The sequence below is a fragment of the Drosophila persimilis genome, unplaced genomic scaffold, assembly GCF_003286085.1.
Source record: "Drosophila persimilis strain 14011-0111.01,24,50 unplaced genomic scaffold, DperRS2 tig00000124-arrow-pilon, whole genome shotgun sequence".
NCBI lineage: Eukaryota > Metazoa > Arthropoda > Insecta > Diptera > Drosophilidae > Drosophila > Drosophila persimilis.
Genome location: NW_020825294.1, coordinates 9,146,543 through 9,372,918, shown reverse-complemented (window position 1 = coordinate 9,372,918; position 226,376 = coordinate 9,146,543). Strand labels below are relative to the sequence as shown.

At 43.6% G+C, this 226,376-nt stretch overlaps 29 protein-coding genes, 1 long non-coding RNA gene and 1 pseudogene across 40 annotated transcripts; 17 read left to right on the top strand and 14 right to left on the bottom strand.

The window, feature by feature from the left end:
• Positions 1 to 6,390: 6,390 nt before the first annotated feature.
• Positions 6,391 to 7,012, top strand: LOC6596548. Its single transcript, XM_026987823.1, has 2 exons — positions 6,391 to 6,491; positions 6,561 to 7,012. Exons 1-2 carry the CDS (start codon positions 6,464 to 6,466, stop codon positions 6,923 to 6,925), a joined length of 393 nt encoding a protein of 130 aa, XP_026843624.1. The 5' UTR covers positions 6,391 to 6,463; the 3' UTR covers positions 6,926 to 7,012.
• A 3,295-nt stretch (positions 7,013 to 10,307) lies between these two features.
• Positions 10,308 to 10,860, top strand: LOC6596547. The gene is made up of 2 exons (XM_002021648.2): positions 10,308 to 10,335; positions 10,408 to 10,860. Exons 1-2 carry the CDS (start codon positions 10,308 to 10,310, stop codon positions 10,767 to 10,769), a joined length of 390 nt encoding a protein of 129 aa, XP_002021684.2. The 3' UTR covers positions 10,770 to 10,860.
• Positions 10,861 to 37,143: 26,283 nt separating this feature from the next.
• On the top strand, positions 37,144 to 39,489 carry LOC6596546. 2 transcript variants are annotated; one of them, XM_026987807.1, is made up of 4 exons: positions 37,144 to 37,832; positions 38,816 to 39,128; positions 39,196 to 39,231; positions 39,291 to 39,489. In XM_026987807.1, the coding sequence occupies exons 1-4, from the start codon at positions 37,222 to 37,224 to the stop codon at positions 39,426 to 39,428; spliced, it is 1,098 nt and encodes a 365-aa protein (XP_026843608.1). In that variant the 5' UTR covers positions 37,144 to 37,221; the 3' UTR covers positions 39,429 to 39,489. The 2 variants fall into 2 exon arrangements, with proteins under 2 accessions (XP_026843608.1, XP_002021683.2); XM_002021647.2 differs by having other exon boundaries at positions 39,196 to 39,489.
• Positions 39,490 to 56,241: 16,752 nt separating this feature from the next.
• On the top strand, positions 56,242 to 68,076 carry LOC6596545 (cyclin-dependent kinase-like 1). 5 transcript variants are annotated; one of them, XM_026987581.1, is made up of 5 exons: positions 65,397 to 65,414; positions 65,494 to 65,531; positions 66,685 to 66,871; positions 66,927 to 67,799; positions 67,858 to 68,076. In XM_026987581.1, exons 1-5 carry the CDS (start codon positions 65,412 to 65,414, stop codon positions 67,993 to 67,995), a joined length of 1,239 nt encoding a protein of 412 aa, XP_026843382.1. In that variant the 5' UTR covers positions 65,397 to 65,411; the 3' UTR covers positions 67,996 to 68,076. The 5 variants fall into 5 exon arrangements, with proteins under 5 accessions (XP_026843380.1, XP_002021682.2, XP_026843381.1 ...); XM_026987579.1 differs by lacking the exons at positions 65,397 to 65,414; positions 65,494 to 65,531 and adding an exon at positions 56,242 to 56,309; XM_002021646.2 differs by lacking the exons at positions 65,397 to 65,414; positions 65,494 to 65,531 and adding an exon at positions 59,518 to 59,630.
• Positions 68,077 to 71,192: 3,116 nt separating this feature from the next.
• On the bottom strand, positions 71,193 to 72,361 carry LOC6596544. Its single transcript, XM_002021645.2, has 5 exons — positions 72,287 to 72,361; positions 72,095 to 72,233; positions 71,937 to 72,022; positions 71,718 to 71,871; positions 71,193 to 71,659 (listed from the first exon to the last, which is right to left on the bottom strand). Exons 1-5 carry the CDS (start codon positions 72,359 to 72,361, stop codon positions 71,193 to 71,195), a joined length of 921 nt encoding a protein of 306 aa, XP_002021681.2.
• Positions 72,362 to 72,665: 304 nt separating this feature from the next.
• LOC6596543 lies at positions 72,666 to 75,942 on the top strand. The gene is made up of 10 exons (XM_026987415.1): positions 72,666 to 72,740; positions 72,807 to 72,945; positions 73,001 to 73,086; positions 73,143 to 73,296; positions 73,361 to 73,759; positions 74,465 to 74,693; positions 74,744 to 75,187; positions 75,248 to 75,539; positions 75,619 to 75,794; positions 75,855 to 75,942. Exons 1-10 carry the CDS (start codon positions 72,666 to 72,668, stop codon positions 75,940 to 75,942), a joined length of 2,082 nt encoding a protein of 693 aa, XP_026843216.1.
• Positions 75,943 to 75,954: 12 nt separating this feature from the next.
• On the bottom strand, positions 75,955 to 78,297 carry LOC6596542 (beta-1,4-glucuronyltransferase 1). Its single transcript, XM_002021643.2, has 3 exons — positions 77,820 to 78,297; positions 76,561 to 77,335; positions 75,955 to 76,278 (listed from the first exon to the last, which is right to left on the bottom strand). Exons 1-3 carry the CDS (start codon positions 78,257 to 78,259, stop codon positions 76,078 to 76,080), a joined length of 1,416 nt encoding a protein of 471 aa, XP_002021679.1. The 5' UTR covers positions 78,260 to 78,297; the 3' UTR covers positions 75,955 to 76,077.
• Positions 78,298 to 78,299: 2 nt separating this feature from the next.
• Positions 78,300 to 80,317, bottom strand: LOC113565568. Its single transcript, XR_003408680.1, has 3 exons — positions 80,116 to 80,317; positions 78,415 to 78,581; positions 78,300 to 78,327 (listed from the first exon to the last, which is right to left on the bottom strand). It is a non-coding gene; the product is annotated as an uncharacterized LOC113565568 (long non-coding RNA).
• A 645-nt stretch (positions 80,318 to 80,962) lies between these two features.
• LOC6596541 (septin-interacting protein 1) lies at positions 80,963 to 170,934 on the bottom strand. Of its 2 annotated transcripts, XM_002021642.2 has the most exons (7): positions 170,890 to 170,934; positions 163,748 to 163,821; positions 151,084 to 151,113; positions 83,711 to 83,839; positions 81,387 to 83,653; positions 81,173 to 81,325; positions 80,963 to 81,110 (listed from the first exon to the last, which is right to left on the bottom strand). In XM_002021642.2, the coding sequence occupies exons 4-6, from the start codon at positions 83,817 to 83,819 to the stop codon at positions 81,194 to 81,196; spliced, it is 2,508 nt and encodes an 835-aa protein (XP_002021678.1). In that variant the 5' UTR covers positions 83,820 to 83,839; positions 151,084 to 151,113; positions 163,748 to 163,821; positions 170,890 to 170,934; the 3' UTR covers positions 80,963 to 81,110; positions 81,173 to 81,193. The 2 variants fall into 2 exon arrangements, with proteins under 2 accessions (XP_002021678.1, XP_026843730.1); XM_026987929.1 differs by having other exon boundaries at positions 80,963 to 81,325.
• LOC6596540 (voltage-dependent anion-selective channel) lies at positions 88,159 to 91,672 on the top strand. The gene is made up of 4 exons (XM_002021641.2): positions 88,159 to 88,231; positions 90,203 to 90,522; positions 90,588 to 90,815; positions 90,891 to 91,672. Exons 2-4 carry the CDS (start codon positions 90,203 to 90,205, stop codon positions 91,189 to 91,191), a joined length of 849 nt encoding a protein of 282 aa, XP_002021677.1. The 5' UTR covers positions 88,159 to 88,231; the 3' UTR covers positions 91,192 to 91,672.
• On the top strand, positions 92,127 to 93,295 carry LOC6596539 (voltage-dependent anion-selective channel). Its single transcript, XM_002021640.2, has 3 exons — positions 92,127 to 92,506; positions 92,562 to 92,786; positions 92,857 to 93,295. Exons 1-3 carry the CDS (start codon positions 92,187 to 92,189, stop codon positions 93,203 to 93,205), a joined length of 894 nt encoding a protein of 297 aa, XP_002021676.1. The 5' UTR covers positions 92,127 to 92,186; the 3' UTR covers positions 93,206 to 93,295.
• On the top strand, positions 93,397 to 94,687 carry LOC6596588 (voltage-dependent anion-selective channel). Its single transcript, XM_002021639.2, has 3 exons — positions 93,397 to 93,919; positions 93,981 to 94,220; positions 94,292 to 94,687. Exons 1-3 carry the CDS (start codon positions 93,414 to 93,416, stop codon positions 94,590 to 94,592), a joined length of 1,047 nt encoding a protein of 348 aa, XP_002021675.1. The 5' UTR covers positions 93,397 to 93,413; the 3' UTR covers positions 94,593 to 94,687.
• Positions 95,516 to 100,337, top strand: LOC6596587 (leukocyte receptor cluster member 8 homolog). Its single transcript, XM_002021638.2, has 6 exons — positions 95,516 to 95,597; positions 95,733 to 97,198; positions 97,268 to 98,009; positions 98,077 to 98,281; positions 98,354 to 98,561; positions 98,619 to 100,337. The coding sequence occupies exons 2-6, from the start codon at positions 95,877 to 95,879 to the stop codon at positions 98,770 to 98,772; spliced, it is 2,631 nt and encodes an 876-aa protein (XP_002021674.1). The 5' UTR covers positions 95,516 to 95,597; positions 95,733 to 95,876; the 3' UTR covers positions 98,773 to 100,337.
• LOC6596585 (nitric oxide synthase) lies at positions 100,592 to 134,318 on the top strand. Of its 2 annotated transcripts, XM_002021636.2 has the most exons (19): positions 100,601 to 100,814; positions 107,055 to 107,818; positions 108,430 to 108,544; positions 113,141 to 113,277; positions 113,351 to 113,513; positions 115,667 to 115,758; positions 116,538 to 116,679; positions 117,355 to 117,494; positions 119,733 to 119,907; positions 121,258 to 121,439; positions 122,820 to 123,029; positions 125,525 to 125,669; positions 126,326 to 126,430; positions 126,532 to 126,599; positions 131,355 to 131,694; positions 131,819 to 132,961; positions 133,088 to 133,212; positions 133,810 to 133,876; positions 133,993 to 134,318. In XM_002021636.2, the coding sequence occupies exons 2-19, from the start codon at positions 107,223 to 107,225 to the stop codon at positions 134,098 to 134,100; spliced, it is 4,053 nt and encodes a 1,350-aa protein (XP_002021672.2). In that variant the 5' UTR covers positions 100,601 to 100,814; positions 107,055 to 107,222; the 3' UTR covers positions 134,101 to 134,318. The 2 variants fall into 2 exon arrangements, 1 of the variants encoding a protein (XP_002021672.2); XR_003408679.1 differs by lacking the exons at positions 131,355 to 131,694; positions 131,819 to 132,961; positions 133,088 to 133,212; positions 133,810 to 133,876; positions 133,993 to 134,318 and having other exon boundaries at positions 100,592 to 100,814; positions 126,363 to 126,430.
• On the bottom strand, positions 117,773 to 118,936 carry LOC6596586 (lysosomal aspartic protease). The gene has a single exon (XM_002021637.1). It carries the CDS (start codon positions 118,934 to 118,936, stop codon positions 117,773 to 117,775), a length of 1,164 nt encoding a protein of 387 aa, XP_002021673.1.
• LOC6596582 (flocculation protein FLO11) lies at positions 137,645 to 166,813 on the top strand. The gene is made up of 7 exons (XM_026987930.1): positions 137,645 to 138,004; positions 148,867 to 149,103; positions 162,330 to 162,521; positions 162,643 to 162,756; positions 162,865 to 162,948; positions 164,176 to 164,277; positions 164,345 to 166,813. The coding sequence occupies exons 2-7, from the start codon at positions 148,875 to 148,877 to the stop codon at positions 166,051 to 166,053; spliced, it is 2,430 nt and encodes an 809-aa protein (XP_026843731.1). The 5' UTR covers positions 137,645 to 138,004; positions 148,867 to 148,874; the 3' UTR covers positions 166,054 to 166,813.
• Positions 147,146 to 147,576, bottom strand: LOC6596583 (outer dense fiber protein 3-like protein 2). The gene is made up of 2 exons (XM_002021634.2): positions 147,494 to 147,576; positions 147,146 to 147,429 (listed from the first exon to the last, which is right to left on the bottom strand). The coding sequence occupies exons 1-2, from the start codon at positions 147,507 to 147,509 to the stop codon at positions 147,194 to 147,196; spliced, it is 252 nt and encodes an 83-aa protein (XP_002021670.2). The 5' UTR covers positions 147,510 to 147,576; the 3' UTR covers positions 147,146 to 147,193.
• LOC6596581 lies at positions 167,940 to 168,463 on the bottom strand. Its single transcript, XM_002021632.2, has one exon. The coding sequence runs from the start codon at positions 168,331 to 168,333 to the stop codon at positions 168,037 to 168,039; it is 297 nt and encodes a 98-aa protein (XP_002021668.1). The 5' UTR covers positions 168,334 to 168,463; the 3' UTR covers positions 167,940 to 168,036.
• Positions 169,590 to 171,256, top strand: LOC6596580 (ribosome biogenesis protein WDR12 homolog). Its single transcript, XM_002021631.2, has 4 exons — positions 169,590 to 169,782; positions 169,835 to 170,498; positions 170,559 to 170,805; positions 170,864 to 171,256. The coding sequence occupies exons 1-4, from the start codon at positions 169,724 to 169,726 to the stop codon at positions 171,151 to 171,153; spliced, it is 1,260 nt and encodes a 419-aa protein (XP_002021667.1). The 5' UTR covers positions 169,590 to 169,723; the 3' UTR covers positions 171,154 to 171,256.
• Positions 171,257 to 171,813: 557 nt separating this feature from the next.
• On the top strand, positions 171,814 to 174,292 carry LOC6596579 (ubiquitin-conjugating enzyme E2-24 kDa). Of its 3 annotated transcripts, none has more exons than XM_026987285.1 (4): positions 171,814 to 171,924; positions 172,554 to 173,165; positions 173,245 to 173,329; positions 173,394 to 174,292. In XM_026987285.1, the coding sequence occupies exons 2-4, from the start codon at positions 172,577 to 172,579 to the stop codon at positions 173,404 to 173,406; spliced, it is 687 nt and encodes a 228-aa protein (XP_026843086.1). In that variant the 5' UTR covers positions 171,814 to 171,924; positions 172,554 to 172,576; the 3' UTR covers positions 173,407 to 174,292. The 3 variants fall into 3 exon arrangements, with proteins under 3 accessions (XP_026843086.1, XP_026843085.1, XP_002021666.1); XM_026987284.1 differs by having other exon boundaries at positions 171,814 to 171,957; XM_002021630.2 differs by having other exon boundaries at positions 171,814 to 172,058.
• Positions 174,293 to 174,588: 296 nt separating this feature from the next.
• LOC6596578 (low-density lipoprotein receptor-related protein 11) lies at positions 174,589 to 178,287 on the bottom strand. The gene is made up of 6 exons (XM_002021629.2): positions 177,678 to 178,287; positions 177,134 to 177,619; positions 176,949 to 177,067; positions 176,511 to 176,874; positions 175,192 to 175,652; positions 174,589 to 175,129 (listed from the first exon to the last, which is right to left on the bottom strand). Exons 1-6 carry the CDS (start codon positions 177,823 to 177,825, stop codon positions 174,767 to 174,769), a joined length of 1,941 nt encoding a protein of 646 aa, XP_002021665.1. The 5' UTR covers positions 177,826 to 178,287; the 3' UTR covers positions 174,589 to 174,766.
• Positions 178,288 to 183,651: 5,364 nt separating this feature from the next.
• LOC6596577 (protein phosphatase 1 regulatory subunit 14B) lies at positions 183,652 to 193,805 on the top strand. Of its 2 annotated transcripts, none has more exons than XM_026987343.1 (4): positions 183,652 to 183,916; positions 192,709 to 192,980; positions 193,046 to 193,120; positions 193,195 to 193,805. In XM_026987343.1, the coding sequence occupies exons 2-4, from the start codon at positions 192,768 to 192,770 to the stop codon at positions 193,276 to 193,278; spliced, it is 372 nt and encodes a 123-aa protein (XP_026843144.1). In that variant the 5' UTR covers positions 183,652 to 183,916; positions 192,709 to 192,767; the 3' UTR covers positions 193,279 to 193,805. The 2 variants fall into 2 exon arrangements, with proteins under 2 accessions (XP_026843144.1, XP_002021664.1); XM_002021628.2 differs by having other exon boundaries at positions 183,652 to 184,025.
• Positions 193,806 to 195,227: 1,422 nt separating this feature from the next.
• Positions 195,228 to 198,421, bottom strand: LOC6596576 (zinc finger protein 34). The gene is made up of 2 exons (XM_026987453.1): positions 198,072 to 198,421; positions 195,228 to 197,966 (listed from the first exon to the last, which is right to left on the bottom strand). Exon 2 carries the CDS (start codon positions 197,938 to 197,940, stop codon positions 195,826 to 195,828), a length of 2,115 nt encoding a protein of 704 aa, XP_026843254.1. The 5' UTR covers positions 197,941 to 197,966; positions 198,072 to 198,421; the 3' UTR covers positions 195,228 to 195,825.
• A 763-nt stretch (positions 198,422 to 199,184) lies between these two features.
• LOC6596575 (nuclear pore complex protein Nup107) lies at positions 199,185 to 201,869 on the top strand. Its single transcript, XM_002021626.2, has 2 exons — positions 199,185 to 201,391; positions 201,456 to 201,869. Exons 1-2 carry the CDS (start codon positions 199,237 to 199,239, stop codon positions 201,818 to 201,820), a joined length of 2,520 nt encoding a protein of 839 aa, XP_002021662.1. The 5' UTR covers positions 199,185 to 199,236; the 3' UTR covers positions 201,821 to 201,869.
• LOC6596574 (protein dpy-30 homolog) lies at positions 201,854 to 202,369 on the bottom strand. Its single transcript, XM_002021625.2, has one exon. The coding sequence runs from the start codon at positions 202,313 to 202,315 to the stop codon at positions 201,944 to 201,946; it is 372 nt and encodes a 123-aa protein (XP_002021661.1). The 5' UTR covers positions 202,316 to 202,369; the 3' UTR covers positions 201,854 to 201,943.
• A 526-nt stretch (positions 202,370 to 202,895) lies between these two features.
• On the top strand, positions 202,896 to 203,824 carry LOC6596652 (ER membrane protein complex subunit 3). The gene is made up of 2 exons (XM_002021624.2): positions 202,896 to 203,075; positions 203,139 to 203,824. Exons 1-2 carry the CDS (start codon positions 202,927 to 202,929, stop codon positions 203,731 to 203,733), a joined length of 744 nt encoding a protein of 247 aa, XP_002021660.1. The 5' UTR covers positions 202,896 to 202,926; the 3' UTR covers positions 203,734 to 203,824.
• A 59-nt stretch (positions 203,825 to 203,883) lies between these two features.
• On the bottom strand, positions 203,884 to 204,885 carry LOC6596651 (cilia- and flagella-associated protein 20). Its single transcript, XM_002021623.2, has 3 exons — positions 204,784 to 204,885; positions 204,533 to 204,724; positions 203,884 to 204,474 (listed from the first exon to the last, which is right to left on the bottom strand). Exons 1-3 carry the CDS (start codon positions 204,865 to 204,867, stop codon positions 203,926 to 203,928), a joined length of 825 nt encoding a protein of 274 aa, XP_002021659.1. The 5' UTR covers positions 204,868 to 204,885; the 3' UTR covers positions 203,884 to 203,925.
• LOC6596650 (protein RTF2 homolog) lies at positions 204,876 to 206,043 on the bottom strand. Its single transcript, XM_002021622.2, has 2 exons — positions 205,859 to 206,043; positions 204,876 to 205,791 (listed from the first exon to the last, which is right to left on the bottom strand). Exons 1-2 carry the CDS (start codon positions 205,925 to 205,927, stop codon positions 204,973 to 204,975), a joined length of 888 nt encoding a protein of 295 aa, XP_002021658.1. The 5' UTR covers positions 205,928 to 206,043; the 3' UTR covers positions 204,876 to 204,972.
• Positions 206,044 to 206,654: 611 nt separating this feature from the next.
• Positions 206,655 to 209,286, bottom strand: LOC6596649 (lipase member H-A). The gene is made up of 6 exons (XM_002021621.2): positions 209,241 to 209,286; positions 209,005 to 209,146; positions 207,602 to 207,750; positions 207,099 to 207,533; positions 206,825 to 207,029; positions 206,655 to 206,768 (listed from the first exon to the last, which is right to left on the bottom strand). Exons 1-6 carry the CDS (start codon positions 209,284 to 209,286, stop codon positions 206,705 to 206,707), a joined length of 1,041 nt encoding a protein of 346 aa, XP_002021657.2. The 3' UTR covers positions 206,655 to 206,704.
• An 8,069-nt stretch (positions 209,287 to 217,355) lies between these two features.
• On the top strand, positions 217,356 to 218,646 carry LOC6596648 (annotated as a pseudogene).
• A 4,022-nt stretch (positions 218,647 to 222,668) lies between these two features.
• Positions 222,669 to 223,270, bottom strand: LOC6596647 (perlucin-like protein). Its single transcript, XM_002021619.1, has 2 exons — positions 223,139 to 223,270; positions 222,669 to 223,079 (listed from the first exon to the last, which is right to left on the bottom strand). Exons 1-2 carry the CDS (start codon positions 223,268 to 223,270, stop codon positions 222,669 to 222,671), a joined length of 543 nt encoding a protein of 180 aa, XP_002021655.1.
• Positions 223,271 to 226,376: the final 3,106 nt, after the last annotated feature.

Here is a 226,376-nt window from a genome sequence, read left to right as displayed (position 1 = left end):
AGAGTCAGGGACAATGGACCCCAATGGACTGACTTTTGGGCGCTTCTAATTGTCCTGAAGAGCCACCGCCACTTGACTTTCATGCATTTTCTGCTTAACATTTTGACATTTATAATGGGATTCTGGCGTCTGCTAAGAAAGAGATCCATTTGGGAGGATAGCCTTGCGACTAAGCGTATGCAAAAAAAGGAAAAACACTTGAGCCATGGGGCTGAATGCTGCACCTCATCGTCATCCACCCAAAAAACGACGGAGGCGAAGCAAAATCTTCTGGTGCCCCGTGGGCCCTCATGCAAAGTGGGTAACAGAGCGTGCTTAGCAATCTCATTCCTTCAGGCTCTGCACCACGTCCCCCTCGCCCGTTCAAGCTCTACATAAGGCATGTCGTGCATTATACCCGCGGCTCATCCTTGATGCTGCCTTCCACTCGAGTTGCAACATCCTGCCTCGGCCTCAGCATCAGCCTCAGCCTCAGCCTTATTCTTGGCTCTTCTGCACCTCTGGCTGTTTATGTTGTCAACGCAAATTGCACTTTCAGCTTTCCGTGTGATGTTCAAGTGTCTGTTAAGCAGCAGATGATGATCCCACACCCACACACCCACGTGTCTTAATGATGCTACAAGAGATGTTGCATCCTGCAAGGCGACGAGCGAGCGAGCCCAAGGGTCCACTCGCATTGGCCTGAACAATACGCCACTTAATTATGAAAAAGGCCGCGTCGAGTGTCGGCCAGCGTCCGTCCAGAGTCCTGTGTTCTGCGTCCTGTGTCTTGTGTCGTGACACCATAACGCCCCATCTAACGGCAGATTTACGACACTGGCTAATCCTCGCTCGCTTAGCGCATTAAATCAGCTCCGAAATGGCCATAAAATTGGCCTCCAGCTTGCCCCCGACCTCCTGCCTACACATGGCAAACATTTCAAAAAATTGACAATTTATTGCAACTGTCGGGGTCGCAGGGTAGGGGAAACGCAGGGAAAATAAAAATATTTCCACGCCACGGAAAGGGAAATTAAAGTAAGTAAAGTTTTCTTTTGTTTGCGCCACGAATTTTTGATACTCTGGGGGCTAAAATGGTAGAGGGTTATAAGACCTAAATATATCTAGGCGTAAATAATGATGAATAATGCTTATTTAGAAATTAGAAACATATAACTGATTCAAATATCGTTGTCGGTGTCACAAAGCCTTTCAAAAACATTTTTTTCTTATCTATAACTATCGAATTTAAACGATAAACACAAAAACATATTTCAATCATTTTGCAAATAATGGAAATATCATAAATAAATATTACATTTCATAGAAAACTTTAGAAATACCAAATACCAAATACCAAAAAAATAAAACAAAAATATATCGATAACATTTTTTGAAATTTACTAAAAGTTCCATGAAAATTAAAATGTATTGAAATATAAAGCTAATACCTTATTTTAAACTATTTCCTTTCTTTCTAATTCCTTAATTTGTTTCTAAAATATAATTGCATTATTTCTCTTCTACTCAAATTCCGTTAGTTACATTTTTCGATCTGCTAAAAACTCTTAAACTTCACATACAAATGTAGAGGAATTTAACTTTATTCTTCTGTACATTTGAACCACAGTTTTGTACCAAATATAAATTATTTCCCTTTAATTATATTTTCATAATTAGTGAAAATTCCATGAAACAGTTTTGTTCAACTATTAGTATTGAAGTATAAAATTAATAATTTTTGTATATATATGCCTTTATTTATTTTTATAAACGTTTTACAGTATTTCCCTTTTAATCGAAATCCTTTAGTTATTTCCTTAGATCTGCTAAAAACCCTCTCATACCTCTAAAGCTTTTAAAACACTTTTATTCGCTCTACAACTATTAAAACACCACAACATGTCTTCAAAGAGCTGAAACTTAACAAAGGACCCCCACCAAAATCTCTGGTCACTGTCATTCCCCTGGGGACATAGTTCATACCAAAGTTGTCCCTGTCCCGAAGCATCTGGCTACCGTTTTCTGTGTTAGATTTATATTGCATTTGATTTTGATTTTGATTTTTGTTTGCCAGTACTCGTAGCACTCGTTTGTGGTGTGTATGCATGCAACATGCCGTTCCGTTGCATTTGCCCCTGCCCTGGTACTCGCGTACGAGTATGCAAAATACATCTACAATATGGCCATTGTTATGATTTATGTGGCAGAAATATTTCAGGCGCGTTTCCTGCCAATGTTTGCCCTTTTACAAACGAGAGACCATGTGAGAGTCGCGTCGTGTCGTGGGGCGGAAAAAGAGTAATGGAGGGAGGAGTGGGGGAGGGCCACCGCGACTACAAAATATTTTGTTTAAGCCTGGCCAAATTCAATTTCAATTTGCACCCCATCAAAAGACAAACAAAAGTCTTTGAACTCTAGCCGTAAACATATATATTTGGGGGATATATTTTGGGATATTTTTTTCTTGGCAGTCCCCCAGTCTGGAAACCGGGGGACAGCATGTGGCGAGAGCAACTGTGACTTCGACTTTTCGTGTCAGTTGCAGCGGCAGAAACAGCAGCTTTTAGGGGCGTCCTGTCTGGGGGCCCTGTCGAAAGTGTTGTCGCCTTTCGCTGGGGTTTTCCCCATAAACAAATCTATGGGGAGGGTGGGTGCTGAAACTGTGAATCGTAATTGAATTTCATGTTTCTGCGCCTTCAACTCTTTGATGTTTAAAGGATCTGTTCAGTGCGGGTATCCCAATGGATATACAAGAAGAAAGCTGCTAAACTAAAGGCCAAGATTGTTGTACAAAAGTAGCCCTGGCGGCCGTGCAATTTATAAGCGGAAATGGCAATCGCCCACACACCGACACCGACACACGGCGTTCCCATGGCTGGACCCATTTGCCCGCCGCCCACTCAGGAAATGCAACTGTTGCCCGCCCTCACGTTTGAGTTTTGGATTGCATTGTACTCGTCTCTCCCCGCCCTCGCTGCAGGGGGAGGGGTTTTTTGTGTCCTGGTCACCAAGTGGCATGCGTTTCTAATTTCCTGACTGGCCCTCCCCTGTCATCCCCGGGCCACCGTTTGTCCTGGCATTTCGAAATTGCAACTCAGTCAAAATTATAAAACGAGATTTTTGGGGCTTACCCGGTTTTTAATGCGTGTTGCTGTGTGTGCCCTGCCAAATGAGACTTGCCTCAAGGGACTGCCCCTTTGCCCTTGTATTACGATTAATTGAATTTGCGATGGCATTGCGAGCCAACTGACTGACTGACAGACAGCCTGCCTGACGGACAGATACTCGTTTGAGAGGACAATGACTGCTGATGATGATGCATGAGGCTCTAGAATAGCAGATGGATATATACATGGTTTATTAAAGAAAACTACTGCTCCCACAGTTTAAATAGTATTTGCATATATGGAATAGGATCGTATACGTTATAGTGGTTGCTGATTTTGTATTTTTTAATTAAATATTTGCACAGTCATTCTGTTAGTCATTTCACCAATTTCAATCCAATATTTACCGAGTGATAAGGAAGTGAATTAAAGATCAAAATGTTGCCCCAATTGTTGTGCCTTTTTACTCTTTTGATCTGAACATTGCAGAAATCGTATGGGGATGGCTTTTGCGTATAGATTGTATATCTAAATCTATGTTAATCTTAATTAAAAAATAATAAAGAAGAAAAACCCTGACCCCCGACTAGGTGCACTTCAATTTAAATATGTGTTTATGAAAATAGTGGAAATATTAAAATGGTGTTTTCACCTATATTTTCACATTATTATGATAATATTTAATCTAAATATATTTCAAAAATAAAGTAAATATATTTAATATTAAAATAAAATATTTTTATATTTCAATTTAATAAATTTTCTGCAAGTGCACTATAATATTTTTATTCTAGCGTGTTTTTTATTTAGATTAAATATGAGCCCAACTAAAAATAATTTTTCATAGATTTAAATTTAAAAAAAAAAATTGAATTGTATTAAATCTTAAAATTAAATCATACAAATAATAATTAATGCAGCTCCTTTAAAAGAATTTTTCATATTTACACTTTCATTTTAAATAAATAAATAAACAAAATTCTCAAAATTAGGAAGTTAGGAAGTTTTCCATATACATTTTTTCCTTGATTTAAAAAATATAATTTGGTATTGCAAATCCATGACGCATGTCATTGATCGTCAGTTTAAAGACGATGGAAATGGAAAGAAATCTTCTGCAAAATGTAGTTTTCTTTTAGAATCCCATACCGATCTTAACTCAGCAAAGAACCCCTTTCACAGCATTAATCCTGGCGACTCAGCCGCTCACGATATGCTGCTGATCCCAAGAATTCAAGAGCCTGAAAATCCGTATAAAACGTAAGAGGGGGAAAGGCGTGGCGCACAATCAAGTTCATTGATTGCAATGGACAGCAATTACCGCAGAGGATTCGCCACTTTTTTTCGAATTAATTGACGCCTGCCGGCGGCCCGGACTTCTGTGGACTTTCAGTGCCGACCAAAAAATGTCAGCCAACAGACAATTAATCAATTTGCTGCTTAATTATGATGTTGAAGCCTGTAAAATCACGGAAAAAACAAACAACCAACAGAGCAATGAAGTAGTAACAGAAGTCAAAGGTTAATTACATTAAAAACGAGTGCTGAAAAGTGCCGAAAGTTTTCTTAAATTTCCCTCCTTAAAGGAGACCAGATTAAAATCCCATCAATTTGGAAATGGATACTAGGTTGGAAAAGTGTTTTTCATCTTGGTATCAGCCAGAGCCCGATGTCAGCTGCTGGAAGCAAAAGGCGACATGACAACTTAGGCGGGCTTCATGTTGCATTCAGCCAGCGGGGGCGTCAGCTGGCGCCACATATCACGATACTACAGGCGCCCCACCCCCAAGCCCCGACCAGTTATGCCCCCCTAACCCTCCAACGAAAACCCGTCTCTGAGCTCTGGCATTTTGCCTCATTCTGTATGCACTCAACGCATTAAGTGGCGACATGTGTTACACTGAAGACAGGCGACACTCATGGAGGCAGCCACATCAAGGCAAAACACATTCGTGCAGCAGCAGCACCAAAAAGAAAGCCCCATGTAGGCAGAAACGGGTGCAGGAGGCGTGTCCCTGGGGCTATGTTAGTGGGGTGTTAATAGAATCCATTTCGGTACTGGGCTGCATTCTAATGCATTCAGTGGACCATTCGGCTCCAAGGCAGGACATTAATCAACAGAAAATGAAACCAAAAACGCAAAAATTGAATGCCAATGAAATCAATTTCTTCTCGTTTCGTCCAGGAAAATTGTTTCAAATTTTGCTGCTGAATTTCTTGCTAATTAAGTGGCGTCATCGTCATGCCAACTGCAGGCCACAGCAGGACGGCAAATCATCAAATGAGAAATTAACTTCGAAATTGGAAACCGCACCAGCAGCAGCAGCAACAGTAGATGCCACAGAGATGGATCTCATGTCGAGTCTCATTGAGCCAGGGCTATAGGAAAATTTTAACTCCCCTTAGAGACAGCATTTCATCGCAATTCATTTATTAAACAGGAAAAACAGAAAAACAATTTGCTTTTGGCAGCAAAAGTCACGTAGGAAATGCATAAAAATTCCCTAAAAGAAAGTAAAGACCGGCCATGCATTTATGCAAAATGTAGGAGACATACGGGTACCATTGTATGGTACCTTCTTCCACTGTGCGTGTGCCACTAATTTAGAAGCGAAAGGAAAATGTTTTCCCTTTTTTCTTTTTTTGCGTCTTCCAGCACGCACCTCGTATAAAAGTTTTTCCCGTAGATGGCATTGCATGTCCAAAATAGTTGCCCAAGTTTGCTGCTTTGCATAATTTACAGGGCATGTACCTCGGAGCGATAAAAGGGAGACCCCAAGACCCGAAGACCCTGGTCTCCATCTTATCTCCATTTTATCAGCATTTTCATTTGAAACCATTTTCCAGGGCACCGCAAACAGGTGGGTGTGCTGAGGCGTATCCAATGACTAATTAAAAGGAAATTTCTATAGCACTTACAAATTTTGTCGATGCGGCTGCAGCTGTGGTCTGGCCATCCCCTGGATTGCATCATCCATCATCATCCACACAATTCTGCACTGTTAAATCATTAATTTTCCTGAGTCTCCACAACTATTTGGTTAACGAGAACGGTCTCATGTTTCCGCATGTTAGCATAATTTTGCTGTCGGTTTGAACCTTATGTCAAGGAATTGAAGCAGTTTTAGGGCCCTGAGTGGAGTGGAAAGGCCATGGCTGGAGGGTTATAAAAATTGCACAGAAAAGACCTCAGCAGAGGAGTCTGACAGGCACAGAAAATCTCAGAGAACAGAGCCGTTTCATGAAAATATGAGAGAACCTATTGCCTTGAGTTTTCTTTCAGGGCAAACCTATTCCAAAATCCAATTCATATTCCATTCGAAACCAGGCAGCCAGTTGAAGAAAAACGCCAACAAGCAACAGCATCCGAGAAAATGTCACACAATTTTGGGTCAAAAGGAGGTTCGTAAACGAAATTTTAAATCAAAATCGATGGAATGTCCATCAGTAAGTAATTCCATCTGATTCCAGCTTTTGATGGCTTTGGCAAGCAATCACCATATTGCCAGATTGGGATTGGTGCGGGAACTGGTCTGGTCATCGGATACGTTTTCTTCAAGGCCAGTAAGTCCGTGGCCATTGCAGCAGGAGCATCGATACTGATTGTGCAGCTGGCAATGGAATCTGGATTGGTGAATTTCGAAGTCGAAACGATCGTGATGCACGGGCACCAACTCAATCCAAATAATATCCATGTGATGCCAAGCATTGCCTCTTCACATTCTTGGGAGGCGATAAAAGAGCAGCTGACAAAGGCCCGTGATTTTTTGGCTGGAAGTCAACGCTTGTGCGTTGCCATGCTCGGGGGCTTCTTGGTGGGGTTTGGACTGGCCTAAGCATAATTTAATATTGTATTTTTTTTTTTTAATTGTTTAAATTGAAGTATAAACCAGGGAAATGTAGGCAAAATCCTCGAAAATATTATGGAGTATTCTTTAAAGCATTCTTTTGGTTTTGGTTCTCAGATATCTGTCAGTTATATGGCTTCCATCTGCATCTAAATTAATGCTCCGAAACAGACAAACCATTTAACTCGACACGGACCACCCTGTGGCGCGCCCTGTGGCAGCCACAAAGCTGCGTTCCTCACTTGCAACTAACAACGTGGTTCTCCCTCTTCAACTCTCGCCCTGTCTCCTATGGCTCACCGCAGTTAATTTGTTGTACTGGTCCGCACAAACAAATACTCGTACTCGTGTCCGTTCTCGCAAAACAGCAAATGGGAGTGCATCTCGTTTGCTTTGAGCCAACTCTGAGCTAAACTCTTTATCCACTGACGGACACTGGGGCCCTGGTCACTGACTGTTTTCAAATTTACAACATGTCAACAGGCATCAGGCATCCAGCATCGGGTTCCACAGATTCTCCATGTGCTGTTTCCATTGCGCTCTCAGCACATTAAACATATGGTCGAAAGGGGTCGGGATGGTGGCGTTTAGAATTGTTTGAATAAGTATTACGCATACGCACACGTTGACTTTCTTTGCTGTGTGTATTTTTGTAGGGAAAAGTACATACGAAAACCCTAAAACTCAATTTGCCAGCATGCAATCATGTAAAACTTAACGCACAATTGACTCCACCAAAGGAAGTGGAAGCATTTTGCAGTTGTGGAAAGTACAGTTGTGCTTGCTCTGGAAATGATGTTGCAATATAAATTATTCACGAATAATGTTGTGGTCGAAGATGTATTGTGCTTTGAGCAAAGATTGAAACTATTCTGGGTTTCGAAAAAGGCATTAAATCTTTTGACTGAAAATTTATAAGAAATCTACAGTTTTTGGAAAATTTCTAGTTTTAAGGGCTATTTTAATTCTGTCCGAGTCTCCAAGTAACTATTCTTTTTTTGTATTTTTAAATTTTGTTCTCTTCTTTTGTTTTATTTATTATGTTTTATATATCCCTATTCATTAAGTTGTTTGGCTTGGATTTTTTATTCTTTTAAGCTTTAATTTAAGTTTTTCAAACCTTTAATAAATATATTTTATTTTCTACTTTTTTTTATTTTATTTGATTTAATAGGTCTTAGTCTAATTTTAGTTTTTAAATTTTTTATTTATTCATTAGAACTTAATATTAATATTATTAAGTTTTTAAAACTACAGTTTTGTGGCACTTTTTATTATTTCTTATCGCTTGGTATTTTTAAATTCTTAATTTTTATAATTTTTTACATTTTTTTATATCATCTTTAATTTTTAAATATGTCTAATTTATATTTTTTATTTACTTATTTACTATGTGTACAATTTTGCTTAGTATAGAATATAGAATTTGCAGTTATTCTAAGAGAGTTTTTATACCTACATTTTGGCATAACTTCTTCCTACATTCAGAATTCCTTTAAATATATTTTAAAAATCTCTATCTAAAGCCTTACATCCACTGAAAATATGAATATTAAATCCCTCATAGCAAAGTACAGTTGTGTGCAATAACTTGTCGATAGCAGGGAAGTTTCACCTTTTTTCATGGCCACATAATCGTAATGCCTTCAAGAATAACCCATCATTTGGGCTGATCTGAAAAACTCTTCAACTTTTGCATACAAAATGGAAATCCTCCACAGAACTCACGTATTGTAAGTATACAGAAAAACACCTACATTAAACTATAGCCATAAAAAATCAAAGTAAAAAAAGAATAAAACGGGTAAAAGAATTGTGGGGAAAGTAAAGTAAAGGAAATTTCCTCGGGCAAAAGATTTTACCGCATGGCAAACACGTTTCGCATTGAAACGTTACGTTACTTCGAGGATTCGTCGTGTGTGTGGGTGTGTCTGAGGGGGTTGTGAGGGGGAATGTGGGGTGTTCTTGAGCTCTACGTTTTATGGTCAAGTTGCAAGTTACTGTTTCATTTATATTTCATGTGTGGGTGTGTGGTCTTTGTTTTCCAGCAGAACGAGTATCAGACAGTTTTCACATTTTACTTTTCCTATTAATGTCAATTTAAATGTTGAAACACTTTAGTTTTCCTTTTTGCTTTGTTTTTTCTTTTGTGCCAAAGAATCTCCAATGGGGCCCGGGTCTGAGGTTGAGATATTGTTCTGGACAAAAGCACTTAAAGCACTGCATTACTCGCCCGGCTAGATTATCGGTAGGAAAAATAGTTGAATGCCCCATGCTACCCGTTACCTCTGCATTTCCCGCAGTCATTTGTGGCAATTTGCGTGCTCATTGTTAATTTGATTTTCAGTTTGCGATAAGCGTCGGGGGAAAACACCTCGAAAACGAGAGGGAGATAGGGAGAGAGCGAGAGAGAGAGCTCTACTCTGAAGTCCTTTGCTATTTGGAGAGGCTAGGGCGTGGCCTGGCCGCATAATTGAACGATAAATTAAATAAAAGCCCGTGGAAAAAAGCCCCAAAAATCGAAATGCATTCAAGCGTAGTTTTTCCAATTGAACTGTTCAAATGGAACTAGAACTGCAGAAGTGCACTTTTTGAGTGTTTGAAACACTCCGAAAACCTCCTTTGAATCGAGTCTTTCCTTCATGAAAATTCTTTTGAAAACCTTCATATTGTACAGATTAATTAGGAACCATTCAAATAAAATATTTATGCAACAAATTCCAAGAAAGTCAATATTTCAATTATGCATTCGCAATTATTATTTTGATATTTCACATAAAATAACTCTGGAAGCTGGCTAGTTTCGAAATGCGTTAGAAATCAATTTTACTGTGGAATTCGTTCATCAATAATTGAATATTTGTCTACCTGAGGCATTCGAAAATTAATTAAAACAAAAGCAAATAGCAATCCCTCTGAAAATGCCACCAAAAATATTGTTGGTTAATTGTTAGGCGGGAAAATTCACATGACTTTTTCAGACAATTTAAAATCGTTTAATGGTTTTTCATTAATTTAAGCCTCGTCAAATATTTAAGTCTGGCAATTTGACAAAAAAAACACACACACACAGTGCTAACTCTTGCATGGGCCAAGGCCTGGGCATGGGCATGGGCCTTTGATGTTCTGTCGGCACGGTCTGGCGGTCATTTTCACAGTTGAGCGGAAGCTGAGAGTGTGAGAAGTGCATAGAGGAAGAGAGGAGTATGAAAAGTGCATAGAAGAGACTCCCACCAGGACACACCGCTTTCGGGCAAATATCAAAAGGTAATGCTTTGAATTTCCCTTCACGGGAAATCCATTTCATATTTTATTCGTCATAAGTTAACCCAATCGAAAAAAAAAACAAAAAGCATTAAATTCCGAGAAAATGTCTAACAGTATTCTGACAAAAGATGGTTCGTAAACAAAATTCAAAATCAAAATCAATAGAATGCCCATCAGTAACTGTCTGAATTCTGCTCTTGAAGGCTTCAGCAGGCTGTCACCGTACACCCAGATTGCCATAGGCGCTGGCACGGGTTTCGTCACGGGATATGTGCTGCTCAAGGCCAGCCAGACCGTGGCCGTTGTGGCAGGAGCATCGATCCTGGTTGCTCAGCTGGCCATCCAGGCGGGAGTGATAAAAACAAGCTCCGTGGAAACGATCGTGCCGCAAAGGAACCAATCCAACCAAGGACGTGCCGTCCGTGTGCTGCCAACCGTCCCCAATCCTCAGTCCTCGGAGGCGAGAATGGAACAGTTGACAAAGGTCTATGAAATAGTGGCTGGGAGTAGCCGGCTGTTCGTGGCCATGTTCGGCGGCTTCTTGGTGGGTTTTGGCCTGGCCTAGATCCAAATTTATAATATATTCACACATATAAACCCCTCTGTAAATACATTATACTATTTTACAGTGTTTAAATTAAAGTATGTTAATTTTATTCCGCCTTTTGATTATAATCCCTCTGAAATGCAGTGAAACTTTCCATAACAAAGGCCTTGAACATTTATAGAAATGCTCTTAACAAATAGGCGGCTCACACACACACGCAGATTAAAAAGTTTTTTTCATTCTCGCAAAAACTTGAAAGTTGTAACAACATTTTCATGCGCTTTTAAGCATTTCAATTTTTACCCAGTCACCGCAGAGAGAGAGAGAAAGAGAGAGAGAGAGGGTGAAAATTTATGCATAAGCAAAAGTTTTTTGTAAAACCAAGGCAATACCTTACAAGCAGGATCACATTTCCATGAATAAGAACCCACGAGAGAAGTACCTCCCTCCATTCCTCCATGCTCTTCTGTTAGCACTAATTTCTCATTTTATTGCTAATATCGATCAAATTCATTTGATAAATATTCATTTATTGCATTAGCTTCTCGGCCAGAATAGGAATGCCTGACCGTCACGTTTGGACAACTATTTGACATGTGGCCGGTGGTAGTCGCATTTTTATCTGTTTTCTTGCATCCTGCATCCTGCATCCTATGCGGAACATGTGTGCAGAACCAGAAATAACGCAAAACCAATTTAAATCGAAACCGAAACTCTGAAAAATTCTGAACCCACACACACATCCGCAATCGGGCACGTACCGTATGCGGGGGAACACATGTCGTATGAGCAATAAAATTTGCATTTCCAAAAAGCCACACACAATTTTTGTGATATTTTTTCCTTTTTTCGCATTGGAAATCGAATTTAAAAGTCTGAAATGGAAAATTACCACTGGAAAAGCTAGTTTAATTTGACATTTTGATTATGCAAATAATAGATAATCCCAATTGCGGACGGGGTCTTGAATTAATTGAAAGAGCTACTCCTCTGGTGGTCCGGCCAGTCGGAAGATAAATGAAGTCGAAAGTTTGCCTTGTGATTAGCATTTGATTTCGATTGCAGGAGCGTGGCGGAATAGGGGAGTGGGGCAGTGGCAAGTGAAGGAGTGCAGCAGTGGCAAGTTTTTCGAATGAGGTCGAAAGTAGGAGCTGCTAATGGAAAGAGTTTGGGAGTCAATTAATTCCAGCTGCTAATTGGTTTGCTAATTGGCAGAGGTTTTATTTTCCCTCTAAAAATAAGGACCAATATACGGCTAAATATTTCGTAAATCGCCTTTTTTGATGTGAAAATGATGCACCGCAAATCAATTTCCAACAAAGGACCTTCCATAATTGTTTATGCAACAAAGTAAACCAAAACCAAAAACCGAAATGCAACCAAACTCCACACGGAATATGATTACTCGTATTGTAAGCACTTTGAATACAATTTGTGTAATATGTCTAACAATGTGAGCCGACAACTAAAACCGCAAATAGCGTTTTGAAGGGCTGGAAATTATTTAATTAAATTGTTTGCCTCAAAAGTCAGCAGGCCAGGGCATTTAATTGCTGATACTCGTATCCTGGGCAATAACTCGATTAAATCATGTAGAGCTCAAAAGTTTTCCCAGCTCCAACTCCGAACACCCGTATCCGAACTGAAACTTCAAAGGTTTTTGCAAATGCTGCCTGCCTGCCTGCCTGCCTGCCTGCCTGCCTGCCTGCTCTGTTGCTGCTCATTAAATTTTCATGCTTGCCTGCAGTCCAAGGTAAAATACGAGCATCGGCATTGCAATGGCACCTCGTCTCGCATCGCACAATGCCCTCTCCACTCTCCATCGTTTCCCATTTCCACGCTTTTCTTTTATTCTCCGCTCAGCCTCTTCATTTGCTGACTGCCTGCCGCCGCTTTTGTTGTATTTGTTTGTTAACACGGTGGGGGGGGGAGAAACGTGGCCAGAAAAAGAAAACACAAAAAGCGGAACTTCAGGCCAAAGCCATTCTCTATCTTACAGGATTTGACCCATGGCGGAGACAGAAAACAACACAACGAAACTATTAAAGTGGAAAAGCACTTAAATTTAAATAATAAATAATAAAATGGGATTCTTTTTAAGGTGGAAATTTAATGAAAACAGTGGACAGCGAAATGAAAATAGATGGCTTTGTGGGGAGTTGTATTTAATTTGGGGGGATTTTAATGTCTAGCAGATCTGCATAAACAATTTACGTTTTTTAGCTCGTAGGAAAGGAAGGACAGTGGGACTCTATTTCTTCCAAATTATTGCCATATGAATGTTTTGGAAGGCCAGAACAAAGAAAAAATTATGAAATTGGGAAAAGGCTGTAATGAGAATTATTAGAATTAGAGTTACATAGATTTATGTAGATCTTCGATTCCATTCTCCGCTGCATTGGTTGCCTCGAATATAACATTTGTATACTGTTTGTTGTTCATATGTGTATACGAAGTATTCAGTGTATCAAGTTATTATATCTAAAATCCGCTATTTTTTTTGTTATAAGTCCGCGGAGGTATTTTAAAAATTTTGTTTAGATAGTTCAATTAGCTGGAGAGTTTTTGAGGATCAACTTTTATCACGAATGAAATCTCTTATAGAAGATAATAGTTAACCAAAGAAAAAACTATAACAATAATAATAAATAGCGTATAAGTGAACATTTGCTAAATTTTAAATAACTACTTAGGTTTTTTTTTAATTTAATAAATAAAGAAAATAATATCGAGACAAAAGGATATGGAAATCTGTTTTTATTGAGTCTTAATTTTTTTTTATCGTAGTTGAAATTTTGGCGGAATGCACATATATCAATAAGGATAATGACAAGAAAGATCCGCTGTTGAGTAAAGTCCAGTTTTTCCATATGATTAAAGCGTGCATTTCGAGAGAGAAACGAGAATAAAAGAGGGTAGGAATGGCAAGAAATTATACAAGGTTATCCGCTAACTCTCTTTAGAGTGTTACTTTACGCTCAGCACTACTGAGAGCGCTTTGACGGCATATTTGATGAGAGAGAGAAGAACGAAGTTTGCTGTTGTGCTGAGCAAAATAATACCCGTAAAGGGAGCACATCGGGAAGCGGACCACCTTATATAATTTCATCATCTGCAATTGCGCTCGAGTATCGAAAATTGTGCATGCATATGCATATGCGTTCATTTGAATTTGACCTTCAATCAACCTCCAAGCTTTATTCTCTTCGGCTAGCCGGGCGCGCTTTCGCAGACGTTTTCTTTTCGTTGTGTTCTCGCACACTTTTCTATACATATACATATGTACGTTCGAGTCAACAGCATCCACATGACAATAGCAACTAGCGATTCAGAGAACAGTAAAATGAAACAATAAAAAATGACGGTACCTACTCAAGTGCATGGCAGTGTACCACAAATGCCAAAGTCGGAGCAAGTCTGCGGTCTCTCCGTCACTCCATACACCCATATATGTACATACATATGAATGTATATGTATGCATGGTTTAAGCTTATCTAAACAACTGCCGAACCCAAAATCAACTGCCGGCTTAGGCATGCCATCAGACACCAACATCATCAGTCATATCAATATCGAATCGGTAACCACACATAATTTAATTTATATTTACACCAAACTGAACTTGAATGGAAGCCCATTTACCGTGAGAGTGAGACAAACTGAACAAAAACAACCACAGGTTCCCTGACGAGAGGGGAAAATTCTGGAAAATTGATTGATAGTTTTGATGGCGGTGAGCAGAGAGCAGAAATCAGAATGCGGAAAGCGGTAGCTACAGCTGGGAGCGGAGCTGTTGCTGCCGCTGCTATGACAACCCATCGTTTCATCGTTGCCTCATTGTTGCCACACACTCTCGTTGATTGTGCGCTCGGTTGGATTAATTTAATGAAGTTATTAAAACCATACCCATCGCTCGGAAAAGGTTTTACCCAATCGCTCCGTATTTCGGGCAACATTTTCCCCACAATTAAAGGAGCCCCTAAGCTGGGGGCGGTGTATATCCTTCGAGTGTAATTTTCTGGCCTGGTCACTTACTGGCGGATGTAATTTCCCACTCAAATTGGCTCTGACTCATGGCCCTTTCCTATAAATCTAAACCCAAAGCGGGCGTGGCAGAACTTACTATCAGGAATACCCCATCTGTCTGATTGTCTACTCTCTCTCTCTCTCTCTCTGTCTCTGTCTCTGTCTCTGCGTGTCTGCCTGTCTGTTTGTCTGTCTGTCCGCCTCCGTCTGAGGAGGGCATTACGTGCAAATAGTTACGTGAAATTATTTCCGGAATCGGTAACAAATATCACTTTGTTTGAGTTTCTGCTCGCAATGAAGTTGCACTAAAGTTAGTTTCAAGTTAGCTCCACACACATGCAATTTTTTGCTGCTTTTGTGGCCAAAAAAAAGACTTTAAAGTAAGTTGTTACGACTTTGAGGTATGGCAGGGCCAAAACTGTTAAAGTTTTCTCCGCCCCAGGCCTCAAAGGGATGTCGTAGGTTGCATTTGAAACCCCCCCCAAAAACCCCTTTTCTGAATGCCTTCTACCAGTATTTCTACGGTAGCTGACTCTCAAACTGTCGCCATAAATGTTAATTAAATTAAAACGCTAATAGGCGTGAAATATGATAACACACAGAGACACCAGTTCTATCACAGAAACGAGAGCCCAAGAGACCCCCAAAGCGAGGGAGACAGTGAGAAGGAGGGAATCAGGAAGGTAAAGACCATGACAGGTGGCAAAAACAAGGAAGTACCATTATGATGAAAAGCTCGACTAAGAACATACCATACTTTCTGGAGAAGAGCCCTTTTCTTTATTAAACAATTATACAAAAAAAATAAAAAAAACACAGTAAAAATAATAATTATATACATATGTAGGTACTATAATATAGTATGTTATAATTAAATACAAATTGCATAATAAATTAAATAAATTACTGGTATAATAAAATAAAAAAAAACAAGTTCTTATAAAAATAATAATAATAAATATTACAAAATTTAATATTATAAAATTTCGTATATAAAATAATATTAAATTACACTTACAATAACGAAAGCTCTGTAATATTATATGGAACAAAATTGAAATAATAGTGGTAATGTTTAAGTATTCGAATTTTAAATTCAATGTGACTAGCACAATAATAATATGTTTCAACTTGTAGCGCTGGGAAATATTTTATATGAAAAAAATATATCGAAATTAACATTCTAGCTTTCTTTATCCTGCTTTTAATATTTGTCCTATGAAATACAAATCTGTAAATTAATTAAATAATATTTGTATCTACAATGAAAGCAAAGCACAGTTCTGTTTCTTTAAAATTGTACGTACCACAAGCTATTTATTTGTGTGAGATAGCAAAATTTGTTTAGCTCAATTGTTATTATAAAGTCTGAAGTCTTTTCAAGCTCAAACACTCTTCGTGTTTCCTACATTTCTGGGAAAACATCATACTATTCTTTACCAAAAATATACAGGGTATCACAAGGCAGAAGGTGGCAAAAAATGGCAACAGCTGCCACACCAGAGAGTCGTCTCCAGGGCTTTTTCGATGGAAATGAAGAGATACGGAAAAAGGGAGTATGGGAATTGCCAAAGTTTTGCCGCTCGCTTGATTTTCCAGAATAATACTCGTAATAATTAAAATGAAAATTAGAAATGGGCACAGTCGAAGCATCTGCCAAAAAGGGAAAGCAAACAGAAAGATAGGAGCGAGTGGCAGAGAGAGAGAGAGGGACAGAGACAGCAGGAAAAGGACCTCCTTGGTAAAATTTGCCTTTTGGTGTGGCGTCTAATTAAAAGGGATAAGTGCCTGGGCAGGTGTGAATCTGTCTAGGGGGGGCTAAGAGGCAGAAGGAGGAGGTAGAGAGCCGAGTAATTGCTAATTGCTGTGATTATGGGGGTCGAAAGGTGGAGCTGAAAATCGGTGGGGGTGCTCGATAAATTTTCGGTAGTCCAGAATATGTTTTATGGTAGAAAATGGAATAGTTTCAAAGGGAGTTTTTCTTAGCACGGAAATTATATTTCCATTTGGTATATGCAAGGGGTTTTTATTTTATTTTGCCGAAGGAAATCTATCAAAATTTGGGTTATTATTTGGTTAAATATTTTTTACTTCCAATGCATGCCAAAAATGTATTTCCTCAGCGAAGTACATATCCTAGAAGTCAGAAAATCGACACTGGCTTTCCCTAAAACATTTCCCTTTCTTTTGAAACTCTTCAATCAGCCCCCTCCGGTCAGTACACTCCGCAATAAACTGTTGCTTAGCCGCACTCTCGAATCACACTATCCAACAAATGCACACTGCATACACACACACGCACAGAAGGCTCTACAGGGACTCTATATAGATGGAGCTATATCAAAAGCCAAACCACCTGCGGGCAGCCTCTTGCTCATCATTTGATGCTCCTTCCAAGGCCCTGCACCCTGCACCCTCTCTCGCAGACCGCTTGTGTCCTTCCAATATGTGTGTGCTCCTGCTTAAGTGCCATTGACAGGCCACACCGCAAATGACAGGTGGCAAAGAGGGTGAGGGTGAGGGAGAGGGAGAGGGCGGAGGTGGGCAGGCCGCTTAAGCCGAAGGACACCCCCCCACATCTCGAGGGCTTTCTAATTTGAGTGTCGCGCGTGCATTGTCACAGATTCGTTGTCCGCTAGGGTCCGTCCCCCCCCATTAAGATGATGAAATGTCCCTGAAGGTCACTAGGCAACACCCACCCCCACTTCCACCCCGCAGGCCACACTTGTTGCCTCCTTAATTGTTATTAATATTTCACAATGTCCTTTTATTTGATTGCGGTCGAGTGGAGTACACTTTTGGGACAAGTTTTTCCACAGTGTAGAAAGGAGGGCGAGGAGGCCTGTGTGTCCTTGTGTGTGGTAGTCCTGATAATGCTTAATTTGCTGTTTAATTATGCAGAGAACGAACATTCATTGTCTCTTCTAATTACAGTTGTTTGTTATCTGCCAGGGAACACTGTACACTCGTACTCTCGTGCCTTTAAAGCGGCTTACGATGGATGCTATACATAATTTTCCACTTCTTTTGCCACATTTGGGGCCCAACAACTTAATTTGGGTTACATTCCTGTCCGACCCCCTCCCCTGCATGCCTCTCATGTAAGTTTCTGGGGGTGGGGGAATGTCTGAGTGGGGGATGGGGGATTACAAATGGCCAAGCTGCGTGTAAATGTAACTGTCCTGACAGCCGAAACACGTTCGAAACACATAAACAGCTTTGGGTCCTATTTGTTTTTTTCCTCGGTATTTCTCTGCTTTTGCTGGATGTCCTGTTTTGCTCCTTTTACCAGTTAGAAGGAGAGAGAGAGAGAGCAGGCTCATAAATTGCAAATTTACTTTGGCCTTAAGGGACACAACACACAACAAAAAGAGGCTTTCAATGTGTTTGAATATGTATCGGAGAAACGTATGAGGTGAGGTCCTGCGAAACCATAAAAGATGGGGCATGTCCGATAGATGGGATGATCACTTAATGAACTAGAATTTGTTAGGATGCTGCGATATGACATGAAAAGGAATTGGATTGGTTAGAAGCCATTGACAATCGGATGTTCTGTAGGGAAAATATTAAAAATATCCCGTAACTTTACAGAAAATATTAAAATTAAATGCTAAATAAATATATTAAAAATAAGAAGTTACAAAAAATTGTGCAAATATTGTATAACATTACAGATATTCTTGTACGGCATTATCTTTATTAGATCTTATATATAACAAAAATAATTTCTTAATTGGTCTTTTATCAACCAATGTGCTAATATCAAATACTCTTTCCAATTTCTTAAAGAAAAATTTAAATGAAAATTTCTCGGAAATATATCTTTCTATATCTCATGTAATTTCTATATACATATAATACATGTATTATTAAATTAATTATTGCTGTAGATATTGCTATTCAAATATACTTGGTACAGAACATATTTTTTTTTAATTCTCCTAGATAAAAGACACACTTCCATAGTCTCTATTAATAATTAATAATAATAATATTTGAAATTATTTTACACACAGTCTACTAATTTTCATCTCCGGAATCCTCGTAAAACTACTTTAATTCTGATGCATCCCTTCCCTTAGCACTCCCCATAATTTCCTGCCTTATTTACGAGTATATTGATCAGATCTGGACAAAATGCCGCATCATTTGGCGACAAAACAGCCGCAAAATGCAACTTATTTTAGACCGCACATAAATCTAAACCATCTATAGAAAATATTTCCACTCTCCAAGGATAATAGGGATGTATCCGCAAAGCTGGCGCTTAAAAGCCGTTTAATAAGTCTGGCCACACACGACACACAACGCAGCACATGAGAAATGTATCCTGCCACTGCAGGATACGATTGGGGCTGGCCTGCATTGACCATAAATTTCAATGGGGGCCGGGTCGCCTATTGAAACGTTGACATGGTACAGATACTACTCGTACTCGTATTTTGTCGCATAAATTTTGATAAGTTGTTGAAAGTACTTAAAGCAATGAACGGATGCGAATAAAAGAGGTATAAGACTTAGCGAAAAGAGTGTATATGGGTTCCATATCTAAAAGAAAGAAAAGAGAGAGTCTAAGACTAAAAAACTGGATGAAATCCGGAGAAATCAGGAGTTTATCCTATTTATATTTCCAATTTTATCCACTAATTTGAAAATACCAGCAGTTCTTAAGTGTAGAATAATAAAGAATCATATTATCTACTAGATTGCAGAGTATGGTTGCAATCGGCTCAGTATTATAGACGGAATAAATAAAACAATCTGTCGTTTGGCTGTTTGAACACCTGGCTTTCGAACAATATTAATGCTAGAGCAGCGAGCTTTTGTATGCAGACACGTTTCAACTAGTTTTATCTATATATAAACCACTAAACACTCATCAATCTATCCGTCTATCTATCAAGCAATAATTAAATCCCACTCGGACTATCATCACCACTGATTAATCCGAAAAGCGAAAACTCAATCAAACACTTGAAGAATAACATCTCATAGATAAATAGCTAAACGTTGGCCCGCCGCAAATCCATTGAGCTCATTCACCTTTCAACTGTGCCACAGAGCCACATGCCACACTGCCACTGCTCTACTGCTCCACTGCTCCACAGCTCCATGGAGTCGTCCCTCTTCGGGTGGGCTACAAGTTTATTTGCTCATTCAGCTCAATCACAGATCAAATAGCTGGGAAAAAGTGGTGCAATGAAAATACCTGGCAAACAATTTGAACTACGCTCAACCTTTAAACTGCACAAAGAAGGCGAGGAGCCAGGAGATTGCCTTCCTTTCCTCCTTCCACCCACCCCCGCCAGGAGAGGGGGAATGTTCGAGTCAGACAATTGGCCCAGGGGGAGGGAGGGCAGGGGGCAGACAGGCAGCATAAATTGCTTCGACACGAAAGGAAGTTGGAAGGATTGTTGAGGGCTAAATCTAAGGCTAAGGCTAAGCAGCCTCCTCCTCAGCGTCTGCTCGGCTCTGCTCCTCTGTAGGTGTCCTCTCTCCTTTGTTTTCCCAGCAAACAATTTGCCAAATCCGGTCGAGAGAGATTGAACAAAAGAAATGCATATGCATAACTTTTAGCCCTCCACCTCCACCAAGTGTATTCCGCATTCTAGAGATGGTAGCGTGTCGGTGTGGAGGATGTCCTATGTGTCTGGCAGGTACCACAGGTCTCACTGGTAACAAACCTCCAAAAAATGGTTTTATTCCCAGTAAACCTTCCATCACGCTACCATCTCCATCTCTATCCCCTAGCCATTGTCTAAAGCCCCCAATGGTAATGCAATTTTATGGAGGGCCTTTGATTTCCCAATTGGATTTTCACATATAACTCACATGCTTTCAACGGAGAGGCAGCAAAATGGTCGAGTGGGGGGAAAATGGAAGTGCATTTAGATAATTTTAGGAACGACATCGGATGGAGGGGATATTAACCCTCGAACTGCCATCAATAGTAGAGTAAACTCCCAATAAAAGAGTGGGCGAAGAAATGATTAAAACAACTGTCAAAGTGATTGACAGAAGACCCAAAATGGGTGCCCTGTTACATGCATAAATTACCAAATAAATAACATAAATTGTATTTATTTTTGCGCCCATCGTTGCCTGGCACAGCCTTCCACCAGCTCCGTGGAAAATTATGCAGCGATAACTTGTCGAGGTGTCGCCTTGACAGTCCCCCCACCCAAACAGCCACCACAAATAACAATAACTAAAGGAGCCGCCAGTTTCCTCTAGTTTGAAGCCCTAAATTCGTTTAGTATCTAGGAGATGCTCTGTAACTTTTACTTATAGGAATTTATCTTACTTTGGCACCCAAAAACCAGGGGGTTCTTTCAATGGAGGGCACACATTTTAAAATCTTAGTGTTAATATTAAATTTCCAGACAACAAAGTGAACACTTTTAAATGTACTTTGCATGGGTCAAATATTATGTTGTAGCCCTGCTTCCTCATACTTGGATTTAGAAATATTATGCCAACAAATTTTTTTTTTTAATTCAATAACCCCGATTGGGGGCTTGGGCGCACTTTCAGTATTTTTATTTGGCATTTGCACAAAAAATATTGAATTAAACTTTAAAATTTTACGATCTTTCACAGGATTTTCGATTCGTGTCCATGGAATGGATATACAGTCGAACTTCCATATAGCGAATCTCAGGGGGAATTCGTTATACCGAAAATTCGTAGTATAGAATTCATAGAAAGAAATTCTTTTAAGAAAACTTCTTTGTATGGAAGGCCGTAATAGAGAAGTTCGACTGTTCGATATTTTTAAATACTTATATTTTGAACTTCTCTAGCTCTTTAGTGTTATTAATGCTCAACAAAATTAGCTACTAATCATTAAAATTGTCCAAAAAATGTCAAAAGTACGAATTATTTAGTAAATCAGCACCGTTTCGTAACACACTAAGAATGGTGTCGATTCAAGTCTCTACTATAACAGAAGAACTCTCCACCACTGAAGTGCCCACCTAATGAACCCTGTTCGGTCACACAGCACTAACAGATATTCTCAACAGCAAACAAAAACTAATTGGTCTATAAATTTGGTGACTTCTACCATAATTATTGTATACCATACCTCTTCCTGTGTATCAAATCTTCAAGCAAATAAACCATAATAAAGCCATTAAGCCAAACAAACTATCAAAGACAACAACTGTATCTTGTAGCTGTAGCCTATCCTTTAGATAAACACACACACAAAAATAAACAATATATCAAGCAAACAATAAACACACCTGCAGAGAGACGGACAGAGGAAAGTTAAACCCAATAAAAACATTTTGCTTAGTGAATTTATTCAGTAAACGACCTTGTCAACAATCCTGTTGATGAACACGTTTTACAAATATTTGTGTGGTAGACACGAGTAACTGTGTTTCTGTGTATCTGTGTATCTGTGTGTGGGCTGAAGATACATTGTTTATTCTGGTCTGTAGGTCAGAGATACACAAAAACACACACAAAAAAGGGTTCAACATGATACAAATTTAATTCAATTAAAGGATTCTTTTTAACGGTCACAAACATATATATATATATATACATATCTGCGGGGATCTTCCCCATGCTGTGTGGAAAACTTGTTACTAATTGCATTTATGGCAGCAACAGCAACAGCACAAACCTCAAAGCAGTGAAAATCAGCAACCAAAAAAACACTCAAGAACAAAATGCAATTAGCACTCGAAAAAGACAAGAGACGGCAACAGAAGAGGGAGAGGGCATAGCCTAAGAAAAGTCCCACCCACACAGCCAAAGCCACAGCCACAGCCACACGACAATGAAAATGCCATGAAAATGTACAGCAGCTAATTAAAAAACAAGAAAAACTTGACGGAAAGTAAATTATTTTATAGCGAACGGTCCTGGCCGCCTGCCGAAGGCAATTCTTCAAGGTGACAATGGAAAACTGTTATCCACGGGAGGGTGGAAACTGTTGTGTTGTGAATTTTGTAATGCAATAATTTGCAAGGCCGCAGCAAAAGCAGCCCCTGAAGAATGCCGCGAACTATGCCACAAAAAGCCCTCAAACTTTTGCCGAGTTTCGCCAGCAGCAAATTTATGTTTCCATGGGAATGTTTTGCGCGTGAAATCAATATCCATATATCTCTATAGTACTATAGTATAGTAATCTCTACCGAAAAGTGTTTATTTATCCTAGTTCAAAAGTACTTTTGATTATGTATATATTGGAATGAATCTAAGATCTTAAATCAGACCTATAATATCCTTGAAGATTGATAATTTCTTTGACAGAATACAATTTGTATGAATTATGTGGAAAACTTTTATTCTGAAAAAGAACGATTTGTCATACAGTGACGCTCCTCGGTCTGTTGGGAGATTTTTGCTTGAAATCCGCTCATTCGAAAGTTCGGAGTGATATAGCTTGATTCAATCGATTATAATGGCACAAAGATAAGTAAACAGAGGATCTTTAAAAACTCCTAAGAGTTTCCTTTGATTCTAGTATTAATCAATATTCCCAAATTTTAAAGATATAACCCATTTAAAAACAAGGACTTTCCGTTGAAGAAACCCACCATGAAATCCGCTCATTAGAAAGTTTGGAGAGGGTCTAGAGAAACTCCAAAGAGTCTTCTTTGATTCTAATATTAATCAATATTCCGAAATTTAAAAAATATAACCCATTTAAAAACGAGGACTTTCCATTGAAAAACCCCACCTACAATAAGTGCCACACTCTTCTCTGACAGCACGCCGCACCGAGCTGTTGTTGTCACATGGCAAACAATAAAATGTATCCATACAACATGTAAATTAAGCATATTAATTGCATGCCTCCTGCCTCGTGCTGCATGCCTACACGGCTCTGTTGTGGCCGCTCTGTTTGTAGTACCAATGATGATGAATAAATATGAAAAATGGGAAATTAAACCCTAGCAAACATCCACGAGCAGGGAATGGATTGGGGCCACAGATACAGATACCGTACTATTTGTCGGAGTTTATTGTAAATATATTTGTCGCATTTAATTAGTTCGACAGCCGCCAAAGGGTGAAAATTGACCAGAAAGCGTTGACACAGTCGATTATGTTGACAAAAGACAGGGAAAGGGGAAACGGCAGCGTGACAGGAGCCACAAACTCCCGTTTGCATTGCTTTCACATTTTAATTGTTCATTGGATGTTTATTGTAGCGTGTTAATTTTGCCAAGCTCATTGGGCTGCTGCTTTTCCGCCTTTCCGCTTTCCTTTGGCCCCCGCGCCTCCCCCTCTCTTTGTCTGCTCTTTCATCTTTCAGCTGTCAAGCGGCTTTATGCCATTGATATGTGCATTTTCCTCTTCATTTTCCATGCCTTATTGCCCCGCTCTCACTCGCTCTCTCTCTCTCTCTCTCTCTCTCTCTCTCTCTCTCTCTCTCTGTGGTGTGTGCTTTTCATTGGTTTAAGTGCATTTATTTAATTGCACAACATTTTCTGGTGCTGCTGTGTTTAATTCGCATTAATGGGACATGACATTTTAATTGGATTAATTGCGTGTATTAAGTGCTGAACAGCAGCTCCTTTGCCTCTCTCTCTCTCTCTATTCTCTTCTTTTTACTCAGGGGGAAAGTGAAAAGCTGATTGAGTTCCATTGCATCATTCGGTCAAGCGGTAATCGATTATGGAATCGAAATTAACTAATGACAAAGGAGGGTGCGAGGGGGGGCTTAGGTGGATGAGCACTCTAAAGTAATGATAAGCGCGATGATAATTCCACTAAGCTATCGGTATTCTGAGTGTGGGGTATAAAGAATATTAAAATTAAATGTTGCAAAAGGTAAAACTGTACAACAATGTGCAAATAACGAGGAAAAGGATATTAATTAGGGAGAGTATTTGGTGGTAGGAGGTGAATATTAAGGAGTTATATCTACTCACAGAAAAAAAACCCCTTACGTACAAATATTTACACTCAGATTTGAATATTTATAACAATAGAAAGTGTTTTAACTGAAATTTTCCAATTAATATGCAAATATATGGCCTAAAAATATTTGATATTTAAAATCATTATTTTCATTTTATAATTGAATATATTTTGTAAAAATTTCATATTTGTTTTAAATTTATGAATATGGAGATTCTATTTAATTCTATTAATTCTAATTCTATTAATTCTATTTAATTTCACTTTTTGAATAATTCATTCGATCATATATAACCAGCAATCGATGATTATATCGATTATTCATTATTAATTTGATTAGTGAAAACTATTTAATTTCAATTTTTTGTCGTTGAAAAATGAAAAAATTCATTTAGATATGGGTATGTTGGTTTATCGATCATATATATAGCTATAGATTTTTATTTTCGATTATTTATCGACAGTTAGTATAAATCATTTATTGGCATAATTAAGGAATTGAAATACAGGCGTCTTAACAATATATAGAGTATTTATCGAAAGGTATCGATTTTAAATCTATGGACGTAGAATATTTATCGATTATTCACGATTTTTTGTATGAAAGTGTACTTTTTGTAAACAACTAATCAGGAAATCACTCGAAATCTCGTTCTTGTCAGATACCTATGGACTCTGTGCTAAATTTCGTTGTAACCCATAGATACAGACATTCTCTATCTGCCTACCCATAACTAGCATCCCTAGTACTAGTACACACACATTAGTCCCATTCCCTGGACCCTTGTTCTGGTCATAATTCAAACAAAAAAACCACTTGCTCCACCATTCGCTGGCACTCTCCACCACATCACCATTTCCATCTCTTGGCCAAGTTAATAAAATATAAATAAGCATAAATCACGCACGAACAGAGGCCAACAACACAGAAACGGAACATGATTAACAAGGTCATTTAATGGCACTTGTTTTTCCCATGACCAGCCCCCCATCAGCCCTCCTAAAAGTAGGCGTGTTCCCAGCCAAATAACATTAGGCCGTGGCCCAAAGGCTTAACCACAAAGGCAGCCATTTGGATGTATGGGAAATTCGATTATTGTGTTAAGCGTTAAAGCAGCAACCCCCTGACCCCCACTGACCTACCGCCAAATAGAATAGAATCGAGGGGGGAAAAGAGAAAAGAGATTAGATATATATATTATGCTCTAGGGAGACATTTGATAATAACTTGCGGCCCGAGGCGGATGTTTGTCTATAATCAGCATAAGTTAGACAACTTTCGGATTGTTTTCCGTACAGAAGCCACACATGCAGTGGGGGAGGGGCATGGTGTTTAGGGGGCAGAACCATCTATCTCTGAGAGCTGCAGACAGGCAACATATACAGGCATTTCTTTTGGTAGAAAGAGGCCTGAGGCCTGACACAGCAAAACATTAATCATTCGCATTCGGTTGGTCTTTTTTGTCTGAGGGTTAAAACAAGTCAATTTCTGGGCTGGCATATTGGAACAGAACAGAACAGAACAGATTTTGGTTTAAGCAAATTATTGTCCACAAAAAACGGCTCTCTTAAAGAAAACTAAATTTTCTTTCCACAATGATGACTTCTGTCTTTTGGAATGTCTCTGTCTCTGTCTTTTGTCGCCTGTTCATTGAAAGAACAATAGACGACTCAAAGGAGCTCCAGAAATAAAGTAAGAAATGATTGTAAGGAGCATAAGATGATGGCTTAGTCATCCGTTTGGCCATTTCACAGGCGGCAAAGTCAATTGTTCATGGATTTTGTGCTGCCACATGCCAATCTCGGTCTTGCATTCGTTTTTGTGGCATGAAAGCTGCATTGACAAGTGCATTTCCCAGCTCAGAGATTCTTTTTGTAACGCCTCAAAATGTTTGTTGGCAGCTCAAAGTTTTTGTTTGTTCGGAGGAATGGCAGAAGTGTTTTTTTTGTTTTTTTTTTTTTGGCCACCAGCTGAGTGGTGGCATAGCCTGCTGTTTGGGTGGCAAATAAAAAATTATGTTGCATGCCACATGGCGCGTCTAATGTGTTGGCATATACTGCAGGAGAGAGATACTTGCTCGTAAATTTAATTTGGGAAAAATCATAAACCAAAAGGAAAACTGAAGGGAGGGGAAAAATACAACGAATCTGGGATGATCTAACGGGGAATGGGGTTCTGAGAGCTCTAAAAAATATTTACCAATGTTCTAAAATACCTCGAAAATATCATATAATCTCAAAGAATTTATTTTAAATTTTTAAACTATCGAAATCTTATGGAAATCATCGAATTTTCTACCAGAAACCCACCAAATCGCTCGACAAATCTACATAGCCACATACAAAATTCTTGAATCTTCTCTTGTAGATATTTCTCAAAGAAACCCCCAACTAATCCCATCCCATAGCTCATAGTACCCTTCGCATTTCTGTAAAAACAAAAGGCCTACAATTTACGACCTGTTTCTGTCTGCTGGGCCACATGCCTCTCACCTGATCTGTATATCCTCTCCTGCCACACATGCCCCCAAATCCCCCTACATTGTGCCACGCGATTAGATGCCTACCAAGAACAAATTTAATACATCAAGAAAAATATAAAATTTATTAAGCATAAGGTATAAAAGAACGTGTGTGGTGTGTGTGAAAAAAGACGTTTATTAAGTTGTGCGCCGAAATGTAGGCAATGGAAATTTGTTAAAGGGAAAAGCGAAGGGAAACAGGGGGAGTTGGGGTGGGAGTGGGTTATGGGAGGGCAGTGGGAATGGCAGTCGAAGCCTCTGCCTTTAGCTGAGAAAATAAACATCGTTTTGCCATTTTTCATTTCAAGTGCCGCAGCACACACTCACACACACAGGGAGAAAAATCCACACACGCACACCCACTTTCAAAGGTAAATGGCGAAAAGTGAAAGCAGTTAAAACAAACAAAAATCAAACATGGGATAAGCGACGGCAAATACAGCCTGTGTGTGTGTGTGTGTGTCTGTGTGTTTGCTCTGGCAAGTGCATGTGTGGGAGAGCACTATCCATGTGGCTGTGAGCCAGTAGTGTGCATCCATGTGTGGCAGGTCGGACGTCGGCTTGTTGCACTTGTTGCAAAGCGCCTTCCTTCCCACAAAACGTTGGGCGTAAAAATGTTTCCAGCAAATAAAATTCACAGTTAGAAGAGAAACAGAGATAGACAGCGAGAGAGGGAGTATAGATAGAGAGGGGAGAGTGGGAGTGGTAGTGCCTCTATCCTGGCCGGGAGCCGCTGGCCCTCTTCAGGCAGCAGCCAGCAAATGAATTAACAAATTAAAAGCGTTACAAATTGGCTAAAGGCATAAAATGGTGAGGGGAGGGGGCGGTTGCACCATGTAGCACGTTCTATGTTGCCGCACGTGGAAGGAGTAAGTGGTAGCACTGTGTAGTGCTTTAAGTTGATTTTAATTAAATTAGAAACGAGCGCAGCGGCAGCGACAGGCAACACATGACAGTGATATGCAGAGGAGATGTGAATGGCAGCAAATTGAAGGGTTCTCTCGCTGGAAGAGTGCGAACGAGAGAGCACAGGTGTTGCGCTCCAACTGATGGAGGACCCTGGGTAGAAGCAGCCACCTGGGATTTATAATTTCCTATCAAACAACACCCCAGAATCGGTAATCATTTCTGTCATCATAGATGACTGCCTTTGTTCTGGACTTTGGTGGTTCCTTCGATTATATTTCTGCTCTTTTAAACTATTTTCTGAGCAGAAAAGGAAAGGACAACTTTTGAGAGATTTCGAGGAAGGAAAACCACCCCATCTAGAGTCATTATTCCCTAAAAAACAGTATCAAAAATCATATATCTCCCAGGTTTTTCCCATCTTCAATCCAAAATCTTGCTGTTTTTCGATATTCCTATGGTATCTTTCCCATCTCTAATGATTTCCCTGTTTTGTTAACCCTTTTTTTACAGTGTATCCTCCCTAGAGAGGTTTTACTCTCTACAGAGGAACAACCCATCTAGAGTTAGTATTACCCACAAAAGAGGTCTGAAATCAAATATCACCCAAGTTTTTATCATCTTCAATCCCTAATCAGTCTGTTTTGCCTAGGTTTCTTTTCTCGTATGCCTATAGTATTTTTCCCTTCTCTAAAGATTTATCCTCCTTTTTTTACAGTGTAACCCCCTTAGAGAGGCTGTACTCCCTAAGATTCTTAAGTAAAACCCTTGTACGTGTGCCCTGTTTCTGTGGCTTCGCAGCTGGTTTTCCACTTTCCCCACAGTTAATGGTTTGCCCTAATTTCAAGCCTGAAAAACAAACAAAAACCCGCACACACAAAAGTCGATTCCCAGTGGCCAAGTGCTGGACAAATTTGACTTTAGTTGACTGCAACACTTGCTTTTGCACTCAACACCTCATCAGAGAGACATCAATGATCCCGATGCCCCCAATACCCATGCCTCCTCTCTCTGTCAATGTGCCCCAGTGCCGTAAAATTGCAGGCCGCCAAAAATTGCCGACACCAAGAAGGGGCATTCAACGATGTCCGTCCGTGAGGCCATATCGACGGGGCCATGCAAGAGGTTTGGCCCAAAGCGCTTAACGAATTGCCTGAATTGTCGGTTATCCTTTCGCCTCTGGCTGCCTGACATCCTGACAGAGGGACTACCTCACTGCGTCCACATCCGGCATCCGGCCGATGTGCAAATCAAATAACAAATGATTGTCTCTGCCAAACTGAAGAGGCGACTCCAGAGGCGACTCCAGAGGCGACTCCAGTTACCGCGAGAGGCATCGAAGCGACGCTCCTGTGACTGGGGCAGGGGCAGGGGCTCCTGTGACTGTGATTAAGGCTTGGTGGCTTGACAGCTGCCTGGACCATGGATTCATCATCCCCTTGGCCGAAATGAATATTCTATATTTTCCCTGCCTGTATTTTCCTTTCTTTTCGAGGCAATCAAAACAGTTTGTATTCCTGCTTTTGTCAAGCGCAAATTCAATCAAAAGCTAAGCTTAAATATGGTTTTTCAGGTGTGCTAGTGTGTGTGCCTGAGAGATAAGCATGGATTTTCTTTTCTAATTGTTCAAACTTTTAAGCTTTAGGGAAATCCTTCGAATGGAAATTTCTACTCAAAAATACACAGCATTCTCTGTGGCTCTGGGATGTGGATCATAAAAATTCACCAACCAAACAAAAGAGCTCTAAGCCACAAAAAAAAAACAATCCCTCACACACATAAATACATATGTATCTCTATGTGGATGTATATATAAAAACCGACAGATAAAAATGCAATAAAATGCCGACGGCGTCTGGGCCAAGTTACAAATGTTCCCGTTGTGTATTGTAATCACTCAGTTGACTTCCCTTCTCCCCTTCTCTGCAATTCCCCCCGAATGGTGGCTGCATTTATCTAGAGTGTTCTCTTCGTTCTGTGTCCTGTGGGTGTGGGGAGGGAAGGAAGGGTTCCGCTTCCCGCCGCCGCCAAACACTGCGGCTGGGCCCCAGACATTCGCGCAAGACAACAAATTCCAGGGAGGTGCTGCCTGACCATGAAACTGGTTTTGACAAGGGTGGGGGTGTTCCTTTTTTTGGTTATAAAACAGACAGAACGGTCTTTAAAATGTTCTACCTACTGTTATGCAATTTAAAAGAACTTCGCTCTGGAAAAACCTTTAAATATAAAGATAGCATTAAAATATACATTGATTAAGAAACAAAATATGCACTCAATTCTATGCCAAAATTTGAATACCCTCTAATATACTTAAGCATCCGTAATGTCTCTGTTTTTTCCTTACCTGCATTTTTAATAATTGAATTCCTTTTACCAGATAGTTGTTAATTAAATAAATAAATAATAATATAATAATAATAAAACGTTGAAGCCCAAAAATACAAACATAATACAATTCATTAAAATTCACTTTGATTTCAAAATAAATAAATAAAAGTCTTCTTAATACGACTAATATTTATAGAACACTTAACAATAAATATAATTATGAAAATACATAATTGAGAATGAAACCCATTTTTTTTAATAAGAAATATATTTTAATTTTAAATTATTTTTATCATTCTTTTTACATATTACAGTCTCGAAGAAAATCTATAGGAAAGAAATCTATTTGGAAATCTTAATATAAATATAAAAATTTTTCCTCTGGTTAATCAAATGTAGAAGTGTTAAATAACTGACTTTGAAAAGAAGACAGAATCGAGTATCAAATCCCACTCTACAGCTGTAGAAGGCAAGCGAATATTTGATTTTCATTTGTCAAAGAACCTGTTTTAAATTCCAAGGTCACAGGATTAGATATTGTCGACCCAATTATGTATAAAATCCACAAAAGTACATGAATACCATTGTATAAACATTTGTAACTACAATTTTTCACCACATCCTATTAAATAAAAATCATCATTAAATTGTAAGTTTTATCTCCACAATTTCCGTTCTTTTTCCATTTCCATTTTCTTTCTCTCATTTCTATTTGTTTGCGAAAGTTTAAAATTTAATATTTCAATTTGCATCCCCATTTATCTCTATTCCCTGTCCCTCCCTCAGATGGCTTTCTCTTTCAATTTTCAGACTGTTGCAATCTATGCAAAATGCTGTCCTTCTTCGCTGAAACATTGTCCAAGGCTTAGATTTGTTTTCGCTTTCGCTTTCTGTAACGCTTTCCCCACTTTCACAATCGTCCATTCATTCAGCTTTCTGTTACGCCAAAAACTTTTGTTTTATTTTAATTTTTCTAGCTTTATTTTTTTGTTTCTTCGCCTGCAACCAAAAAATCGCAAGTAAAGTCTTACACAAGTTGGAATTTAAGTTGAAAACTTTTCTAATTAAAATTAAATAGAAACTTCGTTTCGGTCGCCCAGTGAAGTTTTTGATTATTATTTGGAATTTGTTTTTTTTTTTCATTTATTTCATTCATAGCATATACTTATTCCGCTGCATTCTTTTACATTTTTTACCACCCCCACTTAATACTGTCATTGAGATCGTGCATCGGTTGCGGGTGAGGGGCTGAAAGCAGAGAAAGTTGACCAAAAAAAAGAGAGAAAAGAAAGTTGTGTTGACGTTGACGTTGAGGTCTGTGAAGGTCAGAAGGTTCTTTGGGGATAAACTGAAAACGTTGAAAAGTTTTGTTGATAGAACTGCATTTCTTGGGCGAAAGTTGCGAGAGAAAGTCTCACCGCTTCAGGGGGGGAAAGTGTCCCAAGAGTCAAAGTGAAACTCTCATTAGTAGGAATGCTTTCGCAACCTTCTGTTTGTGGGTATTGGTCGCAGCAAGTGCCAGTGTTGATGAGCTTTAGAAGAAAGTGTATTCAGAGATTAGAAAGTAAATAAAAGGACATTTCATGTACGAATGAATTATAAGTATTTGTTTTTATACCCGATACTCAAAATGAGTATTGGGGTATATTAGATTTGTGGTAAAAGTGGATGTGTGTAACGTCCAGAAGGAATCGTTTCCGACCCTATAAAGTATATATATTCTTGATCAGCATCAATAGCCGAGTCGATTGAGCCCTGTCTGTCTGTCCGTCCGTCCGTCTGTCCGTCTGTCCGTCTGTCCGTCCCCTTCAGCGCCTAATGCTCAAAGACTATAAGAGCTAGAGCAACGATGTTTTGGATCCAGACTTCTGTGATATGTCACTGCTCCAAAAATATTTCAAAACTTTGCCCCGCCCACTTCCGCCCCCACAAAGGGCGAAAATCTGTGGCATCCACAATTTCGACGATACGAGAAAACTAAAAACGCAGAATCGTAGAAGATGACTATATCTTCTAGAGTGCCAAATCTGAACCAGATCGTATAATTATTACAGCCAGAATCACGAAAACAATTTCACTCTTTCTCGCTCTGTCTCACTCTAACACACAGGTTTCATGGTCGGTTTTGCCAATTGCAAAATATGAGTTCAAGGATCTCAGAACCTATAAAAGCCAGAGCAACCAAATTTGGTATCCACACTCCTGTGATATCGGACCTTGACCGTTTCCTGTCCAAATTTCGCCACACCCCCTTCCGCCCCCGCAAAGGACGAAAATCTGAGGCAACCACAAATCTCAGAGACTATTAAGGCTAGAGTAACCAAATTTGGTGCACACACTCCTTTAAGATGTCACTATAAAACGTATATCTCAGAATTTCGCCTTACCCCCATCCGCCCCCACAAAGGACGAAAATCTGTTGCATCCACAATATTGCAGATTTGAGAAAACTAAAAACGCAGAATCATAGATAATGACCATATCTATTAGATTGCTGAATCTGGATCAGATCAGATCATTTTTATAGCCAAAAGGAACAAATCAATTTGCAGTGGCTACGCAGCGCCCGACGTCACGCTCAGACTGATTTTCTGTCTCTCTCGCACGCACTCTTTGTCGTGTCGTTAAATATTAGCGGCGTCTGCCGGAGGAGAGCCATACTGACTTAGTATCGGGTATAACCGTAGAGTTGCGGTGTCCGCAGCAACTCACAACGTTCCCCCTCGTTTTCTGTGGAAATTAGGGGACTAGCTCTTTGACAGTGTTGTAAAGTAGCTCAGGACTATTTACAGTGTTGGAAAGCATCAAATTTCTAGTGCAATTCTTGCAACACATCTTTTGGATGTAACGAAAATGAAGCCTTTTCTTTGTTTTATTTCAGTGTTATAAGACAGCTTAAAAATCAAGGACAGTGTTGGTAAAGATCCGATTCTTCAATGAAGGGACTAATCTACACATTTAAAGAAATCTTTCATATTTGAATGATATAAAATCTAACATTTCAGGCCTCTAATGCGTTTCTGAATGATTTCTAGTATTGCTAAGCGTCAGATAAAGCCTAGTGTTGTATAGCGGCCTTGCATACAACGAAAAACAGGGCACCTATCTATTTAGAGCCTCATTACATTCATTAACAATGCTAATTTGCATTTAATTTAATAAAAATCCATGCTCTCTCTCACAGCTGACTTCCGCTGGGGCCCAAGACACACACCCACCCCCGGGCCGACTCTTTAATGAAGGTCCTCGAATAAATTTCCATTTTCCACACAGAGATTTTTGTGCGCCTACAATTTACATAATTTATTAACGAGAGTTTGAGCGTCAACTTCCGCTGAGGGAAAACTCAGAGATGGGCAGGGTGGGGTCGGGGGCCCTGTCTGAGGGCGAGGCGTGAGAGATCCCATGCATAATTAAACACGTAATTAACCATTATTATCAACGTCTGATTCGAGTTCTGGAATCCTGGGCCCATTGGCCAGGCCGCCGCCGGACCTAATGAGTTTCGCAAAAGAATACTTGGGGAAAAGTTTTCCCACAGAGTCGGAGAGGCAGTGAAGATTTTCTGCTGCTGCCGCTATTGTTGTTGTGGCAATCAGACAAAAGCCGCACGCATTTTGATTTGTATCTGAAAGTGTAACTCAGACCAAGGACTGAGCAAAAGTTACGGTTGCTAATGAACATTAATTAATTAAGGAGCGTCTCGAGTGGGTTCCGGCAGACGGTACGTGGCAGGTAGCAGTCCACCCCTCCCCCACCCAGCTTCTCGGACTCTCCGGCCAACAGGTCAATTACGAAGATACTAAAAGAGAAGCTCTCGCTCTCACTCTTCTGACGTCTTAGTGTCACGTCAAAAAGGGGGTATCCAAGTAATTGTTTTGGGATTTGGCAATAGATACTCGAATTTGAAAAGTAGCATTTAATTGTCCGAAAATAGACTTCAATTAAATGAAAATCTGGGAGATAATTGTGTATAATTTGGTAAACAAATGATTGAGCGGCTACTTAATTCATATTAAAGTTATGAATAGAGGGTATTATAGTTTAAAGAAGATATTTTTTTTTTTTAAATAAATAATGACGTAATTAAATAAAATATATGTGTACAATCGATACCTGTCGATAAATAATCAATATATCGATCACCGTATTTTTTCCTATAATAATAAAGTATTATTCAGCGGACATTTTGATATTTAGTAAATATATTTCTTGTAAAATAAAGAATAATAGATATAATAAATTTTAAAATAATATAAATATGTAAATAATAGAAATTTTTCGATAAATAATAAATATGTCTCTAATTTTATTTCGTATAATATATGACAGTTATTCAGGGGTGATTTTTAGTGGATATTTCTCTTGAAGAATAAATAATAATATAATAATACCAATAATAAAATATCGATTTATACCCGATCGATTTATCGATATCGATTTATATCGATTATTGCGTTTTCTATAATGTATAAATATTTCCCATACACATTCATCTACTTAATTTCCAACAGACTTTAAAGATTTATGGAAATTTATTGAAAGATATCAGTAATGTAAAGTTTTATTTTTTGCAATACATCGAAACTTTATCGAAAATAATATCGATGAATGTATATTATTTTAGGATAACATATTGCGTTTACCCATGATTCAACGAATATTTCACATTTCGAATTAATATACTTTATAATATACTTTAATATATACATTATATTAAAGGTTTATCAAAAACCCTCACCAAACGAAATTTGCCATCATTTCTGGTTATATTTCCATTCATAATACAAAATTAATTCGCATTCGCTTATTCCCTAGTTTTGTGCGTTTAATAAATATATCGTTTTGTTTTATAGGAAAATGACATTTTGTTTAGTTCATTATAGAGGCTTAATGGCCGTACCGTACGACTTTGCATATGACAAAAGCCCATTTGGCGGGCCATTAACTATGGCACAGATCTAAGCCAATTTGAAACTCTGGCCAACACAAAGTCCCAGGCCACAAAAGTATGCCAATAAATGGGACATTGCCACGGTTAGTGGAGTAATTAAATGGGGATTCCGAAATGTTTATATTATTTTCATTTATTAAATGCACTCATAATTTACAAATTGCACACAAAAATACTCGTTTTAAATTTATGCAACGTTTTCCCTCAATTTCCATCCTTCCCAACATTTTTATTAATTTTCTCTCACATTCTTTGCCGCATTTTTCACAGCTTCTGTGCCCGCGCGGCCTCCCATGGCGCACATCAAAGCAAATGCCAAGGCGTCGTCGTCGCCGTGCCGCACCTTTCCTTCCTTCTTCCCATCCTTCCTTCCGGCTCCGGTTACCCCCTGTTCCTGCCATGAACTCATAATTTCCACAATTAGCAGGCGACAAGCGCTGCCTAGGAATTTACTTTTGAAAAAATGTTAATTTAAAGCAATTTGTAAGCAAATAAATCACTCTAGCGAGAGGCTACGTGCGAGAGAAAGGTGTCGTGGGGGAAGGTAAATGTATCTCTTGCCAGTACATTTCAAAGTATTGATGAAAACTTGCATGCTTTTAAAGGTACAATGATTTTTCATACTCTTAGAGAGCAAAGTTCAAGTCAAAATCATTGAAAACCTAGAAAATTATGTTAAAGCAGTTCTCCTGCTTTGCCAAAAATTTGAATCTGGTCCAAATCAAGTTCAAAAATATAGAAAAAATCAACTAAAATTTTCTTTAAAATTCAAATATATTTGACCACATTCCTCAGGTAATTACATCGCACACCTCGCATGTAATTGAAACTAAATGTCGCTTTTCTTTTCACTGAACAAATTTAATGAAATTTTTTCCTGGAGGGGGGGCCTGGAGGTTGCATGGTTGCATGCCTTGCCTCTTTGTCATCATTGGGGGTCATAAATCATGCCTCTCACTGGCTTTGCAACGCCTGAATGCCTGCCACAATTTATTTTAAATGCGTTTGTGCCCGGTAATTGCAATATCACGGTGATTTTCATCCATTCTGTAGGGGTTTCTCTGCTGAAGATCAATGCGCGAGTGTCAACATAAATCCTTGGGAATTTTCTACCCCGCAAAAAGGAATTTTTCGTTGCATAACCTATTAGGCAATTTCTTAGGCCCCCTGTCTCCCCCTCCTTCTGGAGAGAACTCTTTTTGGCCATATTATGATTAACACTGGGCAAACATGCAAAGCTCGTTGTAACGTTTCTGCTGTCATTAGGGAGGGAGGCCTCAGGCCTTTTGCTCCTCCAGGAAATCCTGTCAGGAGGAGCTCTCTTACAGGCTTTCCCGGTCTGCCTGTCTAACGAACATTTGTCATTTTCTGCCACTGACAAGCCGACCCCCCGACCACCAGACCCCACTGAACATTGGCAAATAGTTGGGCCCAGAGACCCCCGCCACTCCTTTTGGCACTCTCGTTATGGCTCTCATTCCGCTGTAGGTGTGAAATTATAAATTGTAGAGAATTTATGAGCCTATTCCGTTGTGTTACCACTATCGCAGGTGGTTATTGCTTCTGGCCGCTGCCTCTGGCTCTTCCTCTGGCTCTCTTTAAGGTAAGATTAATGGCAGGTTTCGTTAGCGGTATGCTTTAGAGAATATTTGGATTGGTAGCACTTTTTTCACAAGTCAAAATAGTTCTAAAATATTTGTTTGATAGTTCCATTCTACAAAAATCCATTCCAAAATGTTTTCCTTTTACTGGCGACGAATTTTCATAGGAAAACTGATCATTCTGGCGACCCTCTTGTTGCTAGGCTTCTATTTAGTGCTTTTGCGGCTTACCCAACTTCCGTTTATGAGACGCACCTTTCAAGATGCCAGAATCTTCGAGAGGCCACGCATTCGTTTGCAACAGAATGGAGACTATTGGATCTATCACGACTATATAGTGGCTTGGGGCTCGGAGTTCCAGGGAAATCAAAGTGTGACCCTGACCACCCATGGCAGGTACGACGACCTCAAGGATCTGGAATGGTTGATGGTCCGCTGGCGAGCACCCATTAGTGTGGCTGTCTTTGTGGGCCCGGAGGACTTTGAACCCACCTTGTATACTTTCTACCATCTGAAGTATTGCTCGATCTTTGGCGGCAGCTTTACAAACTGGGTGTCCGTGCAATTGGTCCTTGACAATGAACATCTAACCGATGAAGTGCGCAGAATGCAGCCGAACCGCGAACGGGGCTTTAAATGTCTTTCACCCGAGGAAATGGATGCCAAATTCGTGCCCTCCACTGAGTATAGTGAAAAATGGAAGTATCCCATGAATTTGCTCAAGAATGTGGCCCGTCAGAATGCCAGGACACATTTTGTATTTCCCCTGGAACTCAATTTGCTGCCGACACGAAATTTTGCTAAAACTTTTCTTCAATTTGCACAGGAGGTGCAGCTGCCGAACCCCTTCCGAAGGTGAGTTTTGTTGATGAGTGCGAAGCGATGCGATAAGAGCTTCGGTAAGCTGTGTAATACGCTGACTTAAAGGTAATCGCTTCAAGGGTGGCAGAGTGAGAGCAAAGATAAGCGAAGAGAGCAGCGCGGCTAGTTTGAGCGAAGAGTGCAAAACGATTTACAGTGAAGAGCGGGAAACAAGTTATAGCGAAGAGAGCAACGAGTGCAAGCAATAAATCGAAAGCGAAGCAAGAGAGTAGCATTGCAAATGTCTTATCGCTTGATCTCGTGGACGCTCATGCTTTTGCTGTCCCACTCCGACTTATTTTGCATTCCCTATAATTTTTAGAGTTTGAGAGTGAAGAGACATGCGAAGTGTTCTAACAATGGCAAAGCGACTGAGTAAATGCTTTAAGGCATGATCAAATTACACAAGGTGGTCCGCTAACTCTCTCGTAGGGTCTTATATTCCGCTCAGCACACTGAGAGCTCTTTGACGCCATGTTTGATGAGAGAGAGAAGAACATAGTTTACTGCTGTAGTGAGAAAAATAGAACCCGAAAAGAGAGCACGTTTGTGGAGCGGACCACCGTGTATAATTTCATCATGCCATAAAGCTTGACTCGCTGAGCGTACCTTTGTTGTTTATAACCTTTTTTCATTCCCTTTTTATTCTGTTTTATTTTCGTTGAGTGGTGGAATCTTGTTATACCCGGTAGCGGAAGACTGGAAACTAATTTATAATTATTATCAAATAGGTCGTTAGCTGGAAAGGAGGGGATAAACGAAGTGCATGAATTATCATCAAAACATCTCTTGCCGCTCGTTTGTGAACACAAAATTTAAAGGTTCCGTTTAAAAAATTTATCTCTGTATCAGAAAATTTTTCCCTCAAGTTTTCACTCAAACTACTCTCAAAATCGCTTCAATCTTTATTCAAAGTTTTCGCTCTAAAGGGGCTTTTCTCTTTCCAATTTTAATTATTAATATTCCTTCCCAAACAGCGTCTTTTGTGTGCCCATATTACCCTATAACAGTTATACCCGAAACTCAATGTATCCTCCCAAATACAAATCAGATCTACCCAGATTTATTCAGCCATATCTCAATGGTTCCGAATCTCTGACAGCCATAGAGTACAAAAAATTGAAAGGTCTTGAAAGGTGGCTTAACACTACCGTCCCGGATGGCGAAATGACCGTTTATCGAGTGGGAAAATCCCCAGAAAATTGTGCCGCCTATGTAAGCACTAATTTCTATGAGCCGCTCTACGATCAGAGGTATTTGGATAATCCCTACACAACGGACAGCGCAAGGGTAAGTCTTAATGACAGACGAACCCTAGACAGAAGTCACTCTAGCTCTTCGAAAACTCTCTCTACAGCTGCAAGTCCTCTTCGGTCTGGACTTTGATTTTGTGGTAATGGATGGTACCTTCTTAATGCATCGCCTGAACTTTAATATATCGTCGGTCTATAGGAGCAAACACGAATATATGCCACCAAACGAGACACAAATTCGAGAAATGATCATGTTGAACGAACTTTTACCAAAAACAATTCCCGAAGGTCCCTCTCGTTCCATATCCTCTCCATAAGTAAGCTTATAATAATGTAAAATCATAAGCACACAAAATATATAAATAAATGGCACAATTTATTGTTACAATGACAGTTAAGAGAGACAATTTTGTATTATTCTTATTATTTTAATTTACCAAAAAAACGTTTAATCGGCACAAAAATATGAAAAAGGTCATCTAACCGTCGAGCCACCTTCATCGTTTGATAATACCATTAATTCAACTGAATTTTAGTTTTCATTTTGTGTGTAATTTTTCATTTTCACTCGCTTTTCGCCCACTTTTCTACTGCTCTTTCGCTTCTCCACCGTCTTTTGCGGCGTGCCAAAGACTTTTCTTAGATAAGCAGGCGGTGTCGGTTTTCCTCGTGGCCGCACGTTTGTGGCATGACCCTTTTCCTTTTTCCAATCAATAAGGAACTCCCTTTAACGACTCGCCCGGCACAGAGTTAATTGGCAAATGGACAGAGAGGATGTGGCAGTGATTGCTGTAAAATAATTCCGATTGAGGGATGTTGCCACCCACGGCAGCCACAGAGTAACAATCTAATTACCAGTGATACCCGGGTATTATGTACACAGACACACACCATAAATTCAATCATTGAATGGCACTGATGGAACAACAACATGGAAAAACCAATTTCAATTAGCGGCCCAACCAAATTGTCATAATTTTGACACTGAAGTAAACAAAAAAATAATCAGCTTAAATTATTTTCTGTTCTGGCTTTTAAATTGTAACCAAAAATTGCGGAAAATTGTGGGGAAAAACTGAATGTGAAACAGTGCAGAATTGTGAGTAAAAAGAGCTACGGAAGAGCGTCTGAAATTGTGGTGCAAAACTCCATCCATACTCGTATTTCCCTGCTTACTTTTGTTACACTTCATAACTAATAATTTAATATTTTATGCATGACTGGAAAAATAAACAGGAATTTTGTGTGTTGCCGGGGCGCCTCTCTTCCGAAAACTTTGTAAAAGAAAAAACAAGAAAAAGGGCAAGAAACTGAGCAGAAAAGTTACAAATATTAACGAAAGACGAAACGCGACGGACGCATTTGGACTTAATTTTTTATACCCGATACTCAAAATGAGTATTGGGGTATATTAGATTTGTGGTAAAAGTGGATGTGTGTAACGTCCAGAAGGAATCGTTTCCGACCCTATAAAGTATATATATTCTTGATCAGCATCAATAGCCGAGTCGATTGAGCCCTGTCTGTCTGTCCGTCTGTCCGTCTGTCCGTCTGTCCGTCCGTCCGTCTGTCCGTCCCCTTCAGCGCCTAATGCTCAAAGACTATAAGAGCTAGAGCAACGATGTTTTGGATCCAGACTTCTGTGATATGTCACTGCTCCAAAAATATTTCAAAACTTTGCCCCGCCCACTTCCGCCCCCACAAAGGGCGAAAATCTGTGGCATCCACAATTTCGACTATACGAGAAAACTAAAAACGCAGAATCGTAGAAGATGACTATATCTTCTAGAGTGCAAAATCTGAACCAGATCGTATAATTATTACAGCCAGAATCACGAAAACAATTTCACTCTTTCTCGCTCTGTCTCACTCTAACACACAGGTTTCATGGTCGGTTTTGCCAATTGCAAAATATGAGTTCAAGGATCTCAGAACCTATAAAAGCCAGAGCAACCAAATTTGGTATCCACACTCCTGTGATGTCGGACCTTGACCGTTTCCTGTCCAAATTTCGCCACACCCCCTTCCGCCCCCGCAAAGGACGAAAATCTGAGGCAACCACAAATCTCAGAGACTATTAAGGCTAGAGTAACCAAATTTGGTGCACACACTCCTTTAAGATGTCACTATAAAACGTATATCTCAGAATTTCGCCCCACCCCCATCCGCCCCCACAAAGGACGAAAATCTGTTGCATCCACAATATTGCAGATTTGAGAAAACTAAAAACGCAGAATCATAGATAATGACCATATCTATTAGATTGCTGAATCTGGATCAGATCAGATCATTTTTATAGCCAAAAGGAACAAATCAATTTGCAGTGGCTACGCAGCGCCCGACGTCACGCTCAGACTGATTTTCTGTCTCTCTCGCACGCACTCTTTGTCGTGTCGTTAAATATTAGCGGCGTCTGCCGGAGGAGAGCCATACTGACTTAGTATCGGGTATAACCGTAGAGTTGCGGTGTCCGCAGCAACTCACAACGTTCCCCCTCGTTTTCTTTAGCTTTTCCCTTCCTGGGCCATTTTGACGCCAAACACGTAGACAGCTTTTCCACTTTTTCCCCACTTTTGCCATGGTTTTCGCTCTCCTTTCTTTTGACTGTGCTGAAAATCTTGTTAGGGGTACTTTCTGCTTTATTTGCATGAATCGTTTATCTCTTAAGTATATTTTGTTGTGTAAATTTTCACTGTGGCCTCTGTGGCATACAAAACATGCCCCCCGCGCGAATGTGCCACAAAGGAATACGAATACAAAGTGGAGTACGAGTATCGGGGCAATTAGAAGGCCATTGTTGGGTGGTTACTGAATATGGGAAACCTACTATTTTTTGGGTAAACAACATATCCCGAGAAATGGGTGGGTATTGAATTTTTAATATGAGCAGCAAATATCACAAAAAGTTCTCTTTCCCTTCCTTTGGAGTCCATAACTAACAGAACCTTTAAAGTGGCTATTATTTAATTATATTTAAAATATTGCATCGATTGGATCATTTTTATTGCCAGAATGGGAACATATTTGGAAGTAAATCAAGAGAGATAAATAAGAATGGGTCCCTCCCAAAAACAGGGTATCTCTTGGTCCTATCACACTTCCTTAACTTTCTCTTTAATTTTCCCAGAATTCCATAGCCATTCTCATAGAAAAAACATTATTTTCATGCCGAAATTTGTGTATTTATAGCCCATTCCTTTGGGTCTCCTTCTAAGAAATTACCCTGAATTGTATTACCTTTAATTTTTTTCCTTGAAGAATTCTGCCGAAAATTGCGAGTTTCATTTAATCTGCTTTCGGCCAACTTCTTGGCCCACTCATTAAGATGGGAGGGGTGAGCGGCACGCGGTTGCAGTGCGGCTTAATGAGAAATGCAAATGACGGGAGTAATGGGGAAAAAAGAAAACACCTGCGGGAGCTGAAAGAAAATACATTGTTGGGGTGATATTCTGCACTCGTAAACAAAGTGCAGCTCAAGGATATGTGAACGCCGTGTGTCTTCAAGGCTCTCGGCTCTGTCTGTCTCTTGGAGAATATTTAATTATTCATACGCCCCGTCTGCCCGCAAAGCCAGAGACAGAGCGTCGAGTCGAGTCAGAAACAGAGTTCAAGTCGAAGACGACAGCCAAAGGGAAAACTTTTAGCCCCGGTCTGCGGGCTTAAAGTTGTTGTAAACAATATAAGTGGGCGTGGCCGGATGGGGGATGGGAAACTGGCTGCAGCAAAAGTTAGCTGGAAGCAAAATTGAAAAGTGCATGGCAGTGCAACAAATATGAAATTTCAACTTGTAATAAAATTAACTTTTGTTTTTGTGTTTTGTTTGTGCAACAAAAAAGTGTCAACAAATAATTGAAAATCTTGTATCTTGGACGATTCTGGCATTCAAAAACAAAGCGAAAGCCTGTTTTATTAATTAAATTAATGGCAAATAGTTGAGAGAGAATCAGGAAAGATAAGGCGTAGTATATATGTGTATATCGTTCCGTAAGCATTTCCTCTAAAAAATAAACACTATCTATATATTTTTTCACTTTCAGTCCCCTAAGCTTTTCCACAAACTATTCATTCATACTTTACACACTTTTTTCGTCACTTTTCGCCAACTATATTGCACTTTTTCATCACTAATCCCCGCATGATCCCCACACACCACCCCCTGGAGAGGGCTTTAAATTGTCAACACCAATCGACGCGCGTCGTCGCTCTTCGTTATCATCCGTTGCCTTTGTATTATCAGCTATCAGCACGTTCATCAAGCAGAGTATTTGCTGCCCCCAGTTGTCTACTTTGTACACCCACACATACACACATACATATACTATATACATATATATATTTAACACTCCTCCCGCACGCTCCACTCGTTGGCTGCATTTTTATGTCCTTCACACATCATTCAGCAACAAATTGCTGCAGGCGAGCGAATGCTCACATAGCTGATGCTTGAAATCTATTTGAAAGACAAAAAAAAGACAAACAGGAGAGCGCATTAACGTTGGGAGTGACGACAATGGGTATACCCTTTGCAAAGGTGCGGGGAGTGCACAGTACAACAATTAAGAGTGCGGTGCGGAGTGGAACTCCCTGTGATCTTTATATAATTCTTTTTGTCCTCACCTTCCATTAAGGGACTGGCAATTACAAGAACAATATGTACATGGCATTCATTGCTGGTCAGACAAAAGAAAAAGCAAAAAAGGAAAACTCAAAACAGCCAATTTCTATGCACCCTTTTATCTCTTAATCTTCACATTCGACTCTCTTTATACTCGGCGCTTTGCTCTCATAAGAGCAGGTCAACAATCTGGAAATAGTGCGAGCGAACGGGACAGAGCTACAATCTTTTTTGCGATCTTGAACTCGTGAGTGAAGTTAGCAAAAAAAAGGTTGATGTATGTAGCGCTAAAGAGAGATGGCAGTTGTTATACGCATACTGCGGACGGAAGAGAGCAGATATGGTGAAGAAGCGTGTGTCTGATCTCGCTCTCAGCTCTAGCTGATTGTTTTCTCTCTTTCTCATTCTATGCGCTTCTGCAAGAAGAGTATAGTCACCTATGCGTTGGCGCTAAGAGTACAACGCATAGAGCTTCGAATTGCTAATTCCTTTGAAGCAATTAGTTGTCATATTTCTACAACAAAATGTGTGTAAAAATAACACAATTCTTTAATTATAATTATTTTTAATTTTTTTAACAGGTTCTGCTGGCAGAATTTATTTAGATTGATGCATGAGTGTAAGAAAGTATGCAATTATTTTTATATATTAAATATGGGCGATTAATGTCCTTCTTTTTGGTTTAGCCAAGTCCTCTCTTCTTGATTTCCTTGCTGATCAAGAATGGCATTGCAATTCTTTGCACGATATACCCTACCACTTCTGCAGCGCACCATGGGTATACACAAATGGCAGAAAGGAGTGTGGAATGTCAACAGGCAACAGCAAAAAAAAAAAAATGTTTCGCAGAGACCCTGGTATCCGTGACCAGGCGCTGCGTGTCCAATGGAGTCAGCACGTGCCACGAGCTTTTTATTATCATGAGCTGCAAGCCCTGGCAACTTTTTATTATCTTTTTTTTTAGCTCCTTCTCTGCGCGTTTCCTTTCCGGATAACTTTAACACTTTCTAGCCAAGAGACTGCGACGACGCGACGGAAGACATCCCTATCCTCTCGAGCACTGCTCTGCCGTAAATATGACCTAATGGGGGAGTTTAAAGTTGTCCAAAAGGGCATGGCCTGTTCTGGCCTGTCCGGTTTTAACGATCCGACTCCGACCCACCGGGCAGGCAAGTTCTTCATCTACATTATCGTAAAAATCAACTTTCGATATGTTCGAAACAGAGTGTTGGATGTGGCCTGAACCATAAAAGGCAACTGCTTTTAACACAAATTGCCAACACGTTTGTTGCAAGTGCTGCCTGCCGCACAGGCTGCGTTGCATGGCTAAAGAGAGCATTAAAACAGGAGAGCGTGAGTGGGATTGAGTACTAAAATTAACGTTTATCTATAGTCTATAACTAAAACCATTAAAACAAACCAAAGTTGGACGGAATTTATTCTTAAAAACATCTTTTAATAGAAGGAAAAGTATCTTTATCTTAACAGAACGATTAACTGCACTTCCAATCAAAAGAAAATTATCTTTAGGGCATTTAATCGGGTATTTACCTACCAGAATGCCTTCAACTAAAGTTTGTCCATATTTCTATTGTTATTTTTACTTATAACAACAATATTTTAAGTTGTTTTTGGCATGGGCATAGCCACAAATAAATTGCAAAACAAAATTCAATTACTAAATGCAAATCCAAGGCGTCTGCCTACCTCTCCTCCTCCTCCTCTTCCTCCCCCTCTATTCCGGTCGCCCTCTTTGTGAACTCTGAACTCCAGCAGGACTCCAAGAACCCTTCATATGTGTGTCAGAAACCAAGAGAGCCAAAAGCCTTATCCCCATTTATTTAGCATATTTTTTTGTATTTTGTTTCACATTTTCTCGCATTCGAGGGCCAAGTGTTGGGCGTGTCGTCATCTTATTTATATGTTTATACAATACATATTTCGTACGGGTACATGTACGACACATACGAGTACTCCTTCAGATTATTGAAAAGAGTTCAAGCGGCTTTTGTAAGGAACTTGGCAACGCCCGGCGGAAATTTGTTCTTTGACTGCGTTTTCTCTTATTTTTCTTTCTTTTTTTTTGGGACAGGAAAACCCCACTATCGGGCGCACAGAAGTTTGGCATTGCCTTTTTGTAATAAATAAAAATATTCATTCAATTGTATTTATACTTAATTGCACAAACATTTCCTGTGTGTGGCTCCATTTAGCTCTTGGAATAAATCATAATTTTAATGGATATTTGGTACTTAAATGATACTAAAAACTTCACATAAAATATCTAGAAATGGCAGCAAATATTTAGAAAAATCAGAGAGAGGAAAGCAATCGCTTTACCATAATCCCAATCAACTCTTCGTTTTTTCCTCCAAACTTTTCTTTGGCCTTCCCGCATTTCCCACCCAATTTTAGCCTTCTTTTGTATGTGTGTGTGTGTGTTAACTTTCGTTAACTCGAGACCAAACATTGGCCAGAAAGCCCTCGATCCCTTCGTGCCTCAAAACGCCGGGGATGCCACTCCCTTGGTTTGTTGACCGCATATAAACAACACCCACAACAAAACTACCAACAAACAACAGGCCAACAAACACCAATGCTGTTTAAAAACTTTATCCAGAGCTCGAAAAAAAAGAGAATTAAATGAATGAGGGGAAATTTTGCAGCTTGGAGTTTGAGTTTTTCCGACAGCCACTGGCCTCAATGCGCATTTCAATTGCTTTTTGGTCTGCCCCTCAATGTCTCTCTCTCTTCCGCACTCTTTTGGACCCTCGTTTAAAAAGTTAATCAAGTGCTAAATTAACTAAATTGCACTTAGAGCTAAACGGCAGTCGTACAAATTGTTTGCTGCTTCTCTGTTCGCTGTTCATTGTTCATTGAGATGCGGTGGCGTATGTGCAATGTGTGCAGGGCATATATTAAGTATACGTCCGAGTTGTGCAAATGAACGAGACAGGAAAAGAAGGGCTCTGACTTCTAAGGGAAAAAAGCAAATCCTCCCAAAGAGAATAAAAAGAAACCCCCTGATCGTAGATTTATGTACCGTGAAGATCTGTACAAATATCCTTAGAATACCCAAATTTCCCTTAAATTTCAATACCAAATGCACCATTTCGCCACTCCAATATTAAGTATACGTCAGGCACAACAATAAAATAATGAAATCAACCGCCCAAAATGCCAAAGAGTCCGAATATGAGGCCGGTCCCCCATCCAATATCCTTAATGCATGAACGAGTTTCCGCCCCCGTTAACACCTCAGAGATCAACAGAGCGTGTCGTTCAAAGGACAATTGCGATAATTACTCGCTTGACCGAAGCTCTCCAGTCTTCGCCTCCGAATAAGGAGCAGCCATAACAACAGGGGAACAGAGTGGCTGCAAAAAGAATAAACACCACCCCCCAGAAAACTCAGGCCGTTTTTCCTCGATTTTCCACTGGCCTACCCCCCACGCAGGAAAAGTTGTTTGCATTATAAGCTTGTCGAGACTCACCCCGGCATTTCCCTGCCCGGAAAAGCAGGAGAAGCAGCTTACAAGTTACGGACTATCTAACACAGAGAAAGACATTGCGGAAGATTACGAGCACCCACCATTCCAGCATCCAGCCAGCCAATGGCTTAGTGCGTGCTAATTATTACATAATGATTATGTTTCATTAGCCCTCCACCAGTGCCTCCCCCCTCCCTGGCAGTGCCTCACAGTCAGGGGGAAAATGGGAAAACTTTTCCCATATATATTTCATGGCGGTTTTCCTGGCTAAAAAGAGACACGGAGAGAGAGGGACCAACTTTAAACCAACATTCTATACCGCTCTCCGTGAGAAAAGTGCAAGTAATAGTTGGCCAAGTGGAGGCGCCACCTTCTGGTGCAGCAGCAGGTCTCCCTGTGACACATTTTAATAAAAAACCTGTACAATTTTATGGAAACCTCACAACAATCGCGTAAAAAATCACGAGACGGAGGCAGAGAACGAGAACGACAGCCCCAGCAGTGAGAGTAATAAGAGAATATGCGATGAAGATGAAGCAAAGTGCAAAAGGCTCAATGCATGCGAGGCACTGAGAGAAGTTTCAGGAAGAAGAAATGCTTCACAGAAGTGTCAGAAGAGTCACAGATGGTCGAGTCCCGTTGGTTCATGCAGTGTTTTGTATTTGCCGAGAGAGCGCGGCCTTCAAGCGAGACCTGGTAGAGCAAGAGAGCCGCCTCAGCCGACTGCAATGCATTGCTGTTGCTGATGAGAGAGCAATTAGCATCAGGGAGAGTAAGACATGCCATGCGTGAGAGGATCAAAGATCATACGAGCTGCAGAAAAGACAGAGACGGGGCGACGAACCAACAGACGAAATAGCTGTGACTCGGGTTTGGGCAGGTAGCGACCGTCGCTGCATGTTGGTGCGTGTCGCTGCGCGCCTTTTCTTCTCCTTCTTTCGAAGGCATCGCTTTAGTCGGTCGTGTGACGAATTGTTGTTGTTGCTGGGAGAGCAACGATTGAATGAAGAACGAAGGATAAAGTGGCACAGTGGTACAGTGAAGTCAGACTAAAGTGAACAGAACTAGTTTTTTTCCCCCAATGAAAGCCACTTCCCATGTTTCTTTCTTCAAAAGTACTCCACTCCGCTTTCTTTCAGTGCCTCAACATTGCATACATCCCAACGACAATCTCCTTCCCGCCGGCGCAACAGCAGCAGCAAGAAGCGCAACCTCATGGTGCAGCAATTCGTAAGCAATTTTCTGAGCTGTGCATTGAGCTGCAAATAAAATGCCGAGCACTGCACATAAATGTCACTAAATGCACACTCGCACATGGACACACAAACACATACATATGTGCGAGGGGGGGAGACCGCGAAGCCATGACAAAATGGCGGACAAAAACAGGTGTCACATTGTTGTCGCGGGCTGACTGTTGCGCTGCTGTGTCCTGGTTTTTTATGCCATTTTAACGTTTCCTAATGTATGGTGGCATATTATGGGGCCACAAAAATAACATCAGCGAAAGAGCACTGAAAAAACTATTCTGAAGACAAAACTTGGCTAAGAGAAACAGGGCGCACAAAAAATACTAAGGCCACAGTTATGACAGCATTACAAAGCACTTGCAACACACACACACGACGGGTACTCGTACTCAAACTCGTACTCGTATGAGAGATCTTAACTAAGTTCATCTTTGCCATTTTTATGGCTCGAGAGTGGATGAGGATATTATTGAGCCGTTTTGAAGATGACAAAGCGCAAAGGAAGGGCAAAGAAACTAGAGAGGAGTCCATTATGGTGGTGTGTCTTGGCAATGGGATACCCTGTATATGTAAGGAGACCACAAGAGAGTTGGAAACTACAGTTTCTAGGGTGATTCCGTCATTATTTGGGGTTCTGGGACATCGGGAAACTTGTTTACCGATTTAGAAAGGTGATGAGAGTGGAGAGGCTTTTCATCTACATTTTAAGAGAGCCTATAATCCTACTTTCAAATCCTCATTGAAAAAATCGTGTACCAATGAAATTTGTTCTTTGCCGTTCCGCGAACATGGAAAACATGTCTCATTCCGTCTCCACTATTCATACAACTCCTAGGCTTTTACATATCTCTAAATAGATACATAATAAAGTTAGCCATCCTACATACAACATTCCTCCTCCTCCTTCCTTCCTACAACACCCTCCTAAAAACTAAAATTCAACCTCCAATTGGTTATATAAAAATAACTTCAAGGCAGCCCCATAAATATCTATGAGAAGAATACTCGTACTTCGACAACTGCAACAATATCCAGGGATATCAATGGAAAGTACTCGATAAACTTTGGACCCGAGTGCCCCAAAAGCCACTCAATTAAACCAATAAATATTCAGTGCCTCTCACAGATTCAGTTTTCACATTCTGCTTGAAAAGTCAACAAGTGGCTAGAAAGTCGTGAAAGGGGGGGCAAGAAAGGAATCCAATTTTGAGACAATAAGAATGGCACACACAAGCGATGGCCTAAAACGATGCCACACTCCACAGAGCACACACACACACACACACATATTCTTACGAGTACCGTAATGCAATTTAAGTCAAATTTAATCAATGCGCAACATAAGCATTTCCAGCTAAAGGACTCTCGACTCTATGCCTTTCTCTGGGCGAAAGTTTTGCTTCCATGTTTCCGAAACTCATATCGAGGGCTAGGAGATGGCTTGAGGGATGGATTGGTGGATTGAATGGATTGGGGGGGTCCTTCAATGGAGTCAAAAGTTATGCTTGACTGCCTCTGCTGGAAGCGCAATGAGTGGTGCCGGTGCCGGTGCCAGTGCGGTGCAGTGCGGCTTCATTGTACTTGCAGCAGTAATCAAAAGTAGTTTTTGGGGCCGCAGTTCAAAATGCAGGAAACTACCACTACCGCCCCGCCTCTTGAAACTTTTCCAGCAGCAAGTGTGTGTGTGTGTGTGTGCGTTCTGTAGGCCCCCTAAAATGTAATTTCTAGATTGGAGTGCAACAAAGGAAAGTACGTTCAGGAAATGTGCGTTTCAAAGGGGATTACTGCACGCAGCTCAATCAAAAATTGTAAACTGTGTGACTCCTAATGAGTGAGTGCTTTTTTGAGGGTTTTGGGGGGAGTTCTCAAAGCTCTGGCGGTTGGTGGAAAAGCCTTTTAACAGCGAAAATGTTACCAAAAGTTGTAGGAGCTTTTGTAAACATTTAAGCTCTGCACTCAAGTAAAAGAAAGAGCTTTTATTCCCAAAATTGGTAGCAGAAGGGCTTTGGTTTTTCCTGTTGCTAATAGGAAAAAGCTCTCTATAGACCAAACACGCTATGATGATCCTTTTAGAGTCCTACTTCATAAGTACAAAAGCCGCACCATTCCGCATCCCCTGAAATATTCTTTAAATTATATTTGTTTATATTATATTATAATACAATTTGTATCTAATTAAACCGCCAAGGAAAAGAAGACTCAAAAGGTGTCTTTCACTGGATCTCCCTACTAGATCCCTCCAATAACATTCCATTAACTTTTTATAAATACTGTAAATAATGTATGTACCTTATTAATTTTATGAATGTATCTACTGTGATCAATTGTTTTTCCACTTAAATGTAAAACTAGCTTTTCTTTTCTTTCCTTTTCTATATTTTCTATTAATACTTTAATCCTTAGTTAGCAGTTTCGTTAATTAATTAAATAAAAGAGCAGGGTCGCTGCACGGTCCGACACTCTACTTTGCACCCGGTACTCAATCAGTTTTATTTTAGTTTTTTATATATGTAGATGTAAGAAAAAACACCGCTGATTTCACATTATTTTCCCCCCCTCTTTATTGTTTCAAAAACCAAAACTCAAGAGGAATCCCTACACACGGCCCCCAAAAAACTTTCACTGCCTGGAAAAACCTTTGCTGGTAAAAAGTTCCATAACACAATTTATGCGCGTAACTGGGCGTAGTGAAAGGAAAACTGTTGAAAAAGGAATTCTAGGGAGGGAGGGGGGCACCCCTGCTCTTAGGGTACTTTTAAATAAATTTCTAAATACTCGTGTGGCGCCCCCCGAGGAGCCGGCGATCGCGCAGGTAGTACGTGGCACAAGTTTAAATGGCTGGAAAGCTGAAATGCTCTACATTTTGGCCCGAAAGATGATGATGATGAGGTGGTAAGACCTTCGTTTGTGGGTACCGGAGAGAGCGGGGGGCGGCCAACACTTTTGACTTTTGCGGTGGTAAAGTTTTCTGCATTTTTACTTTCTTTCCTTTCTGCCGGCCAAGAGTTTTCCGAGTCAAAGTTCGAGTTTCGGTTTTCGCCTTCGCCTTGGTCGTTGTTTGTACAAGAATTTATGTTAATAACTTTTCGTTCAAGTGTTGTGCTGCTGTTTGGCTGTTGTTGCTGTTGCCAAAGTTATGCTGCCCTGATAATGGCATTGATAGCGTTGTAAATATTTGTACCGCACACCTCTGCGATATACAGGTGTTTTGACTTTTATTCGATGCCACAGAGAACTTTTCGGCAGCGTGGGATGTCTGGGTATTTTTGCTCTTAATAAAGAAGTTATTGCAGGTGAAAGGCCGAGCTTTATTGGTAAAAAAGGCGATCAAATTTAGGAAAAAGTGGTGGAATATTGTTCCCCACAATATACTCTGTTTCCTGCATGGCAATATATGCCCCCTTTAACCCATTAAACAATCAATTCGGCTTAAACGGAGACCCCCGGAGAGTCCCCAGAGCTTCATTATACACAATTTGCACTTGAGCCATGAATGCCTGCCAACTGAATCTCCGTCGGAATCAGAATCGGAATTTGGTCTGGGTGCTGACTGCCACGCCTTCTACATCCTCGCTCCTGGCCCTGGCGGTACTCCGTTTAGCACATGGGTCTTGTTTATGGGCGGAAATTACATGGCTATCAAAACATAAGCGCCAGTTGACTCCTGTTTAGAGGCTGTCCTTCCCTATGCCTATGCAAATGTCTGCGGTCAATGGGCAATACCCCCGAAACACACAGCGCAAGGGAGACGAGACGGCCCAGATCCAAGGGCTGTTGGAGATGGTTACGTGATTGTTTATGAAAGTATTAAAGAATTTAGAGGATAGTTCAGATAGTTTGAGTAATTTCCAATGGTGATCGAGAAGGCTGGAAGAGAGGGGTTCGATCGTGGGCAATAACAATTCATTAAAAATATATTTATCATTAGTACAGCTTAACTGTCGCTCCGAGGCTCTTCTTATCTGAATAATAGTGTATATATATTTTTATATATTAGCGCTCTGCAGGAACAACCAACCAAATCGATTCAAATCCCATGCAGATACGAAAATTTCGGTTATTCTTTCTCGCTCACTCTCTATGGGATCTGGTAAAGCCCTAAAATAATTTGATCCCTCATTTCACATGAAATCTCGACCCTTTCACGCTCATTCACTCCCATCTCTAGGCAATGCCCAAACCTAAGGGCAGTGCAGTCTGGGGAGAGGAGCAGTTTGAACTGAATTCTCCATCCTAGAGCGTGTGGGCAGCGTTTTGCATTAATTGCTTCGCCGTGTGGACAGGGGGGGGCGGCGGCAGGGGTTGCCAGGGCAACCAAGTGCTATGCTGCTATGACGTTATGGTTTATGTATCCCAATCGATGTTATTACCATGCCAGAGGCCAACAGAGAGGGAGAGGGACTGTGCTGATGGCCTAGTGTGAAATGTGAAGAGCGTAGGTGTGGCATGAGTGCAGCTTATGCGAAAGGCAACACTCAGCTGCAGATACAGATACAATTTTGAAATGGTGTTCGTTTATTTTCCATTTCGACAATCAATTTAAGGCTTAAAATCGTAAGATAAAATGTGTCTATTGAGGCAGGGTTAAAGGGTTTTGATACGTTCTTTTAAAGATGAAATCTTCCACCTGAAAAGCAAAAGTTTTGCCAAAGCTTCCAGGGAGACCTCTCTCTCGAAATAAATCCACTTGGCTGGGGCAATCCCCAGGAATTGTTCATCTTCATATAAGCTGGGGGCACAATCCCCCAGATGTCTTTAACTTTCCGTTTTTGTTGTGCTGCAGTGGCACTGTTTTAATGCAAATGCGAATTGTGTGGCACTTTCCATTTCATATTATCTGTGGCAGAAGCATAATTTTCCGTTAAGTCGCCGCTGGCCGCTCTGCCATAACTTGGAAACAAAATGCATTACAGGACGAAAAATTTGCGCACGCAAAAAGCTTGTAAACAAACACAATAAATTCGAGGCTTGGCTGCCACGCTGCCACTGCCACACGGCCACTGTGCTGCACACAAAACAGGTGTTAATCCTGCTCTACTGAAGCTTTTCTTCTACTGCCACTTCTGCCACTTCCACTGCCATTGCCAGCAGTTGTGCTGCGGTACTTCTGATGCTCTTTTCTGCTGATTTTCCAAATGCGACTGCTACTTGCCGCTTTTCCAAATGCCGCAAAGTACCCGAGCATCGTATATGCAGCAGACCAAAAACGTAAAGAACTTTAAGCTGCAGGCAAAGTGTGCGGTGGCAGAGCCAAAAACAGCAAGAAATTAGACACAAGATGTGCTGCAAAGGTCGACACTTGTGATACCCTATAAATGCGGCTTTATTTCAGAGATCTGCAGTACATTTGATTCCTTTTTGATGCTCACTTGTATACAAAAAGTCAGAGGAATCATCATACCCCTGTTTATAGGAGGTACCGCATAGGGGGGACGGGGGGTGGGGGGTGGGGGGGCGGATAATCATAAAAAATTTGTTGCACACGGAAAACAATTGCGCTCATTTGTAACACGTGAGTAAAAGAGACAGTCCTCGAGAGGATACAGGGGAAAGAAAGGTACAAGAGACTCTGAGAGAGGCACTCAGAGAAAAGAAGAGAAGAGAGAACGAAGCCCACACAATTTGCATTTGTTTTTGGGGTTTTTGCAAGTTGTTGGCGAGGGGGGGGGTTCCAAGTGCCGTTTGTCGTTGTCCAGGGCAACGGTACTTTCCAGAGAGTGTAAGCCCCCGGCTAGAGACGTCCAAGAGAGAGCGAGACGGCTGCTGGAATTACCTTTACACATACGAGTACACACACACACATGCATGAGAGAGAGTGCACTCGAACTCAAAGTTGCAGTTGGGTCGGGGATTGGGTCGTGTATTGCATCCCTGGGCTGCACATTCGGCTCCTAATGCCGTTATTTAGTTTTAGCATACGGGCAGGCAGCCGCTTTAAAGGTTATCTCGTTGTGGCCCTTCTTTTGTGTTGTGTTTCGTGTAAAATCGCATACAAATAAAACAAAAACAAAAACAAACAAAACTCAAGCATAAAAAAGGAGCAAAAGCTTAAAATCTAAAGCGCATTCGACAAATAAAATAAAAGAAAGCCAACACAGACATAAATGTGTACGAGCTGGTGTAACACTTTGGCTTTTTCACCGACAGTTTTTCATCGGGGAAATAGAGACTCGTACATTGTTTCAGTAATTTTTCTTATACCAAAAGGCAGTGTTCCATGAAGACACCCAGGGAAAGTAAAGGAGCCTTCTATTAAAACAAAAAAACCTACAGAATTTATTAAAGAATATTAAATAAATAAATATATAACATGTAAATAGTGCAATGGATCTAAATATAATTTTAATATTTTTCTAGTGTAAGAAAAACCGTTCGTGTTCCGAGAAACAGTATCTGCGTAAGAGTTTTTTTGTTGCCATATGCTGACCGGCTTTTGGTTTCCCTGTCCCCCACGTATACCCCCATTTGTTGCTCCCTTTGCCTCCCTTTGCCGGTGTAGCAGTTGCCACACTGTTGCCACTTAGCCATTTGCCGTTACTTTGACAACCGAAAAATGCTTCGGGGGGGCATTGCCAGGCTTAACAAATGTGCGGCTATTGGCAGTGCTTTAGTCTCCTGGTGTGTTTCGGTGAAAGCTTTCTCTGATTGAGCGCCACAGACCAGACCCGTCTTGTGGTGGCTTCGCAGATAAGCTTTGATTGTGGGATTCGGAACGGACACGGCGGGGCATGCATTTTGAATGCGGGGATTGCGGAACAAAAAACAGTGAAACAGAGGACAAATGGAGATTGGGAATGTCACTTTGGATGAGCAAGGAACTATTATTTCTGTATTTTTCAGCCTTTCCTATGGCTTCAATAGATCTTCTCACACCAGGAGGTGGCTATAAAAAGATTCAAGTTTGACTTTAATTACATTAAAGCCTTAATTTATATTAGATAAACCCAAAAAAATGCATAATAATTCCAGATAATTCTTTCATAAATGCTATATTACTATACTATCTTTTTCTTTATCCGTAACGAGATAATCTTCCATTGACCTTCACTTTGACACGCTTAAGAATGGCCCAAATCGTGATTACACCTCCATTGAACATTAACTACAAAAAAGCGATTCCAGCTATCAATTCTAACTATAGACTCCTCCACACGTGTATGCCCCGCCCAATTTAATCACTTACCCAAACTCTGAACTCACGCAATTTTTCCGACACCCATTCCTAAACCCAAACCCAAATCGAAATCAAAGCGTAAACTTTTCTACAAATTTTGTTGTTTGTTTTTAATGACAACAGGATTGACAACGGAACGAGCAACAAGAACAACAACAAAAACAAAGAATATAACAACACTATTAATAAACTTAAATACAAGAAGAAATCAAACCGTTCCCGCCGTGTGGGGGCTACCGGCTACCCTGCAACGCCGGCGACCTGCCGTTGCCAATGTCAACCGTCGCCAACACCCCAACAAACCCCCAGTGCCCCCGTTGCCCCCGAAAACCCCGCCATTGTCTTCTTCTCGTGACTGTTGTCGGCTTTTTTCAATGCCGGCGCATGTAAAAAAAATATACGGGCTACAATTACGGGGCTACGGCTACGGCTCTCTGGCATATAAACAAAGTTTGTTAATATTTCTTGGCCAACGGACGCGTAATTTTCGCGTCTCGCATTACGCGTGTGAAAAATTAATTCAAACTTGTATGAAATGCTGGAAAATTGGCTCAAAATTCCAACAAAAACTCCTAACAATTTGAACAAATTTTAAAGAACAATTAGTGGATCGCTTGTCTATGGACAAATGGTTTGGAGAGAAACGTCTCTGGCTGTTTGGTAATCATCTTCCACTTCTGCCCAGAAGGTAAGTTTTCTTGTCAGAATTCGGTTAAAAAAACTATTAAAATAACGTTTGAGGTGCTGTTATACGATACGTTTTCTGCCGACGGTGTTTTTTTGGCGGCATATTTTGGTATTTTGATTCCAATATCATTCGAAATGTTTTTGAATATTTTTTTGGAATACTAGACAAATACTAATACAAATACTAACATAATGCCACTTGATTAAATCCTCATAATACTACAGGGTTTTTTAAAACTACTATAAAAAATCAAAAAGTTTACAAAACCTAAAAATACTTCAAAATACTAAATAAAAATGCTAAAATTACTTGGAAAATTTATCAGGCAAATACAAAAAATATTTTTAAACAAAATGCTAAAAATAAAAAAAATATAATATTAATAAAATAATAATAATAAATAAAAATAATAAATTATAGAAAACACTGCAAAAACTAAAAAATATCGAAAATACTATTATTACTTCCAACTACTAAAACAACTAAAAGTACCTCAAGTACTAAAAATAATACACTTTACTAAAATACTGAAAACAATATTAAAAAAGTAATGCAAATACGAATAATACTGCCAAATACCAAGAAAAATATTCAAATGACTAAAAAGTACAAAATACTAAAGTTAATACAATTCATGCAAATGCTACAAATAATTTAAAAAAAATACTAAAAATAACTAAAATACAAAAATAATGCTAATACTTAAAAAATATTAAGAAAAATTACTAAAAAGTTTTGCAAATATTACAAAAATTACAATACTACAGTTTTAGATACTAAACTATGCATCAAATAACTAAAATATACCTAAAAGCTTTATACTCATAAAAGAATGGAACAATGTATTTGAACACGTTTGGTTCGTAATTTTTCGGAAATCCCGTCGGTAATGTTCATTGCTGAAAAGGAACCACAGACACAATACATAAGAAAATACATACGTCAATGAAATCCCGCATCGTGTAACAGCAACTCGTAGGTTTTGTACGTTTCGCATTGCCTTGCCTTGATGGAAATATTCATCAAGTCCTTCGAGAAAACCCTCGAATATGCATTTGTTTTCCATCGAACTTGAACTTGAAGATTGGTGGGACTGATAGCTCATAAGTTTTTGGCCCTGATATTGTTTTATTGCAAAAAAGAGACCTTGTTTTGTGTTTTGTGTTGGCATTCAAGCGAATAGGGTCCCGTTGAAGTTGTGTGCAAAATGAGTGTTTAAATTAACCTTAAGGCTAATTATTTAATAGATGAAAGTCCTTCCCCTCGAGCCGCCCACAATTGACAGCAAAATGAGCTGCATTCAAACAAAGATAACTTGGAGGGAAAAGCCCCCGAAGCCCGACAACTATTCAACAAACACAGAAAACTCCATCATCGGAATAGAGGAAGGGGAGAGGAAAAGAACAGGCGAAAAACTCCAATCAAATTGAAATTCAATCAAAAGGAAAATGTGCAGGGGGAAAAAGGGAAAGGGAATGGGAAAATGGAAGTAAAGCAAAGAGAAATGCAAGAAAAAGAAAGGAAAGAGCTAGTACACAGACATCAAAATGCATTGATATGCGCTTCGTCGCTTTGTTTGACTTTTTTGTTTGGGTTTCCCCGTCCTCCAGCAGCAGGATACAGGATCCATACAGGACCCCGACAAGCAGCTCGAAATGGGAATATTGCATACTTATTGGCAGCGGTAGTGGCAGTAGCGGATGATTTAGCGGTTTTTAATGCTTCTCCGGGCGGACAGACATTCGACAGACACGACAGACAGACGGAGTGGGATTGGGAGTGGGGTGGCAGTACCCCTTTGGGCACATGTCAACGCCATTTGCACTGCAGCTGCACGAGAAAAATATGGAAAAATATCTACAAAGTTGTACACGTATTTGTGCTCGACAATATTTGTGTTTGATTGAAATCATTTTAAGCAGTCCGTCGCCCTGCTTACAAGGGGGGGAAATGGATTGTGGTTTGGGGCGTGGCATGTGCTTCGGGGTGGGAGAGAAATGTGGTTTGGATGGGAGAAAGTATTTGTCAAACAGAACGAAAAGCAAATAGATCTAAAAAGATACTGTACTGGAACATAGATTAGTGGGTAGAGAGGCAGATGAAGGATAGATACATCGATCTATTTTATAGGAAAGAAGGAATATAGGATGCAGAGGAAGATAAATAATCAATTCTTCATAAATTTTGTGGGTAAAAAAGAAAAAAATACTAGAAAAGTACCAGAAAGCTGCCAAAAAATATTATAAAAATACCAGAAAATTTTAGAAATGGTAACCATATACTATAAAATATTGTGCAATGCCAGGAAATCTAGACAATTGCCGATTCATAATACATCTGGAAAATACCAGAAATTAAAAAAAAATACCGCAAAATTGTATATAATGATATAAAACCATGAACTCTAAGAATACCTGAGAATATTAAAATAATACCAAAATATTCATATCATTTGACGGTAAAAAATACCAAAATACTAGTCAAAATTCGTTTATTTTAGCAAAGCTATTCCGAGCTATTTTTATACGTCTTTCACTTCAGATTATTTTCATAATACCTTCTTTTGGCTATCGTCCTGGCTCTCTCTCTCTCTCCCCCTCTCTTCTCAACTCTGTTTAAGAAATCTCTCCATAAGTAGCTCTTGCTTTTGCCAGACTTTTCTTTCTGTATGGTGCTTTCCATGCCCAAATTTTGACAGTCGTTCGCATTCGCAGAGAAAGCCTTTCCATGGAACCTTTTTCCTTTCCTTTCAGCTGTAAGGCTCATATTTGCATGTGGCGAATGTCGTTTTTTTTTTCCTAGAATCTGTTTCGTTTTCCCTTCATTCCTTCCTTTCCAACTCTCAGTCTTCTCGCATAATGGGGGGTCGGGACCTGGATTCATTTGCATGTGTCGGGCCTCAGACACCTTTTGCTCCGCCAGCGTTGCCGCTTGTTTGCTGACCCAAAAAGAAAGAAAAAGAAATGAAAGGAAAGACGAGCTGCCATCACGACAGACACGTCAGAATCAAAGCTACTGGTGCTGCTTGCTGCACCTGTCTCTGGTGGCAGGAATACAGCAATTCAGGCATCAAATATTCAGTATGTTCCGATGCATTTTAAATCATTTAATTCGTGTATCGATAAAATAAAAGAACAGACTGCCGCAGGGGAGAGCCTTAGTCAACCGGAAACCCTGCAGCCGAGCGTACCTCTGGCCGCCCCGTGAAATGTTTCAGAATTATTACTTCCAGCAGACATTCCAAAAATCGTTTCTATACCGCCTCATACAGAAGCTTCAAGTGTGCAATGAGGAGGATCTAAATGCGGCCCGGCAGTACAGGTGGGTCTGAAAATGAAACCGAAGCTACAAATTTTATGGGCCCTAATTAGCCTTGCCCCAAACTTTATGCGGCGGCCAACAGTGCTGCCAAATGAAAGTGAAAAATTGTGCAAAAACAGAAATAACAGAAACTGAATACGGAATGGAAGTCAAGGGTTTTAATACCCTTCTTTAAGTTTTATTTCTGGTGGAGCTATATGATAAAGGATAAGTAATTTCATGGTAAAGAGAGGGTTAGTGAGAGACGTTCTAGCCGGTTCCACTTCAAACCGTCCGTTGAAAAGTATTTGGAAAACAGGATACAAGAAAAAATAAATTTTAGATAAATACTACAAAAAACAGAAAAAATAATATAAAAATACTGAATTTTGGATTTAAAATACTTTTAAATACCAAAAAATACCAGTATATGGTAATGAGAAAATACTCGAAAAATAAATACTAAAGAAAGCACAGAAAATACTCAAAAAATACCATGAAATACCTTAAAATGGTAGAAAACATCTGTAATATACTAGAAAAGTACCAGAATAATACTAAAATTAGCGCTGCAAGAGCTATTTACCTTCGAAAATAGTAAAATGAAAATAGTGGTGGAAGAAAACTAAGGTGCTGTGAATTGTTTCATCCCAAAAGTCAAGGAAGAGACCGAAGTAGAAAAGGATCGACTCGATGTCGGCAAATCACCAGGTGCCCCTTTTGAAAGGGTATCTTACAAAAAAAGAGAGAGGATAAAGTTTTATCCAATGACATTTAAGTCGTGGTCGTGTTGCAGCGGCCTTGGCCTTTGTTTGCACACGCATATGCCTCTTGCCACATACACACGCTGCTGTCTGCCACTGCCCCTGCCTCTCCTGGGCCCTTTGGCTCCTTTCGGGCCATGTATTCTCTCTAAGTAGGCAATGCTTTTCGCACACCCATGCTACCTCAGCGCCAAGGGTCGCTTAGTGCGTGTGCAAACATTTGGCATTAATAGCTTGTTATTTATTGCATTTTACGCTTGTTTTGCCACAAGGCCACGTCAGCACAACGCCGCTAACCAATACCCATGCCCCATGCCATCCCCTGCATCCTCAACACCTCTGCGTTCCCCTCTCGTATCTGTTTTTGTGCCTGGAAAATGCCAGCGTTTTGCCATTTTTCTCGTACTCGTAAAACTTTTCATTGCCTGGCATTTATTTATTTCTATTTTTTGCCCCAGCAGGGAAAAGTTTCTCATTGCACTGCTTGTATTTCGGAGCCATGCTTGCGAGCTGTTTTTAGACCAGTTTATGAAATGCGAGCGCATGGCTTTTTCTCTGCTATTCAAAAGGGCAGTTTTCAGGCCAAGAGTTCAGGTAATTGATACGGTTAGAAGGTACTTGGTTTTCAGGAATGTGTATCATTCAAAATGGTGTAGAAAAAAATTGGTTTTAATGATTTACAATCAAATTTAATGACTTTTGATAGAAGTACACAAAGGAAATGGAATTTATACGATTTCTGTAAGCAAAAACCAATTGTAAAACATGCAAAAAAAATGGAAAAAACAGAGCGCGTGGCCTGAGAGCTAGCCAGAGAGTCGTCTCTGCCTGGTGTAACGCAGTGTTGTTGCTGCTGGGAGAGCAATGAAGAGAGTAACGAAGCTCGAAATAACCTACGACGCGTCGCGACGCCCGAGGCTCTGCTCACGGGACGAACGATCACGATTGCAGCGCTCGTTGCTGCAGAGCTTTCTTGTCTCCTTATCTACATTTTCGTGGTCTCCGTTTTCACATCACATCCTCCAGAGCGCAAAAGTCAGATCGAAGGAGGGACGGAATTTCGACGCGCCTTCTCTTCAAGCATTGCGGCAATTGCGATTCATTCCAATTTAACATTCAATCAACCTCCGAGGTCTATTCTCTTCTTGCGGTTCCTTTTTTGCAGTTTGCGCAGGTAGTGATCGTGTTCTCTCGTCTGCGTTGTGTTCGCTGACACATTTTATCTTCGTTCTATCCATGATGTAATTAATTAACGCCCAGAACTACTGAGAGCGCTTGAACAGCATATTTTGTGAGAGAGAGAGAAGAACGAAAATTGCTGTTGTACTGAGCGAAATCAGACCCGAGAAGAGAGCGTGTTGCGGGAGCGCAACGTATGGTTTTATCATGGTTCTCCCTAATGCTTAATGCACTCCCGGCAGCAGCAACTACAGCAGCCAGCGATTAAGAGTAAAATAATATAATATTTATAATATAATAATATAATATATTCCAAAATAAACTAACAAATACTCAATCAACGAAAGTGTTTCGTTCGCATATTATTTCCCATCTAAACTTTAATTTAAGCACACAAAAACCCTTCCAAAATCCAACCCAAAACCAAATAAAACAGGGAGCTTTGTTTTAAAATCCTTAAAACAAACATCAAAGTCCATTGCTTCATAATTTATTTGATTTTCCCAGACATCGGCACCAACACTTGAGAAACTTTTATATATTTTGCACTCTGCCAAGTGCCGTTACCTGCCCCAAACAATTACTACGGGGGGCAATCAATAGTACTACAAAAAGGAGGCGCCACCAAACAACAATAGTTCCGTTCCGCCTACAATCCAAAAGTCAGAAAGTTGAACAGCCGTTGACCCCAAAAAAATCGAAATGCAAATATCACGCTTAATAGAACAATAAATACAACAATCAACAAAAATACAACAAATATCAAGAGAGAGAGGGAGAGAGAGAGAAGAATAACAGTACGATAATTAAAAGCAAAAAGAGCGCCGGCGGCGGCGTTGGAGAGAAATGTAAAAGTATTTACACGGAGGAACAAAAGCTGTCAAATATATGTATAAATAGCCAGAACAAAAGGCAAAACGAGAGACGAGAGAAGGAGTGCGAGAGAAAAGTAGAGAAGGACTGGAGTATAATGGACGGGGGCGTTGTCGATGGAGACTTCACTGTAATTATGCAAATTAAATGGCAGAAACCCACTCGAATGGTGTGGCTTTTGATTGGATAAGGAGGGGTCTCTTGATAGGTCACTCCGTCAGGCCATCCAGAAAGGTCAAAAGATGAAGACAAAAGCCGCTACTTTTGATACCCTGGAAGCAGAAACTATAGACCCTTCTGATACACATCCAAGGGTATCAAGCGAATCATCCCTCAAAGATAGCCCTTCTTGTTTTATATCTGACATGTTCTCCACTTCGTATGCGTGATATTCCTCCATATATCATATTGCATTTTTTAATGCATTTATAATGCAACACGCGACACATGTACAGAACAAACAAAAGAAATGTGGAAATCAACTTGAAATCAGAGTCGCCATCGTCCATATGCAATGTCCATCCGTTGCATGCGCCGCCCAGGCCGTGTCACTCCCACTGCCACTGCTACACTTCCATTTCCCTTTTCCAAACTCCATTTCGAAGCGGATTCTAGCCAAAAAACACCGACTGGCCTCTGCCTTCAGTTGTTTGCCGGCTCTTGACGTTTCCACATCGTGTGTCCTCGTCATTGCAACAGAGAAACTCGCTTTTCGCGCAGGTCTACGCTTCGCTTCCTCCTTCGAGAAGGTCTTCTTCACCGAAGGCTCCAAGGAAGACATACTAAATACTCGTATCTATACCTAGAAAAGTGCTTGAAGGATACTCGTATTTCTCGTTAGCAATGAAAATGTTTGAGATATCCAAACTGTTTTCTCTGAGGAGGTAAGAAATGGAATCTTTTTCAAGGGGAAATGTGAATGGGAGTTATTTTAAAGAGTAAAATAAAGCTCGTAAATGTTGCATGAAATGTTTTTTAAATGGTTAAAGCTCTTCTTGTGGCATAGACATTAAGTTTGTATGTGTGATGAGACTCCGTAGCTAGTATTTGCAAGAACTTTAGAAGAAGCTAAGAAAACCTCTTGCTTCAAATAAACTTTCAATGAAAATCCTTTTTGTGGAATAAAGCATGAACGATTTATATGAAAAAGATCATTGGAACCAGTTCTATTCTTTGGGAAAGAATTAGTTAATGATAAATTCCAAAAGGAAGATATATCACACAATCACTTGAAGCTTTTCTCTTTAGAATGAAGAATTAATTGCATAGAATTTGTATAACAAACAAGAACCAAAAATCTTTCAAAGGAAGTACCATTTTTAGTTTCAGTATTCAGTTCACCTTCCAATGAAATTCCACTAAAAAAAAAACCTTGAAACCAGGGACCGCAAATGTGTGTTAATGTGTTAATAAAAATATGTTAAGGCAACATTGAGTACACCAAAATCATATTTAGCGAAATCAGAAAAACAACTATGTATTTCCCAATTTTTTATGAAAGAATCCAAAATAACGCATTTTTTTTTAATAAAAATCAGACACAGCACTGTTTTTATTATATCAATAAAAATAAAAAGTAAGAATTGCATTTGATTTTTATTTTAAAAGATACAAATCAATGTTTAATTTAAAAAAATAAAAAAAAAACTTAAATTGAATATCCGTTTTACAAAGCCCTTACTAAATGAAAAAAAAGATATATATCTGTTTTTGAAACAAGTGGTGTATTACCAAACATATACAAATATTCCTGATCTATGATTTAAAACGTTTCATATGACATATCGCATGTCCTTCAAGGACGAATATTAAAGATAAGCATTTTCTTAATAAAAATTAATAATAAAAATTGGGAAATAAATTTTAGACTTCAATTTCTATTTAAAATCGTAGAACAGTTGCAGTCCCTGCATAAAACCCTTTTATGATCCCCAATCATTAATCTAGTTCCCACTTTCACTCCTTAAAAACAATACTACAACAATTCCTCAACAACAATCAAAAGTGAACAACAATTTGCATAATTAATGAAGCAATTGAAGAATTATCAAAAGTACTCCAGAATCATATAGTCAAATGGAGCTTTCCGGCAATCATCAATCAGCAAATGCACTTTACACAATAATCGCCATTAATTTCCAGTAGTAAGTGCAACAAATCATCCTTCATTTTCAGTAATAAGTGCAACAAATCATCCCTAATATGTCTGTAATAACAGACCAACAAAGTCACTGTCCATTCGGTCGTAGAATCCCTTGTTACAGTAGAAGCATTCCTCATAGATCCCCTCCCTCTGAGAGAAGAACCACTCCACGTTGCACCCTCTAAAAGTAGAATCACTCTGAAAGTAGAACCCAAGAAAGTATTACCCAAGAAAAAAGGTAACCTTAATTATGGTATAATTTGCTTGAACATTTATACATTAATAAATAATGAATGAAACCACACCCTACAGACAGACACCCCAGTGCACTGCTGCACTAGTTCTTCCTTTACAAGAAAACCGGCCGAGAAAAACCCAGTTTTTCCTTAGAGAAAACTTCGTTCCTCCCGAAGGTAAAATAACAAGGGGGGGGAAAGAAATGCAAAAGAAAGGCAAAGAACTACGCCTCAAATTCCTTCCGCTTGTCGTTAACAAACAAAAAAAAAACACCCAACAAATGGGGGATGGGTGTAGTAGGGTGTTGTGGGGGCTGCCACCCCTCCCGTCCTTGCTGAAGGGTGAAAACTTCTTGTGGAACTTTTGTGCGCATGGTTTTGGCTTTTGTTGTGGTTTTTTGTGCTTGTATTAACTTTGGTCGCATTGCTATGACATTGGCCAGCGGCAAAGGAAAGGGCCAGGACCCAGGACCCACAACCAGGAACCGATAGACAGTCGTTGGCTGTCACTCATAAAAAACAAACGTCCAACTATCGCAGATAGAAAAAAATTCCCCATATTGATTGAAGCGCCCGAAAGGATACTTTGAAGTTTATTTGTGGGCGCATGGTGTGTATCGTAGAGTTTTTTTTGCTTCGAAAATTTAACCAAAATTTAATTCAATTCATTTGCAAACCTGTAAATTTAGTGGCAAATTCGTCAGATATTAGCCAGATGGGTTCCTAGGTAAGTCACCTGCTTGCCACATTCTCTCCTTCTGCTCTCCGCCCTATTTGGTGTTTCGTTGTAACTGTTTGTTCTGCACCTGCACGGTTCAATATTTAATTGCATGTTATGTTCTGTACTCTGTTTATGACCTACACACATGTTAGGAAAACTCTCTGTGTGGAAAAGCCTCGAACAAAGTTCACTTACCTCCCGCTCTACGGATTGGCATTGAACTGCCACACCACCGGAGGACTTATCACTCGGGAAAAGCTCCTCGAAAAAGCCATGTAATAGTGAGTTTTTGAAAGGAAAATTCTCTGTTGAAAATCGATTTTGGTTTCGTGTTAATGCGGAATGGGAGGGGTTGGAGGGGAGCTAATTGGCTATGTATCTATTCGAAGTTTGGATAGTAAATATATTGATTTTATGCACGGATAATAGAGTTTAGAAAATAGAGGAATAGAGTTATAGCAAAATTGGGAAATATAGCGGCTTGAGCCCCAAATAAGTTCAAAAAGAATTTCTTATATCAGAAATCATTTAAAATAAACAGAGATTTACGTTCAAGATCATTCCGTTGAAAAGAAATACCTCTAAAATAAATACATAAATCCACAAAAAACTACCCCTAAAAATATATAAATCCCCAAGAAGTACAAAAATTAAACTCCCACTTTTCATGGACCAAAAATCAAGCACTTTTCCTACCAAAAATATTCTATAAAATTACACTTAAAGTGCAACAAACAAATTAAAACATTCTAAAACTTTTTCTCATTTGTTATTTTTGTTCATTTCATCCAAAAACTAAAAATCATGCAATAATTCTGGAACAAAAAACTTGTAAATAGCCACAACAACAACAACAAATACAACAGCAACAAAAATTCATCGTGTAATCCATAAAAATCCATTCCATATATCCTCTCGTGTACGTATCTCTGTGTGTTCCATGTGTTCGTGTCTGAGATATCAAACAGCAAAATTTCTAGACATTTTATGTGCCCAATGCAAAGCAATGCGACGTGCAAACATCAAACGTGGTCAATGTTTGAGTCTAAGGTAAACGTAAAACCCGCTCAAGCCTCAAAATCTGAATGTTAGAACGATGGAAATCCCCGAAATCGGAAATAATCTTTTGGTTTTCAATTTATCCCCCTCTCCATTGTAGACCACAAGGTAGCAGCAAGATGGATCGCTATGAGAAGTTGAGTCGACTGGGCGAGGGATCCTATGGTATTGTCTACAAGTGTCGGGATCGAGAGACGGGCGCCCTAGTGGCGGTCAAGCGATTCGTGGAGTCCGAAGACGATCCGGCAATTCGAAAAATTGCATTGAGAGAGATAAGGCTATTGAAGGTAGGCGATTCCCACAGATCTTTACAGGCGTCTGTACATATCTTTTATCTGGCAGAACCTTAAGCATCCGAATCTGGTTTCCCTACTGGAAGTCTTTCGTCGTAAGCGTCGCCTGCACTTGGTCTTTGAGTTCTGTGAACTGACGGTCCTCCACGAGCTCGAACGCCATCCGCAGGGCTGCCCCGAGCATCTAACCAAACAGATCTGTTACCAGACCCTGCTGGGCGTGGCCTATTGCCACAAGCAGGGCTGTCTTCACAGGGACATCAAGCCGGAGAACATTCTGCTGACGGCCCAGGGACAGGTGAAGCTGTGCGACTTTGGCTTCGCCAGAATGTTGAGTCCTGGGGAGAACTACACAGACTATGTGGCCACCCGATGGTATCGAGCGCCCGAGCTCCTCGTGGGCGACATACAGTATGGCACACCCGTGGACGTGTGGGCCATTGGATGCCTCTTTGCGGAACTGGTGCGAGGGGAGGCTCTGTGGCCGGGGCGCAGCGATGTGGATCAGCTGTATCTGATACGGAAAACCCTGGGGGATCTCCTGCCGCGACACATACAGATCTTCGGGCAGAACGAGTACTTCAAGGGGATAACGCTGCCGGTGCCGCCAACGCTGGAGCCGCTGGAGGATAAAATGCCGCCCAAATCATTGCAGAATCCCCTGACCATTGACTTTCTAAAGAAATGCCTGGACAAGGATCCGGTGAAGCGTTGGTCCTGCGAAAAGTTGATCAAACATTCCTACTTCGACGACTACATAGCCAAGCAGCGAGAACAGGAGCACATCAATAGCCTGGAGGCGGCCACGGTGCGGCAACAGCAGCTCGCCTCACAGCAGTTTATGCTTGCCACAGCCGCACAGCAGCTACAAACGGGTGCGGGCCAGGCGGCAGCCATTGCAGCGGCTCGTGATAAATCAAAGGTGAGATATGGATGGCATCTTAAAGATATAATTAATACGCAATCCTTTCTCTTTGCAGACTTCAAACACCTCATTGCCGCTGTTGACCGGCACCCAGCATCATCATCATCCGCATCAGGATTACGGGAAGCTGCAGCCCTTGAACAAGAATGGAAATCTCCTCCATCGCACAGAGCATCATCTGCCCACCATATAAACGGGATGGGGGGAGGGAGCGGGTCTAATAATTTCTCCTTTTATTTGGTATTTTTATGCTTTATGTCTGGTAATAAATGTGTAAAATGTGTAAAAGAAACCCAGAGATCAATCAATTAGAGGACCTTCAGAGTATCATTCGATGGAAATCCTAGAAATGAAAGCTGGAAAATCCTTTCTCATTGAAATTCCAACTCCTTTCGTAGATATTTCCTTATCGTTCTCACAAAATATTGCAACTTAGTCGCAAGTGGATATCTAAATCACTTTGGCATCTACGCTTTGGGCCCCAAAAATCCTTTTCAGCCGTGCACATACACGCACATTGAATTAAAAGTCCTTGCAGCTATTTTGCGAGTGGGTGTAAATGGAATATTATGGGTTGTCTACTAGCCAAACAGCCCCCTGGAGCACATCCACTTGTTGGCTCTCACTCCTCCCACTCTTAAGGTAAATGTCACACATCGTCTGGCCCAGGAGCGGACTTGAAGGTGTCCCGAGGGCCGACAAAACGGCAGTAAAAAGGAACACATTTACCAAAGAAAAGGAGCAAGAAGGGGAAATAACAGATTTACACTGAGAATAAAAATATGTATACCCAATAAAGAAACACAAAAGCACTTAATTCTTTCTCTTACCTTTAAATTTATTTTTTTACCTGATTTTGGATCATTTTTCTTTGTAATTTAATTTTTTGTGTACTAGTTAGGTGAAAGAATTATTTGCCCTCCGTGTCTTTAACGGGCTAACGATTCTATTGTTGTTATTTTCCTGTTTTTTGTTTCCTGTTATTTTCACACATTTCACCCATATACACATACATAAGTAAATAACACACAGCCATATGTATGTAGCTCTAATGCACTACATATTCACACACTTTTCAAATTTCTTTCTACGATCTGCTTCATAACCGTTTGATTTTCATAATTTTTCCCCGCACCGGGACAGTACATAACTTCGGAACACTTTGTTCCATTTGATTTTCCGAATGTTCCTGGCTTTTATCGGCCTGAAAACGCGCAGCTGACTTGGCGCGTGCATTTTATTGATTATGGAGCGTGGGAAATAAGCGCGAGAGCGGTACAGATGCGTGGGCGGCTTTATACTCGTACTCTGTCTAACTGCTCTCATTAATTTGCATGCTCTCCGTCTTCCACTCTCTCTCTCATCAAATGTAAAAGATGAGCGAACATTTCGTGTTCAGAGGCCACTTGTGGGCATGCGGAGAGCGAAGTGTTAATGTTAGTGCTAATCGTAATGTTAATCCACCTGCGTTGGCGGCTTTATACTCGTACTCTGTCTAACTGCTCTTTCATTGATTTGCATGCATTCCGTCTTCAACTCTCTCTCTCCAAATGTAAACGGTGAGCGAATATTTCCTGTGCAGAGGCCGCTTGTGGGTATAGTGGAGAGTGAAGTGTTAATGTTAATGTTAGTGCTTATGTTAATGCTAATGATAATCCACCTGCGTTGGCGGCTTAGTGGGTCTCTTTATATTTTGTCTCTGTAAAACAAGAGGAATTCTGAGAGAGCGCAGCTGCAGAGCTTTCGTGCACGCATTCTCATTCCAAGTGTCACAATTAAAGGTGAGGCGTTCCATAACTTTGATTAGTAGGTGCCTCTCCCGCTCTCTCTTTTCTTCAGTAAGTGCAAAAATAACCGACTTTTGTGGAAGTGTTCCCTCCCATGCCTCACCTTACATTTATACTCCAAATATTTGCGCTCTTCTTGGAATCGAGTTTTTGTTGTTTATTGCCAGTGAAATCCCTTCTGATTTGTGGAGCATGTGGAAATTCTTTGTATCCTCTATTTACCACCGGTTTCCCAAAGTCCGCTCCTGGTAAATACTAATCCAACGCCCTCTAGTGCTTTCCTATTCTGTCTGTCTCTCTCTCTCTGTCTCTGTCACTTTTGGCACGTTTTTTTTCTTCTCTTTGGCAACTTAATCCCGTGCTAAGCACACGACAGATAATCAGCGACACGTAGCGGCTTACGTGTGTCCGTGTGTCCCCTTCCATGGTCTGAAAAGTCCTGAAGTGTGCTGAAAAATTAAGAAACGTTTAAAAAATGTTTGCCTTGATTATGCCCTGATTATGCCATTAAATGATTAGGAAAACGAATAGCAGAGAATATTTAAATGCGCAAAGGGGAGAATGAAAGAAACGTTCATTTTAAAATTATATTTTTCTATTTACTATATTTGTTTTAAATTATTTTTGGGATAATTCCATTCTCCATAGAAAAGGGAAGCAATTATTTTGTGGCACAATTTTGAAGTCTCAGTAGACCATAAATCTGATTGACTTGGGCTTGTCATATATTTTTTGGCCCTTGTTGTTGCTTTTTTTTTAAGTGAAAACTTTTAATTAAATTAGAGCAAAAGTTGTGCCCAGCAACAGGGCCAACAACAACAGCAACCAGCAGTCAACAAAACTGTCAGCACACAGCACAGCTACGAAATCTCCTGAGGACAAGTCGTGTCCATGTGGCAGAGAGTTTGTTGTTGCCGAACACACAGAGAGATAAAAAGAGAGAGAGAGAGAGAGAAACAGAGAAATTGAGTGTATCGCTGGTATCCCCCCATGGCTTTATCCGAAAGAAGGCTCATGGTCCATTGCATCCGTCGCCAATTGTTAGACACTTTGATTTTTTGTTTGTCGTTTTTTTGTTGCATCAAACACAATGGTCCAACGGCCATTTCTTATGGCATTCCCTCTCTACTTCACTCTCTCTTTCCTGCTCGTTCGCCTTCTTCTTCCTTGATGCTATCTCTCTCTGTTTCTCTGCTGCTTTCTCTTTCTTCTTTCCATGGCTGCTGTGCATTTTGTTGGTTGAATGTAAAATGGCAAAAAGCATTTGTAAGTCGAATCCCAACCATTGAAGCATCCTCCACACCCCACACCCCCCACCCCCCACCTGCCCACTTCCTGGTCGTCGCAGGATATGCAAAGTGTCCTTCCCAGACAGTTGCATAATCTGTAGTGTCGTTTATGCTAAAAAAAAAAGTCCGACGAAACCAGAAATCGTAAAAGTTTTGGGAGTGGAAAGCCAAGGATAATGTAGAGGAGCTCGTCCCACGATTGTTAAGTGCACAAAAGAGCAATCGATGGTTTTATTAAATAAGTTGATAAAGGATTCACCAATCTTTTAAAGGGACCACAACAAGAGTGTGTCCTATTAAAGATCCACCGTTTCCTAGTACCATCGATGCATTTGACTTTCGGCATAGCGACGATTCAGCGCATTCTTTCGCTGCACCTCGCCGCCCACGCCGTTCAGGAGCTCCCCCTGCTGCCAGTTGCGATAGACGGCCGACGAGTCCAGCTGCAGCTTATCCTGTCCGGTGTCCATGGCCTGGAGTTGCCACCATTTGAGCGCGGGATATGGCGCCTGCACAGGAATTACGGATACCACCTGTGGATACCGACGCGGCCACAGGCCCAGCTTGGACAAACGCTTCTGCTCATCAATGTCCATGTCGTTGTCGTTGTCCATTTTGAGCACCCTGAGCTGTTGCACCGACGAGTCCTTGTGGGGATGGGACTTCGTGGCAAGCGGATGAAAGGGGTCATCGCCATAGAGCTCTCGATAGCGGGGGCTTCGCACCAGAGAAATGACTTGGAACATGGCCACACAGGTGATGGCGTTGTAGCCCACAAAAACTGGCAATAAAAGATGGGTTTTAGTGGATGGTTTTCGTCCTCAAACGAGGCTACTTACGTATATAGAAACTACCTATAAGGGTAAGTATAATCAGCAAACCCAAATTGATTTGTTTTTTCAGCATTATCATTAGAATAATGTGCTGAATGGTAAACTGAAGAAAGTACATTAGCTCAAAAAAGGCCAAGGGAAGCACCAGCCATTTTTGTAACTAAGGAAAGGAAGAGATAATTTTCTCTTGAAGAAGGAACTTTTTTGGATATGTAAGTGTAATACCTTTAAGGAACCCCAAATACTCAAAATGGCAGCCGCAGTATGTGCATAAAGCAACACCTGCAATGAAACTAGGCAATTTTCAGGAGCTAAAGAAGGAAAATACATGGAATATATTGAAAAGTGGATGCCCAAAAAAATCCTGAAAAATAAATACTTGCAATTTTCTATCCAATTGATTAATTTTCGAATTGACTTTCGATCCTTGTAATCCGAATCGTGTTCAAATAAATCGATTAAAGGGTCAAAACATTTCACACCCATCAGAAACAATACAATGCTCAAGGCCATGCAGCGGATCTGAAAGGAAATTAATTATTAAACCAAAGAAAGACCCCTTCTAGAGGACTTACAATCGTTAGAATAGCCACAATGATGACACCCAATCGCACTGAGCAATAGCACATATAGGATTCCATAAATAACATATTGAATCAACTATTATTCTGTAATGTTCGAACATAAATCAAGCGGAAAATTAACCAATTTCCACAACAGCAAAGCAAATACTGCGCCAGTCCTGTCCTTCCCCCAAAAGCCAGAACAAAAGGTGAAGCAATTACCTCAACAAATGACAAAACCATGTTCAAGAGATCCCAATCTGGAATGCCATATGGTAAATGGAGTTTATGGCTTATAAAATACAGCCAGCATTTATCATTCGTTGGCTGGAGCTCATGGCGAATAGAGGCCCCAATATGTCGGAGAAAATAAAGATAGTTTTGAGCCAACATGGTCCTCATGACGACCTATTTCTTTTGCGCTTCAGTGCGTTTGGGTATCCTCGTTATATGCTTTTTTGCCATGGTAAATTTGAGACTTAAAGGAGTTTTAAATATGTAAAATTTCTATATATTTCTGCTCTATTTTTAGTGCAAAAGCATCATCATTATGTATGTGATCTTTGACAATGGCACAGCTTTCATGTTTTCGGTGATCCGTATATTTGAAAATGATGTAAATTATCGAACGAGTTTTATTGTTAAAGAATCCATCAACTGGGTGGAGAAATGTAAGTGGAAATCAAATGAAAATACCTCCTTAAGCTCTTCCCATTTCTTCTGCAGATCCCAGGGAAATAATGATGGTTACCCAACTCTACAGCTTTTGTCATATTCTATCTTGTATTCTTGGAGCCTTTGGTGCTTATAGGGTAATGTTGTTCCATCATTCCTCAACTTATTCATAATTTTTCCTTTCCTTCCCTAGCTCAAGAAATACCATGTTATGCCTTTGTGTATCTTTGAGTTCCTGTACACCGTTCAAATAGTTGGGATATCGGTGATTTCCCTTCGAATTGCACGACATGTAGTGCCCTTAGGGACCCTGATATTGCTAACACTGACTCTCACATTCTATGCAAGTATGTCCCATATATATAGGACATATACTTACCATATTCTGATATATATACATTAATTTTTCAGTGCTTGTGGCCTATGATAACTTGGCATTGATTGCTTTTATACAGATTATGGTTCTGGTGAATAGCGAAAAATATCAACGTCTTTATGGCACGGATCCCCTTAATCCCATTCTATATAGAGAGGAAATACCTCAAAAATCCAGAGTTGAAAATCCCCTGCAGCAGCCACCAATTATAATCTATGTAATGCCCAAAGTTGGTCAAAAATTGTGGCACTTGCAACCACAGAAATGGTGGCAGGATATGGAAGGTTCTTCAATGGATACGAATATAGATTCTTCGGAGAATTTTCAAAGGCAGGAGCTCGTGTCGAATGTTTTGCTGCGAAATGCTGTCAATGGTGAACGATTTTTGTACAAAGATAAAGAACTAGTGACTTCCAGCATTTTTCATCGGCTTGGTAGACATATTTAACAGGGCTTGTCGTCTGTAATGCCCCAAGGAGAAGGATATGTACTTTGAAATCATTTTATCGATTTTTCGATTTAAGAGCGATTTCCGATCGATTATTTTAAGATCTTTTGGTGTTAGGGGTTAAGAAAGAGTAGAAAATATTTAGGTGTGGAACAGCTTGTTTCAATTTATTGGTTATTTTTAAATTTAATGCCGATCAATTGGTTCCATTTCAATTATAAATAGATTAATTTACTTATCCCTTTCTTATAGACTCCATATCGATCATATATCGAGTTTTTTTACTATTGGTACAGGAAAGTCACTTGAAATAAGGTTATAGAAAACAGTAGCCTTTTGGTGCCCTGTATAAATATCTCCTTTTAGCCAAAATTCTCTAGATACTGACTAGCTGTTTTTCCACTCATGCCGCTCATGTGGACCTGAAGCTGCTGCCAACGTTGCTGAGAGGGTCCAAGAATTCGAATGACATCAGTGACGTGCATCCTCTTCCTGGAAGGACTTCTTCTGTTATCCATGCTGTCCGTTCAGGGCTGCCCATTTTGTATACAATTAATCCAACAATTACTGAAATAAATGTATTAAAAATAGTAGCCTTTTGATAACCTGTATTAATGTGTATTTCTTGTCAAAAAGATCCAAAGACAAATGTCTCCGTTTTTTGCCAAAATCCTTTTGATACTCACTTTAGGCCTCATTGGCTACTTCCTGAAGCTGTTGTTCCAAAGTATTCAAACCGATTTCGAGCAAGGCAGCTCTTCCACGAGGCCCAATCCCGGGTATGTGCGACAGCATGGGGACTACTGGGTGTGGCATAATTATATACTGGCGGGCGAAAATTTGGTTGCCAATGAAAGTGTTACTCTAGCCACTCATGCCACCTATGTGGACCTGCAGCTGTTGCCAACGTTGCTGATCAGGTGAGAGAGTCCTGAGAACATTCCCCCACTCAAAAGTATCTTCTGTTCAGGTGGAAGGCGCCCATTAGCCTCACGATCTATGCCAACGGCGACGATCTGGATAAGACCATCAAGGGCTTGGCCTACATCAATACCTGCCTGCACTTGAGTGTCCTGATGCGTCGCTTTGTCAGCATACATCTGGTGTGGCACCAGGATCACATGCCTCTGAATTTTCGGCGTGGCAGCATGGGGGTCACAGCGGAACCTCTTATGTGTAATAAGCCACCGATTTATCTAAATGCGACTCAGGAGCTTACTTATTGGCATCGAAAGAAGCTCCAATATCCCATGAATCTTATGCGGAATGTGGCCCGTCTCAATGTCCTAACGTATTATGTTTTATCAATGGATATTCAACTGCTGCCGACATATGATTTTCCTGAAAAGTTTTTGAAATTCATCTTAATTCATGATGTCTGGCGCTATGCAGACATATCACAGCCCTACACCACGTAGGTTTGATTCCCCTTAAAGTCATCCCCTGTCCTTCCTCAAATAGTTTTCCTTTTTAGGGTCTTCTGTTTGCTGACATTCCCTCATGTGTTGGAGGCGCCATTGGCGCAGAATAAGTTTCAATTGATAATGATTTTAAGGGATTTCAATATTATCAGTCCCGTGTACGATAATATCGATGTGCAGATGAAATGGTTGAGCACTCAGACTGCCGGAGAAGAGCTCTACATCTTTAGTCGTTCGAAAAAAATGGACGCGTGCGTGGCCTATGTGAGCATCAATGAATTGGAACCCTTGTACGATGAGGGCAATAAAATGGAATCCATTTATGAACATGGCGCTAATTTAAAGGTAAAAGTACATTCGCTAAATTTCCCCCTAGTCGAAAGAATACATTTCTTCTATCTCCCTATCCCCTATCTTTCCCCAGGGCCAGGTAATGATTGACTTGGATTACACTTTCATTATCCTGGATGGTGCCTTTCTCATACGGCGCACTTTTGACAGCTGGCAGAACTTGAAGCCCAAGGATCATATAAGTGTAAGCCAAACCAGATTCTCGAGAATGTGGCATATCTGGCATTTGTTCTACAGCCGAGTGATAAAGTATGTAAAAGAGCATTACCTTTAAGCCCTCCTTAAAGCATATCGACCTTTTAATTACAGTTTAGTGCCCAAGGATTTTGCACAGGTCTGGTACACTCGATCGCGTACCTCGCGCTATTTTCGGATATTCAAATATCGAATGGATTAATGCCTAAATATATTATAGTTGTAAATAACAAAAGATCTTATGTTCTCTATATTTACATATGACAAATTTTAATATAAAACACTTAGCAAGTAAATGGAGAATATCACTTTCTGAAACGAAATTCTGGTGTTTGTGTCACGTGACGCAGGCATTTTTTCTGCCATACAACACTTGGTACTCTGGCTCGACCTTTTTCTTAATGAATCTTGTCATTTCTCTGGCGAATGTCCTGCGAGATGATTTCGAGCTTGCGTTCTTCTTGATGCCAGGGCTATGGACGAGGTAGGCGGGATGTAGGACATGGTATTCGTAGCCCAAGAGGCACATGGCATAGTTCTATAAGAGATAACGAGAGCGGGAGAGATGTTAAATATTTTTATCAATATTTTTAAATAGTGTTGGACTATTTATGAATCAATTTTTGGTACTCTATCGACTTGCTTTCGACTATTTATTCGACTATTTATATTAAAATCGAATTCAAGGACTATTTATCGATACTACTTATGAATGAATTATGGATTCCTTAACTATTCGCTTTAGATATTCATCGATAAATGGCCATTGATTATCGAAAGGTTATCGAATATTTTTAATTATCCATATTTAATTAATTACCTGTATACGTTTGTTCGATTGTCCCTCCCACGTCACTCGCTCATCGAACATTGGCTCCTGGTTGTCGCTCACATAGAAGGGCTCCCAGTACTTAAAATCCTTCTCCCGCAATGATATGCTCCACACCCGGAGCTCATCCGTGACACTGGGCGCCCGATTTAACCAATCCTGCTGTCCGGGCACTGTGTGACAAGAAAAACACATCTTCATGTGGAAAGGTTGAGCCCTACCATCGCGGTAGAGAGCCAACAGCTCCGCCTTGTCATTGGGAATAGGGGCACCCGACTCGATCTCAAAAACGGGCAAAGGATAGACCCTTCGTGGCTGCTGGGGGTCCAGTGCCAGAATGCTATGATTGGCAGCAACCATGTCGAGAAACTGCTCCACAAATCCCAAACTCGGATACAGTTCGATGTCGCAGGCGAAGATGAAGTACGTTGTGGCCGCCTGTCGTGCTATATTCCTACCGACATTAATCGGATATGTTAGATTTGCTGACATCTTGTACATGGCCTCCCGCGGTATCAAAGTCCATGGCGGCGGCGCTTTGGTACCATTCTTCAGCTCACAAAAGTAGGGCCTCTCCAGCACAGCTGCCTCGTCGTACGGCACATATTCGGGCATATGCAAATTGGAGAAATACACATGAAATGTCACATAGTCATTGATGTATTCGCTGCCCGGTAGACAGTTTTTCACATATTGAATCGAGTCCAGTGTGGTGTTTAGATCATAGCCAGGGGCGTGGATGGCAAAGCTAATGGGGGCGCGCCAACTATGGACGAAAGTAAAGGTTGTTTTTAGATATAAGTGTTGGGTATTCAAATGGAAATAGAATAGCAGTAGTCCGACGGATTTTCACTTGATTTTAGTACCATTTAAAACGGTTTTTTCGAGGCACAAATGTCTTTTTTCTTCATTCTGTCTATAATAATAATCCGATTGAAATATTTTTTGAGAACCTACTAGTTTGTATCATAATTTATGAATTTGCATATAGAATGTAATGGTAGCTTTAAAATTTTCTATTTTTAACGGTTTTCTTCTACTATCCGCTACTCTTCCGAGAAAAAGCAGCTATAAGAACTATCATATCACTGTCATGGGAATTGAACCTCCCCCAAAACACATCAAATATATGGTATATATTCATATCAGAAAACATTACCATCGTAAATTTGGTATATATCTCCATACAGATATCAGAAAATTTCATGGGCTCTACTGATAATGAAATTTTAAAATGCCTCAACACTTACCGTTCGGCCACCATTTCCAGATTATCAAAGAATTTATAATCCCCATTCGTGGTGTAGGTTATCGACTCCGTACATCGCATCAGACGACTCTTGCGGCCAATAATCAGATTCTGCAAGAGCCAGTATTCCCCATGTTGCAACCTCGCGAATGTCAGATTGCGTGAGCGGCATTTCAATAATTGCTGCAGGATTTGCCCGCGCGGTGTCAGAGGAGGGATGGGAGGATGTTCTATTTGCGGATAATCCTCGTAGTATCGCTCTGTGGTGTACAAAGATTCGTTGGGTTGATTATATATGGAAAGGGACGATCTGCTGCTGCTGCTCCTGCTGGAGATCTGTGGCTGTGCCAGACGCTGAGCCTGTTGCAAGTTCCGCCAAACGAGCACCAGGGCCACAGTGAGAAGAAGGAGAATGGACCACACGCGGTGGAATTTGGCCATTGCGCTGCGCTTTCGTTCCGAGTTTGCGGCGGGGCCCTCAGGCGTTCCTTAATTTATGGCGCTTCGAGCTATAAACAAAATTGAGAAAAAGTATACAAATAAACTGACATACTCCGCGTTTGATAAGGCCACAAAGCGCGGCGGGCTCTCATTACCCACACAATACACAACCCTTTGATGGAAAAAGTACTCCCAATACGTGCGGGCCGACGAAATCGAAGCCAAAGGTCGTGCTCGTTCGGTTCCTAATTTATGCCTTTATGTGCCATTATTATGCTATCGATGGTGCTAATTATTATGGATTCGGCTCTGTTCTCGTACCCTTACAAAAGATTAAAAGGGAACATGATATAAGCACGTTTTCATAGATAGAACGACTGTATTTATATTATATTATATTTAGCTTTTTTGATTGGAAATGATGCCAGTCTTGATCAAGCCGGTTGATGGTTGCTCCACAAATACTGGGTACTACAAAAAGTTATAAAAATACTTTAAAAACTATCTTGAACATTGTCTTCAAGGGCGCTCTATGAATAATATTACACAAAATGCTATAAATCTTCTTAAAATACTATAAAAAAATAAGTATGGGTGTAATGTAATTATACGATAAACTGTTCCTAGGAACAAACAGACTTTGGAATAATTATAATAAAAAGAATCCCCATTTTGCGGCTTCTTCTAAGATCTTTTCGAAAAACTAGATACTATAAATCAAATAATGCCACATAAATTGTACAATTCCCACACCTTTAACCTCTATATAGTCTACAAGAGTGGATAAGATTGTCTGGACCATTGTAATAAGGGGTGTGATATCTACAGTATAAATAATATGTCCCCGCCCAAAACGGTTTGCCGCGAATATACATAAAATATACAAGTGATTTATGCCGATTCTATTTACCGAACCATCCCTCTGGATGGAATATAATAGATATCTAAAAACATACAATACTCTCTGAGGTTGACGCTCCATCAAACATTCCCTTTATGACTGCAGTATGGCTTGTCATCGCACTTTATCTTCTGGAATAGTCGTAAGATCATGGACTTACCAGCATCATGCCAACAGTAAAACATTTATGTATAAAAATGTATAAATTATGAAACTCTAAGTGCTTACATGACACCGACATGAAAATAAGGTAGAATGGACGGATATTTCATTGCATATTTGATTTCCAAGCAGAATATACTTATTAGTATTTCTCCGAGTTGTAGGAAACTTAGTATTTCTCATATACCTAGCAGGCACCTCAGTCCCAGTCTTCTGATACCTGTTCCTATTTCCTTCCATACCATATCTTTACAATCTCAAGTTCCCGTATGAAATAGCAATAAGAAAAAGTCGTAAATGTTAACCAGCCATCTAAGTATTAGCCATAATCGAATGGGTTTGAAGAGTCATTTCCTAACGGAATGACTTGAAGTGACTTCTGTATTGATAAAGCAATCAAAAATCGTAGTTCCACTGCATTCAACTTGTGCGTTTGATATTTTTTATGACTACTTCAAAAGCGTATCCATGAAGTCTATAATAAGCCACTTGTTGATAGATTTCCACAACCTTTAATTTATTCCATATTTGTTGTTCTTTATGGATCTCTTTTCTGAAAATATTTATCGTACTTTAAGACACAATTCACAATTCAAAAACGAGGCTTGCCGGGGCCATAAAAAAATAAATATCACTAAATGATCTATAAATTGTATTCTTTGCGACAACTTCCACTTTAATCTTATCGCTTTTTCTTAGAAATCATTGAACAAATTAACCCAAGACGTAGGCTCTTCTGTTTCAAACACTCGAAAGCGAAACCGATAAGTGAATTTTAAATATTTGGAATTACCAGAGAGCAATCGTTTGATGACTCAACGTATGAGCGATTCTATGACCGCTGTATATCACTAGATTGTGTTGAAAGACAAGGCCCATATGGTCCACCACCGACCGAAAAACGAGAAACGAGCCTCCACCACCCTTTGATGAGGAGCTATGGAATGAAACTGAAACTCAAATCGAAAGAAACGACACCCAAACGAAGGTGAAAGAACTACCCGATCGAATCTATATGCACCAATAATCAGCGTACACTTGTTCGGCTCTAATCGTACGGTAAGAGAACCATCTAATCGGCGGAAGATGTGTGCCATATGGCAGTGTGGCATATAATTTTATATGTTTCAATTTACTTTTATCAAGAGTAATCAATAGATAACATTCCAAAATACTTTCACAACATATCGCTTGTCAGGAATTAATAACTGAACACTGCAAATGATTCGCTGTCCTTTTTTTTGGGGTTATTTGTATGGCCTATGGCTACTGCCTTTGGTGATGCATACCTGATGGTGCTATCACTGCAGCTCCCAATAAATATAGACTGATACCTAAGATATGGTATTAACCATCCATGATCAATCTCAAAGAATAGAAAGTGGCTTAGATTGTTCCGCTTCTTCAAAATTGATTATTTTTAAAGCAAATTTATAATTTCCCTTTTGTTTTGTGGGTTTTTCCTTAAACATAGTCTTAAATGGGGACTAAGAATAGTGTACAACTAAGAAAATATCCAATCCTTTGAGCATCTGCAATCATCGGCATATCTAAGAAAGTTTTCTTTGTTTGGTGTGTGCTTTATTGGCTCAAAGAACAGGCCACAGAACACTGCCAAAAAATCATACAGGGGAACATCCTTCAGGAACAATGTTATCTTCGAATTTTATTCTCTATATTTCCACTTTTTCTTAAGCTGCTATCTGCCATTATCATTCCTGAATTCAAAACACTATCATCCTTTCTTCCATCGTCCAACACCCATCGATCTCTGGTATTATTTCCAACCACGGCTCCTGCCCCTCGTCTCTCTCCCTCAACACCCATCGATCTCTGGTATTATTTCCAACCACGGCTCCTGTCCCTCGTCTCTAGAACATTCCCGTTTGTGTGCGTTCCAGCAGATGATTGAGGGCCACCGGCTGCCAATTGCTAAATGAGCTATCGCTCAGCATGCACACATTTCGATCGATGTAGCAAAAGAGTTTGCCCACTCGATAGATCTACAAAAAGCAGAAGATTAGCAAGGAAAATAGTTGAGATTCCAATCGCCTTCAGACTCACCTGCTTTCCCATTTCCCTTCTGCCTGGTATGGGAGCAAAGATAATCCCCAATTCAGCGCATTTCTGAGAGACCAACTCCTTGAACTCCAGCTGCGTGGGCGGTGCCACATCCATCATCATGAGTGGCGGCAGGAGACCCGCAACAGTGGGCGGTGCGGGCGGTGTAGGAGGTGGCGGCGCTGCCGTGGGCTGCAGCAGAGCATCGCTCGCTCTGTGCATCATCTCGAGGGCACGGCGTAGATGCTCCTTGACACTGGGCTCTCGGAGCAGTGGCTCATTCAGCATGCTCTTCCATCCCGTATACCAGCGTGAGATTTCCGCATAGTCGGGCGACTGGTTCAGCCACATGACGAGCACCTGCATCCATCGCGGGAAGAAGTGCTTGTCCAGCAGCTTGGCCATGTGCATCGGCGGAATGAGCTCGTGCCACTCCCACACCTGGTTCCATGGCTCTAGGTCCTGATGCAGCGGATTGATGATGAACTCCGAGAGCACTCCCTGCAGCTTGGGTGTGATGTGGTGCTGCAGAAAGTCCACCATTTCCTCCTCCGGAAAGGCCTTCGCCCATGGGGTGAGCATGGCCCTCGCGGAGCGATCTTGCGGCGACCAGGCCTGCAGGGCCACGCCCAATTTGCTGCGAATCTGTGGGTACACAGACTCCTCCAGTTTGCTGCCAAGGATCCCGTGCCACGGAAGAACCCAGCTGTGGATGGGCACCGTGTCGGTGAGGGGATCCCAATCGTAGACGCCGGAGGCAAGCCGCGGCAGCACCAGTTGCTCGAGAACCGAATCCAGCACCCACGTGGGCAGAAGCGGTGCCCAGGCATCCAGCAAGGCAGCCATTGGCGGGTGCTCCTTGGGCTGCCAGACGGCGGCACAGGCGCGGAACGAGGGCATCACACCCGCCCAAATGAGCGAGGAATACGGATCAAACACATTGCGGGGCTGCTGGCCAGCGGGCTCCTCGCGTTGCAGCATTCCTCGCCACTTTTTGATCAGCTGCAGCGGCTGCGTGGGCTCCTCCAGAGGCTGCCAGGCCACCAGCTCTCGCTTCACAAGCGGCGCAATGACGCCTGCAGCCAGATCCGCCAGACCGAATTCCTTGAACTCGGCGGCATAGTCCTCCAGAAGCTGCAGGAATAGCTTCTCCGCTGCATGGAGTGTGATGTCGGGATCCTCACTCAGCCGCTCCACACGATCGAGCACCTCTTCGAGCGTGCTGATGTGATTCTGCTCCAGTTGGACGATTTCCTCGAGCTTCTTGTACTCGCTCTGGAGGGCCGCTTGCTGGCTCTCGGACTCGCGCTCCGACTTGTCTATGGCAATGATCTGCTGCTCGCACTGGCTCACCAGCAGCTGGAGATTGTGAGTCAGTTCGGGCATTGCGAACACCGTAACAGGGGCGCCACCAGCCTCCGCATCGTAGAGGGTTTCCTCGGGGGTGATTTTCGTTTGCCCAAGGGCATGGTAGCCACTAAGCACACGTTTCTCTGGGCCCGTCATGTCAATAACGGGGACGTTACCCAATTGCTTGCTTAGCTTCTCGGAGAGCAGGTGCGTGGACTTCTTCCCCTTGGCTATCACCTCCTCCACAGATTTGTAGTAGTACCGCTTGCCGGCCTTCTCCTGGGGCTCTGCCACGCCTCCCTTGCGCCACTTGTTCATCTGCTCCTTGAACTCCTTAGCCTCGCGCACATCCTCGTCCACTTTGATGGCCTGCGCTTTGCCTCCGATGCTTGCGGCTGTCTCAGGACCATAAGCTCCAATGGCACCGCGTCCCTTGCGGACGTGCGCTTGAACCGGCTGCGAAATGCCTTGGAGATCCTTGCCCAGACCCTTGCCGGGCTCGTATCCCATCTGCAGAAGGAGTTTGGCACCAATACCCCGAGTGTGCTGCTCCCAGGCGCCCACATTCCGGGTGCCAGCGATGTGCGAGTGATGCTTGAACGAGGGTTTCGCTTGGGTGCTCCTCATTGAAGGTCTCTCCTCCTCCTCGGAGCTATTGGAACTTGGATCGCTCTGCCCAAAGGCTGGACGCCCACTGTCTCTAGAATCATCGCTCTTTTCGGCTTCTTCTGTGTCGCCTGCGTCTTCTTTTCCGGCCTTTTCCTCACCCTTTAGTGGCTTTTTCTTCTTTTTGCCCGCTTGTTGGATGCCGCCTGCCACAAAATTCACGGGCATTGTGTAGTCCTTCGCCTGGTGGCCATGACGCTTCTGGCCGCCACCATCACCGGGGCCCTCCTCGTCACTGTCGTCCGCCCAAATGCCTAGAAAGAGGTTTTTTCTTGAGGATTTTTTGAAACCAAAAGAAAGAATATCTTTACCATAAATCTGTTGATGTTTGCTGTGGCGCCCCCGTGGTCTGTTTGTGTTGAACTCATTGTCCAAATCGTAGTCGGTGATCTCAAAGCGCTCGTACTCGTTGTCCGACATTGTTTAGGCGCTTGAATATTCTAATAAATTAATTGCGAAAATATGTAAACAAGAAATTGGGCTCGGGAAATATTAGTGATGCGCGAGGAGAGAATTTCATCATGTCTTGAGGGTATCGATAGTTGTAATTAACTAATATTGGTAACTTAGGTTATCGTTATCGACTAGACTTTTATTGGCGCAAGATTTAAAATATATCTATTAAAATAATTGGAATTGGACATAAAAAAATCTTAAAATCGACAATTTAATTTAAGTATCGACAAAATAATTATCTTTAATAAACCAATAAATAATTTTAATTTTGTACGTCAGTGCTGTTTTGTAATACCAAAGTTCATTATTCTTCCTGGTAGGAATTAAAATATCACACATAGCCAATGATGCGTGAAGAAAGAAATTATATTTGACCATCTTCAAAGGTATAAAAGTCGTAAGAATTTATCATTCATCAACCGCCAAAACATGAAGCTGGTACTGTTGGCCTTCGTCGCATTCCTGTCTATTGTCTACGGAAGACAGGTGGATTCGTCACCAGGAAAGTGTGGTCCATTTAGTCGGCGCGAGTGCACTATTAAATAGCTTATATCTGCTGTTTAGCATATGTTAAAAATATATTTAGCTTGTTTTAGCTTTATATGTAACTAAAAATTTGCTGAATTAATGGTAGCGGAACTAGTGCTTGTTCTGTCCATTTCATGTCCATTTTCCATAGATCCAAAAAATTGTCGATGATATTGTGGAAATGTTTGAATATTATTCTAGCAAATCCACCAATGCTAGCTTTCTAATTTAACTATGTACATTTTTTAATCCAATCCCAGAACGTCAAAACAAGTGGCTATGCTAATACATACAGGGGTGGTCAGAAGTATTTACACAACGAGTTTTTTTTTGCATGTTCAAGTTTAGGAGTTGTTGAAATCAAAATACAAAAAAAAAAATTTACGGGCAAAAATCTTGATCTACTAGGAATTGGTTGAAAGAAGAATTGGAAAAATAACTGTTAATGGACTAAAAATAGAAGCATGTGACCTGTTGTCAAAAGTATTTACACAAATTTGCATTATTTCAGAAGTATTTACACAATGCAAATTAGAGCTTATTCTTAGACTTGGTTTGACTTGTAAAATGGTGAAGACAAAGGAGTTGTCCGTTGAAACTCGATCCGAGATCGTTACAAAATTTAAAAGCGGGATTTCAACGTCGGAACTGGCCAAAACTTACAAAATTTGTAGAAAAACCGTTTATAATCTGGAAAAGAAAAAGGACACGAATGGAAATTTACAGAATTTAAAAAGAAGTGGAAGGAAACAAGCGATGGATGAACGGGAATGGAGACGTTTAATTGGCATAGTCGATAAAAATCCGTCGATAAGCCCAGTTAAATTGTCTGCAGATTCGCAACAATTGATGGGCAAAAAAGCCTGTGATGCTACAATACGGCGGGGATTGAAGGAGATCGACATACGAACGTATACAGTGCGAAAAATAAAGGCATATAAAGCAAAACACCTCTCATTCGCATTGGAATACGTTAACAAACCAAAGGAGTTTTGGTAAAATGTTTTATGGACAGATGAAGTAGCTTTCCAGTTCCAAGGCTCATTCTGTAAAAGATTTATGCATCTACGACAAGCAAAAAAACAAAGTGCAGTGCAACCATTAAACAGATTTGGTGGAGGCACAGTGATGTTCTGGTGGTGCATGTCTTACTACGGATTTGGAGACTTTGTTCCAATAGAAGGCACTCTGAATCAGACCCGGTATCTCGATATACTGAATGAACATGCTTTTGTGTCTGGTGACAGGCTATTTCCCATCTCCGACTGGATTTTACAGCAAGTCAATGCTCCATGCCACAAGGGATCGGCACGTACAAAATTTTTACGAGATCTCAATGTGGCTGTTCTTCCCTGGCCTGCGCAGAGCCCTGATCTCAATATCATAGAAAATGTTTGGTCGCTTATTAAAGGACAAAGAACAATTGATAAAAACCGAAAACGCGACGCTACCATCGAGGAAGTAAAGGAAATTTGGTCGAAATTGGAACTTGGATATGCTCGCCACTTAGTGGAATCAGTACCAGCCCGGTTGCAAGCAGTTATTGATGTCAAAGGTGGAATTACAAAATATTAATCATTATTATTATTATTCATCCAACAAATTTAAAAAAAAATCATTAAATCATAATAAAAAATTAACTTAAAGTTTTGTGTAAATACTTCTGCAGCATTAAAAATGTGTGTAAATAATTTTGACAACTGATAAACGTCACTTAATTTGATTCTCCTTATTCGTACAAACAGTTATCTTTTCCAATTCTTCTCTCATTCAATTGCTAGTAGATCAAACTTTTTGGCCTAAAAGTTTTTTTTTATACCCGATACTCAAAATGAGTATTGGGGTATATTAGATTTGTGGTAAAAGTGGATGTGTGTAACGTCCAGAAGGAATCGTTTCCGACCCTATAAAGTATATATATTCTTGATCAGCATCAATAGCCGAGTCGATTGAGCCATGTCTGTCTGTCCGTCCGTCCGTCTGTCCGTCCGTCCGTCTGTCCGTCCCCTTCAGCGCCTAGTGCTCAAAGACTATAAGAGCTAGAGCAACGATGTTTTGGATCCAGACTTCTGTGATATGTCACTGCTCCAAAAATATTTCAAAACTTTGCCCCGCCCACTTCCGCCCCCACAAAGGGCGAAAATCTGTGGCATCCACAATTTCGACGATACGAGAAAACTAAAAACGCAGAATCGTAGAAGATGACTATATCTTCTAGAGTGCAAAATCTGAACCAGATCGTATAATTATTACAGCCAGAATCACGAAAACAATTTCACTCTTTCTCGCTCTGTCTCACTCTAACACACAGGTTTCATGGTCGGTTTTGCCAATTGCAAAATATGAGTTCAAGGATCTCAGAACCTATAAAAGCCAGAGCAACCAAATTTGGTATCCACACTCCTGTGATATCGGACCTTGACCGTTTCCTGTCCAAATTTCGCCACACCCCCTTCCGCCCCCGCAAAGAACGAAAATCTGAGGCAACCACAAATCTCAGAGACTATTAAGGCTAGAGTAAACAAATTTGGTATCCGCACTTCTGTTAGATCTCACTATAAAACGTATATCTCAGAATTTCGCCCCCACAAAGGACGAAAATCTGTTGCATCCACAATATTGCAGATTTGAGAGAACTAATCAGAATCATAGATAATGACCATATCTATTAGATTGCTGAATCTGGATCAGATCAGATCATTTTTATAGCCAAAAGGAACAAATCAATTTGCAGTGGCTACGCAGCGCCCGACGTCACGCTCAAACTGATTTTCTGTCTCTCTCGCACACACTGTTTGTCGTGTCGCTTAATATTAGCGGCGTCTGCCGGAGGAGAGCCATACTGACTTAGTATCGGGTATAACCGTAGAGTTGCGGTGTCCGCAGCAACTCACAACGTTCCCCCTCGTTTATTTAGCTTTCAACAATACCCGTATGTATAAAATGGGATTCACCTACAAAAATAATAATACCGTAATCGCACGTGGGGTCGTTCGAGCTGGCCGACATTGTTCGGGCTCTTAAATAATTAATTTGATTGCGCAGGGAGAGAATTCATCAGGTCTTAAGGTGTGCCACCAGACTAAATAGGCTATTCACACTGACGACCATCCACCATCCATTTCGGGGATGGTCCGTAAGGTTTTGCCGTTCTGAAAATTTCCCAGTTAGTCCACCATCCATTTTGGATGTTCCTAAGCCGCATGTTTCTATGCGAAAAATGGTACAAAATAAACAAAAAACAACAACAATCATGCCCAATGGCTCGGATGCATTCAAGGCATGTTAAAAAGTGGATAACGTAGGTTTTTCACACCGACGCTTCCATAGGGCTTATACATATGAAAAAATGGTTTAAACGTACACATTTTCTCGCTTTCGCATTGTAGCCAACGTTTAGTTAAAGTCATGTTAAAGTCATCACCATGTCGTGACATGAATTTAGTGGAAATTGTTGTGGACCATTTTTGCTTAAACCTTATTTTATAAGCAATGCAATATATATGAAAACCTTAATTTAACCAGTCTTGTAGGAAATTGATTTAATAATCGTATAATATTATGAGCTCAGATCCTCAGGCCTTAGCTGGGTAGTAATATTCGACAGAAGATCAAAAACGAGGAATATGTATAATAGCACCAGAATGCGACAGTATATTTACGTTATATTTTGGTATATTTCTGAGAGTCGGACGGTATATTTGAACGATAAATCCGCGGTCACACTGGTCTATTAATAAATCCGCTGGTCACACTGTTCGCAGAACTAATTTTTGTGGTCGTCGTTTAAAAGTCTCGTCGTGTTTCTGTTCCTCTTGAATTACCAACTAAACTAAAACTTATCCAAAGTAAGTACAACTAGCTTAAGACGCTTTAAAGTACAATGCCAACCAGTAGGAAAACTCCACAAACAGCCGAGTGCAGATCGCCAGTGAAAGTGATTTCATAACCTCGAAAGGAAAAAAATTTGCAAGTACACACGCGCATTAGCCGCAAAGGGTTGTAGTTGTATTTGAATGGCTAGCTCGATGGGTGAAAAAAGTATTTATCAGCTAATGAAAAATGCATCGAAGTATAGCTAGCTGATAAAAACTCATGGGCCAAACTAAATTGACGCCGGCCCACACACTCGCAAACGGGCTCATACGCACGAAGAGTTCATTGGCAGCAGCCGGCAAAGAGTGCTGGGAAAATGTAGTTACGTAACATGTTCGCCACCAATGAATGAGTGCTCTCGTTTAAATTGTTTTGATCAATTTTGTTCGTTATCGCAATGTCACATCGCTCTTCGCTCGTTTTTATCAACATACATATTCTTGCTTTTCCTTATCGTTTTTTCCATTTGCTTGTGTGTGTGGGCAGGCTGTCATGTGAGGTGGAGGGGGCGTGTGATGCGGCAGTTTTAGTCCAGGTTCTGTTCTAAAAGTGACGTCACTAAAAATCAATAGTTTTCCGTGACACCTTTTCGAGCGAAATTCTGTGTGATTGTAAGAAAATTAATTCTTTTCTGGTTATGCAATGAAGAGATGTAAGAGCCCTCTCTCCCCTTACCCCCCCATGTATAAGTTATTCGAAGGTCTAGCCCCTGAATCAAGGTCACATTTGAGATGCTGCTGTCCCGGGACCTCTTTTCTATGTGATTTTTGTTTCCATTGTTACATCACACGGCACCTGAATAGATCAGTTAGCATTTCCATATCTGTCCCATTTTCGGGAGGGCGCGTCTGCTCTTTCGTTGCTGGTCATTTCCCGTTTGGCTCTTGGCCATAAAAACTCGCCGTCGCTGTGCTTTTCATAATTCACGTTCTCGATTGCTCGCAGGTCCCAGTAGCAGGTCCGGTCCGCTCTCCGAAAGCCGTGCCCAATATTCGCACCATGACTGTGAACTGTTTGCTTGTTTCGCATTCTTGACGTCACACGGAAATAGAAACGAAGGAGAGACCAAAGCAGAGACTGCAATTGTGCAGTTAGCTTCTGTGTCAATGATCGCTCGGCTGCTGCAGCGCTGCTCTGCCGGCTGACCAGCAATCGGTGCCAAAAAGGCAGGGGCATGGGGTAGAGCAGACCGCATATGGGAGTCTAACTGTAGTTCCAGTTACTACATCTCTCCTCTCGCCATTGGATATCCATTGGGTATTTAACCGTCGCTTTCATGATACAATTTCTGTTAGCTGGAAGAAACGAATGAAGCTTCTCGATGCCTCATAACTAGACCAGTTTTTGTGTGGTGAAATTTCCACAAATCACTTCGCTTAGCTTTGTTACTGTGTGCGTCACAGCGATCAGACGCGACCCAAGTCTCGCTGGCTCTCTCTTACATTTTTGCGGCACTCTACAGCAGACGTGCGTTGACCTCTCCACTCATACATCAGCACATGCCGCTGAGGCTTTTCTTCGACTGATCTCTGGCAGCCATGCCATGGTAGAATGCTGCCTTGAAAACGAATCTAAATTGAAATCAAACTTTTTGTTTATTTTCGCTGCACTAAATTGACATTTAGCCAAGTACAACGGGGAAATGTCTTGATATCTTTTCACTTGTCTATGCGCTGCCTCTGGGCATTCCGAATTCAGCTTTTCACTTTCCAATCGCAGCCGGCTATACATATAGAAGGATTTAATTCCACAAAAAGTAATTTTCATCATGTAGCTGATAAGATTAGAATGGCCCGCTCCGTCCCGTTTCCATGAACACGGCAGCTTATCTAGCTTTCCGAGCAATAATTGTGCGGGAAAGTGAAATAATTTGCAATAAATGGCCCAGGCCCTTTTATCGATCTTTCACAAGCTAATTCGAGTTCTCTTTGAAATCACTTCAGATGGCTCCTCCATCATACAGCGATTTGGGCAAGCAGGCTCGCGACATCTTCAGCAAAGGCTACAACTTTGGTCTGTGGAAATTGGACCTGAAGACCAAGACGCCCTCGGGCATTGAATTCAACACAGCTGGCCACTCCAACCAGGAGTCGGGCAAGGTCTTCGGCTCCCTGGAGACCAAGTACAAGGTGAAGGACTATGGCCTCACTCTCACGGAGAAGTGGAACACAGACAACACCCTGTTCACCGAGGTGGCTGTCCAGGACCAGCTGCTCGAGGGTCTGAAGCTCTCGCTGGAGGGAAACTTTGCTCCCCAGTCTGGGTATGCGACGCACGTGTTCTAGATGACCCCCAGACCCGGATTATTGACACTTTCTTTCCGAACAGAAACAAGAACGGCAAGTTCAAGGTTGGCTTCGGCCACGAATACGTGAAAGCCGATTCGGACGTCAACATTGATCTGAAGGGTCCCTTGATCAACGCCTCTGCCGTGCTGGGCTACAACGGATGGTTGGCCGGCTACCAGGCCGCATTTGATACGCAACAGACCAAGTTGACCACCAACAACTTTGCCCTTGGCTACACCACCAAGGACTTTGTCTTGCACACATCTGTGTAAGTAAACAGTAGCACCCACTGCCGCACGACTGGATGTATAATCGACCTACTCTACTTTGCTTCTGATTCCAGGAACGATGGCCAGGAGTTCAGCGGCTCCATCTTCCAACGCACTTCGGACAAGCTGGATGTGGGTGTGCAGCTGTCGTGGGCCAGCGGCAACAGCAACACCAAGTTCGCCATCGGCGCCAAATACCAATTGGGCGACGATGCCAGCGTACGCGCCAAGGTGAACAATGCCAGCCAGGTGGGCTTGGGCTATCAGCAGAAGTTGCGTGATGGCATCACCTTGACCCTGTCCACGTTGGTCGATGGCAAGAACTTCAACGACGGCGGCCACAAGATCGGAGTTGGTCTGGAGCTGGAGGCTTAGGTCGACGATTTTCCCAATCGAGGAATATAGTTATCTAACATCCCCACACTCCCAACAACAACAACAGTAACAGAAAGAAAAGTAAAAGTAAAAGTGCAGAAACAACACCAAGCAAAGCAGAACAACAAATAAGCAAATAAAACTGTAAAAGATATTTTACGAAAACACCACAAAAGATACAAGAATCTTCACATTTAGCAAACGGTTTAGATCAGTTGCCAGAACTCCTCCGCCTCCACCTGCGCCACCGCCACCGCCTCCCGCCTCCATTTCCAACAATCCGTGCTCCACCAGAATCTGCAGAAGAGACACTGCCAACCAACAAAGCGAGCAAGGGTCGGGACGGTCGGACGGTCAGTCGGTCAGTCAACCGTCGCTGGATGTAGTTTTGTTTAGTATGTACCATGAAAACTAGCTTATGTGTTGTTGGCAAAGAACAGAGAAAAATACATTTACCTATTAAACAAAACTAAAGTTAAAACGAACACTGTTGCTCGGAGCTTGACTTATTTGCAGTGGAGAGGGCTGCCACTGCCAGATCCCTGCTCCTATCCCTCAGAGGGGGAACCAGGACACACCCTACACAATTCTTAAACAATCTACATTTTGTTGTGCATTTACCTGAAAAGAAATAAAGCGAAAAGTAAGAAAACTATACGGATTCGAGGTGTGTGAACGTGATGGATGGCAAGGGATAAGTACCTCTGCAACCAGGTCGAATGTACTATAAGAAAGAGGAAGTAGGACCCCTAAAGCATATGGACCACTAGACCGCACAAGTACTACGCCTATGTCTGTAAAGTATTCACATGGCTACCTGTTGTCGTGGGCTCTTTGCTCTATCATAGAGAGCCTTGAATAGCAGCTCGTAATCATACAATCATCCTAATCTGGCACATCACAAATTTTTCAATAATTAATAGAATAGTTCGGTAAAAATTCGAAAACGCTTTCACTCCGTTAAACCTCATCCATTGCAACTCAGTGCGTCTAAAATGGCACCGCCACCGTATCCTGACTTGGGAAAGCTGGCACGGGATCTGTTCAGGCGCGGCTACCATCCTGGTGTCTGGCAGCTGGACTGCAAGAGCATGAGCAGCCCGGGCATTGAGTTTTTCACCACAGGATTCGCCAGCCAGGATCACAGCAAGGTGGCCGGCTCCCTGCAGAGCAAGTACAAGATCGAGGACTCTGGTCTGACGCTGACGGAACGTTGGAATACAGATAGTTGGTTCTTTGGCGAGATCGTGCAGAAGGATAAGCTGGCCCAGGGCCTGATGTTGGGCCTGGAGGGCAAGTTCCAGCCAAGTTCTGAGTACGTATGGCTTTCGGACATTGGCTATTCCGCTCTCTAATTCATTCCCCTACAGCTCCAAGGACGGCAAGTTCAAGCTGGGCTATGTCGAGGACCATTTCAACTTCCTCACTGACATGGGCATCAGCTCGAGCCCCATCATGAACTGCTCCCTGGTCTTGGGCCACAAGGAGTTCTTAGGCGGGCTTGGCTGCACGTTTGATTTGGGAGACACATCACTCAGCAGCTGGAAAGTTGCCCTGGGCTGGTCCAATGATAAGGCCACACTCCATGGCGAGCTGTAAGTTGGATCACTGTTCTGTCCAGCACTCGACAGTTGATACATGAATCTCCGACCTTGCTCTTTGCAGAAAGGATGGCGACTCCTGGTTGGCATCGCTCTTCTACAAGCTCAATGACCAGATCGATGCCGCTGTAGAGCTGACCAAAACAGGCGGCGGCGGTGGCGGACCGGAGCCTGCAGAGGGTGAAGCAGAGCAGGCCGGCGGCAGCGACGTGACCGTCGGGGTGGGCATGATATATCGTCTTGAGGGCGATGCCCTCATCCGGGCCAAGATCAACAGCAAGGCGGAGCTGGGCCTGGGCTATGAACAGAAGGTGCGTGAGGGCATCACTGCCTCCATCTCGGCGGTCCTAGACGGGCGGAATATCAGCGATGGCAACCACAAGTTTGGCGTGGGCTTGGCCCTGGAGTGCTAGAAGTGGTTGAAGTGGTTGAACTGGGATAAGGGTTATACAGTGGATCAAAATATAATATTTAGCAGATTGCGAGCATTTTACATTCCGATACATCAAACGGAGTAGTTTTGAACTGAATTTCAGGTTTTCCCGAAAGCATTTCAATTGCCAATCTTAAATTCACAAAATTTTAGTTTAATTAATTTGTTCGTTTTTAGCGTTAGACAAAATGAGTAAAAAAAGGCTCAGTAGCATATTCCGGCGCAATAGAGAGTCCGAAATAGAAAACGACGAAGAAGACGAGCCAGTACCCGAGGCCAAAACCGAACCGAGCTCTCAGGATAACAGCTCAAAAGCCCAAGATAAGCCAAAAGTGAAGGATGACGTAGAGATACTGCCGGTGCCGGTGCCCGAGGGCGAGATGCCCACATATTTCCACGTGGGTGGTGCGGCCAAGGAGTGTCTCATCAGGGGCTACAAGTTTGGCGTCTGGCACTTGCGGTGCTCCTCTAAGATGGATAACGGCGTCGTCTTGAGCAGCTTCGGAGAGGGCAATCCCCTCTTGACTTCCGTGTTTGGAGGGCTCGAGGTTTTCAAAGAGTTCGAAAACTCTCACACGTCCCTCACCTGGGTAACCAGCAGCAACGAGTTTAGAGGGGAGCTCGGAGTTCGAGGTTTGGTGGCTGGCGGCATAGCCCACTCCATTCTGAGGTCAGCACTTTCCATGACGGATGAGTGAGTCTGCAATGCAAAATTGGCTGTCCGTGTCGACGCTTTTACATTGATTTTCCTTCAGACACCAGTTAAGTATAGGTTCAAGCTTGCTAAAAGCTGGCTTTATGCGCAGTCCTTTCAATATCGAGATAGTGGTGCCAATTGTGAAGGAGCCCACGCTAATGGGATACGTCCTTGCGGCTCCTGCTGAGAACTGGCTTCTGGGCTACCGCACGGTATACAGCGTCGCCGAGAAAGCATTCGACAAGCACGCCTTCTGCTTGGGATACAACAACGGGTCCACCGAAATGGGCCTCAAGGCGTAAGTTCTATTTTTGGAAAGGTCTCGACGTAATTTTCTGCTGACTGGTGTTTTTCCTCCCACACTCACAGGGAGAACTTCAAGGATCTGCGGGGCTCTCTCTTTCAGCGCATTGGCGAGAGCTGGGCCGTGGCTCTGAAAATGAACTTTTATGGCGAGGAGCAGCTAAAGAAGTTTGCCATTGGATGTCAGTACCAGCTGGAGGACGGATCGCTGCTGAAGGCCAAGGTTCGAGACGATGGAAACGCGGGAGTGGTCTTCCAGACGAAAATTGGCGAAAACGTTGATGTGACGTATCATGTGGGCTGCGATGGCAAAGCCCCGATTAGTGGTGAACATAAGATCGGTGCTTCATGGATTTTCAACTGTTAAGTGTAGAAGTTATAATGTTTAAGATATCAAGAATGCAATAGTCAATTTTACGGCATAAACATGTGTGCATATATATAAATTACAAAAATAATTAGACTGCTTAGAATTAGAACTGCTGTTAGGATGTTATTTTCTAGTCGTCCAAATACTAGCTGCAACCATATAATTTTTAATGGTATATTAAAAAACATGGCGTACAATTTTGGCTCTCTCAAACCGTGCTTCCCAGCATAATTTCTTGCAATGGATTGCGTCTATTTATATCGTTCTCAATTATTCACATTTAAACATTTTCGCTTTCGCGCGCACCACTCGTATTCAGTCGATAGTATCGCTCTCCGACTGCTGTCTTTGAAACAGCTATTGGCTCTTTTTGAATCGGGTATTGAATCAACCATATTATTAGTATTCTTTTCGTAATCTAACTCAAGTTTTATCCTGTTTAAATAAAATGGGCTTCGTTTTCTCATTCGTATATTTACGAAATATATCTGAGGGTTAGACGGTCACACTGCTGCTCTCTTCTGCAACGAAAATATGAGTCGTTGTTTTGAATGGGCTATAAATAAGGGTATGGACGAGAGGAAAGAACAGCCAAGGCAAATTGCTGGGTTCGTACGAACCTCACCTCGGCAAAAGGCCAGTTTCGTTTTCAAGGTATATTAAGCAAACAGGGTGGATTTTACCTGTATGCCTTGCATTTTCTGGGCCGTTTTGCCTGTTGTCCATACCCTCTTTCTCCTGACATTATGTAGCAAGTGTGTAGATACCGTGTAGTTGGCTTGTAATAAACTGGGTATAATTTTAGAAACTGAACGAAAGTGTCAACGAAAAAAAAGTGTAGAACAACAACTATTTCGTGTTCCTACAAAAATTAGATTCTTTCTTTGAAAACGAATAAAAGTTCAGTGCAAGCGAGCAACCATACTTATTATTATTATTATTAGAGTCGCGTCTACAATTCGCGTAATCCCAGGCGAGAATCGAACATTCTCCAAGACCTAGGTAAGCTGTTGAAAAAAATGGAAAAGAAAATGGCGTCACATGCCTCCACACACATATACATATGTACATAGGCAAAGACACGGGCGCTAACCTAACGAGCACATTTCCCTTTGTACTCATTGTTGTGATATATAGAAATTAGGGTGGGAGGCGAGGAAGAAGACGCAGAAGCACGCAATTGAATTCACAAGGTAAGTTAAGGTAAAAGCATTCAAATCAGCATACGTCACGTCACAGCGGTGACAAGAGACCAAACCAAGTTTCTGCCCTGGGAGCACTATGTCGGAAGCCATGAGCGCTCCTCCGCCCTTGATACCCCAGCTGCAGGAAATGCAGCAGCAGCAGCAGCAACAGCAGCAACAGCAGCACCAGCAGCAGGCCAACTCCGTTGCCCAGCAGTGGACCAACTACGCGTGGTACGCCAACCAAAATGCAGCCGCCTACCAGCAGCAGTACCAGCAGTACTATCAGTACTATATGCGGTACCAGCAGCAGCAGCAACAGGTAACCTCAACGATAAGTTCGTCGAACGCGCCGCCCGGATTTAGCAACGCCTTGGCAGCGCCACCACCTCCGCCCCTAGGACCCCCTCCACCACCACCCAAGTCCACTCAACCGATCAACACCAACAAGTTGCAGCAGCAGCAGCAGCAGCAGCAACAACAGCAGCAGAAGAATTTCGGAGGGATACGTTTTAACTTGAATTTAAATCAGAAACGCTTGGCGAACGCACCCAATCCGCTACAACAGCAGCAACAGCTGCAGCAGCAACAACAACAGCAGCAGCAGCAACAACAACAACAACAACAACAACAACAGATCCAGCAGCATCAGGCACAGGCACAGCAGCCGACCCAATTGTTCAACAATAATAGCAATATAAATAACGTTACAAACAAGAAGAAGCGGAAGCGGAAGAACAAAAACGCGAGCTTCGATCAAAGCGCATACAATAATCCGTTTAACACTATAGCCACGCCCATAGCCCCACCGCCGCCCATTATCAGCGATGTGGTGGTGCCCAGCACACCAGACCTGAGCAAGCCACCCCCGCCCCTGCCCCTGGCTCTGGCCGCCAATGCTGAGACTACCAAACCGGAGCCGAAGGGTTCTCCAGCTGCTTCTGCAGCGTTTAAGCGTCCCAACAACTTCCAGATGACCTCCAATGACTCCTGGCCAGACTCGTTGAATCAGTACGTTGCTCGGTGCTACTCCAAGTGCAACACGGACCTGGACAAGGACCAGATAGACATATGTCTGAAGGGCAAGATCATGGCAGCGGCTAATCGAAATGAGCTGTGGACCAGAGACTGGGACAACGAGCCTATGCCGACGGTGCACAGCGAGCGAGACGGCATCGAGGTTGTGCTTAGCCACGCCACGCCTCCACAGCCAGAAAGGAGCAACTACTTCAACAAGAAACGTGAGTTGGAGCAGGAGCGGGAGAGAGACCGGGAGCGGGATCGGGAGCAGGAGCAAGAGAAGCCGGTCAAGGCACCGAATGTTAATCAATTCAAGCAGAGGGCGAATCAATTCAATAAAATGCCATCCAGTTACGGCCATCAGCAGTCGTCGTCGCGGTATTCCAGGAGTCGTTCGCGGTAAGTCTGATTGTTTCCGTTGCGTGCTGGTCAAAGTCCCTAATGTCCCTCAATTGCATCCACTTGCAGGTCCCCGTCGTCTTCGACCTCATCGAAGTACACTCACAAGAAACGTTACTCGCGATCTCATTCACGTTCGCGTTCGCGTTCGCATTCGGGTTCCCGCAGCAGCGATGCTGTCAGTCCGCGGGCGCGTAAAGTTCATCGTAAATCGGGTTCCAGCGAGTCTCTGGATTTCATATCCCTAAGCGCAAACCTCTCGCGCAAGAAGCAGAAAATGCTAATGAAGAAAGGCAAAAGACTCGCTGCAGCAGCGGCAGCGGGATCCGCCGCGGCGCACCCTGGCCACTCCAAGAAAAAGCCGCACTTCTATTCGAAACAATCGTCTGTGGGTGGGGCCGTTGATGATGACACAGCGCGCTTGCAACAGCGGGCGGCACGTTTCTCGCAGCAGGGCTCCGGCTCGGCTAAGAAATTTGTCGTCGCCATTGCAAGTTCGCCTTTTGGTCTCACCACGGCCAAAAACCGGAAGAAACTGATGCAGCAACAGCAGCAGCAGCATCTTCGTTCTGCCTTCTACGAGGATGTGGACCAGGCTAGCGGCTTAGATTTGCTCGATTTGCACATTGTAGGAACTTGTAGGGACTTAGAGAAATCCTTTTTGCGCCTGACAAAGGCTCCATCCCCGTCGGAAGTGCGGCCCGTCGAGGTCCTCACCCATTCGCTGTCCAACGTGAAGAGCAAGTGGCGTGCCAACCAGGATTATCATTACGCGTGTGATCAGTTGAAGTCCTTGAGGCAGGATCTAACTGTAAGTGCTGCAGGTGCCGTTTTCCAGTCAATATTTTACAACTTCTTGTTCTCTTGTTTGCCGACAGGTGCAAGGTATTCGCGATCAGTTCACCGTTGAGGTGTACGAGACCCATGCACGTATTGCCATGGAGAAGGGCGACCACGAGGAGTTCAATCAGTGCCAGACGCAACTGAAGATGCTCTACTCCGAGCTGGGTGGCCAGAGCCATAACTCCATGGAGTTTACGGCCTATCGCATACTGTACTACATCTTCACAAAGAATACCTTGGGTACGTCCGCCGATCGCCGTCGATCTCAAGCACGGATTTAGTGTAACTATATTCTATATTCTTTCTCCGCAGACATTACCACAGTCCTGCGCTCGATATCAGCTGATCAACGCGAGAATCCTGCCATTGCGCATGCCTTGCAGTTCCGCTCGGCCTGGTCGTTGGGAAACTATTGCAAGTTGTTTGCTCTGTACAAGACGGCGCCCCTCATGTCGGGCCACATGATTGAATGGTTTTTGGAAAGGGAGCGCAAGGCTGCTCTGCGAGTCATCATTAAATCGTAGGTGATGCCGCTTTTCCAGTGACCAGCTACTAATGCCTCCCATTTCTCTTCCAGCTACCGTCCCAGCATTAGCGTCGAATATGTTAGCAATATCTTGGCCTTCGATAGCATTGAGAAGTGCAAAGAATGGCTCGATACCTTCAGTTTGCCTTATGCCGCGAGCGGTGCCCAAATCGATTGCAAAAATGCCGCTGCCATAGCCATTTGAAGCAATCCACTTAGAACATAGATACACATCTGAGAGAAACACATTTACCCCTGTGTACCTAGCATTTCCGAAATTCTCGGGGCCAGGTACACGTTTTAGGATCGCGTATTCCCCTATCCGCGTTTAACCACTTTGTAAATATTTTAGGTATTTTTAGTGCTCGCGTTCCCCTGAACGATAATTCAGAAAATTCAACACAGAACGTGTTGGGGTCCCCTTGAAACCATCTCTTACCCTGAACCGGCGTCTCCTCACTTTGGATTTGTCTACGAAACGATAGAAACTACCTCAGACCCTCATTATTTGCCAGAAAAATAATTCATCTTTCGACTACAAGGAAGGACACGATCTAAATCAACTGGCTTTGCATCCACCAGCAGGGGAGAAACTAAATGGAAACTATACGATTGTTCCTGGATGGAATCGACGATGGGATCCAGGCCCTGTGCTTTGCGGATTTCGCCGGATTGGATAAACTATTTCATTCAGGAGCTGGCCCTAACTTTGGAATTGGATGGAATCGGGTTGAACGAACAACGATTTTTGCATATTTTCATCGTTGGTCTCGAAAAGTTTCTGATTGAAATATTGCAGAAAACCAACCCATTCGATATTAAACCTCTAGGAAACCGTACAGGGACCACGGATGCATCAGAAATGATGGTGGCTCGAGTAATGCCCGCACTCCGGTCCACTAATAACTCGATGAAGCCTGAACAACGTCGTGAACTAACAAACTATTGTTTCAAAAAGCAAGAGAACATTGTGAAGCCATCGCCAAACTCCAAGAGCTAACGTGTGCTGTGTGCTGAAAACAAATTTTTGTTTCTCTGTTTTTTTTTTTTAATATTATTTTCCACTCTTTTCCCATCATTTTTAAACTAATATTAAGGCTTAGGCTTAATGTTTGTTGTCTTCTTTAAATTATTGAAACGGTTTATACTAATGTCTTGTCTCTCTATTGTATACCTGTATATATACAACCATCACCACCACCACCACCACCAGTACCGGTACCAGTACGAGTACCAGAACCAGAACCAGAATCAGAACGAACTGCAGCCACGATGCGATGCAACAAGCAGCTCAACACACGCCGCTATCGCTTCGGAAGATCAAAGTCCGGCCCCGACACGTTTTTGGAGTACGGCCCGTCTCTCCAGTCTCTCCAGTCTCGCAATCATCCATCCATTCAAGGGAAGCCAGCAAGTTTGCGCGCCATTTGTAAGCTCTTCCAATTTTAATTCGTGTCATTAAGTGGGTCCCCGTTATGAATTGGCTAAGATTATTGAACAAAACCATTTCTAGACTGGGGAAAAGTTGAAGGAAAATACTACACCATGTAGTAAATTGTACAATAGACTAGTATTAGTGGTAATGCTATCTTTTTAAGCTAAGTTTACCTGTTACATTTACGTTTAACCTCCATGATGTTGGAAAAAAGAGGGAAAACAACTCGAGATATTCAAGTGCATCTTTCCACAGTTCCGGAACAAGATGCGAGCCCGTTGCATGAAAAGTAAAACTAAAACCCCGCTCCTAAAGAATAAACCGAGAAAAAACCAGCAACAAGTGTTTTCTTCCTGCGAGCTCCCGGCTCCGGCTGCGGCTCCGTCCTCTCCTTCCACAGCTCTCGCCTTCCAGCCACACGCACCCGGAGAGCTTTAGCCGGGACACGAGCCAAGCGGCCCGCCGATGTGGGGGCCCGAGCTTTTTCAACAACGCGTAGCGGATGCTGTCGGAGGCTCAACCCAACCGCTATTTAAGGATGCTGCGTTGCTGCCTTAGCCTCAGTCAACGCGCGGCGTTCGTTGGCAGAAAACAACATTCTAGTGGACCAACCAGCCGGAGAAAGTCAAAGGCTTCGATTTCTTTAAGAGCATCCATTCTGAGTTCTTCTCTTGTGTTCTCCGTGTGGTGCAGTGGCCAAATCAAAGACTTGTTCAATTCATCGAAAATCTTGTTCATCGGTCCAGTGTGTGAAAAAGTTATTCATTTCCAATCATGTTTACTGGTTAAACGGCGTTAATATCCCCGAAGAGGTAAAGTAATCGCCTACTTATGGGGATTTCACACTATTTATTGGAGATATTAGTGTAAAACGACACTGGCTTAATAGATTTGAGCCTGTTCCAAAGTGAATCACATAACATAAAACACATAACTGTACTGAATTGGAATTGGAATGACAATTTACTAAAATTGATTGTTTCCTATAAATACACAAAGCTCATGCTTGAGACATTTTTTTGTTTTCAAAACTCATCAAAAACCAGCGATTTAAAAGCATGATTCCTCACAATATCTCACTCGTTAGATTGCGAAAATCCCCATTCTTAGTCTTGAAGTAATCCAGTAAATTCTGTATAAGTAAATCATACTTTTCCGGTACTGGTTGAGAACTGGTAATTCCAATCAGAAATAGTGACACATTTATTAATAATAATAAAATTCTTTACTAAAAACATTTTCTTAAAAAAAGTGCATAAATTATTGAAAAAAGGAAAAGTTTAGAACCAGGGATTTGACAGAATGTTCGAATGAGAAAATTTCCGTTCGTCATCCAGATAACAATCCCGTTAACACTCAGAATTAATCATCTAAAACACCACATTACACTTTTCCGGCACTGGTTGATAAGCGAAAACCATAATTACACAGATTGATTAGTCCCTTAAACTCCAGTTGTACGAGTATTGCTGATTCAACGGTACTAAATCGGCCCAGAGCTGACGAACAGCAATAGTCGTTTGCTAATAGCACACAGTAGTGGTTGTAAAGTACAATCTATTCGAAATCTGATATTGCAAGGGGTTCTCTGAAGTGTTAATAGAGTAATTATGGCCACAGTAATTACTCAAATCTAAGCAGCGCTAGGCTGATGCCTAAAAGACGGTTGATTAATGTTGGAGGAATTTTTAAATCCCAGTTGCATGTGAATCCCACTCTGCCCCCAAGTTGAAGATAATTAATGGAAGTGAATCATTAATAAATGGCCCGCTAATAAATGCCACTCGAACCCGACCACTTGACGCCCATTAAGTACTCAAGTTCGTCAAAGAGCTGAGAATGACAGTTATAAAATATCTCCTAACTCGATTTCCAGCGCAAATTGAAAAACAATTAGCAGGAAAAATGTTCTCCCGAGCGAACTTTCAGTGGGCGCTGGTATGGGCCCACTTCCGGTGGCCCTGTCCCAGCTGCCGACGTTGAACGGATGACAAGCTTGTGACAAGCCGGCCTCCACAGATTTCTCTGTTTTGTTAAAGGGAAATAGAAAATCGTAATGTCGCTAATGTCATGCCTGCAATTGTCCGACTGCACTGAAGACGCTAGGCCTGTCTATTGAAAGCCAGCGAAACGAGCTGGCAGCGAACAAAGGATTAGGCTGGGAAATTGGAACGAGTAAACGAGTGTTTATATAATTAAAATCCATTTGAAGAAGCTTCAGTCTCATATTAAACATGTAGACATTTTTCCAGAAATTCCATTTGTTGATTAAGTCAAAGGTTTTGGGGTTTCGCCTCCGCCTCTAGGCTAAACCCCCCTCCTTTACTTCGTATACGCTATATTTAAATGTGTGTTACCGTGTTGGGGCCGGGCTTCAAACATCTAAACAATAAATAAACATCCAATATTGACTATCAAAACGGCAGCCGCAGCTGAGTCTGACATTACAAAGAATAGCACAAGTATAAATTTCCCGACATTATGTGTGAATATTTCATACGTGCACACACTTGTACACTCCTATCTGGCTGGGGATGGCATTCATGCCAATCCATCGCTATCCCTTTCATATGGAAATGGGGAGCCAGCCCGTTTACCTTTTCGGCACCAACTTGGGGATGGCCACAGGATTCTGTCCACTTGGCGGTGGCGCTTACTTTGAGTATCTTCGCCGCATAAATACATATCGCATTGTACGAGTATCCACTCCCCAGCTGGGTCTGGATGGATTTTAAATTGCTAAAAATGAATTTCGGGTAAACGAGAACAGGTTACAGACATGAGTTGCGGATTTGCAATTTATTCAATTTATTAAAATATTTGGGCTTAGCCGAAATGTAAGCCCGTAGCCTACAAATTTTGACTTTTATTGAACGTATCCATCAATGAGCGATTTATCTGGCCAAACATCAAGCTCAAAGGATTCTTACGAATAGCGTTTAGTGTGCCAATCCAGTTTTTAATAATTAAATATATCCCTCACATTGAAAGGTGTCCGAATTCGCAGGTCGTGTCCCGCAGGGACATTGAGAAGACGTCTCCATTTATGGTCATTCTGGGCACATCATTGTCATGGGAGTTCTTACGAGTACGTAATCCCCTTCTAAATCCTAGCCACCTTCAGCCGATACACCTTCATTCGAGCCAGGACTCGCACTTGACCGCAAGCGTAGGCGGCTCGGGGCGTTTGTTGGTACCATTTTGGTGCCTGTTTTCCCACACCCACACCACTGCTTGGCCAACTACTGAGCCCGTGTTGGGTTGCCCATTTAACTGGGTTTTTCTTAACAGATTTTCCGGCTTTCAGATCTCCTCCTTGCATTTGTATTTGTATTTTTGTCTGCTGCTTTGCATTGTGCATGCCAGCTTTTTCTTTCGGTCTTTTATTTACACTGTTTGCTTTTGTCTTTCAAATGTACGATTTCCGTTGGTCTTCGGTTTTTTTTTCACGCGGCTGTGTTGTCATTTGAGATAATACTGAAAGCTTTCTGCGTCTGTCGTCGTTGTTATGGCTTTGTTCAAGAGTTTATTTTAAAGCAATTGATTGGGTTTAAACCGATGAGGGGGATGAGGATAAATTTTGGGAAGGAAAGCTGAGATTTGCATACTGCCGCTGTGGAAAATGGAAAGCAATTGGGATTGAATTATCCTTTACTGGCGGATCTTATCCATTATGTGTTTCCATGAGCGGAACCCTTTCATGTTTCTTCGTGTTCACGTATGTTTAAGTGTGTAATATACCTACACAAGTGTACATTTGCAATTTGTAATGCAAAGTAAGAGGTGGAGAGACCAGGAAGCAGGTAGAAGGATGGTAGGAAAGCACTCAATAGGGCCACATTGCTCAATGGCGGACTGCTCGGGGTCCGTCGAACATCTGGAGCTGGAGCATATACAGAAAGGAGCGCAAAACACACACAATTATTTGTGCAACTATTTAGTACATATGTATATCAGGGCCTCATCGGGGCATCATAAATATGGTAATGCCACAAAGATATAGAAATTAAGATAGGAAAATGATTATTAAGCTCCGAGTGGGTTTAGACCAGATTGATGATAATATTATGAGCCTTGTAAATGTTCTTTAAAGTTTGAACCGATTAAAATTATAAGCACGAGTGGAAACAAATTTTATATTTACTTAGTTTTTAAGTGGACATATTGGAACTAGATTCAAAGTTTTTTTTAGCTAATATATTACCTAATATATTTTCTATTGGTAATATTTTCATATTACACCTTTTTTTGCTTTTATTTCCGTAGCCGATTGAAAGACACTGCAATTCCACAATATTTAATTATTTAATCCAGCTCAAATACCGCTCATCTCGTTCATTTTGAAATCAGCCAAGACTTCAAAACAACAAATCGTTCCAGCTACGAGTATACTTCAGAGGCTCTGTCTCGAGAGACTTGCTGCCTTTCCACAGCTCCTCAACTTCCTAATTCCCGCGGCGCTTATTAGTTGGGGAACGAGGAGGGGCAGCAGGCGTAGATAGATGGGAGCCAGCACATTTCCAGCAATTAAAAGTGTCTTTATGGCACTGCCACAAAACCAGAAGCCACTGCGCGGGCTTCGTGATAACTTCTCTTAATCAAAAAGTGACGAAGCTCCCACTGCTCTATGAAAATTCAATTAGTTTACCTTTAATTTGTGGCCGAAACGGGGGCAGAGTTATTTATTCGTCTCCAAAGGCTGCTCAAGGGGCTCGGGGAAACTGATTAACGTTTGAAGAGTTGAAGACAACAGCTGTTGAACCCTTTCGCTGGCGCCCCGGCAACCGGATTCGAATCGGTTTAACCTTTCACGCCGAATCACTTTTCACGCTCTTCACTTTTTTTGCGGCAGATGTTGCATCCTTTTTCTTGAAGAACATTTTCTTTCGGTGCTCGTTTATTTGTTGAGTGTCAAATGTGTTTCAAGAAAGTGTCAGCGCTTATATATACATATATTTAAACACGCTTAGGTATGTTTAAATTTAATTAAATCTATTTTCGTTTAAAGAAAATTGTAGAAAAAAATATTTGAATTTGCGAGTGTCAGATGTGAATACATATAATGATCGTAATTCCTTGGTTTGTTCTGGTTTATCGTTCATTTAAAGAGATCCAAGCATGAAGGTCTTGATTAGAGGAGATCGTGTTTCTATTCGCCTGATACCTAGTCTCTGAAAAGCATTTGCAACGAAGACCGTGTGTTCAATAGAAAACTGTGGCAGAACTTATCTGGTTCCAAAAATTCTGTTTTTGTGTTGAATATTTTCGTGGCATTTAAATTAGTTTTATTCGCATATTCGAGACATATGTATGTACCTTTAGTCACAAAGAATCACCGAACGTAGAGCCACAGCCACAGCCACGCCCGGCGAGCCGTGAACATGCTGGGCATCTGATATAATTTTGTTTGTGTTCGGGGCTTTCGTTTCATGGTTTCCAAGCCCCCATTCAAAACATTATTTGCTGCCAAGCAAAACTGAATGGCTGGTGAAATCGATTAGGCTTTGATGATTTTCTGCTACTGGCACATCCCCATATGGCACAGATGAGTAAGGGCACTATCCCCAAAACCATATTCCGTTCAATGAGCACTCCACGCACATTAAAACTCGAAATCAATTGTCGAAATATTTACTTTGCTGGCACCCACACACGCCTCCTTCTGCGAATGTCCCCGCCACACCTTTGTCTCTCTAATTACCGTCTAATGGCCAGATTCTTATTTAAATCAGTAATCATAAAATGAATGTTTTATGGGTATGTTTTATTCCTGAAAATTAATGTTGCAGTCAGAAGTGCCGTAAAGTAGAGTCGATTTAGTCGCATCCCTCTGTAAGATCATAGTGGTTTCCAATGTTTCCCCATTCATTCTATATTCCCCAAATGTTACCATCTGTAAAGGCTCGCTCTATATGGACTCTACTATAAAAGGGTTTGTCCTTGAGAATTGGAAAACACTGTAGATCCTATATTTTTAAAGAAATATATAGCTTAAGAATGTTCGAAACGGCTTCCCATGTGTACTGGGTAAAACATTGTCGAGTCACTCGTCAATAGGAACAATCGTTTTGTTTAATGACAAATTTTGTAAAATTGCTTCAGCAAATCAAAATACAAATGAAAATGACCGCAATTTTCGCTTTATTTTGTTTAATTTGCTTTTATTTTGGGGCGGCGTACTTCTGGGTGCGAGTGTTTTTTGTTTGTTCAGGCTAATCAATCAATCAATCAATTAATTGCCCGGCTGGCTTTGAGTACATAAGTCTATTTTTGTAGCTAAAAGCCAGCCTTTGTGCTGCTCCTGTTCCGGTGGCTACGATCCTTAGGCATTTGGAGTGGATGGGGAGGGTGTGGCATCCTAGGAGGATGATGTTGATGGCAAACATCAACCAACATTAAACTAGTGCAACGCTGTAGTCGATATTCCAACTGTATAATAGGTAGTGCAGAGATTGGTTTCTTGGACATTTATTAAAAAATTGTTAATTATTCTGGCTTAAACATTTATCTGGTGGGTAGATGTTGACGACTGACAGTCCTTAGCAAACAATTAATTAAGAATTAAAAAAATACCTACGTATTTACATACATTCTGATCTTAAACGTAACCTTATAAAGTATCAGAGTATTTAAAACATCTTTAAGCCATTTGGTTCCTATGACAGCTTTATGTTTTACTCGATTTCTTCCGTATTTCCTTACTCGTATAAGATCAAACCACTTGAAGTGAGGTAGTTACTCTAGATCTTATACAATATATTGTAAAATGTTTACGCACTAAGCTGAAAGTTAATGCAATATGTAATGATAATGGTATATACCATGTACCAATTCCATATACCCCTACTCCCTCGAGTACCACCGGGAATGAGCTTTTGCATGGCTTGTGCCTGTTTGCACGCACTCACCCGTTCGCTGGCGGTCGTTTTTCCTCGGTTATTTTCACTGTTAGCATCTGGCATGCTCCTGGAGTACCCCCAGTTCGTTCTATACCCGTATTTATGGCTGTCCAAATACTAACACAACTTTTCTGAAAACTTTTCAATCTGCAGTAAACCAATTGGATGTGGCCACTGAGTTTTTACACGAGAATTTAATCAAAAACTTGAAGTGGAAGCTGTCGAGAGGTTCACCTGTTGGCTGCATTTTAAACGAGCGCGGCGAGCAATAAGCGGCCGAGCAGGTTGGTCGAGAGCCCGCCAAAGGAGGCCCTGGACAAGATGTCGCAACATTTCACGTCGATACTTGAGAACCTGCGTTTTGTGGCCATCAAGCGGACGACCAACACTCAACAGCAACAGCAGCCGAAATCGACTCCCCCCTCGCCGTGCGTGACGCAACAACAAAATAGAACAAAAAGCAAATCTCAAACAGCGCCAACGGTAAATGGCAATGGACTCTTGAGCACAAGTCTCGATGCCGCCAGCGGCGGTGGCGACTCGTCTTCCAGCCATGAAGTGGACCACAGTGGCGGAGCACCAGCCCCAGGAGTTGGGGCAGGAGCTGCAGCAGGCCAAGGAGCGGGCGCATCGACGTCAAGTGGCGGTGGTAGCAGTAGTGGCACGCCACTGAAGAACCACAAGCGCGCTAGCATCTCCACGGCGTCGCCTCCGGTTCGAGAGCGCCGTGGCACCAACACAAGCATCGTTGTGGAGCTGGACAGTGGATCAGCGCCTCCTTCAGCCGCGACGGCGGTGTGCGTCGCCTCGGGCAGCGGCACGGCATCCGGCAAAAGTTCACGGGAACTTTCGCCATCGCCCAAAAACCAGCAGCAGCCAAGAAAAATGTCGCAGGATTACCGTTCGCGTGCCGGCAGGTAACAGTTGCATTTCTCACAAGCGTATCAGAGGGGATAACTCGTACGAGTACGAGCAGGTGTGACAAATTGAGGGGATATCCCAGCAAAGACTGTTAAACATGGGTACTTAGGGTTAAACTAGAAATGTGGTAGTAAGTGGTGTAAAATATGAACACGATTCCACTGAGACGCGAGACCAAGCTCGAACGACCATTCCACAGGCAGGGACCGTCTAAATAAGCCGCGGAAATAGCTTCAACGGGAACCGAGGAACCAACGCTATTCACCTATTAAAGGGTCCCTGTATTTCTTTTTGTTTTCCCTTTGCCCCTTGCACTTGTCATCAACGCACAGATTCCAACAGCTTTAAGCTGTAAATCCAATGGTATTCGAGAACACAGGAGAAGGACAGCTTTCAGAAGAGCTATAGATCAGGAGAGAGCTTTAGTGCGAGCAGTGGAGTGCGCTCTTTGTAAATGGAAATGGAAAGAGAGAGCTTAGGGACAGGTAAATCTTTGTCATGCGAGGGAGGCCCGAACTCAACACTTAGCTACTATAACTCTGCGGTCACTGGATTGTCCCCATCTTATCAGCTATTCTTTTCCTCTGTAACTTAATCTCTATTGCAGCTTCATGCATCTGGACGACGAGGGACGCAGCGTGCTGATGCGCAAGCCGATGCGATTGAAGAACATTGAGGGCAGGCCGGAGGTCTACGACACCCTGCACTCTAAGGGGCGAGAGGTGAGTCACGTCTCAGCAAGGGTCCTGGGCCCGGGGCTCTGGCTGTAATTAGCCCCAGCACGTGGCTGAGACAAGGTCTGGGGACCAAGTACTGGCCGGGCACGAGTGAATGTGCAATAAACGGGCAGTAAAACAATTCGCAGAATGTTCTCTGGCTGTCTCTACTGGGTCTAAGTGCAAAAAGTTTCGGCTCGGAATGCATACAGAGAGAGCAGGAGCGGGAGAGCTTCCACAAGTAAAAGAGGGAATGCATACTTGTAGGAGTTATTTAATACTCTGATGGCTCTTAGTCGGCCATGTAATTGTGTGTAAGTTTGCTAGTTGTGTGACTGCCTCTCGATCCATTCGTACATGCACATGTGTGTGCACATGCTTTCGTGGGCGTCTGCCCGTTTGTGTGTCTTCCATGGGAACGTTTTACAGCAGTTTGTTATGTAAAAGTTGGCCAAGTGCGTGCCCAGGACTGCGGATTAAACAGAAGGCCATACTTTTGCGGGCCTAGTGCGCTCTCTCTTTGCCTTTGGCCTGCCAGCCAAAGTTTTTCCATCGTAATAAAGTAGCTTGAACTTACCCGCTTTTCCATGTTTCTACATGCTGTCTGTGGTCTACAATTATAAGTATGTACAAGTACTTATGTACATGCAGCTGCGGTCACTAAAGCGCCCCGCTTTTTTTCATATTTGATAATTTACAAAACAACACTGTCTTTGTAGTGAAAAGTTGACGATTGTTCAGGTTATTACACATGGTTTAAGACGCGGTCAGATTGAAGAGCTATTCGACGCACAATAGACGAAGTGCAAGAAGTGCCAGATTCAAGGGCAGACGGTACAAAAAGCCCGTGCCCGTGTAAGCGAAGCTTTACCAATGCCCGACAGATCGAGAGAGCGATGCCGAAAGCTAAACGAAAGAAAGGAGAGAGATGAAGAATAGAGAGACCGACTGCATGGGCTGCAGCCGTGCGTGACGATATACATACATATATGTATGTATGTACATATGTACATATGTAGAGAACAATATGGTACGTCAGGCATTGCAGACATGTCTGAACATACGAGGTTTATATGTAAATATATTCTTGATCAGTAGGAAGCTCAGCTTTTAAGCTTTCTATCTAAACCTTTACATATACCGAACTGCTACAGAAGTTTGCACATTAGAACATACATAAATTGAATCCCTTAAAAGATGATAATTTCTTTGTGTGATCTCGATTGAAACCATCGGTTGCAAAACAATAAATCGCTAAATAAATTTTAGTGGAGTACGTAATATGTGTTAGGCTTGTATTAATTTAAGCAGCGCCTTAGAGTAAGTGCAGCAGACCATTAAGCCCATTTAAGTGTGCTGTGATTTCATCGTAGTAATAAACTTTATTAAGCGATATTTTTAGAAATTTTCAACGGACATTTGGCAGCTATTACGAGCCAAATTGCATAATTTAATTTGCACACCTTCAGAGGGACGAATAAGTTGCCCAAAACTGATTCAGCAACTGCTGGGGGGGTTGTGTGGTGCAAAGCTCATTAGGGCGTCGCGACGTCAGGGTGCAAGCTGCTAATTGCATAAGCGAAGAGTCGGCAGGGTCAGAAGTCGCCTTAAAGTTGGCCACCTAACCTCAATTATCTAAGGAAGTGCACCGCTGCACTCTGCTCGACTAACCCAGAGGACGCCAAGTGGCAGTTACAGTTACAGTTACATTTAACAGCCACATCTACAGCTAGAGCCTCGACTGCCAGGCTAATTAAGTCAGCGTCAGCGTCAACGCCGACGCCAAAAGCGGAAGTGGCGCTACGAATCCTTTATCAGAATCAAATTTCATTTCCCCACGGCCCTGTCCTTTCCACTGACGCCTCCTGTGCTGCGTTTTAATATGCACAAAATTATGCAGTGCAAAAATACATACTGCACGTTTTCCAGTCTGCCATTTAAGTAAAGTACTACCCTCGAACAAGATGCAAGCGGAGGACTGGCCCGCTCAGGTGATTATTCCGAGTCGTGTGAAATTTCCTTCTGAAACGTACCGCAAGCGTTGGGCGTGACAATCAAAGTGCCAACCATCAGCCAAACTTGATAAGATTCTCATTTATGATTCAATTACCGGAAAGTTGCTCTTGAAGGACCTGTGTTCCAGCCATATCTCGGCTTTGGCTTTACCCTTTTGGGGCCACAGTTCATTGGTGCATTGCCTTTAATACCTCTCTGCCACGTACTGAGCAAACTGTGTATTTCTCATTTGCATTTGTATTTCCGAAAAGTAACTTCGTTTAATTTGGGTGTCAGTTGCATTTAAATTTCAGTTAAGTGAACGGAAGGTGCAGTGCAAGTGGCAGAGCGTTAACTGGCCCAGAATGCAGCTAATATTCGAGTTCCTCTCGGGGGACGAATCTGGTCCGGGACTGGCATACTGTAAGCTTCCTGGGGAACTCTTACGAAAAGTTGTCTCTGGACTACGACTCGAAGTTGCTCGGAAATACTTGTAAGACATGACATGCCTTTCATTGGAACTATTTTAATTAATTATGTAATGAATTAAACTCCATAAGTCTCTTATCTATCTGCAAGACAGAGTACTCGATATTCGCTGATGCTTGACGGATCTTGCCCCGCAGCACAGCCGACAGCTCTTTTGCCACTTGCCCGAGGAGGAGAGCATAATTTTAGAGAAAACACCAAGAACAACCAAGAACAATGAAAAAGTACGATTTTGGCGAGGAGCAGGACTGCGCCGCGGAGAAGTGCACTCTCCACCCAGTCGATTTGGGGCGGCACGTGGCATGTGGCACGGGGAAACCCAAGCTTACAAGCCAGACTTTACGCGCCCCGCTTCCTGTGGCAAGCGTGTCTATGTGCAAGTGTGTCTTCTCGCATTTACCCGCACTTTCCGCTCTGCAGCTGCAGCAATTTCCGTTTCCGCAGCCGAACGGGCGCTGCCTGCTGTTTATATTTACATAAAACAATTTTGGACAACTTTGAGTGCTACGAGTCCCGGGCTGGCAATTATTTGCATTCCGGCTCTGCCAGCAAAAATTTCATTTAATTTGCGAAAAGCGAAGGCAGCCTCTGTGCCTTCTGGTTAAGTGTTTGGTCGCTTTATGAGATCTCAGTCCGCAGAAAATGATAAGCTCGGCCCCAAGACCGTGTCGCACTCACATGCCTCTTCAGGTTGGGCCCCATTAGAACGGTAACCCTTCCAGTTTCCACCTAGCAAATTTTTGTCATGTGCCGTCGGTAGGTAATCATAGTACAGGCATATAGGTAGTGCGTTGCTTTTGGAGCCCGGATTCTGCTCCTCTGTTGCTGCTGCTATTGCATTCTGCATAAATTTTCGCATAAAGTTGGCCATAAAGTTGTGCAACCGAGTGAATATTGCCAAAGTTTGTGCGGTGAGCGAAAGTGGGGAATAGGTGCCCTTCTGTTCTGTGCATACAAAGCTATCTTGGCTATTTGGCTTGGCTTAAAGGGGGAAATGCTTGGATGTTTGTTGTGGATGGGCTGGGTGTGAAGCCGAAATTGATAGGACTTTCTGGCCATTATAAGTCAACCTTTAAGTGAGACCCCAGAACCCATTCCAGCCTCTTTTCATGTCTTTTTAGCCCTTGTAACTAAAGAAACTGTGAGCTTACTTTAATAAATTTAAGAAATTCTGAGAGGCGGATATCAACAACAAATTCGCCACATAGTAATAAAAACAATAAAATATATAATAAAAGAAGGCTTGGGCTGAAACATCTTTGTCTGAAAAGGTGCTTCTGTTCAGAATTCTGTATAATTGGCTCTTAATTTTCCACCAACGCAAACCAGATGGTTTCCTACATACTTAATTCTCTTTTTATCCTACCTAGTCAATTGTTTCGTAATCGTTAACCAGCTTAGGCGTATGAGTGGCACTATTTAATGGCATCTTCCAGCCTCGTGCACTACTTCAGCTCCTTCGAGGCTAGAGAGTTTTTATGCAGCTCTTGGCTAAGCCAATTCGAGGACTCAACTGCCTGGAAAAACAAACTAATTATGACCGCGGGTGCGGGTGTCTTGGGCGCTTCGTGGGGCAGGGGGCGTGAGGGTGTTGAGTAAATTAAACCGTCGGGAAAACAAACCGTGAGGAAAGGTAAAGAGACCAGTCGCGAATGCCGGGTGTGCGTGGAATGGTGCAAATGAAAATTACAACGACACGCACCATAAAAAACAGCAAGGAGCGAGCGAGGCTGGAGCCGGATGAAGCTGGAGCGAAGGCGGGATGGCGGGATGGCGGGGAACCGTCCTCAATTGACAGTGAAATGCTTTCTAAACGATTCCCGGAGAGAGTCCCAGCCACTGGGGGGGAAGGGACAGACAGAGACAGACTTTTGCTTTTGCTTTTGGTTTTCTCTTTTTTTATTTTATTTTATTAATTTCATTTCATTGTTGCTCTCTGGCAACAATCTTCATTTCTCCGCTCCGTAGCTGTCATTCATCTTCATTTGTCGCTGCGAGGGAATCGCCAATAAAAATTTAATTACCAAAAAGAGCAATTATGTTTTTTTAATTAAAGCTGTCAAAACACAGGGCCACTAGACTTTATGACTTATTTATTCGTACCCCTCCGTTTGGCAGATACTCTCCTGCTCCAAGGGAACTTGCACCAGCAGCATCATGGGCATCGGCAATGCGCCTGTCGAGGCGCGCAAAACGGATCTGGTGCTGGACCACGCGAAGGACTTCTTGGAGCAGTACTTCACCTCGATAAAGCGGTAAATGTTTGGCCTAAACTAAAGCGCTATGCAAAATGCTTTTACGGGCCCATATCTTTTGTCTTCTTCCCAGCACTTCTTCCACCGCCCACGAAACACGCTGGAAACAGGTGCGTCAGAGCGTGGAGACCTTGGGATATTATCAGCTAACCGAAACCGAGCTAATTTATGGCGCCAAATTGGCCTGGCGCAACTCTTCGCGTTGCATTGGTCGCATTCAGTGGTCCAAGCTGCAGGTGAGTGCCCCACTCTCTAATATACGCAATTTATGGTTTAGTATCTTAACCATTATCCAAAGCAATTCAGAAAACTACTGGCCACTGGCCAATGACAATTTTGATAACTTCAACAGCCGGCTTGACCTCCGTTCCGTTGCACTGCCTCCCCACAATATTAGTTTCCATCATCTGCCACAAAATATGATGGCAATTTATCAATTCAAATTAGGCCGTAGATATTCATGTGCAATTCCCGAAATTATATGGGTAATACACCCACTGAAATAGTCGGGCGAATTTGTCAGCGCCCAAATCGCAGACAAATACATGTCTTTCCATTATCCAAGATTTATGCGTGTTCCAGCAAAATGATAGATGCCTAGACGGCGACTACTCTCAGAAGGGATGGCAAATCCCCCCAAGGGGAGGGGCACAGACAAAGCCAGCATTTGAAATGCAAATCCTCGTAAATTTTAATTTTACCCAAGAAAGACAATTTGGCCCAGGGGCAGAGATTTATTCATATGAATGAGTACGAGTGCGAGTGCGAGTGCGAGTACGGGCGCGAGTATATACAAATTATAATGATCAGTAGTGGCACAGAAAATGGCTGTCTGTGCCTGGCAATGTGTGAAGGAACAGATTTCCATTTACGCCTGAATGATTTGCATGTGTCTGGGAGTAGAGCTGGAATGGCAGGGGGCTACTGGGGTGACACTAAATTCACCTTCAGAATTTACTTAGCATTATTCAATTTGTTCATTCATGGATGCAGGAGTATATTCGTACATATGTACATGAATATATGAATTTCCCATGGCCTTATGCTTGTCAAAGCATATTTTGCTTTTAGAATAACATATTGTATATGTGTTCCCGAATCAAACGAAATGTCATGGACTTAATTTTTGAATGTTCTTTTGAAGTCCCAATTCTGTAGCATTTCTTGAAAGCCAAACTTTCAATCGATAGAAAAACAATTAAAGTTTTTACTCGCATATAAATCATACTTTTTAAGCCCATAGTTTGGGTTCTAACTAATTTATAACTTAATAGGTAGTCAGCATTGGGAGTCACTGCTATTTGTGTCTTGTCGTTCGAGGTCTTGGAAACACATTATAATTTTATAGTTTTTATGTCACTCCATATAATGAGTACACTTCTCTTATTCCCCTTGGTTTCCATCTCCTACCCCCAACTATTTACTACCTAAACCTGAACGAAACAGCCAAAATATTCTTCCTTTAAACTTCCAAAATGTATTTCCAAATTGTGATTCGTAGATATTTGGTATGATAATTTAATTTAAGGCCATGACAATTCATAATATGGTGGAAACGCATTTACCACAGTTTTTCGAACAGGACTAAGCGAAACGAGAAAATGGGAAAACTCTGATTTAAATGAAATGGAATATGTGTGTTGTCTCCTCGAGCACTTCAAAAGGGTTGGGTTCGGTCGGGTTTGTTTTCCAAACTTAATTAGGAAACCCGTTTGGCTTGGATTTTGCCCAACAAAAAACATGACAAAAGCCAACACAGCAGAAAATCGTGTGAAAAAGGGTTTGCCAAGCCTGAAATGAATTTCAGTTTCGAGTGGGTCGAACACAGAAAGCCCATAAAGCCAAGTGTAAGTACTTTACTCTGGTCTGGCCCCAACGGAGACAGCCCCAAAAAACAGGTGTGAAAAAACAATATTATGCGATTCGTAGAAGCTCAAGAGATAGAAACAGAAATATATTGCAAAAAATTCATTGAAGCGTAATAATTGAAAAGGGATGTCAATGTACCAGTATGATTTAGTTGCAAACAACGCAGGACCCCCTGGCTAAAAACCACACAAATATATATGTATAGGTTACACAGAAATTTGTGTCACATTTATCATGCGCCCCGTTGGCCGGCGCGCAAAAACTTTCGGACAGTTGAGGGCTGCAGGAGTGGCCCTCCGATTCCATGTAGCAGCAATTGTTTGCTTGTACTTTTTGCTTGTACTCGCAGTTGCTGCAAGCATTTGAATATTTTAGTTAATTGAAACTTTGCGCAAAAGCAGGGGCCCCGGCCACGAGTAGCATGCAAATTCAAACTGCGAGTGAGACGCTTCTGGGAGAGTCTCTCGTTTTGCACGGATTGTTGTTGACTCGAATAATTAGTTTGCCATCTCTGTTCCAGGTCTTTGATTGCCGCTATGTGACAACAACAAGTGGCATGTTCGAGGCCATTTGCAACCACATCAAATATGCAACCAATAAAGGCAACCTGAGGTAAGTGGCCATTCCAAGGCGAGGGAGAGCTGGTGGTATATTATACGAAAACTCACCCCTGACTGCTAAGCCACACTGGGAGTGAGTGGAGAGCCAGCCGATAAATATAAAAATAAAAGCTATGCAGGTGTTTTCTGGACCAATTTGAACTCCCCATATCCGGCGACTATCCGACTCACCCCTGACTGCTAAGCCACACTGGGAGTGAGTGGAGAGCCAGCCGATAAATATAAAAATAGAAGCTATGCAGGTGTTTTCTCGACCAATTTGTACTCCCCATATCCGGCGGATATTTTCGAATTTTCGTGGCCAGATTAATTACCAGCTTATGGTAATTATTGGGAGCAGAACATTTTCGATGCTCGCTAATCGCCCTAAGCTGTGGAAACGATGCAGCTGTTCCGAATTTTCGATACGACTGGCCGCATTCCATATTCTCTTTGGCACATAATTTCGAATTTTCAAATAATCTACTCAGCGTCTGGCAACGGTTGTTGGTGAAAAGTGATTGGCAAATTATGTTTTTCCCTGCTAATTGGCCAAATCGAGTGCGTGTGTGCCGCCAGTTTGCCTTTTCCATAAATATTTGAAAAGTCCGCCCGTCACTGGCCCCATCGATGTTGCACTTTTGACTTTTCACACACATTGGCATAAGTACCCAACGGCTTATAGTAGCTCGGAAAAGTTTGATTGAACTTTTCCTAACTTAAAGCGGGGTGCCTTCAAATTGTTTGGAGTTTGCTTGCCTGTTAATTGATTGCGTAAATTCTTTGTTTTAGATCGGCCATTACGATATTTCCCCAGCGCACAGATGGCCGACACGACTATCGCATTTGGAATAACCAGCTAATATCCTATGCCGGCTATAAGCAGGCAGACGGAAAGATCATTGGCGATCCCATGAACGTGGAGTTTACTGAGGTGAGTGCGGGTGAAGAGCCTTCAGCCTTTGGGTAGCAGGGAAGCAGGGAATGGGCGTGCTCTCTACCACAGATTTCCTCAATTAAATCGGAATCCACCTGACGATCATTGTCGCATTTACGTGCATGTGGCTGCGTAATCCACCTATCGATTTACATACAAAACACGGATAATCCCTCGTCCATCAATTGCTCCCGCCCTTAAATCGGGATCCAGTCTCCCTTGTTCCGGCTGCCGCTCCCGCTCCCTAGCGACCTTTTGGTGAACCAACAAGTTGGAAAGCCCCAAAGGCCACAACAGTAGCGACAGCAGGAACGGCAAAGTTTGCCCTATAACTCGTTGTAATAAATCTCTTTTTAAATACGCAAAAACAAGCGAGCAAACAACAAAGCTGTCAATAAATACGGACACAAATACGCGTACGGCGGAGGGCAGCAGATGCTGCCAATACACACAGACTCTGATGTATTTGCATATAAAACCGAGCCCCAAAGTATCTCCATTTATTTTTACACATGTCACTTTTTATTCCCGCCACAGTCCGGGCCAGCGTCCGTCCCGCCTGTCTGTTGATTTTCGATTTCGCTTCGCATTTATTTGATGTTCCATCTGAACCTCCATCTATCCTCGGAGTCCATCCACTTTCATCCTAACCGATTGCCGCCTCTTTCTCAGGTCTGCACGAAGCTTGGCTGGAAGAGCAAGGGCGGCGAATGGGACATCTTGCCGGTGGTGGTCTCGGCCAACGGTCACGATCCGGACTACTTTGACTATCCGCCCGAATTGATACTGGAAGTGCCGCTGACCCATCCCAAGTGAGTAAACAAAATGGCTAATAAAAGCCAAATATTTGTGTCATTTGTGCGGTCTCTACTACATTGTACTGTGCAGCCGGTACTCGAGTTCCGGGATCTATAAAAGCTTGTAAAAAACCAAGTTAGGTGTAATCAAAATTTATTATCAGAAAGAGGCTTTCCGCTATATAGAAAGAACTTTAATTGACTGAAAGTAATCAGAGGTAACCGGATTTTGGAAAGCATTTATTGGTATATTTTTTAAGCGGCAATCATGGTGCTTTTAAAGCAGGCAAATATCAATACGAAGCCACTCTAGCAAACCCAATCGTGTTATTACCCTTATCGAAGACCGTGTAAAACTTGCCGATGAAAACGTCGCCGAGAATCCACAGTGTGTTTCCGGACATGGAGGTGAAGCTGGACATGCAGCGGGTTTGACCGGCCTCCGTTAACTTGACGACGTAGTCCTTTGGGGCCAGGGTGAAGATAGTGCCGCCAATATTCAGGTTAACCTTGGGCAGGGAGGATACATCAGCGCACTTCACGAAAGCCTCCCCCTCGCCGTTGTCTGTGGCTCCCAACAGGCTGTTGATCTTCGCATAGGCCGCCTCGGGAACCACGATCAGCGATGTGCCAGTGTCGGCTATGGCCTGGCAGCCGCTGCAGAGAAGAATGCCACCTGACTTCACGGAGTTCACCTTGAACTGCCAGTAGCCGGCCACTGAGACTGGGACGTAGGTCAGATTCCCTGTGTAGAGGCTGGGGTCGACTCCCCCCAAGATCAGCTCTCCCCCCTGCACAGCGGTGCCCTGGCGCTGCAGATAGAAGGAGATGACAGGCTCGTCCAGCAGACCCTGTGCGATCATGTTGTCGAATGGCGGGGTCACGCCGTCCACGGCAATCGACTTGAATGCCAGCCCCATAATGCCGGCAAAGGGCGCACTCACGAAGGTTGATCCCGGCTCATTGAGCGCCTCAGCGAACGTCTGCTGCTGGATCTCTATCCCTGCCACCCACACCGTGTCCTCGGAGAGGAAGCCCGTTAGGCTGCCGGTTCCGTATTGGATGCTGAAGCTCTCACCATTGGCCACATAAGTGCTGGACTGCCCCGAGTGATACTGGTTGTGCTTTTGGCAGGCCACGTTGGTGCTCGGGCACTTGGCGCTCGGCACCCACAGGTTGGCGGATCCCGTGTCGAAGAGAACTCGGAAGATTTGCTCCGGGGTTCCTATACCGATTAGTCCGTAGTACTCCATGTTCAGAGTGTTCTGCAGTGTTTCCGTGGACTCCGAGCTTGTGGTGGCCTCCACCAGGTACTTCGCAGCCAGCAGCGTCTTCTCGGCCTTCACGTTTCCATGGGTCTTGGTAAAGTTGCTCTGCGTCTGGAGTTGCACGCGGTTCAGCTTTGCCATCGAGCGGCCAACTCCGATCAGTACTAGGAAAACGATTAGCCTTCTCATGTCTGCGCTTGTTACACTTCAAATGTGACTTGCCCCTGGTGGAGGCCCTTATATAGCTCCGAACATCTAAATGTTTGTTCGTGGACACAGCTTTCTGGTATCCAACGATCTCGATTTTTACGTTCTTTTAGGCTACAGACCTGGGGCAAACCCTAATTAGATACGAAAATAAATTTGCTGTTTGCTTAGAACTCCATTCAAGCTCTAAATATTTTGCTCAGCTGTTTTCTCAAAAGGGTAGAAATTTGCTTTATTTTTTTCATAGCTGTGAACCTTTTTGAAGTGCATGACGACTAAGCGACATATTTTTAGATACTTTTTGAAAAGAAATTACTAAATGAAAGACTGGCTGGATGTGATGGAATGATGGCCATGGGTATGGTATCAGAAACGAACGCTAAAGTCTTAGTCACCATTAAAGTATCGGATACTCTGAAAGTCTCTTTTGCAGTAAGTCTATAAGAAAGGACAGTACTCCTGAAGATCTGTAAGCCACTTGCAGGTAGATACATAGTTGTTGGTTAGTGGGTTAGAAGCTAATCTGATCACGACAAATACAGATCATATAGAATAGAAAGCCGGGAATTTCTATAAGTACTTAATTATGGTTCATCCCGTTACATACGCTTCCCCGAATGTCATACATCCTTGAACTCTGGCAATAGACTGGGTCCAACCATCAGCTGGTCCTGCTATGACATGTGTATCCAGCGACTTTGCATCCACATCAAACATACGAGTGCCAGATACGAGGGCAGAACAATAATCGGCCACCCACTGTGCCCTCTCTTTGCAGATTCGAGTGGTTCACGGAGCTGGGGCTGCGATGGTACGCGCTGCCCGCCGTGTCCAGCATGCTCTTCGATGTGGGCGGCATCCAGTTCACGGCGACCACGTTCAGCGGCTGGTACATGTCCACGGAGATTGGCTGTCGGAATTTATGCGACACAAATCGGCGCAATATGTTGGAGGTAAGTTGGAAAGGCGGATGGGAGGTCCGGTGGCGGAGTGGTACTGTAATTCCTGAATTGATAGCTTGATAGCCCGATAGCCTCCACTCCGTTAACATTGTCCACGCTTCGTGTCCTTGATGTCTTTGTATAGCGGCTCGTTCCGCCGCTTATTTCATTATATGGCCGCATAATGTGCTTCCTCCTCCGGCGCCACGTCCTCTTTTGTCATTCCCGCCGTCCTGGCATAAAGCGTTTGGCATTCTTTTGCCAACCAGCGACGTGGGAGTGGGGAAAGTGGAAAGTGGGTTAACAGCACTTAAGAAGGAGACCTGCTTTAAAGCCCGACGAGGTTCCGGGGAGAATTATTCGCTTGATGAGTTCCTCATGTGATTATAGCCTCCTACTAAATATACGCAGCTGCAGTGACATTTGGGTCGATTTTGCCGGCCTAATTAGTTTTCAGCTGAATGCACGCCAGAAATGTTGTTTAATTTTATCACAGCTCACAGCATAATGCAATCATCACAAACGCACACACAAAAGATTGTGACGTGCTTGTCTGATAGGTGGAAAATCGCGGATATTCCCCTGCCGCGGGTAGTATAGTTCTGAGAAGAGTTTCCCTGGAAACGAGAGACATTTCCCACCCTACAAGCTCTCAAAACAGGCATATTTGTCTATGAGTGGATATGCTATCTTTCTCCATCAAATGGATCAACTGTTGAACAAGTCGTCTTAAGAAACAAGGAAATTTAATACCATTGAAGTCCAATTCCCATAGGTTCGGCTCCGATCTCTACCGATTCTATTCCGCTAATTTTGGAATCAGATAGAAAGCCATTTAATTCGAAATTTAGTACGTACTTGTTGCATTCAATTATGAGTCCCGAGCCATCAAGTCAGTGTCCGGTCCATTGCTCATAAACTAAATAAATACCGCTCTTGGCTTTAAGAGTCCCTGGTTCCCTCCCGTCAATAAGTCCCCTCCCAAGCCCATAAATACCCAGAGCCATGGGCACACAACTCAACCGCAGTGGCCTCTACTCATAACGTTCTATGGCCGGGGGCTGGATCTATAATTGACGTATAGTTGGGCCTGTGGTCTGGCCAACCACTGTCGGTGGGACACAGTCGGCTGCAGTGCCCGGAGGCACTTGTTGGTGCGTGTGGGCCAGTCCTGTTACTAGTAATTATTAGTTCCTGGCCGCAAAAACCAAAAACCGTAATCGAAATTTGACAACACTCTTCAATTAGAGCGAAACACCATCTACGAGTATCGTATCCCATATACCAGGGCACGGCTATGCCTTCTCATCAATTTTCAATTATACACAAATAAAATTGTTTTTGTTTTTTTTTTGATTTCAGACTGTGGCGTTGAAAATGAATTTGGACACCCGGACACCGACCTCCTTGTGGAAGGACAAGGCCGTCGTGGAGATGAACATAGCCGTGCTGCACTCGTTCCAGAGCCGCAATGTGACCATCGTGGACCACCACACGGCCAGCGAGAGCTTCATGAAACACTTCGAGAACGAGTCAAAGTTGAGGTAAGAATAGTCTGGATCGGCGATTAAGGATATGCATATATTGGTGGCGGCTCCCACTTTATGGCCGAGTCGGGCCTGCATTTATGGCATATCCCGGCCGCTGGTTTATGGCTTAACGTGTTTTATTTGACTTCCGCCGCCACGGAAAAGCGGAAAAGTGTGCGGAAAACTCTGCAGGTGCAAAAATAAATTTATTGTTTCCAATTTGCTGTCGCCAGCGTTTATGCAAAGTGCTCGCGAGACACATAAATGCCGTACAATATGTCAGATATTTCTGCTCTGTCGCAGGGGGGAAATCCTCTGCGGTGGGCGGGCTGGGGCTGAACAGAAATTAATATATCATTTTTCATATTTATCTGCACAACAGTTTCGAAGGATAGCCCTGTGGGGTGACACTTTTCACGGGCTTTGCAATTCAGCAGGTTCGTCATTGATGGGTAGCATTTTTTTAATGTAATTATGTACATATTGGATTATTTGATTACGATACGCTAATTTTTTACTGGTGATATAAACCGTGCACCACTGAGCACGAATTATTCATTCAGTGAATTTCTAATGAATATTTTTTTGTTCATATATTCAGCATTAAATTCTCGCCACTTAAGCCCATTAAATCAGCTGTTATTGCCAAAAGTAGAGTTCCAGCAGAGACTCTTGTCATTTTCTTGTGGGAGGGTTAGAGTTTGTCAATAATTTTTATGGTGAAAATTAAAATATTTTCAACTACAGCTGAGTCTTTTCGAAATACAACGGAGTATCGCTTAAAGTCTGTCTGTTCTTTGGGATAGCGGGATAGAAGGGAGGAATCAACCAATCTAATTTCGTTTCAAATTGACTTTAGCGCTAGCCAAAAGTGATTTCAAATCTTGAATGATTCAATTGACTTTTTATTCTCTCATTAGCAGTTAAATGTAATTTCCCGGCTTTAATTATACTGGGCCTTTGATATGTTTTGCTACTTTTCTCGGCTTCAGCCCACATGGAGGTGGTTGGCCTGGGCCAAAAGCTGGATGGGCCACACTGCTTCCGTGGAGTTCCAGGAATTGGTATTTGACCTACTCACGGGTGCGATTTGATGGCTATTTTCAGTGGCTCTTGGGGGCTCCCCTTGGGGCAGCCCCATTTTGGAACAGTAAATCAGAAGCCTAAGCCTTGTCTGGCCGGGGTGCATCTATTTTTGGGGCAGACAACCAACAAATAAGCCAATTAATGCTAATGCCGCGTTTGGAATGCCAAAAATATGCTGTCCATATTTCAATTTGCAGCCATTTGCATTTGCTGTATGGCCGCTTAGCATAGTCTTAGTGTCTCCCTTTGGAACCCTGGCGCCCCCGTCAATTACGAGTAATTACTGACGCGACGATTCACTTTCCACAGGAACGGCTGTCCCGCCGATTGGATATGGATTGTGCCGCCGCTCTCCGGCTCCATCACGCCCGTGTTCCACCAGGAGATGGCGCTGTACTACCTGAAGCCCTCGTTCGAGTATCAGGACCTCGCCTGGCGCACCCACGTCTGGAAGAAGGGGCGCGGCGAGAGCAAAGGCAAGAAGCCGCGCCGTAAATTCAATTTCAAACAAATCGCTAGGTAAGTACGGGCACGCGTACCTCCAGCACCGCTTTCCGTTCACCGTTAACGTGGCGGCGACCTTTGCCTCCACCGATGATGCTGTTGATATCCTTCTGCAGCATCCTTCTGCAGCATCCTTCTGGCCCGTTTATTGTAATTGTCTTTGTGTGACTTCGGCTGTGTGTGAGAGTATCTGTGCGAGCTCGTTGTGCGAGCGTGTCACACGACAGCATCAGCAGGGATTAGCCCCTAAGTAGATTACATGGATTGTGGTTTATTGCTGCCGGGTCCCGGGTCCCGGGTGCCGGGACCCACCGCCGCTCCATGCTCCATCCCTTACCCATCTCCTGGTCTTGTCAACTCTCTCGGAAAATTCGGAACATTGCATCATGGTTGTTGTCCGTGGTATTGTTATTTTAAATGTTATTCTTCCCACTCCACTCCCCGGCTGTCTCCCGTCTGAGGCTCCGAGAAGGCAAGGTAGCATATGTGCGGTGGGACTTGATTGTTATGCAAATTGTACGGCATTATTTTATTTGGATAAAATTAAACACATTTCTCTCTTAAGTTTGTTGTTTATAGTTTTATCAAAGTTTTCCCAATTTCAGATCAGCATAAATCCCCTGTCCTCGTTACTTCGTTTTAAATCTACGAGTACCATACACACGAGAATGTATTTGGGAGTAGCAGAGTACCGTAAAGTTTAAGTTAATATTTACTAGTATAGGGCGAATAGCACAATAATATTCTGCAGAACAATCAGTATGGCATATGGTATATTATTTATTTCTAATTTTAATTAATAGTTATTCTAATAATAATTAATAACACTACATTCCGCGGCGTCCAGTGGGTCCTTTAATTGATTTACAATATAGTAATTATCAAGAGCGGCCCTGCATTGTGTACAGGCTTAAATCCACATAAGGATCAAGCCGAAACAAACAACTGCGGTCATCCCGAATAAATAAAATCAATTACACAATTAACAAAAGAAATCGCCGATGACGAGGGAAATATGCGACACCTGCAAATGGCCTTTAAATGAGCCGTGAAAAATACAAATAATTATTCAGTGACCGCACTTTTAATCGTTATATATTAACGATGTTGTCGGCACTTGCACATTTGCCCAGGCTAATTAATTTTAATTATCTGCAATTGGTCCCATGCGGTGGGTCCAGTACGGGCATCGATTCCCGCCGAACAGCTCGAAAATTGTCTGTCATATGTTCATTAAAAACTTATCAATTATAATTGTGGAAAGTCGTTTGCAAGTCTCCATTAAATCGAGCACTTTCGAAGTGAGAAACTTTTAATCGGTGCTTAACCGAAGGAACCTCTGAAAAACCATATACCAGTGCACAACATACGTGTGTATCTATTCAAATGTGTACCCGAATGGATGTATCTGTATCTGTATAGGGACGAAAAGCTGCAGACATAATTAAGTTTAATTGTTTCAGCACGCGCTGCGTCTCTGGGCTCTGATGAGATGAAATGGAATTAAATCAGCGCTGACATCGACAACTTTATGGAAATGAAATTATATTCATGCTCGCACAAAAGTGTGCAACATAATGTGTGGGGTGGTGGGCGGGTGTGGCAGGAGGAGTGGAGTGGTGTGAAGTGAAGTGAAGCGAAGTGGAGGAGTGCCAGCCATATTGAATTACATTTAAACTGCCTATAAGCATCCATTTCCCCTCTTATCCCAAAAAAAAAGTAGTTCCACGTCAGGAGCAGGCGGGCGGCGGGCGGCGGTCGGCAGTGAAAATGGAACACAATTCGAGTAGAATGAAAAGAGAAAAATATCAAACACGAATGGTTCACGGCGTACCCTTTATAAGGGTATGGAATTGTAGATATATGGCCTCGAAAACTTGTATACACACTTCCAAATATTAGGGGAATATTGAATAATATTCAAAAAGATACAGAAAATACTATATTCTATAGTAATATATTCTACTTACTCACAGAATCTCAATATACCCCTCCCCAAGAGGAGCAGCGAATATGGGAATCTCGAAAATAAAGTCGAAGAAGCAGGCGATACGATGTCTGGCTCTGAAGCATCAAGAGTCCCTCACAGCCTCCCACATACTTACCACCCCTTCCTGTTCTCATTTATTTGCACTATGCATAACATTTTATGCGATCCTGCTTTAAAAGGTGCCTGGGGGGAAGGGGTGCAATAAAACTGCTGGGCCCCGTTCGATTATTGACGAGCCCTGTGTGTGTGTGTTCTCGTGTGTCTCTCTCTCGAGGGTGGTCCTTAGAGCAGCAGAATATATGCTCTAGTTGCAGACAATTTTCCAATTATATGGCATGTCAATCAAAGTGCCCATATCGGGCGTCTTGGGCTGGGTGTGCTGCCTGTTATGGCCCTACCCATCGACTCAAAGGCTTATGAGTGTAATGACGATGGCCCTGCCGCCGCTGACTAAGCTTTAAGTGCCCCATCATCTGCCCCAGCCCGGCTCCATGATCTCTAATCGGTCTTCTCGTTGCAGGGCTGTGAAATTTACATCGAAATTATTTGGACGCGCCTTGTCGAAGCGCATCAAGGCAACGGTTCTGTATGCCACAGAAACAGGCAAATCCGAGCAATATGCAAAGCAGTTATGCGAGCTCCTTGGACACGCATTCAACGCACAGGTGAGTTTCGGAAGGACCAAGCCCGGAGAATACCAGGAAGAGGGCTTCCCTGTGCTGCATGGTCGGTTTTGTTGGGGCGAACAGCATCCATGAATATTTGGACACCAATGATTATCGTAAAGAAGGAATATAATTTAAAACGGGGGATTTTGCCTAGCATAGTTTAATATGCCCCCAATTTGACATTATAAACCGTTCAACCCACTTCTAAAATTAGCCTCATTTTGGGCATTCTGCGTTTAACCTGCGACCTTAGCCGACGAGGAAATCCGGCGCCACATAAGACAAATTAGCATAAAAGAGAAATTTACTTTTAAATTTCTGTGGCAGTCCAGTCCTGTCCTGTCTAGTCCTGTCTGGTCCTGTCCAGTCCTTCCCCTCGTCATGTGTGGGTGAAAAGCATCTGCTGCTGGCTGGGAAAATGAGATAAGCCCCAAACACCTGCGACACAATAGTCGTGCAAGATACACCCCGACATCACAGCACAGCACAGCACAGCAAAGGGAGCTCATTAAGCCGCCTCCCTGGTGTACGGGTACGAGCCGGGGCATAGGCCAGGCTCTAATGACCACAAAAGTGTTTGGCAAAGCAAAAAAAAAACAAAGAGAAGAAGGAAACTACGCACAGCTAAGACATTACATTGTTTATTCATTTAGATCTATTGCATGTCCGACTACGATATATCCTCCATAGAGCACGAGGCCTTGTTAATTGTTGTGGCCTCCACCTTTGGCAACGGCGATCCCCCCGAAAACGGAGAGGTAAGTCCCCAGATCATATCAGGATAATTAATAGATTAGGCCCATGCCTGCCCCTCAAATGTGAACGAAATGTGAACTTTAATTCTCCGTTGTGCCCTCAGCTTTTCTCCCAGGAATTGTACGCGCTGCGAGTGCAGGAGTCCGGCGGGCATGGATTGCAGGATTCCAGGTGAGTCCATAAATTCGGGTCTTCCTTTCCGCTCTTTGCCGGCCCGGGCCTTGCATAAATTTCCTATAAATCAATTTGTTTAAGAACTTCGATGTGGGAGGGGAGCAAGATACAATAGGAAAGAGGGAGCAAAATTTTTTTTGCTTTTTAAGCAAGTTTTCTTTCATTTTGAATTTCAAGCTTATGCAAATGGCTCGATGACTCTTCTGCGGCGTTCTGGCTATCAGTTTTTATTGCACACTTTCGGGGCCCTGTATCCCTGGGGGTTTGTTCGGTTATGCGCGTACAAGTGGATGTAATTAATTTTATTTGTTGCCGAGCTGATTCCAGGAAGCTCCCTTACAGAAGGACCTGGCTGTGGTTGTCTGCTGTTGCACGGATTCGTTATTTCTGTTGGAAAATATTGCCATTCAAACTATTCGCAGCGGTTTTTGTTCTATTCTGTTTTTCCACTCGGGGTCCATGTTTTGGGTCACATTATTGCTGACACATGCTTTGAAATTTTGTATTATTAATTGGCTGTTGTTGTTTCGCCCATCATGCCTCTCTTTCACGCATGCTAGCAGCTTAAAAATGGCGCTCGAATGCCTTCACTCAGCAACACACACACATACGAGTATGCAGGACAAAGACACGCACTTAAGTGCGTGCCGCTTGAGGAAGCAGACAAATCCGCGCAATTCCCCCACCAGCCCGCTCTCTACCTCCTTCCCCACCAACAAGAAACAGAAAAAAAACAATAACAATAATTTTGTTATTTCGATATTTTCCCTCACGTAGGATACGTCTGTGGAGGGTTTTTATGATGTTGAGGGGATTTCCGCTTGACAACTTTGACAACTAAGGACGCACACAGACACACTCACACTCACATGACTAAATTTATACCCGAAAACCCAGGCGGGGGAGAGCCTGTTGAAAATGAAATTGAAAATTCATATGAAAGACAGCGGTGGAGCAGGGGGAGCAGGAAGGGGGAACGGAAGCTGCCGAAGCACTCCCCTTCGGTAGGAAGCCAATTCAATAACATGTGTGTTTTACAAGTCGGGATGTGGCGCATTTTTGATGGAAAAATTCATTAATTGAAATTTAATCTGTGTTTCCCCCGGAGCTGATAAATTTGTGCGTGTTTATTCCTGTTTATCAATTTGTAGGAGCATTACAATAACCATTGGCTGGGCTGCTGGAGAAGCTCCTGCTCTCCTGCTCTCCTGCTGTCTTCGGTTTACTAATTAATTTGATTTATTATTGCCCTTATACGGTCCAATTGTGTACATTTAAAGGACTATGTGTGTTGCTGGAACAAAGAGGGTTTCTGCAGGTTTCGTGGAGAGCCGTTAATTGGCATTTCACCGGCCTACGCTCATCATTAGCATTATGATTAATTGAGCAACGAGTTGCTGAGGCATGGAAAATGTTTGTAGTAGCTACGAAATTCAATGAACAATTTTGAGAAGAGATATATATAATTTGTCATCTATTTACAATACGTGATTAATGAATCCTCTACAAGGGACATCGCTACTACGAGTATTTGCTCGAATTTAGATTGTAAATCTTGAGCCCAAATATTTGCTACAAATTTAAAACAATCTCCCATTCCTGCTTGCGGAGACTGCTCGATTTCATTACACAAACATTACCGAAATGAGGGCCCATCTCGTCTCCGACTTGTCCCACGCTGCGTATGAGCAATTTAAGCAATCAAGCTGTTGAGCTCGATGCCGGCGAGGAGGGCCGGCAGCTCCGGGAGCTCCGGGGAGGCTATCACCATCATGTGAGCCTGAGTGCTGAAGGTTTTCCTTGCTTTTTTCTGCTTTCCCGCTCGAGTGAGCCCGCCTTGGGCAGGGATGCTGTATTTGTTCTTGCTGTTTTCCCGGGGCATTTTGTCGCTTCGGAAATTGCTTTGCTGTTAATTGTTTGCTTCACTTGATTTAATTTTAAAGCCAAGAACTCAAAACTTTGTTGGCAAACTTTCCGAACCCGAAACTGTAATAGTTGCTTAATAGTTTTCAAATAGCTGCGAAGCAGAGCAGACTTTTGCTTCTGAGAGTCTAGGGCACATTAGCATCCTCTACATTTCCCTTCCATGAACTTTGATCAAATTGTTGTGGTTGACCGGCCAAATGACACTTGCCTTCTGGGGGACGTGATATTAAATGTCCACAAAAGTGCACATTCCGATTCTGGCCCACCTTCCTGGCCTTGTCCTGCTTCGACTCTGTGATTGTCGGCAGCACGAGTTTGAGGGATCTCAAGCTCACTTAATTGCAGTCTATTAGGCCACCAACGCCTGTGAGAGCTCTTTGGGAGGCGGCCAGAGCGGGGTGGGCATCCGTATCCTGCTGTTTCTAAACTGCAACTGCCACTGCCACTGCACCTTTCCAGAATGAGCCACTTAGGCAGTACTAGACGTCGTCATCTATGACGAGCTATTTTCCATAAAAGTTTTTATGATGATGGCACTAGCACCTATCAGCTCAGCTCGGAGATTACTTCACTTTGCATAATGAGCAGAGCCAAGCAATTGGATAAAGTTGTTGTTCAAAATGCTTCACATCTGTTTCAATGCCTGCTCTAGAAGCTCTTCATTTCCAAAAAATAATTACTAAGACAAGTTGTTTGAAGAGCGACACTTGACTCAAGAATGGCAAGGATAAAGGCGGGAAAGAAGGCACCTTGGAGAATTTATAGTCAGCGGGGAATGTGCAGAGAGAAAAACTACCCCACAAAAGGTGGGGCCTTCTTATATTTATTCTGGGTAACTCTTTTATAATCTCTATTATAAGTATCCTGTCAAAGTTCAGCTAAGCTCGGTACTTTTATCGTCCTGTAAGGGTATTCCACGGTGCTCACATCGCTTTCATTTTCCCAGTGTGTACAGCCAATTCTCGGCACAAGTTGGCAGCATTTTAATTATGGCGCAGTTCAGGATTTCCAGTCTAACTGCCTGGCCCCCTCATTCCCCTCTTTCCCCTATCGCCTTGTTTGTGTTATGCTCTTGCACCTGCCTGGGCCCCTCTCCGGCCCCCCCTGAACTACAGCTGTAAATTACAACACTCTTTTCACGCTGTGCTGCACTTCTGGGATGCTGCTACGGCAGGTAAAAGGCGATGCTTTCTCTGTTTGTTTGCGTGTGGAATCGTTTTTCTACCTCTTCTCTCAGTGCTGCCGCTGCCGCTGCTCCTGCTCTTGCTACAGCTGTTGTGTTTGCGCGGCAAGGAGCGTGTCGTGTGATTAAGTTGATAAGCGTCACTCAGCTTTCAACAGAGCTCCAGAGACGATAAGACAGGAGAAGATGGGGGGCGAAGGCGCTCGCATTGATAAATGGCACGAGTACATGAGCGGGAAATGGATAACAGGAGATCCTGTCCTGGTGGAGCGGAACACCAATTACAGTGCCTGTGAATCTGTGGCTAATGAGCGGTGGCCCAAAAGTGGTTGATGTGAAAATAACTGGATTACGCTCACACGCCAAACCGCAAGCCCTTTGACCTTAAAATGGAAACGATTAATTTGAAAAGATTACAAAGAGGCAACTGTTTTCATCGAAATGAGATTTCTTTTAAGGGTTATAACTCTTTGATTGCCATGGGGATTGGGAAAATAGTGGTAATAGAGAAAACAGCTTTAGGAAGCTGCGAAGTGTTTCATGTGTTTAAGGTCATATCTTCTCACAGGGAAATAACCTTTTTAATACTTGTAATAATATTATAATAGAATACTCCGCTCGACTCCACCAATGCCACCACTGCCACCACTGCCAGCCCTTCAGCCACTCGTAATCCCTGGCAGTCTCGGCTCCATCATTCGCTGTTAACAAGCTCCTACATCTGGTAAGCTCAATGTCGGCTCTGGGCCCGTCGTGGGTCCCGGGGCTTACGCTCGCCCGCCGCTCGCAACAGGTTTTTACGACTCCGCCAAAGCCATAAACTTTGACCCAAAGCCAAGTTGAGCAGCAGGAGCTCAAATAGTTTTAAACGCACTCTGGCACCGGGACCCCGGCCAGATGCAGTTGGCAGCTTGCCCTGCTCCTCGTCTCCGGCTGCAGGATCTTTTCCCTTTAAAGAGTGCCATTGTTCATTGTTGAATCATCACTCAACTGGGACCGGCCGAGGGGGACTGCAGTCGGGTGCAGGGAATGCCCCACATGCTGGGAGGAAGAGCCTTCTGAGCTGGGTTTTCCTGACGAGCTGCTGACGAGCGGATGATTACGTCTCTTTTTTTTTTAGTGAATTGCTCGCACAGTTGCGTCTAAGTCCAAGGCTTGCCGGGTCCGTCCTCGTCCTCGTCCCTGTTCAGTCCTGCCCTCCGCCTATTTTTGGCTCATTTTATTTTTGGTATTTTTTGCACATTTCTCCCCATTCGTTAGCTACATCAAATGACAAGCGTAATAAATGTTGTGCTGTCAGTCTCTTCTGTGCCTCTTATTGTTGCCTCCTTTGGCGTGTTTTGTTCATTGTCTCGTTCCTGCACAACAACAGCGGTGGGAGGTGGGAGGCCGGAGGCGCCCTTGACCACGCCTCGTTCCTTTTGTGGGGAGCCTTTGTGAAATACGATCCCAAAGAAAAGAAGCCTGCCTCGTCCGCCCGACAGACCCGATTTTAATTTGAGTGTTTTCAGTCCTTCCTCTTCCCTGCGAAGACATTAAAGGCCGTAGCATACTTTTGGGCTGACGAATCAATCGAACTGCAACCGGGAATATCTTGTCTCTTCTGCTTCTTCATCCTCCTTCTATCTCCTTCTGCGATCTAGCATTGCCGTGACCTCGTCGAAATCCTTCATGAAGGCCAGCTCCCGGCAGGAGTTCATGAAGCTGCCCCTGCAACAGGTGAAGAAAATAGACCGCTGGGACTCGCTGCGGGGCTCCACGTCGGACACCTTCACCGAGGAAACCTTTGGCCCCCTGTCCAACGTCCGGTTCGCAGTCTTTGCCCTCGGCTCCTCGGCATACCCGAACTTCTGCGCCTTTGGACAGTACGTGGACAATATTTTGGGCGAGCTGGGGGGCGAGCGACTGATGAAGATCGCCTACGGCGACGAGATGTGCGGCCAGGAGCAAACCTTCAGGAAGTGGGCGCCCGAGGTCTTCAAGGTAAGGTATTAAGGCGGAAGGTGTAATCTCTAAAGTTGGGCACTAGGGACTCCCAGAGTCCCGGCCAGGGTCCATCTTGTGGTACTAATGGGGTCCTCAATAATCTTCCTCCGTGTCGCCGCAGCTTGCTTGCGAAACGTTCTGCTTGGATCCGGAGGAAAGCCTAACGGACGCCTCGCTGGCACTGCAGAACGAATCCCTCACCGTAAACACTGTCCGGCTGGTGCCGTCCGCGGTCAAGACCACGCTAGATAGCGCCCTCTCCAAGTACCACAACAAGAAGGTGCACTGCTGCAAGATCAAGGGGCAGCCGCACAACCTGACCAAGCTGAGTGAAGGGGCCAAGACGACGATGCTGCTGGAGATCTGTGCCCCGGGACTGGACTATGAGCCGGGGGATCACGTGGGAATATTCCCGGCGAACCGACCGCAGCTGGTGGAGGGCCTGCTGGAGCGTCTGGTGGGAGTGGAGAATCCGGACGAGGTGCTGCAGCTGCAGCTCCTCAAGGAAAAGCAAACATCGAACGGCATCTTCAAGTGCTGGGAGCAGCACGACAAGATTCCTGCGGACACTCTGCGGAATCTGCTGGCTCGCTTCTTCGACCTGACCACTCCCCCCTCAAGGCAGCTGCTCACCCTCCTGGCCGGATTTTGCGATGACAACGCCGACAAGGAGCGACTCGAGCTGCTGGTGAACGACTCTTCGGCCTACGAGGACTGGCGGCACTGGCGCCTGCCCCACATGCTGGATGTCCTGGAGGAGTTCCCCTCGTGTCGACCGCCAGCGCCCCTGCTCCTAGCCCACCTCACGCCCCTGCAGCCGAGGTTCTACTCCATCTCCTCCTCTCCCCGCAGGGCCAGCGACGAGATACATCTGACGGTGGCAATTGTCAAGTACCGCAGCGAGGACGGGCGGGGCGACGAGCGCTACGGTGTCTGCTCCAACTATCTGTCGGGCCTGCAGGCGGACGACGAGCTGGTCATGTTCGTGCGCAGTGCTCTGGGCTTCCATCTGCCCGTCGAGCGCACTTGCCCCATTGTCCTGATCGGACCCGGCACGGGCATCGCTCCGTTCCGCTCCTTCTGGCAGGAGTTCCAGCTGCTGCGCGAACTCGATCCGGCTGTCGCGCTGCCCAAGATGTGGCTCTTTTTCGGCTGTCGCAACCGGGATGTGGACCTGTATGCGGAGGAGAAGGAGCGGCTGGTGAAGGAGCAAATACTGGATCGTGTTTTCCTGGCTCTCTCCAGGGAGCCGACCATCCCCAAGGTGAGCTTTGTGCGGAAGCAATTTTAAACTTTATTCGAATTCCGCCCCCCTGCCGATGGACAAACTTTCCAATGACCTCCACCCGCTTCGCCCCAACTAAACAAATGATTTGTTTGTGCATTTCAGACATATGTGCAGGACCTGATTGAACAGGAATTCGATTCGTTGTACGACTTGATTGTGCAGGAGCGGGGCCACATCTACGTCTGCGGCGATGTCACCATGGCCGAGCATGTGTACCAGACCATCAGGTAGGGTTTTTCCCTTAGTTTGATTGCCTTTGTGTGCTGGGGGAAACAGTGGGCGTGGCTGCCCATGGCTTGCCATTGCCCCCGTTCCCCCATTCCCCACTCTTCACACTATCTCTTCTGGGAATTTTCTGTTTTCTAATGCTCTGCGGTCAGGTATTTTGCCTTTGCTTGGCTTTTATATTTCTTTTCTCTGCCTCGCATTTTTCAAAGCTCTTGATTACGTGCCTCATTGTGGAATACGGGCTGGCTGTCTTTGTCCCCACACACACAGGATATTGCATAATAACTGTTCTTGAGGGGGGGGATTTCAATGGGGGGATAATATTAAGCGGCTTAGGCTAATAAGAACCGAAGCAGGAGCCGACCCTAAGCGGATGTGTTTTGCTAATTACAAGACCCTGATTATCGATTTACATACTTTTCCGAGAACTACGATTTCAAACGAAACAAATGGGAGACAAAACGAGGCCGTAAAGCCTGGAAAAATTATGGAATTTCCTGTACGGTTATTGATATTAAAGCGCCACCAGGGCGGGAGTTCTTCTCCTGGTCGTACGGTCTTCCCTATCTGATTTCGTTCCTTTCTCCCTTTCGCAGGAAGTGCATTGCCGGCAAGGAGCAGAAATCCGAGGCGGAAGTCGAGACTTTTATGCTCACACTGCGCGTAAGTATCCTTGAAGGCTTCCGGGTGCTGCCATCGGCTGACACTTTGCGGAGAAGATTCCTCCGCCGGGCGGCATTTGACAGCTACAAGTGTGTTTCTTTTTTTGTGCCTTGCAGGACGAGAGTCGCTACCACGAGGACATCTTCGGCATAACCCTGAGAACGGCTGAGATTCACACCAAGTCGAGGGCCACGGCGAGGATACGGATGGCCTCGCAGCCCTAGGGAAACTAATAATCGAAACACCAAGCAAATACCAGTATCCACCTATTGTTTCCTTTGAATATTAACTGCAATTGAATGTTGTCGCTTCTTTCATTACTTGTACGTACAATAACTATTAATTAACCAAAGTTTAATTTTATTAACTCGATTCTACTGTACAAACCAAAACAGAAATCAAAATTCAAAGCTCTAAATGTTAAAATATATTTCAAATAAATCACTCCTTTAAAAGAAAACCCACAAAGCGTTTATGAAAAATGTCCGGCACGGGGATTAGTCCGTTGCAATTTCCAATTTTTCCATCAAAGCTTCTGTCAAAGAAAGGCACTGGCCTAAGCGGCTTAGATTGGGCGAAGGGAGGAGGGGTACGGTCCCATCGATACAGGTTGGTAAAATGGTAAATTGTGCAGAAAATGCAATCTATAGAATAAACACCGATTTCCTTTCATGGCCTTTACCTCTGAGTTTCCTTTCCGCGACTCGTTCTGTTTAATAATAGGGAATAGAACGGGAAAAAACTCAAAGCCGAATCCTATAAATTTTCCTTCCGCGATTTGCATTACACTTTACATGGCACAGTGGTTTAAAATAGGGAAGGTATATATTTTATATTTATTTTGATTGGATATTTGAAAATATATTCCTCACGAGTTTAATTGATATATCCATACCCACATAAAATAGTCCGACTGTTTTAGAGCAATTCAGAACTGCCAAGAACTGTGGTTACGATAGATAGATGGAAAGTATTCTGGTTAGCAGTCCGTTTTTTTTACCAAAGAAACCTCTGTTCTGCTTTCGTAATGGACCACTTATAAAGGAGTTGGTAAAATGGAAAAGAGTTCGCATTCTTTGCGATTATCTGGGAATTATCAATAACTTTAGACTCAACACAGCAGTAATTTTAATACAAGTGTGTGAATAGGTTAAGAAAATTCTGAATCTAAAAGTCTCTAAGGCACTCGCTTGTAGTTTCCGTGAAGTACAAAGATACTTCAGACCCCTGTGCATCCGCATCCGCATCCGCAGGCTGGAGCGCTGGTTGGGGCTGCGCCAACATTCCGGTGGCTGTCTGCGGTTTCAAAGCGTTAACAGATTTGTGCTTGTACCTTATGCGAAATTCTAAACATCTCCATTCTGACTTTGGTCGAGGGGTTCACCGCCAACCCATCTAGCGTCTCTCTTCTACACTCGTATCTGGTTTCAATGCTAAAATTGAATTGAGGCGCTCGCTTGGCTTCTGTTTTGCAGGGTAATAAACGGGTGTATGGGCATGTAGCTATCGCGGCGAGTCCCAACGCCCATGCCTAAAGGGTGCTCGGACTGGGGGGTACTTGGTCGTCGAAACACGCGACTCTAGCGTTCTTGTTTCATTTCGAATTTCGCTTTTCGTTATACTTTTTTTTTAACGGAAATTTGTGCTGTGGTGTGAGTCGTGGTTTGACTTCTGATTGACATTTTTTTCTACCTTTTTTTACGATATAGCACGAGTATCTCTTTCAATCAACTCGGCCGCGCTCATATTTCAGGGTTTGACATCTGTCAATAGCAGAAATACAGGAAGCTGAGAGATATCGCTTAGGAAATGGGGATCAAAAGTCCCATGGTTTAGAATCTTTGAGTTTAAACGAGATAGAAATACGACCCATCTTAATCCTTTTTAAGAAAGTTACTCAATGTGCGGAGGGTTCGTTAGATCTTTCAGTTCTACGGAAGCCGGAAGCTTAGCACCCCAGAAGGAAGAAATATAAACTTGAAATTTCTTTATATTTTTCTATACTATTATTGAATACATGCTGGAGTATATCTTAACAGATAATCAACTGGAATATATATTGCAGTTCCTTCTTGATATAAGATATAAGACTGCAGAGCAGGAATCTTAACTGAGCAACGATTGTAGTTAAGGACAACAAACCCGTCCCCCGAAAGAGCTTTCACTGTATTTCCTGGACAGTGAAATAATACACCAAAAGCATTTCTGGTCAGGCAGTCGGAATAGTATTCGAGTATCACTGACCTCTTGCAGTCTTCTGCCTTATCGGCATTCGCCGCGACTTCTGCAAATTCCGTGGAAATTCGTGGAATGGGATACATGCTCGTACGTATTGCTGTTCTTGTGGGTTTCAATTGAAATCAGTGCGAATGACATGCTGACGGCGCTGAAATGCCTGAAATCGCTGTTACCAACAGAAAAACGAGTGTTAAACGCGGCGGAAACCGCCATAAACCGATGTCAATGGCTTATCGCCTTTATTGCCGATACCAACTCGAATCACCTGATCTTTTAGTCGGAACCGCGTTTTTGTGGTCGGAGTGAGTCAGTCGCCAAAGGGTCTTCGGGATAAGCCCCGACTAACTAACTGCTGGAATGTAGTTCCCTCCATGAACTTGAAACGTCTTCGGAGTCGGCCAGACCAGCGGCAAACGAAGACGTTGGCACGCGCCCCAATCCTCATGCCCCCGAAATGCTAACCGGCTTTTGCCTGGCATGCCCCACGCTCGAAATCAAAATTAATCAGCCGACTTTCAACGCAGCAGACAACCGCCGTTCCGACAGCCCCGTCCGACCAGCATTCCTGACATAATTCCGTGTGTGAGTAAGCAAACGAGTTCGGGAAAAATTAGACGTCATCGGCGGCACGCTCAACAGGCGGCCCGGCCCGGCCCGTCCCCATCGACGCAGCAGCCGGTCTAGCCGCTGACACACAAAAACAAGGCCTGCAAAGGTGCTTCAAACGAACCTGAAAAATGGAATTTTTAATATTCCAACGCAGGACAATATTGTACAAGCCAAGACTAAATATAACAGATGAGAGGAAATGGTTTAGGGAAGAGGTGGCAAAACCTAAGGGTAATGATGGGCCACCCGTTAGCTGACTTTAGCTTAGCAAATAGCTACTACTTTCGAATAAACATCGCTAAGCAGATCTTGGGAGAGTGGTCGGACGTAGCCGGCGCAAGCACGTGGGGCCAACTGTGGCTATGAGCCGAGGCTTTATTATATTTCCCTTGGTTCGACTCTCAACAGCCGCTGCTTAAAGTGCTTCAAGCCTGCAGCAGTTGGCTTTAAAAGAGCCAGGTCGGCATCATTGCTCAAGCCCATCTTGGGACTTGCTTTGCCATTCGACGCTGAGGCACACATGCAGTGCGGCCGCATGTGTGTACAGTAGATCAAAAAAGTAAAGGCACACTCTAACCAACACACAAAGCAGACTGAACCTATCAAAAAACGTTACGATCTGGAATAAAAAAGTGTAGTTTTTATCTCTTACGAGTATGTGTTGTCTTATATAAATAATTCTCATCGGTACATCCTAAAATGATCAGAAATCAGTGTGATCGGTGTCTCGAGCCGACGTTGGCGAACCTTGAACATCAGGGTGTGCCTACACTCCATCGACTCACTGTATAAGCGACTGAGCGAGCGAGCATGGTTACGGACAGCAGCAGCAGCAGCGGCAGTAGCAGCAGCGGCAGCAGCGCAGCGCAGCGCTGGGTCGCTTCGATTCGTTTATTTAGTTAGTAGCGAGATTTGAGCGCGCAACGTTGACGTCGCGGCTGAACAGCAACTAAAACGGCGACAGAAGAGGGGCTCACATACAGTGCGTACTGCCTATGCTGAACGGGGCTCCAGAGTGGTGGCGTGTGTGTGACGGCGACGGTGCGCGAGGCGCAGACATGAAGTGAATAAGAAATTGGAAAAGCACTAAAAGACAACGCAGAAGCGCAAATAAAACGCAAGAAACGTGGGCAAAGCCAAAAGCGAGGCAAAAAACCGACAAATCCCCAACGACGGCGGCCCAACAGCGGCAGCGGCACAGCCGCGGTTCAGCGATAATCACAAAATATTTCTCCGGGCCTCCGCAGCCAAAAAGCGCGAAAAACTTTGTCGGCTCCAAACGTAAGTGCCAGTGTCTGTCGGTGTGTTAGTTACAACAAACAGGGCGACACTTGTAACAAATTCGAACAACAAAAACGAAACTAATGCAAAAGTTGTTGATTTCGGTTGCCAAGAGTGAAATTATTGAACAAGAAATGGGCTGTTGTTTGGGCGGGCTGGGGAGGGAGGGGCTGGCCCTAAGAAACGGAGGAAATGCGCTTAAATATTTACAGGCGATAAATATGGCAAATTGAGTGCAGCTCGCATGATTTCATCGATGGTACAAGAAAGGCCAGGAAAGGGGAGGACAGGTCTGTTGAGTTGCAGTACTATAGATCCATTTCCTATGATCCGAAAGAAGACCGCAGCTCCGTTCTAAGAAAATTAGGCTTGAATTTATTACAAGAGATCCAATATCCATTAATGTATTCCCAGGCCCCAGGAAAGGGGAAGACAGGTCTGTGGAGTTGCAGTACTATAGATCCATTTCCTATGATCCGAAAGCAGATCGCAGCTCCGTTCTAAGGAAATTAGGCTTGTATTTATTACAAGAGATCCCTAAGATCGAGATCTGTTCCCATGCTTTTCAGATTAATGTACTATCAATGTCAAGGGTTTAATAGGTTTAATAGAGCCGGGAAGTATTTGAAGTAGTAATAGCTAGAAAACTTATGTTTATTGACAAAATTTGTTCAAGTGTTCGGCATGTGAAAATCGTGAATTGATCATCGATATTCCGTGAAACATGTACTCTTTCTCGCATGTTTCCCCGCAGTTCCCCTGAATTACTTCGGGGCAATGCGGATTAAGGGGTTTATTTCTCAATGACTTATAGATATCCATAGATATTCGTTCACCTTTCAGTTCAGTTACCTGTAGTACTTGAAAGACAACTCAATTATTATCTAATTTTGTTTCTCTTTGTTCGAGACATTGTCTTCATTTCGGCTGTCAACGAGTGTTGAGTGCTGATCTCAGCGATAAAGCTGTTTGAAATGTATCAACAATTAATGAGACTTGGCTATGATTACTATTGTCGGGGATGTGTGTGTGTGTCTGTGGCAGATGGATGAGATAATACTTGGTACTGTACGGCAGCAGCCAAGACCTTTTAAGGTTCATTGCTACTTGTCACAAATTTTCCCCACTTGATGCTGCCGCCGTCTGGCGTTTGGCCTGCTTGTTGCAGGCCTTTTCATGAATGCTCAACACTCGCCCCAATGGCCATCATCCGACCACAACAACCAAATCAAAAACAAACAAATGGAAAGCCCCGCGTGTCTGCCTATTTTGCCGTGGCTTGTGAACTTTTTTGACAGCTTTTGTGGCTCTCAACAAGCGTGTTAATTCCGTGGATATTGTGTGGAAATGCGGTTCCTTAATTTCTGTTTGCTCTGGGGATTCTCCCTCAATCAAGAGCCGATTCTTGCCGCTTATAGACAATATTTTGGCGTCTTTTTGTCGGTCGGGCGCCTCGGAGTAAGCTGCTTGTTATGGCCAGCAATTATTTAAAGTAAATTATTAACTCTGTCTCACTAATGTCTCAGGTTCAAGGTTAGGAATGGCCATTGAAGTGAGTTGTGTGCATATACTACCTACTTATATACGAATTATTAGAAATCTGGCGGCTAAATGCCTGAAAAATCTTTTGTGTCGACCGTACGAGTATCTCACTCTGCTGTAGCCAAGAATTAATATAAAATGATTTCTGTTACGTGAGATTAGGCCACACGCCCTACCCATGTCGCGTGTGGATGATAGTCCGGCGATACTTCTCATACATATCTTTCACGTGCTGAAAGTGGCTTGCAAAAATGAAAAGAGGTGGGAGGTAAAGGCATCTTTAGGTCGAGTACACCGAAAGTGGGTCGTAGCGATCGATTGGAGAGAGGACTCAAGTTCGTAGCAGCAGTCTTCACTCTCTTCCTCCAGCCATGAAACTTCCTGTGGGTTCCTAGCCTCGAAGAACGCCCCGAAGACAGTGGGCCGCAATCCACAAAAAAGTGGCAGAATGCAAAAAATCACTCAACGCATTTTAACCACGCTCGTTACCGGATAGGTTGGGGATAGGAGAGACCGTGGCGAAGTGGCCGGCAGCCCCCGCCGAGTCTCTCGCCGCCTCGCCCACAAACCCGGCACGTGGACCCATTTAAAGTAGTGCAGACCAACAGACCATAGACCAGCCATTTACCCGTACATCTGGGATATGGCAAACAAAATATTTTTGAATTTTTATGAATGAAACGCCAAATGTTTTGAATTTAAATTCGCGACCGAAGGCCCAAAGCGAAGAGTGCGAAGACTCGCCCATAGTTTTTTGCACAAATTGCGATGCAGAGCAGATACTGGTCCGCATGTCAAAACAGCGATCGTTCAGGAGCCCAAACCACTTACGAGTATGTATCCACACTTTGGGATGTGCAAAGACCAGACCGTGGCTAAAACTGATCTTCTAAATGAAGACACAACCCACTCGTACTCGTAAAACATTCATTAAATCAAAGTGAACGAGTTGTATTCGCATAATAAAAACGGGAAAGAGAGCTAATTGAATCCGAAATGTTTTTCGGCTTACTAAATATTAAATCAATTAATTTGATGCATTTTGGTTACCAGGAAACGCGGGCTTTATGAAATTTTTTACGTACGTCATTTGTGGCTCTGAAAAATTCCCAACGGTTCGATTCCCCTGAATTTTATTTTTATGTATTTCTGTTTGCTTAACACACAACAAAAGTACGATATATTTCCCGGTCGATGGACAGTCACAGAGTCAACAGCGGGCCCCAAATATAAGGTAAATACGAGTGCAAAACTTTTAATGAATGGAAAATAAACACCGATGATGAGCCGGCCAAAACTGTCCCGCGGATACATTTAATTTCTTCGTTTGTTCGAGTTATTAAGTGTGATTCAATCAGACAATAATTGCATTAAAGTTGGTAATAAAAACCATTAAATTCCTTGCATCGATATATAATGAAATTAGCGAATTGTTCTCATTTTATGTCCTACTATTCATACGAGTATATGGAGTTTTCAGATTGTTTGCTTATTTGGTTTTGAGATGACTTAAATCTCCAGACTTCCGGCCATCTGGAAGTCTTTGTAAGGAGAGAGAGTGAGAGAGCGGGAGACAACATTCCGTCATCTCCTACCTTGAGTTTGTAATAACATAAAAACAAATACGATCAAAATAAATGATCTAACAAGTCGCCCGACCGACCGACCGACCGACCGACCGACCGACCGACCGACCGACCGACCGACCGACCGACCGACCGACCGACCGACCGACCGACCGACCGACCATTGTTCCTGTCTTTTGCCAAAACTTGTTTCCATATTTCTGCATATTGAAACTAACATCATAATAAATCAGCGAAAATTCACGAAGAAGTGGCTGTGGAATTTCGCCAGCTTAGATCATCTCGTTCCGGAGTCCGTCCCGGCCCGGCCCGGCCCGACTTTGGTCGAAATCAAATTGAGCCACTAATTGCACGGCAGTGATGGCGCCATTGTGGCTGTATTGAAAATTCCGCTGAAATAATACGACAAATGGCGCCCAGCAGCCTTCGTCGCCCGGGACACGTACGTGGTCTAATTAATTTGCTTTTAGAAATACAAAATACAAAATATTTACTATCAAATTATTGGCCCTCAGTAATGCCGAAACGTGTGTAAAAATATTTCGCGGGCTGCGGCCTCGTTTCAAAATGATATTGAATATCGATCGATGGAGCTGGGCCTGCCACGCCCTGCCTTGACTCATACTCCTCCACCCTAGGTTTCGGGTTTTTCTGCCATACTCGCGCAGCATTGGTCTCATGCATTAATCACCCGGGCCATAAAAATGTAAATAATACCTTGCCGTTTTGGGAGACTAGTTTCGTCTTGGCTTCACGTTTGTATTTCTGTTTTGCAAAACATACTTTAGTTTAATGATCTGCCATAAAGTTAAATGTTCAATTAGTGCCCAGGCGTGACATTTTCGCGGATCAATGTCGGCCTGACATTTTACTCGCAATTGAAAACGAAGATAAAGGAAATCCATCACATAAAGTGCTCCCAGGTCTGAGCAACCAGACTGGGGCCGGACGGGCAGCGTTTCGGAGGGGAAAAGATCGTTTCAAGGGCTTTGGAGGTGGAGGAAGCCAGCCATAGATTACCCTATTCACTATCAACAAATTATCGCTGTCTTTCTTCAAACTTTCTTTCAACCCCGATTCGGGCCCGAAACATTCTCCTGACAATCATTACTTGCAGTAAAGTTTCCCCGGCAGGAACTTGGCCCAAAGTAAATTCTCTGCATTACAAGTTGTTGATTTTCGGTGTTCTTTCCTCTGCCTTTGTTGCCATGCCACCCACATGTAGGCAAAGTGCCACAAAATTGTTGTAAGTATCGGATGGATACAAAATTTATAACAAGGCAGCACGAGCACGGGCAGGAGCAGGAGCAGGAGCAGGAAAACTTTCAAGTCGGACCATCCCTTCGTCGTCCCGAAATTGTAGTTATAACAAAACAAGCGTAAACAGAAACCTTTCCCGGAAGGGCGGCAAGTAAACATTCATGCAACATTTGCATTTTGAGCCAGGGACCGCCTCGAAGTCCCTGGCAGCACCATCTACTTTACGTCAAATTTTTGTGTCAAATCAGCGCAAATTCGCAGGCGTTTAACCAGCCCGCCCACCGACCCTCGAATGGGGGGGTAACCCCTTAAATTGGGCAGTCCCGCGTGGAGCAATGAGGCTGCGGAGAGAAATGCAGAGCAAACATTTTGAGCAAAGTGTTGAGTGCCCGAGACGGCCCCGAGACAGACAGACACACACTCGGAGATAGTGATAGAGTTATTGACAGCAGATAAGGAGCATCCGACAGCACACAGAACACTAGATGACAAATTTTGTAATGGTTGAGTTAGATAATATGTCACTTGCTTCCACTTCCACCTATGGAGTCAACAAGAAAGCTGCTCTGGCCTCGGAGGTCGAAGTTTTTGAAATAAATATCAATCTTTATTTGAAAGAAGTATTCCAGGGACTAGTTTGCGTAAAAGCATACAAGACATGATCGGATTACCAATAAAATATGTTTCTTTTGGGGGTCGGATATGGTCCATTCTCTGCCTGGAATAGGCTACAAGCAGGCATGCTCCCAGCTTAGTATTCTCTTTCTTAGGTCATGCCTATATGCTCTTTTAAACGACTTTCATCATTATCATAGACTGTAGCCCATGCTTGATAGGGAGGCAACATTTTGACCCAATTGGAGCTCGAATTTCGAATTTATCCGTGTACAATATTTGTACAACATGTCTATGCCATTTCCCCCCAACTCTGTTAATATAGAAAAAAAATCCCATAAATAAAATAAAATCCAAGAATCGTTTCAGAAAACATTCTGTGGCTGTGGCTGTGGCGTCTGTGGTGTTCAAATGAAAATTCGCATACAGAAACAGCAATAATTGCAGCCATAACACTGACAGTGACGTCGATGACAGCCGGGAACAACAAAGTTGCCGCTCCACTCCACTCCGCTCCACTCCACTCCGGCCCGATCCGATCCGATTCATTGGCACTGGGTCGGTGGATTTTGTTTTCGGGTTTTCGACTGTGGTTCGCTTTACCACTTGCAGTGTACATTTTTGTGGCTTGGTCATCAACTCGTTTTGCAGTGGAAGGAAATTTGAATGCTACTTTTTGCAGCTCAAAAGTAGCGCAGTGCAAAAGCATCTGAAAGTTTCAGACATTCGTCAGCAATAATGAGAATCTTTTGTCTTTCGGTTTCACTTCAAGTTCAAGAAGTTCCTCCTCACCAGGAAGACGGAAAAAATCCGACCAAATTAGATGAACATGTAAATGATTATTGACACAGAAAGGCTATGCCCAGGGCATGAATAAATTCGGAATATGTAATGTGCATATGAATACCAGGAAAAGGACACGACTGCCAATACAAATTGACGTTTTATTTGCCTTTCACCTGATGACAGTCGACAGCAGGCAGACATACGACGAGAAAGGACCCAAAAGAAGACCCGGCCAAAGACCGGCAGGGACCCACAGAGGCAGACAGCCAGACAGGGAGACAGGCAGACAGCCAGACAGCCGTACGGACGAACCCGAAAACCTCAACGCATAATGAAGTAATTGACTGAATTTGTCTTTGGCCAACAACGAAAGTTGCCAGCTTCCAGCCCAGGCAAGGCAAAGATACTCTCGTACAGCTTTAAGATAGAAATGTATCTCGTGTATCGACGGAACGCCGAAAGTTCGCTTTCTTGCGTTGGCTTTCAAAATGTGAATGCACTTTTGTGGTACGTGACAGGTTTTTGTTGCTCCACTTTTGTTTTCCCGTTCCGCCGACCATCAGGAAAGAACCCAGGGACGTGGACCTGGACGTGGATGTGGCTGTGGATGTGTGGCGGGGTTTATTGACTTTTTGACTCACATTAAATGGGTCTTAAAATCTTGAAAAGTTTTGATGCGCTGGCTTAGGGTAAGCTGACCAGAGGGAGGCAATAGGACGTCTTACAGCAGGTTTACAAGGATGATTTCTTTGCGTAGATTGTGCCCGACAAAACGTGTTCCCAAACACACTCAACGCTCATTACTTGGTTGGTCTTGAGTTTAAACCATGGGAGTAGTGGGGTCTAACAATTAAATTGTTTTAGCTTAATTTTCAGCGGTTTCTTTGAAAGTGTACTCGTATCTGCTTACGATAGCAAGTCACGTCCCTCTAACAGGGTCGATTATGGCTAATCAAGGGGAGGTTAGACACAACACCGACTCAGCACCGATTCTAGTATTTTCAATTAAAATCGGAAGCGTAATGATTAAAACTAAACATTTGCGAGTGTGTGAGGTCACCAACTAGCATTCTATGGCGCCTGTCCGGACTTCCTTCGATGTAACCCTGTAATGACCCTTCAATCACAGGCCTGTACGTGAGTGCCCGATCCATGGAAATGAACTGCCATCGGCTGTCAAATTAATATTGCTAACAAGCCACATACATACATTACATATATGTATGTTTCCTCGTTTCCTTGATTGGCCAAAGGCCCCCCGGGTACTCTGGAAAATGCGGGGAAAGTTGTGGGGAAGAAAAAAGGGTTTCGGGATGCTCGAATCCCCCCACTCATTGGGGACCAAAGTCCATTCAACGTTTCGAGTGTAGCCACACCTGATGGCATTTAAATGCAATTAAGTTCTATGCCCATCTACAATTACCCACGAGTACGCCGATCAGTTGGGCCTGCAAAGTTCTCCTCCAGCCACTCACTTAGCAGCCCGACGGGCAGAGATCGTGCTAAAAATAACGAAGAATGCATTGCCATTACCAGCACCAGCCTGTGCCACTTAAAGGTAATTTTCGCTCGTTATGGGGCTATGGGGTGTACGGAAAAGGAACAGGAACACTTATCTAACATGCGGGGAGAGTCAGGAATAGAATAGAGCGGGCGAAAGCGAGGCTTGTTCCCCACTAAAAATAGAAGCCACCATTCGCAATGATGGCCCATAAACGAGGAGCAGCCAGCCCCGATGCGGCACGGTGCATGCACGTTGCAGCATGCCAAACTGCTGATTGACATAAAAGAGCAAGTGGACTTGTAGAAAAAACAGAGAGTGGCCGGCCAGCAAGAACTACTGCCAGCAGTCATACCAAAGAAGATGAATCAACATTCCAGGCGGTCAACGTACCACGTCAAGGAATCCTCCTTCTTCGCTGCAGCTGCAGCAGATGACGGTGCTGACAAGGAGGTGAGGCTGGCAACCTACAGCTTCATAAAGACAAAGACATCCAGCCATTTGGCAGTGCATTGAAAGAGGCTGCTTAACCAAACCAAACCAAACAAGGGGCCAGCACTCGATCGGCTATAGCGAAGATTAGATGCTCTTCGCGATTCCCAATACCGATTCGTGTGCAGACGTGTCTGTAGGAGGTCCGTCCATAGATATCTAATAGCCTCATAGCAGGCTAAAAATAGTGGGTCGGCAGGAGGCTTTTCCCCGCTAGAGGACTGGGTTAAAATATCCTTCTGTTCTAAGCATTCATTCTGATTTCCCTTACTCCCCATGTCGTACTCTCACTGACAAACCTTTCCACCCTATCCTGATGCTACCACCGAAGAGTATATCTTGAGAGCTGACCAGAAGAGCAGGCCCCACCGGCAAAAAAAAAGGGAAAAGATTCCGGAACGTAACATTAAAATAAACGCGCACAGATAAATCATTTGAAGGAAGAGCGGGTTGGACGCTGGCTATAATCTGCCATCTTCAGCTCCTTGTCCAGTGCCCCATCATGCAGGCGAAAATGCAATCAAATGCGGGTCGGGTCCCAGTCTGGATGTCTGTGTGAATACGTGATATCCAGCCGTGGTCATCTCCTCCCCTCTGTCCCCGGCAGGAGCATCTGCAAGATGCACGCACATCCGTGAAATTCCTCAGTTGCTGGCATGCTCCATGCATTTACGTTGACGTTGCAATTACAACTGCGGCCAGGGACGGGGATTGGTTCGGGATGGGGGAACGACCACATCAGTTAGTCCAAAGCCCTTTCCTTTCTTTGGCTTTCTGCTGGGCATTCTCACGATGAAGTCCAGTCCCAGTCCCAGTCCCGGTCGTGTATTCTGTCTGGTGCCTGTTTACTGTGTGATTATTACAAGACGCGGGGAAAATAACAGGCTTTCGCTTAGAGTCCAGGCACTGGCTACATTGGCCAGTCAGTCAGTCACTGAGCCGGCGGAGGAGTAAGTTACTTAAGAGCTTGCCCAGCGGCTTCATTACAGTCCTATATTCCCCAGACTCCAGTCACCAGCCTCCAGACTCAAGCCTCCTACCTCCCTTATCCGTACCTCATTCAGGCCCAGTGCCGCATTCACAAAGCCAAACAGTTGGAGTGCACTTTAAACCCTTCAGAGTGGAGGGTCCTGGGCGAAAGGCTTTTCTACTTCAACAAGTTGTTGTCTCTGGCCTGCACTTCAATTGTTCGGATACCCGCTTCCCGCTTTCCGCTCCCCCTGATTTGCATTTAATACATCTCATCGGAGTGTGTCATCTCATCGAACTAATTGCGGGGCCCCAGGGTAATACCTAAGTACAGGTAATCACTGTTGCCATGCCATTAATTATTAAGTAAATGGCTAGATGAGCCTGATATTGGTTGACAGCTTGTTTAGCTTTAATTGCAGTCGAAATGGTACAGATTCAATCAAAATCGTATCTTATTTTGGCGGGCTTTATGGGTCTCCTCCGCAATATCGAAAACTGCAGCCCATCCGACCTGCCGTGGCGAGTGACATTGTCGACCTTGTAGGCGGCAGGTCCAGGCCCGACTTCGTCGATTGTTTTTTTTCCCGTCCGACGGCCGAAGGAGTACTGCGGCCCACGGCCCGCCCCCTTGTCGAACTGGCTGGGCAGCATGTAAGCGCCTGGTCCTGGCCCTGTTCAGGATACAGAAGGTTAATTCAGCTAGCTCCAAGGAAGCAAGGCAGCACAATAATTCACCAAAATTGCTAGACATTTCCCTGCTACCAAATAGTCCAAAAATTGACTGGAATATATTTTTTGTACAAATTAATACCGTGTAGAATGCCTAAAAGTAACGAATTTGGAAACCTAAAATTGTTCTGATGCCGAGAAAATATTCAACTAAGCAATGACACTGGACCGAGCTCAAAGCAATAATTCAAGAGCTAAAAGTCTAAGGAAATATGATTCTTATGAATTTTGCGAAATACTTTGAGGCCCAAGTATGTTGTTCTTAAAGCTGCAACAATCGAATCCTTTCAAGCCCTCCTTTCTGCTGCACTACAATCACTCAACATCAAACTGATTAAATATTTAATTATTGTGCCCAATCTGCCTAACTATCCGCATATCGGACAGCCAGATGCAAAGAGCAGGCGAGGGAGATGGCATCAAATTCCACTCACGTTCATTTATTATTGACACCAAAGGCGTAAAAAACATTAATTAACTTTTATGCACACGCCACACTAATTAATATTTAATCTGCTCCAAAGGGTACAACATTCTGCATTGTTCTGGCATCCCGTCTCTGGCATTCAATGCGAATTCCATTCATCCTCGTGCACAATACACAAGGCGGGTGCCCAATATTTTTTTTGTTTACCTCTGACTCGAATGAATCGAATGTGATGTTTGTCAAATGCACCTGCGATTCGTCGGAGTACATCCTGGTTTTACACGTAGACTTTAAATAAAATAATTTGTCGTGACTGCTGGTTTCATAGCACTTTTTGTACGACAAGTGGAAACTTGTCCGGGACTAGTGGAATATATTTAGATTGGTATTGACGCCATCAATCTTAAGAAATGCCAGCCGTGGTCATATTTCCATGCTTATAAAAATGAGGAAAAAAGTGCATGATTTAGTGCAATTTATTCAATATCTTTACCCATTTAAAGATATTTAAGAAAATAAATAAATACTATTTTACCCGTAATTGTTCCCGAATTCAGAACCTCTATTTAGGAGGAATAAAAATGTAATTTTTAAGATGTGGATTGAGAGAATTTCCCTTCGGTTTTTGTCAATAGCTGTCGCAGGAGAAACAACTTGAAAATATCGAAAAAATACATGGAAGGGTCGGTGTTTTCCCTTGTCCATCGGTTGCCAATGAACTTTTTTCAATTAATACTTTGGCAACATTCGACTTGACCCTTGAACTCCCTTTCGTTCTGAACTTTTGCCAGAAATTTTTTAAAGCAATTTTTTTGCTGACTTTTTTAGTGCTAAAACTTTTTGTGATGCTGCAGCAGTCTCCGGCATAAATTAAGAAAAATCCATAAAACTTGGATAAATTATTTATGCGGAAAGATTTGCACTGATTTTTTAATTCCTTTTTCGATTGCAGCAACAAATATGCACCCAACGATGACACATTCGGAGCTGTCCCAGCTGAGGCTCTGCAGGGACCCCCATCAGGAGGATTTGGGAGCAGCTCTACAGATGTCCGGGAAAAAATGCAATAACAACCAGCAGCGACGGGGCCGACGGCGGGCCTGGAGGGGGCCGGCCGTTGGAATTTACGGGTCCATCAGCCTGGCCATTTTGGTGTTGACCATTTGCATGGCACACACGTCGACTACCGGTAAGTGTGGAATACTGGAAAGCTAATAAAATTCCGTTATGAGTCAAATGATTTGACAAGAAGACAGGAGACAGGGTGGAGACACAGCCGAGTGGAGCCTGAGACGGGCAGACACTGAAATGTGACGGCAACACGGAGCAGACAACCGTACCCGTACGAGCCCCAATTAAAAGCACATCAATAACAGTAGCCTCCCCCACTCACTCACCCCCTCGACCACTCTCTCCGTCTCTTTCGCTGCACACACTGACCCCTCTTTCTCTCCCACCCCGGGCTTGCGGCACACTCGAAGCGTCATGGAATTGGCACTTGGCGTGCAAGTTTGAGGACTTGAGGACTTGAGAACTTTAGGACTGGGAACTTTAGGTCTGGTCTGTGCGATTTGGATTTTGATTTTGATTTATTTAACAACTTAGCAACAACACTGGCAATGTCACAAGCTGTGACTGCAACTAGGAGTCCCTCGAACTGGCAGGGGGATTTTGCCCGGGATCAGGCCAAACAACCCAATATTTATTGAAATATTAGAAAATACTTTCAATGAAAAACCATTTATTTAAATTGCTTTCAAGGCACTCTAGGGCTAGGGCACCATGTCGCTTCTGTGGCTTATATTCCCCAGAAAAATTCAGGCTTAAACGAACTATTTCTGGCTGTACTAGCTAATAGCACTACATTCCAGCCAGACTCCGGTATATAGTTGATAAATAATTATAATTGTCAAAGAATCATCAGACAGTCTGCCTAAGAAGCATGCCTGTCTTTGTTTGAGCAATTCCATTGTGTACTCCAAACATTCGACGTCTGTTTCCTTCCCCCCAAGCCAGGATTCCAGTGCAAGCCAAAACTTTGCCCGTGGCGTTGCCAATACACAACCGCAGGCGCCTCAAAGCGTGCCTCGGAAATACCTATACCAGAGCACACTTGTCGCTGCAGTTTACCGGTAGAACTAGCACTACTCGTGGCAAGGCAGCAGCTCCCCTATGGGCCAGGGCTCCGGGCCAAAGGATACATTTATGAAGCGCTTTAGTTGCTAAGCTGGTTTTAGGCGACAGATTTTGTGGTGCGACCACCTTGTCGGCCCTGCCTCGAATATGTTCATTTTGTCCCTTGTGTTTCAGCTGTTTAAACATTTTTTCCAACTCTGCCGTTGTGTTGCTACCCTGCAATGGGCAATGAGCAGGGTATATCATTCAAGAACAACAATGAATCTGTTGAAATCGATGGTAGCCGATCTATAGGGATGTTGCGAACCCTCCAAATCCTCCCAAACTAATAAGTACATAAAGTGAATAGAGAACAGATAGAGAAAGACTTCGATTACTTATAGTCTGGTTATGATATACTGTTTAATTAATCTAAATTGTAAATATTTCTATGATCTTGTTTCAGAACAATGGGACAGATCTGGGTGCTTACGGCTCCAGCTCTTTGAATTGCTATTTTTCGTTCCTCTTTACCGCAACAGGCCGCCAAATGAGGCTGCTGGGGAGTGAGGGCGGCCAGTGTGGGCTTTTGGGGATTCTCGGACTGGCAGTCGCGGAAGTGGCTGCTGCGGTTTTTCCATGTGTTTGCTTGGCAGCTGCAATTTTCGTTGGCCATTTGGCAGCCTCCCTCCGGGTGGCTCGGCCCTGTCTCTTTATCACCATTTCATGACCACGTTAAGCGCTTTTCCAGCACTAACTTTAAGAGAACCCGCCACCAGAGAAAACTTCGTTATGGGCATGCCTTCGCTTTCCAAATGTTAGCTTGGAATTTAAGAGTTTGCACGAAATTAGGGCGTTAGAGAAGGGGTTAACACACCCCGATCCCCTTTTAGACCAACAATAGGGTCCAAGTGATTCCGATCAAACGGCACGAAATTAATTTTAATTTTTTATGTCTACCTTTTTAATTTTCAATTAAGCTGCAGAGCAATGGACTGCCATAAAAAGTTTAATTCGTAAAGAATGAGAAAAAAGGCCTTAGCATTAGACTTACCTGAGGCTGGCCGAATGCCATTCAAAGGATCTGAAAATAAGGATGCGAGAGGCAGTTTTAAAAAGAGTTTGCTTGACGCTTGAATACCCTCAAGCCATTTTATATAATGGGAGTTTATTTTGAACTCGTTTGGGTCTATGGAGCTGCTTGTGAGTCAAGATTCTACCAAACTAGAAAGTCACTGGAATATTGCTTCATTCAAAGTGTATGAATCTTTCTCAAATCGAAAACTAAAACAGGGGGCTTAGGTGGTAGAGAATTCCAGCTTTAACAGCCTTTTTACGAACCCGAAATTGTCCATCGGCCATAAAGAAAAACCAAGACTAAGCGGCTCTCAAGCTGCTGTTAACAAGAATATACGAGAAAAGGAGTAGGGAATATGCAATACGAATGGGGAAAAGCTGCATCTACAGACATACTTAAATGTGGGGGTCGAGGGATACGTGTGGGATGCTGGGAAGCCAAAATCAAATGTACCGAGCTACAAAATATGCATATATAAAACAAACATGGCCCCAGGACAATTGTCAAGGTGAAAGGGGGGGAGGGGGGCTAAGGGAGAAAAGTAGAAGAGGGAAAATCGACAGAATATAAAAATGAACTACAATTTTACAAATTTTAAGCACATTCGTTGCTGTGAAAAAGTCGTCAGCGCAGCAAAAAAGCGATTTGCATATTTACACCGATACAAGTGCAAACAACACCCACATTGGGGCAAGCAAAAAGAACACACACCCATAACTTGCAACCAAATAAATCTTGTGATGTCTCGAGAGAAAGACGTCACGTAGCCAGGAGGGGAACGGGGAATGGGGAATGGGGCGTGGGGCATAGGGAATGTGGAATGGGGAAAGGGCGAAAGTAAGAGATGCTGGATACGTTGCTTTTCCGGTTTCCTGCTTAAGTTCCTGCCCTACGTTTGTTGTGTGTGAAATCCTTGCAGTCAGTCGCTGGAGATGCCTCGCCACGAGCCCGGCAGAAGGTCCTTTCATTCTTGCGTTCTTGCATCCTTGCATCCTCCTGGTGCCCCCGTGCTCCGACCGTAGACTGACGATGAAAAATTGTTGCTAGTTCGCAGGAAAATTGTCAGAGCGCTATTACGAAAATGAAAATGAAAAGAAAATCGGGCTCATCATGTGTGTATAAAAATAAATATTTCCCACTCTCCCCCCAGCATTGATAATGAGAGCCATTGCGAGGGCGACAGTGAGGACTAAACGTGAGCAAAACACTGGATTTATATTCAGATGGAGTAAGCGGAAAAATTCTGGGAAAGTGGTGGCGCTTGAGGTCGAGCAGCACAGAAGCTATTCGAGAATGGTGCGTGCCGGGAAAGGTTCATGGGGTTGAGTGGGGACTGTCAACGCGTGCTGGGAGGATGGGGACGGGGACGGGGACGTGTGCGAGATGAAGCTTGGAAGGTAAGGAAACAGATGTCATCAAGTGGAAATGCAGGATAAGTGTGAATGGAACTTCTTTGAGAAAAACATACGATCTTAGGATTACTCTTGTTACGAGTATTTGAAAAATCTGTATAGTGGAAACTGGCAGTGTACCAAATATCTATTAAGCAAATTGCCAAAGTTAGGACTTAGTTTTTGTATATAGAGTCTTCTTTTAGTTAAGTAAATTGAGGACAAACTATTGCCAAGCACAGAGGGGAATATCTATGTCCTCTCCGGTATTTTACATACAGATCCCTTCAGCCATGCTCTGGTTTTCGCAACTTTGTGCTTTCGATGTGGTTTCACTCGATAAAAAGAGCTATTTTCTTTTGGAAATTGAAAGGTTTTGGTTTAATGTGGGTGATGGGTTTTCAAGGGGTTCCGCACTTCGACTCCAGCACTCGTTAAGGCAGTCGTGAAACAACGAACAGACAATATCTGGAAGCCATCGGAAATTCACCATTTGGGTGCTGTAAAATTTGAGCTGTGACTAGAAAAAAAAGTATAAAATATATATATTTTTACGAAAATAAATGCCTAATTATATAATTATTTATTCCCGCGCATACAAACTTTTTATTTAAAAAAACCGGAGCACACAATTTGCGATTTGACAGTAAATTCGCAAATTTTCTCGATTTGCGAAAACCGGAGCATGGCCGATTTTTTTCGTCTCTCTATCTGTTTGTAGGATGTATCTTCTGATGATTTTGGTGGTGACTCATTCGGACAGTGTTTATGATTGGATAACTCGGTCATTATCATGTATTTTTTTTTTAGAAAATTCTCTACATAACCCACAGTTATCAGGGGTATTTTAATGCTTTGGAGCCTTTATTCTAACCCTTCGACTTTTCAACATACACTCCACATAACGCGCTCCTCAATTAAACAAAGTTTTTAGAATTTTGCTAGATTTATTGACTTTTAGCCGTACTCGATGCTTGGGGCCCCAGCATTTTATTGTGCATCCAGGAGAGCTGTGTCAACCGCAACCGCATCATGTACTCCTATTAACTTGCATCCCGTACTGGCAGGAAAACCAACATATTGTTGCGATGAACCCCTCCCCGCCCCCGTCTGTCACATTCAATGGGTAAATGGATAAATAACGATATGTTTACAGACGGCAGGGAAGCGTGGAGAGAGCCAGGGTCTGGGCGAATATGGATGTGGGGCAAGAGCAAATGTGGCGCTGATTTATATGCGAGTTTTTGCGGGAGTCTGCGTGTGCACAGCCAAGGTGGCACGTAACACATTGAGAGACCCGACCTGAGAGACAACTCCTTCCCTGTGGCACTTGCCTGTTGCCGCCTCTTCTTCGGCAGAGGCTGGAGATGGAGATGGAGATGGGGCTGCGACTGGGTCTTCTGCCTCTGCAAACAAATGCGGATGTGCCAGGTTCTCACTGAGGCAGAAGCGGAGGCGAAGGCGGTGGCGGATATGGCGGCGTCTCCGAATGTCTTCTGAAGAATTTGTATGCAAACAAACGCGACACACAACAAACACACGACATCTGTCAAACAAACAACACAGCGGAGACGCACACGACAGTGTTTTTGTTTCGGCTCCGTGGGAATGGCAAACGTCTTCAAGGAGACGGAAAGTCGGCACTTGTTTGCCTTTTTTTGGGGTTTCCTTAAAGCTTTAAGCAAATTCTCGGGCGAAAGGCAAATAGCTGCTCATTTTTAATGCATACTTCATAAATCCTTGTCATAACTTTGTTAGCCAAGTCGGTCCCGGACCCTCTGCCGCTCCCCTCCAGCTGCGACCCCAGTTCGTCCACTTAACGTTGCGTATACGCAACGCTGGCTTCGCCAATGCACTTTTTATGGCATATGGCTGCGGTCCGCCTTCGTCGGGAAACTATTTATCAGGCATTTATATGCAGTGGGCTCTCAGCCATATTGCGAAGCCAGATAACGATTAGAGTGGATGGAATCGCTACAGGCAGCTGCCGGGAGTCTATGAATAAGAAGTGCTTCAGTATCCACTGTATCGGCAGGCACTCATCCTTTATTATTACCCTAACATCTCCTAGGACAGAAGCAGTACAGGAATAATTTCGTTGGTGAAAGAGCAGAGGTTCTACCTAAGGAAACAGAAGTACCTAAGGCAACATTTCAGGGATTCACGTACTTTAGGAAAATTCTTATGCCGCCAATAAGCTTTTCTTCGCTCTACATAAGTGAATATGATCTTGAACAGACTCTTCAGCCTCTACCCACCAGTATGGCCCTCAGAAACAATTCCACGCTAATTAACATTACACTTAGGCCTTAGGGCAGTGCGAATCTCCCCATCCGCTTCCAGCAATTCTCAAGCAAACCGGAAATATTTTAATTTCCGCTTTGGCCTCTCCTTATTTTTTTTGTTGCCGGCTTACAGGAGTCGCCGTTTTTAATTGCGGAGTTTCTTGTTTTCGTTTTCCACTTGAAATTAAAGCAAATACTTTAAGCAGAAGCAGAGGTCACCGGGCGGAGCAGACAAGAACCGGGGAAAAGAAGCGTGAAAATTTGCATGAAATGTTTTAATTCCCATGAAAGCTAGGTCGCGGAGAGGCCCTTTCTCTTGCCCCACTGCTCCCACCTCCACCCGCATTGGACCCGGTTTGACATTTAAAGACAACAGCTGGCCATGCCCGCCCCCCTCGGCCTAATTGAATTGTTTAATGGAGTCTTACGACATCGGAAAAAAGAGCAGACAAAATGGTGGGGAAAAAATCAAAACGGCATAAAATAAAATGCGGGTCGAAGGCAGATGCCTTCACCTTCTCCCGCCACCCTTGCCCGTCAAGTTAATGCCACTTGGCAGTCGTAAAAACGGCAACAAATTGTCGCCCTCGGTCAAAGGGGGCGGCGGGAGTCGGACAATGCCGGATAAAGAACCGGAAATAGGGGACCCGGAAAAGGTAAATCGGACACATTATTATTATCGTTATCAGGTCTCCCCGCCGCCCCCCAGCTGTTATCAGCTTATCGGGCTGGCCACGGCGCATTCAATTTACGTTTTATCAACCTGTCCGAGAGCCTCTCCCGCCTATCCAGCATCCCCACCTCCCGAAAGTTTTCGCCAAATGGTAAAAGTTAAATCTGCTCACATTATTCAAGCGTTTACGTGGTTTAATCCTAGGAAAACTTTCGCTCCAACGCCCCACTGCCTCTATTTTTTTTTTGGCAGTTTTTTCTATGGATCTCCAATACGACTGGGATTGGCTGCCGGGAAATATGTTTGTAATTTAAAGTTCCGGCGTACTTTCCGACCCGTAGCCCAAATGAAAGTACAGCGAGCTGTTCAAGTCACGTCGGGGCATAAAAGTGAATATTTGTTGGCATATGCAAACGGGCGCCGGAGTCTTCCCTGCCGGAATCATGTGTAAAGTTTCTCCCATAACTTGGCCCGAAATTATAGGCAGCAGATCGTTAGGAAGTTTTTCCCTGATTGTTGCAAAGTTTGGCCAAGCAAAATCTAGTTTATATGGGTCTGTTTGTTGTTTGTTGTCCAGGGGCCTGAAGAGTTATTACGTATAGAGGCCAGGGTCTGGAATAAGTAATGCAAACCAGACATTATATACGTATCGCTATAACTGAAATTGGACTTAAAACATTCACAAATGAAATCCAGCAAAAGATTAGCCATTTTCGACACTCTTACCGTGTGTGTTCAAATATTAAGAGCCAACAATCAACGTACGAACCGCAAATACAAACTGGGAGTCTCCCTCCAAGTCCCCTCCGATCTGGCTGCCATAATACGTGCTCTATATGCAACCACAAGTATTGTAAAAGGGCGGCAAAAGTGGGGGGGCAGGACAACAATCCACAGACAGAACAAACAGGACAGAAGCGGGGGACCCAGACTGCGACTCCGACTTGACTTCGGACCAGGTCAAATCTGGGAAAACTTACTGGCGACACTTGGGAAAGTTTCCCTCTGTACGATGCCAATGTAAAATTGTGTGTCAAATCGGAAAATTAGTCCCCAAGGAAGTTGACCGAAAGAGCACGAATATGAACTTCGATGGCGATGCCCCCCCTCCCCTCTATGTAAGGGGGACTGGGAGGAGGCCTAAAGCAGCTTTAAGTGGTCATGAGCACGCCTCGACGCACTAGAGCCAACTGCACAGGACTGACTCCGGCTCAGGCTCCGGCTCCGTCTCCGGCTGACTCGGCACAGTGGATGCTGGATGAGTTTGCGGATTCTACATTTGTGAAATTGTGGGTTTTGGAATTTTGCTGATGCTGATGCCGATGCCGATTCTCATGCTGAGGATGTTTTTTTTTTTTGGCATAGCGGAACAGTTGCGTTTTCAAGGGGCTTCCATTCGGCACGTGGAATGGCTAGGTTCTGCATGTTTACATTCAACATATGAAAAGGTTAAGTGATTAGAGCGGAAAACCGAAGAGAAAACTAAAGTTGCTGCTCGAATCCGATTATTCCACATGAGGAGCTTTTAAGTGGTTAAAGCAACAGTTTGTAATGTGACTAGAAATGGTTTAAACAAGCCAAAGTCAAGTCTTCTTCAATATAAAGCACAAACACCAATTGCCCCTTAAACGCTGAACTCCTTCCTTAAATTTCTTTTAATAGGTATATGTATGACCTAGAAAATGAAAGTCTCGACTGCCACCATTAAGATTTTATCAAAATAAACCAGTAGCCAGTCGTCCAGTCGGCCAATAAAGAGTTAAATAACAGAAAAATATGCAACGCTTATTGATGCCGTAACTTCGTGGCTATCCACCAATTACAAAAGCCAAACTCAACACCAAATCTGACACCACTCGATAGTACAATGTGTTCGAGTCCCCCGCCGCCTCGGCTCCCCCCGAGGGCTTTGGCTTAATGCGAAAGGCAAACAGAGGCCAAAGACACACAAGAGCCCTGCCCACACGTGCCGAACTCTCAGAGCAACTTCTAAAATGAAAAGTGTTAAAAAAACTTTTACTTTCTTTAGTTTTTTTATCGGTGTGTGTGTGTGGGTGTGGGTGTGTGTGTGTGTGGCCTAGACTGAGGGTCCAAGCAGGGCATGTAAATTAGCTTTTAAAGACCACTGCGGGCCGGAGAGCCATCATAGACGCAAACACAGACGGCCACCGAGCCGGAGCCGGGGCCGGGATGGTACGGGACGGGCCCTGCCCGAGACCAACAAGTGGCGCGCGCTGGTCTTGCTGCGGGTAATTATATTGTGGTCACGTTCAAGCGGGGCATCTGTTTTATGGAGTGTTACACTTTAACGCCGATCTGCACAGCCCCGGGCAGGTAAGAGAGAGAGATGGCGACGGCGACGGCGACGGCAGGACAAACAGAAAGAGAGGGGCCTAGTGCGAATGGCCACTCTGGCTTAATTGAATCAAGTCAACACTTAGCCCATCCACTGAAGAGGACTTGAGGTTGGGCTGGCTTTGCGGTTTGACAGAGTTCAGGGCGGCCAAATGCGCCGAGCACAGTCGTTGGATCTTATGCAATGCCCTGCCACACCACACCGCTCGCTGCTCACCGAGCTGGCAGCCTATAAAGAGACTTTGATTGGCCAACACGGCACGGCGTATGGCCGATGGCCCTGCTTTACTGGCTCTGCCTCCGTACATATTGATTATGAAAATGAAAATATATACCCGATATATAATGCAGTAGTGCCACGATGAGTCCCCGATCATTAAGCCGATTTTCTCGGGTTGTCATTCGGTGGAAAATTGTCAAGCAGCTTCATTTGTTCATGGCATGCGCCTGTTCATTTTTGTATACATTTTTCGATTGGCACTGTGCTGCAGAGTGTAATTACCGAGAATGTACCATATTTGATTAGCAAAATAAATTCGATGTAATAATTTGTCATTGTGAAACGTATCTGCCAATGCCCAGTGGACGCCCCTTCTCTCTACTCTGGGAGCCCCCAAGTGCAAGTATATATGATTACCCAAATAGCTACAATTAGGCAGGCACGTAAAGCTGACAGAGTGTATCTCCATCCATCCATCTATCGCTGCGCTCGCCTCGCATCCATCCGTGTGCGCATCTGTAGATATCTGTTGGAGGGCTAATTTCCCTTTTAATGCGCCTAATGACAGTCCAGACGGAGCGACCAGCGTGCCCAGGCCGCGCCGTTATTAATTTAAATATCCCCAGCCAGGACAAGGGCACAGACATGGGCATGGGCATGGACAGGGCTGTGGGGAGTGGTCACAGAATGGTCTTGTGGTTCGCGTAGGTGGCTTGGCCGGAGGTAAGCGCTGCTCATGAGTAGCGCTTATTGTCGCATTTCACACGTCTGCACAGATACTTTGATAAGCACCCGGGCATAACACTGATATTCCAGAGGTAGTTGCATAGCAATGCGAAAGATTTCCTCCCTCTTGCAAATGCCATTTTCGACGATGCTCAGAATCATTGCCACATTCTCGACGGAAGAAGACTAAGCCAATAGGGAACGATTTAGATTTGTTCATCTAAGTATTTGAATATTGCACTTGCATTCCGAAACACATGATTGATTGCTCTCCTAACGAAGTAGACTCTTCGCGATAACCATTATTATTTTGCTAGTTCTCTAATAGAACAAATTGTACATTAGATCTGCTGTTCAATTGCCCACAAAAGAAATCTCATTTGATTGATTCTATCAGAAAACTTTGTTCAATCTGACATAAACCTCGTCTCGCCCGCTCTCCCCTCCCAGATATTTTGAGTTCCCGCGTATCACCTGCCATTTAACCAAATAATTTGTTGTCTAAGGTTTTTTGAGGCGATGAGTGTGTGTTTTTTTTGTGAGACAAAAGTGTGTGCCTCCGCCATCTCGGAGCTCATTTATCATTTTCGCCCCAGCCCCACAATAAGTGAGGGCAAACACGGCCCGAGAAAAGTAGAGGAGCTCTCGAAAAGCTCATTTGTAGTCATTTGTCCGTCTGTCAGATTGTTCCACTGTCGCTCTGTCGTCCCGCCGTCCCACTGTCCCACTGTCAGCTGGGTTTTGATTGTCTTTTATTGTTTTTGCTTTCGTTTTGAATGCCATTTAAGCGTCAATTTGAAATCGCATTCACAACTGCCGACTTACGCGCCGCTGGTTTCTCGGTTTCCGCTCAAATTCCCAGAGGAGACAATGGAAATATCACGGGGATACATAATGCTATCTATAAGCATGACGACATGTTCTAAGTGTCAACGTGAGATCTGGAATAGACCGAATACGATGTAGGTAGTGCTTGGACAGCTCTTAGTCTGTTGATAAATAATTCAAGTCTTAATAGTTCCAAGTCCCGCCTTCCTTTTTGTGTGTTTCTGGGGATTGAACGAAAGAACTTATGTTCCCATTTCAGAGCGTGTCTATGTTTTAAAACACTATCATAAAACATCATAAACTTGCCTTTCCGATCTTACTTGACTCTCCGATGATTTCACAGTTCACAAACTTCAACAACTCGTGTTGCTGCTTCACTTCCTGTCCCGATGAAATTGCAATTACACTTACAATTTATGGGCCAAGAAATTTCTTTATTACTGCTCCTCGAGCAGAGCGCAGCAGAGGCCCTGTCAAGCCAGCGATTTTCTGTCTAACTAACCGCAAACTCCTTAAGAAAGCCCGCAAACCGCACAGCGGAAATTCTGCTTAGCAATGCATGGGGACAGAAGGGGAGTGGGACCCTGCCAGGGCGACCAGGGAAAAGCCACTTGGTGGAAATCTAATATAGAATGATAATGATAGAAAATATTTCTGCTCCCGGCCAGAGTTGAGTAGTTTATGAAGTGTGGGCGTCCGGGCGTCTCGGCGGACAATTTTCGGCAATTTCCACAGGACTGGGCCCCGACTTTGGGATGATTTGTTATTGCTGTTGGTTCCGGCCTTAGCCGTTTATAGCCGTCCGTATTTATCAATGGTGTTAAGTATTATTAATAGTGCGGTTCACTGGTGCAGTGAGCACAGAGGGGGGGCAGGCTGTCAAAAATGTGCTACAAACTGTAATGATTTTAATGGATGGACTTTCGGCCTATGCCCTATGCTTTCATCCGCCAGAAAGTCATTTCACTTGGGATGTTTGCATACAACAATTGCTCGCCATCGGGCTATCATTTATCTTAAAGAAAGTAAAGTCAATATTCTCCTAAAATCAATGCAATTTATGGGGACGATGTGCTCACCTTCGATGGGGAATTTGCATAAGCCATAAGTACTTTCTGTCTTGCGGAAAACAATCAGAGGGTAATTTACAAAGCGATTTCACAGCTCACAATTCATTGTCAAGAACACTCGCAATTTAAGTACAAAAAGAGCAGAGTGGAACGAGATAGATGGCGGGGAAAATCTTAAATGAGATCTTACGGTGGCGTATACGTAATCTGCGCGATTCGTATTGCTTAAGTCCGAGCCAAATGTCAGCCAAATGCCTTTGTTTGTCCTCTCTGTCTGTCTGGGTGTTCTACATAATGTGAATAATAATTTTGCTCATTTGAAACGTGTTGGCCATCCAAAATACAGGGAGACACACGGCAGACCGGCAGCGGCAGCAACGAGCCCCGAGTCCCAGAGACCCAGAGACTCGGAGACAATGGAAGCTCGGGGAATTAGCGCTGCGTTCCACAACGAAAACAGACCGCAAAGCGGGAAGCTGTTCTACTAATTGCAACGTTTCGAGTTTCATCCATGTGTGTCCGTGTCTGTGCCTGTGCCTGTGTCTTGCATAACAAACAAGCAACAAACAGTTTTCAAGCCGGCTAAATGCAAGTCGCAGACAGTAAATGAGTGCAACACACCGGGCTAAGCGATGTGCAGGTACTAGGGAACAAGCGGAAAGAACCGTCAATGAGAATGCTCTCATGTCTGGGAAACGAGAGGCGCTAGAACATAAATTCTGTATGATCTGTTGCTGAAAACAGTCAATTCATGTTCATACTTTAAACTTCTTCAAGAGACCTCCTCAAGTCGCAAAATGTAGGTCAAAGAGCGGTCCCTTTGGAGCCCTAAAACAGTCCCAAACAAGAGTCCCCCTGCCAGGCGCACAAGGGCAGAAACCAGCCACATATGCAGTTCCCCTAATGAGTGCTAGAAAAACAATTTGGCCTGGGAGCCACATGCTCGCACAGTTTATGAAGGTCGAGCTCTAGCAAGGGACAGCCAGGACAACCGCAATAAAAGTGAGACTCGGGGCATATGATTAATGCTCTCACCCGTTTAATCATTTTTCATGGAAGGGACACTCCCCCAGCCCCAAATCCTTAAACACGAAATGGAAGATATTCTTGTGCTCGTACAGGGCATGTCAATCAGAATTACACACCGACTGGACAATCAACTGCAATAGACAAAGCAGCTGCCACTTCATCTTGGCCGCCGAGAAGAATCTGGGATCCCAACTGGGACCTCCCCCCAACGAGCAAACAAAAAAGCCAAACTAAAACTAAACTCATTTAACTTTCCCGTATTTTGATAGCATTTTACCTCGCCAGCCCGCAAGAACAACGGGTCCAGCAACAGGAACAACAAACAACTGTTATCAAAATGTCATTCATTCAAATATGTATGTAGGTACGGACTGACAAGGGGGCAATGGCAATGGCAAGGCAAAGGCCTTGGTCCCTGGTTCCTGTTGGCATACACTCTCCAAAAGTCCCACAGCAATAGGCGATTGTATGGTAGGGAAAATGAATAAGAATTGACCCTTTGGACCTCGAATGTGCTAGATATTTAAATATTGGTCTGACACCTGGCTTTTTTTCTTCCAGTGTAACTCGACCTCACCCTCGCTTAGCCTTTGTTGATATTCCGCTTTCTTTAATTTCCCATTCGTGTGCCTCTCCTCTTTGCAGTGACTGCCACTGAAAGCAGCAGCAACAGCAGCGCATCCTCCGCAGTCGTCATGGTGGCGGTCACGCCGAGCATCGCTGGCACCGGATCGAGCAGCGGAAGCGGCGCCATCACCTTCGGCAGCAGCAGCACCACCACCACCACCACCACCACCACCACCACCGAAGCGCCACCAGAACAGCAGCAGCCGCAGGGTAAGTCCCGAAAACTAATCTCCCCCCACTCCACTCCTCCACTGCTCCACCCGCACCCACCTTTTGCTCGCAAACTAAATGACAAACAATGCGCCGCGCCGCCTCTTCGAATTGCTTATAGGCCACTGCCTGCTGGACGGGCTCTGGGTGCCAGAGACGACGGTGCACTGTGAGAAGCAGACAAGCTGCCGCGCCATCCAGCGGACCGGCCACTGTTGTCCCGATTATAAATGCGGTAAGTGGTAGCTGCGGCTCACACCCACGCCCACAGCCACACCCACACCCTCACCCGGCATCGTTCGGAAGCATTTATGCAAATCTCTTCCTCCTCTTCCACGCGCAGATTGCGAAAAGGATGGAAAAACTTACGCCAATGGTTATAAATTGGTGGATCCGGATACCCCATGCACTGTCTGCTACTGCAAAGGTGAGTTGATTGAGTTTACGGTAGAACTAGAAGAGGCGAGGCACCGATATACAGCCGTTGCAGTGCCATAAACTCAGATTCGGGATTGGGTCTTGGACAGTTATAGGTACAAAGGTTTCCTTTGGGACTAATTAGGAATGAGTAGAAAATAGTGGATATACTTGTAACGTTTCCCTAAAAACTGGGGGCTATAACATCCATAATTAGTTTTTAGATACATCCAAAATAGTTTACCGTGAATAATAAACGCTCAAAATTCAATTTAAGAACTAATATCTACATCTCTTGAATGACTTGACCGATTTTAACCACGGAAGGTCGGAAAGGTTTAAAAAAACGGACACTTATTTAAGTGAATATTTAAGTAGCCTCCCACTGGCCACTTGTGATGATTGCAATTGGAAAACGACTTGAAAACTAATGAATAACGAACTTGGGTCGTCGCACTAGCAACAGAAAAGGACCAAAAAGGCGAGGGAATAGAATAAGCTGAAGATGGTGTAAAATCGCAATAGCGGAAACTTCAAGCGACAGTCAAACGGCGGGAATTGGAGATGATGAACTGAAGATGGCGGAAACGGAATATTGAGTATATCCTTGTCGGCAAAACAAAAAATATATTATACCCACCAAGTATTACAGAATATTGTAGAACACTTTCCCCTCATTTCTCATCCTTGTCGTTAGTTTTCAATTAATATTTCTAAGATCTGCAGTCATATTCTGTGGTGCACAAAATATATTTTTCTCGGTGTTTGGTCCAATATAAACAGAAATAATCATCGAAAGGAAAACTCACGTTGATTCCAGCCAGATTTTCTCTCCAATAAAGTCCAAGTTCACTTATTTTTAATTGCAGGTAAACAGAATAATCTGAAAAAGAGTACATCTTTGAGAAATTAAAAATAAATTAAGATTTATTGCCTGTCCCGAGCATCACCTGACATTAATATTTATAATAATTCTCAGAAAATTGAGGGTCAGTTGAGGCTCAAACTGATCTGGTTTATCTAAACTTATATACTAATATATATAAAGTATTATAAAAGTCCTGAATTCGATAATTGCCAGTCGATAAATAACGATCTTGGGGCAATAATTTCTTGGAAATAAATGAGATGTAAATGTAAGGTCAAAAAATGTTTTTGCAGATGTTGGACACACATCTCATAGCTTAAGTACCGTCATTTGCCAGAGTTTTTACCAATCACACTCCATTCGTTGCAGGCGGCGAGATTGTTTGCAGCTCAGTGACCTGTTTCCGGCGGGACGACTGCATGCCCAAGTACGTGCCCGGCCGCTGCTGCCCCGAGTACGACAATTGTCCGAGTGAGTGCCACGGTGGGGCCTTCATGGCGTTCGAGACTAATCCAATCTTTCCACACCCAATCCACAGTTCTGGACAACAATCCGCCGCTGTCCAGCGAGGCGAGCAGCACCACCACGTCCACCCAGAAGCCGGCGGCAGTGGCTCAGCCCGCTGGCTATAACTGGAATATTACCATCAAGGAGATCACTAAGCCCTCTGAGATTCGGATTACCGACGATAACAAGGCTAAGCCGGCGATTCCCACCAGAAAGTCGGCCGGTACAGGTACAGTGGTTACCACCGAGGGAGCACCGCCTTCGGGAACAACGGCAAGTTCCGTTGGCAGTACAACAGCAACACCAACAGCAGCAACAACAGCAACAACACAAGCAACAGAAACATCAACGACAACCGAGGCAACATATCCGCCGACACCAACAACTGTCCTGATATCCACCGACGCCGCAGCAACACCAACGACTTCGGCGGCGTTGACGCCGCTTAGCCAAGACACAACCCCGAAAGCACTTCCAGGCACTTCCAGCAGCGAGAGCTTAAAGCTTATTGCCTCGGCGGGCTACATAGAGCGACCGCATGCCCAGAGCGGCAACGACGTGGAGCAGAATACAAAGAAAGATCCGCTCGTCAGCTACAATGCCGATGGCCTGCTGCCACTCGCCCAGAACGATCCCAGCAAGGTCAGCTTTAAGCGGGAGTTCACCACAGAGCGGCCCTCGCCGAGCACCCAAGGGTACGAGGAGCCCGGGACTGGTGGGGCGGAGTCCGTGTTCATACAAAACGGCTTTGGGGATGCCTTAGCTGAGATTCCCGACGGAGAGCTGGAGCCGGACACAGCGGGCAGTGACAACATCTACCACATAATCTCCACCACTGAAGGTCCCAGCTCTGGCATTGGCGCGAGTACAGATTCGAACTCCCCCGTCACCAGGAAGAACAGCACCAGACCCAACCCAGAGACAGAAATCAGTACGGAGGGCCCCGGCAGCAGCAGTGAGATGCCTCCCATGAGCTCCACCCACCACATGGACGCGGATGAGGATGTGCCACAAGTCGAGTCCAATCCGGCGTACCCCTCGCTGCCCGAAGACGACTTCAGCTTGCGAGACGTAAACTTTCCCCTCGTGGAGCTGGAGGATGTGGCCGATTCTTACACCAAGGACGAGCCGAGGAGCATACCGAGTCCCTTCGAGGCGGACAACAGGCACACCAAGGTGATGCAAGAGTCAGCTCTGGACGGCAGTGGAAGCGGAAGTGGCAGTGGGGACATGGAGCCCTATCTCGAGGGATCTTCGACAACCGATCACGTCCTGATGGCTGCCTCCTCCAGCAAGGAGAAAAGCTCGGTGGTACCCCTCCTGATGTACAGTGCCGAGGACAATTCCGGGGAAACGCGCATTCAGAACGCGAGTGATCTGCAGCTGGAGAACATTGGCCACGGCCAGAGCGAGAATGAGACAAGCGAAGAGCTGGATGCTCTGGAGGGACTGATGGGCAAGGGCATCGGGAACAGTAGTGGGGAAATCAAAGAACCCACCACCCCGCGATCCATCCCAATCTCTGCCTTGGACATCGACGAGCTGGGCTCTGGGGCAGGTCAACTGCAGACATCGGGCGGCGTGGATCCCAAGGCCGATGCCGAGAGCCTCAAGCTCGACGAGAGCCAAGAGACTATAGCCAAGACGACCTCAGAAGACAAGTCGTCGACGCGGGCCGAAAAGAGCTTTGTGGAGCGGGCACTGCCCCTGGGACGGCTCTACCTTCAGCGGATCTACTGATCGGCACCTAGCGGGGTCTGAACCGGATCGACAAGCAAACCTTTTATTGTATATATATATATATACACTCTAAAGCCTAGCCAACGAAAATCCAGCTATTGAAGTGATCGAGTGTTAGGTCTAAGTAGTCAGAAAGGGAGTAGAAGGAGGGAGGAGCAGAGTTCTTCTGGGAGGTGGAAGTTGTTTCCATAGACTGCATAAAACGCGTGTAATGATCATAAGCATATGTATGTACACCATCTGAATTTATCAACATAATAAGCATAAAACAATATCTTACGATTAGCAAAGCTGGGCTCTCCAAATGCAATAACTAAAAGCCGCTCTATTGGTTTAGCTCTCGAGGCACACAGGACAGCAATACGAGCAGGTATCGCTAAGATACAAACTATATATCATATATGAGCATCTCTAATTTATACGTACGACCTAAGTGCACGTAAGCATTCAATCATTAGCACGCCCACAATCGAAATTCATCGCATAAGTCGCAATTTTTAACTTGTTTTATCTCATCCTGAATTTATTTAATTTGTAACTTATTTCTTAACGAAAATATGGAAATGATTTGGAAACGGAGAGCCGAATGATGTGAATTATTTGCTCTAAAGGTGATTTATTTTAAAATGAAATGGCAAATTATATAGTCCTCTTCGATTTGAAAAGCTTTTAAGTTTAGACTGAATATGAAAAGGTTTTAATTTAAAGCAACTTACACGTACACCTACTTTAATCGTAATTTATTTGATATACAGAATTTAATTAATTTAATTTTGGCATGAAATAAATAATCCTCGATCTTAAGAGCTGCAAATCTTGAATTTAAAAACTATAATAATGAAAACAAAAACTAAAAACTAACCAGAAAGCAAAGTGTCAAAATGATAATGCAGTCATTTTTTTATTTAGTCCTACATATCCTACATACTATATATATATGTATAAACATATCTAACTTATTTAGGCGATGATTCCAAACTAACACACACACCCCCACACACACACACAGTCTTTTGAGATACAGTAAACTATATTTTAGAAATACTTTAACTAGTGTAAATTTAGTTTCAAGTCCATTTTCAAATGTATGAATTATAAAATAAAAAATTCGAATACAAACTTGAGAAAATAAATAATTTCAATAATTACGGTTACTTAAGAACCATGGAATGGTAATAGGGTGTATCTGCTACTACTTTTTCTCTCATGGCAAATAAAAACGCATTTTATTCTCTTGACAGTTTTCAAGATAGAGGTGGAATGCGAGCGTGAGGTCCCCCTCCTGCCCATCGGTTGCATAAGCAGCATCAGCCACGCCCTCTCGGATCCCTCATTACACATGCAAGAGCATGAGGCGGCAATTACCCAGAAATTAAATAAACAAAACGAAGCCCGAGAAAACAACGAAGACCACAATCACGACGACAACTGTTGCATCACGGCAGCGCAGCAAAGCCGCCGGTGGGGCAGGCGCCTCGGGTTACCCACTGCCAACAGCTTACATACTCGTACTCATACTCATACTCATACTCGTACTCATACTCGTACTCATACTCTTACTCGTACTCGTACGTATTGAACTGTAATGCACAATCGCATCGCACAAAAAGTCGCTTATGTAACAAGGTTGAGGATACAACAACAAACACAGGGGCTGCGGACACCAGCTGGTTGGTGGAAGCGATGTTTTTGTTAATTTGTATGCGCACCGGGATAAGCGAGGAGAAAGTCAGCGAAGAGCATTAGGAAAAAGCTACAAAAACGCAATAAATCACATCGGACCCCCGCGATCAGTTTCGATCAAAAATTTGGCCGCGAGAGAGGAGCCAACAGGTTTGGGGAGGATTACTTTCGCTTTGGCTAGAGCAGAAGACAAATAGCTGTGATTAAATTACTTTCATTTTTGTGGTTTTTTTTTTTATTATTGGAAAACTTAACAAAAGATGCGAAATGGAAATGATCTAACAAGTAAAGTCTTACATCTTAATTGCGACCGATCTGGTCGACCTGGGCCTGCAGGTTGTTTATCACCTCGGAGGGCACCTGGTCGCCCAGGATCTCGAAGAGATTGATGCGCTGGTTGCCGGGAATCTGCTCGTAGGCACCCAGCTCAATGCCCTCTTGAACGTTCTGTATCTGGGCGTCCTTGGGTATGAGCAGGGTTTGCTGTGCCTGCCGGATGGCTTCGTTTGTGTAGGCGGCACCCTCGCGGCCCTGGGGCAGGGCCTGAGCGCCGGCCAGGAGCAAGGCAAGCATCGAACACAGCGCGAACACTTTCATTTTTCTTGAGGATATGTAAACTGCAAGAGATGCGCGGTTTTTAGACTAATTCGATCTTCAGGCTTTCACGTAGATTCGTTTGGACGAATGTTTTAGGCAATTTTGTTTCTTGCGGATTTCAAGACCCTGTCTTACCTTGCGCGTGTCGTTTCTTGTAATGTTTCGGCTGCGCAGGCGCTGAGCTCGTTTTATAAGCTGAGCTCCGTCGCTGGAAGACCCCAACGTCTGGAAAGCTTTGACTCTTTCGTTTGGTTTCGTTTCTGGTTTTTGTGAAGCTCACAGGAAAAAACAATATAAAAAGTAAAATTACTTCCAGCCAATTCCATATCCCACCGACCCATAAAGTTATGCACGAATATTTTTTATTGGAAATTTTTCTTGGGCATTTGTCCAAATTTAATGCGAAGGTTGAGCGCCACTTCAGAAATGTCAAGAGGCATTTAACCTTCCAGTGCACACTTAACCACGAAGTGGTCTTTCAGGTGCTATCTGGTTCATATTAATGGCTTGAATCAAAAAAATGTACAATTACCAGTCTTTGATATGTGAAGAGTCATTTACACATTGCTGGTATGGTCTTTATTGGCGTGTCTTCTTTTCCATCTCGTTTTACTCATTTTGCGAAATATGTATGTGATAGCGAAAACAAAATACAGAAAATCATCACCACCGGAATGGCTTGCAAAGCTTTGATAATTAATAATCATTTTAATTCGACAGTTTTCTTATTGTTTTGTATGGGTGGACCATACCATATAACACCTGGCTTAGCAAATTGGTATGCATACGTACAGAATCTTCATCATTTTTTGGCACAGATTTCAATTTTAAAAGTCCGTTTCCATTCCGATAACATTTAACTAATATATTTTTTAAATTCTATCGATAGAATGCAATAGAAATTTTATGAAAAAAATAAAGAATCTGTGCTCCTTGCAAACAAAAAAAGTTTTTGACTCCATACAACTTCTACAATTAATTAATTATAATTTCCATATAATCATTCTTCATTTGACTCATATTTCTATATTTCGCTCGTCGACTACCATCCGCTGTTTTTCGGTATTTAATTTTTCTAGCCCTCCTGTTTTTACTAGCCAATAGTATATTTACGGTATATTTTAAAAATGAGACGGTATATTTTGGTATATGTCTGAGGGCCAGAAAATAAATAGTCGAAAATAAATTAATCGAAAATAAAACATAGTCGCTCAGTTTAAGAACAAAAAATAAGGATTAAAGTACTTTGCTGTATAGACTAATGTCCAGAAAAAGTTTGCTAGATCCGCGCTCTACAGAATCAGTAAACTATCGGAGCAGAAGTCGTAGAACACCCGCAAAGAAACGCCAAGTTTGAGTGCCGCCTATCCAAACGCACGTGGGCACGAAGATGGATGTCGACAACGGCGAGGGGCAGGTGCAAGTGCACCTCAAAACCAAACAAGAACAGTAAGAGTCGCACGAATGAACGAAACAAATGAATCCAAGTATCCCTTTCCAGCTATGCAGTGCCAGACGTTCCCTATGCTATCGATGGAACAGTCACTACCGCGGAACTGAACACATTCGTGAACGCCTTGCTTCTGAGCAAGGGCAGCTCTGCCGTGGATTTTGATTTTCTGGTCTTCGATGAGTATCTGAGGGGCCGACTGTGTGACCATCTGCGGGAGAAGGCCATTAGCTTTGAGGATGCCATAGAGATTGAGTACGTAGAGCGCTTCCCCGCCCCAGAGCCGCAAGATTGCCTGCTCCACGACGACTGGGTGTCGGCAGTGAAGGCCTCTGGCAAGTGGATATTGACGGGATGCTATGACAACACTTTGAACATCTGGACCAACAAGGGCAAGCACATTCTCACCATCCCCGGTCACACGGCTCCCATCAAAGCTGTGGACTGGATTTCGCTAGATGACGACACCGGTCGCTTTGTCTCCAGCTCACAAGACCAAACAGCTATGTTGTGGCAGTGGAATGTTGGTGCCAATACTGTTGAATGTGTTTCTGTGTGCAAGGGTCACGAGAGGGGCGTCGATAGCGTCAGCGTCAGCCCAGATGGACAGCGATTTGCGACAGGGTCGTGGGACACCATGCTGAAAGTGTGGTCAGCTGAGCTGGAAGATGCAGGAGAAGGAACATCGAAGCGCATGAAGGAGAGCGGAGTTAGAGTGAGTACAACATATAATGGAATCCGTACTCAAATCATCACTGGCGCATTTATTTCGCAGACCCCAAAAATCACTCTTCAGGGACATCGCGAAAGCATCTCTGCGGTGCAGTGGATGGATGCGAGCACCCTGCTCACAGGAAGTTGGGATCACACGCTCAAGGTGTGGGACCTGAGCCTGGAAGGCATTAAGGCCGAAATATCCACAAACAAGTCAATCTTCGATGCGAGTTACTCAAAACTAAATCACCTCATTTTGACGGCATCGGCGGACAAGAATCTGCGCCTGTACGATTCTAGAACGAACCGTAGGAGCTGACCACAATTTCAAAGTAATTTTTAAACAATGTGTGATTGTCTTTACAGAGGGATCTGTCGTCCGTAACACTTACCTGGGCCACAACGCCTGGGTCCAGACCGTGATGTGGTCAACAACAGAAGAATTCCTCTTCGTATCTGGCTCGTACGACAATCAGAACAAGCTGTGGGATTGTAGGAGTCCAAAGGCTCCTCTTTACGATCTGCTGGGTCATGGGGAGAAGGTCTTGGACATAGACTGGACCAACCCGAAGTATATCGTATCCGGCGGCTCTGACAACACAGTACGTGTGTTTAAATCACGGAAGGCATTAGTAGAAAATATGGACACTAAGTAGTCACATTCACAACCACTACTGCTTTTTATACAAAATTTATAAATACAACATAAGTTTAAAATAAATATTCCCTTCCGCAAGGGAAACTATAGTTGGCTCGATTTATAGCACTGTTTTCTTTAGGAGATTGGCCACTTTTTGGCGCGCACCACTCGCAACCAGTCGAATTTATTGGCTGGCTCAAATTGGTTAAGTCTCTCTTATTCGCTCTCCTTGTGAATGATTAGCACATAGTAGACCAAGGGGTTATATTGAAATATATTCCACCAAAGGTAATGAAAATGAAATCATTTTGGAGCAGTCCAGGTGTCCTCTTTTAGAGGAAAGATAGCATGAAATTAAAAAATATCTTACAATCAGTAATATTTTCCGCCATTTACCTCAAGGCGTTGAACTGTTTAAATAGTGGGGGCACATGTGGGCTAAGTTCGTTTTTGTAATCGGTATAGTTTATGGTATATTTTTAAAATGAGACTGTATATTTTGGTATATTTCGGACGGTCTGACGGTATATTTGATCCGCGTCTCTTAATCATTCATATTTCGTTCGATTTACAGCACTGTTTTCTTTTGGAGATGGCCACTATTGCGGCTACCAACCACCTTCTAGGGATGACACAAAACCGATATGTCACATCGAATTTCTAACAAAGATAAAGACGGTCTTAATCATTCATATATTTAAGAAGTTTTGTACCAAACAAAAGCAGCGAAAAAAGTGTAAAGGCGAAAAAGATAAGCGCGAACTGAACCGGCCAAAGACCCCGAAAGGTTTGCTCACCCAAGGCGCAGGAAAGTGTGTGTGTGAGTGCGTGGGAGCAGGCGGCAGGTCAATCGACAGGGGCAAGAAAATCTTTTTTGCAATAGTCGCTGTAGAAAAAAGTAAAAGAAATTGTGAGAGTGAGGTGTGTATTAGTCAAGGAGAGGTAAAACCCTTCTCGTTGATCGTTAGGGCCAATAAAAAAATTGTGCAACAATAATGCAGCATGCGAAGGCTTAGACGTCGGTGGCGGCAGCGGCGGCACCGCGTTTTGCAAATGTCTGCTGATTGATTTTTACTGCGCCATGAAATTCGGCGAAAGAGCGAGGCCAACTTTGGAAATTCTTGCGAATTTCGTCAAATAGGAAGCCTTTCCCCTTTCCAACAAATCACGCCCGTTTGCGGCTGTAAGAGCCGCGCATCGGTCATTGTCGAGTTTGCCAAAATGGCCGCTGCAGAGCGTTGATTAATATTAAACAAAATGTGTGTTCGGTTTGCTCGAATCTCGAAGGCTCGAATGCCGATGATCCTGACAATTTCAAAGATTCTTCAAAGCATGTTGCCCCACATTATGAAATTTCCTGGGAGAAATCGGGTCAAGGACCTTTCTCATCGTCTCACTCTCTCCCTCTCTTTGCAGCCTCGCTGTCTCGACGCCCAGACATGTCTTCAACTCCAGCAGCGGCCGGAGCCGCAGAAGTGGCAACCTCCAGCGCCAGCTCTAATTCCAGCGCCTCCAGCACAGCCAGCACTGCCAACAGTCAACCCACATCCACCGGAACAGCGCCGGCCCGCGGTGGAAGAGGCGCCAATGCCAACGGGGGCGCCTCGGGCAGTAACTCCGGGGGCAGCGACGAGCCACGCAAAGATGCCAAGCCGACGCCTCGGATATCGAAGGCGCTGGGCACCTCGGCCAAGCGCATACAGAAGGAGCTGGCCGAGATCACATTGGACCCCCCACCGAACTGCAGTGCTGGCCCGAAGGGGGATAACTTGTACGAATGGGTGTCCACTATCCTAGGTCCGCCGGGGTCCGTGTACGAAGGCGGCGTCTTCTTCCTCGACATACACTTCTCGCCGGAGTACCCGTTCAAGCCGCCCAAAGTCACATTTCGCACACGCATCTATCACTGCAATATCAATAGTCAAGGCGTCATATGTCTGGACATACTGAAGGACAACTGGTCGCCGGCGTTGACCATATCCAAGGTGTTGCTGTCAATTTGTTCCCTGCTTACAGACTGTAATCCAGGTAAGGAATCACTTGTACCTAACGAAAATCGCACTCAGCTTGACTCACGTGACTGACTCTGTTTTTTATCCGGTCCTAGCTGATCCACTGGTGGGCAGCATTGCCACGCAATACTTGCAGAATCGAGAAGAGCACGATCGAATTGCGCGTCTCTGGACAAAGCGGTAGGTTCACTCCTGAATAGCGTTAAAGATTTCCATTTTTCACTATAATACGTTCTTTGTTTAGGTACGCAACATGATGCGTAAGTTTTTGCAAAACACTTGTACCACAAACCGAAAATTGCAACCACAAAAACGAAAATTCGCATCTTGATAAGGAGAAAGTCTATTTTATAAATATATATTAAACTATGCTAAACACTAAAATTAAATTAACAGTAACAGTAACAACAGTAACTCAAACAGCAACCGCCAACAGCCAGAAATAGTCGATTCCTTTGAGCCTACAAGTTGTAAAAACATTTTGAGTTTTCTCATGTTGTATTTTTCTGAACTATATGTTTTTAGGTCGCTTAGCAAACGAACACACAAAATGAAGCAAAACATAAATTTCATCCAAAATACACACTGCACTGTCATATTCAACTGCATAAATATAAATACAATTAGTCTACTTTATATGTGTACAGTGTTAAGTGAAAGGGAGCTAAATACAAGTAATAGGAGAGCGTATTTTAAAGCATAATACCTATGGGAAAAATCAAATTCAGGTCAGCAAATTCAGTAGCCTCTTTTAATCGCAAAACGGCCGCAACATGGAAATTCTCAACGATAAAAGACTTAAAAAACAAAAACAAAACAAATCGATCATGTATACAAAATTTAAGACAACTTTTCCAAATTCCAAAAGAAAATAATCAAATTTTTGTTATTTATATGAAAACTCTATTCGGTTTAATTTTTAATGTGATATTTGTAAGCGTATTATATTTGTTCTTTGGCCAACTGTTTTCCAGTAATCTGAGAGACTTAACACTATTTTTTGAGCTGCCGCGACAACTATAACTTCTGCGCGGTACTTTAAACTTAAAACAAAAGCGAGATCGAGCATAATTAGCGTCAGCAGCTGATTTATATAACAACAAGAAAACGAAAACGACAAATATATATAAACAGACAAACCAACTTCCTATTATTTTGTAGTTTTAATGACCAACCAGTCGAGTCGAAGAATCAATGAGAAAAACTGAACATTAAAATATAACAATAAATTAAAGTGTAAGTTTCTTGCGTAAATACAACAGCAAACAAAACGACAATGAGGAACCCAATAAAAACAGAATAAAGGAAAATATATGGAAAAGTGAACACATGTATTCATATGTAAGTGGTTTTTCTAAGCTAATAGCTAAATCTGAAATTGTGTTAGGTCCCAATTTGTTAATGAAAGATCATGGTAAAAAGAGAGATACAGATTTTACTTTAAGTTCACTTTAATTTGATATACTCGTACATTTGTTTATATAAAATATGTATCTCATTATAGTATTACTCATAAATATAAGTACCGACACGTTCCCCCGCACGAAGATCAGCGCACGCTCATGGAACAACTCAGATAATCTGGGAATTTCCCGTCCCTGGCCTGTGTTGCAGCCCTTAGAGGTACATTCCGTTGACCAGGAAATCCGCCTCCTGTGAGTAGGGCGTCTTTCCGCCCAGACGTCGAGCCCTTCGGCCCACTGTCCGCATCCGGCAGCCGATGAGAATGGCCAGGGCGGCAGTCACGAGCAGGCCGAACGTTAAGGAAAGCACAGCTCCGCCAGGACGCTCCGAGTGACCATCGTGATCGCGAAACTCCAGAGCCAGGTTCTCGTGGATCATCTTGTATTGCTCATGCACGGGCGAAGCAGGAACGGGCAGAGCGGGTACTTCCTGCTGCTGCTGTTGTGTTTGCTCGAGGGCCAGCTCTATGGGGTCCTTGGGGGTCTTTGATTTGACCTTTTTGTGCTTGCGTTGCTTCTGTGAACATAGCAGAACGTTAATTAGTTTAATGAAAGGTCAATAGTGTTACAATTTCTCACCTTCTTTGGAGCTTCTGTGGACTTTTCCTCCTCGTAATCATCATAGTCTTCGTCAGCTGCCGGTCCCTGGCTCTTGCCATGTGTGGGCGCTGCATTCAGGACAGGCAGCATAGCCTGCTGTTGGGCGGGCATACGTGGAGCCGACCCGTAGACATGGCTCTGTTTTTGAGGTGCCATTGGAGCTGGTTGCGCCTGTACTTGGGGCCATACCGCACTCTGCTGCTGGACAGGGGATGCTTGCTGTGGCAGTTGCTGTTGCTGCGGCGGCGACAAATACATTCCGGAGCGCGGGAGTGACATCCCATACAAAGGGCCAGCCGCCAGAGCTTGATTATTGTCGTAGCCGGGCAATTGGAGCTGTGCTGAGTGCCCCTGAACCTGAACCTGCCCCTGTGCCTGGCCACTCGTCGCCTGCTGCAACTGGAGCCCCCCTTTATGACTGAATATGTGGCTCTGCTCATCTGCAAGAAAGTGGAATCGTTTTGAGGAAGTCGAGAGTGTGTCTCCGGTTACGCACAGCTAATTGAATTAATTACGAGTGGCCGCAGAAACACAGACTCACTCGTAAATTAATTTCGTGCGACGCTAGCTCCCATTACAAACAATGGAAACCGATGTGCACTTTGCAATTTTCCCAGAAAAAAACCCAACGCGTCCAGAGCAGAGGATGGGGAACGGGCTGGTAATGTAGGAGATCTTGGTTCATTGTGTGCTTCGAAGTCAATTTGCGGTTGTGTTGTGTGATAATGCCACACGGCGAACAGAGTCCCTACCCAACTCGGCTTACAGCGTTTCTGAATATTTATTTAAATATGATCTGTATCGGGCTCTTGTTTGCTTATATTTTCGCCACTGAAAGTTTCAAGTATTCGCAGAGTGGATGATTATTTAGATTCGAGACCAGTGCAGATAAGACCCATAACATATGGTATCTAATATTCTACTGATTGGCTAGACAGAAAGTACGAGTATTACCAGCAGAGGTGTAGTAGCATGAAACTTGTGGAAAAATAGAGTTGGTGGTATTGGTAATTTTTCCTCGCTTACACAGAACGTCCACGTCCAGGGGGAAATTCAGTCAGTCAGTAAAATTGAATTGACGATTTTTTCCGATTGCATGCGGGAATGGAAGCCAACTTTGTTCTGAGCTCAATAACAGATTTGGTTTAATTGAAGATACAAGAAAATTCTGAGCTATCAAATTAGAGATTATCATCCATTTTTTCGATAATGTTCATTGTGTTAAATATTGTTAGATGATAGGAGTATTTCTTCTTCTTTTCCCCCTCTTAAACCATATCTATACTTTCGATGTTTACCTGCATTCAACATCTCTCCCTGGGGTTGCGCCAGATGGACTTGCTGCTGAGGCTGTTGCTGAGGTAGTGGTTGCTGCCCATCGGCTATTATCTTGCGATTGGCCCAAGCGGCGGCATCCTCGCGATTGTTAACCATCGGTGGGGGTGGCGGAGGTGGTGGCGGTGGACCCAGAACTATAACATGTTGCTGCTGTTGCGGCGACAGCAACTGCGGCTGTGTCTGTGGCTGCGACTGCAACTGCTGAGCTGGAACCTGCAGCTGCTGCTGAATGGGCGGAACAGGTAGGTATTGCTGGACCATGGGCTTGACCGGATCCAGGTTGCTGCTCGTGGGCTTGGTGACCGGCGACGAAACGGTAATGCACTGAAACAACACACATTCAACACATTCCGGTGAAAGGGAAAGGGAGGCAGCTATGGGAGCGACTGGTGACTTACTTCCGGTCCCTCGTCGCTGCCATCTTCGCACTGGGGTATGCCGTCACAGGCGTTGTAGACAGCGATGCATTCGCCCGAGTGGCAAGTGAACTGGAAGCGACCACAATGGTTGATGGGAGCTAGAATGGAAAATGCATGTCAGTCTCTCGTTTGAATTGCTGAAAGTAAAAGCATCTACAACGAACCACTTTGGACCGGGGCCACCGCCGGCTGGGCCACACCCAATGTGGGGGCAGAGGCAGTGGCAGCTGCAGTCGCAGCCGCTGCCGTGGATACCGCTGGCTTGTCCCGCGCTTCCGGCTTAAGCTTGAGGTTGCTGAGCTCCCACTCCTGCTGCGAGATATTGTTGCTGGGAATGTGCGGCAGCTGGGGTCGTGGGGTGCTGGCGACGTCGGCGGGCGCGGCCTGGGGCTGGGGCGTCAGCACGGCACTCGTGTAGTTCGCGTGCCGCGTGAACTTGCAGTGGAAGTTCTCTGGCGGACCGCACTCGAACAGGTAGCAGTAGCCACCGGCTTTCCGCTCGAAGATGTACACGTCGCAGGCGTCCGTCTCGCAGCACAGCCGCTCGCACTCCTCAATGGTGTCCAGCTCGAGGCCCTGCAAGTACTTGCCCCCGATCGCCTGGGACTCCCCGGTGCGGATTATCGTGTTCTTGTGGACATCAAAGTGGCCTGCGAATCAAGTAGACGAATGAGTCTCTAAGTGGCTTGTACCCTCTAAGCGCCTCACCTATGCACACCTCCAAGTCCATTCGCTTGGCCAGACGGTGCTCAAACGGAGAGGACTGGGGCGGATTCACATACTCCGTTGCCTGCACCGCGACGAGCAGCAGTGGCAGCGGGAGCAGCAGCGCAGCCAGAGGCAGATTGGAAAACATTTGAAAGGCGTAACGTAACAGATACGATCCCCCGATTAGCAATTGACGATTAGCGTTTAGCGACTGCCGATCCACGATCGATGATCAGCGATGATGATGATGGCTGTGGTTAGCCAGCTAACCAAAACCAATGGTTTCTTCTACCGTCACGCTGGCTGATGGGGCAGGCAATGGCTAATGGCTCTTTTTGGGGCGGATGGCGGTCACAGTTCACTGGTGGGGAGGGGGAGGAGCGCAGAGGCTGTTCGGGGGCTTGGCGTGTTTACAAAATTTCTCGCTTATTGATTTTTGCGTTTTGCCCAATATGCGCGGATTTTCACTAGCAGCTGCTTCCACCTCGACACTCAAACGATCAGAAATTTAGTAATTACACGAGTCTTCACTGTTTCCGTGGCTTTTTTCTTGTGGTTTCGAAACGATTTTTGAAAACGAAACAAAAATACTGCATTCAGCTGAAATGTAAACCAATGGAAAGTCCCAAGTAAATTGCTGACTTTCCCTTCGGGGTGAACTGCAACACAACCCTTAGTCGAGGAAAGCTTTGGGGCGCTTGAAAACAGCTGTTGGGGTGGGTTTTATCGATAATTTCGGTGGATTTTCCCGTGAAGAGAGGGAGGGAGCTTGCACAGAAGCTATAGCGTTACCGAACGATGGAAAGCTCACTCTCTCCTTTCCAGTCACCATACCATATGGTGCAGCTTTTAATCACAACCTTGCAGAGCTTGTAACGTATCCGTATCCTGCCAATTTGGCGCAACAATGACAATTCGGGATGTCGGCTCTTCCCTTCTCTCTGGGACTGACTTTAAAACAGTTTTTTCGCTTGGCAAACATTTCTCAGCAATGAAAATCGATAGAAAGCTCTGACTGTTCTTTTTCCTGGAGGGAGTCTTTAATAATCGAGCATTGGTTAAGGGTGAGGTGAGGACTAATGGCGGGGATGGATATATTTCATGCTATACTATAAACCCATTAAAGCCATTACAAAGATGGCACCATATGGCTATCTTTGGCTAGTCCTAGAGCATTTATCAAACCCATCTCCAGGGGGGCCTTTTAATAGATTTAAATCGAGTCCTAGACTATCATTGCAACTATATATCCGGGACCTCTCATCTGCACAGCTTGACAGTGCACTCTCAGTGCTTTGCTCTCTGGGCAAAGCCGGCGCATGCGCAGGGTCTCCTGGTATCTTTAAAGCGGTCAACGGGAACTTGAAAATGTTAATGAAAATAAAGAGTGTCTGCCACAATCGCGCACACCGCCATGCACGTGCACCCCGTTGCCTATTAAAAACACCCGAGCGAGCATTGCACAAAAGCCCAAGAAAGGCAAATGCAAAAACAGCGAGCACCCAGCGCCAGGGGCAGTGCCAACCCCCGTTAGGAAAAGCGGTGGCAGAGGGAGCGGAGAAAAAAGCATTTGGAGCCATAAAGTGGGCAAAACACTGGAGTCTGGTAGCAACAACAAAAAAATGGGCTTCATTGCATACTTCTCGGAGCCGCGTCACCCTAGCTAGTCAAGAGGGCGTGTGAGAAACGCCCCTTATATACCCGTACAGTGCGCACTTGAACGAGAGACCCAATTAAGTCCAGGCTTATTCGGTCGAGTGATAGTTTGGGATGTCTGTATTTACAAATTGAAATTGAACTTTTCCTAAAGTCTATATTGGATCTTAGAACTCTTCCTTGCTTCGATCGCATTTCCAGCTCATCCCTTCGAGGATGCACTGTAAGCGCTTTCACATATCCACTTTGTCCGTGCTGTTGCAAGAGTGCACACATACATTTGTGCATTTTACCATGCACAGGCTGCCGTCATTACCATTGCGACCTTTTCGTACCCTCAAGTTGGATGTACTATTTCTTCCTGTAGATGAATCTCCAGCACCCTCTTCTTTGATGGCTATATTTTATGGTGTACCGCGTGTACCCTTGCTACCCCTGCAGGAGATTTGTTTAGGGGGTATCACAGCAGCGCCGCTTAAATTGCATCTTCAGTGCAGGCTCTGTTTTGCTCCCTGCCCCTGGCCATGGTAATGCTTTTAATGAAGGACAAAGAAGCAGGGCGGAGTGGGGGGCCTGGGGTGGCGGAGGGCGTGGCACATTAGGGGTGTTTGGACGGTGATTACATCCACCTAAAAAGTGATTTGCATTTATTTTTAGCACCCAACTGTATTCCCTTATGGCACTGCTCTTCGAGCGAGCAACCATCGATGGTCCGTTGAATCGGTACTGTTCTGCACTTTAGAGGAGAATGTTTCGAAGCGAAGAAAAGTTTCTGTCTGGCCACACAACTATTTCGAGAATTTGTTCCATGTCTCGACATTTTTCCCAGAAAAGTTCATGAGTTTGCATGACTTGTGGGAGTTTGCGCCTTTCCTTGAATGAGGGTTATTGACACAAACAAATGTACAGTGCATTGTCTCCATACATTCCCTACAAGTACATTCTACATACATATTGTAAGTATTTGTGTGCTGCACATAAATATTTTACAAGCTATGCCCTATGAAATGATTTTTGAAATTGCTGAGTTCTTTCCAACTTTTTAAAGGCCATATTTTAGATATCCAGAAAAAAGCAGATTACATACATATATCCTCCCATCTCCCTGTTAAAGTTTGAGCCGCCTAAAATTTATCCGCGCCCTACGAGAAACTTATACGGCCATGCCACAGACGTCGAGACGCCGCGGCCGCGTCGAAAGTTCAATAACATTGAAGAGGGGACAGAAGAAAGAAATTTATAGAATCCCCATCGTAAGCCCCCGCCCCACCAGCCACCTGACAGGACTCGTAAAGCATTTCGGACAAAAAGGACATGTGCACGTGCAACCTCAAAAAGCTCGTAAATTTTTCTCCATTTAACGAAATGGAAATTCTACCAGACGCACCACAAGGAGGAGAGGAGTGAGCGGGAATATGGAGGAGAATGGCGTCTGGGATGGATGTGGATGTGACTGACTGACAGTTGGAGCCCTCGCCCTCCGTTGCCAGGTGTGTTCTCAGTCAGACTCGTCTCGTGGTTGGTTTCGGCCTTGCCTCTACAGAACTTGTTCTATTTTTGTAGCCAGAAAATGTATATTTCTTCTTTGGCTTAATTCATCCAAGCCGCTCATTTATATGGTACCAAAAAGCTCAACGACAAACACTCTGAATGAATGAATGCTGCGGCTTCTCCCTACCAAAACCAAAGCAAAGCCAAAAGCACAACAAATCCACAAAGAAGATACATCAGTTGAGGTTACACTAAGGGAGGCTCTGAAGCAAGCATTTTTATTTATGGAAACGAAATGTTTTCAACTCGGAGTTGGGAACCGAACCAAACGAAATCCCTTTACATTTCATGCGACACTTGCCTCTGCCTGGCCTTAAACTGCCCATTGGGCCGGGCCTAAGTTTGGCCTAAGACTCGCTGACCAACAGTAACTTTAATTAAAAAAGCAATAGTCAAGTTTATTGAAAGAAAGAAGCATAAAAGTTGGGCTCATTTGCATAATAAAGGTAAGGAAAGACCTTGGAAGAGCCGTTGGGCAGAACAGAAAGCAGCAACAGCAGCCCGATCATCCGTAGAGCAACCTCTACTAAGCAGATCAGATACACTTAGAAGGGAATTCCTTGTTCTGGGCATTGTTCAAAATATGATCCATGTGGGAATACTAATACTAGTTTTTCATTTAATATATTTCTGTGTAATCTCGTATTCCTAGATGCAGAACAAAGGCATAATAACCTTTCTTCATTAGGAGTGATGCCGAACACACTTCTCTCACACCTTGGTCCAAACAGGCGTTTAGCCAAGCCCCTGAAAAAAAAACTCTGCACTGATGAACTGTTGGCACAAGAAGTCATTAATTATATGAAAAAATAAAAATAAAATAAAAGAGAAGAAAACTTTCAAATGCTCAGACAGCGTCGCGACTGCCGAACCAATTCTTGGAGCTATTGCCATTGCCGCCGGGGAAGGGGAATTGGCCTAGACAGACGAGCGGGGGCCTGGGGGTTGCCCAAATTGAATTAATGGTTAGCATAAAGGCGAATTTTTCGTACCAAAGGCAAAGCGTCAAGGAACCCTCAAGTGTCAGATATTACGGGGGACGGCGGGAGCAGAGACTGCTTAACCACACAATAAATGCGCAACAAGGGGCCATAAACATGGCTGAGAGCATAAGAAATTGACTTTGGTGGGGATAGGGATAGGGTGTGTGCAGATAGATGCTGATGGTGTCTCCAGATGAACTCTTGAACTTGGCAGCAGCCAGAGTTCAATGATTTGGCCAAAGCCAATCCCGAACGCAGGCGAACGCATGAAAAGGGTCAGAGGCTTTTCGCAGTTCATCATTGTTTTTGCAGGTTGTAGGATTATATGGCTACTCAATAAACCATAAAGAGTTCATAATAAAAAGAGGTTGAATTAGATATTAAATTTAAAGTGAAAGAGTTGTAACGAAGCGTCTTAGAAAGGTAATTAAGACGGTAACGTGTTCTGCCCGAGACATTGTCAAAGCCCAACATCCGCTCTGCTTCTCAAATATTTATTTATTGATTTTCTTAAATGTTTCTTGTTCAACTTAACTTTTTCCCTCTCTGACAGACGCCTGTCACATCTAGATGGATCCACTCCCCCTCCAATCCCCTCCGAGAGCTTAATTGACAGCTGAATGTTGGCTAACAGTGCACTTGTGCGCTCCGCCGCTGTTAGGGTGTTTACTCTCCTGCTGCTGTTGCTCTCTCTGCTGCTGGCTGCTGTCGGAAGCACTCTCTGTTCTGTTTTCAAGTTTACGGTCACTCGCACTCGCAGTGCACTGAGCTTCTAGCCCTCCACATTCCCGCATCCAATAAAGGATATATTCAAAATGAGGTAGAACTCAGGTTGAATGGAAGGAACCAACAAATCTTAGTATAGAACACAATCTTCGTTGCCTGCGATAACTTCCCCCTTATATAGAAGCACATGGGCAGAGATTGTATAGAATTTCGCCGAACCTTAGCTTAGATTTGTCCTGCACCAGATCGTATTGTTCTTAAAACCCCTTGCTTATTAGTAAGGGGATATTAGTACGGATACTTCAGCGTCCAGCTGGGGGGTCGGGGCTATAATCGAAATCACTGGGAATAACTCTGGCGGTGCATTCGCAGCGACAACACGAGGCCTTGGGTCGTTTCCGGCTAGTAATACCGCATCCCCACTCCAAATTGTTAAAATTAAGTAAGACTTCTTTATAAATAGGGAACTTTCGAATGCTGTTATGTGTTTCATTTATTATTTTTTAATTTCTCATAGAGCAACTCATCTATTTATTTATTTCTAGTTGGTCCCAAGACCCCAAGACCAAATTTTATTGAGGCCGGACTTCACACGAGCTCCCGGCGAAGACAGCATTGTGGAAGGTGGCTGTGAAAATCAACGTGTGTTACCAAAGCTGATTGGCAAGTCAATAAATCTACAGATCTCGAGTCCCCCAAGCCTCCCTGCTTTACTTTGTCTACCGAAACCATTAAACCCAAAAAAAAAAAAAAAAAAAAGCGAGAGAATCGAATTATATGTATGTCAGAAGCTATCCAGTAGAACCATCGGAGCCCATCATGTGGGCCGGTCATCCGCTTCTACTAGCCACGCTCCACTCATCATTAATCGCTCCACGGTCGGCCCTCCACTCAGCGCGTTCGGCCCACTGAACGCCGGCAGTCGCCCCGAGCAGCGAGCTTTCTGGTTCTCTCGCGCGCTGTTACTCTCGCAGCGATGTTGGGCAGCTGTCTTTCGTGTGTATCCGCCAGATACTTTTCCGTTTGCAGTTTTAGTCTTTCACCACCGGCCGCGCGCGCTACACTTGAACTGCCACCTCCGTTCCGAAAGCTCCCGAGCTCCACGCTCGCCGCCTCATAAACAAACAGTTAGACAAACTCTCTGCGTCCCGCGTGTGAGTGTGTGTGAGTGCTTGCTGCTCGCTACTTGCGTTTTGTTGCTGCCACACGGTCGCCCTCATTGTGCTCTGGTGCAAATGAAAATTTCATTGAGCAGAAAGTCGCAACAGCGGAAAAGTGGAAAAGCCTAAAGCGGCAGCGGCTACAGCGGCAGAAGAAAACAAAGTAAAGATCTCCTCAAGTGAAATTTCTGACTGATGAAAATTGAAAACAGCAATTCAATCGAATTTCAAAATAGACTAGGCCATAACGATCGCTGGAGCATTGCCAAAACGTAAATTTTATTATCATATTAGCGAATATTTGTGCTTTAATATCCCGAATTGTGGCGTATATGTGCTTATCGGTAGAATAAACTTTGGAAAATGTGGTACAATTATACAAATTTCCCTGCTCCACAGAGGCTGTGCTGCCAGACGAGAACCGGAAAATAGCTATACCTTTTTTTGTTCTGCTCATACTCGTACTCGTCCACGAGTCTGCCTGGTTGGCTGGCCAGTCGAGTGGATCTCAGCCGGTCAAGCGTCCAGGAGAAGCGTGCTTGTCGCAGCCACCTGCTTTATCCCAGTCCCAGTCTCAGGTCCCATCCCATCCCGTCCAAACATTGAGGCACAGAGGCCTAAGCCGCCAGCAGAAAGCAGACAGCAGCCAGCAGCCGGCGGTGTGTGCGTGTTGAGCTGTGGAATTTTATGCAGTGGTTGCTGCCTCGTTTATTATTAACGTTTTTATTTTCTGTTTTTCTACGATATTTACAACTTCATATGTGGGACTTTTATTGGCAGCGAAGGGTGGTCTGTGCGGCGGCGGCTGCTGTTGCTGTTGCTGTTGCCGCTTCTGGCCACGCACTCAGCGGAACGTAACGAAACGCAACTGCGCTTCACGCTTCCACTCCCCAGGTCTCAGCCGCGGGGCGGGGGCTGGGGCTGGGGCAGAACATGCTTCAATTGCTATTAGCATTGGCCAGACGGAGATTCCGTGTTGGCCAGAAAATCAAATGCAGCAATGTCCGAAGATATTGAAATACTCGTAGGAGGAAGGGGCAGAGTGAAGACCGGCTGTAGAGTACAAGCTATTCGCTGAAGGAACATCCTTTGTCGTACCTTGGTAACATCTTCTGGGAAGAGAAGCAGCTTGAACGAGTGTGTAATTCTGTTTAATTGACTTTTTATCAGTCGCAGACTCGCTTTGCGATGCCACACACATACATATATGTATGTATCTAGATATATGTGTACATACGCGTACTCCTTAACGAAATTTTCGCCCAAGTATGTCGACAGCTGTGGTTTCTTCGTGTTGTGTCTGCTGTGTTTTGTAACCTGGTTTTATTCGCAGTCATAACATTTTGCGCCGCTTGTGTCTAATCACTGTGCAGTGCCAGCAAAAACACAAGTCGCACAAGATACAGATACGTACAGATACGAGATACATTGAGTATTGGACACACGACGCTTGATTCTGACATGTTTGCATATTTCTCTTTTTTGCCTTTGTCTTCTCAATCGATATGTTTACAGGGTGCTGAGTGCTGTGGGGCCGGGAACAAGGGGTCAATGTTGCAGCTGCAGCGATTCACAAACAGATACAGACACCGATAGAGATAGAGATAGAGATACGTACGAGTATATTAAGCGCCTAACGCACGTTCTGCGGGCGTATCTCTGGGAGTCTGTACCCCCTCGCCATCGGCTTTGACCTCATCTGTGGTTCTATTGTTCGGCCCGACTCGACTCGACTCGAGACATTCCCGAAATCAATTTAAAGATACAGCTTTATTTATACGTTTACTTGTTGAAATCCAGCTGGCTGATACTGATTGGCCGATTCAGATAAACGCCTTGTGTTCTTCGGGTCTGCCCTGAAGGCCTCCACAAGAAGTTTCCCCATTTCGAGAATAGATGATGCTTTGAACTTGAACCTAACAAATGGTTAAACGGTCATAAATAATGTCTGAATCCAAACATTAACGCTTTGAACATTCAAAAACATCCTGTGGAGGCCAGAAATAGCCTACGAAAAACAAACAAGACGAATTCGAGCGAAAAACATCATCCAAAAAGCAAACGTAACTTCCTAAATGTCTCTTTCTGGCGATTTCGTCAAACAGATTAATAAGCAATTTTCGTTGTGTGTTCGCTCTGTTCTCTTGACGGGTTTCGGGGTTCTGGGTTTTTTAGGTAGAAGACGACGTGTTTGGCATTAATGCTATCTGCAGACACGGAGTTGTATCTGCCAACGGAAGTCTTCGAGTATTATGTATATGCTCGTTCAAAAATGAAGAGTAACGGACGACTTGTATGATTGGCAGGTAAGAAGAGAGATGCAGATATTTTGGCCGGGTTCTTTGTGATTGAAGTTGCTGGGAGTGTCCAATTTGATATGCACTTCGAGCCATTGGAATAAATTGATTTATTTCTGAAACTAATGCTGATAAATGATTGTTACCTTGAGTGGCTGAAAAAGCCAATTTGAATTACTATTAATGCACAATTAGAGGAGGAACATAGAGGAATTAGAGGAGTACATAGTCGTATGTTTTGCTATATGCTATTCAAAAAATATGCACAATTTTCGGGCGTCTTTTCTTCCTCAAAGGAATGCTTTCTTTCTAGAAATTTTCTGAAAATAAGTTAAGTATGTGTAAACCATTATGAATCACTATAGAGAGCACATTTCATTGAACTCTAACCCAGTGCCGACAGCTGGCAATGAACGTGGACATGCACAGAGGCTGTCTGCAGCTATAAAACTGCAGTTGTAAACACAATTTATACATAGTATATGTACAGAGTATGTCTGCATGCAGTACTTGTACCGATAGAGGGGGAGGGAGCCTGGTGTCAATGCTCGCTGCTCGTTCAATCTTTCTGCGTTGTCCAGAATCGCTGTTATACGAGGTCTGTGTTATGTACGAGGCATGTATGTAATTCCTGGCAATCATAAATAAGTTCACAACGAGGGAATAAGCAGTGGGACCTCCAGTCCTCGTGATTTCACCCATCCACCTGCCTGTGGCGTGTTTCTATTGTGCCTAGTGGTGGATTTATCATAGCTCTGGTTATTTATAGATTTTTATCTATTGACACGCAGGGACATGGGAATGTTCATGTTCATTTGATGATTGCTCCTTTCCATCACATAATTTTTTGGGGACATGTTTTGACTTCCCCAATGTCGAGTTTGGCAGTTTCGTGGCCAAAAATGGGACTTGGCTCAAATGGCGCACAGCTGGAGTGAAAAAACAAATTGATTTCCCATCCCACAGAAACCGGAAATGGAACGATATCTTAATGTGGAAAACTTTTGCATTATCAAATTCCAATATACAGATTACTTGAAATACATTTCCGTTTTAGTCGGCAAAATATGTTTTGTTATTCTGCTTAAGTCTATTATCTGCTAGTGGGCTATGGGACGAGTGTCTGTTGTGCAATTCCCCTATTAGATCCCACAGAGAATTCCGCTTTTCTTGTCGCGTTGCAAAATATCGGTCAGTGCGTTGGACTCAATGACAAATTCCATCTATTTATAAACGCCAAAACTTTTATTCCACTCGCGCCCATCAGTCAACGAGAATTCTCACACCTAGCCGAGCGTTCTCACAGCCTCCATGACGCAACCTCCCAGAGAGCCAAGAACGACACAAACATTGCGCAAACAATAAATTAGCCAGCAAATATTGCACAATGCCTGGAAAAACAGTTTGGTCCAGTGTATTTTATTTGATTTTTTCCGCCCCGAAAAGCACGGCAAAAGCAAGTATGCCGTAGGCCGACAGAGTTTACCCAGACTTCGAGTACCAAGAACTCTTGGCCGGAGTCGGCCAACATTTACCGAAGGTAATTTGTCTAGGAAAAGCTTTTTGCTCAACTTTGCGGGTACGCGGGTACCCGTATAACATTTCCATGACAACTCGCTTTTGGCAGTTGCCCAGTAAGCATTTTGAATATGCCCATCTCTTGGCCCCGTCTCTGCCTCTGACTCTGACTCTGGCACTTGTAAGGTCAACAACCGCTGTCTGGCTACTTGGCTGCCTACCTAATGGCCGGCTCGGCCCGGCTACTTGACTTCTTCGCATCTTCGTGGATATCGTAGGTGTTTTCTCTGGCAATTATTTATCCATAACGTTGCCTCTTAGAGCAGTTTATGTGATGGTCTTTTGTTTTTTCCTTGTCTTTAACCCCTTTTCGGATCTACAGAGAAAAAAACCCTGAAAGGAGGCTGACCAAAATGAATAAGCAATAAGCCAAATTAACTTTTGAATATTATCCCGCAAAAGTCTACTCCCTCCAAAATGAGGCGATGAGGTGATTGCCCAGCTGGGAACCCGAGAACTTGCAGGGCTTTGTTTTTTCCCCATAATAATTATTGAATGGTTTCTGGATCAGCTTTTTATTTAATGGTGGTATACGTACATTCGTACATAGGTAAATACTGAAAGATCAAAAAATTAGCTGATAAATCATACAGCGTACATATGTATATGGAATCTATATCGTTGTACATATCCTTATCTGTATAGATATGGATCCATTTATCAGCGCCTGGTTTTTGGCTAATTTGTGATGTGGCTTTTTTCAGAGATAGGTTCTAAGGAAATTAACGACCTATCAATGTCCGAACAGCTCTTCAGGCTGATCGAGTGACAGGCGCGTGTTTAGCGGGGCATAGAATCAAACCTCTCCAATCAATCACTAGTCTAGTAGGTTTATAAAAAACAACCACAAGGGAAATATGTATGTTAATTGGCCGTGTTGTTCAGTTGGTTCTCCCCCGACTGACTATACTTCAAGATTGCATGAATCAGCTTCATCTGCGGGTTATCAGTAGCTGCCTCTGTAATGCCTCGATTTATTTAAATGAGGCTGTAACTCAAATAATGGGTTTTTGTTTATTGTAGCTTGGCTGATAAGCCGCCAGTTGAATAGCGCGATTGATGAGCAATATATTTATGGTGTAAGCCAATATCGGTACACCAAGGCTGATGTCATGGAACTTCTCTACAATATCAGTGGAAGTTTTTAACGTTTCTTCTATAGAAAATATTTCTAAACTGGATTTCAGGTCTGGACAGACTTTTCTCATATCTTTTATGGAGTTTTACAAGCCGCGAGCAGCGGCTTTGGGCCATGGAGCATTTGCATAAACAAACGCTGGCTCTTTGTTAGTTTTATTTCGTAGGCTTTTAAGCATAAAAGCGTCACATTTCACTTTTCCCTCTCCCCGATTATGGTGCGGTATGTGAAAATTTCGGCTTGAATGAATCTCCGAGAAGAACGCAAAAGCCGATTCACAGATATAATCAGTATCGATATGTAGGTTAATGCCATGCTTAGTTTGGGTCCGACCCGATGAACTGGATTTTTTGGATTTGGTGTCTTCTCCTTACTTTTCTGGCTCATTCGTGCTCTTATAAATGCAAATTAGGGTTAGCTCTGAAAGAAAATTGAGCCGCAGTCTGAATTACGCAGTGGTCTGACCTTCTAGAATGTCTCAATTCACACCATAATCGGAAAGTAATGTGAAAAGTTGGCCAAATCATTACTCGTACCCACTTTTGGGTATTCATTCAAAATTCAGTTTGATATTCGTGTTTTCTGACTCAATTTCGAATTGCGTGTTGGGCAAGTGTCTAAAATGCCGTCTGATGTATAATTAATACCTATAATTACCTTGAAATTAGCATGAATTTTCTGCACTCAGCGTTTGGCGCCTGCCCAAAAACGCAATTTCCATTTTGGGGGGCCTCAAATCGACTGATTCCTAAAAGGTCTTTGCGGAATGGCTACATTTATGGCTGCGATTTACATTTGCATTTATGTGGCATTCCACAGTGAAACCATTAAGATTGTTTCGATTCGAACTTGATCCGATTATAATTATAGTTCTAGTTCATCAAATGCATCCTCAAAAATGCAAAAAAAGTCATATCTGTGTAGCCATACCCAATGTATAATGCCATTTTCAATAATACTAGATATAGATCAATGAAACCATTGGAATAGCCGGGAAGGTAGGCTGTCCACGTTGCAGCTGTTGTTTCTGGATTGATTTTGTTCTGGATTAGATTCGACGGCCCGCGAAAGGGTCCCTATTTTATGCCCGTCTGATAGACTGTTAAGGTTCATTTGATATCCCATGCCATGTCCTAGGCTGCAGCCATCACTTAAATATTAACGTTGACGTTTCAGTTGGATGTGTGGGCGGGCTGGTTAGAGGCCAAGTCGGAGGGTTTGGGTATTTGGACAGATGCCAATTTACATTTTTAATACTAGCCGCGGATCGATACGCCATCAGCCATGGGTTTTGTTCCAATCGAATCAATTTGAAATGCATGAGACTATTCAGAAAATTGCAGTCGCATGCAACAGGAATGGGTTCGGGCTCGGGCTCGGGTTTGGCTGGTCGTTCTGTCCAGTGGCTCTAATTTCCTTTCACAAACAAAAGAAATAGAAAGGAAAAGAATTGCATAAGTCAAATCGGTAGCCAGCCCAGGCCCAGGCCCCTGCCACATGTGGGAAATATTTGCCACCGTTTCCGGAAGTTTCTGCCACGCTGTGCCGTGGTTGGGCCTCTGCTGATACAATTTTATTCGCAGCTACCTTATATATGTACATATACTATGTGTAGCTTGTTGTTGTTTTTCTGGCCGCTGAACATGCAACATGTTGCATGTTACGGCCGCATTGCTGGAGCCATTTCAACATAATACTTATGCAAAGCCCCAGCCCCAGCGTCAGCGTCAGATGTGGCAAGCAATAATAATAAGGGTACTCATGTAATTTACCTTTATATTCCGCCCACCTCAGCCTCATCCCATCCCCACCATCTCGTACTTGATAATCTTCGGTCAAATAGTTTTTGCTCTCGTTTCTTCAGAGTTTGGGAAAATCTGTGGAAATTCCTCAGATATCAACATAATTTACTAGATCCCACAGTTAACGTTGCCGCTCCCAGCCATTTGAGAGCTAAGCGTTGTGGGAGAGATTTTAAGAGAGATACGATACCCTATTTTCTCTAGAAACGCACTTTCTCAGGAACAGTCCCATTTATTTGAAACATTTCCCACACATATTTCTATTTGAATATGAATTGAAACCTGTGTATAGTATTTCTGAAATTATCAGTGAGTCCTGGATACCCCTAAGTCTGGTAGCCTTGGATACACTCTTACAGGTAGTAGGCCAGACGGATCCACACAATTAGCTTCATTTAGAACAATTTGCATAGCAAAGCCTTGGCAAAAACGAACTGCACGCGGAGCTCCCCGAAGGGAAATCTCACATTACATGCATAGCCCCCCCTGCAATCCGCTTGGATACGCACTCCTTCTCGCTTCCAGTCGGCTTGACATGTGAGTGACAAAATAAACGTCCGTTTCATAATGGCTCATGACTTCTTGGGATTACTTAAGCAAGCCCCGCATCAGATTTCGCACGGGCCGGAATATTCCACTGTGCGAAAAGATAGCGTCAGCGGAGAAGTTCGGGGCATTGTTTCTCTATTTTTAGCGGTGAATGCGGAAAGATCTCAGCCGATGCTCGGCCACAGCTGCTCCTGCTTGCCTGCCATTTCCAAATACCTCAAAAACCATGCGAAAACACAAAACAGAGGCACGAAAACTATGTCAACACTCGACAAGTCGACCATTTCGGGCTAGTTTGAGATGAAAGCGAAAGTGGAGTAACTTGGTTAAGACTTTTGTGTGCCAAACGGGAAATTCGAAGGCTCTGATTTCGGCCTGTGGGGCGGCAAGTGGGGGCAGGAATACGAATGTGCGTCAGGTGGCGCGTTAACCAAGCCCTCCTGTGCCTGGCGCCTGTGTCTATCGACGTTTGAGGGGGTTGACCTTTATTTTACCTTTCTCGTGCGGCTGAAAGGCGACAAATGTGGCCTGAAATGAAAATATTTATAAATAATAAGCGGCGGAAATTGGAAGAGCATATGTACTTATGTGCAGCGGATAATCATTTTAGTGGGGGGTTTTTGAAGTGAAATATAAGCGAGAAAAATAGTCTCCTCTCAAAGCTAACACATTGCATAAATATTATGTTCCTTCTTAGCATGGATCTTACGCAGAGGTTTAAATTTAAACCATAAATATTCTAAAGATTTAAACATGTATCTTCTGTGTTGTATGAGCTTGATGGTGATTGTGGGCCAGTTCCTCTTCAATTGAAGTTGTCAATTGTTTGAATTAACTACCATATACACATATCTGTATATGTGTACAAAGGGAGAATCAATTGAGAAAATACTCGGATCTGTTTTGGTACTGAATATCCCTAGCCCAATCTCGAATTGATAGGTTGGATTTTATTGTGGTTTTTTTGGTGTTCACTAATTAAATTTGCTATGAGCGGGTGCTGTCAGTTACAGCATACAGACTCGCACATACAATACTCTACGTACACACACAGAAGTCAAATGTCAGAAATCAGAGAACCATACGTTACACGTTAATTAAATTAACTGTTAAACTGTTAAATATATATGTACATGCAGACCTATGTATGTATGCGACAACGAGGGTGAATATATGTACACTTTGAAATAGGACAAAGCCGTGACATGTGAGCAATTATTCCTGTTCGCATGTCATCGTAATTCCTGGGCATAGATAAAGTACAGTACACAAATGTTTAATGTATAGTGGAATGCATGAATCAGACCCATGACTCACGGATGCGGGTATTTTGAGAATGCCTTTAGGCCCAGAAACGGGTCCCAGGCCCAGTCTCAGCCGTCTTCGCATCCATAAGCCGATGGCCGATGGCCGAGTCTGAGCTCTTGTGGAAGAGAAACGGGTGTGACGCATGAATGTTGAACTCTGGTGGTGGGCCCCACACTGTTGCAGACTGTTAAGTTTGATTCAATTTGAAACAATCATCCATCGAAGCAACCATTGTCTAACCACTTGTCTCGCCCGATCTTCCAACTGTTTTCCTCAATTACAGGCAGCGCCAATTAATTAAGGTTCAATAAACGAAGCTTGTATCCGTGAATCGATAGAAAAATGCAGTGCGGCCTAGAGATGAACGACTGCGAGCGATCCCCCAACCGGACCAATCTACGCGTCAACTTCAACGAGAAGGGGGCCGAGGTGAAGGAGCGCAGGGAGAAGTTCCTCACAGCCAAATACGGATCACACCAGATGAGCCTCATCCGCAAGCGCCTCGCTGTGGAGATGTGGCTCTACGACGAGTTGCAGAAGCTCTTCGATCCGCCGGTAAGCATTCAAGGACTAGCACAAGGTCGTATTTTCTGTGAATAACATCTAACTTCTGACCCCAGAGCGAGGCCATTGATGTGGACATTGACGAGATATTGGACATGGACACAGATGACATAAGGAGATCTCATCTTATAGTGAGTAGACCTTACAGCGACTATCCAGATATCTCTCTGATGCTTATGTATTTTGTGGTGGTCTCCTTTCGCAGAGGTTATTATCAGTCTGCAAACGCCCGCAATCGGACATATCGAAGTTCATCAGCGACCTGCTGGATCGCGCAAAGACACTGTAAATCTCCAGACCCTCGATCATTCAGCAGAACTACACATACAATATGCAGACAATGTGCAACAATAAATAATTAGGACCCTAAGTTTAGCCCGAAAATCAAAGAACAAGGAATTCAGTTACAAATCTTTAGTTTAACCCATCCGGAACTTTTCCCCATAATTTCTGGGTTCTGTGTTCTGTTTACCTTAGTTGATAGTTCGGATCTTTTCGCTGACTAATTCAAAGTTGTGTTTCTAATTTAAGTCACCGATTACGAAAGCCAGATCGCTAGCCCTAAGCCTATGAACGTGAATTCATCAATTTTGTGATGAGACATGATTGTTTAAATAAAAAACATAACCAAACATGAACTGGCCTGAAAGCAAAAACGAATGTTAAGCATGTTTAGTGAAGTTAAGAATTTTGTGCTCCATTCTTGAAGAAAGATCATCCCCTTCGCGAGATCGGGGCTCACCGACACTCTGGTTGTTCGCTAAATTCGCCTGTATGTGCTTATTTTAATCGATTAAAGTACCATTAAATCGTGTATCTATTATATATTAAATACAAAAACAAAGAAAAAACAAAAAGTTGGGAGAGCGCCGGCTCGGTTCTTGTGACGTAGTCGATCCCCAAGACAAAGATGTAAGCTCAGGTTCACTGCCAAAACGTGGAGTGGGGAAAGCTTGTGTGCTGAGTCGCTAAAGCAAATACAAACAGTTATTGAGTGCAGAAGAGTACAGTAAAGCCTGGCAAAAAGGAATTTTAATCACAACTTTTTCTTTTCCTGAGATAACTGATTTCGGAACTAAAGCGGTTCTGTAAGGGTTAGTATTGTAACTTTAGTAGAACCGATTTGTGTTTTCGAAATCCAGAGACCCAGAGATCCAAAGATCAAGGTCGATAGCTGATAGCCACATTTTAAAACAAAATGACACGAAACCATTTCCATAATTGTAAATAAATATTGAAGGAACAGCCCCAATCACAGCATAAACAATAAACTCGAATGCATAAGCAATACCCTACAATTTGTAAATACCCTTGATAAAGCATTGACTAGACACTTCTTCGCTCCACGAGTACACCTACATACACATTTGTAGTAGTTTCTAGTAATTCCCCATCAATCAAAAACTAACGTAAAAGTATTTTAAATGTGCTCAATATGGCCAGGGGGTAATTTGGGGAATTTGTAGTGCATAATTACGAAACAATTTTAAGCACATATTCAGTTTTAGCTGGAAATCAACACACACAATATGCCACTTCTTCTCTCTATCAGAATAAGATCTGAAAAGTATTAGAAACTCCTCTATAAAATGCTACTTGCATACTATTAAAACACTTAATCATCGCATATTTCCATTTAGGTGCTACACATAACACAAGCATAACATTCTAGGCACCCTTAGCATTAAAACATTCGAGCATAAACTTAATCACACACCCAATTCTCATTTTAAAGTTATCCATTAAAGCACACCCATACTCTCGTGCGAGTACGCACGCTATAAGACATATAAGGCACACTATAAGGAAAGCTAAAGGAACATATTTATAAAACGCAAATGAAAAGTTTACAATAAAAATTTGATGCTTTAGACACACAATTCTGGAGTTTTTTATTCAACACAAAAACAAGTGATATAATTCGAACTGTCCAAACGGCGGCATTTCAATTTCCGATATCTGCCGCCAACTATTGATAGTATCGCAGAGTTTGATACTATCGCAGTTTCCAACAAGTTGGCAGTTCGCCAACAGCTGAAAACCTTAAACACACAATTCAAATGGGATTGAAAGATTACCAGTCCTGAATATTTCCAAACGTAATAGTACTGTATCTGCAAGTAAGCACTGTACGCCTACTGGATCCTCCGACTTGGCCCCAACCGATCCAACGCTGGATTTGAATGATCTGGGACGACTGGTTCTGGCGTGCGAACACATTAAAATTCGTTTGACTGGTTTGCTTTTTAGTAACGATTAATGTAATCTCTTCAGGGTGTGCTCTAAGGCGACTTTACAATATATGTATGTATATTGGGAATTATGCAGAGTGGAATTGTCGAGGCTTGCAGTTTGTGCCTTGCCTCAACGTGGGAATCGGTAATTGGGAATATCATTTAGGCGACTAAATGACCAGCTTAAAATACGAGTAGTCTTAATACTAACAAAATGTAAATTTAATACCTTTAGAAGATAATGTGCAAAACAATGCATCCGTTCCAAGAGTGTTCTAGACTCTGGATAATATAATTCTTATTTTATATGAGAAGTGGTACCTGCTACCAGGGGTGTGATGGAGAAACATGAGATGTTGTACTACTAGACATAGAACAAGTTTCTGGTAAATTAAAATAAATAACGACTCTACTAAAGGATACAAGATAATGATGAGCAAACGGTGATAAGGCATGGAATGCAAACGGTTCGAGAATATCATCGAATCCAATCCCAAAAGTTGAGAAGATCTGCTGAGCATTCGGGAACCGATCCACATTCCTTGTGTAAATATGCGGGACAATTATTTATGGTCGATGGCCAAAACGTAAGCTCCTTAAATTTAAATGAACTCCTCCGTGCAGACCTCTTCCTCATTATCGACATAGTCGCCGCACACCTCCTCCTGGCAGCCCACGTCCATGTCGGCAAACTCCTCGTAATACATGTCCGAGTCCATTACGGTCTCCTGCTCGGAAGCAGAAACACTGGGCTCGCAATCATCGGCCTCTGGCAGCGACTCCTCCTCCTCCTCTTCAAGATCTTCCTCCTCTTCGGGATCCTCCTCGTCCTCGCCAGTGGAGTCCATGGCTGGCAGTTGCTGCTGCTGCTGGCTCATCTGCTGCAGCATCGACTGAACGCGCTGCATGTAGGCCTGCTGCTGTATCAGGCTGCACTTGCCATCCAATGGAGCTGGTGTGGGCATCGCAGTGTGCTTAATGTTGTCCAAGAGAGCTGCATGCTGGCTGGTCACGTGCAGGGCCAGGGCGGTGGCGTCGGCGTGCAATGACCCGCAGACAATACACACTAGAGTCTCGTGCCGCTGCATGGGCACCGGTGTAGGTGTCACTCCTGGGACACTGTCTGCTCGATTGTGGCTCTGGATGTGCTTATTCAGATATGCCTGCTGGCTGTAGGACTTGCCGCAGATGTGGCAGGGAAAGGGCTTCTCGCCAGCATGGATCTTCATGTGAACGCTGAGGCTGGAGGCCTGCGTGAAGCATTTTTCGCACAGCTTGCACTGAAAGGGCTTCTCCCCGGTGTGTATGCGCATGTGTATGTTGAGGCTGCCCGACTGCGTGAAGGAGCGATCGCAGAGGGAGCAGGTGAACGGTTTCTCGCCCATATGATTTTTCATATGCTGAACCAGCTCGGAGCTGACGCGAAAGGCCTCGCGGCAAATGGCGCACTGGTAAACCAGCTCCTGGGTGTGCATTCTCATGTGCTCGTCCAGTAGTGCCTCCGCCTTGAACTCCCTCTCGCACTCCGGACATGCAAAGGTCTCCGTTGGTGCTGTGTGCGTCTTCTGATGCAGCAGGAGCGAGGTGTAGTTCACGAATCCCTTGTCGCACTGCACGCACTGATGCGGCTTGCGCACGGCATGGGATCGCATGTGGACCATTAGACTGCTGGACTGGGTGAACGCCTTCGGACAGATCTCGCACTTGTACGGCTTTTCGCCGCTGTGGATCCTGATGTGTGTGTTGAGACTGCCGATGTGGGTGAAGGTTTTTTGGCAAATTGAGCATTGGAAGGGCTTGTTGGTGATGTGCGATCGCACATGCTTGGAGAGGTCGCCAGCATTGGGGAAGCTGGCCTCGCAGTGGGAGCACTGAAAGCATTTCTGCGCCGCTGGATTCGCGGCCAATGCAGAGTCCAGCATGGGATTGTTCGCCTTGCTGCGACGACCGCGCCGACGCTTGATAGGAGCAGGCTCCAGGGAGATGCTCATCGGGGGCAGCGGCGGTGGAGGCGGATGAGGCTGGCTCACGGGCGTACTGAGTGGGGTGATGCTCATGGATGGTTGCAGTAGAATAATCGAAGTGGACTCCCGAGAATCTGCCATTTGCAGATGGAATTCGTTTGGATGCGGTCCGGCAAGCAGACACCTCATGGGGTGCGCAGACTCCAACTCGCCGAAGGAGACTCCAACTCCTTTGCTTAAGGAGTCCATGGGCTCTTGACTCTGACTCTGACTCTGCTGGGTAGTGGAGTTGCTGGTGGAACTGGGCATGGAGCTGGTCGAGCTGGACGAGTTGCTGGAGCTGGAACTGGAGCTGCTGTCGTCATCATCATCATCGGAGCTGTCATCATCATCGCTGTCGTCCTCGTCGGATGAGTCGCTGTCGTCACTGGCAGGCTGTGACTGCTGCTCCTGTTCCTCCAGCTCGCAGACTGGCTCGAATATCCAACTGTAGTCCTCGCCCTCCTCCACCTGCTGCTCCTGGGACTCCCCTGGCTTCTGCTCTTGTGCTGGCTCGTTCGGATGGCGGCTATTCATGTGCTGGTACAGGGCCAGGGGATGTACAAAGTACTCCGAGCAGCACATACAGTGAAACGTTAGGTCGGGGGCCTCCGGCTTCGGTGGCACCGGAGCCGGCTTCAGCACTGGCTGGCACAGGATCGGCGTGATGGTCAATGGCAGGTGGTGGTAATTATGCTTCAGTTGCACGGCCATCTTGACGTGTCGTGTGTATGTAAAGGCTGCAACAGAACAACAACAGCAATGGCAATAGCGGTAGCAACAGCAACAACAACAAAAAACAACAAAAATAAGAAGCGTCAGATGAAAAATCAATGCTCTCGTACCTTAGGTGAGTTTAATGTTTATTTTCCAGTTTCAACGATTAGCAAACAATTACACACATATGCATGTACGTGCATACATACATTTGTATATTATATCACTATGGTACTATTCAGGTTTCGTGCTTGCGTGTTTGGTTTTAGTATAACTAACATGTTTCAACTTTTCAGCTTTTGCGCGTTCAGCAAAGGTGAACTGTTTGTTCTTGTAATTTGAATTCTAGAGCTTCAGCATATTCATTCGCGTTTATCGGCCAATTCTCGTCTTGGTGTACACAAACAGACGCTGCCAAGGGGCAGCGCTCAGCGCATAAAACAAAGGAAGAGCATTAAAGTCGCAAGCGTCCTCTTAATGGTTACAACAAATAAAAGAAAAATGTTTTATGTTGGGTAGGTGAGCGACGCTCAGACGGCGTCTGCATGACAGCATACGACATACGATCATTCAAGCCAGACGTGTACACTCCTCTAAACACCTGCCTAAACCGTTCAATACATACTTGCGATTGCCAGCAATTAATTAACTGAAAAATAGTGTGTATTGTGCTGTTAAATCTGAAATTAAATTTATTTCTTTAGTTTATCTGATATAAATATATATATATTACTAAAAATTAAGCATCCAAAATCAAATTAAAATTTTAGTACTTCAGCTGTCGACTCCTCTCTGACAAATGTGCATTAAGTTACAGTTTACCACAAAAAGCTTAAGTTTAATTCAGGATTTTCAATTTTTATTAAATGTTTTCAGTAGCATTTTAAATAACATCCAGTGATAACATACCACCCATTTATCGATACCTATCGTTAGAATTTCGAGACAATATAAGCTAGATACCAGAAGTGGCTAAGGCAGAAAATAAATGAGCTAAAAATAAGACAGACTGAACACAAGTAAAAAAAAATACATTTCGTGGTGTAGTTTTTTTTTATTGAAATGAACACATCCTATCCTCTCCGTCTTTTTGGCACTGCCTTTTGAAATTACATGCATATATTGTATAGTAGTAGTTTTGGCTACAAACTTTTTAGGTACTCAATGCTCAAAATGTGAGATCTAGCTTGAAATATGCCAAACTGGCAGTACTGATTTGGAGCCGGCATTTTATCGTCGTGTATTTTTGTGTTGATTTGATTTAACAAACAGCAAATAAGTTTGCAACCGACCATGGCCGACAGCCTATTCCGAATGAGTAGCAGTGGATTGCTGCGAACGAGTGCGAATAGCTCTAATTTACAGAAGACTCTATCCCGCTCGATGCGTCCCGAAAACAATGTGACGACATTGAGTGAAACGCTAATGGACACGGATGATTCGAACCGGGGCAGGAGCCGGATGGATGTCCTGTTCACCCAATTCTTTAATATCCTGCAAGCGCACACCAGCGAGTCGGAGACCTTCGATGTTTTGCTGAGCTTGTCCCTAGCGTGCAAGGCGGTCGTGGAGCAACTGCAGCTGGAAATTGAAGAGGGAATGGGCGGAGAGCAGGGCGCCGCGCACAGAACGGCCAGCATTAATTGGCTAAAGCAGGAGATCAACACTTGGCGCTTGCTCCATGGCATCTACTATGATCGAATATTGGTACAGACGGATACCCAAGCAGACGATGAAATGCAGGAAGGAGGCACTCTTGGAGGCAGTGAGAAAATGGTAATCACTCAGCTGTATGCCATCAATTCCACCCTGAGGGAGTACCAGCTGGTTGTCGACTGGCTGGAGGCCAGCTACGACGGGAAGGATGCAGAGAATTTGCTTCACTACCACGACCGGATGATGGCCTGGGAGAACACGCTCTTCCAGTTAGAGAATTTACAGGGAGTTGCGTTCGGGAAAAAGCATGAAATTGTCACGAGCTTGGATCCCGATGCTCCTGTGAGAGAGAATCGTCCTCTGCACGCTCTAGACGAGGAAGACAATATGAGGTTGGGCCGCGCGATTTTCGGGGCTATCAGGAGAGGAAGTATCGATGATGCCCTTAAGTTGTGCAAGCACTACGGCCAGACGTGGAAAGCTGCCATACTGGAGGGATGGAGGCTCCACGAGGATCCAAACTTTGAGCTCGGCGGATCCCTGGTCAACGAGAAACTGCCCATTGAGGGAAACCCTCGTCGCGATGTGTGGAAAAGGTGCGCCTGGCGTGTGGCCGATTCGAACCGCTACGACGTGTTCACACGCGCCACAGCCGGCGTCTTTTCGGGACACTTGACTTCTTTAAAAGCACTGCCACACAGCAATTGGCATGATCTGCTCTGGGCCCACATCAAGGTTCAAATCGACATTCGTGTGGAATCGGAGATTCGAGAATACTGCACGAAGCGTTATCAGGACATGCCCGAGGACTATTGGAACGGAAAAATGACATTGGAGCAAATTTTCGACGAACTGAATGTAGCCAAAGATGTGTCTGTGAAGGACTTTGCCAAGGGCCACTTGGGCATCATACAGAGACATCTCATCCTGGACACGTGTGGCGAGTTGATCCAGCAAATGGTGCGCTGGTTAGAGACGGACATCAGCAAGCTGTCTTCTCACCAGCTCCGCTTTATGGCCCACATTGTTCTGTTCCTGCGGCAGATTGGACGTGTCGAAAACGAAAAGATGGCTGAAAAAATCATCGCTTCCTATGTAGAGGCGTTGCTCGCTCGTGGAGATGCCCAGCTTATTGCCTACTATTGTGCGCCCTTGTCCAACCGGCTCCAAGTAAAACTCTACTCTCAATTCCTTGAAAAAGTTGAGCAGAAACGTGCGCGAGAGCTGGCCATCGACTCTGCATTGCAAGCGGGACTGGACGTGGAGCAGATCACCCGCTTTACTGTGGAAAATATACGACACGCTCAGTATCCACTGGGAGATCTCGGGGAACCGCATGCAGGAGAAATATCTGCTTCGGACCAGTTCAAGATCGCTGCTCTGGAGTGGCTCATCTTTCTGCCGGAACAGCGGAGCGAACTTCTCTGGCAAGCATGTGCCATGATGCGTATTTATCTGGCTTCTAACAAGATCGAGTGCATGCGCCAAACATTCCTGATGGTGCCCGGCGACGTGGTCACCCGTCTAATAGGTACTGTAGGCTCCTTGGATAATCTGCCCCCTCGCGAGGAGTGCAGCTTGAAGGAATATCTTTGCTACAAGGTCTACCTCACTGGCGTCGACAGCTTCGTTGAGTGGAATTGCCTTTACAAGAATCCTCCGCAGAAGCCGGTGGTCATTGGGGCTACCAGCCAGGACAACTTCACGGAGCGGCTGGTGTGCGAGCTAAAGCAGCAGACCTATCGCAGTGAGCTGGAAAGATGGGAGCAGAAGGTCAAGGAGGAGGCAAAGCGTAAGCATAACAATCAATTTAAAGTCCATTCAATCATCGTGTGATTCTATTCCCAATTCGCCAGAGACAACGGAAGCTTTATACAACATTTTGACGTTCCCGGAAAAAGGCTGGCTAGTCGACCCCTTCATCTCTAAGGAGCCGGCAAATGCTGCGCAGCTCAATTGGGAGAATCGACAGCTGCAGATGGAAAAGCTGCGCTCCATCTGTCTGCCCGAGATCGCACTCCTCCTTCATGAAGTTATGTCTAAGTCCGGAGACCTTGTTGGCTGTGTGCGCCTGGCAGATGAATTAGCCAGCGAACATCGTCAGCTTTACAAAGTCTACACCAAGCACCAGATGGCCGAGCTGCTCTCCAAGATTGCCGACACTTCCCTGGAGCTGCTCAACTCGAAACTGGATCCCTGGGGCTACCCCATTACCGTCTAGAAGTTCGAATTCGATTTGTTTGCGATATATATCTAATTTTAAACGTTTATTTATAGATTTTTATTGGCTTAAGAATGTAGTGGGAAGGGGATAGGGAGAGGCAAGGTCACGTGCTACGTATGTCTAGGAGTTTCCTTCGGTGACCGGGGCATTGTCCTCACATCCATTGCTGTGTTTCAGCAAGTAGGAGGCCAGGAATTGAATAGGGTCTGTGGGACGTTCCCGCGCGAGAGCCTGTAGTCCGTGGAGTAGCACGGGAGCCACCGTCTGGTCCAAATACTGGCGTGTGGGTAGCGAGCTGGGGCTCGGCTTCTTGATGGGTGGTTGCTGGGCTGAAGCTGTTGCCTGGGCTGGTGGCGCTCCGGTTCCCGCCGCGGGGACCGAGTTGCCTTGCGAATTGCTAGTGCAGTTTTGCTCCTTGGCTGCCTCTGCAGTCACTGCGGTAGCGTTCGGCGTCGAGGCTGGGGATATGGGTGCCTCCGATTTGGCCTCCATAGCTATATCGATCCTTTGGTTTAATTAAAATTATTTAGCTGGCGTCGCCTGACAGAATTCGCCGTGGTCAAAATATACATCCAAGATATGGTCATACTTAGTGTAAGTCACTTTAAGGTATCGATAGATGTATCGAGTTGTATAGACAATAATTGGCCAAGAAGTAAAATTTCCTGCGCCGGTTTTCGAGAAAACTAATAAGCAGCATGGATTTAACATATATTCCCATACGCAAAATTTACCAATTACCAATAAAACTAGACTAAGTTCCAAAAAATCGGTCACTAACCGTCTATCATGCTATCTTCCCTTGGCAGCAAATTTAGCAAAGTCTAATGTCATACATCAATTCCTGCTAGAGTTTCCATGTTTTTTATTTAAATGTTTGGACCAAGGGCTCTTTAAAATATTGAAGCAAACACTTTAGTGCATAATGCAGTCAAATAATATTCATTCCATTTCCTAATCCATTTCTACATATTGGAGAAAAATACCGATTGCATAAAATATTATACAAAAATGTATACATATCGATATATGAATATAGCAACCCTAGTTCCTGTTGAAAAACCGAAAAAGTTGATTAATTAAAATAAATTATTAATCAAATAATGACGGAGCTGCTCATTGATCCGGACATTCGCGTGTGGGTTTTCTTGCCCATAGTGCTGATCACCTTTTTGGTTGGCATAGTGCGCCACTATGTGTCTATTCTGATATCAACCCAAAAGAAGGCCGAAATAACCCAGATCCAGGACAGGTGAGTCGCGAGCAAAGTGCATCGTAAGACAATTGATTATAAGTGATTTCGGTTCGTTCGCAGTCAAGCCATGATTCGCGCTCGCCTCCTGCGGGAAAATGGCAAATACTTGAGCGCCCAGTCATTCTCCATGAGGAAAAACTACTTTAACAGCGAGGAAACGGGCTACTTCAAGACCCAGAAGCGGGCGCCTGTGGCCCAGAACTCATCTGCCATGCTGACTGACATGGTAAAAGGGAACTTCATCAACGTATTGCCGATGGTCGTCATCGGAGGATGGATTAATTGGATGTTCTCTGGTTTCGTGACCACCAAGGTGCCGTTTCCGCTGACCTTGCGCTTCAAGCCCATGTTACAACGTGGAGTTGAGCTAGCTTCCCTGGACGCTGCCTGGGTCTCATCCGCCTCCTGGTATTTCCTCAACGTATTCGGCCTGCGCTCCATCTACACGTTAGTCCTGGGCGAGAACAACCACGCGGACCAGACTCAGGCACAGGCAGATGCAATGACTGGCGCCGCCATGACCATGCCGCAGGACCCTAAGGCAGCCTTCAAAGCGGAATGGGAGGCGCTGGAGATCACAGAGTACCACAATGCCCTGAAAAACATAGACGCCGACATGCTAAACATCGTTGCAGCCTCCGACCAAAGTGAATAAGAAAGTTTTCGCAATTTAGATGTCCTAGCAAATTTCCAATATAACAAAGAAGATTTTGTTTAATTGTAGAGTAGACTTTGGTAACAATAAACCATGTTATCTATGTACTACTGGGAATTTTATGGTCGTGCCCTGCCCCCTGCCCTTGTGTTTAACTAAATTAACAATGAACATATAAACATAGATATAATTCTAGTAGTAGGCCTCCTCAGTGGCCTCGGTCTGTGTAGGGGGCTCCTCGGCTGCGGGCTCCGGAGCAGCTGAGACCACGCCCACGGAGACGGTAGGCGACGGTGCCTTCTTCAACTCCGGAGCAGCCTCCGGCTCCGATTCCTGAACCGGCGCCTCTGGCTGAGGTGCCTTAACCGGTCCTTCACCACGCGCCGTATTCAGAGGCGATGGAGGACGAGCAGTAGGAGGCACCTTAAACTGCTTCTCCGGCTTCTTCAAATCCTTGGGCTTGCCCATCAAGCGGTAATCATTGGGAAGCTCTGCTTCCGTGTAGAGCTTGTCAGCAAAGTAGACGCGGCGAATGCGCACATTGGCATGTATCTGCAGCGATACGGTCTCCAGATAGTTCGAGCCGTAGGCGCGCCGTGTGAAATCAGCGAGATTGAACTGAATCTGGTTCCAGCCAGGCGACATGCCCATTGGCATGGCAGTGCAGAACGGCTTGACAGAAGTCTTGCTCTGGAAATTCGATACGCGAAAGCGGCGCATGAAACGCTGATCATCTTGAATCTGCACGAGAATGCCAGAGTAAGTGGTGGACGTATAATATTTAATCAGGAAAACGAACCTTAACTTCGAAGCAAAAATATTTATGCATGTTCTTTATCAGAAGCACCAAAAACGGCAGCTTGATGCCGAGCTGCTCCTTGCACTCACTGGGGCAGTGGATGAATGCGGTCGACACATTGGAACCAATTATCTCCAGCACCAGAGACTTGATATCATCATCGTATATCCGCTTAATGTAACCATTTTTGGTCTAGCCGGAGACGCAGGTTGTTAGGGCTATACTGGGATAGTCAAGTAGGTCATACTCACATAAGAAGACCACTGCTGCAGAGGTGAGCTGCCCACGCTGTAGAGGATTGTTAGAAACCCTTTCTGATAAGCAGAACGATACATTGTCGGAGTTTCGTTTCGTGTTTAGTTTTATTCTATCAAATGGTTTTGGAGTTGTCTGCAAATATGATTTTTAACGCACAGCAATCTTGGGAATATTTTATTAAACTAATTGTAGAATGGATTGTAGGTGACCCAGTGGGCACGCTCCTGCTCCTTCTCCGTTTTGTGGGAGGTAAAGAGGGATTTGTAGACATCGCTGGCCTTTGGGTCCTTGGCCACGCTGAAGTCGTTTTTCAATCGCTTGAGTTCGGGGTCCTGCATGGCGTTCGCAGTCCCCAAGCGCTTGGGATTGGCGACTACCTTGACTTTTGAGCTGGTTGAGGTTGAGGGCTTCTCAGTCACAACCGTGGACGCACAAGACTCGTCGGTCTCTGTTTTAATCTCCACCTTCTTGGCCTCCTTTTTGTCTTTTTTCGACGACTTCCTTTTGGCTGCTCGCATTTCCATTTTGACCTTCATCAGCTCCAAGTCCTCTTCATTACCGTTCAGAACGACTATGTCCTCGACACTGTAGGGGGTCTGGCACAAGGGGCAAGTGCTGGACGAGTTTCCTTTAATCTGTTTCAGGGCTCTCTCGGACACCACACATCCACAGCTCCAAAGTGCAACGAATCGAAACTTTCCTGACATCTCAAGCCCAATCAGCTTGCATATATATGGGGCATGACGAGTGTCTAGCAGTCCCTCGGTCTTGTCCTCTTCTGTGAAGGCGGGATTGGGGGTCAATTGTAGAGTTTTAATGTCCTTTAGGCTCTTCACATGCTCGGACATCTCGGGCATTTTCTCCTTTTCCAGCAGCCTCTCGATGAGGCTCTGCTTTGAGTACAATCTGCCCATTCCGCACATGGCTATGGGCTCCTGCAGGCGCTGCTGCGTCAGAGTGCAGTGCAGCCAGCGAAACTCCCGCTCCGCGTCTTTGTCTTTCTGCACAATACACAATTCAATTTTAGTTTTGAGTTCCATGGCGCTGATGATATTCGATGATATTTACCTGTTCTGGCTTTTGTTTGACGCGGACCAGCTCATCGCGTTTGGGAATAGTTCCGCCATCGCATCCCATGATTGCTTTTGCTATGCTATGCTACCGTGCTTATTATGTTACCCTTAAGCAGCGTGGCACGATGTTGAAAATTGCCAATGATAGCTTCCTTGCCCGCAGTATTATTTTTTTAGAAAAAAATCTAATTGTTCGTTGTGTTTTCTCTTGTTTTTAGTGTGACCGCGGATTTGTCGACAAAATTTACCGCCCGACCCTCAGAAATATACCAAAATATACCGGCTCATTTTGAAAATATACCTTAAATATACTGGAATTCAAGTTCTATTATACATATTCCTCGTTTTTGATATTCCGTCGAATATTACTGGCTAGATAGATTTCTCAGCCCTGCCCACACAATTTTATCCAATTAATGAACCTATTTTCTATTCGACTGATTTATTTTAAATACTTGCTTTTATCGGATTTTGCCTTAAAAATGGTTTTAGTGTAAAAACGTAAGAGAGTAATCGTTCCTTTTGCTCAATTTTGATATTCCGTTGAATAATGCTGGCTTACTAAAACCCTTAGCCCTGCCTAGACAGTTTTATCCAGTTTTATGTTTGAGACAATTTCTACAGGATTAGCTAATTTAAGAAAATTTTTAAATAAAAAAGTTCAACAGTTCTAGTGGCCAACCTCGTCGGCCAACATCTACCAGCAGGTGGCACGCAAATAGCGTGCTCAGGGCCGATAAATAAATTCAAAAATGCACTAAGGCGGCAACAGAATATTTTGTACTTCAATTTATTGCCAACAGCTATATTTTGTAGTGAAAACCTAGTTGGTGGCCAGCTTCTACATATCCGTGAAGGGGCAGTGCTTGGCATAAGGCACATCTATGCAAATGCAGCCACGGGCGCTGGAAGCATGTGTTTTTGATACATTTGAAATTAAAGAACCTTATTTGGCACTTACTCGTCCGGGGCATCGTTGCCTATATGGTACTCCCGCAGAAGCGAGACAAACTCGAACGGATTCATTTTACCGCTGACTGGCAATCGCTTGGGCCCGCTGATATTCTGACACCCATTGGGGCAGGGCACGCCCACGAACTTCTTATGCTTGTACGTGGCCGAGGCCAGGTAACAAATGCTCAGGAAATGCGAACAGCGGTATCGTCCTGCCAAGGAAAGAAATTGGTACGAAATCGGCATAGAGCAGATTGGACTAACATATTGCGAGTTCTTACTAATGGGATTTCCCTTGCAGTACGGTTGGATACGCCCTCCGTTTACGCAGTAATTGAGGTGCCCCGTGTTGTCCTCCTGGCCGAGGAATCCGGCGTTTGTATGGAGAACTTGTATGACACTAGCATCGTCGAGAGATAGGCGGAAGGTGTTGCTCTTCTTTCGTTCGATTAGAGGACGGGCCGGATCCAGGCCTATTATGCGATATTGCTTCTTGGTCAAGTGGTTGCTGATCATGCCACAGATGTGGGCCCCCAAGGAATGGCCCACGCAGGTGATTTTTTCTCTGACGGCGCCATAATGGGTGAGAAATGCATAGATCTGTGCTGTGCACTGCGCCGTGAGTCTGGTGTTTATGAGGGAATGCAGATAACAGGGATATCGCGTCAAGGGCCGCCAGTCCACGGTAATCACGTTGAAGTCGCGCGATAAATATGCTGTATAATGACAATGAGAAAAATCAACGTTCCATCTGGTAGCCCATGGCCACGGTCACGCCACTAACCATCCCTCAGGAACTGCAGATGCACGTCAATGGCTGTGCCGTTGAAGCCGTGGATTATGAAGACCGTTTCCCGATGCTTTCCGAAGCCGCCCTGGTACAGACTCGTCGGGGATTTTACATTCAAAGCCACTCCGCGACGTGGCCCATTGCTGGAAGACAGACGGAAGCGATTTTGTTAAATTGTAATGCACCTAATTGAAGTTGAGCTTAATCACATACTATGGAACTACGTCCACTTATGTAACTCTGCAGATGTTCACACTTCAGTGACTATGGAATTGTAGCAGAAAAAGCTACTGCTTATTTCATCTAGTTTGGATGATCTTCTCAGACACTTTTATAAGCGCAACCCCCGATCGGTGAAAAATTAATGTGCTTTCAATTACGAGAAATGGGAAGGAAATCCCACCCTTAAGTGCAAATGAGTTTATCTTTATAAACATACAATGTATTCCCGACAAAAAAAGAGTACTTTGTGAAAACTTCGTTGTGAGAGAGAACCAGATTAATGATAAGGTAAGTACAGAAGACATAAAATTTAAATATATGTATGTATGTACATATAATTGTTTGATGATATTGTGGATCAGTATAGAAGGGCGATGTTTTTGGTGTTAACATTGGGCACAATTGAGTGCAAAATCGATGTCCCTTTTGGATGCGGCAAGCACGGCCTCAGGCCGGATCTGTTCACTGTAGTCCATTCCTTTGTTTTCTCTAGAAATCCTCCATGCCATTAAAGAAAGCTTCGATCTTCTATTTCCAAGAATGAATGGCTTAGTCCCGTAACTCTTAAATGTTACTCAACCGTCAATCTTCGACTTGTTAAACGGTCCTCACGTGTAATCGTCTCGAGCATCTCATGTTACCGCAACAATGCCGCCACTGCACTCCGGATATGGTGATACCAAGAGCGCATCTTTGGACTGGAGCTGGTGATCGGGAGTTGTCTGGCAGGGGCAGAGTTGGGCCAGACGAGTTGAACGACTTCGACCGTTGTTTGTTAAACATTTTATTTGTCAATTATTAACTCCAATTGATGCCAATTGATGTCGACCAAGTTTAGCGGTCAGTGGGGCTGATTCAGGCCTTGTGCAGCTCGGAGCATCTCTCCTTAGTGGGTCAGCGTCCGGTTTGCGAAACAAGTTGCTCGCCCATTAATTGCACTCTTATTTTTTGGTATTCGCCAGCCATATCCTTCTTGTCGCACAACTCTGTATTTTGTATTTTGGGCGATGACACACTAACCGAGTGAGGAAATCGAGTTGCCTAACACCTGACTTAACTTTCTCCCGCACTGTGGGACATCTTCCATAAGAACTCTATAGGAACTCTCCCCGATCGCTCACATACTAAATCATCGATGGCGTGGCCCCACAATCCACTCTCCACTCTCCACTTACGGCGCAAACAGTCGATGCTCGATATGGGGACTGGGGCAGAAGTTCTTGTCGCGCAGGAAGCAGCGCAAGACGTTTAGGTCCAGGGCACCGCTGCTGAGGAGGTTCTTCCAGTCCATTTGGTTTATCAGCAATGCTTGGACATCTGAAAATGTTCGGGCAGGTTTATGTACTGATGGTCTATACCCATTGATATGTTTTTGGTTTAATTTCCGCACTTCTATATGCGTAGGTAGTACCTTTGGCAATGAGTGTGAAAAGGCAAAACACGAAAAGATATTTCATTTTTAGCTGGGGCGGACTCTCTGATTAATTTGAATAAATTTCCTTTCTGATGGCAGTGTGGAATTTTTTAAATAAAACTGCATTCAGATGTGTTGTCCGGGATATAAATATTTCACTTTAGATATTTGCAATTTGGCTTTCACTTTGTTCATACAAGTTTGTTGCATAGACCGATGAGATATATGTAAATATATATAGTTATAGTATTGCTTTGTTTTGTATATGTATATGCTATACGTTTTTTAAATTTTAAATTATTTTTTATATTTACTGCGATATTAACGTGTTTAATAACTCGCTTTAATTTTGAAGTTTCTTTCTTTCACATATTTTTTTTTTGATTTATAAACCAATTCCACTCTACATTTTCCGCATAAAGTGTCCACTAATCGGTAATTTGCACTCTGATCACATATTTTTTCGTCGATTCGTTCGACTTCACCACAATCCTTTACATCGAACTCTTCAATTTTGGTTGTTTCGCGGCCACATCCGGACAACGTCTTGCACATTCGCGCGACGCGCTGCGAATGCGCAGCGTGAAAAACGCGACCGGGGAAATTGCAGTCCAAGGCAACGGCAGCGCAACGGGAGCTCAACGGCAAAAACTGGCCATAGAATGGGCTCTGCGCTGCCGGTTGTTGCCTTGACTTTGCCTCGACCGCCTCCAACTTGGCTGGAAACGTGAACGACTTTGGTCTTGCTGTGGCCGGGTGTCTGCCTGGCGACGTCTGAGAAATGAGTATCCATGGCGCACGCAACGCTGCATCGCGCTGCACTGACTTTGATTATGAGTTTTCATCTGGAAATTGATGTTTTGATTTCATTTTCCAACTCAATGCCGTCGCCTCCTTCATGGTGTCTGCGGATCGTAATTCGCCCTTGTTTCATTTACATAACCAGTCGCATGGCATGCGAATTCTCGCGATTCGATTTGACATTATTTCCATACTCGTAGTTGGGGTTTCTTTTCAAATGTCGGCTCATTTTTCTGTCAGTTGCAAAATGTTATCAATCCCAAATCTTTTTGCATACTTGCTTGCGACCTTAATGAATTGCTTTTGTCTTCTGCAGCCAAATGATGGGCTAAACCAAAGCACACATGCCTTACATAGGCACAGAAAAGTGAAAGATTGGAAAGTGTTTACGTTTAGAGCGGTCAATGTTGGCCAACAAGCGATTGTTTCAATACGATTCCGAAAGTAGTAAATGCTTCTTATCCGATCGAAAATCCACTGATATGTACGCGAAAAAATGCTTGTAGCATATTAAGATAATTTTTGCATTTTAAAATATTTAAATTTTATACACACAGCGTATAATACATTTCTCTAGAATAATCTTCTCTAAGTCTGTCTGTGTATCCAAGCTACAAAGCTCGTAGAATTCTAAAATTCTTCGCAGATAATTAATTCCATTCGGATTTATCGAATATTTGAATAAAAAGGATTACCATCTTTCCTTTTTTTTGAGATCTCTTGGCGAATTAAACATAATTCTTCGCTCTCTGCGATCATCTGGAGGAATAACTCTTATAATGAGCAAATTTTGCAATACCCTTCGTTTCATACCGAACTGAATATTTAAAAGGTTCTACAATAAAGATTCTCAAAATAAATTCTGGGTTTCCGGTACCATTTTGTTTCTCAAAATTACACAATTTCAGTAGTAGATCATAGAATGTAAGTGCCCATCCATGTAGGTTATATTTGGAAGCACACTTTCAAGACTTTTGCAACACACCTGGTGAAAAGTTGGAATCCTATGTACCGCCTGGGACACGTTTCCCACAGCCATAAATGACAGTTGAATGGATTCAAATCGAAGTTTCCATTACGCAAGAAGAACTGCAACGCCTCTATATGGTAGTTGGCTAAAAAAAGAAACCGCGGAGAAACACGCGTTGAGTATACGATAAGTATTTATGCACACAAATCACACAGTCCTTATCGGCGTCGCGATCATCCTCATCCTCACTTACATGCCTCTGAGAGTGGATTCAGGGAAAGTAAAGACACCAGCACCGCGATGAGCCCGGCCATTACTTTAGTCTCACGAAGTTCGCATTTAAATCACGTAGGAATGAGCGACACATCGGGTTAAATGGGAGGCTCGCTTCTAATTGAGTGCGCCACTCGGTTGTGGTTGTGGGGTACTGTGCCAGTAGTTATCAGGCCGTAGACTAAGAGCTTTTTAAAAGCTGCGTCCGCGCAAGAAGCGAATGAAAAAATGAAAAACTACCGAAAATGGCACTCACGAACGACCCGGCACCGGGTCTGCGGCTGGGTGACATTGCTTTGAGGGGAGTCGGTTGTTGTTTGTTTTCATACGAGTATTTCGGTTTCATGTGCAGAGGAGTTGCGTGTAGCCGAAACCCCGATTTCCATATCATTGCACAGGCTTCGCTACACTCAGAGAAGCGCCAGATAATCCACCTCAAATCGAACGGATGGGAATGGGGATTCCCTTATCCATAAGTAATTCAACAATCTTTGGGCTTGTATCAAGAGTTCCCTTTTAAGATAGGACTTGTATTCTTTAATCGCGTTAGTAGATCATAATTTGAGTCAAAGGTTTCCATTTCAAATCCATTCAGCTTCCACCAAGTACGTTTGATTTTCAAAGAAAACTCTACCTTTCTACAGTGAATTTCTCTTGGTGTTTTATTATCGACGACAGATTTGAATGGGTTTCACAATACTCTATATCGTTATGCGCAATTATTGATTGCAACACTTGGCCACCTGCAGGCTCCAGCAGCATCCATCCACAGCCGAAAAGAATACGAAGACCTGCAGGCGGAGCTTTTAAACAAGACACCGACAACGGATAAATAAATTTAAAAATTAATGCTTTGCTGAAAAGTGTGCCATTGATCTTGATTAATATGTGTAAATAATTATATATTTGAGGGAATTTTTTAAAATATATATATATTTTATTCATACTATTTTATTTTATTCTTTATTTTGGGGCCATGGTCTTACCTTGCCGGCTCTTATTTCCGACTTTTCCCAGAGGTGTTTATCTGAGGTGAAACAGATGGCATCTTCAGCCGATTCTCCCTCACGTTTTGCAATAGTTTGAGAGACAACCCAGCCCCCGAGTTCACGAACTGGCAAAGAAAAATAAAAGGTACTCGTAAAAAGCATTGTCAGCCAATGCAGATGCAGTAGCAATTAATTCTGGCCACGGCCAAGGCAGAGAAAAGCCAAGAGACAAGTTACAATTAGGGAGTGCCCAGTCCGAAAAAAAGGGAATGACATAAAATGCTTTTCCGCGACTGCCGACAGACGGAGTTTTCCAAGCACTTGTAAACGAAAGCAAACAATGTTGGGCCTGGCTAATGCAGCTGATTGAAAGTAATGAGCTCGTTGGCCTATAACACCACAAAACGGGGCTAAAGTCAAATAGAGGCAGCAAAACATTTAGAGTTTTGATATACTCGAAGCATTGTAATGGAAGGGAAAATGAAAATGCAATGCAAATGAAAATGAAAACGAAAACTGTGAAGTGCAGTGAGAAGACAACCCAGAGGACCGCAATTGTTTTAGTTTTTTTTTTCATGTTTGGCATTCTATACTCTTTGTTGAAGATGGGTATATGGTAAAATGTGCAAAGAATGAACTACCGTAACCTCTATTAAAATTAGAGGTAGCACTGGAGCACTGACTTCAAGGGTCTCTAACCATAGAGAGCGTATCAAAGATTCGTCATTAGCCACTATTGCCCCTTCTTTTTCTTGGGGTTTTCTTTTGTCTGTCATGGTTGCAGACTTTAGCCAATCTGCTGTATCGTTTCCACCTTACCTGCGGTTATTGTTTTGGATGGTTCATTCATCTGGCCATGGTTAATGCAGAATAGGTGGGGATTGCATAACAGTTTCCTGACTTGCAGTGATACTGAACTAGTTTTTACATCGCTGTTGTCCACCTGCCATTGTTTTCAGTGCAAGTTTTAGTCCCAGGTAGTTATTGGGATGACTTGCATTGCCACCTTCAAAAATTCACTAATTAATTAAAGAAATTGCTCAAATTGATTTGAAAATTTGCTGCAATTTTCAATATCATTTGCAACGGAAATTAACCAGCCTAGAAAACCGAAAACATGTCTGTAGCTTTGCTTTGCCAATTACTCAATTTAAAAATATAAATTAATAATCCATAACCAACGCTAGTTAAATTTTCTCATGTGAATTTTAATTTTCTTTAGAGCACAAATTTCGTGAGAAATTTGGTGTGATATGAGGCGTAACGTCGGCTGAAATATCGTCGAATATAGTGCGAATAGTTTTCGAATTACGATACTCAAAGAGTAGAGGGACATAGTATTAATTTTGTGGGGAACTCACTTTCGGCAGCTAGCTCCTTTCTCCCTTTTCGGCGAGTGAGTGCGTGGAGTGTGCAGCGCGATATGTAAAATAAAAATATATGTTTTTAGCCTTTAACACTTATAAATTTTAAGTTATAATACTTACTACTGCAGTTATTGTGTGTGTGCCGGATTCATTTTAATTCATTTGTGGATAAATGCTGCGAATTTGGAAATTTCATATATGTTGCGAAGACAATGTTACGAAGAATGTTGCTGATGAATGTTGCGAACTTGGGAATTGCAGGTTCCATTTATTGCCGCCGCGCCACAAGTAGTTCGTGGCGCTGGCGTAATAATTGTGAATTTAATTTTCTAAAATATTCAAGAGAATAAGTATTTAATTTGGTTTCCTTGGGTTCCGCATTTCCTTCTTTTGCGTTTTCTTAAACTCCTCCCACCACTCCTCAGCATTGCCATTTCCTAGTCCACTCATCCATTTCAATGCATAGTTAAATCCAATTACAATTTAATTTTATTGACCAACAATCGTAAGAGCCTACCCACAAAAAATACAATCAAGAAGAGAATTCCACGGAATCGTTTTCGTTACTTAGGCAAGTCCCAATCAATTTTCAATTTTCCGCCTACACTCGACGGATTCATTGAGGAAATAATCAGGAAGAGCTTAGGCTACTTACAGCTTTTCTTCGTAGTTTAGAACTGGCGCAAACTTGCGATGCTTTTCCACGGGTCTAATCAAAATGAGCCATAAATTCCAGCTCGAGGGACAGAGAGAGAATGAGGGAGTGGAAAACTGCTTGCGCTTTTGTTTTTCCTTTGGCTTTTCCTTTGGCCCAACTTTACTAATTAATTGTGCACTTGAGAATTTTAAGCAAACTCTAAAACTTGCCAGGATACGACAGGAAAAAAGCCAGTGGGCAGGGAACAGGAGGAAGAGATTGCGAATGTGAGGTGTTTGGCACTGGCAAAGTTGACGAGTAAATAAACTAACAATTTTTCCTACTTAATTAACAAAATTGTTTTAATGCTCTTCCACACCCTTTGCCACGCTCCACAGGAATGCCAAGTGAGGCGTTTAGCGATGACGGCGGCGACGGTGGCTGTCAACATTGACAGAATAACAGACTGGCTAAATGACTGAGCAAACAAGACTGAAGTATGAGCGGGCCAGAGGCAGTTCCAACTCAATAATTAAACTTGCAGCAGGCATGTAATGGAGCCCGAAGAGAGCTGGGATGAAGAGGATGTGGAAAGGATGCTGAAAAAATGCAGAAAGACATGGTTATATTTGCTATTCATCATCAAATACTCGCATTTATGGGATTTATGTTATTTACGTGGGGAAATGGGGCTCGGACGACCTGGTTCGTGGCTTATTTCGATTGTTATACTTTGTATGCCGCCAAAGACCCAATTCCGTTTTATGGGGAATGAAGTTGGCATTATCATATAAAGGAGTTTTTGCCCCGGGCAATATCGAATGCATTGGATGGACAATTTCTCTGCTTACATTGGCCACTTGGCAGAACAATAAATCGCGACTTTCGGTGCAGGGCAGCGGCACCGACAGCTTGCACAGCGCAGCAGCTTATGAATTGCATTACAAAGTCGCATAAATTGTCGTATTCGCACTGCGCCAAAGAATGCGCAACAAATCGCCTGGCGCCCAAATGCATCTATCATCAGCAAAAAGTCGCATTCATTGCGAAAATTCAATCTGATGTCGGGAAGCGCGAGAATTATGAGCTCAGGCTCGGATCGCACTAGGAGCTCCGAGTGGGGGTGTAGCTCCACTTCGCCGGAGAGCCGGAGGAGATGGCGTGAAGCTTTCCGGCTGAATTATGCGGACGTTTTGACAAGCTCTTTTTCCGCTCAGCTTTCCATTGACTTTTAATGGCTCCGCCTCGCATTATTGAGATTTACAGCTTGTGGATTTATTGGCCATCCAGATATGGTTTATGCAAAGGCACCGCAAAGGCAGCAACAGAGGACAGAGGACAGAGGGAGGACAGTGAAGGTAAAAAGCGACTTTCCATATCGAAATATATGGTTTGGTGAAAAGGCCGGAAAGTTTGATGGATATTTTATAATGCAAGAGTAGATAGGTATTTCCCAGATACACTCTAGATAGTATTCATTGCAAAACACACATTTATCGTGTATAAAGAAACATTTACCCACTGGCACGGCCCTTACATAGAACTGGATCTGTAATAATCTGAAGATTTAGCTGTGTTCCTGCAATTTATCAAGCATAATCCGCTTTTCAACGACTCTTTAAAAGTTTTCATCCCAATTGGACCGTGGACCAACCCTCACGTTCCCATTTCCACCTAAATCAGCTCAAATTTACTGCCTCCAGTCTATCAGCGACGGATTTATACATGTTAATTAACACTCTTGTTGTTGCCGTACCCGTACCCCCAAAAAAATACATTAGATCCCAAAGCCATTCATAATACGCACGAGCATTTGGAAGAGCATATGGGCGGGTCCCTCGTTCCGGCCCACCTATGTCAACAAAAGGCGGACAAAAAGGACAATTAAACCCTTTGGAAAAAGCCAAGCAGCAGACAAAAGGAGGCAAATACAAGCAAACACGGAGCAATAAAAAGCCGACGGAGATGGGATGGCCACGGCAGGAGCTTTGAAGGTCAAGCAAGAGAGGTTGAGGATGAGGTTGAGCAAACAACGATTTATTGGATACTCCCGCTGGATTTTCACAGCATTTTATCGTCTTCAGACGGACTGATGCAATAAACAATTGCCACACAGAAGGCAGTGGCAGAAGCAGAGGCTCCTGGAAAACATATTTAGAATTTTCTTAAGTAAATTATTGCAAAAATCGACAGTCAGTCAGAGAGGCAGACAGGCGCACACAGGCAGACCAGGAAGGCAGCGGAAGCTCAAATGGGCGCAAAAATGTCATTAAACGGCAGCCACGACAAGGAGCCCGGGACCGCCTGCAATGCTCGCCGGAGTGCGGGAAAGTTGTTGTTTCCGTTTCCGCCGGAGCATAGGTCCTTTTGAAATGCCAGCGACAACGACATCGTCCCCTGCCCCTGATCCAGCCGTCCACAGCTTCTGTGTGCCTTCTGTCTTTGGGGCTTGAAGCTCATTTGCGAGGTTGCCACTGCAAATATTTGCTTAGCCCTTTTGCACTCGGTCCAAACGATTACCGGAGTGGGCTGGCGGAAGCCTGCTGTTTGTCTGTTTTCGTTAGATATTTGGTCTTCTTGATATGGCGATACTTAACCCTTTAATGACTGACAGGCAGCTGGCATTTCTTATGTTATTGCCGAGCACTTTCCAGTATAAGCTTCTGCGATACGAAATGTAGAGATATGAAATGTCTGCTATTGCCCTAATATCGTGCTTCATTCCTTTTTATTGCTGCCACCCTTGAAAACAATGTTTTTTTGCGAGTTTTTATTCTGTTGGTTGTTTTATAATAGCAAAGTCTTCTAGTAGGGGTCTCACTAGGATGGTATTAATATATGCGTATGGATCGTACCATTCTTAGACCATTACTATCAACTACTACACAAATCTTTTAGGTCTCTCGAACTGCCAAACACGTAATGACAAAAGTCTTCTGTCAACTCTATGTGCTCTATACTCTGTATAATATATAAACAAACGTCTAAAGTTTCGTATGGCTTTTGGAAGTTAGTCCTCATTCAAATTTATTATTTTCAGGTAACTTTTGCTGGCAACTCAGATTGTCAACTTATCATAGGAACGACTGACATAAATATATGAAAATGAAATTATTCGTTGCTGTCCTGATGCTCGTGCAGCTCCTATGGGCAACTCTCGAGGTGGAGGACAAGCCCGGTGGCCTCTCGAATGTGACCCAGATCACCGAGGCGAACATCAACAGCACAATGTTCTCGAACGAAGTGGTGTTCCTCAACTTCTACGCGGATTGGTGCCACTTCAGCAGGCGCTTGGTGCCCATATTCGAGCACGCTGCCACACAGCTGAAGCTGGAGTTTCCAGAGCCTGGCAAAGTGCAGCTGGGACGGGTGGATTGTGTTAAGGAGCCGGCGCTGGCTGATCTCTATGATATACAGAAGTTCCCGACATTGCGTCTGTTCTACAGGGGCCAGCCGGTACGCCGGGAGTATCGGGGATTGAGGACCACCGAGGCCCTTGTGAAATTTGTAAAGTCTCAGCTTCGCTCAAAGATTTTCGAGTTCAAAGATCCGGATGATCTAGTCAGGATAGATCCTAAAAGACGGGCCGTCATCGCCTACATTTCGGACACTGACAGTCTGGACTATGGGATCTACCAAATGATGGCGGATCGCTTTAAAAACGACTGTGACTTCTATTTGCGCGTCGGGGACTATCTGGAGCACGAAAAATTCCCCAGAAAACTTCCCGCTCTGGTGTTCCGTCCGGACATCGCCCGAACTCACGGACAGGATGAACTCTATGGAGGCAGTCTCTCAGACCCCTGGCAAGTAGAGCCCTGGATATTGGACAAGTGCGTGCCTCTAGTGCGGGAGGTGAACTTTGCGAACGTGGAGGAGTTGATCGAGGAGAGGCTGCCGCTTCTGCTGCTCTTCCATTTGCCCGAGGACGTGCCGTCCATTAAGGACTTCAAGTCAATTGTGGAAATGCAGCTTGCCGATCAACGGAGACAGTTCAACTTTGTCACTGTCGATGGCTGGAAGTTCGAGCACTCCGTGAAGCACATGGGCCTGTCTGCCAAGGACCTGCCCATTATAGCCATCGACTCCCTCAAATTTATGTATCCATTCCCCAAATTTTCGGACATGTACATACCGGGCAAACTCAAGCAGTTCATGCAGGATTACAGCAGTAACCAAACCGCTGTGAACGTTAAGGTAATTGAACAGAAGACCAAAGATGCCAAGGATGCTCCTTCATTGCCTGTGTCCACCTTCAAGGAGCTGGGTCCCTCCAAGCATCGTTACTCGTTGCTCCACGACGAGCTCTAAGCTGTGAGCAATAGCCTCTCTTCTGCATTTGATGTTTCAATAAAGTTCTCCTAGATCCCTGAAACTTCATTTACCTCTGCGATGCATGCAATTTCGAACCTTGTCAATCGTTAGTTGAATCGTTCTTTAGCTCCCACTCTTTATTCTCGTGTGAATCTCTCGGAATACTCCTGTTGGGCATTACCGTGCAGTGCACACCCTTTTCAGATGGACAAGTCGACCGCATCACTTGCAGCACAGTGTAGTTCAGCCGGAAGCCGCAGAGTGGAACTTGGAGCAGCACGGAAAAATAGTTTACTTTGGCAACACGGCAAAGAACAAATTGCCTGCAACTAAACATAATGGTTAAACAGACACCTGCTCAAGGCGCCACTCCACTCGGTAAAATCACTTGAGCGGCTCCCAGGCGGGGCTCCCATTCTTTCTCTGTCGGAGAAGAGCCAACCCCAGCCCCGCCCTGCCCAGCCCAGCCCAGCCCAGCCCAGTCGATGCTCCGAGCAGCCCGAGCTCCCAACCCCTCTCGACATAATTTGCTGTGGTTTTGCATTTACTTTGCATCTCAAGCACGCTTGAGGCCACGGCTGATGCTCCTACTGCGTCTACTCGTGCACCCGGGAACTCCGGCAGCTCCAGATCCAGAGAGATCCAGTCGGCATTAGCCGGCTTGCTCCTTGACTGCGACGGAGGAGGCTCCTACCACTGCTGGTTCTGTGCCTTGTGCAGCTCCTTGCACTTCCGTTTCCGTTCCGTTCCGGCTGCCCCTTGCCACCTACCGCTCCGGGTCGAGCGTTTCAGTTTGTTGGCTTTCTTCGTGCTCGCTGCATTTTCATCCTGTTTGCAATCACTTCAGCTCCGTGGTTGCCCTTGTGGCGGAGCCTGGGCCTCAACTGGAGCAGGATGTGTCTTCTCGTGCTGTTGTTGGGGCTTGTTCTGCGTTGTCTTTCCTGTTTTGGGTTTTTAAGTTGTTTGCCATTTGCACAAACATATGCGCATATCTAATTTGCAATTGTTTTTCCTTCGCTACGGATTTGAATGTCTTAAATTACACTGCACGAAAATTGTGCGATTAAATAGTTTTCTGGTATTTCAGTGTGCATTATTTTAGTCGTACATTTGTCTGCAGTGTACTGCAGTGTCTCAGAGCAAAGGACTCTTCCTATTGCCGTTTCCAGAAGAGGAGAAGTTCACAATCCACAGTGGCTTCCTCTAACAGTCTCTTCTGTGAAGCTTTAGCCCCTTCTTTAATGCAGATAGTGTGCCGGCGATCGGGTGGGAGATGGATTCTTTGCAGACTGATAGGAGGATAGAACGTTGGTCTTCCGGTTGCCAGTTGGTCATGTATCTGGGCTGAGCAGTTTCCCCCTTAAGAAGTAAATTCACTGAGAACAACGATGATGTCTCCAAGTGTGTCCCCTTCCCCAGCCAAGAGCAACATGTTGATTAGTGATTTCATAAAATTAGTACAATTTTGTGCAGTGTTCGCTCGTACATGTACTTGCAGGCTCCGCACTATGGTCCGAACGACCACTTTTGTTGGCCAAAATTAATAACTCCCGAACGGAACAAGATTTTTTCATTTAGTTTTTTGTATTGGATATATATAATCAATAAGAAATGGATTTAAGAAAAAAAATGGGTGTGGCAACGCCCCTTTTTTTAATAATGCATATTTAAATTTTTAGTTATAGTGAAAAAAAGTATTAAGCATATTTTATTTAAGAAAACGGCGTTGCACGACTAAAAAAAATTTTGATTTAAATAAAAATAAAATCGTTTAAAGGTTTCCGTAAATTATTGCCGAAATCCTTGTCTAGAAGCAAGGTTAACGCCTCGTTAAGTGAGATATGTGCCGGCTTTCCGACTGGGTCCTGTACAGCCTTACGAACTTAGTTAGCATATTTGGACATAAAGATAAATGTATTGAAAAAAAGGCTTGTGGCCAATCCACATATTTTCGTTCAAACATCTTTGAATTTTACCGGCATTTGTTCCGGTATGTTGCCAAACGGTAACAAATTTTCTTGCTGGTATCTTCAAAAGCTTTATTAATTTCATATGATATGTCGCCTTAAGATCCGTTTTCAAATAATTGATAATTTTACCCTTCTCTGAATTCCATTCGGCAAACAAATCTGCATTTTCGAATTTGAGGTTATGCTCTATTAATGCAAATTCCAAGAATTGTGGTCAAAAGTGGCATATCTAACTATATACATTTTAAAAAGAATTTATTAATCTACGACACAGAAAAGGTTTCAGGGTGGGACTAGGTAGGACTCACTTTGTACACCTTTTCAAAAATTAGTTTTCATTACAAGTTGGCACATGTTGAAGGCCTCACTTTAACCTTCAATTACGAAGACATCAGAACTACTAGAGACAGTTAAAAACTCAAAACACGTAGTAAGAACCCGACAGATCAAGATTCATCAAAAAAATGTAATCACGTCTTGGCGTTTTTCAATTTTTGAGATATCTAAAGTGGTTATTAATTTGCCACTTTTTCCCTTCACGTGCTTTACTATAAAAACAGTTGGGTTGGACAGCTGATTTTGCGAATGTGGCGCCATCTATGGAAATTTCTGGTACGCAGATTTAATGGTCGATCTTTTTCTAATGCAGAGCGATCAAAACCAGGTTTCAGTTTTGACTTTGAAAAATTAGGTTTTGGCCAACAAAAGTGGTCGTTCGGACCATAGTGCTCCGTCTCAGACTTGGGACTCGTCTCCCTTGGCTTTGGTAGCTCGAACACACGCGCATCAACCATTTGAACAACAAGTTCGAGCTCATTTACACGAAAAGAAGTAGAACAAGACCGAGGCAGGGGTAGTGGCAGAAGCGGAGGCAGAGGCAGAGGCAGAGGAGTGTCGGGAATACATCCTCCGGAGAGAAACAAGAGCGGGACGGGACAAGGGAGGGCTGACTTTTGTGAAACTATTTTTACTTGGTTTTTAATTTAATTAGCACTCAATTTGCACGGGTCCTGATGTGTGTGCTCACTTTACTCCATTAGCAGCCGTTTCCGAGGAGGTTGGGGTAAATATGATTTCCAACTTTTCGCTTTTCTTTTGAGTCGGCAGGAAAAGTTGTGCGCTGCCTCCTCCTTTTAATTAAACGCATTAAAATGATTTGCATTCGCCCGTGCAGAAGGTGGCAGCCTTTGGAGCCTTTGGAGCCCTTGTGTCCCAGCTCCTGGCAAACGCTGGCTCTTATTTAATTAAGCTCAATTTATTAATTGTTGGCCTCCGCCCAAAATGACTTTGCCATCCTTTGGGGCCTGCTGGCCAGAAGGTGGAGCCTGCATTTGGCACTTGGATTAGAATCGGACTGCATGATTGATTGTCGGAGCTTCGAGGCACGCTAGTCCGTGGGGAGGCGCCCTGCCGGCCCTGGACACGTGTGACGTGGGGCCTGTTGACACAGGTGTTGGTGGCCTTTCATTCTGATTGTAATTGTAATTTTTCCAAATGAGTTCTCTACTCCCAGGAAGCTTTGTCAGGAGCAGAGGGAGATTTGTATCTGTTAGCCTGACTTTGATCTGTGCCCTCGTTGTGCTCGCATGACAATTGTTTGCCTTCCGCTGAAGCTCTTCCATTCCTTCCCTGCTTAAGCAAACTTTTCTGCATTCTCTATTCAACGAGAGTTTTCTGAAAAGTCGACTTTGAAGTTGGCTGGGAAAAACATTTCCTTTTAATGAGCTTGTTTCCCCAGCAACTCCTTCGCGGCGCAGGGAATATTCCCCTTCACGCTGGGACTTTTCCCAACTTGTGAGTCTTTCGATAAATGCATAAATACATTTCTAAAAAGTAAGTAAGCTATGATATCTTCTCTCGCCTGGGTCGGGGCCTACTCCAGCATATGACCGAAATGTCCACATATCTGTGGTATCTTTTATCTTTTATCTGTGCTTGACAAACATCGTGTATGAGGCTAATTTAGTATGGTGTTTCGTTTGATATAAAGATTGTCTTAATCTTGAACAGTATCTTGTAGGGAGATCCAAAGATCAGAGACATTTTGTTTCTTATCGGCTATATGGCTATAAATTGATGAGACTCTTCGTGTAAAAGATTCTATTCACAGTTCAATCTCCACGAACTGGTTCTTCCTCAGGCACAAATAACTTTCCGACTCAATCTTCTTCGCCTGACACACAAAAGGGAACTGGTGGAAGTCGCATTGGGTATTGTGGTATCCGAATCCATTGTTGTTCGCATAGGCCACACACTCGTGGGCGGTGGCATTGTTCGGCTGATTTGGAGCCCATTGGGCATAGGCCAAAGGCCCGCCATCGTGGCTCAGGACAAAGTGCCCGTTGGTTCCCAGCGATGTGATGCCCGTCCATATGGAGTCCGTCCAGCCGTTGGAGAAGGGCAAGCCCAGGACCTTCAAGCTGGCTGTCACCACCTTCATGTCCTTTTCATCATCGAAGACGACCAGAGTGGAGTTCAGCGTGAAGCACCGGCGATGGGCATTGAACCAGTTCTCCTGAAAGATCGTATCGTATTAGCTCCATGCCCGTATGGTAGGCTTCAGTAGGAGTTTACCTTCTCTAGGGATACGTAGTAGCATTTCTCCTCTATAAGTGTGAATCCATGTGGACAGCCGATCTTGACCTGCGACAATGCGGCAGTGAAGAGTCCGAAGAGCCAAAGGAAGGTCTTCAAAAGATGAGCCATGGTAAGCAAGTGGTTACGTTCCCAGGTCTTCGCTGCTTTTTATATACACTCAGACCGTATCTAATCTGCAATGATGGCCAATTCCGTAATGCCATAATTCTGAACCCCACTAATCTCCATGAGTAATGCTTGGCGACCTTATCGGGGGGAACTTCTTGACCGAAAAATTATGTTACTCTACCCGTAGCAAGGCCCGTTCATTGACTTCCATAAACCAACAAGAGTTGGCATAATTTCCGCCACAGACCGCACTTGAGTTTTCCCAACCCTTTGGAGCGCTCTCGACTGGCCCCGGAAGTACATTTATTTCGCAGTCGAATCAATAAAAAGCCAATTAAAATACAGTAAAAACCCGCAGCAGCAACAAACAGACGAGCCACATCAAAGTTTAAGTAGAATAATGAACGGAAGGGACCTGTGTGGCTCCTTACGAGTATGGTGATCCGTGGGCCGAGCCGTCCTGAATGAAAGCCATGGCACTCTTAATTGGTTGTAATGCAGCCAGAAACAATATTACCAACCCAGTCACTTCAGTCAACTTCACGAAGTCTGCGAGTACAAAAGTGGGGTAAATGAAACCATCCTGGGCACGCGCCTAAAAGTAGGCAATGCGTACGAGAAATACTCGGGCATTGATTTTCAGTCTGGGAGCTGTTGTTTCCAGATACGAATAAATGAGATTTGAGAGTGCTCTACAAGCTTTTCCTCGAATCAAAGTTTGCGCTTCAGCAAAGTTGAAGCCCGGGGTGCCTGGTGCCATAACTGGAGTCCATAACTCGACTGCATGTCGATGTCATTCCTTGTGCTCTATTGCTCTTCGCGGCTTTTGCCTGGTGCTCCTTCACCCTGTCACTGGGCAACAAAAAAGCTCCCAACAGGGCCTGCGTTTGAATGATAACAACAAGCCCCGTGGGTAGCAGGATCCAAAAGAGAATGGGAGCGTATATGGAGCTGAGGCAATTAATCTTTACAATGGCGTACATGCGAAATGGAGTTCATAAATTCCAAGTCACGCTACACACGAGAGTTGAGTGCCGGGACCTGGCTCTTGATACTCCGCTCCATTCGAGTGGTTCGGTGTGTAGTTCCGTTTCAAATGGGTTCCAGCGGGGACAAGTGCGGTCTACATGAGGACGGACAAACGAAGGCAATTAAAGCCGTCATTTAAATACATACTTTCGTCTTAGAATATTCCCTAATTTCTTTAAGGCTATTGAATGGTTTCATCTTCCTCCATTATGGATGAAGCACGAGGAAAAAGAGACTTGCAGAATAGCAGCCACCATAATGCCTTGATAAATTACCGTAGACAGAGTACACTGTGCGTATGAGTAATAATGCGTCGATAGATTTATGGTAGATGGCAGCGAGCACCTCCATCCGGGATGTTTGCGTTTACGTCTGTATAAGAAACGCATATAAATATACCATTTGTGCGCCATATATTACGGCACGGCGCTGGGGGCTCGGCATTATCCGGCAGTCCCTTCTGCTGGCGAAATTAGGTCATTTGTCTTGTTTTGTGCCGGCCCAGAACATGCTCGAAGTCGGGCTTAAAAATGTAAACGACTGGAGGACATTACGAGTTGGGGAAAGAACTTGAAAATACTTACAATGTTGTGTGGTTTTGGGGTATGAGTCTGAGCATGGGCCCATTCTGATGACCCTACTAATCCCCTTTTGCATAAATCAACAGGCGCTTTAAGGCCCCGAAAGGGTCGCCACCCATGTGAACTCTGGGCTGCTCGAATTTATTGGGGTCAGTTGGGGCCGCCCGTCCAGGCTCGGGGCCAACCAATTGGTGTTTATGTGTTTTATAAAAATTTCATCCGATGGCTGGGCTTTCAAATCAGAGATGATAATTGGCTCGGGGCACATCGGCAGCTGTGTCCTGCCCATCGGCCTGGGCATGCGGGGAATTTAAATCGATTGATTATCCCGCAGAATAGGTGATGATTGCCCTAAAAACAGCGAATAGAATTTCACAGCCAAGGATGTAGAAGCTTGCGAACATGTGACATATGTGTATCAATGGGCAGATATCTTGTGGGAGCAGGGTGGATCGGACCATATCTGAGCACAGTATTATATAGCGTCCAAGGTGCCGAAGGGTTACTAAAGGTGATTAAAGGCTAGCCGAATTGGTTGAAATTTTCTTAACTAGATACATTTCATAAACATTTCAGAAGCACCTCGAGCCGCTCCTTGGAGTTAACCGCAATAGTCCCAGAGTTATGCGTCTGCTGCGCAAACAACTGGAAGTTCTCATCGGTGAAACTTGCCAACAAACACCGTTGCTGGGCTGTTGAACGATCCGGGCCAGAACTGAAGGAGCTGAACCCCACCCTGCCCATAAGAACATAAAAATGCCGTAGCACAAGACTGTCGGCGACGTCTACGACTTTTTAAGTTTCCGTGGCCTCTCCGGGAAACGGGAAACAGCTGCTGCCGAAAAGGCAGGCAGGGAACTCAACAGCTCTTCCGTGTACATAGTTTTTAGCACATTTTTAGCATTGCATACTTCTACTTGCGTCGACTTCTCAACTCGATTTGCCGCAGGATGAAGTTTATTTCCCAGCTTCTTGGCAGAAAAAAGAGAAATATGTTCCCAGCACGGAACTTGTTAATTTTCCGCTGCAAATCTGTCAACTTTCGGGTGGCCTAAAAGAAGAAATTCAAAAATTCAATAACAAGTGACAAAGTTTCCGCAGAAAACTTTCTCATGCGAGCACGCCCCGAGTGCGAGTGGTGCACTCTTCTAGGCTCAGATGGCCGCTCTAATTAAAAGTCTAGACTCCACTCCTGGTCGGAGCAACTTTTAGCCAGCTCATTGTCATCTTCTCCATTGTCGATTCCCAGGCCGACTCCGATCTGGCCGTCCATTAACCGCAATTTCCAATTAATCAACTGGCGTGCATTACCCGCCACAACGGACAGTGCGAGCACGGTGCACATGGGCCATGCAAATGTTATAAAGTTAATTGCCATCCAAGGCCCTTTTACTGTCGGAAACGACCACGGCCACCTCCCTCTTGGCCATGGCCATGGCCATGGGTCACTGCTCCCGGCAGAAGGACCAACATTGTGTATTCTATGTGCGGCCTTT

What these genes read in the sequence shown, in the direction of transcription:
- LOC6596548 (XM_026987823.1), top strand. Translation starts at nt 6,464, where the DNA reads ATGTCACACAATTTTGGGTCAAAAGGAG. An exon ending in CAATTTTGGGTCAAAAGGAG is followed by an intron (nt 6,492 to 6,560) that starts GTTCGTAAACGA and finishes ATCTGATTCCAG; the next exon opens with CTTTTGATGGCTTTGGCAAG.
- LOC6596547 (XM_002021648.2), top strand. Translation starts at nt 10,308, where the DNA reads ATGTCTAACAGTATTCTGACAAAAGATG. An exon ending in CAGTATTCTGACAAAAGATG is followed by an intron (nt 10,336 to 10,407) that starts GTTCGTAAACAA and finishes CTGCTCTTGAAG; the next exon opens with GCTTCAGCAGGCTGTCACCG.
- LOC6596546 (XM_002021647.2), top strand. Translation starts at nt 37,222, where the DNA reads ATGAGACGCACCTTTCAAGATGCCAGAATCTTCGAGAGGCCACGCATT. An exon ending in CTGCCGAACCCCTTCCGAAG is followed by an intron (nt 37,833 to 38,815) that starts GTGAGTTTTGTT and finishes CTTCCCAAACAG; the next exon opens with CGTCTTTTGTGTGCCCATAT. An exon ending in ACACAACGGACAGCGCAAGG is followed by an intron (nt 39,129 to 39,195) that starts GTAAGTCTTAAT and finishes CTCTCTCTACAG; the next exon opens with CTGCAAGTCCTCTTCGGTCT.
- LOC6596545 (XM_002021646.2), top strand. Translation starts at nt 59,518, where the DNA reads ATGTTTCAGAATTATTACTTCCAGCAGACATTCCAAAAATCGTTTCTA. An exon ending in AATGCGGCCCGGCAGTACAG is followed by an intron (nt 59,631 to 66,684) that starts GTGGGTCTGAAA and finishes TCTCCATTGTAG; the next exon opens with ACCACAAGGTAGCAGCAAGA. An exon ending in GAGAGATAAGGCTATTGAAG is followed by an intron (nt 66,872 to 66,926) that starts GTAGGCGATTCC and finishes TTTATCTGGCAG; the next exon opens with AACCTTAAGCATCCGAATCT.
- LOC6596544 (XM_002021645.2), bottom strand. Translation starts at nt 72,361, where the DNA reads ATGTTATTTATGGAATCCTATATGTGCTATTGCTCAGTGCGATTGGGT. An exon ending in GTATTTGGGGTTCCTTAAAG is followed by an intron (nt 71,872 to 71,936) that starts GTATTACACTTA and finishes TCCTTTCCTTAG; the next exon opens with TTACAAAAATGGCTGGTGCT. An exon ending in TATAGGTAGTTTCTATATAC is followed by an intron (nt 71,660 to 71,717) that starts GTAAGTAGCCTC and finishes TTTTATTGCCAG; the next exon opens with TTTTTGTGGGCTACAACGCC.
- LOC6596543 (XM_026987415.1), top strand. Translation starts at nt 72,666, where the DNA reads ATGGTCCTCATGACGACCTATTTCTTTTGCGCTTCAGTGCGTTTGGGT. An exon ending in GAGCCTTTGGTGCTTATAGG is followed by an intron (nt 73,087 to 73,142) that starts GTAATGTTGTTC and finishes TTCCTTCCCTAG; the next exon opens with CTCAAGAAATACCATGTTAT. An exon ending in TTGCCAACGTTGCTGATCAG is followed by an intron (nt 74,694 to 74,743) that starts GTGAGAGAGTCC and finishes TCTTCTGTTCAG; the next exon opens with GTGGAAGGCGCCCATTAGCC.
- LOC6596542 (XM_002021643.2), bottom strand. Translation starts at nt 78,259, where the DNA reads ATGGCCAAATTCCACCGCGTGTGGTCCATTCTCCTTCTTCTCACTGTG. An exon ending in CTGGAAATGGTGGCCGAACG is followed by an intron (nt 77,336 to 77,819) that starts GTAAGTGTTGAG and finishes TTTCGTCCATAG; the next exon opens with TTGGCGCGCCCCCATTAGCT. An exon ending in AATCGAACAAACGTATACAG is followed by an intron (nt 76,279 to 76,560) that starts GTAATTAATTAA and finishes TATCTCTTATAG; the next exon opens with AACTATGCCATGTGCCTCTT.
- LOC6596541 (XM_026987929.1), bottom strand. Translation starts at nt 83,819, where the DNA reads ATGTCGGACAACGAGTACGAGCGCTTTGAGATCACCGACTACGATTTG. An exon ending in CAAACATCAACAGATTTATG is followed by an intron (nt 83,654 to 83,710) that starts GTAAAGATATTC and finishes ACCTCTTTCTAG; the next exon opens with GCATTTGGGCGGACGACAGT. An exon ending in GAAGGGAAATGGGAAAGCAG is followed by an intron (nt 81,326 to 81,386) that starts GTGAGTCTGAAG and finishes TGCTTTTTGTAG; the next exon opens with ATCTATCGAGTGGGCAAACT.
- LOC6596540 (XM_002021641.2), top strand. Translation starts at nt 90,203, where the DNA reads ATGGCTCCTCCATCATACAGCGATTTGGGCAAGCAGGCTCGCGACATC. An exon ending in AACTTTGCTCCCCAGTCTGG is followed by an intron (nt 90,523 to 90,587) that starts GTATGCGACGCA and finishes CTTTCCGAACAG; the next exon opens with AAACAAGAACGGCAAGTTCA. An exon ending in TTTGTCTTGCACACATCTGT is followed by an intron (nt 90,816 to 90,890) that starts GTAAGTAAACAG and finishes TTCTGATTCCAG; the next exon opens with GAACGATGGCCAGGAGTTCA.
- LOC6596539 (XM_002021640.2), top strand. Translation starts at nt 92,187, where the DNA reads ATGGCACCGCCACCGTATCCTGACTTGGGAAAGCTGGCACGGGATCTG. An exon ending in AAGTTCCAGCCAAGTTCTGA is followed by an intron (nt 92,507 to 92,561) that starts GTACGTATGGCT and finishes ATTCCCCTACAG; the next exon opens with CTCCAAGGACGGCAAGTTCA. An exon ending in GCCACACTCCATGGCGAGCT is followed by an intron (nt 92,787 to 92,856) that starts GTAAGTTGGATC and finishes TGCTCTTTGCAG; the next exon opens with AAAGGATGGCGACTCCTGGT.
- LOC6596588 (XM_002021639.2), top strand. Translation starts at nt 93,414, where the DNA reads ATGAGTAAAAAAAGGCTCAGTAGCATATTCCGGCGCAATAGAGAGTCC. An exon ending in GCACTTTCCATGACGGATGA is followed by an intron (nt 93,920 to 93,980) that starts GTGAGTCTGCAA and finishes ATTTTCCTTCAG; the next exon opens with ACACCAGTTAAGTATAGGTT. An exon ending in ACCGAAATGGGCCTCAAGGC is followed by an intron (nt 94,221 to 94,291) that starts GTAAGTTCTATT and finishes CCACACTCACAG; the next exon opens with GGAGAACTTCAAGGATCTGC.
- LOC6596587 (XM_002021638.2), top strand. Translation starts at nt 95,877, where the DNA reads ATGTCGGAAGCCATGAGCGCTCCTCCGCCCTTGATACCCCAGCTGCAG. An exon ending in CCTTGAGGCAGGATCTAACT is followed by an intron (nt 98,010 to 98,076) that starts GTAAGTGCTGCA and finishes GTTTGCCGACAG; the next exon opens with GTGCAAGGTATTCGCGATCA. An exon ending in CTGCGAGTCATCATTAAATC is followed by an intron (nt 98,562 to 98,618) that starts GTAGGTGATGCC and finishes TTTCTCTTCCAG; the next exon opens with CTACCGTCCCAGCATTAGCG.
- LOC6596585 (XM_002021636.2), top strand. Translation starts at nt 107,223, where the DNA reads ATGTCGCAACATTTCACGTCGATACTTGAGAACCTGCGTTTTGTGGCC. An exon ending in TGCACTCTAAGGGGCGAGAG is followed by an intron (nt 108,545 to 113,140) that starts GTGAGTCACGTC and finishes TCCGTTTGGCAG; the next exon opens with ATACTCTCCTGCTCCAAGGG. An exon ending in GAGAACGAGTCAAAGTTGAG is followed by an intron (nt 121,440 to 122,819) that starts GTAAGAATAGTC and finishes CACTTTCCACAG; the next exon opens with GAACGGCTGTCCCGCCGATT.
- LOC6596586 (XM_002021637.1), bottom strand. Translation starts at nt 118,936, where the DNA reads ATGAGAAGGCTAATCGTTTTCCTAGTACTGATCGGAGTTGGCCGCTCG.
- LOC6596582 (XM_026987930.1), top strand. Translation starts at nt 148,875, where the DNA reads ATGCACCCAACGATGACACATTCGGAGCTGTCCCAGCTGAGGCTCTGC. An exon ending in CACTGTCTGCTACTGCAAAG is followed by an intron (nt 162,949 to 164,175) that starts GTGAGTTGATTG and finishes CATTCGTTGCAG; the next exon opens with GCGGCGAGATTGTTTGCAGC. An exon ending in CGAGTACGACAATTGTCCGA is followed by an intron (nt 164,278 to 164,344) that starts GTGAGTGCCACG and finishes CCCAATCCACAG; the next exon opens with TTCTGGACAACAATCCGCCG.
- LOC6596581 (XM_002021632.2), bottom strand. Translation starts at nt 168,333, where the DNA reads ATGAAAGTGTTCGCGCTGTGTTCGATGCTTGCCTTGCTCCTGGCCGGC.
- LOC6596580 (XM_002021631.2), top strand. Translation starts at nt 169,724, where the DNA reads ATGGATGTCGACAACGGCGAGGGGCAGGTGCAAGTGCACCTCAAAACC. An exon ending in TGAAGGAGAGCGGAGTTAGA is followed by an intron (nt 170,499 to 170,558) that starts GTGAGTACAACA and finishes TTTATTTCGCAG; the next exon opens with ACCCCAAAAATCACTCTTCA. An exon ending in GTACGATTCTAGAACGAACC is followed by an intron (nt 170,806 to 170,863) that starts GTAGGAGCTGAC and finishes TTGTCTTTACAG; the next exon opens with AGGGATCTGTCGTCCGTAAC.
- LOC6596579 (XM_026987285.1), top strand. Translation starts at nt 172,577, where the DNA reads ATGTCTTCAACTCCAGCAGCGGCCGGAGCCGCAGAAGTGGCAACCTCC. An exon ending in GCTTACAGACTGTAATCCAG is followed by an intron (nt 173,166 to 173,244) that starts GTAAGGAATCAC and finishes ATCCGGTCCTAG; the next exon opens with CTGATCCACTGGTGGGCAGC.
- LOC6596578 (XM_002021629.2), bottom strand. Translation starts at nt 177,825, where the DNA reads ATGTTTTCCAATCTGCCTCTGGCTGCGCTGCTGCTCCCGCTGCCACTG. An exon ending in GGTGGCCCCGGTCCAAAGTG is followed by an intron (nt 177,068 to 177,133) that starts GTTCGTTGTAGA and finishes TTTCCATTCTAG; the next exon opens with CTCCCATCAACCATTGTGGT. An exon ending in GCAGCGACGAGGGACCGGAA is followed by an intron (nt 176,875 to 176,948) that starts GTAAGTCACCAG and finishes GTGTTGTTTCAG; the next exon opens with TGCATTACCGTTTCGTCGCC.
- LOC6596577 (XM_026987343.1), top strand. Translation starts at nt 192,768, where the DNA reads ATGCAGTGCGGCCTAGAGATGAACGACTGCGAGCGATCCCCCAACCGG. An exon ending in AGAAGCTCTTCGATCCGCCG is followed by an intron (nt 192,981 to 193,045) that starts GTAAGCATTCAA and finishes TTCTGACCCCAG; the next exon opens with AGCGAGGCCATTGATGTGGA. An exon ending in TAAGGAGATCTCATCTTATA is followed by an intron (nt 193,121 to 193,194) that starts GTGAGTAGACCT and finishes CTCCTTTCGCAG; the next exon opens with AGGTTATTATCAGTCTGCAA.
- LOC6596576 (XM_026987453.1), bottom strand. Translation starts at nt 197,940, where the DNA reads ATGGCCGTGCAACTGAAGCATAATTACCACCACCTGCCATTGACCATC.
- LOC6596575 (XM_002021626.2), top strand. Translation starts at nt 199,237, where the DNA reads ATGGCCGACAGCCTATTCCGAATGAGTAGCAGTGGATTGCTGCGAACG. An exon ending in GGTCAAGGAGGAGGCAAAGC is followed by an intron (nt 201,392 to 201,455) that starts GTAAGCATAACA and finishes CCAATTCGCCAG; the next exon opens with AGACAACGGAAGCTTTATAC.
- LOC6596574 (XM_002021625.2), bottom strand. Translation starts at nt 202,315, where the DNA reads ATGGAGGCCAAATCGGAGGCACCCATATCCCCAGCCTCGACGCCGAAC.
- LOC6596652 (XM_002021624.2), top strand. Translation starts at nt 202,927, where the DNA reads ATGACGGAGCTGCTCATTGATCCGGACATTCGCGTGTGGGTTTTCTTG. An exon ending in ATAACCCAGATCCAGGACAG is followed by an intron (nt 203,076 to 203,138) that starts GTGAGTCGCGAG and finishes GTTCGTTCGCAG; the next exon opens with TCAAGCCATGATTCGCGCTC.
- LOC6596651 (XM_002021623.2), bottom strand. Translation starts at nt 204,867, where the DNA reads ATGTATCGTTCTGCTTATCAGAAAGGGTTTCTAACAATCCTCTACAGC. An exon ending in TGCAGCAGTGGTCTTCTTAT is followed by an intron (nt 204,725 to 204,783) that starts GTGAGTATGACC and finishes GTCTCCGGCTAG; the next exon opens with ACCAAAAATGGTTACATTAA. An exon ending in ATTTTTGCTTCGAAGTTAAG is followed by an intron (nt 204,475 to 204,532) that starts GTTCGTTTTCCT and finishes ATTCTCGTGCAG; the next exon opens with ATTCAAGATGATCAGCGTTT.
- LOC6596650 (XM_002021622.2), bottom strand. Translation starts at nt 205,927, where the DNA reads ATGGGATGCGATGGCGGAACTATTCCCAAACGCGATGAGCTGGTCCGC. An exon ending in TCAAACAAAAGCCAGAACAG is followed by an intron (nt 205,792 to 205,858) that starts GTAAATATCATC and finishes TGTATTGTGCAG; the next exon opens with AAAGACAAAGACGCGGAGCG.
- LOC6596649 (XM_002021621.2), bottom strand. Translation starts at nt 209,286, where the DNA reads ATGAAATATCTTTTCGTGTTTTGCCTTTTCACACTCATTGCCAAAG. An exon ending in TTTCACACTCATTGCCAAAG is followed by an intron (nt 209,147 to 209,240) that starts GTACTACCTACG and finishes GAACATTTTCAG; the next exon opens with ATGTCCAAGCATTGCTGATA. An exon ending in TCTGCAGTTCCTGAGGGATG is followed by an intron (nt 207,534 to 207,601) that starts GTTAGTGGCGTG and finishes GTCATTATACAG; the next exon opens with CATATTTATCGCGCGACTTC.
- LOC6596647 (XM_002021619.1), bottom strand. Translation starts at nt 223,270, where the DNA reads ATGGCTCATCTTTTGAAGACCTTCCTTTGGCTCTTCGGACTCTTCACT. An exon ending in ACTACGTATCCCTAGAGAAG is followed by an intron (nt 223,080 to 223,138) that starts GTAAACTCCTAC and finishes ACGATCTTTCAG; the next exon opens with GAGAACTGGTTCAATGCCCA.